At 44.4% G+C, this 288,358-nt stretch overlaps 4 protein-coding genes and 1 long non-coding RNA gene across 22 annotated transcripts in view; 4 read left to right on the top strand and 1 right to left on the bottom strand.

Moving 5' to 3' along the window:
* NPEPPS (aminopeptidase puromycin sensitive) overlaps positions 1-87,916 on the top strand; it is a 170,237-nt gene extending 82,321 nt beyond the window's left edge. For 5 of the 7 annotated variants that reach the window (XM_068121918.2, XM_078781362.1, XM_078781361.1 and 2 more), the window contains exons 7-25: positions 5,851-5,958; positions 16,591-16,791; positions 18,410-18,506; positions 18,627-18,660; positions 23,666-23,780; positions 26,073-26,237; positions 26,708-26,812; positions 28,433-28,493; positions 29,453-29,562; positions 42,851-42,914; positions 55,351-55,490; positions 56,900-57,034; positions 60,834-61,050; positions 63,511-63,653; positions 63,760-63,816; positions 74,343-74,450; positions 75,859-76,014; positions 86,047-86,094; positions 86,338-87,916. In XM_068121918.2, the coding sequence (XP_067978019.2) occupies positions 5,851-5,958; positions 16,591-16,791; positions 18,410-18,506; positions 18,627-18,660; positions 23,666-23,780; positions 26,073-26,237; positions 26,708-26,812; positions 28,433-28,493; positions 29,453-29,562; positions 42,851-42,914; positions 55,351-55,490; positions 56,900-57,034; positions 60,834-61,050; positions 63,511-63,653; positions 63,760-63,816; positions 74,343-74,450; positions 75,859-76,014; positions 86,047-86,094; positions 86,338-86,493 (2,220 nt within the window). In that variant the 3' untranslated portion in view covers positions 86,494-87,916. Of the gene's footprint in view, positions 1-5,850; positions 5,959-16,590; positions 16,792-18,409; positions 18,507-18,626; positions 18,661-23,665; positions 23,781-26,072; positions 26,238-26,707; positions 26,813-28,432; positions 28,494-29,452; positions 29,563-42,850; positions 42,915-55,350; positions 55,491-56,899; positions 57,035-60,833; positions 61,051-63,510; positions 63,654-63,759; positions 63,817-70,066; positions 70,124-70,159; positions 70,249-74,342; positions 74,451-75,858; positions 76,015-86,046; positions 86,095-86,337 lie in introns of those variants that run through there. The other 2 variants (XR_013624027.1, XM_068121919.2) reach the window with 2 other exon arrangements.
* A 5,266-nt stretch (positions 87,917-93,182) lies between these two features.
* On the top strand, positions 93,183-113,370 carry LOC144892903 (uncharacterized). 12 transcript variants are annotated; one of them, XM_078781347.1, is made up of 9 exons: positions 93,183-94,372; positions 94,550-94,586; positions 97,468-97,550; positions 97,972-98,054; positions 100,537-100,629; positions 103,285-103,378; positions 103,628-103,722; positions 105,369-105,606; positions 107,452-113,370. In XM_078781347.1, exon 9 carries the CDS (start codon positions 107,471-107,473, stop codon positions 109,052-109,054), a length of 1,584 nt encoding a protein of 527 aa, XP_078637473.1. In that variant the 5' UTR covers positions 93,183-94,372; positions 94,550-94,586; positions 97,468-97,550; positions 97,972-98,054; positions 100,537-100,629; positions 103,285-103,378; positions 103,628-103,722; positions 105,369-105,606; positions 107,452-107,470; the 3' UTR covers positions 109,055-113,370. The 12 variants fall into 12 exon arrangements, 9 of the variants coding, with proteins under 9 accessions (XP_078637473.1, XP_078637475.1, XP_078637471.1 ...); XM_078781349.1 differs by having other exon boundaries at positions 94,214-94,372; positions 105,369-105,544; XR_013624025.1 differs by having other exon boundaries at positions 94,231-94,372; positions 105,369-106,090; positions 113,131-113,370.
* Positions 113,371-136,790: 23,420 nt separating this feature from the next.
* On the bottom strand, positions 136,791-137,924 carry LOC137430510 (uncharacterized). The gene is made up of 2 exons (XR_010985071.2): positions 137,792-137,924; positions 136,791-137,712 (listed from the first exon to the last, which is right to left on the bottom strand). It is a non-coding gene; the product is annotated as an uncharacterized LOC137430510 (long non-coding RNA).
* Positions 137,925-144,340: 6,416 nt separating this feature from the next.
* KPNB1 (karyopherin subunit beta 1) lies at positions 144,341-259,582 on the top strand. Its single transcript, XM_068121916.2, has 22 exons — positions 144,341-144,828; positions 144,965-145,023; positions 150,239-150,421; positions 156,451-156,651; positions 157,116-157,268; positions 158,225-158,284; positions 161,126-161,215; positions 169,279-169,389; positions 172,449-172,550; positions 192,453-192,677; positions 195,678-195,869; positions 197,203-197,333; positions 200,179-200,326; positions 200,931-201,002; positions 233,672-233,816; positions 234,009-234,091; positions 237,523-237,630; positions 241,993-242,136; positions 244,796-244,901; positions 245,004-245,118; positions 250,893-251,054; positions 257,103-259,582. Coding segments are annotated over exons 1-22 (2,634 nt in total). The 5' UTR covers positions 144,341-144,785; the 3' UTR covers positions 257,104-259,582.
* Positions 259,583-261,097: 1,515 nt separating this feature from the next.
* On the top strand, positions 261,098-263,180 carry LOC144893044 (uncharacterized). Its single transcript, XM_078782651.1, has 5 exons — positions 261,098-261,514; positions 261,612-261,677; positions 261,937-262,251; positions 262,502-262,571; positions 262,763-263,180. Exons 1-5 carry the CDS (start codon positions 261,442-261,444, stop codon positions 263,178-263,180), a joined length of 942 nt encoding a protein of 313 aa, XP_078638777.1. The 5' UTR covers positions 261,098-261,441.
* The last annotated feature ends 25,178 nt before the right edge of the window (positions 263,181-288,358 follow it).

The following is a 288,358-nucleotide window of genomic DNA, read 5'->3' as shown; positions in this document are numbered from 1 at the left end:
ATGGGGCGGACAAAAGGTTTGATGGTGATTGGGTGAGGCGCAGTGAGGTGTTGTTTGAGGAGGGGGAAGAGTGAGGCAGAAGGTTGAGGGAGATGAAGGTGAGAGTTGGAAGGGGGAAGAAGCGGGGAGGACGCTTTGAGGAGGAGGGGTGAGAGGGGAGTCTAGGAGGGGAGCAGTGAGGGAGGGTCTCAGAGGGGAGGGGTGTGGGGGGAGTTTAGGAGGTAAGGGGCAAGGGGGGAGATCTGAAAGGGATGCGTGATAGGGAAGATTTGGAGGGGAGGGGCAAGGGGGAAGATTTGAAAGGGATGGGTGATGGGGAGGATTTGGAGGGGAGGAGTGAGATTGGATTTTGAAAAATGTACGATTAATGGGAAACGAACATTTCTTGCAAAATGAGTTTCTTGCGACCTTCGAGTCAAAAATACGTTTGAGGACGCTGAAGGATGGGTGGAGTTCTGGAGAGTTTAGGGAATGAATGAAAGAGGCACTGTAGTTGTAAGAGATGGAATTTTTTTTTGGAATGAATAGATTTGGTGAGCAAGTCGAAAGCATCCTTTTATAGAACAAGAAGAAAAAGGTGTTAGTGTTTTCGTATATGACAGAATACCATTCTTCAGGGGACAGATGAAACATTTTTTAATGACGTGAACACGTGATCACGAACAACGTGGTCAAAGAACGAACGAACAAATAAGAACGAAACAGATAAGAACAGAGAAGGGAATATATATATATTTATTTATTTTTTTTTATTTTTTTTTTTGAGTTGGGGTGAAAAGAGACAGAGAGACCGAACGTGGAACGTGAAAAATAGAGACCGAAAGTAATTGCGAGCGCAATCGAAGAAACCCCTGAGACAGAAACAAAGCCTCAAGCCAAGGTCAGACACGGTAGCCTACTAGTACTACACGAGGCGTCAGAATATGCGACACGAACTGTACCGACGATTCTGTACACAGGTATGAAAAACCAACACCAAGAATACTATTAGAGACACACCAATAGTTACATACACACCGAAAGAAAGATAAAGTTTCGACCTGTGGTAAAGCCTGTATTACGACAAAAACACAATTGTGAAAAGTTACTTATTAACTTCGAAAGCGTGCGCGCATGCACAGCTTTGAAGAGACGTGACGTGACGTGACTTCCCGAGACGAGAAGAGACGTGAAGAGACTTTGAAGAGATTTAAAACGTTAGACAAGTGGTCGATGTTCGGGGAAGTTAGGGGGAGAAGAGAAAATCTAAGAAATAAGCAATACAGCGAAGGAAAGAACTTAAATTCACAGAACACCTAGGGAAGCCGAGATAAACTAGGCCGCGCACCGGTGGGACAGAAAAGGATTAAATTATACAAAAGTTTGCAGGAATTGCGAATCAACAGCAACTGGAAAACACCCTGCAACACATGCACAATAAAAAACGAGTAGAAATTGACGAATACACGAATGGAAAAAATACTTTAACTTTTGCTGCCGTCCAGAGGTCAAACACGCTTCCTTGCTCCAGGGACCGGAAACGGAAGTCAAGTTGTTGTTTGTTCATTCAGCAATGTAAGTTGTACATTCCGGACACTTCAATTATGGAAGTTATGCAAACTGTAATTGTTGTTTAACTTTTTTATTTCATGAAACTGAAATGGTTCAGAACAGGTAAAACAACAACAACAACAACAACATGCATTTCAAGGCCATTTTCCCTGCTACAGCGGGGGTTAGCCTTGCGGTCCCCATGACAATCTTCTCCATTTTGCCCTATTTTCTGCATCTCTCCTTGTTAACCCCCTTGCCCGCATTTCTTCTTCCACCATCTTTAGCCAAGTCTTTCTCGGTCTTCCCCGTCCTCTACTTCCTTCTACATTAATTTCCATCACTCTTCTCAACCAGTCACTTTCATCCTTCCTCAACACATGACCAAACCATCTCAACCTGTTCCTCTTCACAGCATCAATCACAGGCAATATTCCCATCATCTTTCGCAATTCATCATTTGTCTTCCTCTCTCTCAACGATACTCCGCACATCCATCGAAGCATTCGCATTTCCACCCTTTCCAGCCTTCGTTGCTGCTCTACGTTCATTACCCATGTCTCGCTCCCATAAATCATAACACTTCTCACACATGCAGCATACACCTTTCCCTTCAGCTTCAGCGACACTCTCCTCCTCATCAGCACGCCACTCAGTTCCCAAAACTTCTTCCATGCACATCTCGCTCGAGCAACCGTTGCCGAGTCTGATCCACCTTCTCCATCCAGCATGTCTCCGAGGTAGCAAAATGTTTTCACACCTTCCAGCTTCACGCCATCTCCAAGATCCAACTCAACATTTCCTCCATCTGCAGCTCCCTCTGTGCACACCTTACATTTGAATGTAGCTGCCACACTGGTAAATGACCCTCTCAGACCACTACATTTTTGATGAACCCACTCAGCGCACATTGTACATTGAATGGAGTTCACTCCGACACCCTTCCTGCACACAGCACACGGCCACTTCCCAGTTCTTTCCACCTCACCACATGCTTTACCACTTGCCATCACCTTCGTCTTTCCGATATTCACCTTCAGACCTTTTGTCTCCATATATTCCTTCCACTTGTTCATCTTTTCCTTCAGTCCATCCATACTTTCCGCAATCAACACCAGATCATCTGCATTCAACAACTCCCACGGTAAACCCTCCTTTACGTTCTGAGCCAGCACCTCCATCACAGCTACAAATAGTAGTGGACTTAGTACCGACCCCTGATGCACTCCCACCTTCACCTCAAACTCACCACTGTTCCCGTCCTTCGTCCTTGCAGCTGTGCGCGCTCTTTTGTACATTGCCATCACTACTCTGATCAACCATTCCTCCACTCCTAACGTCCTCAATGCCCATGTCAATACTTTGTGTGGAACCCTATCGAATGCTTTCTCCAGATCAACAAACCCAAAAAACAACTTCTTCCTTTTCTCCATGTACTTCTCCTGCAACTGCCTCACAATGAAAAGCGCATCTGTCGTTCCTCTTCCTGGCATAATGTATGTGGTAATGTGCATTTTACCTGTCCCAGAACAGGTAAAAAAGAGGAAGTAATGATGCAGCAAGCATGTGCATCGCTACCTCAATGACTATGATACAATTTGGAAGAAAAAAACATGTCGGACATGCTCAAAGAAACAGATTGTTAACCCTGAAAGATTAAATGGAAAGATACAATCGTGGCCAAAACTATTGGCACCCTTGCACTTTTTTCAAATAACTCACAATTTTCTCTCAAAATAAGTTGAAATTGACAAAAGTATTTGGTTTCCACAAGTTTATTTCACTGTTAATGTTACAGAAACGTCGTTTTAGATTCAGAACTTAATATATCCTTTTAAATCAGAAAATAAAATGAAATGGCATTGACAAAATTATTGACACTCTAGACTTAATATTTGGTAGCACACACGGCCTTTGGACAAAATAACTGAAGTCAAGCACTTCCTATAGCCATTAATGAGCTTCCTACACCTCTCTACTGGCAGTTTGGCCCACTATTCTTGTACAAACTGCTCCAGTTCTCCCAGATTTGAAGGGTGCCTTCTCCCAATTGCTGTTGTCAGATCTCCCCACAGGTGTTCAATGGGATTTAGATCTGGACTCATTGCTGGCCACTTCAGAACAGTCCAGCGTTTTGTCTTGAACCATTCCTGGGTGCTTTTTGAAGTGTGGTTGGGGTCATTGTCCTGCTGCATGACCTTCGACAGAGACCCAGTTTTCTCACACTGGGTTGAACATTGCTCTTCAAAATGCCTTGGTAACCTCCTGATTTCATGATGCCATGCACACATTCAAGGCACCCAGTGCCAGAGGCAGCACGGCAACCCCAAAACATCACTGAACCTCCCTCCATGTTTGACTGTAGGGAAGGTGTTCTTTTCTTTGAAGGCTTCATTTTGTTTTCTGTAAACCTAGAGATGATGGGCTTTACCAAGAAGCTCTAATTTGGTCTCATCTGTTGTCCACAGGACATTCTCCCAGAAGAATTTTGGCTTCTTCAGGTGTGTTTTGGCAAACACCAGTCGGGCTTTCTTAAATCTCTCTCAGCAGTGGGGTCCTCCTGGATCTCCTACCACAGAAACCCCCATTCATCGAGTTGGCGGCGGATGGTGCAAGTTGAAACTGTCGTACCTTGTGTCTGAAGGTCAGCTTGAATCTGTTTGGCAGTTGATTGAGGTGCTTTGTCCACCATTCGAACAATCCTTCGCTGCAATTTTCGATCAAGTTTTCTCTTGCGGCCACGTCCAGGGAGGTTGGCTACAGTGCCTTGGGCCTTAAACTTCCTGGTAACATTGCGTACGGTGAACACAGGAACATCAAGGTCTCTGGAGATGGGCTTGTAGCCTTGAGATTGGCCATGATTGGGTACAATCTTGTGGCTGACCTCCTCAGACTGTTCTCTGGTTTTCTTTCTTTTCTCCATGCTCATTGTGGAACACACAGTGACACAAAACAGCAGAATGACTCCTTTTCTCTATTCCAACTGGTTGAATGAGTGATTTTTATATTGCAGGCACCTGCATCTCACCACAGGTGAGTTCATTTCCAAAGTAAAGGAGAATCACCTGCTTGAAATCTTATTATTTTGAACAGCTTCTAAAAGGTGCCAATAATATTGTCCAGGCCATTTTTAGATTTGTGTGGAATAAGCTAAGATTTCGTAAATTTTTTCAGCTTTTTTTGTTTTGGTCCACTGCAAACTAAAGAAATACAAATGTGGATACGAAAATATTTTTTAATTTCAACAAGTTTCTGGCAAAAATGGTGCATTATTTGAAAAAAGTGCAATGGTGCCAATATTTTGGGTGTGTGTGTGTGTGTGTGTGTGTGTGTGTGTGTGTGTGTGTGTGTGTGTGTGTGTGTGTGTGTGTGTGTGTGTGTGTGTGTGTGTGTGTGTGTGTGTGTGTGTGTGTGTGTGTGTGTGTGTGTGTGTGTCAATATTTTTGGCCACGATAGTATGTAAAATATGAAGACTTTTGCAAAAACAGTTACCCCTCGGCACTTACTTTAGCTAGCAAATAATGTCACAAGGTAAAAATTATTACTTTGACGGCAAGCAGGAAAGACTGGGAGAATTTATATATTGTGTTGGACATGCATGTTGGCCGTGTCGGACATACCAATAGAAATGTGTTCTTTATAATCGAGCAATTTATCATTCAAAACAAACCAGGAACTAGACTATGAGAGAGTTCTTAGATAGAACACCGAATACCACACAGTCTTAGGACATGGAAAGGGTGTTTTCGACTTGTGCTTTGCGTTTCTGAGCACGATCTATGTTTGATTTTTTTTGTGAACTTTGAATAACAGGCATGTGATGGTATCCATACAAAGCCGTTGGGTCAAACAATCATAGCTGAACAATCCATAGCTGAACCATCTACCAACACTGTCCTTTTATTATTATAGACTAGCAAAGGTATATGGCATTGCCTTGCAATGCAGGGTTGCTTTGCTGCCGGGAATATTTAGAAGGGTGGAGGAGGGAATAAGGGGGTAGAGAGAGGGGGCGATGACGGGGAGGGGAAGGGATAAATTATGGATGAGATAAATTGATCCATTTAATGTTGTTTCACTTAACGTCGTGTTTTTCAAGAATGTAACGACGACATAAATCGAGGACCAGGTGTATATACCTTATTTATATACGCACATGCATACACACACAAAATCAAATTTTTCTACCCAAATGCGCAATTCTAATGGCTTGGAAAAATGATTCCGTTTGGAGAATAAGTTAACTTTTAGTTGTGGTAATCATATGTCGGAAAAATATTGAGCTGTTTTGATTTTAACAGTGTGCTCACATATGTGCAGGCGACCGATGCCCGACGAGCCTTTCCCTGCTGGGATGAGCCAGCCCTGAAGGCCACGTTTGATGTTACATTGGTTGTTCCTCGTGATCTTGTCGCATTGTCAAACATGGTGAGTTTAAGATACAACATCTTGCTTTTTCTTCTGATCTTAGAGTCTTTATGGTCATTAGGGTTTAAACAGTTATTTTTTTAAGGCCAAAAATGCATAGTTGTGTGCAATTGGAAAATGGATGACATTTTATTTGAACATTGTTCACAAAAATGTATGCATAAAACAATAATCACCTCCTTTTGAGTGATCGGAGCCGAAACTTATAACGTCTTGACAGAAAGGTCTAGAACGGCAGTCGGGAGAGTGCATACCCCTCTGCCAGGCTAAACAGTTAACGTTTTGTATCCCACTGATAGGCCAGATCTGGATCCGGACCTGAACAAAAATATAATCGGCTTGTTCTTGTCACCTGAATAACTCCTAGTTACACCGACAACTAGTTTTGTCATAATTTCTGTATCTTGTATATTACAAGTATATAAATATCTTGTATATTGTATTATCAAGATAAATAATATCTTGTATTATCTTGTATATAAAATTTCTGTATCACCATATTAATGCCAATTTCATTATTCATTCAGCAGCCGAGTTGTGGTTAGGGTTATCCGTGGCGCTGTGTTTTAAACAGCCTTGACTAACAACAGTTCTGAATGAGTAATTCTAAAAGGTTCTAAATGGTAATTCTAATAGGTTTTGTTCCTTTCTAGGCTTTGCCTATTTCATCTTACTATAATTCACCAAATGTCCGTCCATCTGTCTGTCCGTTTGAAGGTACCGCAAAAACTGCTAAACCGATCGCAACGATATTTTGGGTGGGTAATCCTGGGATCTCCAGGAGTAAAATAGGCTATTTAGTTTTTCCAATTTCAGCTTTGGTCTCCAGCATTCTCAGGTTTGGACTCCCGCATAACATTCACGTTCGCATAACGTTCATTGTGACGATGTTTTCATTGTGACGTTGTTTTCTCGGGTGCCGCACAAACGGCTGCACGGCTGCACCGATCGGACTCGGTGACCTCGGACAAAGACCTTTTATAAGGACGTGGGTTGAATCCCTGCTTGAGAAAATTCCAACCCCATCACGGCCATCTCTCCAACTCACAATCCCACGAGATATGCGGAAAGGACGACCCAAAACCAATATAAACATCATTAAACATCATTCGTATATAAACATCATTAAAATAGATAATGACCTCGGCCAAAGTTCAAACGACGTTTAATCTCCACATGAGAGAATTCCACATTGCTATTTGGGCGGTGTATATGCTAACAGATCGCTGTCTCCATCGATCTTGCCAAGGCCGTAACACCTATCGGCTCAAAATCCTTTTAACTGTTGATTTGGTAGTTTTTACAATGAAGGAAACACGTATCGGGAGTACATACGACATAGAAATTGTGAATGTGACAGCTCTGAGGCGTCTTTCGCTTCGCATCGCAGTGACGGTGAGCACCAATATATGGCGGCTGTAAGATTAAAATCTGGCCTCAAGCCCCCTTACCACCCAAAGCCTTCTACCAGACATATTAACACGCTCCTCCCCCTTCATTCCCGTTCTTCAAAGCAAAGCGGTAAAAATTGTTGTATCGCCATTATATATGACGAGCAACCGTATCCGCCCTAAGGGCGGGGCTTCAATTTGGAGGCGCGATTTATATAAACATCCGTTAGATATCACACGCAAATCATCAAAATCTAAACTATTTTTAGAATCTCAAAAAACAACAACACATCGCTGTTCATATCGGTCAATATTATTCCATCGTGTTTCAAATCGTACAGTTGATATCAGGATTTGAAACACGATGGAATAATATTTACCGATGTGAACAGTGATGTGGCTTTTATTGAAATTCTAAAGATACTGTTTAGATTTTGATGATTTTTGTGTGATATGATTTAACAGATGTTTATATGAATCGTTTAAAATTTTTAAAAGCCTTCAATTTCTGATATTTTACCTTTTCATTTGGGCCTCCCAATTGAAGCCCCGCCCATAGGGCGGGTACCGTTGCTGGTATTTAAAATGCCAAACTGAAGTGCTTCGCTTCCTTCGGACACGGATGCAATTTCTATATTAATTATGCCTCCGCTGACGAAGTCGCCAGAGACATGTTTTCAGGTTGTCCGTCCATGCGTCCGTCAGTCATTACCGCGATAACCTAAGAATGTTTTAAGGAGACCAAGTCAAACATGGTACAAGTATGTATAATGATGCAAAGATTAACTGATTCGATTGTGGGGTTAAGAAGTCAAATGCCAAAGGTCCTGTTAGGTAAAAATTCTTACTGCGCTAACTTGTGAACCAGTGATGTGATTTTGACCAAACTTGGTATGAGTATATATTATGATGCAAAGTTGAACTGATTAGATTTTGTGATCAAGAGGTCAAAGGTCATGCCAAGCAAAAATGTGATACTTAAGAACAGCTGAAGGGATATAAATCAAACTTGGTACAAGTATGTATAATGATGTAATAATGTGGGTGAATGCATATCGGTCGACGGCGCAACATTGATGAGGGCCGTTGTAGTTTATAAATGCTATGAAGGCCATGGGTAAATAAAAAGTATGCATTAATTCCTTTCCCTGTGATGAAAGGACACTTGGAGTGTAGGGACACTTGCTCAACTAAGAAGATGTCGGTAAAAGGCATGGACTACTGTAATCCATGTGCTTGGCTTGTCTGACCTTGTATAGAATTGGTACAACTGGAACATTAGCCAAAACGTGCGATGAAGAGCACCTCAATCCAAAACTAGGTACATTTATTGGTTTATATCAGGTTCAATAAGGTCCACAAATCTATTTTAAGAACGATTCAAAAATTGCTTTGAGTATTCTATATGTAAAAGCATTCAATGGAAGCAATTTGTCGAACGTTTTTACTGCGGTCTTGTTTCGGAGAGTGGTCTTTCAGACGAATTTCCTTGAAATAAAAGCAAAATGATTTTGGAATGTATTTTTTTTTTCTTTATCTTTTCATTTTAATTTGAGAAATTTTTCTTGAAGCCCATTCCTTTTATACAGATTCAATCAGCTGTAGATACAACAGCAACAACAACAACAACAGGCATTTTATTAAGGCCATTTCCCCTGCTAAAGCAGGGGTTAGCCTTGCGGTCCCCATGACAATCTTCTCCAATTTGCCCTATTTTCTGCATCTCCCCTTCTTAACCCCCTTGCCCGCATTTCTTCTTCCACCCTCTTTAGCCAAGTCTTTCTCGGTCTTCCCCGTCCACTACTTCCTTCTACATTAATTTCCATCACTCTTCTCAACCAGTCACTTTCATCCTTCCTCAACACATGACCAAACCATCTCAACCTGTTGTTCTTCACAGCATCCATCACAGGCTCTATTCCCATCATCTTTCACAATTCATCATTTGTCTTCCTCTCTTTCAACGATACTCCACACATCCACCGAACTATTCGCATTTCCACCCTTTCCAGCCTTCGTTGCTGCTCTATGTTCATTACCCATGTCTCGCTCCCATAAATCACAACACTTCTCACACATGCAGCATACACCTTTCCCTTCAGCTTCAACGACACTCCCCTCCTCGTCAGCACGCCACTCAGTTCCCGAAACTTCTTCCATGCACATCTCACTCAAGCAACTGTGTTGCCGAGTCTGATCCACCTTCTCCATTCAGCATGTCTCCGAGGTAGCAAAATGTTTTCACACCTTCCCTCTTCACTCCGTCTCCAAGATCCAACTCAACATTTCCTCCATCTGCAGCTCCCTCTATGCACACCTTACACTTGAATGTAGCTGCTACACTGGTTAATGACCCTCTCAAACCACTACATTTTTGATGAACCCACTCGGCGCACATTGTACATTGAATTGAGTTCACTCCGACACCCTTCCTGCACACAGCACACGGCCACTTTCCAGTTTTTTCCACCTCACCACATGCTTTACCACTTGCCATCACCTTTGTCTTTCCGATATTCACCTTCAGACCTTTTGTCTCCATACATTCCTTCCACTTGTTCATCTTCTCCTTCAGTCCATCCATACTTTCTGCAATCACACCAGATCATCTGCATACAACAACTCCCATGGCAAACCCTCCTTTACGTTCCGAGCCAGCACCTCCATCACAGCTACAAATAGTAGTGGACTTAGTACCGACCCCTGATGCACTCCCACCTTCACCTCAAACTCACCACTGTTCCCGTCCTTCGTCCTTACAGCTGTGTGCGCTCTTTCGTGCATTAACATCACTACTCTGATCAACCATTCCTCCACTCCTAACTTCCTCAATGCCCATGTCACTACTTCATGTGGAACCCTATCGAATGCTTTCTCCAGATCAACAAACCCAAGAAACATCTTCTTCCTCTTCTCCATGTGCTTCTCCTGCAACTGCCTTGCAATAAAAAGTGCGTCTTTCGTTCCTCTTCCTGGCATAAATCCAAACTGCATTTCGTCGATCTTCAATTTCTTCCTTATCCTCCTCTCCAACACCCTTTCCAATACCTTCATTCCATGCTCCAATAACTTTATCGCTCGATACTTTAACTTTATCGCTCAAGTCCAGAGGGTCACCTTTCCCCTTGTATAGAGGAACGAGGGTACTCAGTTCCCAATCCACTGGAATGCGGCCTTCTGTCACCACCAGATTACATATCTGTCATTCTCTTCACACCCCAACTTCCTGCTGCCTTCAACATATCTCCCACAACTCCCGTCGGCCCTCCCGCTTTTCCACTCTTCATTGCTTTTATCGCTTCCCCAACTTCCTTCTCAGTTATCTTCTCTGCCGGTCCTAAAACTGGGTTACTCTCTATGTTGCCATCCCATTCATTCTCTGTATTCAACAGCATTTCCATCTATCTTTTCCATCTTCCTTTAATTCCATCTGGGTCCACAACAATTTGTCCCACTTCATCCTTCAAGCAACTCACCCCCATCACACCACACCTCTCTTTCGCTATCTGCTTTGCAATCCTGAATACCGATCTCTGACCCTCTTCTGAATCCAAGCGTTCTCCGATCATTTTCCTGCATGCCTCCTGCGCCTTTGCTACCTTTCTTTGCAGCCTTCTTGGCTTCCTTATAACTTTCATGCTCTGCCTTTTCTGCCCCCATACCCTTCGCCTTCTGCCACTCCTTGAACTTCTTCCTCTTCTCGTCAATCCTTTTTCCAACTTCATCATCCCACCACCATGGTGTAGATGGTGTAGATGGTGTAGGAAAACCGACGCGAGGTTGTCTGATTGCATCAAATTAGGCAATCGATGCTTGCCTGGCTATACAGTTGGTATTGCATTATTCCACCTTCATGAAACAAAATCGCATGTAGAATTTGGGCAGTTCTTCTTTATTTGCCTAGACAAATTTGCACCCATTATTGTACCATTTGCTCGATCAGGTCAAATTTTAACCACCCATATATTTCAGCCATATCCTTTTTAAAATGCATTTGAAGTGAAAGATCATATGAGGTGATATTTCAGTAAATACTTGACCGGCTTACTTTGGCCCATGCAGGCAGTGCTCCTTCACCATTGTGCATGCATGCATAACTTCAAAATTGATCACTTGTCATTTTACATGACAAAAACTTATGGTTTTCCAGCAAGGCAAAATATGGTGTGTCGGCCTATTTTTTTCCAAGTGTACAGTGTGTTCCAGACCATGTTGGACAAATATGGCGGCCGAACTGCGTGACCGATGACATCATCATTATTATATATTTTTCTACACCAATTTATCCATAGATCACGCTCAAGAAATTTCATCTTGATCGGATGAAGTGTTGAGCTTGTCGAATTATGACGTCATAATGGAGGAACCTATGACATCATCATTAACATATTTTATTCCCCATGGAGAGTTCTTTACAATGAGCCATTTCTCAATTTTTTCTATTCAGCACTTTCGGAGATATGAAGGTGCAAAGTTTTTTGGTTTTTCCAAGATGGCGGCCGAACGACGTGACCGATGACGTCATCATTAAACATTTTTCCACCATCAATTTATGCTGACATGGCGCTCAAGAAATTGCATCTTGATTGGATGAAGTTTTGTACTTGTCGAATTAGCGAATTATGACGTCATCATGGAGGCCTTGGGCCGAGAGAGTTAAAATTGGGCACAGTCTATTTTAGGGCAAGTCAAATATGTGTGTAAAGTTTGGCGATTCTACGTGCAACGGTGTAGACGTAGTACTAAGAACAAACAGACAAACAGACAAACCAACCGATCAACATACTTGCCGGAATATTTTCCGGCAAGTAACAAATGGACTCAAATGCAATGCCCTCTCCTCTGGCGAGGGTAACAAACAGACAAGCATGGGTGAATCCATTAACCTTTGTCCACCTTCGGATTTGTGCTGTCCAAATGGCCCTATGTTAATTTTTGAATGTAATCAAATTCTCCCAAATGGCTGTGTAGTGTTCAAATCCCTAGCTCCTTTAAAGGGCTTGATGTTTAATCTGCACACCGAACGCCAATTGTGACTAGCAGCTGATTGATTAGCTGAACCAGATTATATGCACTCGAATGCCCAAACAGTTGGTTGATTAACCCACAATATGTAGAAGGAAAATTGCGTTCATAGTTTGTAATATAATGAAAATAATTTAATTTGTAAATTTAGGAGGCCATAAGCATGACTCGAGGGAAGGCCAATGCAACGCAAACTGACTTGTAACGAGCAGTTTTAATTGATAAACAGTGATCCTATCTTGTCTGTCACTTGTTGGCATGTTCCTCAGACTAGCTTTTCTGAATCCCAACTCGCCATAACCCCAACTGTCCATAATATTGCTCTGGTCTCCACGTCTCCACTACCCTGCAGCCAAACTGCGAGTGTACAACACTTCCCTTTAAACCACCTTTACAGGCCATTTTTCCCCACAAAGCGGGGGTTGGCCTTTTTCGGGAACCGTGGTTGTTGTTGTTTTTTGGTCCCCTTTTTGAAGCAATGTTTTACGGCCGAATGCCCTTCCTGCCGCCAACCCTTTTTGCCGCCTTTAACGACAAACAGGTGAACAAACAAACGACAAACAAACCAGTGAACTGGTACTCAATTAGCCGACCTCGGAAGGATGACAGGCTGAGTCAACCCCCCCTGGTGTTAATTCAGCGATCGACCGGGATTCTAACCCAGGATCCTAGGATCCTAAGCCGGCACCCTAGCCGCTAGCCCAACACCAGGGTTACATGAGTTACCAGGGTTACAACACCAAGATGAGTCTTGGGAAAGCACGCGACGTCCCCACGGCGGCAAAAGAGACAATTAAGTTCAAGAGAGAGAGAGAGAGAGAACCCGTCACACCAACCCCCCACCAGCAGCTTTGGCTCCACCAGGCAGCTCCGACCCGTTACCCCGCGGGAACCAGGATCGGTGGCATCGGTGGCCGTCGAGGTCCAGCCCGACATCAAGCTCCAGCCAGCTCCGTGCCTTCCTCCCCTTCTCATCCCTCCAAACCATTCCTGCCATTCCATCCTCTTGTGTACGTGAGTTTGTTTTGTTTGTTCTGTCCTGGGTTAAGTAAGACTGTTTATAGGTAAGCTAAGGTACACTGTGTCCGCTACTTCTTCTTCTTCTGTTTTTATTTTATTATCCTTCCTCTTCCTTGGTTTCTTTTAATTGTGTAAATATTAGTAATACATTATAGTCGTATTTCAAACCCTTTTTGTCTTCTTCTTCTTCACATCCGTCGTCATTGTCTTTTCCCCATTGAATACCTGTGGCACGATTTGGCCAACGTTCAGGATCGGGTTAGTCTTTGTTAACGGTTCGTGCCGCGGCTGCCATCCGCTCGGCAAATTAACATCTTATCCGCGGTCGCGAACGAAGCTGCTCACCTGCCTCTGGAGGGAGCTTGTGCAGCTTCAGGGACCACGTCGGTCAGTCACAAACGAGGGGACTAATCCCCCCTCGAGAAGGGATCCGAGGCCGACGTTGGGTTCTGCAACATTTCCCTTTGATATCTGTAATAGCTCCAACTTGACGAGAGGCAATAGGGTGGCAACAGGCAAAGAGATACCCAGTATTGAGGCAAAAAGGAACAGTGGCCAGGGCTTCGGCAGAAAAGACTTTGCAACAAAAAGCAGCTCGCCCAATTGACTCTCCATCTTCTCTATGTTCTGTGCTCTCGGCGCTATGCTTCCTCTACCGCCCCCTCCTCTCCTGTCCGTAGCCTGTTGTAAACTGTCATCTTGCGCCTCTCTTTCCAGACAGGCTGAACACATTGGCCATCTCACACTTCTCAGCATGTACGGGACAGTTTTGAATTTTGACCAACCAACCGGAAGGCAAAGGGAAGAATGAGGGGTGTTACTGCTCCGAGCAAACAATAACAGTCATACCCCGTTTTACGCCATTTCGACCGACGTCAAATCTGACTTTACGCCACTCTTCTAGAGTAAATTTCAGTTCAGCGAACGTCATTATGTGCGACTTTACGTCACTCCTTCGGACGTGAAAAAAATTAATTTTTCCTTAAAAATATATTTAAAAGAAATAAAATAGCACATAAATTAACAATAAAAGAAGCAAAAAACCATTTAAAATACAATAAAAAGCACTTTTTTTTTTAATGTACGTACAGTATACTGTACGTACGCGTACCTGCTGGTTCTCATTCAAAACAGAGGCAACGTACAGTATTCCTTTACTGTGTGTGTGTTAGCCATGGGTCCGAAGAAGGATGGTGCTCGTGTTTCCAAGTGTAATGTGGTTACGATGGAAGATAAGTTAAATCTGATTAAAAGGTATGAAAAAGGTGAAAAAGTGTCGGTGATAGCGCATAGACCTTATCGCGAATCGGAACCGCAATGCGTCATGGGATCGGAAAGGGGCAATAGCGCCGCCAGCGGTCGCTGTCACTTTGACAGACTGCTTGTTTACATTGACACACTACGTGATCCTTACCACTTTAAACTACTTTTAGGACTTTTACTGTGACAAATTAACTGTGAACTGTGATCAGCTCATGAGCCAAGTATTTGCAAGCCAAGGACACCGTCGCAAAACTGAAAGCCACCATTGCAGTATGTAACAAGAAGCTTACTGTTTCGGACATAGCAAACTGTGATGAACTTGTGAAACTTTATACAGGTTTACCTAGTTATGACCTGTTTAAGTGGTTATTAACAGAAGTATCCCCTCATGCACAGAACCTTCATTATTATAAGGGGAAATTATCAATGGAAGACAAGACCTGGCAAATAAACAATACTACAAAACCCGGAGTTAAGCGATCTCAATCTTTAGAGGATCAACTACTCATGACACTCATGAAGCTTCGGCTTAATCTTCGCGACGAGGACCTCGCATTTCGCTTTGGATTAGGACAAAGCACCGTCTCCCAAGTTTTGTTCGCAAGTGTACAGCCAATATAAGTCAAGACCTACTCTCAAGTGCCTTGTTGGTATTACACCTAGCGGAACAATTTCATACATTTCCAAACCTACAGGAGGAAACACGTCGGACAAAAAAATTGTAAAGATGACGAACATTGGAGACAAGTTCCAGCCCGGCGATATTTGTATGGCCGATCGAGGTTTCAACATTCAGGAACTGTTCTTGCATAAGCAGGTTGTTTCTCTTCTCCAATGGGAACCCCCCTTTCCCTCAAATATTTCTTTAAATCGCTGGATTTTAATGCCAAAAAACGCTGAATTTCTTTCACATTAGCCATCTTCCTTTCTGTAAACACAACGTCGATCGTAGACAGACGCTTCCTCTTCTGGGGTTCGTGTTTACGTTTGCCCCCTTTTCGATCCCATCATGCTTTGCGGTGGAGCGCCCTCTGTTGATATTTACCGATTCGTGATGAGGTCTATGCCTTAGGGCTGCCACGGTCGACGGTATCGACCATCATTCATGATAGGGAACGTATTCTCACATACGTCACTGAAAAAGCGCCACCAGCTAAGACTGATAAAATGTGTGTTTGTGTTCAGAAGAGACGCCATGTTTAAGGTGAATAACAATCTTATTAATTTTATTTATTATTCTTTACAAATTCATTTATTAATTGTGTTCATTACTCATTAAAAAATATGACTAAAATGTGTTTTAGTGTTCTTTAAGGTTTAGCGATAGTTATATACTTTCGCGAGTTGTTTGCTCTAGTTGTACGGTGTTTGTCTTCATTTTAAGGCATTTTTAAGGCATTACGCCCGGTTTACGTCAAAAACAGAGTTACGTCACGGCTTATGGAACCAATTAATGACGTAGGCCGGGGTATTACTGTGCATTTATGTTAGCTCAGTTGTTGGTACAGAGGTCATAGAGAAAGAGTTGATGCAGTAATTTATCTGCTGTAACGAATTGTACTTATCTACTTATCTGTTATCTGCTTCTGATGATGCTTACTTCCCAGTGTTGTTCACATTCTGTGTTTAACTTAAAATACACTTAATTATGCAGGATGACATCGCTGGCACAAGACCAGCGACAACCTGCACTCATTTACATAAGTACTCATGACCTTGGAGATTCATATACATGTCACAGTATGCTTGTCTGGTGCCTTTTTGATGAAAATTTCAAATCTTCCTTTTAAAAAAAAATTTGTCTGTTTAGATCATGATTTTAATTTAAATATATATATTTCAGTACGAAACTATTTCGGACAGTAGTAAACCCATCGTCACAAATGAGCCAATAAGAAGTTTTACCTCCTCATCGATCATGCTTGTTTTGCAGAATGTAATGAGCCGCAAAACGAGCACTGAACACCCCGAGCTCATGGAGGTTGAGTTTGCACGCACACCGGTCATGTCCACCTACCTGCTTGCCTTCGTCGTGGGTGACTTCGAGTTTGTGGAGACGGTCTCACGAGATGGCGTGCTCGTGCGAGTGTACACACCGTTGGGGAAGTCTGAGCAGGGCAGGTTTGCCCTTGAGGTTTGCACTCATGAGGAAAAACTTCACCTCCCTTTTACAATGCTACATTTTCTTCCCACTGGATCCTCCCAATATAATTTTTTTTATTCCCTTTTTTAAAAAATGGGGGATTATGTTGTTACCAAGTAACGATCCGTGGGAAGCTTAAAGTATCATAATATATTTGATATGCTGAATAATACAAATCGGGTAAAGGTGAATTTGTGACCATGTTGATTATCCATTGACTGACTTTGGGTCGAACTGATTAATTATTGCAAATTGTGCACTACGAAGTTTTGTTTTGTCTCTTTCTCTGACTGATATCTCAGTTATGAAGGGAACTGGATGAAATTTGTTGGACAGGTTGGGTGTGTGACATAGACGAATTGATTACATTAGGTGAAGATCCGTACCAAATCGGACAATAAAAAAAAAATGTAATGGTTCTTCACCATTGAGAGTTGGGGGGCCAAAAACGATATATAGCATATTTCAAAAAGTTGTGGACGGGTTATGACAACTTGATGAATGACTTGGGTAGGTGACGAGTTCAAGCCGATTCGATTTTGTTTCAGATCCGGCCCATCAGTGGGCTAGAAAAGGTAAACTGTTTACCCTGGCAGGGGTATGCGCTTTACTTTTAAACAGCAGTTGACTGTTTAAAAAGGTAATCGTACATGTTTGTGGTTTCTAATATTTTTTTACTTCTGGTAGGGGTGCCTCCACAAAACACCACAAGAAGCTATTTATTCACGTAAACACCGCATTTGTCCAAGGAGGAAAACCCACATGTGGAGGGTGGATGTTATTAGCATGAATATTGTTTTGTAATGACGTTAATATTATGCTATTATCATTAATGTTATTACTTTTGTTATCGAAGCGACCTTGGGAAAACACCACGATACGCTATCAATACACCTTAAAACGGATTTACCCCGTTAAGGCGGAAACCCCCCGTTAAGGCGGAAACCCCCCGTTAGGGTGCGGGTAGAGGGGGATGAAGTCGCAACAACCTCTGCTGTGTGGCTCTTCGTCCCCCTGTCAAGTTTGGTTGAGATTGGATAAGTAACGACCGAATGTATCGTGGTCAGACAGACAGAAAGTTTCATTCTATATTCTTATGCATTAACTTTTCCTGATTTAACTTATTATGTTTCCCAAGCCTAAAGTTGAGATGTGTGTGGACTTCCATCATTTCGCGATCACCTGGTGTTGGCCTAATGGTTAGGGTGGTGGGCTTGGGGTCCTAAGGTCCTGAGTTTGAATCCCGTTGAATTAATGCCAGGTGGGGTTGACTCAGCCTGTCATCCTTCCGAGGTCGGCAAAATGAGTACCAGATAACTGGTTATAGAGAGGCATTGCATTAGCGGCAGACGCACCCACAGAAAAATGATGCAGACTGGTGGCTGCACACGAATGGATTTTCTCCCTTTAGAATCGCTCTGTTTTACAGTTTATTTAATTCTTTCCACAAAACTTCCCACTTGTATTCGGTGATGACGGTGAAAACTATGGCAATTCATATCTGTATGGAAATTTGGGGAAAAATAAAATGCAAATGGAAAGTTGACCACTACATGTTCAGAGGGAAATGTATAATTGTGCTTGGTAGTGGAATTTTTTTTTTTTTCAGGTTGCCAGCAAGACCTTGCCTTTCTACAAAGAGTATTTCAACGTTCCATACCCTCTTCCCAAAATAGACCTCATCGCCATCTCTGATTTTGCAGCAGGTTGGCAATGTATAGCAGCTGTTGGTGACATTTAAAAAATAATCTGTTTAAATTTTGGCTTCAGTACAACATATTTATTCTTGTCGCCAAGCATTATCTGACATGGTGTGTGTAATGCAGGTGCTATGGAAAACTGGGGGCTGGTTACTTACAGGTGAATTTGAGCACCCTTCCATCCCATAATATTGATTCACCATGATTTGTGGTTCCCATTATGATCCGAAAGGCTTGCGTATTTCGAATTCCTACTGTGTACAATGCAAGTGACTTGGCTTCAAATGGGTCGTCTTACGTTCCTGCTTGTGGAACTCCAACTTGTAACCAGTTTGTCTTTAATATCACTTTTTCTTACCTTGATGTGCATCTTCAATGTCTTGTATCCTTTCCCTTTTTCAATGGCCCAACCATGCCCAATTTTATATGGCATTTCGTGTTTTCTGCTGCATTTATACCTGCACGTTGTGCTGAAAATGCAAAGGGGGGTGGTGGTGGTGGTGGTGGTGTTCGCTCCAAGTTTAGAGCTGATGTGCATAATGTGATTGCTTGCAGCGAAAGTGCAGGTCCTCATGGGTAGGCCTTGGGTTTTTTTTTTTGGTTTTTTTTGTATACAAGATCGAGGCTCGTGTAAGAGCTAAAATCAACATATCTTGTTGTTGGGTGAACGCATATCTTGTTGGTTGTAGCAAATATTAATGATGCACAAATATCAAGCAGTCTTGTTTCAGAGGTCATCAAGTTTGTGCTGCATGCATTCTTTATGATTGGATCATTCTTCGGCTTGTGTGTTTGCACGTTTTTCCTAATTTGTCACGGTGATTGTGGCATTGCAGGATGAGGCATTAATTATCTGCTCATAAAAGGATCGTAAATCCCTCATAATGGAAATGCAAATAGAGTTGATTCATTTTGTGTTGGGATGAGGGAGTGGTGTGTTGGGTTGTGTGGTGGTCACTAATATAATAAGTAGGTAGTATGGCAATTGGGCCTGGTGAAACAAGGTTAAGTAACAAAATAATCACTGATAAATTGATATATATAGTCATCAACAATATAAGTAGTCCAGTTATCTGGGGTTTATTTTCCATAAATTGTCATTGGTGAATTAACACTGAGAATTGGTACAGAAAATTCGGTACGTTTTGGTCGGTATAAATTTTTTTTTATTTTTAAAAAGCTCCATCTCGTTTGTCTTGTCTGTGTTGTTATGCCACCATATTTGTTGATTTTCAGTGCTCATGACCAGCTACATTGTATTCCCTTCAGGCACTGTATTTATTTATCCCTTAATATGAGTGACAAACAGTCAAGTGAGGCTTGTGCCTCTGCGGACAAGGAGACGGAATGTTGTCATCTTGCAGAATAATTATATGTGTTGTGGCGGTTCAATGTAGTGGACATCGCAGACGTCATTGGAATACTCATGACAACTGTGGGCAAACTATTAAACGTGGACACCGGTTTTCCTGATGTACACTGCAGGAGGACAACTTAAAAAACTGGAATAATGCCGACGACAAAACTATAGCTTTGGAGCAGCAAGATGAAGTTAAAAGGACAGCTTTTGCCTTTTTTTAAAAGCCCACGTAAATCAAGTTGGTGAAAGTTCAGAACCATTAATTGCAAAAGAGAAAGTCACCATTAAAACCACGCACGCAAAGCGAAAAGCGGTGTTAAGCAATAGGTTCAGGTCTGTCTGTATGTTTGTCTGTCTACAAACGTCAGTTTATGATCGAGAAACAACTTGATTTCTACTGATATCATTTGAACATTAATCAGGAAACAAACTTCCAGCTTAACAGTACTTTGGCTCTGTATTTGTCCTGGTTGTGCATGCGCGCAGAGGAGTGAGATCATTTTTAAGCAGTGAAGCCACTTCAATATTTGGCTATGTCCTTCCATCCGTCAAAAATGAAGAAGAACCTTTCTAACCCACCGTGGTTAATTCTAGGGGGCTCTAAAGGGTAATTATAATGGGTTATAAAGGGTTCGTATGATATGCTTCCCTCAGACACGGGTGTGATTTTTACTGTCTGCCTGTCTGTCAGTCAGACAAAACTGAAAATCGTTCCAAATAGGAAACTTACTGTGTTTAAGGACATCGCAAAGGGCAACCAACAGGCATGAAGTACTAATGCAACGTGTTCATTAAAGCAGTGTAAAAGACGACATCAATGGTGGTAAACTTCCGGAATTAATTTTTTGATTGCTCTTCCTTTGAAATCTTTCTTTTATTTCAATTTAATTATTTACTTAAACACTGTAGAACACAAATTGCCTTCTAGCCGCTTCCAAAAACCTTCAGTTTTGCAGTGCATCCGTCATTTTTCATACAAGTCCATAAGTTACTTAGGAACATTTTCATTATACATCCAACAATTCCCCGCAAGAACATCCATTGGACGGAAGACCAGTTGCCAGGCGTACCACCCCACAATGCTTTGCGTACCAGCTTCCCAGTGTTCTACCCAATATTGAATTGCATCGTCTCCCTCTCAAACTCTATCTCACTATGTGCATTGCTGGACTTGATGCCGCCGCATACTTTACAGCACTGTATTTTTTATCTTTGTCTACTTCAACGCAGTAATCATTGAAAAATGAGTGGTAAACAAAGGTGTAACGAAAATGGTGAACCTGCACGTAAGAGGCAACGCAGTTGTAAATGGATTTCAAATTAGACATCTATATTATAAAAGGAGCCGTGTCTGTCTGTTTGTTTGTCATGTTATAACTTGAGAACGGATTAACGGATTTCAATAAATCCAACTACGATGGATTCGAGTAATTCCCAGGAAGGAGAGTTTGTGAGCCAAATGGTTTTTTTTGTTTGTTTGTTTTGTTTGTTTTTTGTTTTTATGGGTACATGGACACACATGTGAAAACTGCAAATGCCAGCACGTTGGCTACGTTGGATATGTGACATTGGTTATCGCTGCACAGAGAGCAGGATCTCCCAGGAAGCCTTTTTTTGTTTTCTTCTTCTTCTTCTTCCCCCATAGATTAGCCATCGCAGCAAAGATTGGTATTTCCGTCAGCAAAGCGACGGGTCTTCTATTCTAGTAGTGAAACAATATAAGAAGAGTGAACGACCAGCTGATATCGCTTGCTGTCTTGGTTTGCCACCGTTGAGGGCCGTGGTGACGGCAACCAAGACGTGCCGTTTAAGCAATACGGGCCGTGCTGTAGGCCACGGCCAAACTGGGCATGATAACCGTAGTGGGCGTGACGACCGCAGGAGCTCTCGAGGTCCGGTGTGGACACTGCAGGGGATCGCAGCACAAGTGTCGGGTTTTACGCCATGATGCGGGTACTGGCACAAATGCTGGGGCCTGGATCAGTGCGTGAAAGAAACCACATGGCCCTGTGGGAAGGATAATTCAGAGGGTGAAGGACTGATGCAGGCAGCTTGACAGAGACGATTAGAAATGAGAGATTGTCAAGGTTTAAGGCCACCAGTTATCATTTTAAAATAGTTGAGATATGGTAAGTGAGATAAAGAGGAGTTTGGGTTTTACAAATTGTTTAATTTTATTGCATTTTCTTCCTACGTTTTGTGTGTTTCATACGTATTTTTGATTGCTGGGCTTGTTGAGTGGTGTTGCATAAGACGTAAAACCAAGTATTGGAATGCATTCCCCTTAATTAAACTTTCATATGGGAAAAAAATTCCCTGCTATCCATCATTTCGTTATAAATCCAACCTTTCTGGAACACTTATTGGATGTATGGCGAGGACCTCCATACTTTGACATGATAAGATGGTGTATGAGACTCCGCACGACGGTGGTAAACTTCCAGAATTTTAAAAAGACTTTTAAAATCATTATTGTATTTCAATTTTGCGTCAGGAAGGGCATCAGGAAGGGCATCCGGCCATAAAAAACATTGCCTCAAACAGGGAACCATGATTGTCATGGGGCCCGCAAGGCTAACCCCCGCTCTAGCAGGGAAAAATGGCCTTAAAACGATCATTCATTCATTATTCATTGTATTTCAATTTTATTATATACTTGAACACTAAGTGGGGTAAAATATTATATGAACCCTCAAGTATTGAAATTGTACAGAAGATGTAACTTCCTAGAACTTTTGTGCGGGCAGTTGCCACGTCTTACTCAAGATTGTATAAATGTCACATTTGTCACAAATCCTTTGTGGGTGCCTGTATTTGTACAGTGTGATGGTAATGCTTGTATATGCCAATGATTTGATATGAAATAAATTGTCAGTTATGTATGACTGTGTCATATTTGTTGAGGTGAAATCTTTATTTTTAGGGTTTAATGGAGTAAAAACGGGACACTTAATGTTTAAGCAACGTTGAAGGAATATCAGAGATCAGGAAATTTCTGGTTACTCTCGGTTATAGAATCATCTCGCTTGTCGAGGCATGAACTTTACCAAAGATTCTCTCTGAGCTTGTATAAATGGAAAGGGAGACGAAAGGTCAGTCATCCTTTATTTGCTGATTACATTGCCATGAGGGAGTGCTACGTTGCTCATTTGTGCTTCAAGTGCGAAATATACGCAAATCTGGAGTTCACCCGCCTACCTGTTTGGATGCGGATCGATTACATAACCTGTTCCATCGTGTTTTTTCCAAATATATGTGAAGGGAATTATTTGATAACTATCAGATTTAGTACTTCATGGTCTGGCTTGAGTTTGACGACTTCACTCTAATAGGGGATACCTGTGATCGAAATGCTGAGTTTTTTTTTTGCGACTGAAAATCCTTGGATTCGGCTGAGTAAAGGAAGCTTTAAACACCTGCAGGATTGTGATCAATACATCTGTTGAGCTTGCAGCATGATGTTGAAGTTATGCAGCAACATATCGTTTTATTTGTCTTTTATTTTTTTCTGTTTTGTCGCAGCCTGTATGACGTACCATTCAGATTGATTGGTGCAATCTGTTTAAGAAAAATAAGATGCTCGTGTGATTCTTTTTTAATTAGTCATTGTCAAATGTTCCTTGCTGGAATAGTTAAGCAGAATGTTTTGAAATATTAACCTTTGTTAGCTCTGTTTTGTAACCATCATCAATAATGTAACACAATAGGGTACTTGTGACTATAAAATATTCCATATAAAAATAAACAAAAACGTGTATCCAATTTTTTTCCATATTTTAGTGGGGGGCGTGAACTCATTTTGCAGGGAAACAGCTCTCCTTGTGGACCCCAAAAACTCATCTTCCGCTTCGAAGCAGGTGGTGGCGCTTGTTGTGGGTCATGAGTTGGCGCATCAGTGGTTTGGAAACTTGGTAACGATGGTAAGCTGTCTGTCCCATTGTTCTCAATACTCTTCTTGTACAATCGTTATTTTTTTATTATTATTAAAAACTAGCATGAGTACCCGGTGTTGCCAGGCATCAATTTGGTTTTTCTAAATATTTTGTGGGTGTCTGAAACACTTCCCTTATATTAATTTATTTTTGTATACAGAATCGAGACTGTAAGAGCTAATACATTGAACATGAAAAACATATACAGACACACAAAACATGCAATGAAGGGAGCGGGAGACGAGGGGGAGAGAGAGACAAGATGGGGAGAGACAACACCAGAAGAGAACAGGGATGCCGGTAGATCTGTGGAAGGGGGAGGGCTGGAGGAGGAGGGAGGAGTACACGGTACAAAGCAAATGAACACTTCTAGGAACCCCAGGGAAGAAGTTGGGGGTTCAAACAGGTGGATCTGGGGCGTATTAACAAGGGCAGAAAAGATAACGGTTTTGGATGGGGGAAGATAAGAGATGGTGGTGAACAGCTGTTTTAAAGACCTGGACTGGAGAGAGGGATTGAAGCGAGTGTGGACGGGGAGAGGGAGGGGACCAGGCGGTCGGGGCGAGGGAGGGGACCAGGCGGTCGGTGCGAGGGAGGGGACCAGGCGGTCGGGGAGAGGGAGGGGACCAGGCGGTCGGGGAGAGGGAGGGGACCAGGCGGACGGGGAGAGGGAGGGGACCAGGCGGACGGGGAGAGGGAGGGGACCAGGCGGACGGGGAGAGGGAGGGGACCAGGCGGACGGGGAGAGGGAGGGGACCAGGCGGACGGGGAGAGGGAGGGGACCAGGCGGACGGGGAGAGGGAGGGGACCAGGCGGACGGGGAGAGGGAGGGGACCAGGCGGACGGGGAGAGGGAGGGGACCAGGCGGACGGGGAGAGGGAGGGGACCAGGCGGACGGGGAGAGGGAGGGGACCAGGCGGACGGGGAGAGGGAGGGGACCAGGCGGACGGGGAGAGGGAGGGGACCAGGCGGACGGGGAGAGGGAGGGGACCATGCGGACGGGGAGAGGGAGGGGACCAGGCGGAGAGGGAGGGGACCAGGCAGAGAGGGGAGCAGGAGGGCGGGGAGGGGTGGGGTAGAGGCGGGAGCAGGCGGACGGTGGGAGCGGGGAGCTTTTTCCTTTGGTAACGTCTGTATCAGCTTTGCACATCTGGATTTGGGGAGTTTCTCCCATTCTTCCTTGCAGATTTGCTCTCGCTGTGTCAAGTTGGATGGGGAGCATCGGTGAACATCAGTCTTCAAGTCTTTCCACAGATTCTCAATGGGATGCAAGTCTGGGCTTTGGCTGTGCCACTCAAGGCCTTTCATGTTCTTGTTCTGAGGGCATTCCAGTGTTGCTTTGGCTGTAGGCTTGGGGTCATTGTCTTGTTGGAACGTAAATCTTCACCGCAGTCTGAGGTCTTTCGCACTCTGAAGCAGATTCTCCTGAAGGATTTCCTGTATTTTGCTCCATTCATTGTTTCTTTTATCTTTACAAGTGTTTTTGTTTCTTTTATCTTTTATCTTTACATTCATTGTTTCTTTTATCTTTTATCTTACTATAATTAATTAATCTTACTTCCAGTCCCTGCCACTGAAAAGCATCCCCATCGCATGATGCTACCACCACCATGCTTCACGGTAGGGTTGGTGTTCGTTGGGTGATAAGCTGGGCTCGGTTTCGCCAAATGTAGTGCTTTGCATTCAGGACAAAGAGTTCAATTTACATCTCATCGGACCACAGGATATTTTGCCTCATGCTCTGAGTCTTTCCTGTGCCTTTTTGCAAGCTCCAGACAGGCTCTGTCATGTACCTTTTTCTCAGAAGTGGCTTCCGTCTGTCCACTCTCCCATAAATCCTAGATTGGCGAAGTGCTGCATTGACTGTTGTGCTTCCGGAAGGTCTCCCATCTCAGCTCACGGACTCTGTTGTTCTGTCAGAGTGGTCATTGGGTTATTGGTCACCTCCATGACAAAGGTCCTTCTTGCCCAGTTGCTCAGTTTGGTTGGATGGCCAGCTCTAGGTAGAGTCTGGGTAGTTCCATGTTATTTCCATTTCATAATGATGGTGCTCACTGTGTGCTTGGGAACCCTCAACACTCTAGAAATTGTTTTGTACCCTTCCCCAGACCTGTGCTTCCTCACAATTTTATGTGAAGGCACTGTAGATGTATTTTTTTTTTTTGGTTTACTCGAAGATCATTCTTGTTGGACAGGTAATGGATATTCATTATCCTAAAGGTATTAAGTTGGATAGGGAAATTGGTGATGCATTCTTCCATAATACCTTATTTACTACAGGAATGGTGGACACATCTGTGGCTCAATGAGGGTTTTGCCTCTTGGATTGAATACCTTTGTGTGGATCACTGCTTGCCCGAGTTTGACATCTGGACACAGTTTGTCTCCTCGGACTATGCACCTGCTCTGGAGCTGGATGCCCTCGATAATAGCCATCCGATTGAGGTGACTACTCCATTAGCACTTTGGGTGTTCTGCATCGATGGATGCTGAAGTGAGCTGTCATAGTTTCGGGTCGGACTTGACAAAAACACAACTTACATTATGGTGCATTGCCAGTTACTATCACTAGTTGCCAGTTATATCTCAAGCACAAGGTTGTTTGGATGGGGATGCCTAACCAGACGTGTTGTCCAAATTATAGCTGTACTCATTAAAGTATATTCATTGAAAAGGTCGGCCATTGTGTGCTGATACTTTTGCTAAGTTTGTTGAGGTTTAGCTGACTAATTAGCATTATCTGCAGTACGTTGGAGTGCTCGACCCCAAGGATGTGTATATGCCTATATGGCATAGGCATGATGGGAAAAATGGCTTCCTCCTTACTACTTTGGGCCCAGTACCTTTTCATGCAATCAAAAGCACTATTTCCCTCCTGCTCTGCCATCTTGTAATCGTAAAAATAATTTCTGCAGGTGGAGGTTGGAAATCCAGCTGAAGTCGATGAGATTTTTGACACCATCTCTTACAGCAAAGGAGCGTCAGTCATTCGCATGTTGCATGACTACATTGGTGATGAGGTGAGGCACTCACCATTTTCCAGCTTCCCCAAAGTGTCAGTTGAGCTTCTGTGAAGTAAATCGGGCTGTTCCACATGAGAAAATATTTTGAGAAAAGGATCCTCCAAGTTCCCAATTCTCATTCGACTCGCAGTAAACAAGGAATGGCATCGGCTTCAGAACTGTCAATCTTACTAGAATTCACCAAATGTCTGTCTGTCTGTCCGTTCGAAGGTACCGTAAAAACTGCTGAACCGATCGCAAATATATTTTGGGTGGGTAATCCTGGGACCCCTGGGAGTAAAATAGGCTATTTAGTTTTCCAAATTTCAGCTTTAGTCTCCAGCATTCTCGGGTTTGGACTCCCGCATAACATTCGCGTTTGCATGACGTTCATTGTTCTCGTTGTGACGATGTTGTTTTCCCGGGTGCTGCACAAACGACTGCACCGATCGCTGCACAGCTGCACCTATCGAACTCGGTGACCTCGGACAAAGACCTTTTATTGTTCCTTTAAACCTTTTATTAAATTTAAATAAAAAAATTTAAATATTCCTTTAAACCTTTTATTAATCTTACTATAATTCACCAAATGTCCGTCTGTCTGCCCGTTCGAAGGTACCGTAAAAACTGCTGAACCGATCGCAAAGATATTTTCAGTGGATAATCCTGGGATCCCCAGGAGTAAAATAGGCTATTTAGTTTTCCCAATTTCAGCTTTAGTCTCCAGCATTCTCAGGTTTAGACTCCCGCATAACATTCGCGTTCGCATGACGTTCATTGTTCTCATTGTGACGACGCACAAACGGCTGCACCCGGGAAAGCAACATGTCTCCATCGATCGCTAACAGATCGCTGTCTCCATCGATCTTGCCAAGGCCGTAACAGCTATCGGCTCAAAATCCTTTTAATTGTTGTTTTGGTGCAGTTACACGTATCGGGAATGTGGTACACGTATCGGGAGTACATACGACATAGCGATTGTGAACATGATTATCGATCACGATTCACGATCATGATCATCACGATCATAGTGTATAGATCACAATTTGAAACACGATGGAACAATATTTACCGATATGAACAGTGATGTGGCTTTTATTGAAATTCTAAAGATACTGTTTAGATTTTGATGATTTGCGTGTGATATGATTCAACTGATGTTTATATGAATCGTTTGAAATATTAAAAAAACCTTCAATTTCTGATATTTTGCCATCGCCATATGCGGATTCGCCACGGTCCCACGATCGATGTTTCTATACGTGAACGTACCCGTTTGTTTGCGAACGGGTACGTTTTTCATGAAAGTCCTTCACGAATTTGCTGTCCATGTCTGACGTGCGACTGAAGGTGCTACAGGAATGTGGAATTTATTGGTTTCATGCTTTCGCATTCGCCGTTTCTGCATTGCCTGTTTGCTTCTGGCCTCCCACCCGTGCATAGCACGGGTATTTCTCTTGTAATACCAAATATGTATTGATCCAGAAACTTTGTTGCACGTAACTCAGTTTGTCCCTGGATGTGGGAGAGTCTCTTTCACTTTTCAGTCATTAGTTTAAGACTTGAATGTGAATTCTATCAAGTTGGAGTCCATCGTACTGCTTGGTATTTGTGAGTCTGAAGGAACTGCTTTTTCAGGACTTCCGGAAGGGCATGAATGTGTATCTGAATACATTTCAGCATGGCAATGCATCAACTGGTATGTAACTCTCTTCTTTTCCTTTTTGCGTTATTGTATGTACATTTTCAAAAATAGGAAAGCTTATTCGGACATCTCATCTCAGTTCTCGAAGAGATGAACTTGTAAAATGTGTCGTGATGTCTGGATGTCTGTCCATCCATCCGTTAACTTTTTGCTATTTTTGCTACTCTCCCCTTATCACCCTGTTGATTGTTCTGAAACTTGACACATTAATACAAGACAGTAGCCCACAATTTTTAGATTTTTGATCATGGGGGCTCCTGTCCCTTATTAGCTCCTGTTGGACTTCGTCCGTAACAGGAGCCTATGGAATGGTTCAAGTCAGTCCGTCCGTCCGCAGCCATATCTTGGACATGTATTGTCCGATTTTGTTCAAACTTGGTATAAAGACCATACATGATAAAAAATATGCACATCATTTTCGCGATTCGACGAAAGATGGCCGACTGGCAGCCATTTTGTTAATTAAACAAGTCCCCAACCATTTATCCACATGCATGGACCGATTTTTGTTCAAACTTTGCACCAAGACAATACAATACATGAGAGTATACATATGCAGATTTTGTTTTGTCATCCAAACAAAGATGGCAGACTAACAGCCTTCAACTCCGTACAGCAAAATTACTAAAACCACGGGGGCTGTGACATTTTATGTCTTTTTATTCTTGCTTTCTCTGTGGATTGTAATTTCATATTTGGTCAATTTTTCTGCACAGAGTACGGAGTTTCATATGTGGATGCTTGTATTAAAACGTACTTCACGGTGTAGCTATTCTTTAAAAATAATAATTCACTCAGCAGGATTCCATGCATATTTTCATCATTCTATACCTTGCCTTTTCTACAGCTTAATGCCTTTACCGAAACAGTATTGTACAAAATCAATCGTACGTGCCTAATATAATATACTGTATAGATATGTCTATGTTGTTATAACCATCCTTTCCTCCTAGACGACCTTTGGCAATGCCTAAAACAGGGCAGTGGGAAGCCAGTTGCAGAAATAATGAGGTCGTGGACCCAACAAACCGGCTTTCCCATTCTTCATGTCTCAATGGAGCAGGTGAAAACCACAAGGAGTCATCAAACAATTATAATTGTTCATTTTGTTGAATCTCAAACTATCTATATGTTTGTTTATTTATTATATCAGTATTATGGCTTGCCACCTTAAGGTGGCCCTTATGATGAAACAACCTCTTCATGCATGCTGCCTTTTTCCAGGAAGGAAGTAAAGTTTGATTTCCATAATGTGAGCTATTCAAAATTGGTAAAATGACTATTATTCTGTAGGCGACAATCAATGCCATGAATCAAAATGTATTGTGTAAATTCTGACTTCTGCAATATTCCTTCACAGGGATATTGGCCTGGCACCTACTGTTGCAATTAGCACAGTGGCAGGAAGAGGAGACACCTCCATGCTGAAAATTTAATGAGGATAATTTTGCGAGTCATAATAAAACGGCAAAGCAAAGCAGTAATTAATAAAAATATATTTAAATGGCAAAGCAGCAATTAACTAGAACTGCACTCGGTAGAGCGCATACCTTCACCAGGCTGAACAGTTTATGTTTTGTATCACACTGATAAGCCGGATCTGCAACTGGACTTGGAAATTCAAAAATCTTCTTGTCCCCGAGCCAACTCATCCACCTAGTTTTGTCATAACCTGTCAACAAAACTTTTTGAAATATCATTCTATAGAGGATATCATTTTGGCTACATCTCTCAATGGTGAAGATTCACTTTTTAAAAAATTTAAATTTTAGGATCTGGATCTGGATCTTCACTTATATTTAATCAATTTGTCATTGTCACACCCCCAACTTCTCCACTAAGTTTGGTGAAATCCATCGATAACATTTTTATATATCCTGCTCACAGACAAACAAACAAGAAAGACGTAGTGCAGAGCAGAAATCTCTAAAACAATTTTAACCTTAAAAATAATTGGTGGTTGAATTCAAAGACGAAATATGCAAATCCTCTTCAAATTGGATGGAAATTGATAATTTGAGAAATTTGGCCTATGTTGACCTCAAAAGTAATTGGTGGTTGAATTAAATGACCTGATGTGCAAATCTAGTTCAAATTTCAAGTCAACACAACACACAACAACATGCATTTTAAAGGCCATTTTCCCTGCTAGAGCGGGGGTTAGCCAAATTTCAAGTCAATCGGATGGAAATTGATGATTTTAGAAATTCGGCCTATGTTGACCTTTTGACGTTTAGACTTCAAAAATAATTGATGGTTGAATTAAGTGACCTGATATGTAAATCCTCTTCAAATTTGAAGTTAATCGGATGAAAATTGAGGCTTTTAGAAATTCACCAAAGTTGTTGACCTTTGGCCTTTGTTGACTTTTTACCTTTTGATCTCGAAGCTTATTGCTTCAGGCCATCTCTATGATTTGGTGAAGTTTTGTGAAGATCGGTTGAAAATTGTGATCTGTAGGCGATTGACATCCAGACAAACAGACAGAATAACACATGTGACCAACCAATATACGGTACTTGAAAAATCTTCGATTTTCACAAATAACAAATGGACAAGCAAGGGTGAAAACATAACCCGTTATCCACCTTTGGTGGTGGCAGTAGTAAAACGATACACAAATCTTTATTTCACAATGAGAGCACTAATCCCACTTTGAGCTTGTCAATATAAGCTCAAATTTGTCAATCTTGTTGAAAGCGCTATTGCCGCAAGCCTTGTGAAAAACAAGGGAATGTATAGGCCTATAGGGATAGTTTGACTTGCAAATTGTAAAATAAACCTCGTGTCAGGGCAGAATAACTTGGGAGAATAGAGGAGATGGCTTCACTGCCGTCACATCCACCATGGCTGTGGCGAGCGGCTTGTTGCCCCAGCAACTTCCAGCATTCAGTGACACACCAAGACTTGTCTTTACTCTCCTCTCATCGTCTCCTCACCATTGTTTATCTTCCTTTTACTTCTTCTTTCCCTCCATTCTCTTAAAACCGACTTGAAATATTATTCTCAAGCCTTCGTTGGAACTCACTCTCATTACTGACTTCAAATGTATCAAAATCTCTACAATTGCCCTATGGATTTTCTTTTTTCTATTCCACCCGTGGAGTAGTCTTTCCACCTGCAGCAACATTGAGCTGGTTTTATTACATTTGTGAACTACTCGGAACCCCCGTTGTTTCCCATGCACATAACTATGTCGATTAAGATGCTTGATGCACAAGACAGATACCAAATATCAAGTTCTTTGTTAAAAGCACATCCCAGAGCTTACACACAAGGAAAAAAAAAAAAAAAAAAAAAAAAAGGTGCGGAATTGTGCATTTTTTTTGGTATTTTCTTTTTTTATACAAAGTCAAGCATCTTGGAAGAGCAAGAACACAGAGTAGATCAGGACACAACAGAACAAAGGGATCAGCAGAAAGAAAGGGGTGAAATGCCAACAGCAGGGCCAAGGGACAAAACAGATGAAGACAGACAAACAAGGGATGTGGGTAAGAATGGAGGGTAGTGCAGGAGGTGGACAAGATGGATACAGGAGCAAACCCTCAGCAAGGAAAAACAGGAAATTTGAGGAGGAAGGCAATAGAAAAAAAGAATCTATTTTGGATGGAAGATGATCTTAAATGGTAATGAACAGCTGTCTTGAAAAACCTGGAGGGAAAATGCGATTGAAGAGAATAAGACAGAGGCAGAATAAGACCAAAAAAAAAAAAACACCTTTAGAGGCCATTTCCCCCCGCAAAGCGGGGGTTGGCCTTTTTCGGGCACCGTGGTTGTTGTTCTTTTTTGGTCCCCTTTTTGAAGCAATGTTTTACAGCCAGATGCCCTTCCTGCCGCCAACCCTGTTTGTCGCCTTTTACGACAAACAGGGAATTACCAGTGAACTGGTACTCAATAAGAGAGAGGCAGAATAAGACAGAGAGGCAGAATAAGGCACAGAGGCAGAATAAGGCACGGAGGCAGAATTAAGGCGCGGAGGCAGAATTAAGGCGCGGAGGCAGAATTAAGGCGCGGGGGCAGAATTAACGCGCGGAGGCAGAATTAAGGCGCGGAGGCAGAATTAAGGCGCGGGGGCAGAATTAAGGCGCGGGGGCAGAATTAAGGCGCGGAGGCAGAATTAAGGCGCGGAGGCAGAATTAAGGCGCAGAGGCAGAATTAAGGCGCAGAGGCAGAATAAGACAGACAACTGCCATCGATTCAGCTTCGCCGAGGGAGAATCCAATGATCTTGAAGGCATTGGTTTTCACTGCGTTGAGCTGAGCAAGGATGTGAAGCAGGAGCGCCAGTCAGCGACTGGCTTTGAAGGTCATCTTCGAGATGTAGTTTGCCCAAGAAAGATAATGGCTGATTGTGAGGCCCAGGATTTTGAAAGTCTGAACTTCCTCAAGAGGATTGTTAATAAAGTAAATGGGAGGGTTTGCCAGATGGTCCTTCTGAGAGTGACAGACAATGACCATGGTTAGGATTGAAAGACTTAGAAGTATCAATGTGGTTGCTGTACATTGAGCAATGTGTTGGATTCATGACTAACACTGGTAACCAGGGAGCATGGTGTGTGGTACGATATCAATACAATGTCATTTTACCAATATGTCGCTATTTGCTGCTGTGCAGCAACTTGTTAATTCCTGATGAGCAGTGTCATGTGAGTATCAGCGTTGGACATTGTTGGGCTTCTCCATGCTGAATATTCCATGTCTGCTTATGCTGAGATTCGACACCTACAGCAGCAAGACAAAATTACAAGTTGCTAACTTAAGCACAAATTTTTTGATTCCAATGACATACCTGCAAATTAGTCAATAAATGCGTCTTCCGATGAGGGTGTCTGCACTGTGTGATATTTCGTAATGGCCTGCACAAAGGCAAATGTGCATTCTGTGGTATCACACATCCTCAAAACATTACCTCAATGGATACCCATAGGCCACAAAATTCAAAATGGGTGGCAACAACAGCACTTATTACGGTGTAGCCCATCTGGCAGAGCCGTCTGGAACAGTGTTTGTCCGTCTGTCCATCTGTATGTATGTATGTATGTATGTGTATGTATGTCTCCTCAAACATATACCAATCAGAGCTGAGAATCTGGTCACATGACAGGGTGATGTGATTACGTCTGATGTCATTACAGCTGTGCAGCGGCTGACTCTCCACACACCGCCATTTTGATTTATATGCCGTTCAGGCCGAACATATCGGCGAACCTGTCATATATTACAATCGCCATGCTCTACCTTTACATTTTTCATTCAGTGTGAAACACCACCAAACCGATTGTTAAAATGACCATGAAATATCGAAAGCATCGGCGATCTGTCCCGTATTGTTGGAAGAGATGTTACATATAGGCCTTTGGGGTTGTGCTTCACCTTCGGACTGCTTCAGACAAATTAAGCCCAGGTTTCGTAATACAGTAGTGTATCGTTTCAGTCGTATTGTTTTCATAATAATAATATAGCAAATATAACCATAATACTTTAATTCCAATGTTGTGGAATGGAAGGTTTATGGATTGAAGCGGTGTATGGTTCATGATCAGTGATTAGCATTGTTCGGCACTCATCTATCTATAATTCCACTAATCTCTGTCTGTGTGTGTGTATGCGACCGCTCTTTCTCGACAACTACCGGTCCGATATACTTGAAACTTGCCAGGTATATTGCTGGGGACCCGAGGATGTGCCTTTTCAATGTTTCATATTAATCGGACAATTACTTACCGAGCTATGTCCAAAAAACGATTCAACCAATCAGAGAGCAGCAAGCTATCGCGTGTGGCGAACACACTCTGCCTCGGACGGCACATTTGAGAGCGTATTCATTTATTTCACGTTGGCAAACTATGTTGCCGCTATGTTGGCGTTAAACTATGTTTTAAAACTAATTAAAACCATTTCATGTAAATAGAGGGGGGGGGGGGGGGGGATTGTCACTGTACTCGCAAGCCGTTCGCCGTTCGCTTTGGCGTTGCGAATGGACCAAAACATTTCATGAACCAAACCATTTCATGTAAAGCGTTCGCCGTTCGCTTTGGCGTTGCGAATGGACCAAAACATTTCATGGACCAAACCATTTCATGTAAATAGAGGGGGGGATATAATTTTAGATATAGATATAGTACGGGCATGCCCTAGTATTAATAACTGAGAAAGTAAGGAATTTGCCTCGGTTTTTTGATAGTAATATCATTTTCGAAATAATGATAACGTAACGTTAATATTATAGTAAATCTAATCATAACACTAATCCCTTAGTAGTGACTGCAAACGTACTGGTAGTTAAAATATATCATGTTCTGCATGTTAAAGAAGCGGCAGTTTTGTGTCCGTTACGTCATTATGTCTATGATGTCATTACGACGGCTGCTCCACTGACCGACATTTTGATTTACAAGTCAGCCAGCATCCGCTCGCTACGGGAGCTGCAGAAAGGGTCATTCCTCTTTGGGGTATATAGATTACAGTCGGATCTATGGTCAGGTCTCAAGAACATTGGGTGTGTGTTCATTTACCAAGTTTATTGTGGAGAGATCGCCAAGTGGTTTAAGCATCCGAGCAAGCACACCATTCAAAACCGTTAAGTAACGGCTGGCTTGGCAAGCGCTAGCTAGCTGCTTGGTAAATGAGCACACCTCCAAACCTTGTGGGGTATATAGATTACAGTAGATCTTCCCTCAGTTCTGTAAGTAAAACTTACCTCGTGGATATCGAGATTCCTCCAAATGTCTTCGTTTAATGTTATAAGCAGCAATAGCGACTGTTTAAAAAGCTAATCATATGTGTTTGTGGTTTATAATATTTTACAAGCCTGGCTATGCCGCTGTTAGACCTTTGATCTTGTTCTGGTGCCAAAGCATCATTAATAATCACATTGAGGGAACAGTTTGAATGATCTGTCATGCATTCGATCAAAAGAGAACATCAGAGAATCGTGTCAGGAAGCTTGTTGTCCCCCGTCGCACTGCGCAGCGAAAGGGGGACTATGGTTTTCCCCTGCGGGCGAACGTGCGTCCGTGCGTGCGTGCATAAGCGAAGGACCGAATTCTAATTTGGTGTGTGGGTGCAACCCACGTCAAAATCCAAGATGGCCGCCGCCATGTATCTCTGACGCCATGTATGTCTGAATCTTGTGAGCGGAATATCTTGAAAAATAAGCGAAGTACCAACTTCTAATCTGGTGTGTGGGTGTATCTAGGAATAAGAAATAACGCTATTTAAAATTGGGTCGCCATGTCAAAATCCAAGATGGCCGCCACCATATATATATGTCTGAACCTTGAGAGCGAAATATCTTGAAAGATAAACGAACTACTAACTTCTAATCTGGTGTGGGTGTATCTACGCATAAGGAAGAACGCTATTGAAAATTGGGTCGCCACGTCAAAATCCAAGATGGCCACCGCCTTGTATGTCTGAACCTTGTGAGCGGAATATCTTGAAAAATAAGCGAAGTACCAACTTTTAATCTGGTGTGTGGGTGTATCCAGGCATAAGGAAGAACGCTATTGAAAATTGGGTCGCCACGTTAAAATCCAAGATGGCCGCCACCATATATATGTCTGAACCTTGTGAGCGAAATATCTTGGAAAAATAAACGAACTACTAACTTCTAATCTGGTGTGTGGGTGTATCGACGCATAAGGGAGAACGCTATTGAAAATTGGGTCGCCACGTCAAAATCCAAGATGGCCGCCTTGCGTCCTCCACTTTGTCAACTCATCACTTCAATGACGGGGACTGAGGCGTAACGCTTGTTCGTTATCAAACCAAGGACTGTGATCCATCGACCAAGGCTACAAATTTGGTTTCCCACTTGATTCAGTTTTTCTTTGGTGAACTGCATTTTAAAAAAATTAACATCACCATTTCAAAGAGCAGTACTTGTACAAACCTTTCCTGTGACTATGTATTCCAGAAGATCTGAAAATGCAGAGGGAAATTATTCCAGGTATATAAAGTGACCTATGTGCATGCGCAAGGTGCGTTTCTCTTCAAACACAAAAATAGGGGCAAAAACACTGGGCGCCCATCTTGTAGAAGAAAGCAGTATACTTCACCGACTAAAGGTATTTTAAACCAATTTAATTGTTTGCTAGGAGACAGGGCAGCATGTAGAATCATTCTAGCGTAATCATAAGACTTTAAACAAACAAACCAAAAAAAAACTATTTTGGGAGGCAACCCCCTCTCCTCCCTCCACCCCCCATCCCCCCCCCTCCCCCCCACCGCCCCACAGACCCCTTACACGCCAATCTTACTATAATTCACCAAATGTCCGTCTATCTGTCTGTTCGAAGGTACCGTAAAAACTGCTGAACCGATCTCAACGATATTTTGGGTGGATAATCCTGGGATCTCCAGGAGTAAAATAGGCTGTTTAGTTTTTCCCAATTTCAGCTTTCGTCTGCAGCATTCTCAGGTTTGGACTCCTGCATAACATTCGCGTTCGTATAACGTTCATTGTTCTCATTGTGACGATGTTGTTTTTCCGGGTGCCGCACAAACGGCTGCACCGATCGAACTCGGTGACCTCGGACAAAGACCTTTTATAAGGACACGGGTTGAATCCCTGCTTGAGAGAATTCTAACCCATTTCAACTGAAGGAAACACGTATCGGGAGTGCATACGACATAGCGATTGTGAACACGATTAGTTTAATCTCTACATGGGAGAATTCCACATAGCTATTTGGGCGGTGAATACGCTAATAGATCGCTGTCTCCATCGATCGTAACAGCTATCGGCTCAAAATCCGTTTAACTGTTGATGTGGAAGTTTTTACAATGAAGCAAACACGTATCGGGAGTACATACGACAGAGGGAGTACTAACTGCATGCGTCTTCAGTATCAAGCTTAAATCTGTCATGGCGGATCTGAAGAGCGGAATGCTTGGATAAGTGGTGGGCTACTTCGGCATGAAGGAGGATCAGAAACGTGGACTCCCACACTGCCACATCCTGCTGATACTTTCTCCCGCATGACGTTAATTTCCCGGGTGCCGCACAAACGGCTGCACCGATCGAGATTTAACGGATGTTTATATAAATCGTTTAAAAGAAAAAAACCCTTCAATTTCTGATATTTAGCCTTTTCATTTGGGCCTCCCAATTGAAGCCCCGCCCATAGGGCGGGTACCGTTGCTAGTTTTTCCAATGCCGTGAACAAACATTGGTACAACATGGTGCATTAATGTTGTCATCAAATTTCATCAAAATTGTGTGTGTAGTTTCGGAGAAGAGAGCAAATACCTATTTTAGGGGGTCAACGCCGCCTCTCCTCCCTCCCACTTGCCCCCCCCCCCCCTGCCCTGCCGCAGACCCCCATAAATCCTGATTTTTTATTTTTTTTAAATGCTGTGAACAAACGTTGATGCGTCATGGGTGATGAAGGTTGTGGTCAAGCTTCATAAACATTGTGTGTGTAGTCTCTGAGAAGAAAGCAAATACATATTTTGTGGGGCAACCCCCTTCAACCCCATAAACCACCTTGGACCCCTTAGACCCCAACCTTGACCAACTTTGGTACATAACGGGTAATTAGGGCTGTGGTCAAGTTTCATTGAAATAGTGTGTGATTTCAGAGGAAAAGCAAATTCCTATTTCGGAAGGGAGAGAGGGGTCAAACCCGAATCCACTTTGACCCCCGGTAGACTCCCATAGACCAACGATTTTGTTTAATGCCGTGAAACAATTTCATTGCTGTAGCAGCTAATTACTACCACTGCTCCCCCTTGATAAGCTATTGCGTGATACTATCTCAAGTGATGTGCCGACTGTGCATGTCCATTCATTTTCATTAGTCAGATGACATATTTATGCCAAACTAGCTGATTGTCATTTTTTTATTAGTCGTTTTATGACAATGACTCTGAAAAGACTTCGATTTGTGGAACATGATGAATAGTTAGCTGAACCACTGTGCCATTTCCATACCTGTGTGCACAGTATCAAAGAAGATGATGATAATGTTTATCTGTCGTTTAATGATGAAGTAGCGAATTACTGTGGTCACCTAGCCCCAATTAGTCCGAGTATGATGTTGGCATTCATGTGAGGTCCTTATACTTATACGAACTTATATGAAATAATTAGTACTTATACGAACAATTTGATCACTCGCACTGTTGAAGTACCCAAATGCGTCCTTTGTAACATCCACACTGGTCAATGAATACAACAACAACATGCATTTTAAGGCCATTTTCCCTGCAAGAGCGGGGGTTCGCCTTGCGGTCCCCATGACAATCTTCCCCATTTTGCCCTATTTTCTGCATCTCTCCTTGTTAACCCCCTTGCCCGCATTTCTTCTTCCACCATCTTTAGCCAAGTCTTTCTCGGTCTTCCCCGTCCTCTACTTCCTTCTACATTCATTTCCATCACTCTTCTCAACCAGTCACTTTCATCCTTCCTCAACACATGACCAAACCATCTCAACCTGTTCCTCTTCACAGCATCAATCACAGGCTCTATTCCCATCATCTTTCGCAATTCATCATTTGTCTTCCTCTCTCTCAACGATACTCTGCACATCCACCGAACCATTCGCATTTCCACCCTTTCCAACCTTCGTTGCTGCTCTACGTTCATTACCCATGTCTCACTCCCATAAATCATAACACTTCTCACACATGCAGCATACACCTTTCCCTTCAGCTTCAACGACACACCCCTCCTCATCAGCACGCCACTCAGTTCCCGAAACTTCTTCCATGCACATCTCACTCTAGCAACCGTTGCCGAGTCTGATCCACCTTCTCCATTCAGCTGGTCAATGAATGACCATGGTATTTCCTTCAGTGTAAGATAGCATTACCTCCTGCTGTCATGGCTCATTTCGTACATCTGTATCAATATTTGAGGCAGATACAGCATCGTAAAAACGAAGATTCTCGAAAATGACTTTTTCTGAATGATTCACCTTGTTTAAGTTTTGATAATTTTTCCAATAAAACGTTTGCATGGTCAATACTTCTGATTGGCGAGCTATGTCGATGTATCTCATGGCCCCTGTAGAGTTTAAGCTTGGAGGAGCAAATTTGAGGTGCTATAGGGGCATGAAAATGGAGAAAATTCCAAAAGTCACTTTTCTGACCCTGATGCCCAACTTTGATTGCTCACTGTGTTTTCTTGGGCAGAGATATTGTGGAGAACTTTTTCCGCACACTCCACCATATATTTGTGTACCAGGAGCCAAAAGTTCAAGTCGCACCTTTTCCTCGGAATGAAAAGTGTTTTCTAGACACTTTTCGTCGGACTGCCTATGGCCTATTATTTTAAACAAAAAGTCAGGGGCGGTCTCTCTGGACATATCACAGGCATTTGGCACTTTCTGGCCTCCCTCTGTTTGGCAAGCGTTCTGCTCGTGGCATCCGAGGCATCTTCATTCTTGGCTTCCCTCCTTCCATGCATGCAGTCAGGACATGGCTCTCAATAGTATCCTTTCATATCCTCAGAATGCTGGAGTGCCCCAAGGCAGCATTTTGGGCCCAGTTTTGTTCCTCATTTGAATGAATAGCCTCTCTGATGCTCGGGGAAACACTTTTATCCAGTTTGCAGATGATTTTCACATTCTACTCTGCATTGTTCCCATCCCCCTGACAGACTAATTGCTGCATATCCCTCAGCAGATTATGAGGGGCTGACAGGATGGCCTAGACATGCGCACACATCTGTAAGCTGTCTTGTCTGGGTTTGAATACCGACCCATCTTTTAACTGTCATCCGAGTGTTTCACAGTTAGGGTGATTCATCAATGTGTGTGCCATCTCTCGGATGGACATTCAAAGGGCGTCCCATCTGCCAGCATTCTTTGGTGGACATTAAGGATCCCACAGTGTCCTTAGCGAAGAGTAGGTGGGCTATCGCCGGTGCTATAAACAAATTACAATTTCCTGCCCTAACCAGCAGAAGCCACTGCATCAGTGGCACAGCCCACTGTATTTGCCAGTTAGCTCAATACACTGTTTGCCAGGTGTGTACTCATGTTCTTGAAATTTGCACTAAAGAACACTGGGTTATGCAAATTTCTTTATCCTGCATGTGGTATGTGCAAGCTCCATGAGGAGCCTTACATTGGTGTGTATAAAAAACAAAAAAAACAATGCGGTCTCAAATTTTCACTGGCTCTCTGGTAGAATCTTATGGTGAGCCTGTAGCGGCATCATTTTGCCTTTGATTTTATAATATGTAAATGTGCTTGAGTTCTGGTTTATCGGGTGATTTCCGGTACTGGGTGAGCTGGAAGAAAGATGAAGGGGTCAGACGGTAGTGGTATGAATAAAGAGAATGGACTTGGAATCTGAACGTCTCAAACACACTGGCCAACACCTCACTCCTGATTCATCCAAAGCCAGAGGTGCCAACATGCCTGATTGTATAAGCGTCTGAGGTTGCAGTAGATTAATTGATGCTGACTTGTGTCCACTGGCCTTCTCTAAAATGCTAAAAGCCAACAGAGTGAAGTACAGAGCCTTCGATTAGGAATTTCTTGCTGCATACCTCGCCATCAAGCACTTCCGCCACTTCTTAGAGGCCAGACGATTCTTTGTCGTTACTGACCACAAACCTTTAACCTTCACTCTATCCACCCATTCAGACTCTCACTCTCTTCACACACTTTACCAACTCAGTTATATCTTGCAATTCACCACCAACATCTGGTAGGTCGAAGGAATCACGTCGTCTGCGGCTGACATTCTCATGCATCGAGGGGATTGGCTTTGTCTTCTACCAGCATCAATTTTAATGCACTTGCAGCAGCCCAACGGGAGGACATGGAGCTTCCACCATCCACAGTGTGCAGCCGGTTCACTTACGTAATGTGAGGTACCACTCCCAGGAACAAACACTACTCTTGTGCATGATACGTTGATGGGACAGTCACGCCCTTTCATTCCTGTGGCATTTCGTCTTGCAGTCTTTGACACTTTTCGTTCACTCGCACACCCAGGTATTCGAGCAATGTAACCTCTCCTCACCACGCTACATCTGGCCACTTGGACAGTCAACATCTCTTATTCTACAACATAATGTATATTGTTTGTCCCTTCTGGTCGATTAATGTACAAGGAGGCGAGTACTGTCGAGGCATCATTTTGCCTTTTATTTTAAATGATGTAAACATGCCTGAGCTCTGGTTTATCGGGTGATTTCCAGTACCGGGTGAGCCAGAAGAAGGATGAGGTGGTTTGACGGTAGCTGGTTTTAATAAAGAGAATTGACTCGGAATCCGAACATCTTGGATGTCATCTCTTCCACACTAAAAGGCCATCTATATACAGGGTGGCCTGGAAGTCGCTTTACCCCTCCCCAGTAAAGCGTTCATTCTTAAACTCTTTCAATACACAGATTTTATGGTGCACTATGTATTTAGAATAATTAATCGGTCATTGTATCTGCATGCACACCATCCCATCGTTCTCCTGAGTCGGTGTTGCCGCATACCACGGTGGGGGAGAGTGGATGGGAAGTGAGGGAGAGAGGTGAGAGAAATTAAGCAGGGGTAAAGTGACTCAGGCCACTGTACAGTAGCTACTATAATTGCTCAGCCACTGGAAGACGTCTCTTGGAACTTCCTCAAGGCAGAAATGTTTGTGGCCTCTATTTTATACTGCCTCTTTTCTGGTCTTGGCCTCAATGCTCTTTCAACCCTCTGCCCTTCAAAAAGCACACATTCTTAAGGTAAACCGCCTCCACCTCCCTCCTCGTTAACCTTCTAAACTTCAGGGTTTAACCCTTTCTGCATGGCAAACCATCTCCTTAAGTCAATACAATCCCTTATTTTCTCCAGGGCTTTAAGACAGCAGTACTGCCATCTCATGTTATCTTCCATTCTTACCCATACCCATATAAACCTTTCTCAAAGCCAACCCTGTTGCCTAACAGGTTACTGTATTTCTTAGCTGACGTCCCCTCACTTCACCAGTGCCATCGTGGTCACAAAGCCACACAAAATATAGCTTGTTGACTTTTGATGCGATTTCGGATTCACGTGAAACTTGTATAGCACATACTTTAGCAAGCTTGAATGATAAGAGATGCTGATGTCAATTTTCACACACAGTGTGAACTTGCTGGTGGAGACCGAGCCTTGCTTCCTCTCTTCCAGCTCGCAAATATACGAGTAGCTGCTTTAGGAGTAGAGAGTAAAGGAAAATTCCATGAATGAACAACTTTTGAATATTCTTTTGCAATGCTACTTTTCAGCCCAATTTAGTATTGTGACTATGAAAAAATAATTCTCTCATGATCCTTGCAGCCCCATTTTATTTTTTCCAGCTCGTTTGTTTTGCCATCTGGTGTTTGTCTTTACTGAAAACATGTTTATTTCCTCTAATTCTTTCCTTTAGAAAGGCAACGATCACATCCTTCATATTTCCCAGCAGAAGTTCTCTTCGGGTGCGCTTTTTAGCGGTAAGTTGTGACTACCATTTCCTAAAGTGACTTGCCGTGTCCTAAGGTGACTTGCCGTGTCCTAAGGTGACTTACTTACCCTGGCAATTGAGTTCGCACATGTACAAAGAAGGCTTGAGATAAAACGGTTTGAAGGTTATCCCAACAGTAATTTTTTTAACCTGTTGTGCCAATTATACATCTTTGCATGTATTTTTTTTTAAATGGAAAACAAACCTTATCTTGGAGATAGCGAGCAGAAAATGTAAAAATGGTAGCTTTATATGCCTTCATGCTTTTCCACAGTCGGGTACATTTTGTGTAATTTCTCCAATCTCGTAGTTTCTTATCACAAGGCTTTGAAATCATCACCCCGTATTAAATATCCTGCAGACAAGACCTAATAAAACTGTAATAATCACGTAATCGGACTTTAGAATCGTACAATAACCCCCAACTTATGGAGTTTGACCCTTGATCTAGTTGTTATTTTAAAGCCTTTCTTTAAGCTTATCTTCCCTTAAGGAGATTCCATGAAGATATTTGTCAAAAACCTGCTCCATTAGGGGAGCGTGGTGGAAAGTTGGTTTGGAGGATGGGGGTGAGATGTAAAACTATCGTTTAGCAAACTATTTTTGCCTTGAGGAGAGATTACGCAGAATTACACATTTTGGAAATTCTTCATCAAGATGTTTACTTTTTTAATAAACACTCGACAATTTTTCTCAATGACAAACCTTCTATATTGGAAAGTACTTATTGTTATTATTATTTTTTGTATACTGAATCGAGGCTCGTGAAAGAGCTAACATTTACTTCACAAACAAATCAACCAGACAAACAAAATATATAAAAAGAGGGAGCGGAAGACAAGATGGGGAGAGAAGGGGAAGCACACAAACACAACATTTGAGAGCAGGGAGATGTGTGGAAGGGAGAGGGCTTGGGGGGAGGAGGCGTGGGAAGGGGGGGGGGGGGGAGGGAGAAGTATAAAACACAAGGACACCAAGGACTTCCAGGACAGAAGTTGGTATTTCAAAAAAGTGGAATTGGGGTGAAATTAGCGGGGGTAGAAAAGATCAAGGTTTTGGATGGGGGAAGATAAGAATTATTAATATATTATTATAAGAATTATAAGAATGAAGATATTATTATTGATAATAATAATAATAATAAGTACAGATACATTCAAAGTACACCGCCCCCATGCCAAATAAATAAATAAATATCCTCCTGCGCGGCACTGCCGGGGGTGGGGAGGGGGGGCCTTTGGTGCCCGGCGGTACCACCATGCAGCACATAGAGAATGTATTGGGAGGGAGATGTGTGCAATAATTGATTGATTAATTGCATAATTAAAATCAGTAAATAGTAGTCATAAAATAATTTCTTAATCAATTGGCTAATAGCATACCTCCGCCACCAGTGTTTCATCCGAAGCTGTAACTTTTTGAAAATGAATTAAAGAAGTCATTAATCGAAAAATGTAAATAATTAATTTATTAATAAATAATTAATCGATTAATTGATGAATCAATAAATTAAAAATATTCTTTATAGCCTCGTCATTGTCATGTCCAAATATCATCTTCTGAGCTCAAAAGTTGCCTGAGATAGTGCCCAGATGATAAAGAAAATAAGTAAGTGATTAATAAGGAAAATAAATAAATAATAACCGTAAAATAATTAAATTATTAATCAATTGGCTTCTCGAATACCGAAACCACCATTGTTTCATCTAAATCTGTAACTTAAAAAAAAAACTAATTAATTATGGCAGTAATTGATAGTAATTAAGTAATTAATTAATTGATTAATCAGAAAAAAAATACAGTTTTGCCAAAGCACATGCTCCCTATTGTGCCCAAATATCAGCTTCCTAGCTCAAAGGATGGGTGAGATATCACTGGACGAACGAACAAACAAACAAACAAGAAAAAAAGAAAGAACCTGGAGTGAAAACCGGGTACTCCCTTTCAGTGCGCATCATTGCCGGGCCCGATGACGACATGCAGCGCCTGGAGATGGAATGGGAAAGGAGCGGTGTACGAAAATGTTATCGTCATTGTAATTCTTGATTGTACAAGTAATAAAATAAACATTTATGTAACAGGATACAGGAATGGTATGCTGAAAAGTATGTAAACAAGGTAGGGGTGGTCACAAGAAATTATCGTGTGAAACCATGTGACCCTGCTCCCACCTGGCTGATTAACAGGTGTGGTCCCTCCCACTCCTCGTTCCCTTCATATTCCTTTGCGTAAGTAAGCAGTTATGCCTACTTTTTGTGGAATCCTTTCAAGTTGTGAAAATGTTGAGCCATCAAGGACCTTCCCACTATAAAATGCAGTCTATTTGTGTTTAAACCAAGTTCTTGGCTTAAACGAATTTTCAGTTGTGCTGTCTGAAAAGAAGAATCAGAAAAATGACACTTGGGCTATTTTGAGTCTGTCTGTTTTGAAAGTGATCCTCTCCAAAAGTTTCAAGAGTGTTATTGGATGTGAAATCCTCGACAGACTATTGGTAGATACAGATGCTATACAGGTTTATAAGTTTGTATCCTGGTAGATATTTTTGAGGATTTGTGTTGTACTGTATTAAACATGGTGTGTCCATGCCATCCCTACATTGGAGGTACAGTGACTTCCACAAATATGTATATAGTATATATAAATTGCCAGTTCAAACAAATGTCATAATCAGACTAATCCAATAAAAAAAGCATTTCGTGTTATTTTGTAATCATTGTGCATATGATGCGACTCAAATTTGGCCTTCTGATCCCCCAAATTGTTCAAGCCAACAATATGTATAATATGAAAATGTGGTATTGCCTGTTTATAAAAGAAATGCTTAAATTTAGTAACACCAAAAACATGTTTTTATTTTATTTTATAATATTTTTTTTTTATCCCTTAGGTCAGACAATTCTGATCTTGATTTCAAGGTTTGCAGCTGTAATCCACGATATTTTAATCTGAGCTCAGTTGGGTTATTTTGAAATTTATATGAAAATAAAAATCCCCAAATGTCTTCTGTGATTGATCGAATCATTTTCATTTTTGGATGAGGGAGGTGAGGTGGAGAATGTTGGCATGAGCTTTTTTTTCTTTTTTTTTTGGTGTACAAGATCGAGGCTCGTGAAAGAGCTAACATTAATCACACAGAAAGACAAACCGACACGTAAAACATATCACATGGGGAGCGGTAGACAAGATGGGGAGAGAGGGGGAAGGACACAAACACAACATTTGAGAGCAGGGACATCGAGAGATCTGTGGGAGGGAGAGGGCTTTGGGGGTGGAGGGGCATGGGAAAGGGGGGTGGGAGAGGTATAAAACATATGGACACTGCCAGGACTTCCAGGAAACAAGTTGGAATTTCAAACAAGGTGGATCTGGGATGAATTAGTGGGGGTAGAAAAGATCAAGGTTTTGGATTGGGGAAGATAAGAGATGGTGGTGAACAGCTATTTTAAAGACCTGGAGGGAGGTGTGGGATTGAAGGGAGTGGGGGAGTTTGTTCCAGAGGCGGGAGAAAAGAGGAATGAAAGAGTGAAGGGTGAGCAGAGAGCCGAGATTTCGGCAGTTTAACCATCAGAGGGTTGCTGGCAGGTCTTGTGCGACCTGAAGGAATATTTGGGGGACAAAGCACAGAGAGAGCTGGGGGTGCAAGGCCGGAGAGGAGTCGGCAGATGACAGAAAGACCACCTACCTGCCTGCGGTAGTGAGTAGTGAGTGAAAGGCCCTTGGAGATAGCTTCATCATGGGAGATTCCAATGATTCTGAAAGCTTTGGTTTCAACAGCGTGAAGCCGAGCGAGGTGTGAGGCAGGAGCACCGGCCCATAGGGGAGAACAGTATTCCATTGAGCTGCGGATGAAAGCCTTGTATGTGGTGAGGAGCTCAGGTGTGCCAAGGAAGGACTTCGCACGACGGAGGATGCCCAGTCGGCGACTGGCTTTGGCTTTGGAGGCCAGATTTGAAATGTGGTTTTCCCAAGAAAGATCATGGCAGATAGTGAGACCCAAAAGCTTGAGCGACAGAACTTCTTGGAGAGGATTGTTGAGAAAGTAGATGGGAGGGTTGTCCAGTCGATCTTTTCGGAGAGACATAGTAAGAGTGAGATTTGTCAGGATTGAAAGACATGTTCCACTTGTTTGACCAGTCTGTGATTTTTTCCAGGTCTTCAGAGATTGAGGAGGCTGCAGACTGCCGATCTGAGGGAAGAGGAATGGAACGGCAGAGCGTGGAGTCATCAGCAAAGAGATAGAGAGGATTTCCCAGAGAGTTGGAGAGAATATTGATAAAGACCAGAAAAAGCACAGGGCCCAGAACACTGCCTTGGGGAACTCCAGCCTGAACAGGAAGAGGAGATGAGAGAAATCCATTCAGGGCCACATGTTGACTACGACCAGAGAGGAAGTCCGCAAGCCATGCATGGAGATTTCCATGGATACCATCGGAGGAGAGTTTGGTGAGCAGAGCTGGTTGCCAGACCATATCGAAGGCATGTGATATGTCAAGGGAGACAGCTCTGATTTGCTGTTTGGCATTGAGGATCTCCATCCATTGTTGAGACAGCAGAAGCAGCATGTCCAGAGTAGAATGACCTGGTCTGAATCCAAATTGATGATCGGAGATCAAGCCATTGGAGAAGAGGAAGGATTTGATATCCGAAGCAATGATGGATTCCATGACTTTGCTGAAAATTGGGAGCAGGCTGATTGGTCTGTAGTTGCAAGGATCTGTTTTTGCACCTTTTTTGTGTGAAGTGGTAATGTTTGCTGATTTCCAAGATGCTGGCAGATGACCTTGAGCAAAAGAGAGGGTGAAAAGAACAGAGAGAGGGTGAGGTAGAGCGGCAGAGCAGGATTTTAGGACCCGTGGGCTGATGCCGTCTGATCCAGTTGCAGAATCAGAGTTGAGGTTTGACAAAAACTCCTCCACCTTGTCAGGAGAGAAGGACACAGAGTCCAGGAGCAGTTGGGTTTGACTGGGTAAGGTGGGAACAGAGAGAGATGGGTTTGGGACACAAGATTTTGAGGCAAACACAGAGTTGAGGCATTCCACTTTGTCACGTGCGGTGTCAACTCTGTAGCTATTTGAGGTAAGGGAGGGGATGGAGCGGGAACAAACACCAGAAACGGATTTGACCTGACGCCACCAGGATTTTGAGGAAGGAAACAGGTTTGAGAGTTCATTCTTGAGTGTGGAGAGATCGTGCTTCCTGGCACTCCTGAGGGTAGACACACACTTGTTCTGAGCTTGTTGGAAGGAACTGAGATTGCCTTCAGTTGGATTAGCCTTCCAAGAGGCAAAGGCAAGTTGTTTCAGGGCAACTGCCTCACCACAAGATTCCGTGTACCATGGACGGGAGGAAGGGTATGACAACTGAAGACGAGATGGGATAAATCTGTGCATGAGAGAGAGCAATTTGCTTTGGAAGAATTTCCAGGAAGAATTGATGTCAGAGGCAGTGGAGATGGGAGACCAGTCCAGATGATTGATGGCTGCTTGAAGATCTGCCAGTCGGCCTGAGTGAAATGCCAGACTCGTCGACGCTGAGGAGGCTCTCTGAGAATGGCCATAGAGATGTCCACTTCAACAAGCACATGATTAGAAGAACCGATTGGAGCAGAAGAAGAGCAGCAGACATTAGCAGGGAAGTTTGTCATAACCCAGTCTAGAAGAGAAGATACACCATTGGCTGAGATTCGGGTCTGGAAATTGACAGATTGTGTCAATCCCAGTGAGTCGCAGAAGTCCTTTGCTGAGGTGCCATGGCTGGTGAGAGATGAACCCACACCCAGTCAGCTGGCATGATGACAGTTGAAGTCGCCACATATGAGGAAGAGAGAGTTGGGATGAGTGGATAGATGTTGGTCCATGTTGTCAGACAGTGAAATGTAAATGGAGTCATCACTGTTTGGAGGACGGTACAGAACACGTATGAACAAAAGGTGGGAGCGGAGAGGAAGCCGTAGCCAGAGGTACTCCTGGGGGTGAGGTGGGGAGAGAGCAGTGCAAGGAGAGTGAGGAAGAGAGTTTTTGATAAAGATAGCCACCCCACCACCAGGACGAGGCTCAGGTCTATCATACCGGAGGAGGGAGTAACCAGGAAGAGATATTAAGGAATCAGAGACATCTTGAAGGAGGAACGTTTCTGTTAAGAAGATCAAGTCTGGATTGTCAGAAGCAACCTGTATGGAGAGATCAGTCAGGTTTGAGTGAAGGCCCCGGATGTTTGAGGTCCATGCCGTTGATGAAGAGAGAGGGGAGCATCGGGTACAGGACAGGTGAGGGGAGGAGTAGGGTAAGATGAAGGATGAGAGGGGGAGGTAGGGAGAGCAGTTGATAGTGTGTCAGAGATTACAGAAGAGTTACAAGAAAGGGAAGGATGAGGAGTACGAAAGGTTTGATGGAGAAGGGATGAGGCACAGTGATGGGTTGTTTGAGGGGGGGGCAGAGGAAAGTAGAAGGTTGGGGGAGGTGGAGGTATGAGATAGAAGGGAGACGAAGTGGGGAGGAGGAGGGAGAATTGGAGAGGAATGATATGGGGGGAGATTTGAATGGGAGGGGTTGGGGGGGGGGAGTTTTGAAGGGGAGGAGTGAGGGGGGAGTTTAGGAGGGGAGGGGCAAGGGGGGAGTTTAGGAGTGTAGGGGCAAGGGGGGGGTTTGGTGGGGCAAGGGGGGAGTTTAGGAGTGGAGGGGCAAGGGGGAGTTTAGGAGTGGAGGGGCAAAGGGGGGGGGGGGGATTTGGAAGGGAGGGCAAATTTCTCAGCTTTGTGAACAGCAAGGAAGGCAAATTTCTCACGATTTCTTTAAAATTCTTTATTTATTTGTTTATTACTTCTTTTTGGTGATCTTCCATTTTTGAGTGAAATTTGCACGAGTTTTGTTGCCTTCCAATACATGTTGCTGAAAGAAACCATTTTTACAATGGAGAGTTCTACATTTGTAACTAGAACGGCATTCAGTCGAGAGCATACCTCCGCCTGGTGAACAGTTTATGTTTTGTATCTCAGAGTAGACCAGAAAATCACAATACAAAATCACATTTAATCAAAATCAATCACAGAAATCACCATAGGTCCAGTCTTTCATACCCTGATCTACCCCTCGTTTTTGGCCATATTGTAGGAGCTGGGGCTCCCACGTCGATCAGAAGAATGGACGCGACAAAAAGCTGGAATTCATCTGAGTTGCTTTATTGAAATCAAACACTCAGGCACTCTGAAAACCCGTTTATCGGTCAGCAATATATATCTATTAACCCAGGGGGTTTGCCCAGGCCCGGCGCCAGGGGGCATGGCCCAGCGTCCTGGCTGCGGCCTGGCAAGTTGAGGGCGAGCCTGCCCGGGCGTCCCGACCGAGGCCTGGCAAGTTGAGCGCGGGCCTGCCCGGGCGTCCTGGACGAGCCCGGCATGGTGAACGCTCCGCGTCCTTGATAGGTGCAAGGCGATTGTGAAACCCCAGCGGCAGCCGCTACACACGTCCCCCCAGAATCGACTTGCACCGGCAGGGTCAACTTGAGGGGGGTCCTGATGACCCGGCCGAAGCGACCCCTGGCGGGTCGTGGGAGGGGGTCCGGTGAGGTGGTGGGCGGTCGAGTGGGGGGCCCCGTGGACGGGGGGCGGCCTCGCCACGGCGGAAGGGCCACCCGTGGTGGGTGGTCGACGTCCATGTGCGCCGGCTTGAGGCGGTCCACTGTAATCCGGTCCGACCTGCCGCCGATGTCGATGACGAACGACTTGTCGTCCCGTCGTAGCACCCGGAAGGGCCCGTCGTACGGCGGCTGGAGTGGCCACCGATGTGCGTCGTGACGCACAAAAACATACTCCGCTGTGCGGAGTGCTGGGGGGACGTAGGACTGGGGGTCACCGTGGTGGGATGTCGGCACGGGGGCAAACCGTCGGGCGGCCTCCTGGAGGTCCGAGCGCTGGTGAGCTGCGGACCAGGGACTGGTAGCGTCGGGCACGAATTCGCCCGGGACGCGTAGCGCCTGGCCATAGACCAGCTCGGCGGTGGATGCCTGGAGGTCCTCCTTGGGGGCCGTGCGAAGGCCCAAAAGGACCCACGGCAGCCGGTCGGCCCAACCGCCGTCTTGAAGGCCGGCCATGAGCGCGGCCTTCATGGAGCGGTGGAATCGCTCGCACAACCCGTTTGCTTGGGGGTGGTAGGCCGTAGTACGGTGGAGCTTGACCCCCAGGTTGCGGGCGACCGCGCCCCACAGCTCGGAGGTGAACTGTGGTCCGCGGTCTGACGAGATGTCCGCCGGTGCGCCGAAGCGGGCGACCCAGGTGGCGATGAAAGCCTGCGCCACGTCGGCGGTGGTGGTGGAGACGAGGGGAACGGCCTCCGGCCACCTGGTGGTCCTGTCCACCATGGTGAGCAGGTGTGTGAACCCCCGTGACGGGGGGAGGGGGCCCACCAGATCCACGTTGACGTGGTCGAAACGTCGTTCGGGCACGGTGAAAGGTGCCAGCGGGGCCTGGGTGTGTCGGTGGACCTTGGCCCGTTGGCAGGCCGTGCAGGCGCTGGTCCAATCGCGGACGTCCCGACGAAGGCCGTGCCAGACGAAACGCGCCGACACCAGCTTCTGGGAAGCTTTCCGGCCCGGGTGGGAAAGGCCGTGGAGGGAGGCGAAGATGCGGCGTTGCCAGGTGACGGGCACGATGGGGCGAGGCTGGCCTTGGGAGACGTCGCAGAGCAGGACAGTGTCCGCGCAGGGGATGTCGGCCAGGCGGAGGCCCGTGTCCGCCGCCCGGAGGGCTTGCACCGTGGTGTCGGTGGTTTGGTCCGCCGCCATAAGCGCAAAATCAACGCCCAGGTGGACCGCGTTCGCGCTGGCCCGGGAAAGACAGTCGGCCACGGCGTTGTTTTTGCCGGCGACGTGCCGGATGTCCGTGGTAAACTCCGACACGGCGGAGAGGTGGCGCTGTTGGCGGGCCGACCATGGCTCCGTGACCTTGTGCATGGCGTAAATCAACGGCTTGTGGTCGACGAACGCCGTGAAAGGTCGGCCCTCCAGGAGGTGGCGGAAATGGCGGACGGCCAGGTGTAGACCGAGGAGCTCCCGGTCAAACGTGCTGTATTTGAGCTCGTTCGGCCGGAGCTGCCGGCTGAAAAAAGCGAGTGGCTGCCAAACCCCGTTCACCCATTGCTCATGTACGGCGCCCACCGCGTAGTCGGAGGCATCCGTGGTGAGGGCGATGGGAGCGTTGAGCACCGGGTGAGCGAGCAGTGTTGCGTCGGCGAGGGCCCGCTTTGAGCTTTGGAAGGCCGCGTCCATTGCTGCGGACCAGGCAATGTCGTGCTTGGCCGGCTTGCCCCGGAGGGCTTCGTAGAGGGGCCGCATGAGGTGAGCAGCGCGGGGCACGAAGCGGTGATAAAAATTCACCATTCCCAGGAATTCCTGCAGGGCCTTTATGGTGCGGGGACGTGGGAACGTGGTGATGGCCTCGACCTTGGTTGGCAGCGGCACGGCCCCGTTCTTGGTGATGTGGTGGCCCAAAAAATCAACGGCCGTCGTGCCGAAGTGGCATTTGGCCGGGTTGACGATGAGGCCGTGCTCGCTGAGGCGCTCGAACAGTGTTCGGAGGTGGAGGAGGTGCTCGGCCCGGGACGTGCTGGCGACGAGGATGTCGTCCAGGTAAACGAAAAGGAACGGCAGGTCACGCAGCACGCCGTCCATCAAGCGCTGGAACGCCTGAGCCGCGTTCTTGAGACCAAACGGCATCCGCAAGAATTCGAATAAGCCGAACGGCGTGATGACTGCCGTTTTAGGGACGTCGGCCGCCCTGACAGGTACCTGGTGATATCCCCGTATGAGATCAATTTTCGAAAAAATGACCCGTCCCGCCAGCCGGGCAGAGAAGTCTTGGATATGCGGGATCGGGTACCTGTCGGGGGTGGTAGCGTCATTCAGACGGCGGTAGTCGCCACACGGGCGCCATCCACCCCCCGGCTTTGGCACGATGTGCAGTGGCGAGGCCCACGCGCTATCGGAGCGCCGCACGATGCCGAGGTGCTCCAACGCGTCGAATTCGGCCTTCGCTACGGCGAGCTTGGCTGGGTCGAGGCGGCGGGCCCTGGCGTAGACCGGCGGGCCCGTGGTTGGTATGTGGTGCTCGATCCCATGCCGTACTGCGACGGCCGAAAACGTCGGCCGCGTGAGGGCCGGGAACTCCGTGAGCAGGCGAGCAAACTCGTTCGCCGCCGGGACGGTGCATGCCAGCTCGGTCGGCGCGGAGCTGCTCAATGTGCATACCAGGGAGCTGAAGGTTTCAGCGTTGATTAAACGACGCCGTTGGACGTCCACCAGCAGTCCGTGTGCGCAGAGGAAGTCGGCGCCTAGCAGAGCCACGGGCACGTTGGCGGTTACAAACGTCCAAGCAAAGCGTTGGCCGCCGAAGCAGAGGGTGACGTTGCGCGGGCCGAAGGTGCGGATAGTCAATCCGTTGGCCGCAACTAAGGAGGGGCCGCAAACCGCGGATTGCCTGTCCTGGTCAGAGGCGGGTATGACGCTCAGTTGGGCGCCGGTGTCGCACAGGAAACGCCGTCCGGACGCTTTATCCGTGATGAACAGTAAGTTGCCCGTATGGCCGGCGCTCATGGCTGGTAATGAACGCCGGCCCGGCCGTTTCCCGGCCTGCCGAAGGTGCACGGGGGTCGGCATGTCCGGGCCTTTCGTCCGAACCTGGCATGATAGTAACACCACGCTTGGTCGGGTGGAGGTGGTCGGCGCGGTAGAGCGGCCGCCAATTGCGTCGGCAGTTCGGCCGTCGACCGTGCCGGGTGCTCGGGCGCCATGGTTGTTGCGTCGGACGGCGGTGGGTCCCATGTCGCCGCTGCGATGCGCCGTCCTGCAGCGGAGATCTTGTCGGCTTCTCTGGCAAGGGCCCGGGGATCTGTGATCGTCGTGCTTGCCAGGGCGAGGCGTACCGGGTTAGGCAGCTGACGGAAGAACAGCTCCCGGAACAGGAATGCCGGAGAGTGCTCGCCGAGCAGTGAAAGCATGTAGTCCATTCGCTCGGAAGGGCGCGTGTCGCCGAGCTCAGGCAGTTCGAGCAGGCGCCGTGCGCGTTCCGCCGATGGGAGGGCGAAAGCATCGAGGAGCAGCTTCTTAATCGCGCCGTATTTGTCAGCGGCTGGCGGGCTTTCGAGGAGGCTCAGGGCGCGGGCCGCGGTAGTCGACCCGAGCGCAGCTACCACATGGTGGAAGCGGGTGTCGTCGGCCGTGATGCCTCGCAGGGCGAACAGGGACTCCGCCTGTGCGAACCAAACCGCCGCGTGAGCCTCCCAGAAGGTAGGCAGTTTAAGGGCGACTGCCGTGTCCATGTCGATAGGTCACCAATGTAGGAGCTGGGGCTCCCACGTCGATCAGAAGAATGGACGCGACAAAAAGCTGGAATTCATCTGAGTTGCTTTATTGAAATCAAACACTCAGGCACTCTGAAAACCCGTTTATCGGTCAGCAATATATATCTATTAACCCAGGGGGTTTGCCCAGGCCCGGCGCCAGGGGGCGTGGCCCAGCGTCCCGACCGAGGCCTGGCAAGTTGAGCGTGGGCCTGCCCGGGCGTCCTGGACGAGCCCGGCATGGTGAACGCTCCGCGTCCTTGATAGGTGCAAGGCGATTGTGAAACCCCAGCGGCAGCCGCTACAATATCACTCAATAGTGAAGAATCACTTATAAAATTATACTAGCTGGTTCTGGATCCGGATCTTCACCAAAATTGAATAGATTAATAGATTTTTCCTCGTCACACACACAACCTGTCTAACAAGTTTCATCCAAATCCATCAATAACTTTTTGAGATATCTAGCTATGTATCGTTTTGGCCCCATCTCCCAACGGTGAAGAATCGCTTAAAGAATTAAATAATTGTCATATCCGAATCCAGATTCAGATCTTCACCAAAATCGAATCTATTTGTCCTGGTCAGACACCCAACCGGTCCACCAAGTTTCGTCCAAATCCATCCACAACGTTTTGAGATATCCTGCTATGTATTATTTTTATCCCAATCTCCCAATGGTGAAGAAACACTTAAAACATTCTCGTAGCCAGATCCGAATCCGGATCTTCACCAAAATCGAATCATTTCATCCTTGTCACATACCCTACATCTCTGCCAAATAACGTCCGAATCGGCCCACAACTTTTTGAGATATTTTGTTCACAAACAGACAGACAGACAAACAGACAGGGGTGAAAACATACCCTCCATCCACCTTTGGTTGCAGAGGTAATTACGAATGATTGTTCCCCAGCACGTGGAAAAGGTTTTTATAGTATACAAGCACATTACCCGTAGGGTGACTGCAAAACACACACACACACACACACACACACACACACACACACACACACACACACATATATACACATACACACACACACATACTCATGATGTCATACTCACCCTGTACCCTGTTTTGCTTGTGTTTAGGTGAAGATGGACCGATATGGATGGTTCCTGTAAATGTTAGCAGCAGCGAGGACTCCAACTCTGTCAAGGCCAGTGTACTACTGGACACACCAAAAGCACACATTAACATTGGCCCTATATCTAATGGGCATTGGGTGAAGGTGAGATTTTGTGGTGCAGCGGCCATTAACTAACTGTACCTGACCTCGACTGTCTTCTTTTTTTTTCTTTTTTTTCCAAATTATTTTGGAAACTTTTATATTTGTTTTATTTTCTCACTTGACATATGGTTTGGGTGGTGTTTAGCCTCTGGTGGCTTGGTGGGCTCAGATTTTTCTGAAGTTTCACCTCTTGTTAAACTCCCAAAATCCAGGCTCACAGCTCTCCTCTACTCATTCGTTGCTCTTTTTTCTCTCCTGTGAAACTAACTTCCTCAGTCTGTTCAATCTCATTCTTCCCTCCAGGGCTTGAAGACAGCAGTTCACCGCCCTCTCACATCATCCTCCATCCACAATCATGATATTTTCTATTCGCATTAACCATCCTCAACCTTACCTCTTTCCTTGTTTCCAGGTTATCTGGTTTCCCCCACTCATTCTCACCCTCTTCGGTTTACTTTTAATATCATTTTTATTTGCCTGTTACATTTCTGCTTCTTCCTCAGTGTTCCTTTACTATGAGTTTTCCTATGATTGTTCATAGGAAACAGATACTGATAATCTGACTGATAAAACTGATAAAATCCTTTGATTGAGAGTTTGCATCTGTATCCACGTGTCCATCCCCCGTGTCCTACTTCCCCTCCTTGCTCTCGTTCTTCCTCTGTCTCCTTATATTTCGTCCCTTTTTCGTTATCAGTGTGTGTCCCTCCCCCACTCCCAACCTCCCAATTCTACTGGGTTTTTTTCATTCTGATATATCCTGGTCTGTTGTGTGTTATACCTCCTACATGAGCCTCGACTCTGTCTAGAAAATTAATAAATTAAAAGTTGAATGTAAAATGTGTTGGGATTTGAATTACCCTGCTTTTCTGTCCACCATTTTTCTACCAAATAAATGTGACCATACCTGCCAAGTTGCCATGTAATTATTCTCATAGACCTGTGTCGGATATTTCGGCTATGTGAGCTAGTGACTGTTTTATCATCAACTGCAAGTCATTCTTGTGTGGACGGATGGTCGTCCTCGTGCCGCTCGGCACGTCGGGCTTCAGGGGAAGTTTCATCGGCTAGGGGGCACAATGCTGGACGGGTCGCCACTCTGACGCAGGATACTCGAATCCCTCTCTTTTCCAGAGCTTGTACTCATTTTGCCGACCTTGGAAGGATGACGAACTGAGTGAACCCATTTGGCATGTATTGGCACAGTGGGGGCTTGAACTTCAACCTTAAGATCTCAAGCCAGCCACCTTAACTGTTAATCAATCATTATTTTATTATTTTGGGTCATCCTTTTATAACAGTGGCATGTTTCTTCTCGCATGATCCATTGCACTGTTTAAAGAACGAGCTGTTTATTATTGCATCCAAGTATCACAGGTTATTGTTGTGCTGGTTGTCTTTGATTGAAGGTGAACCCAGGGACTTTGGGATTTTACCGAACTGCCTACAGCCCCGAAATGCTGCAGAGGTTGCTTCAAGGAGTTCGAAACCTCTCGCTTCCTCCACGAGACCGACTCGGAATCCAGAACGACCTGTTTGCATTGGTGTGTAACATTAAATATTGAAAGTGTAACATGAATTTGGTTTCTTTTGTACATTTTTCGTGTTGTGCTTTAGTTTTTCAATCTGGAGTGAACATTCAACCGGTGTTTTCATCTCGACTTCCAACGCTGCGATCTTCACGAACACATCTTCGTCTGATTCGCTCGCACAAGGCTCAATACCATACCGATCTACAGTTCCCACAAAAGCGTTTCTATGACTAATTTTGGCTCCAATAGTTTCTTCAAAATGCCATTTTTCCGTTTCAACATACTGAGAACCTTCAGAGTTTATAATGGCGGAGGAATCGGTATCAGAATCTGAGCTTGTAATACACCATTTTTCTACGAAAACTGCCATTTAGATCAAGGTGATATGTGACATCACGAGCAAAATCGAAAATCGACACTCAAGGACTATTTTGAACACTTTCTGAAAAGAAAAAAGAAGGCATTAAAAAAAAAACTACCCTTCAAATTAGACGGTGATTAATGATTTTCAATAGTTTTCAGGAAAAAAAAATTGTGTTTTGATTCCCCTTTAAGCCAATTTGACTGGCAATCCGTGACGTGATCCGTGATCCGTGATCCGTGATCAAATGTTCAGATGGCACTGATCCATAGGTTTTGCCATTCAGAATTGTATGCTTGTCGTGAAACTTTGCCTTTGTCTAACATCCATCCATATATATAGATATATATATATAGATATATATATATAGATATATATATATAGATATATATAGATATATATGTATATATATATATATATATATATATATATATATATATATATATATATATATATATATATATATATATATATGTATATATAATATATTATATATATGTATATATATATATATAGATATATATAGATATATATAGATATATATATATATAGATATATATAGATATATATATATATAGATATATATAGATATATATAGATATATAGATATATAGATATATACATAAGAGTGAGTTGTTTCTGTGTGAAGCCTATTATTTGATTTTATATATACTAGGGCATGCCCGTACTATATATATATCTAAAATTATATCCCCCCCCCCTCTATTTACATGAAATGGTTTGGTTCATGAAATGTTTTGGTTCATTCGCAACGCCAAAGCGAACGGCGAACGCTTTACATGAAATGGTTTGGTCCATGAAATGTTTTGGTCCATTCGCAACGCCAAAGCGAACGGCGAACGGCTTGCGAGTACAGTGACAATCCCCCCCCCCCCCCCCCTCTATTTACATGAAATGGTTTTAATTAGTTTTAAAACATAGTTTAACGCCAACATAGCGGCAACATAGTTTGCCAACGTGAAATAAATGAATACGCTCTCAAATGTGCCGTCCGAGGCAGAGTGTGTTCGCCACGTTCGGCACACGCGATAGCTCGCTGCTCTCTGATTGGTTGAATCGTTTTTTGGACATAGCTCGGTAAGTAATTGTCCGATTAATATGAAACCTTGAAAAGGCACATCCTCGGGTCCCCAGCAATATACCTGGCAAGTTTAAAGTATATCGGACCCGTGGTTGTCGAGAAACAGCGGTCACAGACAAACAAACAAACAAACAAACAAACACACATACAGAGATTACTGGATTTATAGATAGATATACATACATACATATATATGTGTGTATATGCACATACAATTATATACCCCTGGACCAATTGCTCTGAAATTAGCCACCACATGATTGTAACATCACAATTTCACATTGTTGTAGCTCAACATTTTGATCTTCTCTACCCTCGCTAATTTCACCCCAATTCCACTTTTTTGAAATACCAACTTCTGTCCTGGAAGTCCTTGGTGTCCTTGTGTTTTATACTTCTCCCACCCCCCCACCCCCTTCCCACGCCTCCTCCCCCCAAGCCCTCTCCCTCCCACACATCTCCCTGCTCTCAAATGTTGTGTTTGTGTGCTTCCCCTTCTCTCCCCATCTTGTCTTCCGCTCCCTCTTGTTATATATTTTGTTTGTCTGGTTGATTTGTTTGTGAAGTAAATGTTAGCTCTTTCACGAGCCTCGATTCAGTATACAAAAAAAACAAAAAAACAAGCATCACAATACAAAAATTGCAATTTTTAATCAAATCGATGGTAAAACAAATAAATAGCACCGCAAAGCGGGCGTAACCCCTCAGCCCATGCATGGTGGAAACCAATTTCAAGATGGCTGCCGTGGCGGCCATATTGAAAATCGCAGCGCACCCATTTTCGAAAGGAACCTTCCTCTACTCAACCCCAACACACACTGCAAAAATGGATTTAATCGGACAAGTCGTTCTGCTTGAAATTGACGGAAACCAATTTCACGATAGCTGCTGTGGCATCCATATTGAAAATCGCAGCGCGCCCATGAACCTTCCTCGACTCAACCCCAACACACACTGCAAAAATAGATTTAATTGGACCAGCTGTTCTGCTCGAAATTGACGGAAACCAAAAGTTGACGGACGCTCGGATGGTTGCCATGGCGGCCATATTGAAAATTGCAGCGCGCCCATTTTGGAAAGGAACCTTCTTCTACTCAACCCCAACACACACTGCAAAAATGGATTTAATCGGACAAGCCGTTCTCCTTGAAATTGACGGAAACCAAAAGTTGACGGACGACGCCCGTGACGACAATACCCCTTAGGCCAATTTGGGCTGAGGGGTGAAAATGACGCTGCTCTGGCCGATCGAGCATCTCCTTGGCAGTTAAGGGGGCAGAGCTTGGCTTGCTTCTCGGCCCTTACGGATCCCGTTTGAAGGTGAATTATTTCTCAGGAACCAAACCAATTGCATTTCAGTATTTATTTTGCGGATGCAGGAAATAAATATATATAAAGGGTTCACATTCTCCACGGATTACACAGAGAGTAAGTATTCATCACTTGATACTGTATGACCTCAAACAAGGAAATGAGGCCATTTGGCCTATCATTGCCTTGGTGCACTCCTGAGTTAATCTTTGCTCCACTTTAAACATAACATCACTTTACCTTCTTGATTATTTACGAAAGTCGTGTGTGTGTGTGTGTGTGTGTGTGTGTGTGTGTGTGTGTGTGTGTGTGTGTGTGTGTGTGTGTGTGTGTGTGTGTGTGTGTGTGTGTGTGTGTGTGTGTGTGTCAGTCAGTGTCAGTCAGTGTCAGTCAGTGTCATTTGGAGTGTTCATTTACTCCTTACCTTGGTTCTTTTTCCCACTGAAGTGCTGTGTAAAATACTCTACAGTGATCATGGAAATTGTAATCATTGGTCATGGAAAAGCCATGGAATGTTGACCCCAAAAGGTATACGATCACAGATTGAGATTTGACTTTAAATTAGTTCCTTTGCATGCTAGATGCCATTCCATATTGTCAAGCATGCTGTTGTTGAAGTCAGCTGTCCCATTTGCACTGAGGAGGTTCAAGACAGCATGGTTTCCATTGAAGTATAGGCAGCTGCAAAGACAGCCGAATACCCTTTGTCGGTATATTCAGTGGATTATTAGAACGTATCATGGATTGGCATGCCAAATGTCCTTTTTGTTGGAAAAACATTTTGCCATATTTATCCCTCATTCATCTCTCCATGATGTATATTTGAGAAAGGTGCCATATTGTTATTGCAGAAAGCTGGTCATGACATGACCTAGTTGAATAGTCGCTACTGACATTTTTTACAAGTTTATATTCATGGCTGTCGTCTTGTATGAACAGATTGTGGTAAAAGGGAATTTCAACTTTAATGATAGTCAGTAAATGCCTTTTATTTTTAATACTGACGTTTTGGGGGGGTGTGTGGGGGAATCGTGTAGTCGCGTGCAGGATACAGCACTGTTGAGATGCTGCGGATACTTGAGGCATACGTTGGTGAGACGAACTACACAGTATGGTGTGACATTTCTTCCAACCTATCCACACTGTCCGGCCTCTTCTCTGGCACGGATTTTTTCAACTCATTCCTGCAGTACATTATTGACCTGTTCACCCCGATTGCTCAGCGCCTTGGATGGGATCCAAAGCATGGAGAGGGTGAGTAAGTCTCTTGACCTCCAAATCCAAATATACTGGCATGCAGTCTCACCTGCATGTTTGCAAGCCAAGGCATGTGGGGATGGGTCGTTGAATGGGGTGAGGTGGGAGAGGGGAGGTTGTGTGGAGATCGGGTAGATTATTATGATTGGTCAGCAGCAGCCAGATATTATCTAATGCAAACATAAATGTGCACTACAGAAGGAATGCTGGAAAGGGCTGAAATATATTTTTGGGTGGGATTATGTAATTCTAAATTACAGCGTCAATTGTATTCCACCCCACGATTATGCATATTGTTTGGTCAAATAATTTGAAAAGTCTGGTTTGCAAATCGCACCCACTTCGAGGCACAATGAGGCAACAGGCAGTAATCAGCGATTGAAAATGACTAGTGGTAGATGACTGTTGAATGCCTGAAGGGAAGGTTTGGTTTGCATGCCATGAATAATATAACGTGCCTTGAAGGGCAAATGGCCTGGCAGGAATTTATTTTCTCCTGTGAATTTTATTTTCAAACGTTGCTGCTCCCACTACCAGATAGAATAACACTCGTGCCAGATGCTTATTACACACTCCATCTGATTTTGTCGTGGCACAAAAATGCCTCAAAATTGCACAAATTGCACCTTCTCATCAAATTGCATGTGCGCTCTCACCTCCGTCTCAATAAAACTCAAATAGAAACACGGCCATAATGGTGCGTTCTGTCCCCGCTCTCTTTTGTTTCCATATTTTCCCTTGCATTTTAAACTCCTGCCCCCCCCCCCCCCCCCTCTTCACTCGATGAACATTCTTGTTCAGATAAGTTCGATATAATTACGTGAGAGTGAGATGTGCATGGTAGAAGTTTCTGGAACTGAGTAGCGTGCTGATGAGGAGGGGAGTGTCATTGAAACCGAAGGGAAAGGTGTATGCTGCATGTGTGAGAAGTGTTATGATTTATGGGAGCGAGACATGGGTAATGAACGTAGAGCAGCAACGAAGGCTGGAAAGGGTGGAAATGCGAATGGTTCGGTGGATGTGCGGAGTATCGTTGAGAGAGAGGAAGACAAATGAAGAATTGCGAAAGATGATGGGAATAGAGCCTGTGATTGATGCTGTGAAGAGGAACAGGTTGAGATGGTTTGGTCATGTGTTGAGGAAGGATGAAAGTGACTGGTTGAGAAGAGTGATGGAAATGAATTTAGAAGGAAGTAGAGGACGGGGAAGACCGAGAAAGACTTGGCTAAAGATGGTGGAAGAAGAAATGCGGGCAAGGGGGTTAACAAGGAGAGATGCAGAAAATAGGGCAAAATGGAGAAGATTGTCATGGGGACCGCAAGGCTAACCCCCGCTCTAGCAGGGAAAATGCCTTTAAAATGCCTGTTGTATAAGTTCGATATAACAGCTTTAGACCTGAAATGAAAATGGAGTGGTAAGTCTTTTTTTGGACGCTGTATTTTTAACAGTTTAACAACAAGCTGTGTTACCAATCTCATACGGCAGCATCAAGGGCCCTGTTCTCTCGCGGCTAGGTGACCTTCCCTATGCCCAGTTAGAAACTCGTCGCCCTTGAAGCTTTACTTTCTCAAACTCTTTGGACGTCAAGGACCCACACACACCAGCATATATGCTCGTGTTGTTCACATTCACAAAAGCTTTGGAAATTTCTCACAATATGATGTTTAAACCACAAAAATTTCCATCTTAAGCAAGCAATATATTCTCAGTTTTGAGATATTTATTTTTGATTGAGCAAATTTTTTGGGGGGGGGGGAAGTATTTATTTTGGAGTGATTGAGCTAGAATTTGAATGTTGATTTTGAACTTCCATGCCATGTGAATTCAAAATATACATGCTGCATCAGTTCTCTACGAGATGCTACATCATATATATATATATATTTAAGAATTGACAATGTTTTTATTTTATCTTATTTCCACCATGGGGTGGTCGAGACCAAAAAAAACAAAAAGGTTCAGGGAACCTTGCAGACAAACCAGCAGCGTTCCAGATGACAGCAGCAGCGCAAACTAGTGGCCTCGGAAGGGCCTCCCGAGAATCCTGTGATCGGTGCAGTTCCCATCATGAACTGCCAAAGAAAGAGACCCAAGATTATGCGTCAGATGATGAGGCGGTCTAGCAGAGGCGCTACATCCGGGTTTGGGCCTCTATCTTTCTGGTGGCAAACCTGTGGGAATACTGACTCCAGTGGTACCCTCTATCATGCACTGCAGAACTAGGAATGCAACCCATAAGGCAGAAAAACACCACAACTCCCCTCTTCCCTCCCCCATTCCCAAATCTGACAGCCTGCCCAATGAGCTTTCAAGAGAACAAATGTTCCGCTAAGCCCTCAAGGGATTGGTGGTGGTACTGCCCTGGGTGGCTGTGGACAGAAATGTGTAGATAGTGGAGTTCTGGGAACGTTTGGCTATAGTTTGCCCATAAAGGAAGTTTCCTGTGTGCCCACACAGGCCACCTAGATGCCCTTCTGCGGGGTTTGGTTCTTGGTCGACTGGGTAGGGCTGGGCACCAACCCACAATTGAGGAGGCTCGACGACGGTTTCGTGACCACGTGGAGGGCAAGCATGTTCTCTCAGCAGACCTGCGCACTCCAGTATGTTTGTTCATTTATTTATTTATTTTCCTCCTTTATTCGTATCTCGATGGTTTTTTTTTTTGGTTTTTTTTATTGACCTGACTGCACTACACTGCTTTTGCAGGTTTATGTAACAGTGGTGAAGCACGGAGATGCCAACACTTTGGACACCATGTTAAAGGTATTGCGAGGAAACTTGATTGCTAAAATAAAATAAGACTTTAGCCTGAACCACATTTGCACCAACCCCTATTATTTTCCATTAAAATCGATTCCTGTCCTCCAGTTTTCTTGCATAATATGTAGACACTGCCAAAGAAAATTTAAATTGGCCTTAAAAACTCAGGACTTCAGTAATTCACAAACGGCAACAAGAACACGAGGTCGGCTTTGGAATGAGGCAATGGAAAGGAAAATGAATTGAAGCATGCTTTTGTTGTTGAGAGCAAAGGTTGTTATTTGAATTATTTTGAATAAAACAGTTGAATTTGATGACCACAAAACATAGACAGGAATCTGGGAAAGCAAATGCTATAATGACAAGATGACAAAATACATTGTCCACATTTTTTAAATGCCTCCGCCGACAAAGTTGCTCGAGGCATTATGTTTTGCGGGTTGTCCGTCCGTCCGGGCTAAACCTCGTTTTTCTCAGCAACCATGTCCGATTAAGACACTTTCAGGGTAGGAGTGACACCTGTGCAGAATGTTTTTATGATAATTGTGACATCATCGGTCACATGGTATGGCAGCCATCTTGGATTAAAAGCAAATAATTAAAAAATTATTTCTTGGAAACCGCTGAATGGAATAATTTGAAACTTGGCACATTGTCAAGTACTCACAATGGGGAACAAAAGCATGATAATGATGACATCATAGGTGAAGTGGAAAACCAGCCAAAAATGTTTTAATCGAGTTCTTTATCCTAAAAATCTGAAATTGCATGCACATGATCTATGACCCATTTGTTTTGAAATATTAAGTTTATGACATTATAGGTCACATGGTTTGGCAGCCATTTTGGATTGAAAGAAAATATTAAATAATTATATCTGAAACCGCTCACCCTATCGATGCGAATTTTTACAAATATCATCTAACAGCACTGTTGCATATCGTTTGAAAATGATATCGGTCACGTGGTTTGGCAGCCATCTTGGATAGAAAAACTAACCTTATCTGATCAACACGAAACTTCATAAAAGTGATCCCCTATCCACACATATGCAGTGATGGCATCTACCCATTATGCGGAGGCATATTGGCAACACAGTCACATTGTTCTAGTTACAAATAAAACTCCCCATGGAGGCATATGTGCATATTTAATACCACGAGATATATATGGGCATATTTAATACCATGAGATATACATGGGCATTTTTAATACCACGATATACATATATATATATATATATATATATATATATATATATATATATATATATATATATATATATATATATATATATATATATATATATATATATATATACTGTATATATATACTGTATATATATACTGTATATATATACTGTATATATATACTGTATATATATGTATATACTGTATATATATATATATATATATATATATATATATATATATATATATATATATATATATATATATATATATATGTGTATATATATATGTATATATATATATATGACGATCTATTTATATATATGACGTACTGACGATCTATTTATAGGTATAGTCGATGACGTGTAGTAACGTCATCCATACACAAAACTTTTTCGCAGGTTGCGGCACTGGACGTCATCCCTACTCAGTGTTAATATCATGAGATATATGGGCATATTTAATATCACAAGATATATGGGTAGATTTAATATCATGAGATAACCTGGACTAAACCCTGACACCCTAAACAACTTCAGACCCATCTCCAACCTACCCTTTCTGTCAAAAGTTTTGGAACGCGCTGTAGCCACTGAACTCAAACATCACCTCTCTGCCAATAACATGTATGAAACATTCCAATCCGGATTCCGCTCCAACCACAGTACTGAAACTGCTCTCCTCAAAATCACCAACGACCTCCTCCTTTCCTCTGACGCCGGCAACCTCAACATTCTCATCCTCCTCGACCTCAGCGCCGCCTTTGACACCATCAATCACACCATCCTCCTCACCCGACTTGAAACCACCTTTAACATTACCGGCACTGCCCTCTCTTGGATCAAATCATACCTCTCTGACAGACGCCAGTTCATCTCCATCAATAACTGCAAATCCCCCACTGCTCCCCTCCCCCAAGGTGTCCCCCAAGGTTCAGTTCTTGGCCCCCTCCTCTTCATCCTGTACCTGTCCCTCCTTGGTCACTTAATCTGCCGTCATGGTCTCCAATTCCACTGCTTCACCGATGACATCCAGCTTTTCATCTCCACCAAGTCCATCTCCACCGCCACCCACTCTATCCTGACAAACTGCATCACTGAAATAAAATCCTGGCTTCAAATCAACTTCCTCAAACTTAACTATGATAAATCTGAAATAATCATCATTGGCCCAAAAACGCTCACCAAATCAACCCATAACTTTGCCCTCAACATCGACGGTTTCCCAGTATCCACCTCCCCATACATCCGGAATCTTGGCATCATCTTTGTCCAAACCCTCTCCTTCGACAAATACACTAAACAGATCACAAAGACAGCCCGCTTTCACCTGAAAAACATCGCCCGTCTCCATCCATCCCTCTCCTCCACGGCTGCAGAAACCCTCATCCACGCCTTCATCACCTCCCGTCTGGACTACTGCAACAGCCTCCTCTATGGTTCACCCTCAATAATCACCAATAAACTCCAATACATTCAGAACTCCGCTGCCCGCCTACTCACCCATTCCCGGACCCGTGACCACATCACCCCCGTCCTTTATAAGCTTCACTGGCTCCCCATCCCCCAGAGAATCCAGTACAAAATCCTCCTCTTGACCTACAAAGCCCTCCATAAACTGGCCCCATCCTACCTGACTGACCTCCTCTCCAGACACACTCCCACCCGCAAAACCTCCGCTCTGCTGGTACCAACCTCCTGACCCCCCCCCCCCCCCCCCATCTGGACCAAATTCAGATCCTGGGGGGACAGGGCCTTCTCCATCGCTGCTCCCACCCTCTGGAACTCACTACCTCACACCATCAGAGACTCCTCCTCACTCACTACATTCAAAACCTCACTCAAGACCCACCTGTTCAACAATGCATTCAACATTTAACCCACAGCATTTAACCCCTGACTATCTCTTCTTCTCCTCCTTCCTTTTGCTTTGATTATTTACCTATTGATTTTTTGTCTTTTTGCACTTGTTTTTTGTACTCTGTCAAAGCGCCTTTGGGCTTCTTGAAAAGCGCTATATAAAATAAATGTATTATTATTATTATTATTATTATTATTATTATTCTTATATGGGCATATTTAATACCATGAGATATATGGGCATATTTAATATTGTGAAATGTATGGGCATATTTAATATCCTGAGATAACAGTAAATGGGAATATTTGATATCACAAGATGTATGGGCATATTTGATATTCCAAGATGTATAGGCATATATAATATCACAAGATATATGGCCATATTTTATTTCACAAGATATTTATGCATTTTTGAAATCATGATATATATGGGCATATTTAATATCACAAGATGTATGTGCATTTTTAATATGATATAAAACCACCGTTTAGAGGCCATTTTTCCCCGCAAAGCGGGGGTTGGCCTTTTCGGGGACCGTGGTAGTTGTTGTTTTTCGGTCCCCTTTTTGAAGCAATGTTTTACGGCCGGATGCCCTTCCTGACGCCAACCCTTTTTGCCGCCTTTAACGACAAGCAGGGAATTACCAGTGAACTGGTACTCAATTTGCCGACCTCGGAAGGATGACAGGCTGAGTCAACCCCCCTGGCGTTAATTCAGCGATTGACCGGGATTCGAACCCAGGATCCTAGGATCCTAAGCCGGCACCCTAGCCGCTAGCCCAACACCAGGGATCAAATCATTTTTAATATGATATGTATAGGCATATTTAATATCACGAGATATATTTATTATATATTTATCACGAGATATATTTATTATTTATTTATAATACATTTAATATTGCAAGATATATGAGCATATTTAATATGGTATACTGTATTTAATATAACGATATATACAGGCATATTTAATATCACGAGATGTATGGGCATATTTAATATCACCAGATATGTGGGCTTATTTAATATTACGAGATATATGGGCGTATTTAATGTGGCATATTTTAAATCATGAGATATATGGGCATATTTTATTTGGCATATTTAATATGAGATATATAGGCATATTTAATGTGGCATATTTAATGTCACGAGATATATGGGCATATTGAAAATTACAAGATATATGGGCACATTTAATGTGGCATATTTAATATCATGAGATATATGGGCATATTTAATGTGGCATATTTAATGTCACGAGATGTATGGGCATATTGAATATTACAAGATATATGGGCACATTTAATGTGGCATATTGAATATCACCAGATATATGGACATATTTATTATCACGGGATTATATGGGCATATTTAATATCATGAGATATATTGGCATATTTGATATCATGAGGTATATGGGCATATTTAATATCATGAGATATATGGGCATATTTAATATGGCATACTTAATATCACGAGATATATGGACATATTTATTACCACGGGATTATATGGGCATATTTAATATCATGAGATATATTGGCATATTTGATATCATGGATATATGGGCATATTTAATTATGCATACTTAATATCACCAGATATATGGACATATTTATTATCACGGGATTATATGAGCATATTTAATATCATGAGATATATTGGTATATTGAATATTACAAGATATATGGGCACATTTAATGTGGCATATTTAATAGCACGAGATGTATGGGCATATTGAATATTACAAGATATATGGGCACATTTCATGTGGCATATTTAATATCATGAGATATATTGGCATATTTGATATCATGAGATATATTGGCATATTTGATATCATGAGATATATGGGCATATTTAATATCATGAGATATATTGGCATATTTGATATCATAAGATATATGGGCATATTTAATATGGCATACTTAATATCACCAGATATATGGACATATTTATTATCATGGGATTATATGGCATATTTAATATCATGAGATATATTGGCATATTTGATTTCATGAGATATATGGGCATATTTAATATGGCATACTTAATATCACGAGATATATGGGCATAATTAATATTAACATATAATACTTTGGGCATCTTTCCCATTCCGTTTAGCTGCACATGATTATATTATACATGTGAGCAATTTGCAACACAAGGTTTGGTGCAATCCCCAGCACGCTTTGCTGGCCATGGCTACTATTTGCACATCCTGGTATAAATGGCAAAACATCGCTTTAATGTATGCTCAGCATGTTTCATACCAAAATCAAAATAGGCAGAGCCAAATACCTCCTGCATTTCAAGTCTGATCCTACAAATGGGCTACAATTTATTGATGCTCATGTAATTTTGTTGTTTTCTTTTATTCTGTTTTGACACTAAAATTGAACTGAGCTTCTTTTATATATATAGATATATATATAGATATATAGATATATATATATATATATATATATATATATATATATATATATATATATATATATATATATATATATATATATATATATATATATATATATATATATATATACATACATACATACATACATACATACATACATACATACATACATACATATACACTCTTTCCTTTTGTTAACACTGCTCAAGGTTTTTCTTTAAATTGATTCAAATGATAAGATTTATGTGAAGGTTGCAGATAAAGGGTGACAATTCTAAATCTATCTTGTTGCTGTTATTTCAAAATGCCTTGCGTTGCCTTATTTCCCTAAATCTCTTTACTTCTCGTAACCTCATTTTTGCTTTTCTCTTGTAGTTTTACTGATCAGCACAATATGATTTATGCAATTTGGTTTTCCTTATCACATCTTCTTTTGTCATTCCTGTATGAAGGACTTGTCAGTCTCAGTTTGAATGTTTTACATGAAGGGTTACCTTGAAGGTGGTGCTAGAGTGCTCGAAGGAGGATATTTTTTGACACTGAATTTGTGGGCTGATCGTCATTGCCTGGAGTTAACCTCAGGCTCCGACCTTTGAAATTGGCATCACTATTATGCTGGCATCGTAGTAATTGCTTAATTGCTCTCTAGCGCACCCCCACCCTCCTTCCCTCCCCCCCCAAACCCCCCAAATGAGTTGAGGAAAAAAAAATGCACTTGTCTCATACATGGCCAGGCGCATGCATGCCAAATGGCTGGTCACCAAAGGGGTGCACGTCTTTAGCCTCCAGCACCCACCACTTGGTGATTAGAGGCGTGGTTTGCTGCCCATTTTGCTGACGGCTTCTACCAGGCCTGTGCCTTTTCCTTCCTCGAGTGTACGCTCGCAGTGGCAGCCTGTCGAGTGGCCGAGAGCTGGCCGGCTGCAGAGCGTGCCTCCCGGCCATCCTGCCATTCTGTAAAGAGGTCTGTCGCGGCGCTGCGATGATCAATGCTACAGGAAGTCGCATTTTCCCCTCCCGCAACCATCCCTCTCCCCCCTTGTGTGTCTTGTGTACCTGCTATGTTTTTACAAGATAATTTGAACGAATGTGAAACATTTGCATTGAGGATCAATTTGGAGATCCTAATTGTATTGGTGAGGTGTGGGAGGGAAGGGAGAGCACTTAGGAGTTGGTTCATGGAATTTATAGGGCTGTTTGCATTGGACATTAATTTGTAATATGATGATGTAAAAAGCCAATGTGTTTTTCTGAAGATCGTCAGGTGGGGTGTACACACAAGGATGGAGAACAAAATTGATTTTATTTTTATTTCGTTCTCTATCACAAAATTGCACAAAATTGCATCAGTGAGAACATCAAAACAAAAATAACCGTAAGTGTCGAATTTCATGAAGGAGGGTCTTGCAGAAAGTTTTACTTTGTGTTGATTGTAAAGATTTGCATTTTAAAAATTTCATTGTGTGTGTGTGTGTGTGTGTGTGTGTGTGTGTGTGTGTGTGTGTGTGTGTGTGTGTGTGTGTGTGTGTGTGTGTGTGTGTCCGTGTGTGTCCGTGTGTGTGTGCGTGTGTCTCATTTGGCTGTATTTGAAATGACCATTTATCTATCTATAATTCCAGCAATCTCTGTGTGTCTGTGTGTCTGTGTGTCTGTGACCGCTGTTTCTCGACAACCACGGGTCCGATATACTTGAAACTTGCCAGGTATATTGCTGGGGACCCGAGGATGTGCCTTTTCAAGGTTTTAAATTAATCGGAGAAGTACTTACCGAGCTATGTCCAAAAAACGCTTCAACCAATCAGAGAGCAGCGAGCTATCACGTGTGCCGAACGTGGCGATCAGACTCTGCCTCGGACGGCACATTTGACAGCGTATTCATTTATTTCACGTTGGAAAACTATGTTGCCGTTAAACTATGTTTTAAAACGAATTCAAACTGCGATTAAATTAAAACGATTCATCGTAACTGCGATTTGCGAACTTCCGGACAGTGAAGACTTCACTTCCGGCAGCCAATCACAGAACGCTTTGTTGCGTAGGCGTGGCCGATGTGAGACGAGCGGAGCTGAGCGCGTTACGAGCTGACCGCCATTACGGTACGTAATTCGATTTCTTATGCGCATTATTTCTCCCAATTCAGTCAGAGCGAAGGGCGGAAGCGAAGAGCGTTGTTTTTTTTGTTTACGGGCGTACGGGCGGGGTAGAGCGTACGGGTAGCGTTTTTTTTTTTTTTTGGCAAGGAACGGGCACCCACGTACGGGCAATGCCCTAGTTATTTCAATGCGTACATGCATGCATCATTAAATATTACTGGCAGAGCACCCACCCTATAGGCATCCTTGTCATGTGTCCCAGCATGCAACACATTCACGTCCTCCCCAAGCCACTCCCTCCCCTCCCCACAAGTATATTGTGCTGATTATTCTATTGACAACTATAACGGCACTTGTTAGAGCGCATACCTCCGCCACGCTGAACAGTTTACATTTTGTATCCCATTAATAGGCCGGATCCGAACCAAAATCTAATCTGCTTGTTCTTGGCACTTAACAAACTCATCCACCTAGCTTTGTTATAACTTGTCCACAACTTCAGATATCATGATACATGTCGTTTTTGGCCCCATCTCTCAATGATGGAGAATCATACGAAAATACACAATTTGGTGTCTGTCTGTCTGTCTCCGCGATACATTCAGTCGTTACTTATCCAATCTCACACCAAACTTGACAGGAGGACTAAGGGTCACACAATGAAGGTTCTCATGAAATTAATTCCCCCCCCCCCCCTCCCCAAGGGGGTTTTCCCCACCAATGGGGTTGCGTGTTGAGGTGTATATCCTTGTTAACATAGCTTTATCGTGGCGTTTTTCCAAAGCCGCTTCTAATTACCAAAGCCAAAAGGAACGGGTGTACTAGTTACTTGAAAATTTTAAAAACCTCTCGTATCCTGATTCGGATTTTCACCAAAATGGAAGTGATTCTTCCTTGTCACACACCAAAGCTGTCCACCATGTTTCGTCCAAATCCTTCCATAACTTTTTGAGATATCCTGTTCACAGACAGACAGTGGTGGAAACATAACCTCCGTCCACCTTGGTGGTGGAGATAAAAACGAACTGAAGTTTAATAGTAAAGTGGTTCACGCATTGGAAGTCGCTACTGACCGGATAGTAAGTGTTAACGAACTATACTGTACGTTTCCTGATTCATTTTATAAGTGCCTTAAACTTTCTGCAAGACTGACTCTTTCGATGCACCGCAATGTACACTGAGAAAATTGCTTTTGAATTAAAAGATAAAATTTGGTGCAATTGGACAATGTAGACAGCAAACTGAGACACATTGCTGATAAGAGATTTGGGAAACTATAGGATAGTGTTGCGTTGTTATATTAACAACAAAACTATTCACATTGTTGGGGTTGGTGTAATAATAACAGTTGGTGCTGTTCCACCACCTGGGTTTTTGTTTGCTCTTGCAAATCTGATTGGTGTTAAACATTTGTTGCTTTTTTTTGTTGTTCATGCTTTTGGAATTTTACGAACGTGCACGTTTTTTTTTTTTTTTTTTTTTTTTTTTTTTGTATACTGAATCGAGGCTCGTGAAAGAGCTGACATTTACTTCACAAACAAATCAACCAGACAAACAAAATATATAAAAAGAGGGAGCGGAACACAAGAGAAGGGGAAGCACACAAACACTTGAGAGCGCACAACATTTAAGAGCAGGGAGATGTGTTGGAGGGAGAAGGCTTGGGGGGAGGAGGCGTGGGAAGGGGGGGGGTGGGCGGTGGGAGAAGTATAAAACACAAGGACACCAAGGACTTCCAGGACAGAAGTTGGTATTTCAAAAAGTGGAATTGGGGTGAAATTATCGGGGATAGTCGTTTAAAAAATAAATCAAACATTTCACTTTGCCTTGACATGGGTGCAGTGTAGAAAGCCATTCCTGCAACAAAAATTGGGATGCATGTTGAGGTGTATATCTGTGTTGAGATAGCTCATTGTGGCGTTTTTCCAAAGCCGCTTGTTATAACAAAAGCACCAACAACAATGCCAAATATAATAGCATAATATTAATGTTATTACAAAACATTATTAATACTAATAATATCCCCCCTCTCCAAAGTGTTTTTCTTCCTTCACCAAACACCATGTTAACATGTTAACAAACGTCTTATCGTGCCATTTGCATGGGAGCAACACAACCAGAAATAAAAATGTTATGAACCACAAACACATTTAATTACCTTTTGAAACGGTTGAACACGAACTGAAAGGATGGAAACCCTGGGTGTGATCAGTTACCAAGCAGCTTGCTAGTGCTTGCCAAGCCAGCTGTTCCTTATCAACAGATATGAATGGAGTGCTTGCTCGAATGCTTAAGCCACTTGGCGAGTGCTCTGCAACAAACTTGGTGACTGAACACACCCCCAATGTTATTTAGGCCTGACCCTACATCGACTGCAATCTGTATACCCAGAGAAGAATGACCTTCCCTGCCTCTCCGATGGGGAACGGGGGGTACTATTTATAAAATATTCTCGTATTCGGATTCGGATCTTCACCAAAATGGAATTGATTTTGTCCTTGTCCAAATTTCTGCAACCTAACCGAGTCTGCAGTTCTGTTGGCTAGGCAGAACTCCTATTGGTAGGACTCAGCAGATTCCGGGCACAAGGGCAGGTGGTAAAACTCGTGCAGGTGATTGCACTCAGTAAGAGTTGAACCTGTGTCCACCACGTCGAGCTTTTTTCCAGCCAGAGCATGAGAACGATGCACTATTACTCTGCCCATCACAATAGGCGTGTACCATTCCTTTAAAGCGTCCTGCTATCAACTCAGATTATGGTTAAAGAGCAATGCAGTACAATCGTAGAATTGCTCCCAAACGCGCAGAACAAAATTCATTCCCACTGGTAGAGCAGCACCAAGTGAATCCACAGTATGGGTAATTCCAATTTCGTGGCATATAGCTCATAATTTTATTGTGATTGTTAAGCCAAATGGATCATTAATGTTTCATGTTTCCCATGGTTCTGTTCTCTGCCCGGCAGATGCACAAGCAAACGGACCTTCAAGAAGAGCGGGTGCGCATTGAGCGCATTCTTGGAGCTGTCTCTTCACCTGATCTCATCCAAAAAGTGCTTAACTTCGCCATGTCGGTGGGTATACTCTGGCATCTGTTTCTCAAATGGGGCAATGAAATTTGTGTTCAACACGGGACTTTCGAAATGACGTATGAATGCTAACGTGCCCTTTCGCGCATGCGCTGTGTGCGTGTTTTCAGCGACTAGCTTCTTCTAACACGGACAATTTGAACCTGCCGTTGCTAGCGTGAAGTCTATACAGTACTTGAACTAGTCTCATTAATAATTTTCAGCATTCAAGCCAAAAAGTGGCAATTCTCAAATGGTTAACCATGACTGATGTGTTGCTGTATGCAATCGGACCTGCAGAAATATAGGAAATATGAGAAATATCCATGGATAAGAGGTGTCGTGCTCCTGCCATTTACTGTTGTTAGTTTTACATTCACATTTACTATTGTTGTTTATTTACTGCTCCTACCGTTTACGAAGAGCCCGGTGTTGGCTTAGCGGTTAGGGTGCAGGCTTGGGATCCTAGGATCCCGAGTTAGAATCCCGGTCGATCGCTGAATTAACGCCAGGGGGGTTGACTCAGCCTGCCATCCTTCCGAGGTCGGCAAATTGAGTACCAGCTTGCTGGGATGAATGATTATGGTGTGTACCCCGGTTTAGAATAGGTACACCGTATCCCTGCGCATCATAAGAGGCGACTAAAGGTTGGTGTCAGGAAGGGCATCCGGCCATAAAAACATTGCCTCAAACAGGGAACCATGATTGTCATGGGGCCGCAAGGCTAACCCCCGCTCTAGCGGGGAAAATGGCCTTAAAACGATCATTCATTCATTCATTCTACCGTTTACGAGTTTTTACAATTTACTCAACTGTTAATATAAGTGAGCGTAAAAAACAAACACACACATACGTCTACTTTTGGCAATGGATGCAAAAATCTAGTAGTTTTTCTTGTCATGGAACCAAATAAACAATTTATTTACAACAGGCCTTCACAGCTCCCACCCCCTACCTCAACATCTGTAACATTAAATAACATCATTTTAAAAGTTGATTTTAAATTTACCCTGTGCATTCATGAGCCCCAGATATGATCTTCCCATCGCTGTTAAGAGGCACCCACACCACATATGATCTCTCCCTCTGGGAAGTGTGCCTGGTACAACATTACTCATAGGGGTTGTGCACTTGTACGCCAAGCATTATGGGGCAGATTATCATTTTGAAAGTCCCGTATTGGCCACTGTGACTTGCCCAGATGTTGAAATTCATACTAATTAAATGGATTAATAAATAAATAATAGCCTCAACAGCGTTGCCATTATTCCAGTGGATGCTGTGAACACTTGACTATTTTGGGTTCATAACAATTTGAAATCGCACTTAAGGTGTGAGAGATGCTCTGCACAATTGAGGCAGTAAGTGATGTTTATGCATTTGCAAAATATTTGGCATTCGTTGTGCTGTGCAGGAGGAAGTGCGAGCACAGGACACTGTTTTTGTGATTGCCGGAGTGTCAATGGCTGGAGAGTTGGGCCGTGCAGCAGCTTGGAAGTTTGTGCAAGACAATTGGGCAGAGCTGTACAACCGCTACCAGGGAGGCTTCCTGCTGACACGCCTTGTCAAGGTTGGAGGGGAACGATAAAGTACACCAAATCCATCCTCTGTCCTGACCTGCCTCTTTCCTCCCTTCATTTGCTGCAGTGCAGTTATGACACGTTGCCGTGATTATTGCGCAAGGAAATATGAATACTTTATATGGATTATACCTTTGTTTAGTTTGTCTTGAAGAGTAATGTGATGAACATTAAGGTTTCCAAATCTAATCTGAACAGGTGCCTGCCTTTATTTATTTAATTTTTTGAAACTTGCTTTTCAGGATTTCTTTATTATTATTATTATTATTATTTGTTATTATGAAGTGGCCAGTCATCCTGAAAGCCTTGAGGTTAACGTGACACTGGATTAAAACTGGTAGGTCATTCTACGATCAAAATGACAGGAAAATCTGTAGACAAGAAGACATTGCTACATTTAGGAGTCTATGGTTGGAGTCTGCTCACCCACCCATTTGATCAACATGACTCTCCTCTTCCTCCCCCCAAATCATCTCCTTTCCATTTCGTTTCTTCATTTTTAATTCAATGCTTCTGACACATAGTGCAGCAGTTGTGGCAGTTGTGCAACAGAAGGAGGACTTAAAGTGGGGGTGAGATATGGGAGTGGGTGAGTCGTGGCACAGAGAAACTTTTGACAAGAAAAAGACAAATTTCTAATCAACCTTATTTTGTGATCTGAAATAGTACCACACCTTATCTTGATACAGTGGCCGGAAAGGCTTGTGTATGTATGAATGTTGATATCAAAATGAGTCATCCGTCGCACAATCACGTTTGGGCTCAGTTGGTTTTGGCGAGATTGCTATTTTTGTTTTATTTCATTTCTTGGCACTTTAAGCGTCTGTTGATTATGAATTACATATTGAAGCATTCAAATTGATGCTCTAAATTGTATTTATCGAATACTTTTGTATAGCTGTATGCAATCTATTTTTAATTTAAGGCTAGGAATAATCGGAAAATGTCAATTTGAGTACGCACGTCGTTACAGCGGCCCCTTGTGGTGACCCCAAGTAATAATAATAAATTTTATTTTTGTAGCACTTTTCAAATACAAAGAAATCTCAAAGTACGAAACAAGGGAAAATAAGTTGTTAGAGTATGAATAAAAAAAGTGATAAGAATCAAAGTAGAGTGAGGTAAAATTACATTTATAAAAACAAAAACAAATATCAATGAAAAATAAAAAAAATTAATTTCATAAAATTGAAAATAAAACTGAAATTACACACAATGGAAATAATAACATCGTTGACAAGCAGTCCTTTTTGAAAAGCAGGTTACTTAAAAGCAAGGCAACAAGCGTTATGCCTAGGTCCCCCTTCGGTGAAGTGATGTGAGTTGACAAAGTTTAAGACGCAGAAAACATGCTATGATATGATATTTCGCTCACAAGGTTCAGACATACATGGAGGTGGCTATATTGGATTTTGACGTCGCCACCCAATTTTCAATAGCGTTCTTCCTTATGCCGAGATACACCCACACACCAGATTAGAAGTTGGTACTTCGCTTATTTTTCAAGATATTCCGCTCACAAGGTTCAGACATACATGGCGGCGGCCATCTTGGATTTTGACGTGGCGACCCAATTTTCAATAGCGTTCTTCCTTGTGCCTAGATACACCCACACACCAGATTAGAAGTTGGTGCTTTGCTTATTTTTCAAGATATTACGCTCACAAAGTTCAGACATATATATGGTGGCGGCCATCTTGGATTTTGACGTGGCGACCCAATTTACAATAGCCTTCTTCCTTATGCCGAGATACACCCACACACCAAATTAGAAGTTGGTACTTCGCTTATTTTTCAAGATATTAATCTCACAAGGTTCAGACATATATATGGTGGCGGCCATCTTGGATTTTGACGTGGCGACCCAATTTTCAATAGCGTTCGTCCTTATGCAGAGATACACCCACACACCAGATTAGAAGTTGGTACTTCGCTTATTTTTCAAGATATTCATCTCACAAGGTTCAGACATACATGGCGGCGGTCATCTTGGATTTTGACGTGGCGACCCAATTTTCAATAGCGTTTTTCCTTATGCCTAGATTTTTTTTTTTTTTTTTTTTTTTTTTTTGTATACTGAATCGAGGCTCGTGAAAGAGCTAACATTAACTTCACAAACAAATCGACCAGACAAACAAAATACACAAAAAGAGGGAGCGGAAGACAAGATGGGGAGAAAAGGGGAAGCACACACACACAACATCCGAGAGCAGGGAGATGTGTGGAAGGGAGAGGGCCCGGGGGGAGGAGGCGTGGGAGGGGGGGGGGGGGGGGGGGAGAAGTATAAAGCACAAGGACACCAAGGACTTCCAGGACAAAAGTTGGTATTTCAAAAAGTGGAATTGGGGTGAAATTAGCGGGGGTAGAAAAGATCAAGGTTTTGGATGGGGGAAGATAAGAGATGGTGGTGAACAGCTGTTTTAAAGACTTGGAGGGTGGAGTGGGATTGAAGAGAGTGAGGGAGTTTGTTCCAGAGGCGGGAGAAAAGAAGAATGAAGGAGTGAAGGTTAGCAGAGAGTCTTGATTTTGGCAGTTTAACCAAAAGAGGGTTGCAGGCAGATCTTGTGCGACCTGTAGGAATATTTGCGGGACAGAGCCCAGAGAGACCTGGGGGGGCAAGGCCAGAGAGGAATCGGTAGAAGACGGAAAGACCGCCAACCTGCCTGCGGTGAGTGAGTGAGAGGCCCTTGGAGTTAGCTTCATCGCGGGAGATTCCAATGATTCTGAATGCTTTGGTTTCAACAGCGTGAAGGCGAGCTAGGTGTGAGGCAGGAGCACCAGCCCAGAGGGGAGAGCAGTATTCCATTGAGCTGCGGATGAAAGCCTTGTATGTGGTGAGGAGCTCAGGTGTGCCAAGGAAGGACTTCGCACGACGGAGGATGCCCAGTCGGCGACTGGCTTTGCAGGCCAGATTTGAAATGTGGTTTTTCCAGGAAAGATCATGGCAGATAGTGAGACCCAAAAGCTTGAGTGACAGAACTTCTTGGAGAGGATTATTCAGAAAGTGGATGGGAGGGTTGTCCAGTCGGTCTTTTCGGAGAGACATCGTAAGAGTGTGAGATTTGTCAGGATTGAAAGACATGTTCCACTTGTTTGCCCAGTCTGTGATTTTGTCAAGGTCTGCAGAGAGTGAGGAGGCTGCAGACTAGCGATCTGAGGGATGAAGAATGGAGCGACAGAGAGTAGAGTCGTCAGCATAGAGATAGAGAGGATTTTCAAGAGAGTCAGAGAGATCATTGATGAAGACCAGAAAAAGCACAGGGCCCAGAACACTGCCTTGGGGAACTCCAGCCTGAACAGGAAGAGGAGATGAGAGAAACCCATTCAGGGCCACACGTTGACTACGACTAGAGAGGAAGTCCGCCAGCCATGCGTGGAGATTTCCATGGATACCAAAAGAGGAGAGTTTGGTGAGCAGAGCGGGGTGCCAGACCGTATCGAAGGCACGTGATATGTCAAGGGAGACTGCTCTAATTTCCTGTTTGGCATTGAGGACCTCCATCCATTGTTGAGAAAGCAGAAGCAGCATGTCCAGAGTGGAGTGTCCAGGTCTGAAACCAAATTGATGATCAGAGATCAAGCCATTGGAGAAGAGGAAAGATTTCATATCTGAAGCAATGATGGATTCCATGACTTTGCTGATAATTGGGAGAAGGCTGATTGGTCTGTAGTTGCTGGGATCTGTTTTTGCACCTTTTTTGTGCAAAGCGGTGATGTTGGCAGATTTCCAAGCAGATGGAAGATGACCTTGAGCAAAAGAGAGGGTGAAGAGAACAGAGAGGGGGAGTGAAAGAGCGGAAGAACATGATTTTAGGACCCGTGGGCTGATGCCGTCAGGTCCAGTTGCAGAATCAGAGTCGAGGGTTGACAGAAACCTTTCCACCTTGTCAGGAGGAAAGGACACAGAGTCCAGGAGCAGCTGGGTACGACTGGGTACGGTGGGTACAGAGAGGGATGGGTTTGGGACACAAGATTTAGAGGCAAACACAGAGTTGAGGCATTCAGCTTTTTCACGTGCGGAGTCAGCCGTGTGGCCATTTAAGGTGAGGGAGGGGATGGAGGGGGAACAAACACCAGAAACAGATTTCACCAGACGCCACCAGGATTTGGAAGAGGGAGACAGATAAGAGAGTTCGGTCCTGAGGACGGAGAGATATTGTTTCCTGGCTCTCCTGAGGGTGGACACACACTTGTTTCGGGCTTTGTGAAAGGAAATGAGATTTCCTTCCGTTGGATTTGCTTTCCAGGAGACGAAAGCAAGTTGTTTCTGGGCAATAGCCTCACCACAAGATTCCGTGTACCATGGACGGGAGGAAGGGTATGACAACTGAAGACGAGAAGGGATAAATCTGTGCATGAGAGAGAGCAATTTACTTTGGAAGAATTCCCAGGATGAGTTGATGTCAGAGGCAGTAGAGATGGGAGACCAGTCCAGATGATTGATGGCTGCTTGAAGACCGTGCCAGTTGGCCTGAGTGAAATGCCAGACTCGTCGACGCTGAGGAGGCTCTCTGAAAATGGTCAGAGAGATGTCCACTTTAACAAGCACATGATCAGAAGAGCCGATTGGAGCAGAAGAAGAGCAGCAGACATTTTCAGGGAAGTTAGTCATAACCAAGTCCAGAAGAGAAGATTCTCCGTTAACTGAGATCCGGGTTGGGAAATTGACAGATTGTGTCAGTCCCAGTGAGTCACAGAAGTCCTTTGCTGAAGAGCCATGGCTGGTGAGAGAGGTACCCACCCCCAGCCAACTGGCATGGTGACAGTTGAAATCACCACATATGAGGAAGAGAGAGTTGGGATGGGTAGATAGAAGTTGGTCCATATTATCAGACAGCGAGATGTAGATGGAGTCATCACTGTTTGGTGGACGGTACAACACGCATATGAACAAAAGGTGGGAGCGAAGGGGAAGCCGTAGCCAAAGGTATTCCTGGGGGTGAGGTGGAGAGAGGGCAGTGCAGGGCGAGTGAGGAAGAGAGTTTTTTTATAAAGATAGCAACCCCACCTCCAGGACGAGGCTCAGGTCTATCATACCGGAGGAGGGAGTAACCTGGGAGAGATACCAAGGAATCAGAGACATCATGAAGGAGGAAGGTTTCTGTTAAGCAGATCACGTCTGGTTTGTCAGAAGCAACCTGTATGGAGAGATCAGTTAAGTTTGAGCGAAGGCCCCGGATGTTTGAGGTCCATACTGTTAAGGAAGAGGAAGGGGGAGCATCGGATACAGAACAGGGGGGGGAGCGGTAGGGCAGGATGTGGAAGAGGAGGAAGAGGTAGGGAGAGCTGTTGCAGGTGTGTCAGAGATTACAGAATAGCTTGGAGAAAGGGAAGAATGGGGCGGACAAAAGGTTTGATGGTGTTTGGGTGAGGCGCAGTGAGGTGTTATTTGAGGAGGGGGAAGAGTGAGGCAGAAGGTTGAGGAAGGTGAAAGTTGGAAGGGGAAAGAAGCGGGGAGGACGCTTTGAGGAGGAGGGGTGAGAGTGGAGTCTAGGAGGGGAGGAGTGAGGGAGAGTCTTGGAGGGGAGGGGTGTGGGGGGAGTTTAGGAGGGAAGGGGTAGCGGGGGAGATTTGAAAGGGATGGGTGTTTGGGAAGATTTGGGGGGGAGGGGCAAGGGGGAAGATTTGACAGAGATGGGTGATGGGGAAGATTTGGAGGGGAGGGGTGTGATTGGATTTTGAAAAGTGTACGATTTATGGGAAACGAACATTTATTGCAAAATGAGTTTCTTGCGACATTCGAGTCAAAAATACGTTTGAGGACGCTGAAGGGTGGGTGGAGTTCTGGAGAGTTTAGGGAATGAATGAAAGATGCACTGTAAGAGATGGAATTTTTTTTTTGAATGAATAGAATTGGTGAACAAGTCGAAAGCATCCTTTTATAGAAGAAGTAGAAAAAAGTGTTATAGAATATGACATAATAATAAAGTTCTTCAGGGGACAGATGAAACATGTATTAACAACTTGATCACATGATCTTGAACAACGTGGTCAAAGAATGAAAGAACAAATAACGAAGAACGAAAGAGCAAAAGAACGAAGAACGAAAGAACAAATAAGAACGCACACGCGGATAAGAACAGGGAAGGGAAAAAAATTTTTGGTTTTTTTTGAGATTTTAAAACAAGGGAGTATGGGTGAAAAGACCGTGATAAACAGAGACTGAAAGTAGATGCAGCATGATCGAAGAACCGCTGAGACAAAAAACAAAAGCCTCAAGCCAAGGTCTGAGGACACGGTAGCCGACTAGTACTACACTAGGCCTCAGAATACACGATACGAAAAAACCGACGATTCTGTACACAGGTATGAAAAACCAACACCGAGAAACCTATTAAAGTCACCCCAATAGGTACATACACCGAAAGAAAGATAAAGATACGACAAAAACACAAATGTGAAAGATCACTTAGCTTCGAAAGCGTGAGCGCATGGAACAGCTTCGAAAAGACGTGACCTCGCCGTGATCTCGCGAGATCTCCCCAACACACAACCACACAGATACACCCACACACCAGATTAGAAGTTGGTACTTCGCTTATTTTTCAAGATATGCAGGTTACAAGGTTCAGACATACATGGCATCAGACATACATGGCGGCGGCCATCTTGGATTTTGACCTGGCGACCCAATTTTAAACAGCGTTCTTGCTTGTGCCTAGATACACCCACACACCAGATTAGAAGTTGGTACTTCGCTTATTTTTCAAGATATTTCGCTCACAAGGTTCAGACATATATATGGTGGCGGCCATCTTGGATTTTGACGTGGCGACCCAATTTTCAATAGCGTTCTTCCTTATGCCGAGATACACCCACACACCAAATTAGACGTTGGTACTTTGCTTATTTTTCAAGATATTCATCTCAAGTTTCAGACATACATGGCGGCGGCCATCTTGGCTTTTGACCTGGCGACCCGATTTTAAACAGCGTTCTTCCTTGTGCCTAGATACACCCACACACCAGATTAGACGTTGGTACTTCGCTTATTTTTCGAGATATTTCGCTCACAAGTTTCAGACATATATATGGTGGCGGCCATCTTGGATTTTGACGTGGCGACCCAATTTTCAATAGCGTTCGTCCTTATGCCGAGATACACCCACACACCAAATTAGAAGTTGGTACTTCGCTTATTTTTCAAGATATTCATCTCACAATGTTCAGACATACATGGCGGCGGCCATCTTGGATTTTGACGTGGCGACCCAATTTTCAATAGCGTTCTTCCTTATGCCTAGATACACCCACACACCAGATTAGAAGTTGGTACTTCGCTTATTTTTCAAGATATGCAGGTTACAAGGTTCAGACATGGCATCAGACATAAATGGCGGCGGCCATCTTGGATTTTGACGTGGGTTGCACCCACACACCAAATTCGAATGCGGTCCTTCGCTTACGCATGCACGCCCGCACGCACACGCACGCAAGCACGCACGGACGGGCGGACGGACACACGGACGGAGGGGAAAGCCATAGTCCCCCTTTCGCTCCGCTGAGCGACGGGGGACAATAAAGGTGGGGTTTAAGCCTGGATTTAAAAACTGTGATAGAATGGATGCCTTCAGGTGATCTGGGAGCTTGTTCCACAAGCGGGGTGCAACTGAGCAAAAAGCCCGATTTCCCCCATGGTGCACAACCGAGTCCTGGGCACAGATAGGAGACCGGCAGGGCTAGATCCAAGGGTGTGCAGCCGAGTCCTGGGCACAGATAGGAGACCGACAGTGCTAGATCCAAGGGTGCGGAGCCAAGTCCTGGGCACAGATAGGAGACTGGCAGTGCTAGATCCAAGGGTGTGCAGCCGACTCCTGGGCACAGATAGGAGACCGGCAGTGCTAGATCCAAGGGTGTGCAGCCGAGTCCTGGGCACAGATAGGAGACCGGCAGTGCTAGATCCAAGGGTGCGCAGCCAAGTCCTGGGCACAGATAGGAGACCGGCAGTGCTAGATCCAAGGGTGCGCAGCCAAGTCCTGGGCACAGATAGGAGACCGGCAGTGCTAGATCCAAGGGTGCGCAGCCAAGTCCTGGGCACAAATAGGAGACTGGCAGTGGTGGAACTAAGGATGCGCAGCCAAGTCCTGGGCACAGATAGGAGACTGGCAGTGCTGGACCTAAGGGTGCACAGCCAAGTCCTGGGCACAGATAGGAGACTGGCAGTGCTGGACCTAAGGGTGCACAGCCATGTTCTGGGCACAGATAGGAGACTGGCAGTGCTGGACCTAAGGGTGAACAGCCATGTTCTGGGCACAGATAGGAGACTGGCAGTGCTGGACCTAAGGGTGCACAGCCATGTTCTGGGCACAGATAGGAGACTGGCAGTGGTGGAACTAAGGATGCGCAGCCAAGTCCTGGGCACAGATAGGAGACTGGCAGTGCTGGACCTAAGGGTGCACAGCCAAGTCCTGGGCACAGATAGGAGACTGGCAGTGCTAGACCTAAGGGTGTGCAGAGACGTCCTGGGCACAGATAGGAGACTGGCAGTGCTAGACCTAAGAGTGCGCAGCCAAGTCCTGGGCACAGACAGGAGACCGGCAGTGCTAGACCTAAGAGTGCGCAGCCAAGTCCTGGGCACAGATAGGAGACCAGCAGTGCTAGACCTAAGGGTGCGCAGCGGCATACTGGGCACAGATAGGAGGAGACCGGCAGTGTTAGACCTAAGGGTACGCAGCGGCATCCTGGGCACAGATAGGAGACCGGCAGTGCTAGACCTAACGGTGTGTAATGGCATCCTGGGCACAGATAGTAGACCGGCAGTGCAAGATCTAAGAGTGTGTGTGGGCATGTAATGGCCAAGTAAACTTTGCAAATACGTGGGGTAATTTGTTCATGGTGCCAGTAAATGCCTGCCTACTCTTTGCGAAGAAGACCATGGGATCTTTAACATCCACCAACTAATGCCGGTATCGGGACATCCAGTTTAATGTCCATCCAAGAGACATTGATGAATCACCCTGCTGTGAAACGGAGGGATGAGAGTAGCGGTGTGATGATTCGAACCCAGGCTAGACAGCTTAGAGGTGAGTGTGCATACCTTTAGGGCCTGTGCCATCGTGTCAGCCCTGTAACATATATATATATGTCGCCCTGTAAACTTGAAGGATTTTGCTGTTTCATGGGATTTAAAAGGTTTCCCTCCACCCAATGGTGATTGGTCCGTCTCATGAAAATGCTCAAAAGCAAGTGGTTTCAATTGCCTCTGGAAAAGTACAGTGAAAGTTTTGTTCATTTGAAATAATTTGTTTGGATTAACCGGTTTTTGTTGGCTTTGTGATGGTTGTTTGTAAATTTGGAGGATTTATAATGCAGTCAATGAGCCGATGGTTAAGCTGGGTGGAGTTCATGGGGGCGTAGAGACAGCTATGGGACACAGGTTAAACTCTTACTGAGTGCAACCACCTGGACGACTTTTACCACCTGCCAAGCTGACAGAACTGCAGGTTATTGCGTATATCATTGGTGGATGAGTGTAATCACTTTTAACCTCAGTCGGCATGAAAGTTACAGGTTTGTTTCATTGTCCAGAGGACGTTCCATTTACTGCACATAAGCCACAGTTATGACCTGTTGATTGTTGACCAATCCTCACTGGTCATGGAGGTAGTCCACAATGTAATAATGGCAGTGGGTACCAGACTGTATACGGTCTATATATCTGCAGGTAACAATAACAATGAGTTTCATTACGAGGAACTTCAACGCAGGAGGAGACCATTTGGCCCAACAATGGTTGTCAACCTATGGCTGTTTGTCCATGCTCAATTCTTTTTAAATGCTGAGTTTCAATCAAGGAAGCAGCACGTCCCATTTTGAAAGTCTTCGGTATGACTCGGCCGGGATTCAACCTGCCGACTTCCCAGACTCATAATAGATGATTACGCCACTAAGTATTTAAGTAAATATATTTATTCTCAACAATGAATCTAATCTAAACTTTCGATGATGGTTACCTGGAAAAGAAGAATAAGCGAAATCGTGCTCAAACAGGTATTTGCTGACATTGATTTTTTGCCCCTCAGCGAACAACCGAAGTCTTTACCTGTGAGAGGAGGGCACAGGAAATTATGGTAAGCAGTGTAAAAGCATCAGCAGTTATCATGGTATGCTGATTTATTTATTTATTTATTTTTTGTTTTGGCGGAGGACATATGCATATGAGGATTTGGGGGGCTCGGGGGGGGGGGGCGGGTGTGGTGGTTTGTCTCTCCCAGAAAATGTTTTGTGTTAATATATTACTTTCTTGAGAAAGACACAAAGCTTTGTATTGAGGCACATCTTTTTCATTCCGCAATGCCGCATTCTTCACGCAGGCCTTTTTCGAGGGGCACCCCGCACCAGCCGCTCACCGGGCCATCGAGCAGTCGTGCGAGAACGTGCGGCTAAATGCCGCCTGGTTGAGCCGCGATGCCGACGCGGTGCAAGAGCTTTTGCAAAGTCGACGCCACAGCCACACGGCAAGAATGTGAGGAGCTCACGGTGTCGGTGCACCACCATATTTTACGCGCCGTGAGCAGTGGTGCTGCCTCATCCCTGGAGCGATGCTCCGCCAGCCACACGACCGCCGTTTGGAGTGGGAAACTCGGACGTTCGACATCCCGGCACAGTTAGCTATTTGGTATCTTTATCTTTCTTTCTTTTGTTTTGTTGTATTTCTTTTTTTAAACTAATCTGGTGGGAAAACATATGGGGTTGGAAATGTATGTTGGTGGGTTGTGGTTAAGAAAACACCGGGGTTGGAAATGGTGTAATGTGGTTGGTGGTCCAAAAAAAAATTTAAAAAAATAAAAAATAATTGCAGTTGGCTGTGAAATGCATGCAATGAGAACGACTACAAAAAAACACGGAGATCAAAATGAAGGAGAAGGAAATTGAGCGAGCAATTGCGAAGATATACAGGCTTGTTTGTGAATCGGATGTGTTGCTGCACAGGTGGAGCAGGCAGGCCACCTTTGTTTTTAACCGAAAAACGAAACCTACGGCCCAGTTTGGAGGCGGTTCTTTTGTAATCGGCCCGTTTAGGCTGTAAATTCCCTCAGCAGGCGGCGCTTTTGCGGTCCAGAGCCTCCAGTGCCAACGGCTTTTTTTCTCTACGAATAACTTCTGGACTCGAAGCTATGCCACTGAGAGCCAGCATTCACTTGTAAAAAATAAAAAAATCAATTCCAAATTTAAATAGGTCATCAAAGTGGGCGTGGAAGATGCATATTTTAGCATTTTCAGACTCGAGGCTCCACCCCCTTCCCCACCCCCTTTATGCAGTTTTAACTCTTGCTGCCTCAATTGGTGTTATCGGAGCTTATTTATGGTATCTTTCACTCACTCGTATGTTTTGGGGGAAAAAACTTTGCTTTTCATGCGCTCGTGGTCAAAATAATCGCTTGGTTGTTGGAATAATTCACTTGCATGGATACCATGCAATATCGGACAGCATCGACATCGTTGACGCCTTCTTTTCGGTGAATCCGAGCAAGCAAATTTTAATTATTGCAATGTGCTGGTGTTGCAAGAGAACCAAATGGTAGCGAGCGAGAGAGAGTTAAAAACGGAGTAAAGGTTTTGATGTAAATGTGGTGCACCTTTTGTCATTAACACTACCTGGCCCAGTGAAAGAGTCTTCCTTAAATGTTGCATAATCCAAATCGATTCTTTCTGTGAAACCCTAACAGTATTTAAACATCCGTTGTATTTTCTTTGCAACATCTTGCTTTTTTCCGGGAGGTTGGTGAAAGATGGCGGTTCATCATCGCGATTGATTTGAGTGCAGGTCTGATTCTGGTATCGAAGGAATGCTCGCTCGTGCCTTTCGCTGTGGTTTTCATGTACGTGTTTTTTTTCTGTGTTTAAAAATTTAAAAAAATAAATCCTTTTGAGAGGTTGGGATTCAGCTGACCAAGAGTGTTTGCTTCATTTTGGTGTTTTCAAGTTGCCGTTTTTGTGAGATTCATGATTTTTTTTTATCATTCGTGAAAACGGTTGTGTTGTTGGAAATGGCGGATTTTAAAATATATACTTGAAAAAGAGGGATGGGATTGAAAGAAGTTTAAAGTGTAAACTATAATGTGTATGGGCTGACAGAAAGGCCTACAGGTCTCCGCAATCACCTTTGAGAAAGGCTGAAGGGATCTTAGTCAAACTTGATGCAGATATGCATAATGAGGTAAAGATGAATTGATTATATTTTGGGGTCACGAGGTCAAAGGTCATGTTAGGTAAAAGTCCTGTTACCACGATAACGTGTAAACCAGTGATGGGATTCTGACTAAAGTTGGTACAAGTATGCATTATGATGCAAAGATGAACGGATTTGATTTTGGGGTCAAGAGGTCAAAGTCTGTAACAGGTCTATAACTTGAGAATGGCTAAAGGGATCTAATTCAAACTTGGTACAGATATGTATAATGATGTAAAGATCAACTGATTAGATTTTGGGGTCAAAGATCAGAGGTCATGTAAAGTAAAAAAAAAAAATGTTGCCATGCCAACTCGTGAACAAGTGATGGGATTTTGAATAAACTTGGTATAAGTATATATGATGCAAGGATTAACTGATTGGATTATGACATCAACAGATCAAATGTCAGAGGTCATGTCAGGTAAAAATGTGATAACTTGAGAAAAGCTGAAGGGATTTAAATCAAACGTGCAAGTATGTATAATAATGTGGGTGGAAGCATATCGGTCGACGTCGAAGAGTGTCGTTCTAGTTTTGTTATGGGAGAGAACAGCACAGGATTGTAAACTTTTGGAATTAAAAACTTGTCCATGCTTTGGGAACCATTATTTATTTATATGCACAGTTACCATCTCCACCACAAATACACAACTTTGCATTATTTATTTAATACACTTCCATCTTCACTACCGATACACCACCTCAAATTATTAATTAATATGCGCTTTACCATCTCCACACACACACACACAGGTTTGCATTGTTCATTTATTTATAGTCTTACTGCCATCTCCGCTACCAACACATAAACTTCAATAAACCATTTACTCATCTCCAGTACGAAACTCATTTTTGGAAAACAGATTTTTTTTTTTTTTTTTTAGGTCTAACGCTCATTTGACTTTTCATTACATCTTTAAAATGGAAATTGTGGAAAATACTACTTTGTGATTATTACCGGCAACTATCAAGTTGCCCGTGCCATCGCGGGATTCTAATTGGAGTGAGGATGGAGGAGTCAAAAATGTAAATGGCGTCTTCTGTCATCGAGCCGGCAAGATGGCAGCAACAATTCACATTCATTCACAACAATTCATCTCTCTGACCATTCTCAGAGAGCCTCCTCAGCGTCGACGAGTCTGGCATTTCACTCAGGCCAACTGGCACGGTCTTCAAGCAGCCATCAATCATCTGGACTGGTCTCCCATCTCTACTGCCTCTGACATAAATTCTTCCTGGGAATTCTTCCAAAGCAAACTGCTCTCTCTCTCATGCACAGATTTATCCCATCTCGTCTTCTGTTGTCATACCCTTCCTCCCGTCCATGGTACACGGAATCTTGTGGTGAGGCTATTGCCCAGAAACAACTTGCTTTCGTCTCCTGGAAAGCAAATCCAACGGAAGGAAATCTCATTTCCTTTCACAAAGCCCGAAACAAGTGTGTGTCCACCCTCAGGAGAGCCAGGAAACAATATCTCTCCGTTCTCAGGACCCAACTCTCTTATCTGTCTCCCTCTTCCAAATCCTGGTGGCGTCTGGTCAAATCTGTTTCTGGTGTTTGTTCCCCCTCCATCCCCTCCCTCACCTCAAATGGCCACACGGCTGACTCCGCACGTGAAAAAGCTGAATGCCTCAACTCTGTGTTTGCCTCTAAATCCCTCCTGACAAGGTGAAAAAGTTTCTGTCAACCCTCGACTCGGATTCTGCAACTGGACCTGACAGCATCAGCCCACGGGTCCTAAAATCCTGTTCTTCCGCTCTTTCACTCCCTCTCTCTGTTCTCTTCACCCTCTCTTTTGCTCAAGGTCATCTTCCATCTGCTTGGAAATCTGCCAACATCACCGCTTTGCACAAAAAAGGTGCAAAAACAGATCCCAGCAACTACAGACCAATCAGCCTTCTCCCAATTATCAGCAAAGTCATGGAATCCATCATTGCTTCAGATATGAAATCTTTCCTCTTCTCCAATGGCTTGATCTCTGATCATCAATTTGGTTTCAGACCTGGACACTCTACTCTGGACATGCTGCTTCTGCTTTCTCAACAATGGATGGAGGTCCTCAATGCCAAACAGGAAATTAGAGCAGTCTCCCTTGACATATCACGTGCCTTCGATACGGTCTGGCACCCCGCTCTGCTCACCAAACTCTACTCTTTTGGTATCCATGGAAATCTCCACGCATGGCTGGCGGACTTCCTCTCTAGTCGTAGTCAACGTGTGGCCCTGAATGGGTTTCTCTCATCTCCTCTTCCTGTTCAGGCTGGAGTTCCACAAGGCAGTGTTCTAGGCCCTGTGCTTTTTCTGGTCTTCATCAATGATCTCTCTGACTCTCTTGAAAATCCTCTGTATATCTTTGCTGATGACTCTACTCTCTGTCGCTCCATTCTTCATCCCTCAGATCGGCAGTCTGCTGCCTCCTCACTCTCTGCAGACCTGGACAAAATCACAGACTGGGCAAACAAGTGGAACATGTCTTTCAATCCTGACAAATCTCACACTCTTACGATGTCTCTCCGAAAAGACCGACTGGACAACCCTCCCAGCCACTTTCTGAATAATCCTCTCCAAGAAGTTCTGTCACTCAAGCTTTTGGGTCTCTCTATCTGCCATGATCTTTCCTGGGAAAACCACATTTCAAATCTGGCCTCCAAAGCCAGTCGCCGACTGGGCATCCTCCGTCGTGCGAAGTCCTTCCTTGGCACACCTGAGCTCCACACCACATACAAGGCTTTCATCCGCAGCTCAATGGAATACTGCTCTCCCCTCTGGGCTGGTGCTCCTGCCTCACACCTAGCTCGTCTTCACGCTGTTGAAACCAAAGCATTCAGAATCATTGGAATCTCCCGCGATGAAGCTAACTCCAAGGGCCTCTCACTCACTCACCGCAGGCAGGTTGGTGGTCTTTCCATCTTCTACCGACTCCTCTCTGGCCTTGCCCCCCCAGCTCTCTCTGGGCTCTGTCCCGCAAATATTCCTACAGGTCGCACAAGATCTGCCTGCATCCCTCTTATAGTCAAACTGCCAAAATCAAGACTCTCTGCTCACCTTCACTCCTTCATTCCTCTTTTCTCCCGCCTCTGGAACAAACTCCCTCACTCTCTTCAATCCCACTCCACCCTCCAGGTCTTTAAAACAGCTGTTCACCACCATCTCTTATCTTCCCCCATCCAAAACCTTGATCTTTTCTACCCCCGCTAATTTCACCCCAATTCCACTTTTTTGAAATACCAACTTCTGTCCTGGAAATCATTGGTGTCCTTGTGTTTTATACTTCTCCCTCCCCCCCCCCCCCCCCTTCCCATGCCTCCTCCCCCAAGCCCTCTCCCTTCCACACATCTCCCTGCTCTCAAATGTTGTGTTTGTGTGCTTCACCTTCTCTCCCCATCTTGTTTTCCGCTCCCGCTTTTTGTGTGTTTTGTTTGTCTGGTTGATTTTGTTTGTGAAGTAAATGTTAGCTCTTTCACGAGCCTCGATTCAGTACACAAAAAAAATTAAAAAAAATTAAAAAAAAAAAAAATGGCGCATCTGATGCAATTTATATGCGCATTTTTTATTTCTCGGGTCCATAATAAATACTTATATTGGTGTCAAAGCCTTTGAACAATTGCAAATTAATAGTCTCGGGGTCTCAGGCTCGTGGAGGAGCTGTAACACAGGTCATATACACATGCTGACAATTACATGAGGATGCCAGACTTATGCGCAGGCCTGATTAAGTTACCTGTCCAGTTTGGCAACTCTAGCAGTCCCCAATCCAGGTGTGCACAAATCCAAGCCTTCAGCGCTTGTAAGCATGGTGTTGAAGGTTTTGATGCTTTCTTTATTCTGTTCAGACAAATCAAAAGTGTGCCAGTCAATAGTTCTGCTAAACAAATATGTGTATTTATGAGAAAAATGAATTTACAAGCCAATACAGGAATTCAAAATGATGTGTGCATGCTGAACGAGGCTGTCGGCGTGTGTATGTGTGTGTTCACACTGACTCGGTTCGGGTCGACGAGCACTTTTAATCTTCCGTTGCTGACGCTAAATGTGTAATTCAAATAGTCGTAATTTTCAGCATTTGAACGAAAGAGTGGCAATTCCAAGATGGTTAACCATAATTGTCACGCAAGCTTTTGGGTCTCACTATCTGCCATGATCTTTCCTGGGAAAACCACATTTCCAAGCTGGCCTCCAAAGCCAGTCGCCGACTGGGCATCCTCCGTCGTGCGAAGTCCTTCCTTGGCACACCTGACCTCACCACATACAAGGCTTTCATCCGCAGCTCAATGGAGTACTGCTCTCCCCTCTGAGCTGGTGCTCCTGCCTCACACCTAGCTCGTCTTCATGCTGTTAAAACCAAAGCATTCAGAATCATTGGAATCTCCCGCGATGAAGCTAACTCCAAGGGCCTTTCACTTACTCACCGCAGGCAGGTTAGTGGTCTTTCCGTCTTCTACCGACTCCTCTCCGGCCTTGCTCCTCCAGCTCTCTCTGTGCTCTGTCCCCCAAATATTCCTACAGGTCGCACAAGATCTGCCTGCAACCCTCTTATGGTTAAACTGCCAAAATCAAGGCTCTCTGCTCACCTTCACTCCTCATCCTCTTTTCTCCCGCCTCTGGAACAAACTCCCTCACTCTCTTCAATCCCACTCCTCCCTGCAGGTCTTTAAAACGGCTGTTCACCACCATCTCTTATCTTCCCCCATCCAAAACATTGATCTCTATCCCCGCTAATTTCACCCCAAATCCACTTTTTTGAGGTGACTTTTGACTTCTTTCCTGGAAGTCCTTGGTGTCCTTGCGTTTTATACCTATCCTGCCTCCCCCCAGGCCCTCTCCCTCCCACACATCTCCCGATGTCCCTGCTCTCAAATGTTGTGTTTGTGTGCTTCCTCCCCTTCTCTCCCCATCTTGTCGACCGCTCCCCTTTGTATATACTTTGTTTGTTTGATTTGTTTGTTTGATAAATGTTAGGTCTTTCACGAGCCTCGACTCTGTATACAAAAAAAATTAAAAATTGTTCTGATCCTGAATGCAAATCAGATTCATGGAAATAAAAGAAAACGAGAAATATTTGTGCATGAGAAGTGTCGGGTTCGTATAGTTGGCTGTTGGTACCAACTCTCAGCGGCAGTGGATGTTCCACACGCACACCTACCTTGTTCGATTGCCTTTTGGGGATTTCATCCCTCTGTTGGTACACTTTTTATGCGTCCACCAACGAAGTCACCGGAGGCATGTTTTTGGGTTGTCCGGCATGTCCGTCCGTCCAACCATCCGTGAATTTTCAATACCGCAATTTTTGAATGGCTGAAGGAATCAAAGACAAACTTGGTACAGGTATGTACAATGATGTAAAGGTGACCTGATTAATTTTTTGGGTCATGAGGTCAAAGGTCAGACTTCCCGCTCGATAAAAAAATGTTACTGCTCTAACTTGTGAATCAGTAATGGGATTTTTCCCAGACTTGATATGAGTATATATTATGATGGAACGATGAACTCATTAGATGTCAGAGGTCGTGTCAGGTCAAACTTTGATGCTTAAGAACAGTTTAAGGGATTTAAATCAAGCTTGGTACAAGTTGTGTTGCCAGCCGGTTCGTGAAAGACTGGCAAAAGCGTTGTAATTGTGGCCTTTAACATAGTGATAGTATATTCCTTACATCTGTGCTGCAGGGTGTGAACGATCTTGCATTCATTCGCAAGTTTATGGAAAGCAAGGCATATTTTGCAGGAAGTTCCCGCCAAATAAATGCTCAGAGGCGCTGACGTCACATCCATTCACATAAAAAAAAAAAATCCAGGCTGTGATTAAAAAAACAACAGGTGAGACATGAGTAAGTTATTTATTATTGCATGCTCTTTAGCAGGGTTTTATGGATTTACAATTTCCGATGAATTCACGAGAGGACGTGTTTAAGTTCTCGTGAAGGAGCTCATTTCCTCATCCGGCGAACCACTCCCTCCGCGCCGGAAACACGCCCACCGTCGCGAGTCGTTTGACTCGGTGCGCTGTGATTGGGCCAGAGGAGGGGAATCTTCGCGGCTTGATCGAGCTCTCAGTGAGAGTGAGAGACGAGAACGAGACGCGGGATTCGAGCGAAGCATGGCGAAAGAAGAGGGTGCAACCTGCTCACGGTCACAATGAAGTTTGTTACCATCCGTGAGAAGACCGGCTCCTCAGGTGATACCCCGGCTCATGGCTGTACTATCCGGGTCTACATTCCTTCTTCTTCACGAGATCTTTTTCTCTTCCTTTCTTCTTCCAGATCCACGTGGCGTTGTTAATGACCTGATGTTATCTCTTTATTTCCTTTACGGTTTTCTCCACCCCCACTCACCCTCATTTTCTTTCACGCAGATTGCAATGAGTTGGACCCGGCGCAAAATATCCTAGAGCATGTGGCATTTATGCGAGTTAGGTGCTTTTTAGGCCTAACAATAACATCGTGTTGTGGATAAAACTAAAAGCTTCCAGAGACCTCCTTACCCTCCCCCGCCTCCGTCTGCCCCCCCCCCACCCCTACACTCTCCCCTCCCCACCCCTACACTCTCCCCTCCCCACCCTTACACTCTCCCCTCCCCACCCTTACACTCCCCCCCCCGCCCAATCCATTCCCGTATTACCCCCCCCCAATCCATTACCGTATTGCCCCCCCAATCCATTCCCGTATTACCCCCACCCCCCCCCAATCCATTCCCGTATCACCCACACCCCCAATCCATTCCCGTATTACCCCCCCCCCCAATCCATTCCCGTATTACCCCCCCCCCCCAATCCATTCCCGTATTACACCCTCACCAATCCATTCCCGTGTTACCCCCCCACCAATCCATTCCTGTATTACCAACCCCCCGCCCCCAATCCATTCCTGTATTACCCCCGCCTCAATCCATTCCCGTATTACCCACCCCCACCCCCCGCCAATCCATTTCCGTATTACCCACCCCCCCCCAATCCATTTCTGTATTACCCCCCCCCCAATCCATTTCTGTATTACCCCCCCCCCAATCCATTTCTGTATTACCCGCCCCCCCAATCCATTTCTGTATTACCCCCCCCCCAATCCATTCCTGTATTACCCCCCCCCTCAATCTATTTCCCTATTACCCACCCACCGCCCCCAATCCATTTCCGTATTACCCACCCACCCCCAAATCCATTTCCGTATTACCCCCCCCCCCCAATCCATTCCCGTATAACCCCCCCCCCCAATCCATTCCCGTATTACCCACCCTCCCCCCCCAATCCATTCCCGTATAACCCCCCCCCCAATCCATTCCCGTATTACCCACCCTCCCCCCCCCCCAAACCATTCCCGTATTACCCGCCCTCCCCCCCCCCCAATCCATTCCCGTATTACCCACCCTCCCCCCCCCAATCCATTCCCGTATTACCCACCCTCCCCCCCCCAATCCATTCCCGTATTACCCACCCTCCCCCCCCCCCAATCCATTCCCGTATTACCCACCCTCCCCCCCCCCCCAATCCATTCCCGTATTACCCCCCCTCCCCCCCCCAATCCATTCCCGTATTACCCACCCTCCCCCCCCCCCCAATCCATTCCCGTATTACCCACCTCCTCCCCCCCACCAATCCATTCCTGTATTACCAACCCCCCACCCCCAATCCATTCCTGTATTACCCCCCCCCCCTCAATCCATTCCCGTATTACCCACCCACCCCCCCCCAATTCATTTCCGTATTACCTACCCACCCCCCCCCCAATCTATTCCCGTATTACCCCCCCCCCCCCCAATCCGTTCCCGTATTACCCACCTCCCTCTCCCCTGTCTTTCCCCATCTCCTCCCCTTCGTCTTACCCTTAACCCCCCTCACTCTTGCTCTTAACCCCAGCCCCTTCTCCCCCGCCTTACCCTTACAAACCACCCCCCCCCCCAATCCATTCTCGTATTACCCCCCCCCCCCCAATCCATTCCCGCATTACCCACCCCCACCTTCCCCCAGTCCATTCCCGCATTACCCCGCCCCCCCCCCCCCCAGTCGCTTCCCATATTACCTTTCTACATCTGCCACTGCAGGTGGGAGGAGGTTGTCTTTTCACCCTTGTCTCTGTGAAATTTTGCTGAAGAGGTTGAGTATATGACAAGGACGAAACAATTAGATTTTGGTGAAGATTCAAATCCGAGAAATTTTTTTTTTTATGCCCCCTACCGCCCACCTCCCCAATATTATTCCCCCCACCCCCACATTCTCGGATTCAAATCCGAGAACGATGAACTGATTAGATTTTGGGTTTATGAGGTCATAGGTCAGAGGACATCATAGGTAAAAATCCTGTTACTGCGATAACTTGTGAACCCTATTACCCAGTGATGGGATTCTTACCAAAGTTGGTCCAAGTATGTATTATGGTGCAAAGTTTAACTTATTTGATTTTGGGGTCAAGATGTCAAAGTTTGTAATAAGTCTATAATTTGAGAGAGGCTAAAGAATGTAAATTCAAAATTGGTAGAGGTATGTATAATGATGTAAAGATTAATTGATTCGATTTTGGGGTCACGAGGTCAAATGTCAGACGTCCCGTCAGGTAAAAATTTTGTTACAAAGCTAATTTGTGAACCAGTCATGGGATTTTCACCAAACTTGGTATAATTTATTATATATTATGATGCAAAGATAAGCTGATTCGATTTTGGGGTCAAGAGGTCAAAGGTCCGAGGTTATGTTAAGTTGCAATTATTTTGTTCCCGTGATGACTTAAGAAGGGCTAAAGGGTTCTTAGTCAAACTTGGTGCAGGTATGTTAAATGACGTAAAGATGAACTGATTAGATGTTTGGGTCACAAGGTCAAATGTCAAAGGTCATGTTAAGTAAAATTTATGTTGCCGTGCCAACTTGTGAACGAGTGATGGAATTTTGAACAAATTATGTGGAAGTATATTTGATGCAAAGATGAACTGATTGGATGATGGCATCAAGAGGTCATGTCAGGTAAAAATGTGATAACTTGAGAACAGCTGAAGGGATTTAAATCAAACTTGGTGCAGGTATGTATAATGATGTAATAATGTGGGCGGAGGCATATGGATTGACGTCATGACGTGTCGTTCTTGTTTGATATAATAGCTTGACTGGTAACATGTCAAGTTGAGCAAAGGATTCCTGGTCAATGATGAACTATGCACCACACTGATCTTTGTCGGATTGAAAAAATTAAACCCTAACCTGAGACCAGGTGATCCGAGTTTTGTCATTCACTCTTCACCACCTGAAACATTATAGTTTGTCATGAAAGTCTTTGCTCTTCTTTACAGATGGTGAAATGAATTAGCAAGTTTTACCCCAACGGAGATCTTCCTTTCTTGATGCCCTGCGGACATGTTCAGTTACCAAGCAGGTAACCACGAAGCGTGCATACACCTTGTCAATATGCATGCTTCTTGGTTTTGGAAAGCTGCAAATATTTACTTTTTTCCCCACACACTTCACCCTTTTCTAAGCTTTATCTTTAAATACATCGGCTCCATTATAGGTGTTCTTTTACTGCTCCTCTACCTGGTTTACAAATGGATAAATGATGAAGTAAACTCGTTTTTATGAAAATATTTGTTGTTTTTATTATCATAATGGTTTGACTGGTAACGTGTAAAGTTGAGCAACAAATTCCTGGTCAATGATGAACTATGCACCACACTGATCTTTGTAAGATTGAAAAACTTAAACCCTAACCTGAGACCAGGTGATCCGAGTTTTGTCATTCACTCTTCACCACCTGAAACATTATAGTTTGTCATGAAAGTCTTTGCTCTTCTTTACAGATGGTGAAATGAATTAGCAAGTTTTACCCCAACGGAGATCTTCCTTTCTTGATGCCCTGCGGACATGTTCAGTTACCAAGCAGGTAACCACGAAGCGTGCATACACCTTGTCAACATGCATGCTTCTTGGTTTTGGAAAGCTGCAAATATTTACTTTTTTCCCCACACACTTCACCCTTTTCTAAGCTTTATCTTTAAATAGAGAAAGTCTGTCTATTTAAAGTCTGTCTGTCTCCCTCTTCCAAATCCTGGTGGCGTCTGGTCAAATCTGTTTCTGGTGTTTGTTCCCCCTCCATCCCCTCCCTCACCTCAAACGGCTTAACGGCTGACTCCGCACGTGAAAAAGCTGAATGCCTCAACTCTGTGTTTGCCTCTAAATCTTGTGTCCCAAACCCATCCCTCTCTGTACCCACCGTACCCAGTCGTACCCAGCTGCTCCTGGACTCTGTGTCCTTTCCTCCTGACAAGGTGGAAAAGTTTCTGTCAACCCTCGACTCTGATTCTGCAACTGGTCCTGACGGCATCAGCCCACGGGTCCTAAAATCATGTTCTTCTACTCTTTCACTCCCTCTTTCTGTTCTCTTCACCCTCTCTTTTGCTCAAGGTCATCTGCTTGGAAATCAGCCAACATCACCGCTTTGCACAAAAAAGGTGCAAAAACAGATCCCAGCAACTACAGACCAATCAGCCTTCTCCCAATTATCAGCAAAGTCATGGAATCCATCATTGCTTCAGATATTAAATCTTTCCTCTTCTCCAATGGCTTGATCTCTGATCATCAATTTGGTTTCAGACCTGGTCACTCTACTCTGGACATGCTGCTTCTGCTTTCTCAACAATGGATGGAGGTCCTCAACGCCAAACAGGAAATTAGAGCTGTCTCCCTTGACATTTCACGTGCCTTCGATAGGGTCTGGCACCCTGCTCTGCTCACCAAACTCTCCTCCTTTGGTATCCATGGAAATCTCCACGCATGGCTGGCGGACTTCCTCTCTGGTCGTAGTCAACGTGTGGCCCTGAATGGGTTTCTCTCATCTCCTCTTCCTGTTCAGGCTGGAGTTCCCCAAGGTAGTGTTCTGGGCCCTGTGCTTTTTCTGGTCTTCATCAATGATCTCTCTGACTCTCTTGAAAATCCTCTCTATCTCTTTGCTGACGACTCTACTCTCTGTCGCTCCATTCCTCATCCCTCAGATCGGCAGTCTGCAGCCTCATCACTCTCTGCAGACCTGGACAAAATCACAGACTGGTCAAACAAGTGGAACGTGTCTTTCAATCCTGACAAATCTCACACTCTTACAATGTCTGTCCGAAAGGACCGACTGGACAACCCTCCCATCTACTTTCTCAACAATCCTCTCCAAGAAGTTCTGTCGCTCAAGCTTTTGGGTCTCACTATCTGCCATGATCTTTCTTGGGAAAACCACATTTCCAAGCTGGCCTCCAAAGCCAGTCGCCGACTGGGCATCCTCCGTCGTGCGAAGTCCTTCCTTGGCACACCTGAGCTCCTCACCACATACAAGGCTTTCATCCGCAGCTCAATGGAATACTGTTCCCCCCTCTGGGCTGGTGCTCCTGCCTCACACCTTGCTCGGCCTCACGCTGTTGAGGCCAAAGCTTTCAGAATCATTGGAATCTCCTGCGATGTAGTCAACGCCGAGGGCCTTTCACTCACTCACCGCAGGCAGGTTGGTGGCCTTTCTGTCTTCTACCGACTCCTCTCCGGCCTTGCTCCCCCAGCTCTCTCTGTGCTCTGTCCCCCCAATATTCCTTCAGGTCGCACAAGATCTGCCTGCAACCCTCTTATGGTTAAACTGCCAAAGTCTAGGCTCTCTGCTCACCTTCACTCTTTCACTCTTTCATTCCCCTTTTCTCCCGCCTCTGGAACAAACTCCCCCACTCCCTTCAATCCCACTCCTCCCTCCAGGTCTTTAAAACAGCTGTTCACCACCATCTCTTATCTTCCCCCATCGAAAACCTTGATCTTTTCTACCCCCGGTAATTCACCCCAGAGTCCTTGCAGTGTTCATATGTTTTATTCCTCTCCCACCTCCCCCCAAGTCCTCCCGATGTCCCTGCTCTCAAATGTTGTGTTTGTGTCCTTCCCCCTCTTCCCCCTCTCTTTTGTGTCCTTCCCCCTCTCTCCCCATCTTGTCTGCCGCTCCCCTTGTTTTTTGTGTTTTGTGTGTCGGTTTGTCTTTTTGTGTGATTAATGTTAGCTCTTTCACGAGCCTCGATCTTGTATCCAAAAAAAAAAAAAAAAATACATCGGCTCCATTATAGGTGTTCTTTTACTGCTCCTCTACCTGGTTTACAAATGGATAAATGATGAAGTAAACTGGTTTTTATGAAAATATTTGTTGTTTTTATTATCATAATGGTTTGACTGGTAACGTGTAAAGTTGAGCAACAAATTCCTGGTCAATGATGAACTATGCACCACACTGATCTTTGTAAGATTGAAAAAATTAAACCCTAACCTGAGACCAGGTGAGCTGTGTTTTGTCATTCATTCTTCACTACCTGAAACTTCTTGTTGGTAATGAAAGGCTTTGCTGGGCCTTACAGATGGTGAAATGAGTTCTTGAAAGTACAAGCAAGTTTTACCTCAACGGAGATCTTCCTTTCTTTATACCTCTGGACATGCTCAGTCATCAACAGGTAACCAGTGATTCATACACGCATCTTGTAGAAATGCATGTTTCTCAATTTAGGAAACCTTTGCAAAAGTTCACTTTTCACCCCTCAGCCCAAATTGGGCTAAGGGGTATTGTCGTCCGGGCGTCTGTCAACTTTTGGTTTCCGTCAATTTCAAGGAGAATGACTTGTCCGATTAAATCCATTTTTGCAGTGTGTGTTGGGGTTGAGTAGAGGAAGGTTCCTTTCGAAAATGGGCGCGCTGCGATTTTCAATATGGTCGCCACGGTAGCCATCTTGAAATTGGTTTCCGTCAATTTCGAGCAGAACGGCTTGTCCGATTAAATCCATTTTTGCAGTGTGTGTTGGGGTTGAGTAGAGGAAGGTTCCTTTCGAAAATGGGCGCGCTGCGATTTTCAATATGGCCGCTACGGCAGCCATCTTGAAATTGGTTTCCGTCAATTTCGAGCAGAACGGCTTGTCCGATTAAATCCATTTTTGCAGTGTGTGTTGGGGTTGAGTCGAGGAAGGTTCTTTTCTAAAATGGGCGCACTGCGATATTCAATACTAGTACCCGACTGCAAAGCCGCAATGAGCCGGCGAACCCAAAGCCCCTTGCCACTATTTTACCCATCACTATGGCATCAGTAGGTTAGGTCGTTGGTAGTAGGTAGGTGTAGTAGGTACCGTACCCAGTTCAAAATGACACCATTTGCATTCTGGATGAGATTAAAATTTATAAAATTTCCTTCTTGATTAATTTGGTGAATTCCGTCTCAACTTCGGATATTTCCGGCCGTGAAAAACTATGCCCTACGGCCGCGAGATTTCTAAAAAATAATTCTTCGTCAATTTTAGAATATTTGACGCCGTTTTCAGCGTCCGAAATGTGGTAAAAAGCTTTTTTGAAATATTTTTTCAAATGCTCGAATCTCATTGGTTCCGGTAATTGGTGACGATTTTCGTTGAAGATAACCAGGCCCGTGCGGGCCGAGGTTGGTCTTAAAGTATTTTAATTGCAAATTAGAGGTGCATAAGATGGTGAATCAAACAAAGATGGGTGAAACAAACTCCTATTGAACTTTTTCGCAATTTTTTAATGCATACTTCCGCATCCGGAACATGGCGGCCTCCATTGAGTGATTTGGTTTTTGAAATATTTTTTCAAATGCTCGAATCTCATTGGTTTCGGTGTTTGGTGACGATTTTCGTTGAAGATAACCAGGCCAGTGCGGGCTGAGGTTGGTCTTAAAGTATTTTAATTACAAATTAGAGGTGCATAAGATGGTGAATCAAGCAAAGACGGGTGAAACAAACTCCTATTGAACTTTTTTCAATTTGTTATGCATACTTCCGCATCCGCAAGATGGCGGCCTCCATTGAGCGATTTGGTGCATCAAAGCTTCGAAATTCTCAAGGGATCCAGCAAAATCTGGCTTTTCAACATAATACGTACGCGTTCATTCACAACGCCGGCTATGACCGCCATGGCAGCCATCTTGAAATTGGTTTCCACCATGCATGGGCTGAGGGGTTACGCCCGCTTTGCGGTGCTATTTATTTATATTTAAACCGACTCTTAGTTTTCTGAGCTTTGTTGATGAATATCTTCTCCATAAGCTGCTGCTCCATCTCGTTTCCAAACCTCTCTCTGTACACCTCTATTTCCTGTTGATATAATATTGATGAACTCGTAATCGCCCATCCCGACTCTTTCTCAACTGCGGCAGTTTCAACCGTCACCGTGCCAACCGACAGGATGTTGGGTCAACGACAACCAGCCGTGGCATTGCAGCAAAGGCCTTCTGCAACGCTGTGGGTTTCACTTGAACTGTAAACTTCCCAACCCGGGTTTCTTCTATTTGTACGTCCTCCCTCCTGGACCGAACAATGACAAACTTTCCATCCAATCTCTCTCGTTCCTCTTCTGCCCCCATTGGATCCTCTGATCACTTCCTTGTCGAAGACCATATCTCTGACTGTTGTAAAGGAGCAACCTTGATAAAGGATATGACTGTTGGCACGGGCTAACTCGTAGGACAAAAAAAAACCTTGTGGGTCTCCGAGGCCCAATCACTGAATTCAATCACTGCATTTTTTATTTTTTTTTCCCAACTTCTTTCCTGGAAGTCCTTGCAGTGTTCATATGTTTTATACCTCTCCCACCTCCCCCCCAAGCCCTCCCCCTCCCACATTTCTGCCGATGTCCCTGCTCTCAAATGTTGTGTTTGTGTCCTTCCCCCTCTCCCCATCTTGTCTACCGCTCCCCTTATTTTTTGTGTTTTATGTGCTGGTTTGACTTTTTGTGTGATTAATGTTAGCTCTTTCACGAGCCTCGATCTTGTATACAAAAAAAAAGGGGTTAAATACATCGGCTCCATTATAGGTGTTCTTTTACTGCTCCTCTACCTGGTTTACAAATGGATAAATGATGAAGTAAACTGGTTTTTATGAAAATATTTGTTGTTTTTATTATCATAATGGTTTGACTGGTAACGTGTAAAGTTGAGCAACAAATTCCTGGTCAATGATGAACTATGCACCACACTGATCTTTGATCTTTGTAAGATTGAAAAAATTAAACCCTAACCTGAGACCAGGTGAGCTGTGTTTTGTCATTCATTCTTCACCACCTGAAAACTTCTTGTTGGTAATGAAAGGCTTTGCTGGGCCTTACAGATGGTGAAATGAGTTCTTGAAAGTACAACCAAGTTTTACCCCAACGGAGATCTTCCTTTCTTTATACCTCCGGTCATACTCAGTTACCAAGCAGGTAACCACGAAGCATGCATACACCTTGTCTATATGCTGCAAATATTTACTTTTTCCCCACACACTTCACCCTTTTCTGAGCTTTATCTTTAAATACATCGGCTCCATTATAGGTGTTCTTTTACTGCTCCTCTACCTGGTTTACAAATGGATAAATGATGACGTAAACTCGTTTTTATGAAAATATTTGTTGTTTGTTGAGACCAGTTGAGCCGTGTTTGGTCATGAAAGACTTTTCTTTTCTTTACAGATTGTGAAATGACTTGTTAAACGCACAAGCAAGTTTTACCCCAATGGAGATCTTCCTTTCATGACATCCTTTGGACATACTTGGTCACCAAGCAGGTAACCACTGACCATACACTACACACACCTTCACGGGAAGCTTTCCGCATAGCACGGAACTCCTTATTTTTATAACGACCCATATGGAGGTTTCCGTATTTTCGTCATCACAAAAGTGTGCTGTGATTTTTGGGAATTAAGGTGCTATTCCAATATGCTGATTCGTTGCTTAACCACGCACATTTGTGTCAGTCGTCCGGGTACAAAAGCTTCCAAGCTCGTTACCGTGATCAGATGTCCGCCTGGGAGGAGAACAACTGTCTATGTCTGCAAATACGTAAATACCGTCCATTGTTGGAGTTTCACATCGAGAAATGCCGTCTCGACATTACATGAAGTAAAAACAGGATGTCTGTTGGTCGCAGTGAAGTTTGTGACCACATCGATACGAGACCAATAAATCTTAACAAGGAACTTTGGTGGTGAGAATTGTTAATTCCACTTGTCTCTTTTTCGAGAACATTACCCGTTGAACCTCCCCTGTGGATTTGTCCTGAACCCGAGGTGACATAACATGTGGCCCGGCCTGGAGACCCGGAGTGATTTTTGTTTGGTCTTTTCTCCCGTTTGTTGATTTGCATTCTGAAGGCTTTTAAATTCCACTCTTCCTTTTGTTACCTCCACCACCAAAGGTGGATGGAGGTTATGTTTTCACCCCTCTTTGTTTGTCTGTGAACAAGATATTTCAAAAAGTTGTGGACAGATTTGGACGAAACTTGGTGGAGAGGATTAGTGTGCGACGAGGAAGAATTGGTTCAATTTTGGTGAAGATCAAGATCCGGATCCAGCCAGTGGAATTTTAAAAGTGATTCGTCACCATTGGGACATGTGGCCAAAACTATACATAGCAGGATATCTCAAAGTTGTGGATGGATTTGGACGAAATGTAGTGGACCGGTTGGGTGTCTGACAAGGAACAAATAGATTCGATTTTGGTGACGATCTGAATTGGGATTCGGATATGAGAATTATTAAATTTTTAGTTATTCTTCACAATTGCGAGATCGAGCCAAAAGGGATATATAACATGGTATTTTTAAAAGTTATGAAAGAGTTATGACTAAACTTGGTGGACGAGTTGGTTCGGTGACAAGAACAAGCCGATTAGATTTTGGTTCAGGTCCGAGTCCAGATTCGGCCTATCAGTGGGATAGAAACCATAAACTGTTCAGCATAGTGGAGGTATGTGCTCTACCGAGTGCCGTTCTAGTTTTTGTTTGTTAGATTATTTATTTATTTATTTGATGGAACTCAACTTTTTTAGTCCTTGCACTACTTGTTCTGACTTTTCAATTAAACCTAAATTTGGTTTGATGGTGCACCACCCCCACCAGTCCAACCTACAATCTTTTCCAGCCCCGTTAACTCGATCAAATCCAACCTTCTTACTCGCAGGTTACTGTATCTTTGTTTTCATTTCCTGTCCTTTCACTCCCTTCCCTGTTGTTTGCCCCCAGTGTCTTTCGTTGCCCTTTTCCTCCAACACCTTCCTGTTCCATGATCCTAGAGCAGACTGATATTTTGTGATGAAATAGCTATACCTAATTTCAGATCCATGAATGGATGAACTCATGTAATTGCATCCTCGGTGCTTGATGTTTAACACCCAATCGGTTATTTATTGTGTTTGTCTGTCTCGTCCGCAGTCAGAAATTCCTGCACATGAATTACCAGCAAGTCCACACCTTCAACCACAGTGTGCCAAATCCCCCAACTGCCATCGTGCTGGACAGAATTCTTATTTTTATGCAGGAGCATTGAATCGACCTCTGCGTGTAGATTGCATTGGTGTGTCGTCATTTAACGATGGATTTGGGATGTCGTGAGTGAATATCGTAATGGTCTCGGTGCTCGCTCGTGTTCTTAGATGCGTCATCCGGGAAGGCACGTCTTGCACAGAACACCATTTGTGTAACTTTAACAATTAATTTTGCTCGCCGTCGAATTGCAAGTCGTATGATTGAAAGTCATATTTTTACCTCCACCACCCAAGGTGGGTGGAGGTTATGTTTTCACCCCTCTTTGTCTGTCTGTTTGTCTGTGAACAAGATATCTCAAAAAGTTGTGGACTGATTCGGCTGAAATTTGGTGGAGAGGTAGTGTATGTGACACAGACGAAATTCTTAGATTTTGGTGAAGATCCGGATTTGGATCCGCCTAGTAGAATTTTTAGTCATTCTTCACCATTGGGAGATCGGGTCAAACACGATTATATGGCAGGATATCTCAAAAAGTTGTGGACGAGTTACGACAAAACTTGGTGGATGAGTTGGGTTAGTGACAATAACAAGCCGATTTGGTCCGAGAGCTCGGTGGATTTTATTTGACATGGAAACTACAAAAGCTTTGTCATGCTGGTGTGGTACAGGTAGCTTACCTGACCCCAGAAAGCCAATTCTTAAGTGCAGCTAGCGGTGGGTGGGGTAGGGGGCGCCACTCAAAGTACCCCCCAGATTGGTTTTATTTGACATAGAGACTACAAGACCAACTCATATGCCAAGTGGTAGGGTGATCTCCACCGACTACAAATCTGCAACTTAAGAAGAAAATTTCTGGTGGGGAGGTCACTTAAGAACAACATTAATTAGTGCTAATTAGGCCTTTATTTCACATATAAGCTATAAAACTGAAATCACATACAACATGTAGAGAATGGTCCCCTCATCAATAAACAACAACTTAAGAACAGAATATGTGGTGGTAAGGTCACTTAAGAAGAGGTCAAAGGTCACGGAATAGGGGTTTCCAGCTCTTAATTACTGTTTGATTACAACATGCCACATGATACACACATGGCGTTGTCATTGAAACCTATATCAGTGGAGCCTGAAGTGAGATACATGAGAAGCAGAAATTTTCCAATACCATTTCCTTTGATTTCAATCAGCGAAAACATTTTAAAATGCACCTATTTGACCCCCATGGCTAATAACACTGTTATTTGACATGTAAGCTACAAAACTGAAATCACATACAAAATGTAGAGAATGGTCCCCTCATCAATAAACCACAACTTAAGAACAGAATATGTGGTGGTAAGGTTACTTAAGAAGAGGTCAAAGGTCACGGAATAGGGGTTTTCTGCACTTAATTACATGAGAAACTTGTAAACTGTGAAGACAATGTAAAAGCTGTAACATTTATTATAACAATTTCTGCTAAATTAGTATAGGTAAAATTTCTTCTAAATTACTACAAGTAATTTCTTAGAATTGCCTGTACAAACTATACTTCAACAATTTCCGAGAAATTATATTTGAGGAATTCCCTGTCCAGCAATTTCCTGTAAATTATAAACTCCAAGGATTCCTCATCTAACATACTCGAAAATAATTCACCAAATTCCGAGAAATAATATTTGAAGGACCCCACCCACCGCTAGCTGCACTTAAGAATTGGCTTTCTGGGGTCAGGTAAGCTGCTGTACTACACCAGCATGACTAAGCTTTTGTAGTTTCCATGCCAAATAAAATCCACCCAGATCTTGGACTATTAGACCTGTCAGACATGTCAACGATTAACGACATACCTAATCTAATTTATATTATAATGCCCTTAAAGAGAGGTTTTGCGTTTCTGATTTCCACACAATCTGATAATAGGAGCATTATAATCGACACATGCAAAAACCTTCAGAGATCCATGTTTCATTTTCTCCATAAGAAATAACATGCCCCCAACTTTTGTTGATTTTCGAACCCACTAACATATGTCATTTTTTTATTTCAGGTGAGGCCTATGCTTGATTATGGAGCATGCTAGCGGGGTAGCTCCTGACCCTGGCAGGAAGTGTATCCTCCATGTGGGAAAAGCAGATGAGACCACTGGCAACATCGCACCCATCACTGAAGACCATTGGTCATCCATCATCAATGTAGCAGCAAGGAGGAGACAAAAACGAAATTTTGTCACATCCAAGTACTATACGATAATTCAGTCGCTGCCAGATGAATCCGACAGTAGCCATGGCTATCACGTGAACTGTTACAAAAACTTTACTGCCGTGCCACGTGATGATACAACAGAAAAAACCCAGACACATGCATCAAGTGAGAAGACCCTGCGTTCATCATGTGATTTTGCCCCGTCAACGTCTACCTCGGGTATTTTCCCACGCATTTGCCTGTTTTGCAAGAAAGCTAGGAAGAAGAAGGGTGGTAGAGAAGAACATCTTGGTGAATGTGAAACTCTCGAAGCTGAGATAAAAATAAAAACTGCTGCAGCTGATAAAAAGGACAACAGCTTTCTTGGACTGATCTCTGGTGTAGACTTTCGATGTAAAGAGGTTCGGTACCATCACAGTTGCAGAAGTACTTACCTTTCCAATGCACAGTCTCTCCATAGGCCTACTGCTATTGCAGGTAGCATTTCTTTGTTAGGTTTATATGCTTACATCGAGAAATCAGTTATATTTGGCAAAAGGCCTGAACTTCTTACATCCATCTTCACTCGGTACCAAGAGCTTTGTGAAGACGTCGGTGAGACTCCAATTTCTACAGCCAGAAATTTGGCAACAAACTTACAGAATAAATTTGGTGACATAATTAGGGTAGAGTGTAAAGATAGGGCTAGAAAGGCAGGGGCCATTGTTTATCCCACAGGTTTAGGTGAGCACCTTATCCATACAGCCTATGATTATGCAGCATCGCCTGAAGCTGTCATTCATAAGGCTGCCTTACTCTTGCGTAAAGCAATCAAACATGCACAAATCACACCTCTACCTGAACCTCCCACTCTGCAAAACCTGTATGAGGGTGAAGTTACTGTCCCAGATATGTTGATAGATTTCTTTCAGGTCTTGTACGGGGGCCCCAATCAAAACTTGTACACGCCAAAACTCAAACGTCGTGCCTTGTCCTCAAGCCAGGATGCCTTATTCGTTACTCAAAGGGGGAAAGTAAAACCAGCCAAACAGATAATTCTCGGAATGGCAATCAAGTCTATGACTGGTAGCAGGAAGCTGATTGAAATGTTGAACAGATTTGGCCATGTTGTCAATTACCACACCATTGAGACACTGGAGACATCCTTAGGAGATGCCATTCAGAGTACGGAGCAGACCTGTCCGGAGGGAACCCTTCTTGATCAGGTGTTTGGTTTGGCGTTCGACAATTTTGATGAACTGTCTGAGACATTGTCAGGAGCCGACACTCTTCACGATACAATGGGTATCTTGTATCAAAATAAAGATGTGGTAGGGACAAGCAGACCCGTTAATCAAGTTGCGCCAACAACATCACAGCCAGAAAAAGTATCAAGAAAGAGAAAACTGCATGTTCGGGAACAGCCCCTTGAGCCATACCGTAAAAAAACCCCGAATGGGCACATTTGATTATGAAACCACCGATGTTGACAACCGGCCTGCTAATCGGAAGCTAGCTCTAGACAAGGACCTTGCATGGATGATATGTCATGCCTTGCAGATGGCTAACATTCCCATGTGGGTAGGATTCAATGCTTTGATATGCCCAGACACAACTCCAGAACAAAATGTCTTGTATATGAAAAACTTGAACAAGCCGATAACGTCGCTTGATGTTATACAGGATACCCTAATCACCACACAGAATTGTGCGCAAGAGTGCGGTCAGCAGTATGGTGTTGTAACCTATGACCTCAATGCTGCCAAACCTGCCATGCAGATTCAGGTTACCGAGTCGCCCAGGTTCGACAAGGTCTTCATCATGCTTGGTCCATTCCACATAGAAATGGCTTTCTTTAGAGCCCTAGGGAAACTGATCGATGCATCTGGTGGCCCAGAAATGCTGCGAGACACAGATGTCCTAGCTGCTGGATCCCTGAATGGTTTTCTGAGTGGCAAGCACTTCAACAGATGCAAACGGTTGCACCCGATACTGGCCTTGGCATTTGAACTGATACACTTCCAAGCATTCCTTGAGACATTTGAAAGCAATGATGAAGTTGAAGATTTACTTTCAAGGTTACAAACAAAACAGGATGAAGAGACATGGACACAAATAGAATCATCTTCTGCGTTCACAAGATGTGTCACGTCATACAAGGAGTATGCTGTCCAAACCCGATCAGGGACACATGGACCAACTGCCCAATTCTGGATGATTTACATCGACTTTGTCCACGACTTCCACTTCTGGAGCGAGCAATTTGAACAAACGACGTGGACCTGTTCACTCATGCACTAACACCAATCATACACTTGTTCTTCGCCACAAACCATGTCAATTACTCACGGTGGCTCATGAAGTTTCAGTTGGACTTGGTAAACATGGACAGTACTCACCCAGGACTTCGTTCTATCTTGGAAAACGGTGTCTTTACGGTTAAAAGGACTGACAAGGCATTCAGTAGATGCCCAGTAGATCTTGCACTGGAACAGACAGTAAATGCCGATTCTGCATCCAGACGGACTGGTATATCATCCATGACGAACAACTTCAGTGCATGTCTTCGCTGGATGTTAACCAAGTCCACCAGAGCAGCAATTATATCAAGGGCATTAGCAATGACCGGACTATCTCAAACGGAAGACATCACAGCTGAACTCCGCCCAGCCCGCATCAGAAGGGACACAAGCGATTTGCATAAGGTTGTAAACCAGATAAAAGACTCATGCAATCCATTTAAGTACACTGAAATATCGGATAGGCTGTACAACATCAGCACTGGTAAGGCAGCGACAGATTCCATCAAGACATGTTTGCTGGCCATCCGGGAGAAAGGACAAGCCAGATACAACGAATTTGTTGATGCCTGCATTGAAGATCCAAATCGGTTTGAACGGCCAATCAAAAGGGAGAAGCTCAGAACCTTCACGGAAAAACACACAGTAAATAAGCGTAACGGAGACAAACGTGTTGCATCACTTGTGTGCACTCGTGACCTTATGGGACGCCTGGTTGTCATTGCTTGTCAGAGAAAACTTGATTTGAAACATATCTTTTCATATCCACTGACACCGGTTCCACTGTCCATGTGCAGCACAGACGGTTGTATGGTCAAGACGGAAAAGAGTGGCCTTCTGGAGCTGTTAGAGAGCAAACTTCCCTCTGTCACACCAAGCTCAGTTGATGCCTATGTGGTTGATGGTATGTTCCTGCTACATGTTCTTCCACCCCACATTCCAGGAACGTATGGAGCCTTGGCAGCCGGCATTTTAAGACAAGTCACCGCTCTCTCCCGTGGAAGAGTGCATCTCATCTTTGACGCATATCCAGTCCTATCAATAAAAGACTGTGAAAGAGCAAGAAGAGGTCTGGATGACACAGACAAGAAAGAATACGCCATATCTGGACCTGAACAGCACCGCCCGAGAAATATCTTGGATTGTCTAAAGTCAAGATCATTCAAAGAGCAGCTACCAAAATTCCTGGCAATGGAATGGGAGGCCCAGCAATATGCAGAGGACGACTTGTGTATCTCTCGTATCTTGGAGCATGCTACCTTTTCTACGTGAAAGATGGGAAAGTCATGAAGGAAGAAGTAGAGACCTTGAAAACCAATCATGAAGAAGCTGACACCTTGATCTGCACTCATGTTAGTCACATTGACAAGGAAAATGCGAAGAACATAGCAGTCAGGGCATCAGATGCAGATGTCGCCGTCATTCTGCTGTATCACTGCAGGCAGTTCAAAGCACATATTTGGATGGATGTTGGGACATCGGGAAGGAATGACAGGCGATTCATAGACATCACTGCAATTAGCAAAGTCTTGGAAACCCCACTCTGTCAAGCACTAGCTGGCTTCCATGCATTTACGGGATCAGATTACACATCTGCCTTCTTCAAAAAAGGAAAGAAACGTCCCTTCAAAATTCTTGAGGGTTATAAGGATGCTCAAGACGCATTTGCAGAGATGGCAACGGACAACTTGGGATTGGATTCAGTGGAAGTAATCATGTCTTTCACTGCAAGAATGTATGGAGCCAAGCCAATTCAAGCACTTTCACTCAATGCACACCGCTATAAAGTGTTTCAGAAGACATATGCACCAAAGGCCACAGCGAAGAATCCTCTTGAGAACCTTCGGGGCATCGATGCAACCATGATACCACCGTGTGAAGCCGAGGTCTCCCAGCAAATCAAGCGTGCATCATTTGTTGCCAAAATGTGGGCGGATGCCAACAAAAAGATGATATGTCAACAGCCAACTGCAGAAAATGGCTGGGAGGTTCAAGGGCAAGCCTACGACGTCATATGGTTTGATGGACCACAGATACCTGGATCTCTTGTTCCTGATGAAAGAAACTGAAACTGATGCCGAGGATAATGACAACTTTGAACCCTGCTCTTCTGATGACATTTTGCAATCCGATGAAGATGACGAACAGTAACTCTTAATTTCAAATCTCAGATACAATGTATGTTACACTTACAGGAGGACAAGGCACTGCAAACAGTTTCCAATACGTTTTCTAACATTCTAAACACTAGGAATTCGTCGAAGGATGCATTCAGTGTTTGGTTCTTGTGCAGGAGTGTTTTGTGCTCGAGTTTTAGGCCTCCTTAATTATCCAGGTGTTATCGATGTACTGTGTACAGTAGTTGCCATTTAACTTTCCAATCAGATTGAGAGGGTTAAATGCCCTGTTCTTAAGTGACCTCCGCACCACAATTTTTTTTCTTAACTTGTTGTTTATTGATGAGGGGGCCATTCTCTATACATTTTGAATCTGGTTTCAGTTTTGTAGCTTACATGTCAAATATAACTAGTTCAAAGGTCATTCAGTCAAAATTGGCATTTTTGACCTGTTCTTAAGTGACCTCCCAAGCACAAATTTTATTCTTAAGGTGGTGCTCGTTGATTAGGGGACCGTACTCTACATTTTCCATGTGGTTTCAGTTTTGTAGCTTACATGTCAAATAACAGTGTAAATAGCCATGGGGGCCAAATAGGTACATTTTAAAATGTTTTCACTGATTGAAATCAAAGGAAGTGGTAAGATTGGAAAAATTTCTGCTTCTCATGTATCTCACTTCAGGCTCCACTGATATAGGTTTCATTGACAACGCCATGTGTGTATCATGTGGCATGTTGTAATCAAACAGTAATTAAGAGCTGGAAACCCCTATTCCGTGACCTTTGACCTCTTCTTAAGTGACCTTACCACCACATATTCTGTTCTTAAGTTGTTGTTTATTGATGAGGGGACCATTCTCTACATGTTGTATGTGATTTCAGTTTTGTCGCTTATATGTCAAATAAAGGCCTAATTAGCACTAATTAATGTTGTTAAGTGACCTCCCCACCAGAAATTTTCTTCTTAAGTTGCAGATTTGTAGTCAGTGGAGATCACCCTACCACTTGGCATATGAGTTGGTCTTGTAGTCTCTATGTCAAATAAAACCAATCTGGGGGGTACTTTGAGTGGCGCCCCCTACCCCACCCACCGCTAGCTGCACTTAAGAATTGGCTTTCTGGGGTCAGGTAAGCTACCTGTACCACACCAGCATGACAAAGCTTTTGTAGTTTCCATGTCAAATAAAATCCACCTAGCTCTCGGACCAATTAGGTTTTGTTTCAGGTCCAGATCCGGCCTATCAGTAAGATACAAGATGTAAAGTGTTCATCTGGCAGAGGCATGCTGTCTACTGAGTGCTGTTCTAGTACCCGATGTGGTGGTCATATGATTGTATTCATGATGCATGCTATAAAGAAATGAGGGAACTGAGTGGCATGCTGATGAGGAGGGGAGCGTCATTGAAGCTGAAGGGAAAGGTGTATGCTGCATGTTTGAGAAGTGTTGTGATTTATGGGAGCGAGACATGGGTAATGAACGTAGAGCAGCAACGAAGGCTGGAATGGGTGGAAATGCGAATGGTTCGGTGGATGTGTGGAGTATCGTTGAGAGGCAGACAAATGATGAATTGCAAAAGATGATGGGAATAGAGCCTGTGATTGATGCTGTGAAGAGGAACAGGTTGAGATGGTTTGGTCATGTGTTGAGGAAGGATGAAAGTGACTGGTTGAGAAGAGTGATGGAAATGAATGTAGAAGGAGGTAGAGGACGGGGAAGACCGAGAAAAACTTGGCTGAAGATGGTGGAAGAAGAAATGCGGGCAAGGGGGTTAACAAGGGGAGATGCAGAAAATAGGGCAAAATGGAGAAGATTGTTTCAAGAGGCATTACCCTTTGCCTGAATATTACCCTCGCCTGAGGAGAGGGTATTGCATTTGAGTGTTTGTCCACACAGAATAAATATGATTTTCTCTGCAACCGTTGGTCCGATTGACAGGAAATTTTCACCGTAGGTGTAACTCCACCTGTAGAATTTTTTTGCTGAAAATTATGACGTCGAAGATCACGTGGTTTGGCCGCCATCTTGGAAAAACCGAAAAACTTTGCACCTCTATATCTCCGAAAGTGCTGAATAGAAAAAATTGAGACATGGCTCATTGTAAAGAACTCTCCATGGGGAATAAAATATCTTAATGATGATGTCATAGGTGCCTCCATTATGACGTCATAATTCGACAAGTACAAACCATCCTGTCAAGATGAAATTTATTGAGCATAATCTGGGAATAAATTGGTTTAGAAAAAAAGAAAGAATGATGACATCATCGGTCACGTGGTTTGGCCGCCATATCTGTTTTAACACAAAAGCCTTGAAAACCACTGAAAATACATCCTGGCGAGGGTCTGCAATCTCTGATTGCTCTTTTTCTTGTTTTCAATTGTATTTCTTTGTTGCTCTTTACTTCTGGTTCATTCTGATGACTCCAATATACAGTCGTTGGTGTTCCATTTCATTTTGAATGGCTTTCCAGACAAGTTTCTTATCCTGGTTATCAAACTTAGCGGACCAAATTTATGAAAGACCCTTAGTGAGCTTCTTGCTAGCACATGCCTAACCCTTAAACACTGACAAACACATCTTGGTACGCACACAATTAATCACATGTCTAAACAGCAATTTACGAAGGGAGATGAGCAGCCGATTAGCTTGTGAAACACGGCTCATCTCTCCAACATCCAATTTAAATGATGAACTTTTATGGATTCACAGCACCACGGGCAATTTTTGGAGAAGATTCAGCGCATTGCTCCTCATCGTTGGTTGCTACAGGTCATCTTGCACTTGATTCATCAGCCAACAAAATGATTCATTTAAGAGTCAACGCCAGACAAATTTTATTTTGTCATACTTTTCAAGAGCAATGCATCTATCCTCGAAGATTCTGAATGCACGTCACAAACTGCCCTGTTCCTATCCTCTTCAACAATGGGCGGGACCTCGCCACCCCTTGAAAATCCGGGTGCGATGACTGAATCTCGCTCTGGCCTGTTCCCATATGCACAGCAGGTCTCCAAAATGAACAGCCTCTGGTGCGATGGAACAATTTTTTGTGTACAAGATCGAGGATCAGTAAGAGCATAACAAATGTTAATTTGTTATTTACATCACAGAACATAAAAACATAACGAACATAAAAGAGCATTAATCACAAAAAACAGACACATAAGAAACATAAAGGGAGCAGGAGACAAGATGGGGAGAGAGAGGGAAGCACACAAGTACAACAGTAGAGAACAGGGACATTGAGAGATCTGTGGGAGGGAGAGTGCTTGGGGGAAGGAGGCATGGGAAGGGAAGGGGGGGGGGAGGGTGGTGAGTGGGAGAGGTATAAAACACATGTACACTGCTCGGACTTCCAGGAAAGAAGTCGGAATTTCAAAAAATTGGATCTGGAGTGAAATTAACGGGGGTAGAAAAGATCAAGGTTTTGGATGGGGGAAGATAAGAGATGGTGGTGAACAGCTGTTTTAAAGAGCTAGATGGAGGGGTGGGATTGAAGGGAGTGGGGGAGTTTGTTCCAGAGGCAGGAGAAAAGAAGAATGAAAGAGTGAAGGTGAATAGAGTCTTGATTTTGGCAGTTTAACCATGAGAGGGTTGCAGGCAGATCTTGTGCAACCTGTAGGACTATTTGCGGGACAGAGCACAGACAGAGCTGGGGGAGCAAGGCCGGAGAGGAGTCGGTAGAAGACATAAAGACCACCAACCTGCCTGCGGCGAGTGAGTGAAAGGCCCTCGGAGATAGCTTCATCACGGGAGATTCCAATGATTCTGAAAGCTTTGGTTTCAACAGCGTGAAGCTGAGCTAGGTGTGAGGCAGAGCACCGGCCTAGAGGGGAGAACAGTATTCCATTGAGCTGCGGATGAAAGCCTTGTATGTGGTGAGGAGCTCAGGTGTGCCAAGGAAGGACAGAGGATGCCCAGTCGGCGACTTGCTTTGGGGGCCAGCTTGGAAATGTGGTTTTCCCAGGAAAGATCATGGCAGATAGTGAGACCCAAGAGCTTGAGCGACAGAACTTCTTGGAGAAAATTGTTGAGAAAGTAGATGGGAGGGTTTTCCAGTCGGTCTTTTCAGAGACAAAGTAAGAGTGTGAGATTTGTCAGGATTGAAAGACATGTTCCACTTTGACCAGTCTGATTTTTTCCATGTCTGCAGAGAGTGAGGAGGCTGCAGACTGCCGATCTGATGGATGAGGAATGGAGCGGCATAGAGTGGAGTCATCAGCAAAGAGATAGAGGATTTTCCAGAGTCGGAGAGATCATTGATGAAGACCAGAAAAAGCACAAGGCCCAGAACACTGCCTTGAGGATCTCCAGCCTGAACAGGAAGGGGAGATGAGAGAAAGCCATTCAGGGCCACATGTTGACTATGACCAGAGAGGAAGTCCGCAAGCCAAGCATGGAGATTTCCATGGATACCATAGGAGGAGAGTTTGGTGAGCAGAGCTGGGTGCCAGACCGTATTGAAGTCACGTGATATGTCAAGGGAGACATCTCTAATTTCCTGTTTGACATTGAGGACCTCCATCCATTGTTGAGACAGCAGAAGCAGTATGTCCAGAGTAGAGTGGATTCCATGACTGCTGATAATTGGGATATTAATGTCGGTAAGGGTGGTCAGTAAGCCAGATCCGTAACTTCGGGACAAGGATTGGTTCTGGGTCGGTTGAGCCAGGGTGCGAAGCAGTGTACTGGAACACACTCGCAGTCAGGTTGAGCCTCCGTTTCCCGGGGCTGCGGGGCTCCCGACCTATCCAGTGCGCCGGCGCTTCGTGGCGTTGTCGGGTTCTACCGCGCGGGCGGTGTGTTCGAGGCCCAGTGCCGGTTGGGGACGTCCCTCTTGTCATCACCCTAGTTGAGGGCGCTGGGTGGTGCACACTTGGTGGCCGCGGCTGGAGATTCTCCGGCCAGTCCCTTCCTCATCCCCATCCTTCCGCCGGCGGTCCTGGAGCGTGAACATGAGCCGTTGCCTCCCCGTGGAGCACTATGGCTGTGGTGTGCAGTCCGCCCAGACCCGCCTCGTCATGTCCCCCATTCCGTGTGCGTGCCCCTCGTCACATTGTGCGTGTTTCACACATGTCTCGCGGTGCTTCCCCGCTCATGCTCGCAGTCGACGGGTGATGGTGCGAGGCTCGAGTCCGCGTTAACACATCGACCGGCAACCGACAGTCACATGAGAGCCGGTGTGGACAAGGGGATTCCGACTGTTTCAAGCAAACCATCGGGATGGCCGATGAGCGAATGTGGACACGATGTGATTTCTGCTCAGTGCTTTGAATGTCAGCGAAGAAATCCACAGAAGCACGGGTAAACAGCTGGAGTAAACACGATGCCTCTCGCTACGCAACTATCCTTATTGATGGAGCACATAAGCGCTACCTTGATGGCACCAAAGTGTTTAAACTTGCTCCGAGTCAAGGTGCCATCCTGGAGAGTGGGCTGAGGAACCTACAGGCCATCCTACACTGGGAACTTGTGGATGTTGTCAGGTCCCGGAACTGATGTTACTGCCCAGATGTTACACACACTCGTCGATAGAGCCGTCCTGTTAGAGACGAGCAAGGTGCCCGAGCCGCAAGGCTGGTTACTCAATAAAGCTCGTCTCCAGACAGGTCGGATTTACATTGAAATGATGATGGTATCCAGGGTAGTCTGTGGTAGACCTGGAATGGCTCAAAGTGGTTGGTGCAATGCAGGAATAGGATGCAGCATGTCCAACAGCAGCTTGGGTTCGAAGCCATGGAGGAACCCAGGATTCCAACAGCAGCTGGTGTTGCAAAGCCAGATATCATTCCCTGTAAACACGGGAGTCCCGTGGTCCTCGATGCCCAAATAAAAAGTGACTGTCGCTGTCAAGGGAACATCGCCTCAAATAAATCGTACGATGACAAACCGGACTGGGTGGCCCAGAAATTTCACACCTCTCGGCCTTACCTTGTATCCACAAGCATGCTCAACTGGCGTGGAGTATGAGCGCTGGAATCGGCCAACGTGCTCCGCAAACTCGGCTTGCACAACAGCAACCTCAAGGTCATTTCATTAATTTTGGTCGAATGCACAGCAATGGCTTTCGGAACATTCAGGCGCTCGACGTTGAGGTGCGATAGGCGTCAGAGGTCGTGGGGTCCGTATCATGGCCACAGCACGATCATGAGGACTCCGCGACTCTGGTCCCCAGCAATAGGGTCCGGGTGACGTGGACTTGTTTGATAATTACAGGCTGTTTACGGACCCTTTTGAAGCACCAGGTGCGACTGCCCCAGTTACCCCAAGGGGAGCACGGCGGAATAGATTAGCGGACAATTCAGGTGAGATTCATGTGTATATGGCATGAGATTCAGGTGAAACCAACATATGGGACAAAGCAGAAGGTGATTTCATAAACCATATTTATTAATCACTATCTACCCGATACGTAAACTATTTGCTACTGATAAAAATAAACCATTAATGATTACGCAGTCAAGAAACACCCAGATTATAAAACGCATTTCATAGATTTGTATGCATTCAACATAGATTAGTATGCAGTCAACATAGATTTGTATGCAGTCAACGTAGATTTGTATGCAGTCAACGTAGATTTGTATGCATTCAACATAGATTTGTATGCAGTCAACGTAGATTTGTATGCAGTCAACGTAATTTGTATGCAGTCAACGTAGATTTGTATGGCCAACGTAGATTTGTATGGTCAGCGTAGATTTGTATGGAGTCGATGTAGATTTGTATGGAGTCAACGTAGATTTGTATGGAGTCAACGTAGATTTGTATGCAGTCAACGTAGATTTGTATGCAGTCAGCGTAGATTTGTATGGAGTCGACGTAGATTTGTGTGGAGTCGACGTAGATTTGTATGGAGTCGACGTAGATTTGTATGGAGTCGACGTAGATTTGTATGCAGTCGACGTAGATTTGTATGCAGTCGACGTAGATTTGTATGCAGTCGACGTAGATTTGTATGCAGTCGACGTAGATTTGTATGCAGTCGACGTAGATTTGTATGCAGTCGACGTAGATTTGTATGCAGTCAACGTAGATTTGTATGCAGTCAACGTAGATTTGTATGCAGTCGACGTAGATTTGTATGCAGTCGACGTAGATTTGTATGCAGTCGACGTAGATTTGTATGCAGTCGACGTAGATTTGTATGCAGTCGACGGAGATTTGTATGCAGTCGACGTAGATTTGTATGCAGTCGACGTAGATATGTATGCAGTCGACGTAGATTTGTATGGAGTCGACATAGATTTGTATGGAGTCGACGTAGATTTGTATGGAGTCGACGTAGATTTGTATGGAGTCGACGTAGATTTGTATGGAGTCAACGTAGATTTGTATGCAGTCAACGTAGATTTGTATGCAGTCAGCGTAGATTTGTATGCAGTCAGCGTAGATTTGTATGCATTCAACGTAGATTTGTATGCAGTCAACGTAGATTTGTATGCAGTCAACATAGATTTGTATGCAGTCAAAGTAGATTTATATGCAGACAACATAGATTTGTATGCAGTCAACGTAGATTTGTATGCAGTCAACGTAGATTTGTATACAGTCAACGTAGATTTGTATGCAGTCAACGTAGATTTGTATGCAGTCAACATAAATGCATATGCAGTTGAGCATTGATTTGTATGCAGTCAACATCGATTTGTGTGCAGTCAATGTCGATTTGTATGCAGTCAACATAGATTTGCATGCAGTCAACATAGATTTGCATGCAGTCAACATAGATTTGTATGCAGTCGACATAGTTTTGTATGCAGTCGACATAAATTTGTATGCAGTTGAGCATTGATTTGTATCCAGTTGAGCATTGATTTGTGTGCAGTGAACGTAGATTTGTGTGCAGTGAACGTAGATTTGTGTGCAGTGAACGTAGATTTGTATGCAGTCAACGCAGATTTGTATGCAGTCAACGTAGATTTGTATGCAGTCAACATAGATTTGTGTGCAGTCAACATAGATTTGTATGCAGTCAACATAGATTTGTATGGGGTCAACATAGATTTGTATGCAGTCAACATCGATTTGTATGCAGTCAACATAGATTTGTATGCAGTCCACATAAATTTGTATGCAGTCAACATAGATTTGTATGCAGTCAACATAGATTTGTGTGCAGTCAACATAGATTTGTATGCAGTCAACATAGATTTGTATGCATTCAACATAGATTTGTATGCAGTTGAGCATTGCTTTGTATGCAGTCAACATAGATTTGTGTGCAGTCACATTAGATTTGTATGCAGTCACATTAGATTTGTATGCAGTCAACGTAGATTTGTATGCAGTCACATTAGATTTGTATGCAGTCGAGCATTGATTCAAATTTTCATGGTTGGCAACTTATCTCCGGTAACCTGTTTGTAATATATAAGACTTCAGCTGATTACAGATGTTAAGAGTTGGCACTTTGCATGTTCAAACAATCTTATCCAGCTGCGTGTACACGTGAAGTCCGACAATAGCCAGTCGCATTGCAAGTTCTCTTATTGAGCTTCATCTCACATAAGCACCCATCATCGGGTCTCACATAAGCACCTATGTCCATGGTCCAAGCTGAGTGATGTTGAATATAGAAAGGTGCATGCTGTTAACGAACCCAATGCATACAGGCAGCTGAAGAATGAGGAGTGAATGAGGAAGAGTAAGGAGGAAAATCAGGCCCTGTTCTGGGCACCCTCTCTGTACCCAGACAGATGTTTCTCATCTGGATGTCGTCTCCGCACCCCCAGCACTGCAGCATTCGTCAAATACCCGCCAGTAGGTAAGACGACCAGCCACCGCAAGGATGCCGCAAGTTAGTGACCCAGGGCTTGGAGTGTGGAACCCAGCGGTGTCCTCTTCCAGCACTCATGTCCCATCAGCTGGTTTGAATATGCAATTCGTCATGGTGAACTGCACGTTGGTCGCCCCGGCAAGGTAAGTTGTCCGTCAGGTGTTACATTTCACTGCATCCGTCTCTTCGCCTCCTCCTGAATCCAATGCAAGTCCTCATGATGTTTTATATGATTCACCCGAGGTCAATTTAAAAAACCCCGGCGTCTACATGTCCACACTCTGGTGTCTCAGTGAATGATGGAGCCTCGATCCAGTCCAGTTTGTTCCATCACAGACCTCTGCCCCAGTCGGTGTCTCTTTCTTGTGCAGGTAGAGATAACTCAGACATTTTGCCTAAACACAGCTCAACTCTGTCTGCACCAAGCTGTGTGAATCAAAGCCCCCACCTCTTATTATCACCACATTCCTTGTCTCCTCGGCCAAGCCAGAAGGCCTTGAATACTCATAACAGCCTCACAAGCACCGAGGCTTACACTGAAGAATTACCATTCACTTTTAAAACCACTTTTACCACAGTACAATTGATGTAACTTGCACCTGCTTCCCTCAAATCCACATTTTCCATTTAAAATGGGATAATATTTCCCAACAGCTGCGATTAACGGGCTATGAAAGAGCACAGAACATGCCAAGGGCAGGGAGAAGTGCCCCTCTGCAGTGAGGCTGGAGTAAACAGTGAGTGTTTGTGTGTGGGGATTCCCTTAAAAAACAATCAGTAGACAAATGTGTTTGTGTGTGGAGATTCCCTTAAAAAACAATCATTACAGTAGACAAATGTGTTTGTGTGTGGAGATTCCCTTAAAAAACAATCATTACAGTAGACAAATGTCTTTGTGTGTGGGGATGCCCTTAAAAACGGTCATTACTGTGGGCAAAAGCTTCATCGTCTAATGAGTAACTAGCATGACTTCTACTGGTCCAATTGACCCGATTGGTATTCTCAATGAACATCTGTCCTCTCAAATAGCTTGAGAGGAATAGCCATCTACCCGGAAGGGCCCATCAATTGATTATTTACAATGCCGTTCATATATTTATGTGTTGTATTGTTATGAATTTCGGGTTAGAGTGATATATAGATCAGGTAGATCCATGTAGGTATCATGCTCCGATTGTCGTAAAGAAGAAAAACCATCTCGATGTACATAAGCAGGGACCTGTTTAGCCCGAATGTCGGATTAAGTGTATATTCGTCCCTTGTCGGATTAAGTGTCGGATTAAGTGTAGGGGGCGGGGCTTGTTAACAAGATTAGGGCATAAGGGTAAATTATCCCTTGCAAGTCTTACCCTATGTGATCTATCCTTTGTCCCGTATGGCATGATACCATGGACACCAGGAAAGGCCCATTAGCACACACACTAATTAAATTCCCTCCCCCCACAATAAAACTCACCGGAAGCCAGTTCGGGGCACTGCCGATGGAGCCGCAGCCAGTTACATCACCAGCTGGCATAGCAACACTCATTGTTCAGGCCGGCTGAGGCCATGCCACCTCGCAATGGATTGGTCTAGGCTAGGGGTTTGATGGGGAGATCACACCATTGGGCCACGTGTCAACCAATAGGGAGACGAAGCAGGATGAAGCCCGCCGATTGGTCAAGGCAGGGGCAAGAAGCTGGCCACTGATTGGTCAGGAAGGCAGAGGGGGAAGCAGAGCACCGATTGGCCAGGTACAACCGATGACGTCAGAGGCAAGCCAGAAGCAATGCGCGGATTGGTGTAGAGACAGCTGATGTCACAAGACGGCCAATAACAGAACTAGCTGGCCGGCATTTTGTCTTCTCGTTTTTGGATCCCTTTGTGCCTGGACCTCGTTCGCTCCTTCCTTCACGATTCCTCTGCTCCGACCTCTTGCCCTCACGCCTTCATTCACCCTCGATCCTCTCTCCCTTCTGATCCGAACGTTGGGTGCATCACAGTTCCGTGCCGAATCCGTGAGGACATTGCAAGGCTGAGGAAGCAGGTTACACGCACGCTCGCTCGCTTCACACGGGAGGCCTTATCGAGGCCTATTGAACAAGGGCATGTCGAGGCCTTCTTCCCGCCAATGGACCTGACGATCTCTGACGCTTCAGCCATTGGAGCTAAGCCCACATACACCACACACAACCATTCCTTCCCATTTATTTTCCCTACGTCCACGTGATACGTCTGGTGTGGGAGCGCTCCACTTTAGAACATTTATTATTTACTGCGTTTCCTTTGTCCCGGCATTCCGTTGTAAATAAACCTTATCTTATTTTCCCCTGTCTATTCTAAAACTGTTCCCGCTTGAGTTAATTTCCTACAGGATTGAAGGCTGCCACGCGGGACCGTCAGGTAAAAGTGTACCGCTTCTTCTTCTTCTCTCTTCCACCCACGTGTCGATATAAAATCCGTATTTGATCGTCGCCTCAGTTAATGCTCGATTTGCCATCCGTGGCTTACTCTCGGTCTTAACTGAGAGCAGTCACAAGACAGTATGTACCTAACATCCATATTCAGCATACAATGTAAACTACCAATTGTAGGCCTTGCATGCACTCTTAAACATGCCCTAGGCAACGTGTAAAAGTGTATTTGTTATTTACACGCTGCTCGTGATTGGGTTTAGATGTCACATCAGATAAATAGTCAGGTTCAGTATGTCTAGATTTAAAGTTTCGTTGGATTTTTTGGGGGATTTGGAAAACTATATATTTTTGGAAATTATATTGTATAGTCAGTCAGAAAACCAATGTTGCTATTTGCACAGACTCTTGTATGGCGGCCATCTTGGATTTTCAAAATTGCCGCCGTAGAACTAATTTTTCTCAATATCTCAGCTTCTAAATAACATAGAGCTTTGATTCTAACGGCTAAACATACATTTGCAAGGGCCCCGAATCCAATGGTAACAAGTTCAATAAGCTAGACATGACCATAGAGCTCCTATGTGGCGGCCATCTTGGATTTTTCAAACTGGCCGCCGTAAAATTGATGTTTCTCAATATCTCAGCTTCTAAACAACATAAAGCTTTGATTCTAACGGCTAAACATACATTTTCAAGGGCCCCGAATCCAATGGTAGCAAGTTCGATGAGCTAGACATGACCATAGAGCTCCTATGTGGCGGCCATCTTGGATTTTTCAAACTGGCTGCCGTAAACCTGATGTTTCTCAATATCTCAGCTTCTAAACAACATAAAGCTTTGATTCTAACGGCTAAACATACATTTTCAAGGGCCCCGAATCCAACGGTAACAAGTTCGATAAGCTAGACATGACCATAGAGCTCCTATGTGGCGGCCAATCCCAGGACTTGGAGGTTTTCTCTTGAATGGGGTGGCCTGAATGTTGCGGATTCGCTGCTTGGTTTGTACTTCACCTGTCTGTTGGATTTGAATCCATACATGATGTTCTGACTCACAGTGAGTGTTGATCTGTCAACAACACTGGTCCTCTTCTCAGTTTCCAGCTTGTCGACAGGCCCTACCATTACCCAGCGGATCATGGTGTATAGTTCAGCCGGAACATCGTTGATATCGCTGGACACCTGTATGGTATTTGCTTCCTGGTCCTTCTTAATGAATTCTGCGATGCTCTTCCGTATCACTTGTGCTGCTTTGTAGATTGTCTTCATGTTGTTCTCGTCATCGCCATCACTTGTGATTGCAGAATGAACCATGCTTTCCTCACATGCATCTGGACAGTAGAGGATGGCCGATTTTCTTCGGTCTTTTTGGAGAACAGATGTCACGCTTGGCAACTCAGTGACGATTCTTTCTTTCAGCCACTTTCTATTGAATGTAGGTACATGCTTTTCCAAGTGTTCTGTGCCAATCATATTGACATAAGTGGTTTCAATGTCATCCATGGAGAGATAAGCTTGGTTTTGTGTTTTGACATCTATCAGGTTGATCATCTCAATCAGACTTGCCCGTTGCAGCAATAGTTCTTTGTCTGCGCTGCTTCTGTTTGCGCTAGGTCTGTCTCGTACTACATGGAACACATGTCTTCTCCAACAAGATTTGTGGTACCGAAGGTCAATTGCGTGTGCATCACCTGGTGAGATACATGTGTTGAATCGTGTTTTCAATAATGCATCTTGGGACTTCTCTATAGCCTCTCTAAGCTCTTGACCAGCATTTTCAGTCCTAACCTGGTAGAGTAGTTGGCCATCATCTTTTTGGCAGAAGAAACACTGCTCTTTATCCAGTGGCACTGTACACGAGCGTGTGAACAGGGATGTTCCATCAGATGTTGATGAGCCTGGCTCGTCCATTTCTGTGCTTCCTCTCTTCTGTCCGCGTTTTTTGCAGTATAGTATCCAGTTGTTACTGCATGCGCATGGCGGTCTCTGGCACGTTGCATCTCGCTCTTGTTAGTTGCACTGGAGTAACAAGTGCGATGCCAAACTGCCTTCTCTGTAGAGAGTGTTTCTTTTGTGCTGTTTTGGAGTCGTTTATGGACTTGAACGTAGATGCCATCATGAAAACTGGCCCTTTCTTCTATTGGCTTCAATAAATGTTGGTAGGAATCTATTCTGGGGTTTAACACCAAGGATCCTTTCTTGACATCATCAGCCTTGCATAAAATGCACTGCTTCCAGTTCGTGGACTCCTGGGCTTGCCCCGCCACTTCACCATCTTGTTGCATCTCACTCATAATGTGACATGTAGAACCTGCAAAGACAGCAAAGCAAAGGGAACCGTCACCGATATATACAACCACCACCACAGACATATTGATGTATAATAGGCTACAAATACACTACCACCATCACCACAATATCAGGTATATTGCTCAGTATATAAATAATACAAAAACACACGCTGTAAACTAATTATTTTCCTCAGCTGTACCCTGGGGATCAAACTTATTACTTTAGTAGCTTGTCCACCCGTAAACAGATTTTAAGTTCTCATGAACATTAGCAGTATCTGTGTGTTATTTGGCAGTATGCCACAAAGGCCCACAAAGGGCAAAACACTCGCAGTAGAATAGTATTTCTCATTACAGTCAACACAGTCAGGTTCAGCATGTCCAGATTTTAGATTTCGTTGGATTGTTTTTGGGATTTAGAAAAATCAAAGCTCCGTCTTATTTAGAAGATGAGATCCTGAGAAACATCAATTTTACGGCGGCCAGTTTGAAAAATCCAAGATGGCCGCCACATAGGAGCTCTATGGTCATGTCTAGCTTATCGAACTTGTTACCATTGGATTCGGGGCCCTTGAAAATGTATGTTTAGCCGTTAGAATCAAAGCACTATGTTATTTAGAAGCTGAGATATTGAGAAAAATTAGTTCTACGGCAGCAATTTTGAAAATCCAAGATGGCCGCCATACAGGAGTCTGTGCAAATAGCAACATTGGTTTTCTGACTGACTATACAATATAGTTTCCAAAAATATATAGTTTTCCAAATCCCCCAAAAATTCCAACGAAATTACATCGTGAACCTGACTTAAACACACTTCGGCAATAGGCGATTAGATTACCTGTAATCATCGCACGGATTAGCGATTCTACACCGTCTAACTCTTAAAGGCCTTTCGTAAATTCGGCCCTAAATGTCTGTCAACGTTTAAAGACTTGTTTAAAGACTCAGTTTTGTTGTTGAACGTTTTATCGTTTCTGAAGTACAGGGTGATTTTTATCATAACTCGTATTATTATTATTTGACAACCCGAAATAATTCCCATACACTGAAAACTATATCTATTAGGAAACTAATATTTTGTGTAAATGTCGCCGAATGTCACAGAAAGAGGTAACTTGGTCCTGAGGGTCATCAGGTATCATGTGATATATCACGTGACCCGGCAGTGACGTTTAACGGTTTTCACTCCGTCACGCCATGGAGCTCATTGTGGAAGAACGTGCGTTTCTCATCGAACATATGACGTAAAAAATGCATCGTTTGGGGAATGTCAAATTCAATTTAATCGGTGTTATGGAAACTGGTGAAGCAGAGAAACAGGTTACGTGAAAGTTATATAGATATTATTGTACACCTGCACCGCTCCTTTCCCATGCCATCCCCAGATGCTGCTTGACGTCATGCTCCTTTCCCACGCCATCCCCAGATGCTGCATGACGTCGTGCTCCTTTCCCATGCCATCTTCAGATGCTGCATGACGTCACGCTCCTTTCCCATGCCATCCCCAGATGCTGCATGACGTCGTGCTCCTTTCCCACGCCATCCCCAGATGCTGCATGACGTCACGCTCCTTTCCCATGCCATCTTCAGATGCTGCATGACGTCGTGCTCCTTTCCCATGCCATCCCCAGATGCTGCATGACGTCGTGCTCCTTTCCCATGCCATCCCCAGATGCTGCTTGACGTCACGCTCCTTTCCCATGCCATCTTCAGATGCTGCATGACGTCACGCTCCTTTCCCATGCCATCTTCAGATGCTGCATGACGTCGTGCTCCTTTCCCATGCCATCTTCAGATGCTGCATGACGTCACGCTCCTTTCCCATGCCATCTTCAGATGCTGCATGACGTCGTGCTCCTTTCCCATGCCATCCCCAGATGCTGCATGACGTCGTGCTCCTTTCCCATGCCATCCCCAGATGCTGCTTGACGTCACGCTCCTTTCCCATGCCATCCCCAGATGCTGCATGACGTCGTGCTCCTTTCCCATGCCATCCCCAGATGCTGCTTGACGTCACGCTCCTTTCCCATGCCATCTTCAGATGCTGCTTGACGTCACGCTCCTTTCCCATGCCATCTTCAGATGCTGCTTGACGTCACGCTCCTTTCCCATGCCATCCCCAGATGCTGCATGACGTCGTGCTCCTTTCCCATGCCATCCCCAGATGCTGCATGACGTCGTGCTCCTTTCCCATGCCATCCCCAGATGCTGCATGACGTCACGCTCCTTTCCCATGCCATCTTCAGATGCTGCTTGACGTCACGCTCCTTTCCCATGCCATCTTCAGATGCTGCTTGACGTCACGCTCCTTTCCCATGCCATCTTCAGATGCTGCTTGACGTCATGCTCCTTTCCCATGCCATCCGCAGATGCTGCATGACGTCACGCTCCTTTCCCATGCCATCTTCAGATGCTGCATGACGTCACGCTCCTTTCCCATGCCATCTTCAGATGCTGCTTGACGTCACGCTCCTTTCCCATGCCATCCCCAGATGCTGCATGACGTCATTGCCGGGCACCGAAGGAGGCCCTGCGATGGCATGCGCTGAAAGGGAGTACTCGGTTTTCACTCCGTTTCTTTCTTTCTCATTTTTCTTGTTTTCTTTCTTGTTTGTTTGTCCGGGCGATATCTCAGCCATCCTTTGAGCTAGGAAGCAGAAATTTCCGAACAATAGTGAGCAAGTCCTTTGTCAAAAACGGTAATTTTTTGTTTTTTTTAATCAATAATTGATGAGTTATTATCGATTTATTACGGACTTATTTATTTTCTTTCTCTTCTGGGCATTATCTCAGGCACCAGAGCTGGGAAGCTGATATTTGGACATGACAATGACCAAGTCATGTGGCTCTAATAGGATATTTTTGATTTATTACCTCCTCCACCAAAGGTGGGTGGAGGTTTTGATTTTTGATTTATTACCTCCTCCACCAAAGGTGGGTGGAGGTTTTGTTTTCACCCCTGTCTGTCTGTTTGTGAACAAAATATCTTAAAAAGTTGTGGACGGATTCGGACGAAATTTGGCAGAAAGGTAGCGTATGTCACAAGGACGAAATGATTCGATTTTGATGAAGATCCGGATTCGGATCCGGCTACGAGAATTTTTAAAAAGTGATTCTTCACCATTGGGAGATAGGGCCAAAAACGATACATAGCAGGATATCTCAGAAAGTTGTGGACCGATTTGGCCGAAACTTGGTTGACCGGTTGGGTGTCTGACAAGGACAAACAGATTCAATTTTGGTGAATATCTAAATATGGATTGGGATATGAGATTTATTTAATTATTTAAGTGATTTTTCACCATTGGGAGATCGGGCCAAAAACGATACATAGCAGGATATCTCAAAAAGTTATTAGTGGATTTGGACGAAACTTGTTGGAGATGTTGGGTGTCTGACGAGGAAGAATCGATTCAATTTTGGTGAAGATCCAGATCCAGCTAGTAACGTGGTTCCCAATCTGGGGGCCATGCTGTATTTCTCTGGGTAATTTGAACCATACTAAAAATTCAATATTGGTTTTTTAAAAAATAAATTGTTTTGACTTTGATATTGTTTTGTTTTTTGTCCTATTGCAGATTTGACGTTACGGCTTCTGGGAGTAAAAAAAAAAAGTATCTTGACGAATACATAAAACTTGGATTCAAGTCCATTACCATGTCTGGCCAAGAGAAACCACAATGTGTGCTGTGTCACAAGGTTTTGAGTACTGAATCCATGAGGCCACCCAAGTTGAAGTTGCACCCCGAGACAAATCACGCACAACATGCAAAGCACGATCCCGAATTTTTCAAGCGGCATGAAAGAAATTTAAAGCGACAGAATTTGTATGAGGGAGGAGCTTTTCAACAACAAAATGCAGCAACTGTCCAGGCTTCTTATGAAGTTTCTCTTGAAATTGCAAAGAAGAAAAAACCCCACTCGATTGGGGAGACACTCATCAAGCCTTGTACCCTCCTCATTGTCGAACGGGTTCTCGGCAAGGCAGAGGCTCGCAAAGTTGAACAGGTGTCTTTATCGAATAACACAGTGCAGTGTCGTATCCGTGACATGTCGGAAGATGTGAAACAACAGATCATCAATGAGATTAAGGCGGCGCCTTTCGGCTTGTTTTCTTTTCAACCTGATGAATCGACCGATGTTAGTTCCTGCTCCCATCTACTGGCATTCGTTCACTATGTCAAGGGAGATGATATCAAGGAAGAATTCTTGTTCTGCAGTGCCCTGGAAACAATGACAAAAGCTAACGACGTCATGGAAAAAAATGAAGTTGTTCTTCGATGCGGGAGGAATTCAGTGGGAGAATATATGTGGTGTCTGTACTGACGGTGCTCCTGCCATGCTTGGTTCCAAATCTGGATTCCAAGCAAAAGTGAAGATGCTGGCACCACACGCGAAAGGAACCCACTGTATGATTCATTGCTATGCCCTGGCTTGTAAGACTCTCCCTCTCTCATTGAAGAAAGTTATTGAAGTCGTAATCAAGATTGTTAACTACATTCTGGCAGGGGCTCTCAACACCCGAATGTTCAAGGAGCTGTGCAAAGACATGAACGGAGAACGCGGAACATGAAACGTTGCTGTACTATACTGCTGTACGCTGGCTTTCGAAAGGGAATGTTCTGAACCGCGTCTTTGAATTTCGTGCGGAAGTCAAACATTTCTTGAATCTTCAAGGGAAACATGACCTCCTGCAGCATTACGACGAAGAATTGTGGAATGAACGACTTGCTTATCTTGCTGACATTTTTGAGCAGCAGAACCAGCTGAACCTCAAGCTCCAAGGAAGAGCGACTAATATTATTCTTTTCCTCGATCATCTCAGAGGATTTGTTGCCAAACTCTAAAACTGGCGCAGGAAAGTGAACACAGGAAACATTGCTATGTTCGAAAGACCGTCTGAATTGCAAGACAGCATGGGAAAAGAGCTTGGTCCCATACTGAAAAATGACATTCTTGAGCATCTGCAGTCACTGGAGCTATAATTTAATAAGTATTTTCCTGATTTAGACAACAATGAGACAAAAATTGTGAGGAATCCTTTTTCCGTCAACCTTTGTGTGGAGAGCATGCCAGAGGCAATGCAGGATGAATACCTGGATCTCCGAAACAATTCATTTGCCAAAGACATATTCGAAGAGAAGAGCTTGACGGAGTTTTGGGTGGGAATGGGTCGCTACCCTAATATCAGCCAGATAGCTATCCGGGTGCTTCTGCCATTCTCATCTACCTATCTCTGCGAAGCGGGGTTTTCCACACTGATGAATATCGAATCGAAACAGCGTAATCGGCTCCACGTGGAAGATGACCTCCGCTGTGGCCTGACTGTGACTCAACCACGGGTACCCCAATTGGTAGCTAAAATGCTATTTCAGCCATCCCACTGAGTTTTAATGCACTTTTACGGCGCATGCACCACGTCCCTAGTTTTGATTACCTGAGTTGTCTAATTGAGTTTCTTTTTGTGAGATTATAACACACTGCGTTAAATACAGACACAACAGAGGTTTTTAGTTTTCACATATTCTTGACTTGGAACCTTTTGATGCTGTTTTCTTGTGTGACAGTTCTATTTTATGCTGTCCATAGTGTTGCTACCGATAATATTAAAATCTCATATCAAACGTGCATCATTCGAGCAACGTTGCTTTGTTTGCTTCTTCCAAAAACGATGTAGTTGGGAGTCAGTAAGGAACAGAAAAAACGATGGAACTAAATGTTCATGTTGTCTACTTGGAATTCCTCATTTTCTGTGTAATAATTTACCAATTCTCATACAAACAAAATAGCCAATTAAAGGAAAAAACACCTCTCAGAATGCACCACAGAGCATCTAGAAATCAAAAAAATTTGGGGAGCATGCCCCCAGACCACCTAGACTGCTTACACGCGCTCCGCCGCTCAACCCTCGTGAAAGGGAGGGGGGGGGTGCTGGGGATGTGCTCTGGGAGCCAAGGGGGCCATAACACAAAAAAGGTTGGGAACCCCTGACGCTAGTATAATTTTTTAAGTGATTCTTCACCATTGAGTGATATCGCCAACCAGGCGGCGGTATGCTCCCTTCTGAGAAATAATCAATTAATCGATTAATTATTTATTGATTGGTTAATTAAGCATTTAATTTTTTTCGATTAATGACATTGAATTAATTTTCATAAAGTTACAGCTTCAGATGAAACACTGGTGGTTGTGGTATGCTGTGAGCCATTTGATTTAGAAATTATTTTACGATTGGTATTTATTGATTTATGCAACAAATCAATCAATGATTGTACACCTTTCCCTCCCAATACCGTCTCTATGTGCTGCATGGTGGTATTGCCGGACGCCGAAGGCCCCACTCCCCCCTTCCCCCGGCAATGCCGCACTGGAGGACATTATTTATTTTTTTGGCATGTGGGGTATCTTTGTATCTGTACTTGTTTTTGTTTTTGTTGGGTTTTTTTTTCCTTACTGATATAGTTTTTAGTGTATGGGAATTATTTAGGGTTCTTCAAAAAAATCCCCGACCCCTGCCACAAACACAACTCAACCTGCAACCCACAGAAGGTCCTCAACCACTCCTCCCGCCCCCCAAAGTCTCAACCTCCCCTTTGTAACTCAGTCCCATCTTTGTTTTACCCCCTCCCCCTTAACCCCAGCTCTCTGTCCTCCCATCCCCTCACCCCCCTCCCCCCAGCTCCTGACCAAAATGGTGCACATATTATTTAATTCTTTTTTGAGGTCCACCCGTTGGCTTAGCGGTTAGGGTGCCGGCTTGGGATCCCAGGATCCTGGGTTCGAATCCCGGTCGATCGCTGAATTAACGCCAGGGGGGTTGACTCAGCCTGTCATCCTTCCGAGGTCGGCAAATTGAGTACCAGCTTGCTGGAATGAATGATCATGGTGTGTACCCCGGTTTAGAATAGGTACACCGTATCCCTGCGCATCGTAAGAGGCGACCAAGGGTTGGCGTCAGGAAGGGCATCCGGCCATAAAAACATTGCCTCAAACAGGGAACCATGATTGTCATGGGCCCGCAAGGCTAACCCCCACTATAGCGGGGAAAATGGCCTTAAAACGATCATTCATTTTTTTATTCAGTTGTGGGTGGATTCAGGCGAGCTTTGCAACCACTGGGTAGACACAGACGATAAATCTGACTTTTAATATTTAGATTCCAGATGAAGATGAAATTTCTAGCTCTGTGTCACATTTGATGATTGTGTAACTTGAGAACTTCTTTGAATCCTCGTGTGTTGTGTTTTCCACACTCTTGATTTTCAGATGATGGAAGCAGGTTCCATTAGCTGTGGCTCACACACGGTATGTAAATACCCAGACCTGCTACTGTGGCTCACACACTCGGTATGTAAATACCCAGACCTGCTACTGCGGCTCACACACTCGGTATGTAAATACCCAGACCTGCTACTGCGGCTCACACACTCGGTATGTAAATACCCAGACCTGCTACTGTGGCTCACACACTCGGTATGTAAATACCCAGACCTGCTACTGTGGCTCACACCCTCGGTATATAAATACCCAGACCTGCTACTGTGGCTCACACATTCGGTATGTAAATACCCAGACCTGCTACTGTGGCTCACACACTGGGTATGTAAATACCCAGACCTGCTACTGTGGCTCACACACTCGGTATGTAAATACCCAGACCTGCTACTGCGGCTCACACACTCGGTATGTAAATACCCAGACCTGCTACTGCGGCTCACACACTCGGTATGTAAATACCCAGACCTGCTACTGTGGCTCACACACTCGGTATATAAATACCCAGACCTGCTACTGTGGCTCACACTTGGTATGTAAATACCCAGACCTACTACTGTGGCTCACACATTCGGTATGTAAATACCCAGACCTGCTACGGTGGCTCACACTTGGTATGTAAATAACCAAACCTGCTCCTGTGGCTCACACACTCGGTATGTAAATACCCAGACCTGCTACTGTGGCTCACACACACGGTATGTAAATACCCAGACCTGCTACTGTGCCTCACACACACGGTATGTAAATACCCAGACCTGCTACTGTGGCTCACACACTCGGTATATAAATACCCAGACCTGCTACTGTGGCTCACACATTCGGTATGTAAATACCCAGACCTGCTACTGTGGCTCACACACTGGGTATGTAAATACCCAGACCTGCTACTGTGGCTCACACACTCGGTATGTAAATACCCAGACCTGCTACTGTGGCTCACACACTCGGTATGTAAATACCCAGACCTGCTACTGCGGCTCACACTCGGTATGTAAATACGCAGACCTGCTACAGTGGCTCACACACTCGGTATGTAAATACCCAGACCTGCTATGGTGGCTCACACACTCGGTATGTAAATACCCAGACCTGCTACGGTGGCTCACACACTCGGTATGTAAATACCCAGACCTACTGTGGCTCACACATTCGGTATGTAAATACCCAGACCTGCTAATGTGTCTCACACACGCTGTATGTAAATACCCAGACCTGCTACTGTGGCTCACACACTCAGTATGTAAATACCCAGACCTGCTACAGTGGCTCACACACTCGGTATGTAAATACCCAGACCTGCTATGGTGGCTCACACACTCGGTATGTAAATACCCAGACCTGCTACGGTGGCTCACACACTCGGTATGTAAATACCCAGACCTACTACTGTGGCTCACATTCGGTATGTAAATACCCAGACCTGCTAATGTGGCTCACACACTCGGTATGTAAATACCCAGACCTGCTACTGTGGCTCACACACTCGGTATGCAAATACCCAGACCTGCTACTGTGGCTCACACACTTGGTATATAAATACCCAGACCTGCTACTATGGCTCACACATTCGGTATGTAAATACCCAGACCTGCTACTGTGGCTCACACACTGGGTATGTAAATACCCAGACCTGCTACTGTGGCTCACACTCGGTATGTAAATACCCAGACCTGCTACTGCAGCTCACACACTCGGTATGTAAATACCCAGACCTGCTACTGTGCCTCACACACTCGGTATGTAAATACCCAGACCTGCTACTGTGGCTCACACACTCAGTATGTAAATACCCAGACCTGCTACTGTGGCTCACACATTCGGTATGTAAACACCCAGACCTGCTACTGTTCCTCACACACACGGTATGTAAATACCCAGACCTGCTACTGTGGCTCACACACTCAGTATGTAAATACCCAGACCTGCTACTGTGGCTCACACATTCGGTATGTAAACACCCAGACCTGCTACTGCGGCTCACACATTCGGTATGTAAATACGCAGACCTGCTACTGCTGCTCACACTCGGTATGTAAATACGCAGACCTGCTACTGTGGCTCACACACTCGGTATGTAAATACCCAGACCTGCTACTGTGGCTCACACATTCGGTATGTAAATACCCAGACCTGCTACTGTGGCCCACACACTGGGCAGGTAAATACCCAGACCTGCTACTGCAGCTCTCACTCGGTATGTAAATACCCAGACCTGCTACTGTGGCTCACACACTCGGTATGTCAATACCCAGACCTACTACTGCGGCTCACTCATTCGGTATGTAAATACCCAGACCTGCTACTGTGACTCACACACTTGGTATGTAAATACCCAGACCTGCTACTGTGGCTCACACACTTGGGATGTAAATACCCAGACCTGCTACTGCGGCTCACCCACTCGGTATGTAAATACCCAGACCTACTACTGCGGCTCACACACTCAGTATGTAAATACCCAGACCTGCTACTGTGGCTCACACACGGTATGTAAATACCCAGACCTGCTACTGTGGCTCACACACTCGGTATGTAAATACCCAGACCTGCTACTGTGGCTCACACACTCGGTATGTAAATACCCAGACCTGCTACTGTGGCTCACACACAATACACAGACCTGCTACTGTGGCTCACACACAATACACAGACCTGCTACTGTGCCTCACACACTCGGTATGTAAATACCCAGACCTGCTACTGTGGCTCTCACACTCGGTATGTAAATACCCAGACCTGCTACTGTGGCTCACACACTCGGTATGTAAATACCCAGACCTGCTACTGTGGCTCTCACACTCGGTATGTAAATACCCAGACCTGCTACTGTGGCTCACACACTCGGTATGTAAATACCCAGACCTGCTATGGTGGCTCACACATTCGGTATGTAAACACCCAGACCTGCTACTGCGGCTCACATTCGGTATGTAAATACGCAGACCTGCTACTGCGGCTCACACACTCGGTATGTAAATACCCAGACCTGCTACTGTGGCTCACACACACGGTATGTAAATACCCAGACCTGCTACTGTGGCTCACACACTCGGTATGTAAATACCCAGACCTGCTACTGTGGCTCACACATTCGGTATGTAAATACCCAGACCTGCTACTGTGGCCCACACACTGGGCAGGTAAATACCCAGACCTGCTACTGTGGCTCACACACTCGGTATGTAAATACCCAGACCTGCTACTGCGGCTCACTCGGTATGTAAATACCCAGACCTGCTACTGTGGCTCACACACTCGATATGTAAATACCCAGACCTACTACTGCGGCTCACTCATTCGGTATGTAAATACCCAGACCTGCTACTGTGGATCACACACTTGGTATGTAAATACCCAGACCTGCTACTGTGGCTCACACACTCGGGATGTAAATACCCAGACCTGCTACTGCGGCTCACCCACTCGGTATGTAAATACCCAGACCTACTACTGCGGCTCACACACTCAGTATGTAAATACCCAGACCTGCTACTGCGGCTCACACACTTAGTATGTAAATACCCAGACCTGCTACTGTGGCTCACACACTCGGTATGTAAATACCCAGACCTGCTACTGTGGCTGACACTCGGTATGTAAATACCCAGACCTGCTACTGTGGCTCACACACTCGGTATGTAAATACCCAGACCTGCTACTGTGGCTCACACGCTCGGTATGTAAATACCCAGACCTGCTATGGTGGCTCACACATTCGGTATGTAAACACCCAGACCTTTTCATGCATGGGTTTGAATCCCGGCCCAGATATAAACCGTCATCGCGGGGGTTCGGTTCACGGGTGGAGTGATTTGTCAATGTGTGTGTGTCCTCCTTCGGATGAACGTTAAACTGGGAATTCCGTCTGCTGGTGTTACTTGGTGGATGTTCAAGACCCGACGGTGTCCCTAACGAAGAGTGGGCAATAGGGTGGAGTGAAAAGTCCAAATTTTTTTTTTTTGAATTTTAACTAGCTAGATATGCCAAAAGGTGCCATTACATCTATAGAGCACTGTGTTAAAATTGTATTAAAATTGAACAATATTTTGATGTCCCTCAGTCACTTTTTATTTTACTATACTATGCAACATAGTAAAACAGCTCATAGATGCATTCAAATCATAGGTCTATTATAGTTCGTCTCAGAATGTTACAGTCACACAGTTACAATGTGAAGTGTGTGAAGTGGCGCTTCGATTCAAACGATGGCATCATCTGTCGCGAGGCGACACGGGGCGACACGGGGCGACACGGGGCGACACGGGGCGACACGGGCACGGATGAAGCCGTCTCGCCTTTTCTTGCCACACACAGCTCGAGCGGCCCCGGCCACGAGTTTCACAGTCCTTTCCACGGCCTGTGTGTGCCAAGGGAATTTGGCATCTTCGTCGTGAGTTTTCATTCGTTTGAGATTGGTCTCTTCTCTTTCCGCCTTCCTCTTCAATCTTGACGTCTCTTCTTGATCTATTCCGCCAAGTACCATGTTCCTCGGTCCTCTCTGGTCTTGAAGGAACTCTCGCTCTTTTTGCGGCACTTTATGTTCTTTCGAGCAGTTACAGTTGGACACCACGTCAGAACATTTACATTTGCTAAGATCAAACAGATTGTTAGATTTGTCGAGAAAGTCTGTGAGGAGTCGGTGTTTGTAGGTGGCTTGATCCTTTCTTCCCTTGTAGACTTTTAGGATTGAGTTGTACTTGTCGTGGAAGGATCTGAGTTTTTCAATCGCTTGCGCGTGCGATACCTTTGGAAGAGAGGCCGTTTCCCATACCTCTTGAATTTCATAGCACAGTTTGTGAGTTTGTCACCAAATGAAGGGTATTTGCCATTCTCCGTCCTCAGCTGTTGCCGAGATTGAAGGTATCCTTTCATGACATCAGCGTACGTTGGGAGAACGTTAGTTTGGATGTTTCGTGGAGCTCCAAATATCACGCATGTAACTTGATCTCTTGTGACCGCCATCGATCTGAAAACAAACAAAAACAACTTATTACAGGCTTAACTTAGGGTTCCCCAGACAGACAGCACAAACAACACGAACTCACACACGAATTGAAGGTGGGGTGGCAGGAGTGTAGCAATCGCCCAAGTGCAGCAAATCGTCTCATCTGGCATAAATAGTCCCAGCCAGTGCTAATACAAACGGGGTGCGTATCACGACGCAGCTCACCAAACCACCCCCGTCGGTGACGCTCCTCAGCCCTGGTTGGCTGGCTGAGGGCTTTGTGGCCACGCCTTTGATGACGCGGGGGTGGGCCACACCCTGTTCTGGCGCCCCGCCCCCTTCTTCTCCAAGTCACCTCGTGGTCAATGGCGGATCAAAGCATGTATGTCGAAATGCGATAATATGCCAAAATTTCAATGATTATTGAGGGCGATGAAGGAGTGGTCAGAAATAATTATAATTTTGCAGGATTGTTTCTATGGTCATTTGGCACATTTCCCATATACTGGCTTATAAAAAAATTTAAAATGATATTTTTACTCCACCCTAGTGGGCAAGCTATCTCCGGCATCCTGAACAACTTACAAATTCCTGCCCCAACCAGCAGGTGGCACTGCATCAGCGGCACTGCGGCCGCCCACCGCAGCCAATGATGCCGCCCCACAGCCTTGTGCTGCATACAATGGAGAAGCAAATGATCTTAAATTGCAGCTCTGTGCAGCATCATAAAGAAGAAGAATCTGCTAAAAAATGTCATCTTTTTCCAATTGCTTATTCTTACCTTATCCCTCTTTAAGTGGTTTTAAAACCGAGTTCAAATAGCAAAAACCGAATAAGGTGTTGATTGAAGATTGAAGATTGATAAAGTTTATAACCCATGTTACCGTGTGCAGTAATAACCATTTTGTGTCCAAAGGTATCATATACAGTAGTATGTTGACCCCTGAGCATTCCCATCTGAACCCCATTCCCATCTGAACCCCATTCCCATCTGAATCCCATTCCTATCTGAACCCCATTCGCACATTCCCATCTGAATCCCATTCCCATCTGAACCTCATTCCCACATTCCCATCTGAACCCCATTCCCATCTGAACCCCATCCCCATCTGAACCCCATTCCCACATTCCCATCTGAACCCCATTCCCATCTGAACCCAATTCCCATCTAAACCACATTCCCATCTAAACCCCATCCCCATCTGAACCCCATTCCCACCTAAACCCCATCCCCATCTGAACCCCATTCCCACATTCCCATCTGAACCCCATTCCCATCTGAACCCCATTCCCATCTGAACCCAATTCCCATCTAAACCACATTCCCATCTGAACCACATTCCCATCGGAACCCCATTCCCACATTCCCATCTGAACCCAATTCCCATCTAAACCACATTCCCATCTGAACCCCATTCCCACATTCCCATCTGAACCCCATTCCGATCTAAACCCCATTCCCATCTAAACCACATTCCCATCTGACCCACATTCCCACATTCCCATCTGAACCCCATTCCCACATTCCCATCTAAACCCCATTCCCATCTGAACCCCATTCTCACATTCCCACCTGAACCCAATTCCCATCTAAACCCCATACCCATCTGAACCCCATTCCCATCTGAACCCCATTCCCACATTCCCATCTGAACCCCATTCCTACATTCCCATCTGAACCCCATTCCGATCTAAACCACATTCCCATCTAAACCACATTCCCATCTGAACCCCATTCCCACATTCCCATCTGAACCCCATTCCTACATTCCCATCTGGACCCCATTCCGATCTAAACCACATTCCCATCTGAACCCCATTCCCACATTCCCATCTGAACCCCATTCCCATCTAAACCCTGATCTCATGATTTCTGGAGCCCAGGTTTCGGTGATGTTGTCCATGTTTGTTTATTGTCTTCGTGTTCTTCTAATTCAGGTAAAAGTGAACCAGTCAATGTCCTTGTCCAGCATGAGCCTGAGATCAATACGAACAAAACAAAGATCATGAACATTGGGAAGTTTATTAATCTTGTCGATTAGTGAGATATCCATTTTGTTAGTTCTTAGTTTAAGAAAATACACACTTTGAAAGGAGACAGGTTGCTACCTTTGCAAAAGGTGGTTTGCTAGTCCACCAAACGGATCAGCAGGGGAAAAAAGGGACAATTGAGAGAGAGGGGAAACACCAACAAGATGGAGGGAAACATGGACAAACGATGGGTGTGGGGACGAATGGGGTCAGGAGAGGAGGCATCAGGTGCACAAGATGATACAGAAGGTAAGTCTCTGAGAAAATGGGAATTTGAAAGGTGTGGGGCGTCTTGGATTGGGGATGGTCTGAGATGGTGATGACCAGGTGTCTTGAAGACCTGGACTGTTCTATGACCAATCAGCTTTCGGCACACAAACAGCTCATTTGAAACGGTTCATAAGGAACGGCTGGCTTGGCAAGCGCCGACAAGCTGCTTGGTGACTGAAGACAACCAAGGTTCCTGTCGACCGGCATCGGGAGGTTTCCTTGGACGCTCCGTGAACAATCATGTCCGTAATCTCGTTTCGTTTTATTGGCGACAATTACGATTCAAAGTACACGGCAGCAAATGCCAAATGCTCTCCGTTTACAAGCTTTTCAACCATTGAAACGTAGGATGTTTCTCATTGGTCGACTGGCATTATGTACCAATAAGAACCCACCTGTGCTGCGTCAGTCTCATGCACAAGCACACCGACACGCGCGCGCACAATGTGTGTGTGTGTGTGCATGTCACCGTGTGTGCGTGTGCATGTTACCGTGTGTGTGTGCATGTTACCGTGTGTGCGTGCGTGCATGTTACCGTGTATGCGTGCATGTTACTTACTGTGTCTGTGTGTGCATGCATGTTACTATGTCTGTGTGTGCATGTTACTGTGTGTGCGTGTGAATGTTAATGTGTGCGTGTGCATGTTACTGTGTGTGCGTGCATGTTACTATGTCTGTGTGTGCGTCCATGTTACTATGTCTGTGTGTGTGTGTGTGTGTGTGTGCATGTTACTGTGTGTGCGTCCATGTTACTATGTCTGTGTGTGCATGCTACTCTGTGTGCATGCATGTTACTGTGTGGGTGTGTGTGCATGCTACTGTGTGTGCGTGCATGTTACTATGTCTGTGTGTGCATGTTACTGTATGTGTGTGCATGTTACTGTGTATGAGTGTGCATGTTACTGTGTGTGTGTGTGTGCATGTTAGTGAGTGTGCATGTTACTGTGGCTGTGTGTGCATGTTACTGTGTCTGTATGTGCATGTTACTGTGTCTGTATGTGCATGTTACTGTGTGGGAGTGTGCATGTGACTGTGTCTGTGTGTGCATGTTGCTGTGTGTGTGTGCATGCATGTTACTGTGTCTGTGTGTGCATGCGCATGTTACTGTGTGTGAGTGTGCATGTTACTGTGTCTGTGTGTGCATGTTACTGTGTCTGTATGTGCATGTTACTGTGTATGAGTGTGCATGTTACTGTGTGTGTGTGTGCATGTTGCTGTGTGTGTGTGTGTGTGTGCATGTTACTGTATGTGCGTGCGTGCATGTTACTGTGTGTGCATGTCACTGTGCGTGTGTGCATGTCACTGTGTGTGCGTGCATGTTACTGTGTGTGCATGCATGTTACTGTGTGTGCATGTTACTGTGTGTGTGTGTGCATGTTACTGCGTGTGCATGTTACTGTGTGTGTGTGTGTGTGCATGTTACTGCGTGTGTGAGTGCATGTTACTGCGTGTGTGAGTGCATGTTACTGTGTCTGTGTGTGCATGTTACTGTGTGTGTGTGTGCATGTTACTGTGTGCGTGCAGGTTAGTGTGTGTGTGTGTGTGCATGTTACTGTGTCTGCATGTGCATGTTACTGTGCGTGCATGCATGATGCTGCATGTGTGTGTGTGCATGTTACTGCATGTGTGTGCATGTTACTGTGTGTGTGAGTGTGCATGTTACTGTGTGTGAGTGCACATGTTACTGTGTGTGTGTGTGCATGTTACCATGTGTGTGCATGTGCATGTTACCAGTTGTGAGTGTGCATGTTACTGTGTGTGAGTGTGCATGTTACTGTGTGTGAGTGTGCATGTTACTGTGTGTGAGTGTGCATGCTACTGTGTGTGAGCTCTCCTGTGTGTGAGTGTGCATGCTACTGTGTGTGAGTGTGCATGCTACTGTGTGTGAGTGTGCATGCTACTGTGTGTGAGTGTGCATGTTACTGTGTGTGAGTGTGCATGTTACTGTGTGTGTGTGCATGTTACTGTGTGTGTGTGCATGTTACTGTGTGAGTGTGCATGTTACTGTGTGTGAGTGTGCATGTTACTGTGTGTGCGTGCGCGTTACTGTGTGTGAGTGTGCATGTTACTGTGTGTGGGTGTGCATGTTACTGTGTGTGTGTGTGCATGTTAATGTGTGTGAGTGTGCATGTTACTGTGTGTGAGTGTGCATGTTACTGCGTGTGCAGGCAGGTTAGTTTGTGTGACTGTGCATGTTGATGTGTGGTGTGTGTGTGTGTGTGTGTGCATGTTACTGTGTGTGAGTGTGCATGTTACTGTGTGTGTGTGCACGTGCGCATGTTACTGTGTCTCTGTGTGCATGTTACGGTGTCTGTGCTTGTTACTGTGCATGCATGCATGATACTGTGTGTGAGTGTGCATGTTACTGTGTGTGCGCGAGTGTGCATGTTACTGTGTGTGCGCGAGCATGTTAGTGTGTGTGTGTGTGTGTGTGTGCGCATTTTACTGTGTGTGCATGCATATTAGTGTGTGGGCATGCATGTTACTGTGTGTGTGCATGTGCATGCTACTGTGTGTGTGTGTGAGTGCATGTTACTGTGTGTGTGTGCATGTTACAGTGTGTGTGTGCGTGCATATTACTGTGTGTGTGTGTGTGTGCATGCTACGGTGTGTGCATAATACTGTATGTGTGCGTGTGTATGCGTGCATGTTACGCCGTTACGGTGTGTGTGTGCGTATTACTGTGTGTGTATTTGTGTGTGTGCATGTTACTGTGTCTGCGTGTACATGTTACTGTGCGTGCATGCATGATACTGTATGTGCATGTTACCAGGTGTGAGTGTGCATGATACTGTGTGTGCATGTGCATGTTACCAGGTGTGAGTGTGCATGTTACTGTGTGTGAGTGTGCATGTGCATGTGTGTGCATGCAGGTTATTGTGTGTGTGCATGTTACTGTGTGTGAGTGTGCATGTTACTATGTGTGAGTGTGCATGCTACTGTGTGTGAGTGTGCATGTTACTGTGTTTGAGTGTGCATGTTACTGTGTGTGAGTGTGATGTTACTGTGTGTGAGTGTGCATGTTACTGTGTGTGAGTGTGCATGTTAGTGTGTGAGTGTGCATGTTAGTGTGTGAGTGTGCATGTTACTGTGTGTGTGTGCATGTTACTGTGTGTGAGTGTGTGTGTGTGTGTGTGTGCGCATGTTACTGCGTGTGCGTGCAGGTGTGTGTGTGTGTGCATTTTACTGTGTGTGTATGCATGTTAGTGTGGGCATGCATGTTACTGTGTGTGTGCATGTTACTGTGTGTGTGCGTGTGCATGTTACTGTATTTGTGTGTGCATGTTACTGTGTGTGCATATTACTGTATTACTGTGTGTGTGCAGGCATGTTACGGTGTGTGTGCATATTACTGTGTATGTGTGTGCGTGCTGCATGTTACGGTGTGTGTGTGTGTGTCCGAGCCGTAACGTTTTTACTATTTGAGTTTTGCCATTAAATTTTCAACAAAGCTTTATTATGCGAATATGTAGAAGGCAAATGAATAATTTTGTGAAAGGGTCAAAGGTCAGCGTCATCTACAATCATTAATTTTCATCCGAATGACCAGAAGTTTTTAAGAACTTGCATATTTGGTCACTGAATTGTATCACTACTCAAAAGGTCAGCCGTCGATTTTTTTTTAGAAAAGGTCAAAGGTCAAGGTTGCATAAAATCGCCAATTTTCACCCGATTGACCTGAAATTTAAAGAATTTGCACATTGGGTCCCTGAATTGGTTCACCAATCAAAAGCTACAAGGCATTTTTTTTTTATATATTAAAAGTTCAAAGGTCAGGGTTGCGTAAAATCACCAATTTTCATTTTGTATTTAAAAAAAATAAACTGTTTTCGTTCTTTTGAGCTCATGGAAAAAGAAATGTCTGAACTGAATACAAACGGATGCGGAATTTTCAAATAAACGGCTTTGTATTTTCAAATGCTTCGTAGTTTACTTTTAAAATCCCATTGACTTGTCCAGGTGTCTGGAGGTGGAGGCGGTTGGGGAGTAAGTACTGCAGCATTGATGGAGGTCTAATGGCCTCGTCCTACGTTGAAGTTCGTCGTTAGGTGGGACGAAGTTGCTCCATTTGCCGTCTCCAGGATCCTCGCACAATTCAACGTCGGAAGTGAACATCCTCGTTCATGATCACGAAACATTCATCATTAATGTGTCTCGGTACGCCCTGCGTACTGTAACAGGTAAAAATATACAAAATCCTTGTCTACAAAATAGGTACGGCAGAAACGGCTCTCTGCTCTTTTATGGATGATTTTTTTTCTCGGGACGTTTGCTCGAGGTTCCCGCCAAAAAGAAAACGATCACCGCGCCTGACGTCACATCCGCTCCTTACTCCGTTTGAAAAAACAGTGCAAGCTCTCTCGGAATTAAATAATATTCGCACTTCGCATGTCCGGTGAAGCAAGACGAGTTGTTTATTATCGCGGGAACCGTCAGCGGCATTTTGGATCTTCAAGACCTGACGTTTGAGAGACGTCACCAGGGTCGTGTCCGCACCACGTGCGCGTTTTAAATATCCTAACGGTCGAGATATCGGAAGGGAGTCGCCGGTCTGTCGGATCGGACACAAACGTGATTTCGACATTCCTCTTGGTTTGGCGTTTCCCGAAGCTCGAGCGATAACGAGCTTTATTCTCGAGCTCTTCCTCTTCCGGCGGATCGCTCCCTCCGCGCCGGAAACACGCCTCGCATCGCCTCACCTCGTCTTACCGCGGCCGGGCCAGCCGAGGGGAACCCGAGGCCGCTCCCCCTGCGAGAGACGCGGCGCAAGGACACGGCCCAACGTCCCGGTCATGATGGAGTTGGTCACAATCCTTGAGAAGACCGTCTCGTCAGGTGATGCCCCCGATCATGGCTGCGCTCGGCGCGGGGAGGGGGTTTTTTTTTTTAAGCCTCCATTCCTTTCCGCTTCTTCTCCGAAAAGCCATTTTCTCCCGGTTATTTGTCGTCCTTTTCCTTTTTTCCCACGCAGATCGCAATGAGCTGGAAGCGGCGCAGAAGTTCCTGGAACATGCGGCCGTTGAGAACCTGGTGCGTGGACGAGGCCCCAATGGGCCCAACATGGCGCTGTGGAGGCCGCTAGGCCGTGCTCGGTGTCCGTGTGTCCCCCCCACTCGGCACGACCCTCGTGTTTGTGACTGTGTGTGTGACGTTCGCCTTGGCTATTTTAATGGCGCCTTGTGTTCTTTGAACCTGTCCTCACATCGAACCTCCTTTGGTTTCCCTCGTCCACCACGTGCTGTGTCCTCGTCCGGCACCGAATGTTTTTACGTCTAAACGAAACTTTTCCTCCCAATGATCATTTCGGAATCTTCATCAAACGGATTTTGTAATTTCTCTTTTGAGTTTTGTTTGTGTTTTTAAACTTTTTCATTTTCTCACTTCTCCTACGAATCTGCAGCAACTGTTGTTCACACAAATCATTACATTTCATTAGCGATTGAGAACTTCCCCTCATAAGCTCCGTTCATTAATCCTTTAGTCCGATCTGTTACTATTAGTATCACTGATCTCCTGGGTTAATTAAATATTCACTTGTAACTGATTTATGCGCGAGATTCTTGTCTGTGTGCGGCGCGTTGCTAGGCTAGGGCGTGGTTTCCTTGGGGTACAGTGGGTTGCTAGGGCGTGGTTTCTTTGGGGTACAGTGGGTTGCTAGGGCGTGGTTTCTTTGGGGTACAGTGGGTTGCTTGGGCACAGGTGTGCGGGGCGTTGCTAGGGCGTGGTTTCTTTGGGGTACAGTGTGTTGCTTGGGCACAGGTGTGCGGGGCGTGGTTTCTTTGGGGGTACAGTGTGTTGCTTGGGCACAGGTGTGCGGGGCGTTGCTAGGGCGTGGTTTCTTTGGGGTACAGTGTGTTGCTTGGGCACAGGTGTGCGGGGCGTGGTTTCCTTGGGGTACAGTTGGTTGCTTGGGCACAGGTGTGCGGCGCGTTGCTAGGGCGTGGGTTCCTTGGGTACAGTGTGTTGCTTGGGCACAGGTGTACGGGGCGTTGCTAGGGCGTGGTTTCCTTGGGGTACAGTGTGTTGCTTGGGCACAGGTGTGCGGGGCGTTGCTAGGGCGTGGTTTCCTTGGGGTACAGTGGGTTGCTAGGGTACAGGTGTGCGGGGCGTTGCTAGGGCGTGGTTTCTTTGGGGTACAGTGTGTTGCTTGGGCACAGGTGTGCGGGGCGTTGCTAGGGCGTGGTTTCCCTGGGGTACAGTGGGTTGCTTGGGCACAGGTGTGCGGCGCGTTGCTAGGGCATGGGTTCCTTGGGTACAGTGTGTTGCTTGGGCACAGGTGTGCGGCACGTTGCTGGGGCGTGGGTTCCTTGGGTACAGTGTGTTGCTTGGGCACAGGTGTACGGGGCGTTGCTAGGGCGTGGTTTCCTTGGGGTACAGTGTGTTGTTTGGGCACAGGTGTGCGGGGCGTTGCTTGGGCATGGTTTCCTTGGGGTACAGTGGGTTGCTAGGGTACAGGTGTGCGGGGCGTTGCTAGGGCGTGGTTTCCTTGGGGTACAGTGGGTTGCTTGGGCACAGGTGTGCGGGGCGTTGCTAGGGCGTGGTTTCCTTGGGGTACAGTGGGTTGCTTGGGCACAGGTGTGCGGCGTGTTGCTAGGGCGTGGGTTCCTTGGGGTACAGTGGGCTGCTAGGGTACAGGTGTGCGGGGCGTGGTTTCCTTGGGGTACAGTGGGTTGCTGGGGTACAGGTGTGCGGGGCGTGGTTTCCTTGGGGTACAGTGGGTTACTAGGGTACAGGTGTGCGGGGCATTGCTAGGGTGTGGTTTCCTTGGGGTACAGTGGGTTGCTAGGGTACAGGTATGCGGGGCGTTGCTAGGGCATGGTTTCCTTGGGGTACAGTGGGTTGCAGGTGTGCGGGGCGTTGCTAGGGCGTGGTTTCCTTTGGGTACAGTGGGTTGAAGGTGTGTGGCACGTTGCTAGGGTGTGGTTTCTTTGGGGTACAGTGGGTTGCTAGGGTACAGGCGTGCGGCGCGTTGCTAAGGTGTGGTTTCCTTGGGGGGGGTGTTGAGTGGTAGGGGGAATATGGGGGATGAGAGTGGTAGGAGGGACATGGGGGGGAGGGGAGGATGGTGAGCAGTAGGAGGGACATGAGTGGCGATTGGTAGGAGGGACATGAGTGGCGAGTGGAAGGAGGGACATGAGAGTGGCGAGCAGTAGGTGGGGGAGGGGGAGGGTTGTGAGGGACATGGGGAGGGTGGTGAGTGGTAGTAGGTATGGGGGGGGGTGTTGAGTGGTTGGAGGAATATGGGGAGTGAGAGCGGTAGGAGGGACATGGGGGGGATGTGTGTAGGGGGGGGTGGTGAGCGGTAGGAGGGACATGGGGGGAGGGAGGGGGTGGTGAATAGCAGGCGGGACATGAGTGGGGCGGAGGTGGTGAACAGTAAGTGATGCAGGGTGGGGGTGTTGAGCGGAAGAGGGTTGGGGGTTGTGAGGGGATGGAGCTGAGGGGGAGGGGGGGGGGAATTGGTGAGCGGTAATTTGACGTGTCTGTGTGTGCGTGCATGCATCTGTGGGTGTGTGTGCATGTCCACGCGTTCTTCCCTTCATTATGGTTTGGCAGACAACACCACAGCTTATTTATCTGCACATTTACAGTGCCTTCAGGAAAGTATTCACACCCCTTGACCTTTTTCATATGTTGTGGCACACCCTGAATTTAAAATGGATGAAGTTTAATTTTTCTGTCACGGATCCACACATAATACCCCATAGTGTCAAAGGGGAATTTTTGTTTTTAGAAACTTTTACAAACTAATTTAAAATGAAAAGTTGAAATGTCTTGAGTCAATAAGTATTCAACCCCTTTGCTATGACACTCCAAATTGAGCTCAAGTGCATCCAATTTCCTTTGATCATCGTTGAGGTGTCTCTACAACTTGATTGGAGCCCACCTGTAGCCAATGCAATTGATTAAACATTATTTATAAAGAAAGACACCTTTCTATACAAGGTCCCACAGTTGACTGCATGTCAGAGCAGAAACTACCACGACTACCGAGTAACTGTCAGTAAAACTCCGAGATAGAATTGTGAGGAGACATAGATCTGGGGAAGAGGATAAAACAATTTCTAGAGTGCTGAAAGTTCCCAAGAGCACAGTGAGCTCCATCATTAGGAAATGCAAAGAATATGGAACTACCCAGGCTCTTCCTGGAGCTGGCTGTCCGGCCAAACTGAGTAACCGGGCAAGAAGGACCTTGGTCAGGGAGGTGAGGAAGAACCCAATGACCACTCTGACAGAACTACAGAGTTCCTCGGCTGAGATGGGAGAACCTGCCGGAAGGACAATCTCTGCAGCATTTTACAAATCTCAGCTTTATGGGAGAGTGGCCAGATGGAAGCCACTCCTGAGAAAAAAGCACATGACGGCACACCTGGAGTTTGCAAGTTTGCAAAGAACACAATGACAGAACTACAGAGTTCCTTGGGTGAGATTTGAGAACCTACCGAAAGGACAACAGTCTCTGCAGCACTTCACAAATCTAGACTTATGGGAGAGGGGCCAGACGGAAGTCACTCCTGAGAAAAATACGCATGACAGCACACCTGGAGTTTGCAAAAGGCACGTGAAACACTGAGAACATGAGGGGAAAATATTCTGTGGTCTGACGAAAATTGAACTCCTTGGCCTGAATGGAAAGTTCCACGTCTGGCAGAAACTGAGCACAGCTCATCACCCATCTAACACCATCCCTACTGTGAACCATGTTGGTGGTGGCACCATCATGTTATGGGGATGCTTTTCAACAGTAGGGTTTGGGATAGAGGGAACAATGAATGGAGCCAAATACAGGCAAATCCGTGAGGTGAACCTGCTTCAGAGTGCAAAAGACCTTGGACTGTGGTGAAGATTTACGTTCCAACAGGATAATGACCCCAAGCCTACAGCCAAGTAACCCTGGAATGGCTTCACAACAAGAACGTGGATGTCCTTGAGTGGCCCAGCCACTGCCCAGACTTGAATCCCATTCAGAATCTGTGGAAAGAGTTGAAGATTGCTGTTCATCGACGCTCCCCATCCAACTTGACAGAGCTTGAGCAAATCTGCAAGGAAGAACCTGTGGGGTTCTGGCATCACAAGGACTCATAGAGTGACGAGATCGAACGACGCCAGAAGCATGCGCTCCGTTTTATTGCGTACCCATCTATTCCGTCCTATGCGCAACACCTTTGGCACGGTGATATACAATTGTCGAGTGGACGCAGGAATGAGCTTCTCTTGCATTTTGGACTTGGTCTGCTAAAGTCTGATAGTCACCGTGGCATTCACCAAGATTTTCTGTGCTCCTGAGAGCGTCTGTGTCGTTGTGGGCAAGAGCTTCACCAGGATATTCTTCCCTCGACACGACAATTTGGTTCTCAATATGATAATCAACTCAGAAATGCTCACCATCTTGTCCTACCTCAGTGTGAGACTCAAAGGTATAAAAATTCGAAAATTACTTTTTTGACCAAAATGCTTCATTCTGTTACGGAGGTGTACATGTCAACTACATGTATAATATTTGTTTGACTAGTTTTAAATTTTTGTGTTCTTGGTGCTTTTACATTAGTTTTAACATGATTCTTTTTTCTTTTTGATCCCATCTGAGTTGTATATTGAGTGTATTTGGTATTAGCGTTCGTGTATCGTGTAATATTATGATTATTATGTTGTGTGTTTTATTTATTAAAATTATTTTCTAATTTTCCTTCCTATTTTGTTGTCAACCTTGTATCTATCAGTCTTCCGACTGTCTTTACCAAGGATGCTTTTATCAATTACGGTAATCAAAATGTCAAAATGATTGATTGATTGAAGAATAGGAGAAACTCCCCAAATCCAGATGTGCCAAGCTGATGCAGACTCACCCAAGAAGACTTGAAGCTGTAATCGCTGCCAAAGACACTTCTACGAAGTATTGACTCAGGGGGTTGAATACTTATGTAAATTAGATATTTCTGTATTTCATTTTTAATTATTTTGTTAATTTCTAAACAAAAAATCCCACTTTGACATTATGGGGTATTATGTGTCGATCAGTGACAAAAAAAATCTCAATTTAATCCATTTTATATTCAGGCTGTAACACAACAAAATGTGAAAAAGTCGATGGGGCTTGAATACTTTCTGAAAGCACTATTTATTGCGAAAGTAGTTATTCAGATTTCTGAATCCTACTACATTTGTTTTCATTATAAATGTTCCTGCATTTCACCCCCGCCCTCCCCGTTTGTCGTTAACATGGTTTCCTGACTTGTCATTGCAGCCGGCTTTCCTTATGGAACTCTGCAAGGTTCTTGCCACTCCAACAAACAGCCAAGTGGCCAGGATGGCTGCCGGAATCCAGATTAAGAATTCACTCACGTCCAAGGACCAGGAGATAAAGACCCGTCACCAGCAACGCTGGCTTTCCATTGATGCAGCTTCTCGCTCGCAGATGAAGTCGTGTGTAAGTTGCTCGGGAAGATTAAAATGCAGCTTTTCCATGAGCCTCCAACTTCATTTGATTTATGATTATCGTAAAAAAAAAAAAAAAAATTGGAACGGCACTCGGTAAAGCGCATACGCCAGGCTGAACAGTTTGTTTTGTATCCCACTGATAGGCCGGATCTGGATTCGAACCTGAACGAAAATCTAATCAGCTTGTTCTCGTCACCGAACCTATTCATTCACCTAATTTTAGTCATAACTCGTCCATAACTATTTTTAAATATCATGTTATATATATCGCTTTTCGCCCGATCCCTCAATGTTGAAGAATTGCTTAAAAATTAAATAATCATCATATCCGAATCCATATTCAGATCTTCACCAAAATCGAATCGATTCTTCCTTGTCACACCCAACCTCTCCACCATGTTTCTTCCAAATCCGTCCACACCTTTTTGAGATATCCTGCATCAACACAACAACAACATGCATTTTAATGCCATTTTCCCTGCTAGAGCGGGGGTTAGCCTTGACATGATATGACTGACTCATGAGTCATGACATGACTCCCCCATCACAATCTTCTCCATTTTGCCCTATTTTCTGCATCTCCCCTTGTTAACCCCCTTGCCCGCATTTCTTCTTCCACCATCTTTAGCCAAGTCTTTCTTGTCTTCCCCGTCCTCTACTTCCTTCAACATTCATTTCCATCACTCTTCTCAACCAGTCACTTTCATCCTTCCTCAACACATGACCAAACCATCTCAACCTGTTCCTCTTCACAGCATCCATCACAGGCTCTATTCCCATCATCTTTCGCAATTCATCATTTGTCTTCCTCTCTCTCAACGATACTCCGCCCATCCACCGAACCATTCGCATTTCCACCCTTTCCAGCCTTCGTTGCTGCTCTACGTTCATTACCCATGTCTCGCTCCCATAAATCATAACACTTCTCACACATGCAGCATACACCTTTCCCTTCAGCTTCAACGACACTCCCCTCCTCATCAGCACACCACTCAGTTCCCGAAACTTCTTCCATGCACATCTCACTCTAGCAACTGTTGCCGAGTCTGATCCACCTTCTCCATTCAGCATGTCTCCGAGGTAGCAAAATGTTTTCACACCTTCCAGCTCCACGCCGTCTCCAAGATCCAACTCAACATTTCCTCCATCTGCAGCTCCCTCTGTGCACACCTTGCATTTGAATGGAGCTGCCACACTGGTTAATGACCCTCTCAGACCACTACATTTTTGATGGACCCACTCAGCGCACATTGTACATTGAATGGAGTTCACTCCGACACCCTTCCTGCACACAGCACACGGCCACTTCCCAGTTCTTTCCACCTCACCACATGCTTTACCACTTGCCATCACCTTCGTCTTTCCTATATTCACCTTCAGACCTTTTGTCTCCATACATTCCTTCCACTTGTTCATCTTTTCCTTCAGTCCATCCATACTTTCCGCAATCAACACCAGATCATCTGTATACAACAACTCCCACGGTAAACCCTCCTTTACGTTCTGAGCCAGCACCTCCATCACAGGTACAAGTAGTCGTGGACTTAGTACCGACCCCTGATGCACTCCCACCTTCACCTCAAACTCACCACTGTTCCCGTCCTTTGTCCTTCAGCTGTGTGCGCTCTTTTGTACATTGCCATCACTACTCTGATCAACCATTCCTCCACTCCTAACTTCCTCAATGCCCATGTCAATACTTCGCGTGGAACCCTATCGAATGCTTTCTCCAGATCAATAAACCCAAGAAACAACTTCTTCCTCTTCTCCATGTACTTCTCCTGCAACTGCCTCACAATAAAGAGCGCGTCTGTCGTTCCTCTTCCTGGCATAAACCCAAACTGCATTTCGTCGATCTTCACCTTCTTCCTTATCCTGCTCTCCAACACCCTTTCCAATACCTTCATTCCATGCTCCAATAACTTTATCGCTCGGTACGAGCCGCACTCCAGAGGGTCACCTTTCCCCTTGTATAGAGGGACGAGGGTACTCAGTTCCCAATCCACTGGAATGCGGCCTTCTTTCACCACCAGATTACAGATCTCTGTCATTCTCTTCACACCCCAACTTCCTGCTGCCTTCAACATATCTCCCACAACTCGCGTCGGCCCTCCTGCTTTTCTACTCTTCATTGCTTTTGTTGATCTCTGGTTGAGCCCTGGCCCTGGTTGGTTGAGCCCTGGTGTTGGGCAAGCGGCTAGGGTGAGGGCTTAGGATCCTAGGATCCTGGGTTCGAATCCCGGTCAATCGCTGAATTAACGCCAGGGGGTTGACTCAGCCTGTCATCCTTCCGAGGTCGGCAAATTGAGTACCAGTTCACTGGTAATTCCCTGTTTGCCGTAAAAAGGCGACAAAAAGGGTTGGCGTCAGGAAGGGCATCCGGCCGTAAAACATTGCTTCAAAAAGGGGACCAAAAAACAACAACAACCACGGTCCCCGACAAAGGCCAACCCCCGCTTGCGGGGAAAAATGGCCTCTAAAGGTGGTTATTGCTTTTGTTGATCAGAGTAGTGATGGCAATGTACAAAAGAGCACGCACAGCTGTAAGGACGAAGGACGGGAACAGTGGTGAGTTTGAGGTGAAGGTGGGAGTGCATCAGGGGTCGGTACTAAGTCCACTACTATTTGTAGCTGTGATGGAGGTGCTGGCTCAGAACGTAAAGGAGGGTTTACCGTGGGAGTTGTATGCAGATGATCTGGTGTTGATTGCGGAAAGTATGGATGGACTGAAGGAAAAGATGAACAAGTGGAAGGAATGTATGGAGACAAAAGGTCTGAAGGTGAATATCGGAAAGACAAAGGTGATGGCAAGTGGTAAAGCATGTGGTGAGGTGGAAAGAACTGGGAAGTGGCCGTGTGCTGTGTGCAGGAAGGGTGTCGGATTGAACTCCATTCAGTGTACAATGTGCGCTGAGTGGGTTCATCAAAAATGTAGTGGTCTGAGAGGGTCATTAACCAGTGTGGCAGCTACATTCAAATGTAAGGTATGCGCAGACGGAGCTGCAGATGGAGGAAATGTTGAGTTGGATCTTGGAGATGGCGTGAAGCTGGAAGGTGTGAAAACATTTTGCTACCTCGGAGACATGCTGAATGGAGAAGGTGGATCAGACTCGGCAACGGTTGCTCGAGTGAGATGTGCATGGAAGAAGTTTCGGGAACTGAGTGGCGTGCTGATGAGGAGGAGAGCGTCGCTGAAGCTGAAGGGAAAGGTGTATGCTGCATGTGTGAGAAGTGTTATGATTTATGGGAGCGAGACATGGGTAATGAACGTAGAGCAGCAACGAAGGCTGGAAAGGGTGGAAATGCGAATGGTTCGATGGATGTGCGGAGTATCGTTGAGAGAGAGGAGGACAAATGATGAATTGCGAAAGATGATGGGAATATTGCCTGTGATTGATGCTGTGAAGAGGAACAGGTTGAGATGGTTTGGTCATGGATTGAGGAAGGATGAAAGTGACTGGTTGAGAAGAGTGATGGAAGTTAATGTAGAAGGAAGTAGAGGACGGGGAAGACCGAGAAAGACTTGGCTAAAGATGGTGGAAGAAGAAATGTGGGCAAGGGGGTTAACAAGGAGAGATGCAGAAAATAGGGCAAAATGGAGAAGATTGTCATGGGGACCGCAAGGCTAACCCCCGCTCTAGCAGGGAAAATTGCCTTAAAATGCATGTTGTTGTTGTTGTTGTATTGCTTTTATCGCTCCCTCAACTTCCTTCTCAGTTATCTTCTTTGAATGATCGTTTTAAGGCCATTTTCCCCGCTAGAGTGGGGGTTAGCCTTGTGGGCCCCATGACAATCATGGTTCCCTGTTTGAGGCAATGTTTTTATGGCCGGATGCCCTTCCTGGCACTAACCCTTAGTCGCCTCTTCTGATGCGCAGGGATACGGTGTACCTATTCTAAACCGGGGTACACACCGGGATCATTCATCCCAGCAAGCTGGTACTCAATTTGCCGACCTCGGAAGGATGACAGGCTGAGTCAACCCCCCTGGTGTTAATTCAGCGATCGACTGGGATTCGAACCCAGGATCCTAGGATCCCAAGCCGGCACCCTAACCACGAAGCCAACACCAGGCTCTGCCGGTCCTAAAACTGGGTTACTCTCTATGTTGCCATCCCATTCATTCTCTGTATTCAACAGCATTTCCATATATCTTTTCCATCTTCCTTTAATTCCATCTGGGTCCACAACGATTTGTCCCACTTCATCCTTCAAGCAACTCACCCCCATCACATCACACCTCTCTTTCGCTATCTGCTTTGCAATTCTGAATACCGCTCTCTGACCCTCTTCCGAATCCAAGCGTTCTCCGAACATTTTCCTACATGCCTCCTGCGCCTTTGCTACCTCTTTCTTTGCAGCCTTCCTGGCTGCCTTATAACTTTCATGCTCTGCTTTTTCTGCTCCCGTACCCTTCGCCTTCTGCCACTCCTTGAACTTCTTCCTCTTCTCGTCAATCCTCTTTCCAACTTCCTCATCCCACCACCATGTTTCCGAGTGCCTCGGTGGTCCTTTTGTCCATCCACAATCCACATACCTCACCAACTGCTCCCAACAGATTATCTTTCATTGACATCCAACCACGTTCAAGCTCAACCACATCATCCTCTACCCTACTCAGCCTCTCTTTTAATGCCTCCCTTACTGTCACCTCTTTCAACCTCCACACCTTCATTCTCGGTTGGTACTTCACTCGCCGAGCTCTCCTCGCACCTTTCACCCTTACGTCGCAGACAACCCAAGTGGTGCTGTGAAACAGCCTCCTCCCCCGGGATCACCTTTGTGTCCCGGAGGTGCCCCCTATCTCGCCTACGCACCATCAGGTAGTCAACGGTGTCGTCGACCCACCTGACGTGTCTGTAACAAGGTTATTATCCTCTTTCTGGAACTGAGTATTACAAATCAACAAATCAGCTCCATCAGCAAACTCCAAAATCCATTCACCTTCTCCATTTCTCACACCATATCTGTAACCCCCATGAACTCCCTCAATACCATCCATACTCCTTCCCACATGTCCATTTAGGTCTCCTCCTACCACAACAACTTCCTCATCTTTCACGTTTTCCAACAGCTTCTCTATCGCACACCAGAACTTGTCCTTCTCTTCATCGCTCCGACCAACCTGCGGAGCATATCCTGAGATGACGTTCACCAAGAGCTTTCCAATCATCATTTTCACAATCGTCAACCTTTCACTCACTCTAGTCACACTCACCACACTGTCTACAAACTCCTCAGAAAACAGGACACCAACACCATTCACGCCCTCCGGGCACCCTTGCCACACAAACTTGTATTTCTGTCCCTGCCTACCCTTCACCATTCTCACACCACTTCCCTTCCATCTCGTCTCTTGCACACAACATATGTCCACTCTTCTTCTGACCAATACTTCCACCACTTCTCCTGATCTCCCTGTCATTGTCCCTACATTCCATGCCCGAAACCTCAGAAACCGATCTCCACTTCTGGCTGTACCCTGCGCATATGTCGTTGTAATTGTCATGGTTCTCTTTTTGAAGCAATGTTTTTTTGAGATATTAAAATATCCTGCGATGTATCATTTTTGTCCCTATCACTCAACGGTGAAGAAACACTTAAGAAAATTCTACAAGCCGGATCCAAATCTGGATCTTCACCAAAATCTAATAATTTCTTACTTGTCACATACACGACCTATCAGCCAAATTTCGTCCGAATCCGTCCACGACTTTTTGAGATATCTTGTTCACAAACACAAACAGGGGTGAAAACAACCTCCATACACCTTGGGTGGCAGAGGTAATAAATAAACATTTTAAAATGTAATCGCTGTAATACCAAAAAGGAAAAGTCACCATTCTGACTAATTGTCATTCCTGTGGAACACTCATTCATGTCTTGGCCATCTTGGTTCGTTGCAGATTTTATGGGCAATCCTGGTTTGTTTCAACATTTTCAACTGGAAAAGAGAAGGGCTTGTTTAATTTTTGTCTGTTTTCTCTCATTTCCTGATTGGTCTCTCCCGTCTGTACAGGTGATCCAAACGCTCGGTACGGAGGCCTACCGTCCGAGCTCCGCGGCCCAATGCATTGCCGGCATCGCTTGCGCCGAGATTCCTGTCGACCAATGGCCCGATCTCATCCCGCAGCTTACGGCAAACGTGACTAACGTCAGCAGCACAGAGCAGATGAAGGAGGCGACGCTGGAAACGATTGGTTACATCTGCCAGGATATTGTATGCATCATTAATCTTTTACTTTCTCTGGTCAATTGTGATTGTGTGCACGTCACGACCGCTATCGCAGCCGTGTCCGACTGTTTGTTGAGGCTCACCCTTTGTTCCGCAAGTTTTATGTTCTCCACCTGGTTATTGTGCCAAAAGGTGAATCTGAAAGCCAAAAATTCTTTTTTTATTTATTTCAAATCGTGATCCAAAAGTTGCTTTAACTCTTTGATTGTTTACCGAGGGAACTGGCCTCATTTATGACGCTGAGAGCAGGAACAAGGTCTGCCTCAACATGGTCCATTCTGTTCCGTTTAATGCAATTTGAGGACATGATGCTCCAGTAGATTTTTACATTTTAGCTCTCCAGCTCGTGTGCGTGTACGTGCGTGCGCTTTTGGCTGGATTTCCAATCGGAATGTCTTTTGCTCGCCCCTCACCGATGCTCCTCGTGTTCCCCTACCTGTTTGTACCAGGAGCCGGAGCATTTGCAGTTGAAAGCGAATCAGATCCTCACCGCCATCATACAGGGCATGAGAAAGGAAGAACCCAATAACAACGTTCGGTTGGCAGCCACCAATGCCCTGCTAAATTCCTTGGAGTTTTCAAAGGCGAACTTTGACAAGGAGGTTTGGCCTTTTATTTATTGAGATTAATCCTTTCCTTCGACATTTTCACCGTCCAAACCTTTTCTTTGTATTACTGCTCATTACGGCATTTCATATGTATGATCAACTCCCCATGTGGAAAAACGTTTCTGAACTATGACATCATCAGTCACTTTGTATGGTGGCCATCTTGGATTTAATGGAAAAGTATATTAAAATCCATATCTCCAGAATTACTCAACGGATCAATCCAAAACTTCATATGTGTAATTGACTTCACATGAGGGTTTTTTTTTTTTGTTTTTTTTTACAAACTGACATCAGTCACATGGTATGGCGGCCATCTTGGATTTTAATGAATGAATGAATGATAGTTTTAGGGCCATTTTCCCTGCTAGAGCGGGGGTTAGCCTTGCGAGTCCCATGACCTCATGGTTCCCTGTTTGAGGCAATGTTTTTATGGCCGGATGCCCTTCCTGACGCCAACCCTTGGTCACCTCTTACGATGCGCAGGGATACGGTGTACCTATTCTAAACCGGGGTACACACCGGGATCATTCATCCCAGCAAGCTGGTACTCAATTTGCCGACCTCGGAAGGATGACAGGCTGAGTCAACCCCCCTGGCGTTAATTCAGCGATCGACCGGGATTCAAACCCAGGATTGGATTTGGATTGGAATTAAGGAAAATAAATTGAAAATCCACATATCTAGAACCCCTTAACCGATCCAAACCAAAATTTACCGATATGATCGACTACCGATGCACCTTTCCAAATCGACTGGAAAGACTAGTTGTTCTGTGTGAGTGTCTGCTCGCAGATCTACCCTGATATGGATTGTTCATTTTCAAATTCACCGTAACCTACGTGTCCCAGCGATGCTCCGCATCAAATGCTCGGTCTTATTGTTTTTTAAATGCAGTCATGTTTTGCTCTCAAGTCACCTGTTAACCCCCATCCCACCTTTTCCAACAGCTGGAGCGACATTACATCATGCAAGTTGTTTGTGAAGCAACACAATGTCCGGACACTCGAGTAAGCGTTCTAATTTGGTGTTTGATCCTCTGCAATAATGTTGAGCAAGTTTATATTGCACGACTATTTATGGTCTTCTTGTCGCACTGCATAAAAGTAACTTTTACCTTACAGGATTTAATCACTTGAGTACCATTTGCAACGTTTTTCCTTTTTACATAAAGCTTTGATTAAAAGACTCGAGCATTTTGACTTTAGAGAAACTTGTAAATCTCTTGTGGAATTTTTATTTATTTAAAATATTTTATTATTGTTACAAAATCTGGGCTCATGGAAGAACGAGTTGTCCAAGGCTAAAAAGGCAATGATCTGACAGTGCAACAGTTGGATACAACAAGCAAGGGAATGAATGGAAGAGAGAAAACCTAATCGGTACGTCAAGAGGTTTGGCCGAGCATTGGGGTAAAAAAAGAGTAAACTGTGTGTGTCATGACATGAGATGGTGGTTGAAGCCCTAGAGGAAATAAATAGTGGGATGTGAACCATCTTGGGTGTTTCTACAAATTTGTTAAAAGGGGAACGAAGGACTGGTGTGAGGACAGCATGGCATATTTTGGGAGTTTAACCAAGAATCGTTTCCTTCACCTGGAAGAAATGGGAGTGTGTAATGGAGTAGCTAGGAATGGTCAGGGGGCTGATGTTGCAGAGTGAGCTAGACCCGAGAGACGCCACTGACCAATCTACGAAGGGAACAACAAGCCATGTGCCTCACCTCTTTGAGTGAGGTGGCAATAATGTTGAGACCTTTGGATTCCAAGATAGACAGATGTGACACTGCAGTGCCAGCCCATAGGAGAGAGCAGCACTCCATTGATGTATGGACAAAGGTCTTGTCTGCAGCTAAGTAGTTCTGATTTTTAGCTTATCTGGAATTGGAATTCCAGATAAGGTGTTGTCATCGTGCACCGTCTGTTCATCCGTTTCTTATTTTGACTTCTCCGGCCAAACCGCATGGCAGATCCGGCTATAATTTGGCAGCAAGATTCTGCTCCTGACTGGCAACGGGGATTGCAAAGCTTGTTGTGGTCACATGACTGAAAGTATGTCAAAATGGCGGACTTAGTAAATTCCTTCAAAATCTTTCTCCAGACACACCAGTCAGAATTCTACCAAATTTGGGTTACAACATTAGGCCAGGGTAGGGATGTTGAATTGTGAAGGTCATGCCGATGACGTAATCGGAAGTTTGTCAAAATGGGAACTTGGTCAATTTCATTTCCGAATGCTACCAAATTTGGGTTTACAACATTAGGACAGGTCCTGATGTTAAATTGCAGAGGCCATGCCGATCACGTGACCAGAAGTGGGTCAAAATGGCAGACTTAGTAAAAAAATTTTGAAAAATTGTGTAAATTCCTTCAACATCTTCTTCTCCAGACCCACCAGTCAGAATGCTACAAAATTCAGGTTACAACATTAGGCCAGGGCCCAGATGAGCTACAGGTACAGAGGTCCTATTTTTATTAATAAAGGGTTGGATTGCTTTCAATGTCAGGTATTTTGAATGCATTTTTTATTTATCAGCATCAGAATTGTCAAAAGAATGGTGAAAGCATTTTTAAATTTTTTTTCAAAGTTGATCAGGACTGTTTTATCCACCACTAGCAGGGGTACCCGGCACTGACCAGTCTATTTTTTGTGGGGGGCCTAAACACTTCCCAACACCCACTAAGAATGGGGTCCCTCCACACTTCCCTATACCCATGATAGAGCGATTAAAAGAAAAATCCCCCAAAATCGAACTTTATTTTTAAAATTCAAAAAAAAGATCAAAATATTTTTTCATTTTTTATTTTCTTTTACCTAAAACAGTCCCCAACACTCACTAACCTCTGAAATTTGCTGAAGATTCCTTCAGCCATCTCTGAGAAAAATGGTGACACACAGCCAAATGGCTCTGTTGTCGTATAGATTCGCTGATTAAAGCAGATGCTTACTGGTCTGTCCTCCCCGATTAAAGGGGATATTAAAGTCTTATCGCAGCTCGGCAAATTGGAATTAGGTTTTCACCAGTTGACTCTGTTCCTATGGAAGTCGACATGAATAGGTTTTGGAAATTTATTTTTATCCCCACTTTTTGGAAAAAAAACGGGAGCGTTGTTGTATTCGGCTTCTGTCTGTCGGTCTCCGTCATGCTAACGCCTCCAAATAGTTCGGCAGAAATTCACCAAACCTGGTAGTTATTATCACTACATGGCACAAAGGTGCAAGGGCAGCGTCATTTTTTACCTGGCATGGGATCAAAAGGTCAAATACCGAAAAATGCAATTACGGGCACATTTTAAAATTAAACTTTGTATATGCAATCAACATTGGGGGACGCGTGAAATATGCAACGATTTTCTTTTGATTTGACCCCTGGTTAGTGCCCCAGGGCATGCGGACTTGGGGTGATCGGGGTGAAAACGGGAAATTTTTTAAACTCGATATTTGATATCGGGTCATTCCTGGTGGAATTTTGTGCCATTTTTTTCAAATTTGCTTTAGGTGGGCAGTGTCTGGATTTGCAATGACGCACCATCGACTTCGCTGTATGTTTAATCGTTTTAGTTTGCACATCAAAATAAGGATGGGATTTTCCATTTATTATTTTATTTCTTCAATGCCTTTGGTTGTAAATTATTGCTATCATGAGGATTGAATACATATACATTATACTGGTCTTTCTTAGCGCATGTTGTCGCTTGTTGGTTATTTTGCTTTCTTGCAGCTGGTTTGTTATTTTTCCTGATGTGATGGGTAAATAAATAACGTTGATGGATGGAACTTCAAGTTGCTTTTTTTTTTTTTTCGTCTTTTTTTGTTTTTGTAAACTCAGGAAACCTTTATTTTCCCTATTAGGTACGTGTGGCAGCATTGCAAAACACGGTGAAGATAATGTCACTCTACTACCAACATATGGAGGCCTACATGGGGCAGGCCCTCTTTGCGGTGAGTTATTTTTGTGTGTGGCACATACTGTACGTATTAAATTTTACAGCTTTTGTTGATTTCCATATTGTTCTTTCGTTTACGGACAAGAATAACGGGACGTTTTCTTAGCCCATTTTTACGGCGTAGCCCATAGGGCAAAGCCGTCTAGAACAGTGTTTGTCCGTCTGTATGTATGTATGTCCCCTCAAACGTATACCAATCGGAGCTGAGGATCTGGTCACATGACAGGGTGATGGGATTACGTCTGTCATTACGGCGGCTGACTCTCCACACTCTTGCATTTTGATTCCAATTTCGTTCAGGCCGAACATATCGTCGAACCTGTTATATATCACAATCGCCATGCTCTACCTTTTTGTTTTTCATTCGGTGTGAAACACAAACAAACGAATTGTTAAAATGATCCTCAAATATCGAAAGCATCGGCCTGTCCGTGATAGGTTTACGTCACCGCGATAACTTGAGGACGGCTAAAGGTATCTTAGAAAAACTTGGCACAGATATGTATAATGAGATAAAGATGAACTGATTAGATTTTGGGGTCACGTGGTCAAAGGGCAATGGTCATGTTAGGTGAAAATACTGTTAACGCAATAACTTGTGAACCAGTGATGGGATTCTGACCAAATTTGGTACAAGTATGCAGAATTATGTAAAGATGAACTGATTATATTTTGGGGTCTGCAAACGTCAAAGGTCCAATCTGTAATAGGTCTATAACTTGAGAATGGCTGAAGTAAGCAAAATCAAACTTAGTTACAGGTATGCATCATGATGTAAAGATGAACTGATTCGATTTTAGGGTCAAGAGGGCAAAGTCTGTAATGGGTCTATAACTTGAGAACTGCTGAAGTGATAAAATTCAAACTTGGTACAGGTATGTATAATGTTGTAAAGATGAACTGATTAGATTTTGGGGTCAAAGGTCAAATCGGGATCTCGTGAGATCTTTGTCGGCGAGGTCACGTCTTTTCGAAGCTGTCCATGCCCTCACGCTTTCGAAGCTCAGTAATTTTTTCACAATTGTGTTTTTGTCGAGACTGTATCTATCTTTCGGTGTGTGTACCTATAGCGTGTCTTTAGGAAAATTTTCGGTGTTAATTTTTCGTACATGTATACACAATCGTCGGTTAATTCGTGTCGCGTATTCTGAGGCCTAGTACTAGTACTAGTAGGCTTAGGCTACCGTCTCCGACCTTGTGGTTTTGTTTTCTCTTAGCGGTTCGTCAAATGCGCTGCAATTACTTTCGTTCTCTGTTTCATCCCAGTCGTTCACCCCATACTTCCTTGTTTAATATCTCTACTCAAAAAAAAAAACCCCAAAAAAATATTTCCTTCTCAGTTCTTATTCGTTTATTTGTTGTTCTTATTTGTTCGTTCGTTCTTCGTTCACGTTGTTCATGATCACACGATCACGTGGTTAGAAATGTTTAATCTCTCCCCTGAAGAACTGTATTCTGTCTTATATTATAACACCTTTTTCCTCTTCTCCTATAATAAAAGAATGCTTTCGTCTTGCTCACCAAATCTATTCATTCCAAAAAAAATAAAAAAATACCATCTCTTACAGTTCCTCTTTTCTACATTCCCGAAACTCTCCAGCCCTCCACCCCCTCCTTCAGCGTCCTCAAACGTATTTTTGACTCGAAGGTCTCGAACTCATTTTGCAAAAAATGTTCGTTTCCCATGAATCGTACACTTTTCAAAATCCAATCTCACCCCTCTCCTCCAAATCTTCCCCATCCCCCCTTCCCTCCAAAACTTCCCCATCCCCCCTTCCCTCCAAAACTTCCCCATCCCCCCTCCCCTCCAAAACTTCCCCATCACCCCTCCCCTTCAAATCTACCCCCTTACCCCTCCCCTCCAAATCTTCCCCATCACCCTTCCCTTTCAAATCTTCCCTCTTGCCCCTCCCCTCCAAATCTTCCCCATCTCCCCTTCCCTCCAAAACTTCCCCATCACCCCTCCCCTCCAAAACTTCCCCATCACCCCTCCCCTCCAAATCTGCACCCTTGCCCCTCCCCTCCAAATCTTCCCCATCACCCATCCCTTTCAAACCTCCCCCCTTGCCCCTTCCCTCCCCTCCCTCCTAAACTCCCCCCACACCCCTCCCCTCCGAGACTCTCCCTCGCTCCTCCCCTCCTAGACTCCCCTCTCACCCCTCCTCCTCAAAGCGTCCTCCCTGCTTCTTCCCCCATTCAGCTTTCACCTTCATCTCCCCAAACCTTCTGCCTTGCTCTTCCCCCTCCTCAAATAACACCTCACTGTGCCTCACCCAATCTCCATCAAACCTTTTGTCCGCCCCATTCTTCCCTTTCTCCAAGCTATTCTGAAATCTCTGAAATCTCTGACACACCTTCAACAGCTCTCCCTACCTCTTCCTCCTCTTCCACATCTTACCCTACCCCTCCCCCCCCCCTGTTCTGTATCCGATGCTCCCCCTTCCTCTTCATTAACGGTATGGACCTCAAACATCCGGGGCCTTCGCTCAAACTTCACTGATCTCTCCATACAGGTTGCTTCTGACAAACCAGATGTGATCTGCTCAACAGAAACTTTCTCCTTCATGATGTCTCTGATGCCTTGGTATCTCTCCCAGGTTACTCCCTCCTCCGGTATGATAGACCTGAGCCTCGTCCTGGAGGTGGGGTTGCTATCTTTATTAAAAAAACTCTCTTCCTCACTCGCCCTCCACTGCCCTCTCTCCACCTCACCCCCAGGAATACCTTTGGCTACGGCTTCCCCTTCGCTCCCACCTTTTGTTCATATGTGTGTTGTACCGTCCACCAAACAGTGATGACTCCATCTACATCTCGTTGTCTGATAATATGGACCAACTTCTATCTACCCATCCCAACTCTCTCTTCCTCATATGTGGTGATTTCAATTGTCATCATGCCAGCTGGCTGGGTGTGGGTTCATCTCTCACCAGCCATGGCTCTTCAGCAAAGGACTTCTGCGACTCACTGGGACTGACGCAATCTGTCAATTTCCCGACCCGGATCTCAGTCAACGGAGCATCTTCTCTTCTGGACTTGGTTATGTCTAACTTCCCTGAAAATGTCTGCTGCTCTTCTTCTGCTCCAATCGGCTCATCTGATCATGTGCTTGTTAAAGTGGACATCTCTCTGACCATTCTCAGAGAGCCTCCTCAGCGTCCCCGAGTCTGGCATTTCACTCAGGCCAACTGGCACGGTCTTCAAGCATCCATCAATCATCTGGACTGGTCTCCCATCTCTACCGCCTCTGACATCAACTCATCCTGGGAATTCTTTCAAAGTAAATTGCTCTCTCTCATGCACAGATTTATCCCATCTCGTCTTCAGTTGTCATACCCTTCCTCCCGTCCATGGTACACGGAAACTTGTGGTGAGGCTGTTGCCCAGAAACAACTTGCTTTCGTCTCCTGGAAAGCAAATCCAACGGAAGGAAATCTCATTTCCTTTCACAAAGCCCGAAACAAGTGTGTGTCCACCCTCAGGAGAGCCAGGAAACAATATCTCACCGTTCTCAAGACCGAACTCTCTTCTCTGTCTCCCTCTTCCAAATCCTGGTGGCGTCTGGTCAAATCTGTTTCTGGTGTTTGTTCCCCCTCCATCCCCTCCCTCACCTCAAACGGGGACACGGCTGACTCCGCATGTGAAAAAGCTGAATGCCTCAACTCTGTGTTTGCCTCTAAATCTTGTGTCCCAAACCCATCCCTCTCTGTATCCACCGTACCCAGTCGTACCCAGCTGCTCCTGGACTCTGTGTCCTTTCCTCCTGACAAGGTGGAAAAGTTTCTGTCAACCCTCGACTCTGATTCTGTTACTGGTCCTGACGGCATCAGCCCACGGGTCCTAAAATCATGTTCTTTCGCTCTTTCACTCCCTTTCTCTCTGTTCTCTTCACCCTCTCTTTTGCTCAAGGTCATCTGCCATCTGCTTGGAAGTCAGCCAACATCACCGCTTTGCACAAAAAAGGTGCAAAAACAGATCCTAGCAACTACAGACCAATCAGCCTTCTCCCAATTATCAGCAAAGTCATGGAATCCATCATTGCTTCAGATATGAAATCTTTCCTCTTCTCCAATGGCTTGATCTCTGACCATCAATTTGGTTTCAGACCTGGTCACTCTACTCTGGACATGCTGCTTCTGCTTTCTCAACAATGGATGGAGGTCCTCAACGCCAAACAGGAAATTAGAGCTGTCTCCCTTGACATTTCACGTGCCTTCGATACGGTCTGGCACCCCGCTCTGCTCACCAAACTCTCCTCCTTTGGTATCCATGGAAATCTCCACGCCTGGCTGGCAGACTTCCTCTCTTGTCGTAGTCACCGTGTGGCCCTGAATGGGTTTCTCTCATCTCCTCTTCCTGTTCAGGCTGGAGTTCCCCAAGGCAGTGTTCTGGGCCCTGTGCTTTTTCTGGTCTTCATCAATGATCTTTCTGACTCTCTTGAAAATCCTCTCTATCTCTTTGCTGACGACTCTACTCTCTGTCGCTCCATTCCTCATCCCTCATCCCTCAGATCGGCAGTCTGCAGCCTCCTCACTCTCTGCAGACCTGGACAAAATCACAGACTGGGCAAACAAGTGGAACATGTCTTTCAATCCTGACAAATCTCACACTCTTACGATGTCTCTCCGAAAAGACCGACTGGACAACCCTCCCATCCACTTTCTGAATAATCCTCTCCAAGAAGTACTGTCACTCAAGCTTTTGGGTCTCACTATCTGCCATGATCTTTCCTGGGAAAACCACATTTCAAATCTGGCCTCCAAAGCCAGTCGCCGACTGGGCATCCTCCGTCGTGCGAAGTCCTTCCTTGGTACACCTGAGCTCCTCACCACTTACAAGGCTTTCATCCGCAGCTCTATGGAATAATGCTCTCCCCTCTGGTCTGGTGCTCCTGCCTCACACCTAGCTCGTCTTCACGCTGTTGAAACCAAAGCGTTCAGAATCATTGGAATCTCCCGCGATGAAGCTAACTCCAAGGGCCTTTCACTCACTCACCGCAGGCAGGTTGGTGGTCTTTCCATCTTCTACCGACTCCTCTCTGGCCTTGCCCCCCCAGCTCTCTCTGGGCTCTGTCCCCCAAATATTCCTACAGGTCGCACAAGATCTGCCTGCAACCCTCTTATGGTTAAACTGCCAAAATCAAGACTTTCTGCTCACCTTCACTCCTTCATTCCTCTTTTCTCCCGCCTCTGGAACAAACTCCCTCACTCTCTTCAATCCCACTCCACCCTCCAGGTCTTTAAAACAGCTGTTCACCACCATCTCTTGTCTTCCCCCATCCAAAAGCTTGATCTTTTCTACCCCCGCTAATTTCACCCAAAATCCTACACTTTTTTTTTTTTGAAATACCAACTTCTGTCCTGGAAGTCTTTGGTCCCCTTGTGTTTTATACCTCTCCTCCCCCCCCCCCCCCCCTTCCCACGCCGCCTCCCCCCAAGCCCTCTCCCTCCCACACTTCTCCCTGCTCTCAAATGTTGTGTTTGTGTGCTTCCCCTTCTCTCCCCATCTTGTCTTCCGCTCCCTCTTTTTATATATTTTGGTTGGTTGATTTGTTTGTGAAATAAATGTTAGCTCTTTCACGAGCCTCGATTCAGTATACAAAAAAAAAAAAAAAAATCTGTGATATGTTTATAACTTGAGAACGGCTGAAGTGATCCAATTCAAACTTGGTACAGGTATGTATACGCTATAATATTGTAAAGATTAAGTGGTTAGATTTTTGGGGTTAAAGGTCAAATCTGTATTTGGTCTATAACTTGAGAACGGCTGAAGTGATCTTATTCAAACTTGGTACAGGTATGTATTATGTTGTAAAGATTAAGTAATTCGATTTTCGGGTCATAGGTCAAAGTCTGCATTAGGTCTACTAGGGCATGCCCGTACTATATATATATCTAAAAGTATATCCCCCCCCCTCTATTTACATGCAATGGTTTGGTCCAAAGCTAACGGCTTGCGAGTACGGTGACAATCCCCCCCCTCTATTTACATGAAATGGTTTGGTCCAAAGCTAACGGCTAGCGGAGTTTGGTAAAGAAATCGCCATAGCGTGCACAAATGCGCAGGAAAGCGAAAGAATCGCAAATTAGTTTTAATTAGTTTTAAAACATAGTTTAACGCCAACATAGCGGCAACATAGTTTGCCAACGTGAAATAAATGAATACGCTCTCAAATGTGCCAAAAAAAAAAAAAACGCTACCCGTACGCTCTACCCCGCCCGTACGCCTGTAAACAAAAAAAACAACGCTCTTCGCTTCCGCCCTTCGCTCTGACTGAATTGGGAGAAATAATGCGCATAAGAAATCGAGAAATTATTATTTTCTCCGGAAGAAATCGAATTACGTACCGTAATGGCGCACGCGCTGGGCTCAGCATCAGCTCGCTCTCACATCGGCCACGCCTACGCAATAACGCGTTCTGTGATTGGATGCCGGAAGTGCAGTCCTCACTGTCCGGAAGGTCGTATATCGCAGTTACGATGAATCGCAAATTAGTTTTTATTAGTTTTAAAACATAGTTTAACGGCAACATAGTTTGCAAACGTGAAATAAATGAATACGCTCTCAAATGTGCCATCCGAGGCAGAGTGTGTCCGCCACGTTCGGCACACGCGATAGCTCGCTGCTCTCTGATTGGTTGAATCGTTTTTTGGACATAGCTCGGTAAGTAATTGTCCGATTAATATGAAACCTTGAAAAGGCACATCCTCGGGTCCCCAGCAATATACCTGGCAAGTTTCAAGTATATCGGACCGGTAGTTGTCGAGAAACAGCGGTCACAGACATACAAACAAACAAACAAACGTACAAACAAACATACACACAGAGATTACTGGAATTATAGATAGATAACTTGAAAATGGCTGAAGTGATCCAATTCAAATTTGGTATGGGTATGTATAACGAAGTAAAGATTAAGGCCTCAGTCACACTGGGTCGTACGATTTCTGGATCTTGCGATTGATGGCAATCTGGCCGAGGTACAACCAATCGTCAATGTTTGCTACCCTCTCCATTTGCGATCACAAACCGCGATTGGTCTTAGGGGTCATCGTACGATTGGTGGTACGCGTGTTTCTGCGATCACCAACGTTTGGAGAAGATCGATCGCAAGTTCAATCGTAGGTAATCGTGCGAATAGTGGTGGCGATCAGCGACCAATCGTAAGGTCAATCGTGTCGACTTGCGACCGCTCGGACAAACGATCGTGGCGACCTGCGAACGCTCGCACTACCGATCGTGAGGTTGAACGACAGGTGGCACCACCAATCGTCAGGTAGCAGGACCAGTAGCACGACCAATCGTGCGACTACTTGACCCGCGATCATGCACGACAGGTGGTGTGTCCATGCGCGACTGGTGGTAAGACCTGTCTGCGACCTCTTACAATTTGGAATCGCAGGTCAGAAGTTTTGAACATGACCATCGACCTTGCTGCGACTGATTTTGCTCTGGCGATCACCCACGACCTCTGCGACCAGTCGCGCGCTCTTTCTACGATTTGCCCGCGAGTCACAATTTTCGGTCACAGCTAGGTCGTAACCTGGTCGCAGGCCCGGTGTGACTGGGCCTTAAATGATTAGCATTTGGGGTCAAGAGGTCAAAGGTCAACGTCTGTGTTAGGTCTATAATTCGAGAATGGCTGAAGTGATCTAATTCAAACTTGGTACAGGTATGTATAATGATGTAAACATGAACTGTTGAAATTTTTGGGGTCAATAGGTCAGAGGTCAGGTCAGATAGCACTGTGCTAACTTGGGCACAGCTGAATGGATTTAAATCAAACTTGAAACAAGTATAATGATGCAACAATGTGGGCGGAGGCATATTAGTCGACATCATGACGTCGAAGAGTGCCGTTTTAGTTTGCCATGCATTACCTTTCCAACGGTACAATTTTTTAATTTTTTTATTTAATGACAGCAGGATCCCTTTAGAATTAAGCATGACTCATTTTAGTAATACAATATGCAATGCATGTATTCCCTTGTAAAAAAAATGTTCTTCCAATTTTCCTTGAGGTACCACAGGTAACGTCGGTCTTTTTGCATCCACCTGCAGATTACACTAGAGGCCATGAAGAGTGACAATGATGAAGTGTCACTGCAGGGAATAGAGTTCTGGTCCAATGTTTGTGATGAAGAAATGGATCTCTCGATTGAGGCTTCAGAGGTAGGCTCGTTGTCATACCCATGTTTGTTTTTTCATGCGTGCTGTTCGGGGTTGTTTTCTTGTTTGTATTCATACATATATGTATGGCTGGCAGGATACTGGGATAGTCTGGAGGTATGTGCACTTTGCTTTGAGCTGCCTCGCCTGAGTTCACACCTTGACCAAGCAAAAGCGATCATCCTGGTGTTTCGAGGCATGACGATGCATCAGTCATCCATCCATCCATCAGGACGATGTTAAGCTGGAGGATCCTTTCGCAGGCGAAGAGTATGCGAGCTATCGCTGGCACCTTGAATTAATTATAAATTACAGTGCGTTGATCGTCAGGCCTGGCCAACTTGTTCATTAAATACTTGGGCCACAAACGTTCCCTGACCGACCGACCTCACAAGATGGGAAAAAATTGTGGCCATTAAAGAAGATGAAGAATGTCCACAGGCATTGAAGCTTGGTTATGGCCTTGGTATATTGTCATGATCTTGGCATGCCTGACATTTTGTTTGCAGTAAATCTGTGTGTGAGTTAGAATACGTGACACACATTTTTTTTTTTAATATGGATACATGTGGATGTTTCTAGTGTTTAACGATAATAATAAAAAATACGCATGACCTTTTGCCCCTAAAGGGGTATCTTTAAGAAAAAGAAAAAAAAATTTATACCCCTTTGGGGGCACAAAGTTGTGAATTTTCCATGCATAGATCATTAATATTTCCTTATCTGAGAATGTGCCTTTGGGAGGGGGGATGGGGGGTTACTCTCTCTCTCTCTCTTTCTCTCTCTCTCTTTGTGTGTATGGGTTCTATGCACGGTGACACCTGACATCTTTTAAGTTACAAACTCCAAACTCAGGGTACAAATACAACTTTGTGCAGGGGTAACATAGGCTATGTGGCCCTGGCCTAACGTGGTGGAGTTAATGTGTACCATGTAGCAGAAGGTATTACAATCCCCCTTTTTTTTTTTTACCTGGGCAACGCTGAGGTTAAAGCACTCTTCACGGGGGTAAATTTATTTTGCCTATTGTCGTGTCCCCGGGGTTAAGACCCCAAGAGGAAGAATAGCCGGAACGAGCTTTAACTGAGGCGTACTTCGAATTTGGCGGGATTATTTCTGGCGCTCGGGAAGGTTTGAAGTCTTGTCTGATCGGAAACACAGAGTTTTTCCGAACCCACAAAGAAACAAACCAGGGCAAGAAAAGTCAAATTGAACAAATAATGATTTAATGAAAATAAATGCAAACAATTAAAATGAATGTGAGGGAAAAACTAAAGTTCCTAGGTGGAGGATCCTCCACTCCAACTCGTATACAGACAAGGGAATGATAAAAGAAAAGAAAATGTGCTTATAATCGGCCCACACTCAGCTTTGAGTTTGTACGAGGACGTTTGGGCGCCTGGTGGTCGTTGAGCGGGTCTCGTAGGTTGGCAAATGTCCCGAGCATTGACTGGATCAAGATTGTGCTGCGCTGCGAACATGGGGCAATCTGTGCAGGCAGTCTCATTTCGCTCTCCACTCCACCCGATACGCCACGAGCTGCACAAACCGCCGCCGTATTCCTCCTTCTCACAGGTGCACATGCTACCAAAAACGCACCAGCACGACTGACACCCTCCTTCCACCAAGGCACCGTGACAAAGAGATCGACGGGGCGGCTTTTTCTTCCTCCGTTACTATCCAAGGCTTCAGGAAAGGACATAGAACAACCACAGCCGTTTGCCAGGGCGACCAAGACAAAACGAGAGGAAGATAGAGAGATGTGATCGCCCGCAACCAAACTCAGAACAAGAGAGGAAATGCGACCACCTCCAACGAATGTCAGGACGAAAGAGACCAAGATGGGGAGACAGCTTCTCTTTCCTTAAGCTCTCGAATGTTCCACGTTGACGTCCCACTCTGTCCAATCACCGAGCTCTACTCGATCATCCCATCGCGCCTCCACCAATCACGAAGGCCGGGGTGTGTTCTCACCATGAGTCATCGGGGGGCGGAGTCTAGTAGTCGTCCGGGACTGTTCAGATGACGTCGGCTGTTCTTTGCCGATCGGCAAATGTGCTGGGTGTTGGTTAGTCCTGGTGGCGTTGAGCGAATGGGGCCATTTGTTATCGTTGTTGTTTGGCAGTTTTTAAAATTGTAATAATGACGGAGGGGAGATCACGGGCAAATTACCCACTGGGGAATTAACCTTTAAGCCCTAGAATTACTTTACACAAAACCACGCCCCTCATGACGACATGCAAACGCTCTTACCCAGACAGACGGCCTACTTGGATACATCGAGATTCCTATACGCGACATACGGAGCATTCTAAACCTACACGATTCTATCTCGACTAAAGTATTTCATGCATACCCCACAAACGTAACAATATATAATAACTCATCCGTCAGCGAAACGACGGCTGAGTTCCGCTGGTTTCTTTCTCGGCCATATCATTATTCTGACCAATTTTTGCATTCCAGGGTTGCGATCAACCGTCTCTCTAACTTGTTGCTCGTATACGTGTATCAGAAACATTTCTTATTTGCAAAGTCCTTATTCTGTGTAAACTTTTGATTTATCCTTTTTTTTAAATTTGCCTTTATTTTGTCATTTGTACGAATCTGTTGCTCAAAATATGAGCATGCATAGACATCGTGAAACCTGCCTTATGAGAGCGGTCACCTGCTCTGAACAGTCATTTGAAATCCCCACACACCTCCCCCATGATGAAAAAAAAACTGTGCAACTATCCTTTACACAGCGGCCACCTTTGTAATGCAGTCGGCACTCGTCAAAATTACCTTCCTTGTATTTGTACGATAAATCTTCGATTTTATTTAAACAAAATGGCTACCACATATCCGGCATATGAAGGCCATGATGAACGTTTGTTTCCATTTCGGTCGTTATAAAATAAAACTATGCACCACATTGATCATTCTATAATTGAGAAAAGTGAAATTTTCATGACCAGGTAAGCATTACCCCATGATTAATGAATGAAGCATTAAATCTGTTCAGTCCTCCATTGTTGACCGATTATGAAATGTTTTTCTTGCACGGTTTGTGTTCTCAGGCTGCGGAGCAGGGTCGTCCTCCAGAGCACACGAGCAAGTTCTATGCCAAGGGAGCTCTGCCATTCTTGGTTCCTGTTTTAACTCGCACCCTTACCAAGCAGGTAACAGATGGCCCCATAAATCCATCCTATCAGCAATTCTCTTTTGCTATCGTGAAGCAATTCTCTTTTGCTATAGCGAAGCGATTCTCTTTTGCATAGCGAAGCGATTCTCTTTTGCTATCGTGAAGCAATTCTCTTTTTCTATGGTGAAGCGATTCTCTTTTGCTGTCGTGAAGCAATTCTCTCTTGCTATCGTGAAGCGATTCTCTTTTGCTATCGTGAAGCGATTCTCTTTTGCAATAGCGAAGCGATTCTCTTTTGCTATCGTGAAGCGATTCTCTTTTGCTATCGTGAAGCAATTCTCTTTTGCTATCGTGAAGCGATTCTCTTTTGCTATAGCGAAGCGATTCTCTTTTGCTATCGCGAAGCGATTCTCTTTTGTTATAGCGAAGCGATTCTCTTTTGCTATCGTGAAGCGATTCTCTTTTGCTATCGTGAAGCAATTCTCTTTTGCTATCGTGAAGCGATTCTCTTTTGCTATCGTGAAGCGATTCTCTTTTGCAATAGCGAAGCGATTCTCTTTTGCTATCGTGAAGCAATTCTCTTTTACTATAGTGAAGCGATTCTCTTTTGCTATCGTGAAGCAATTCTCTTTTGCTTTAGTGAAGCAACTCGCTTTTGCTATCGTGAAGCAATTCTCTTTTGCTATCGTGAAGCTATTCTCTTTTGCTATCGTTAAGCTATTCTCTTTTGCTATCGTGAAGCAATTCTCTTTTGCTTTAGTGAAGCAATTCTCTTTTGCTATCGTTAAGCTATTCTCTTTTGCTATAGTGAAGCAATTCTCTTTTGCTATCGTGAAGCAATTCTCTTTTGCTATCGTTAAGCTATTCTCTTTTGCTATCGTGAAGCTATTGTCTTTTGCTATCGTGAAGCTATTCTCTTTTGCTATCGTGAAGCAATTCTCTTTTGCTATCGTGAAGCAATTCTCTTTTGCTATCGTGAAGCAATTCTCTTTTGCTATCGTGAAGCAATTCTCTTTTGCTATCGTGAAGCAATTCTCTTTTGCTATCGTGAAGCAATTCTCTTTTGGCTAACCCCCGCTCTAGCGGGGAAAAATGGCCTTAAAAACGATCATTCATATCGTGAAGCAATTCTCTTTTGCTATCGTGAAGCAATTCTCTTTTGCTATCGTGAAGCAATTCTCTTTTGCTATCGTGAAGCAATTCTCTTTTGCTATCGTGAAGCAATTCTCTTTTGCTATCGTGAAGCAATTCTCTTTTGCTATCGTGAAGCAATTCTCTTTTGCTATAGTGAAGCAATTCTCTTCTCTTTTGCTCTCGTGAAGCGATTCTCTTCTCTTTTGCTCTCGAGAAGCAATTCTCTTTTGCTATCTTGCATCCTCCATTCCATTTCTCTATCTCCCTCTCCATTCTTCTCTCTTTCTCTCTCTCTCTCTGTCTCTCTGTCTCTCTGTCTCTCTCTCTCTCTCTCTCTCTCTCTCTCTCTCTCTCTCTCTCTCTCTGTCTCTCTGTCTCTGTCTCTACACCTCCCCTCCCACCCCCCACATCTTTCTCTCTTTCTATCTCCCCCTCACCCCTCCATCTTTCTCTCTCTCCCCCCTCATCTTTCTCCGTCTCTCCCTCCCCCTCCCCTTGCCTGCCTCTCCATCTTTCCACCTCTTTCCCCCTCTTCATCTTTCCCCCTCTTCATCTTTCCCCCTCTTCATCTTTCCCCCTCTTCATCTTTCCCCCTCTTCATCTTTCCCCCTCTTCATCTTTCCCCCTCTTCATCTTTCCCCCTCTTCATCTTTCCCCCTCTTCATCTTTCCCCCTCTTCATCTTTCCCCCTCTTCATCTTTCCCCCTGCTTCATCTTTCCCCCTCTTCATCTTTCCCCCTCTTCATCTTTCTCCCTTTTCATCTTTCCGCCTCTTCATCTTTCCTCCTCTTCATCTTTCCCCCTCTTCATCTTTCCCCCTCTTCATCTTTCCCCCTCTTCATCATTCCCCCTCTTCATCTTTCCTCCTCTTCATCTTTTCCTCCTCTTCATCTTTCCCCCTCTTCATCTTTCCCCCTCTTCATCTTCCCTACTCTTCATCTTTCCCCCTCTTCATCTTTCCCCCTCTTCACCTTTCCCCCTCTTCATCTTTCCCCCTCTTCATCTTTCCTCCTCTTCATCTCTCCTCCTCTTCATCTTTCTCCCTCTTCATCTCTCCCCCTCTTCATCTTTCTCCCTCTTCATCTTTCCCCCTCTTCATCTCTCCCCCTCTTCATCTCTCCCCCTCTTCATCTCTCCCCCTCTTCATCTCTCCCCCTCTCCCCCTCTCTTCATCTCTCCCCCTCTTCATCTCTCCCCCTCTCTTCATCTCTCCCCCTCTCTTCATCTCAGCTCCTCTCTTCATCTCTCCCCCTCCCTCTCCTCCTCTCTTCATCCCTCCCTTCATCTCTTTCCCTTCCTTCATCTCTCCCCCTCTCTTCATCTCTCCCCCTCTTCATCTCTCCCCCTCTCTTCATCTCTCCCCCTCTCTTCATCTCAGCTCCTCTCTTCATCTCTCCCCCTCCCTCTCCTCTTCTCTTCATCCCTCCCTTCATCTCTTTCCCTTCCTTCATCTCTCCCCCTCCCTCTCCTCCTCTCTTCATCCCTCCCTTCATCTCTTTCCCTTCCTTCATCTCTTTCCCATCTCTTTCCCCTCTCTTTCCCCTCTCTTTCCCCTCTCTTTCCCCTCTCTTTCCCCTCTCTTTCCCCTCTCTTTCCCCTCTCTTTCCCCTCTCTTTCCCCTCTCTTTCCCCTCTCTTTCCCCTCTCTTTCCCCTCTCTTTCATCTCTCTTTCATCTCTCTTTCATCTCTCTTTCATCTCTCTTTCATCTCTCTTTCATCTCTCTTTCATCTCTCTTTCCCTCTCTTTCCCTCCACCTTGTTGTATTACTATGTAATGCATGAGAAGGCAATTTCTTGACGATGGAAAGCATTCCTTTTTTTTTTTATGCCTCTACCAGCAAAGTCACCAGAGGCATTATATTTCCGGGTTGTCCATCCGGCTGTCTGTCCGTCCATCTGTCCGTGATGGGTTTTTATTACCACGATAACTTGAGAACGTTATTTTTCTTTACCTCTATAACTTGAAGGGATCCAAGTCAAACCTGGTACAGGTATGTATAATGGTGTAAAGATTAATGGATTACATTATAGGTTCAAGAGGTCAAAAGCCAAAGGTCCTTTGGTAAAAATTCTGTTACTGCACTAACTTGTTAACCAGTGATGGGATTTTGACCAAACTTGGTACACGTATACATTATGATGAAAAGATGAACTGCTTCGATTTCCTCATCAAAGGTCAGAGGTCATGTCAGGTTAAAATGTGATACATAAGAACAGCAGTAGTGTAATAATGTTGCTTCTGGGACACCTCCGTTTAACATGGGAAATCCCTATCTAATGACGTTTCCCCCTATTTGGAAAAAACACCCCTATTAATCCAAAAGACTATGGGCCCTTTGACCTTATGAATCATGAGTCAATTAATCTACTTGGGCTAATACATAATGAATATATTTTAATTGAGCTAGGGATGGGATTGGGTTGGGGGCTGTATATTATTATGACTCACACATACACAAAAGTTTAACCTCAACTTTAGTTGGGGTTTAACTTATGTGTATGTGTGAGGGATAGGGGTTCACAGATCTCTAGTGTGAACCTGTGATCCTTTTGGACCATGAGTCAATTAATCTACTTGGGCTAATACATAATGAATATATTTTAATTGAGCTAGGGATGGGATTGGGTGAAGGTTAGGGGTTCACACATACACACAAGTCCCAACTGGAAAGTTGTGGGATCCTTCTGACCTTATGAACCTTTTACTCTGGTGAATATAACCCTACAAATATTTGTTTATGCGTGAGAAATATTTTAACCTCCCTCAATGTTCTTGTCTGAGCGCCTCCAGTGCTACATACCATTTTTAAATTAAAGTATATATCAAGGTTGATTACATGGTACTTGGTTCTATCATTTATATACTTATGGTAGCCCGTTAGCTTATCACTTATATACTTATATATGGATGGTTGTTGTTTAATGGCTTATCAGTTTTGTTTTTTGTAATTCTTGTGAGTAAAATGAACCCAATATTTCTTCCTCATTCATATCATATAATTTGTAAGTCCAAGGGACTGTATCCATTACATCAATGATTTTAAATAATTCACGAGTCCATTTTTGTGTATAACCTTTCTCAAAATGGCTTTTCCATCTGTATATTCTTACAATATCACCAACTTTAAACTTGGGCTTTCTCAAATTAATCTCCTTTTCATATTCTAATTTTGTAAATGTTTCTGATGGTTTTGATTTTGTTGATGAATGAACTGTATTATTGTAATTATCTACAATATCCTGAATTAAATAGACCCATTTTTGAGAACCGAGTTGTGTGAATTTTTTATATAATTTCTCTTTTAAAGTACGATTAAAACGCTCAATAACAACTGCTTTTCCTTCATTAAAGGTGCTGTATAATTTAATACCCTTCCCCTTAAGAAATTTCATGAATATTTTGTTATAGAACTCTGTTCCCTCATCAGTCCATAACTTCTTTGGTTTCCTTTTATCCCGATCAAATATTAGCTTAAAGGCTAACATTAAAGTATCACCCCTTTTATTTTTTAAAGGGACAACCCAGGCAAATCTACTCCTCAAATCAATAACGGTTAAAGCATACCTGTATCCCCTGTCATTATTCAATTCAATTAAATCAGCGGACCATATGTGGTCGGTGTATTTAGAATAAACCTTCCTTCTTTTAAACTTTGTGATTATAGGTTTGTGTAATTCTTCAGCCAAAAGCTCCTCAGTCTTGATTACATCATTAGAGCCTAATAGTTTTTTGAGGGTGAATAACCAAGACCAAGTTTCAATTTAGCATTTATCAAATTTCTCACAATAAACCTATCAACTTTCTCTCTCAACGTTGGATTTTGTATCAAAGACAAATTATACAACATTTCTCTGTCGGCTTTATGTTTTTCATCCAATGTAGTGGTATTCCCATAAGCAATATCATGCTTCATACACACTTCATCAACCCTATTTTTTGGTCTGGACCAAGGTTTAGGATTGTCAGCCTCATCTAATCTTTTATCCAAGTTTGTTCCTGGGCCACAGAAAGAATATCCAGGTAGATGTAGTTCCCCAGGAATTCCAGTTGTTGTAAATTTACTTCCTGACAAAAACTTTTGTATATCCCCTCCACTTTTAGGTGAGATGAATTGACACTTTTTAGAACCACACACTTGACATATTCCTTTTTGATAAACTCTATTATTTTTAGCTTTAACATACAATACACTTTTAGATTTAGTTTTCTTTTTACATTTGAGACAATAACTCATATTTATTTATCAGAAAAATTCCGACAGAGTATCAAAACCTTTTTGGTTTTCAACATATACATTTCAATCTTTATTTTTAAAACATAAAGAATCCTAAGGAATGCCTTCACTCTCTCCTCCATTTATTTACAAATAAAACTAACTAAAGTCAATACCACTTTCTCGTTTAGATCTCCTCCCTGAAATTGAACTCATCTCATCCGTTTTTAAAACCAATTTTTTCACAAGAGTCATTCTTTCTTTATTTTCCTCTTCGGTGCGTTGAGATTGATTTATTTGTTGTAACACATTTAATCTTTTACGAATCTCACTGATTTCCATCTCCCTCTCCTCCCTCTCCTCCTCCTCCTTCTCTTCTTCAATTCCTTCCTCAGCCCTTACAACCCTTGAGCTTGAGCCCCAAATAATATTATACATATACTCATCTGGATTTTGAGATATTCTTGTATCTATAATTATTTTTCTCATAATAGGATACCAATAAGATTTGTTGACGATTTCTAAAAGAGTTTTATATTTCATAACTTTGAGAAGTTCATTTTTATTTAATACTTTAAACAAGTCTCTATTTGTGGGTTTAACAATATCAGTATAAGGCCAGTTTTTAATGACAAAATTTCCATGTGTATGTTCCAATTCGTACGGTATGTAAAACCGAGCACCCTTTTCTTGTAGGTATCCTTGAATACAAAAATTATAATTCTCTTGTAGTCTTATTCCTGCCATTTATGTATCAGAAATATATGTGAGATTAATATTATGACAGGTAATACCACCCCATCTTCCCACTACCAAATTGGTTTGTATTCCTTGGCTTTCTATCCTTATCTCATTACCTTCCTTCTTTGTCATGCGAATCATCGCTATACTATCATATATTTTTATTTTCTTAAAATCACGTATTTGTTGTTTACTAATTGTACTTCCACATAAATCCTTATCTTCACCAAGTGGATAATATTCTTCTTTACGAGACTGATTTAAATCATGTAGGTCTTCTAAGTTTATTGAAAAAGACCAATTATACCCTAAATCAGGCATATCATACCCCCATTTATTAATTCGCATATTAACTAAATGTCCTTCTTTATAAAATTCAATTGTAAGCAGGTAGTTAAATTCAATGAGGAAAGGTGTATGGTCAGTATAACCAGGTGTTGTGGTTGTAAATTTTACTTGTTTCACAAAACGTGCTGTTTTATTTAACAAGTGTGATAAATCACTGAATCTAATTAAGTCATTCGCATCTGTAGGGTTTGGATAATTGATTAATTTATAAGTATTCTTCATATTAATATTTTTACTTATACTATATTTTTGTCGTTCAGCCTGTGCCTTTGTATAATAATTTGATAAATCAATATCCTGGGAGGATTTTCCAAAGATAGAACCATCTTTTCCAACATAAGTCATTTATATTAGATTAAAAATTATATCATAAAAATTTTCATTATTGTTGAGTTGAAATAATACATATAAACATAATTGACCACAACATTTAGAATTAATTTCTTGAACTTGAAATGTTTGATAAACACCATTCTGTAAGAATTGTATTACTTCAACAGGTGGTGGCATACCATAACTATCAAAATAATATTTATCCTGACTATTATGAATACAAACCCAATGAGAACCATTCTGTGTGTCTAAATTCATAATAATATTCTTTGTATTCTTATTTATATGTATTAATTCATCTCTCATACAGATTACCACATTATCAATTTTTAGTGTTTTACAATACTTGGCTAGTTCTATATTTGACGTTGTATTCTTTCCAAATTGTTTAAACCATTTATCCATTTATTTATGAGAAAGATACAATCCATTACCCCGTTTAGTTAGTTTAACACCCGCTTGAGCGATAGAGGAAAGCATATCACCAACCTTCATCTAGCTTTATCAGGTAGACTTTCAAGTTTTTGAGCAAAATCTACAATTACACCACTTCCACTAATTTGTTTCTCCAACTCCTTGTTATGTCTTTCCAATTCTTTTTGAGCTTTTAGTTGTGCCTTCCTTTCGTTAGCAGTTTTTACCGCTGCTGAAATACCACCAGTCAATGCTCCCGCCGCACTTAAACCAGCAAATAAAGGAATTAGAAACGGGAGAAATCCTCCTCTTGACTCGTCTATTGAATATTTCTTTAACATAGGTTTCGTCATTTTAATTTTAAGTGATCCAACATCATTTAGTGTTTTTACTTGTGTGTGTGTGAGTAAAACATCAATTCTTACAGCTCCTTTTCTTTGAATTGTATTAACATTAATAATACAAGGCTTTTGATTTTGAATACAAGATGTTAATTTATTAAGATTGATTTGATTAACATATACCCCTACCATTTATTTATGAGAAAAAACCTATGTGATATTAATCATAACACCATTATCTGTATTAATCTGTAATTCTGTTTCCTCCAAAAGCAAACAATAAGCATCAACTTCTTCATTCTCCCCTCTTTCAATGTATAGAGAAGTATCCACTCGATTAGACTTTATAGTTTCCTTTTGAGAACTCAGGTCAATTGCGTAGATTGTATATAAACCTTTAAATGCAACCATATCCAAAATAGGATCATTATTACCATTACTTTCACACACCTTTTGGTAGGACTTGTAGGCTTCCGCATAATCATTTTTTTCCCAATCAATTTCCAATCTATCTCGCGGATAAAATGTGCCATCAAGAGAAACCCGAAGTTGTTTCACCTTAGCATTATCACTCAGCGCATTATTCTTATTAGTACCCTCCTCTCCATCTGGTTTTTTAAAAATGAGCCATAGGTATCGTGGCTTTCCTTCAAGAACACCCAAATTCCAAGTGTAGGTAGTGTGTTCCAGTTTAACGTGTTGACATCTTCTTTTAAGGTATGATACATTTAACGGTTTCTTTGAGTTAAGTCTTCTATTTAACATCTCTTCCGTTTTAAGATTAGGAGTATATTCACTAATATACCAAAACAAATCATTAATAACAAATTTATTATTGTCGCCAAAAGCATTTTCAGCCCCAAAAAGCAATCTATTTACATTATCATTCCTTTGTAGTTGAAATCTAATTTTAAGACCATACAAAACTTTATCATAATCACAAAATCCAAATATACCTTTAAGAGGTACTGCTACGGTAAAACTATTCTCAGCTTTTGCATCATCATTATACATTGACTTCCTTTGACTATAACCAGGGTCTGTGTTTGTTCCCGTTGACATATCAGGAATAAAGCCTTCAACAGCTCCCTTACCCATTCTATCACCAAACGAATATAGTGTAAATTTCATCATTTCAGATGTAGCAGAGACATAATCAACCGCTTCAACCTCTTGTGTTCCAATATACAGGCGAACACTGTCAAACATTTTCCAGAAGAAATCATTTACGAGTGTAGCATTAGTATTATTCGCAGCCTTAGTGAATTTAAATTTACACAGCAAGAAACTATCAGCTATATTCAAGTAAGTTTGTTGATTATTTATTTCAAAACTTTTTGTTCCGTTTGAATTCCAGTCGGTTCCTGTAATAGCATTTACCTTAAAATAGTCTTCCTTTTTAGTAGAGTTTGAAATGATAATCGTATCATCCAAATCATAGATACCATCAATCGCTTCCATACTTGTATTTATATAGTATTAAAATTGTTGAAACCCTGACCCAAGTATTTTAATGATTTTTTGTCGTTCTTGTGAAGATAGTTGAGTTTTACCTTGTAATTTATGAGACTCCTTTTGAGCTTGTTGTATAGCACCCGCAACGGAGCCCACGGCAGAAGCAGTTGAACCAATTAGGTCTTTATGTTTAAGGATAGTTGAACCAATACCCATTAGAGTATCAATTATCCCATCTCCTTTATTTCGAAATTGATGACCCACACCCCGTTGTCTCTTAGGTTTATAGTATCCTTTACCCACATACCTTGTATAGTCTGGTGAAAGGAACATGCCCTCCCCTGTAATTATTTTATATTTTCCCAACTCGTGTTTTCTTACAATAACCATTATTTATTTATTGAAAAACTTCACGTAGGTGAATTCTGATGGATATAATTTCATCATTAAAGGATATCATACGATTATCTTGGTCGGTTATCCTAAAATTTACTCTGTATATGGTTTTTCCTGACACAGGTAAATAGACAAGATTTTTTGGTTCCATATTAAATTTATAACCAATCGGGGTTGAGTATGCACTGAATGAAAATATTGTATTTGTTCTTATTCCATCGTTATAAGCACCATCAATCAAATCACAATGAATTAATACTGAATTTATACCGGAGGATATTTGGATAACATTATCACTGTAAAACGTCCCGTTATTTTCAATCTTTTTTGAAGAGAAACCCAATAGCTCTCTGAACGAATTTTCAATCGTGAAATCAACTTTATAATTATTTTTCAGTTTAATAGTTGATTTTGAAGTGTGTGTTTGAATATCTATTACAATATTTTTTGGTTCATCACCTTTTTCTTTCATAAGGCGAGAGACTTCTGAAGATATTTGAGAAATCTCGTAAGCACCGGGTAAAACGGTTATAGTTTTGTAGGCAGTGCCTGGATTATAACTAAACTTGTTGTTTTTCTCTGTGATATTAAAAAGGGTATTGTAAGTTTCCATTGACAACAAAGATGCCTCATATGAGGTAAGGGGGTCAAGTTGTAGTGGGTAAGGGAATGAAGCTGTGTAATCGCTCGTTGTGAAATTAAAACTAAGAATTGTGCTTCTCATCTTATTTAATATCTAATAAAATATCTTTGTATTGACATTTATTAATTATTTTCATGTTCATCAACTGATCTAAAATGGCTGAGGATTCATTAAAACAATTGTTGTTTCCAGCCTTCTTACTACCTAATAACAATAATAGCCTATTAACTAATTGTGATGGGTCATTTGGAAGAAAACTAACACCCGAACCAAGCTTACTTAAAGCATCAATAATATGTTTCTCCTTCTCGTTCTTCTTACTTTTACCAGCAACAGAAACTCCATAATCAAGTGCATTTAGCAACTCAATATATACCCTATCTTCCTCTCTTTCCATATCAAGTGGTTCCTCAAAATATTTTGAACCGCTGAATCCGGGGTTTGTTAGAAGAAACATTAATCTTGGAGTTAATTTAACATTTGGTTGAGTAGAACTCAAGAACATCAATTCATCATTAAATATCAATACCTTTTCTTCCACAAGATGAAACACTGCTGGTTTTTCTGTTGGAATGAGACCTGCTCTGGTTTTTGAACCCGCCGAATATTCATTGTTTTGAAGAGCTTCCACAACATAATTAGGGGGTTGATTTACCTCCTCAAGTTTCCGAAATAATCCCTCGTCATCATATTCTAATTCACCAAGTTCTTGTTTTGTTATCTGACTAAAATCTTTGAGCATTTGAAGTTTTTTCGGAGTAAATTCTACCGTGGGAACTGTAGGTGAGTGTTGAGTTTTCAAAAGTGGTTTAAAGAATTTCTCTTGTTTTCTTTCAAAGGCTTCTTCACCAGTTAGTTTCTGTCTCCGTTTCTTCTTTATCTCTTCCTGTTGTTTAACAACTTTTGAAACTAATTGTTGATGTTCCTTAAACTTTCTTTCTCTTTCTTCGGTATTCATTTAGTATTGAAAAATATCATTTAGTATCTCATCTTGTTTCACAACAATATATTTATATTTTCCAATCGTGTGTTTCATATAATTTTCAAATTCTTTTTTACTACATAACGTAGAGCAATTATCTCCAAAAATTATTTACATCTATTGAATTTAACTTAAATAAAATAAAAGTATTGGCATTGTTTCTTATTGAGCGTCGAGGGAGTTGAAAATATGATTGACTAAGATATATACAATTACAAGAAGAATGTCTCCCTCTTGTATAGTAGCTATCCATTACTGTTTGGTTTCTCTCATTAACACAATCATCAAAGATGACGAGGTTCTTTTTTGATTTATCTAAATCTTGAGGTGAAGGTATATCATCCGTATTATCACTGAGAATACAAGTTATGGGTTTCGATTTTGATTTCTGTGTATCACAAAATAATTGTATTATATCATCAATATTATAATCATTTAGTTTGTTTTGAAGTTTAAATAAACCGATAATGTCTTCCTTTTTAAGACCCGCATTAAAACCCTGTGAGAGTAGTTGATACTTGGGTTGAAAACCTGACTTTGTAAAAATTATTAAATTATCATAATCTAAAAAATTAGGACCAAGGAGCATCTTTAAAAGTAAACAGGTTTTTCCACATCCGCTTGAACCAACTATTAGACATCTCAATGAATTTGGAATGTTTTTATGGTTATTAAATTTTATCTTATTTTCCCAAACGGGTAAAAAATCATTCATTTATATATTTGGAAAACAAGTTATCCAACTTTTTTTGAGCTATTTGAGAAACTCTATATTTTATCCTGAGTTCAGGTTTAATTTCAAAATAATTCATTATTTTATTTATGTAGTATCTTGTATTAACATTTCCATTAAAATTATTTTGAATAATAAATATCATTAAACCCTTATACATTTCCTCAATACAAATAGTCTCTTCCCTTGTAAGAAATGGCGTATTATCACCATAATGCTTAACATTCATCTCTCTTATTAATCTTGTAAAGTAATTCATTTTTGGTTCTAATTTAAAAGAGTTATATATTTTTCTATATTTTTTATTATCATTAATTAGAATATAATCACAGAAAATACATTGTTTATATGAATCCTCATCATTAAGCCCCACTCTATCACAAGCCGGACAATTCTCTAATTTACCATATGGAGAGTCTGGAAATTCTAAATATCCTTCAGAACTTATCATATTTATATGGTAAATTTTTACTTAAACTAAACGCAAGTTTATTCACTAATAAATACAATGTTTCAAAGCACAAAAGACAAATTTCAATCAATCTCTACTTCGGTGAAAGATATAGAAAAATATGTCAAAGATGTTAAATTGAACAAAGATAAATATGGTAATTTTTGGATCAAACCAGAAATGAATGATGAGATTAGCCCATCAATTATGTTTACAGGACGTGGGTTCTCAATTCAAGATAAACAATCATTGAAGGTTCATTTAACAAGTGTCTCGCCGCTTCTGATGGCTATTTATGAAAAGATTGGTGAACAATTGGACGCCACCTCTTTGAAACTTAATGATAAGACCATAAACTCAAATAAAGGTGAGGTGTGTATATTTTTTAATAGAACCCCTGTTGAGGTCAATGATAAAATTATATCTGGTGAGATGACGTTCAGGTCAATCATAATTAAAGATTATTTTAAGATAACTTTTAATGTTAAAAATATTATTATTCAAAAAGATGTAGAGAGAAAATATATTGGGATCAATGGAAAAATTATGACTGGGGGTCCCCAAAATGAATTTAGTTTAAGCAAAGAGTCAAGTATAAATGGTCCACACAACTCAAAACACAATTGAATCTCTTAGTGAAATTCTCAGAGAGCCTCTTGGAAGAACTGATACCTTAAGACAATATGATTGTGATATTGTAGATAATGAAGAAGAAATATTTTTGGATTGGTATGATGGTGATATAAAATTTAGGATGAGAGATGCTAAATTAATTAGTGTTGATTCAATAATTATATTGATCAATTTAAAAAAGTTTTAGAAAGGTTTGGTGAGAACGTAAAGGAATATACTAATCAAACCTTTCGTGATTCTCTGAAACTCTCCCTCCTAAATCCTCTTAATTCTCTTAATTCTAGACTAATAAGGAACCATATTGATCCAACTAACAGATATAAAGTTAATTGTGATTTTGAAGGTATAATGAAGTTCGACTCCATTAACATAAATCATGAAGATAAAGTAATACGTTTTAGGTTTAAGTTAATAAGGTGTTTACAAAGATATCAAGTTTCATCTAACTCTGAAGATTCAACTGACTCTGAAGATGATTCTGAAGATGATTCTGAAGATGATTCTGAAGATGATTCTGAAGATGATTCTGAAGATGATTCTGAAGATTATATGAATTATCCACCAAGTTATACAGAGCTTGATAATGGAGTTTTGAATTTAACCAAATTATTAAATCCAGATCAATTAACAATACTTAATGGAAAAATAGAAAAGCTAATTTTAGATTATGTTAATGATTGTACTCTCTTTGTGCCCCTATAAATATGAGTAATTACAATTTAGAAGATTTTTTAGATTCATGGTACTCATCTGATGAGGATTTTGATATCAGCAGCCATGATAGTGATGGGGAAACAATTGGAGATGATAATGAAACAAAAGGTTCTTAAAACACATATAAGGTTAAATATTAAGACTGGTTTCTTTGGTTATGAAAGGGATTTTGAGTGGATGGAGAACTTTGATGGTTTTCAAATAATTGATGGAATAACAGTTTATTATAATTTGAAAATGATATGTGGAAGAGGTGGATTTCAAACAAGGTCTCTTAGAGAAGTATATCATTTTATAGAAGCTCAAAAGAAGAATAGTGATCCTAGGGTTTTGTTTGTAAATATTCTAGATGGAGATGGGATAAGAGGACTGGAGGGAAGTGAAGATGGAAAGGTGTTTGTAGGGTGTATGAAAGAGTGGGAGGGATACCTTCAGGATTCTTGATGCTATTAGAGGGTTATGTATCGTATATAAAACGAGCTGTAAAGCTCAAAAGTGTTTTAGTTTAAGTATAGTGATATATATAAAACGAGCTGTAAAGCTCAAAAGTGTTTTAGTTTAAGTATAGTGATATATATAAAACACTACACTTTCACACCCTTTAAATATGGTTTATTGTGATACTTGCGAGAAGGAAGTAAAATATTATAAACAACATATTCTCACCACAAAACATACATACAACATTCTTAACCAACTTTCCCCTCTTCCACCTAGAACAATACATTGTAAGGTCTGTAAAACATCCGTCCTCAAGAAGGGGTTTAAAGCCCATCTTAAAACTAACAAACACTTGTCAAAATTGTTTACTATTAAAAATACTGATGGAGCATTCAAAGGACATATCAGGATTCGAATCTTTAACTTCAAATCTCCCAGACCAAAGTCTATAGTTGATGCTGTAGAAAGAATCAAACCTGCTGTTCAAACATTCATTAAAAAAACACTAAAAGAAATGAAACCACTTAAATTTTATATGGGAGTAAAATTAGAAATGACAAAGGATGAAGAAGTTATAGATTCACCATACATGAGAACTGAGCCACACTTTATATCTTCATATCAAGATTTTAAAACATCAGGAGTCTATGATGAACTTATTAAACAAGAGCAAGATGTGGATAATTCAATCGTAGGAAGTGGATTTAATATAGGAAAAATTATTTACATAGACATTCATATTCTTAAATCAGATCCTCTAAAAGCTTCTTCTTACATTGATTTACCCAGTGTTATCAAAAATAGAAAAGCAGTTATCAATATCAAAAATAAAGACAATAAATGTTTTCTCTGGTCTATTTTAGCACACTTACATCCTCCACATTTTCATGATGAAAGAGTATCTCATTATAAAAAATATGAGAATACATTAAATACGAAAGATCGAAAGTTTCCGATGACTTTAAATGATATTCCTAAATTTGAAAAGATGAATAATTTATCAGTTAATGTTTATGGTCTAACAGAAACAAACAACATTCAGGTTTTAAAGCTTTCTGACAATTGTAAACAAACTCATATTAATCTTCTATATTTTAATTCAGACGAAAATTCACATTATACATACATCAAAGATATTGCTAAATTAATAAAACCACAAGTCTGTAAGAGAACAAATAAAATATATATTTGTTTGCGTTGTCTTAACTTCTTCCATACACAAGAAAGATTAGATAAACATTCAAATTATTGTGGCGAACATAAATCAACGGTAATCAATATGCCTAAAGAAGGCTCAAAGATCACATTCAAAGATGAAAAGAAAAAGATCAAACATCCATTTGTTATATATGCTGATTTTGAAAGTATTCTAGAAAAAATAGATACTGCTTCTCCAGATCCAAAAGAATCATACACAAATAAATATCAAAAACATACTCCTTGTGGTTTTTGTTATTATATCAAATCATCCGTTGGTGATGAATATAACAAGTTAGAGGTGTATAGAGGCTCAAATACCCCAGAGGAGTTTGTGAAACGACTAGAAAAAGACTGTGTTCGATTAACCAAGATAATGAGAGAAACTAATAAACCAATGTCCTTAACAAGTAAAGAAAAAAGGGAATTTAGACAGCCAAAGGCTACCTGTCATATTTGCGAGGAGAAAATTGGTAAAGGTCTAAAGGTTAGAGACCATTGTCATCTCACTGGTAAATATAGAGGTCTGACTCATCAAAGTTGTAATATTAATTATCAACTCCCCTCTTTCATTCCTGTTTTTCTTCATAACAACGCTCATTATGATACACATCTATTTATCAAGGAACTCTCAAAGACTTCTGGAAGTATCTCAGCAATTCCAAACACGGATCAGAAATACATTTCATTCACAAAAACAATTCACACATCTCCTATTACTCATATCAGATTTCTTGATACATTTAAATTCATGTCGAGTCCATTGGCTAACTTGGTTCAAAATCTAAAAGAGTTTCCGTGTCTTTCAGAGTATTTTTTAGATAAAGATTTTCTAACACAAAAGGGAATTTACCCCTATGACTATATGGACTCATTTGAGAGATTCAATGAAACACAACTTCCTTCAAAAGAAAATTTCTATAACAAATTAAATAATAGTCATATATCTGATAAAGATTATGTACACGCACAAAATGTTTGGAAAAAATATAACATCAAGAATCTTGGCGAGTATCACGATTTGTATCTCAAAACTGATGTGCTTTTATTGGCCGATGTATTTGAAGCCTTTAGATCTGTTTGTTGTACTGGATATGGATTGGATCCTGCTCACTACTACACAGCACCTGGATTGGCCTGGAGTGCGATGTTGAAAATGACAAAACAAGATTTGGATTTGATAACCGATGTCGATATGCTTTTGATGATTGAAAAGGCAAAAAGAGGTGGAATTTCACAAGTATGCTCGAGCAGATACGCAAAAGCAAATAACAAATATCTTCCAAATTATGATACAACGAAAGAGAGTTCTTACTTGATGTACTATGACGCAAACAACTTGTATGGCTGGGCAATGTCTCAAGCTCTTCCTTATGGGAAACTAAGATGGGTAAAGGAAAAAGACTACACAAAGGTTTTACAAGATGTATGTATCTCTACACAAAAAGAATTGGATGATTCAAAGGTTGGTTATTATTTTGAGGTCGATTTGAAATATCCAGAGGAACTTCATAACTTACACAAAGATCTCCCATTTGCTTGTGAAAAGGAAAGTCCAAAGAAGGAGTGGTTAAGTGATTATCAACGATCATTTAATATAGGTGAATCAACAGAAAAATTACTTACTACATTATATAACAAGAAAAATTATGTTCTACACCAAAGAAATTTGCGACAATATTTATCAAAAGGTCTAAGAGTAGAGAAGATCCATAGGGTTCTAAAGTTCAATCAAAGTCATTGGTTGAAGGGGTACATTGATTTTAATACACAAAGAAGAACAGAGTCAAAAACAGATTTTGAGAAAGACTTTTATAAATTGATGAATAATGCGGTCTTTGGTAAGACCATGGAAAATGTGAGGAAAAGACAAAATATCAGACTATCAACATCTTGGAAACAAACATCAAAATTAATTAATAGACCGAGTTTTACTAAAGCTGAGGTCTTTACTGAGAACTTTTGTGCAATCCATTTGATTAAAGAGAGTATTGAAATGAACAAACCTATTTATATTGGAACAACAATTCTTGATTTATCAAAGTCATTAATGTATGATTACTTTTATAATAACTTGAGGAAGAAATATCAAAATGATGTTAATCTACTTTATATGGATAGATAGTTTTATTTTGCAAATTAATACTGATGATGTTTATTCAGACATGAAAAAGGACATTAATATCTATGACACTAGTAATTACAGCCCAGAGAGTGAGTTGTTCTCCTCCAAAAATAAAAAGGTGATTGGAAAGTTCAAGGATGAATTAGGAGGAAATGTCATGAGTGAATTTGTGGGATTGAGGTCTAAGGCTTATGCTTATAAATATATTGTGAATAACGTCGAAAAAACTGATAAGAAGTTAAAAGGCATAAAGAAAAATGTCATAAAAGAAACAATAAACTTTAAGGATTATTATAACTGTTTAACAACAAAGAAAGAAGAGTTTAGAAAGATTAATGGAATAAGAAGTTATAAACATCAATTATATTCAGAAGAGATGAATAAGAAAGCATTGGGGGCTTTTGATGATAAGAGGTTTATTTTAGAAAATGGAATTGATAGTCTCCCTTATGGATATATAAGTATATAAATGATAGAACCAAGTACCATGTAATCAACCTTGATATATACTTTAATTTAAAAATGGTATGTAGCACTGGAGGCGCTCAGACAAGAACATTGAGGGAGGTTAAAATATTTCTCACGCATAAACAAATATTTGTAGGGTTATATTCACCAGAGTAAAAGGTTCATAAGGTCAGAAGGATCCCACAACTTTCCAGTTGGGACTTGTGTGTATGTGTGAACCCCTAACCTTCACCCAATCCCATCCCTAGCTCAATTAAAATATATTCATTATGTATTAGCCCAAGTAGATTAATTGACTCATGGTCCAAAAGGATCACAGGTTCACACTAGAGATCTGTGAACCCCTATCCCTCACACATACACATAAGTTAAACCCCAACTAAAGTTGAGGTTAAACTTTTGTGTATGTGTGAGTCATAATAATATACAGCCCCCAACCCAATCCCATCCCTAGCTCAATTAAAATATATTCATTATGTATTAGCCCAAGTAGATTAATTGACTCATGATTCATAAGGTCAAAGGGCCCATAGTCTTTTGGATTAATAGGGGTGTTTTTTCCAAATAGGGGGAAACGTCATTAGATAGGGATTTCCCATGTTAAACGGAGGTGTCCCAGAAGCAACATTATTACACTACTAACAGCGGAAGGGATTTAAATCAAACTTGCTACAAATATTATGATTATGTAATAATGTAGGCGGAGGCATAACAGTCGACGCCGCAACGTCAGAGTGGCGTTGTAGATTTTCTTTACTTGCCGGAAAAGATTCCGGCAAGTATATTGGTTTGTCTGTTTGTTCTTAGTACTACGTCTACATCGTTGCACATATAATCGCTAAACTTTACACACATATATGTCTTGCCCTGGAATAGACTGTGCCCAATTTTTAACTCTCTCGGCCCAAGGCCTCCATTATGACGTCATAATTCGACAAGTACAAAACTTCATCCAATCAAGATGCAATTTCTTGAGCGACATACCGGCATAAACTGGTGGAGCAAAAAAAAAAGATGACGTCATCGGTCACGTGGTTCGGCCGCCATCTTGGAAAAACGTTGCACCTCTATATCTCCGAAAGTGCTGAATAGAAAAAATTGAGACATGGCTCATTGTAAAGAACTCTCCATGGGGAATATATGTTTATGATGATGTCATAGGTGCCTCCATTATGACGTCATAATTCGACAAGTACAAAACTTAATCCGATCAAGATCAAATTTCTTGAGCATCATCAAGGAATAAATTAGTTTAGAAAACAAATAATGATGACGTCATCGGTCACGTGGTTCGGCCGCCATATTTGTCCAAAATGGCCGATAAAAAAGTACATTCCGGCAAGTCCTCGGTCTCTGACCGATTTTTCATTTGTTTGTTTTTATCAGCGATCGAGGCTCATCAAAGAGTTGGTGACAGAGGCCAAGAGGTGATATATCAACAACGGGAGGTACAAACATACAGGAAGTACAAGCAGGGACATTTGGACATGACATACAGGAAACATAAGCAGGCCACGTGGGCAGACGCAAACAGCTGACAAAGTTCAAATGCAGAAAATTGCAGCTGAGTTAGCAACAAATTGATGAAAAGAAAAGAAAAGGAAGGAACTTGAATGTGCCTTTTTCAGTCCACTGCAGGATGAAGGCCAAGATAAGTGTGTGGGAAGGTTAGGAAGATGGTAAGCTGTTGTCCTGTAGCTGCTGCTATGTGGCACTAGCTCACCATCTTTGAGTTGAAAGACAAGCATGACTGAGCAGACTCTGTATGGTGGCGGGGGATTCCGCAAACGGGAGAAGAGAGGGGATGCAATATGCCAGGTGAGCAATTGGCCTATCTTTGAGGAGGGTAAGGAGGTATGATTTTTCTGGGTTGAGTGAGTGTGGCCAAGGCTCAAGAGGGATGAATGGTTTCGAGGACAGTGGTGGCATGACTAGATTTGAGGCAGTAAAAGACTGCCACCATGTTCCTTTCCATACTTGGGAAGTGGCATTGTTGGCATCACATTATAATTAAATTTTTTAACCTGTTGTCAGGTGAGCACCAAAACACATCTCGCAGGAAAGGAAAGGTATTTTTTTCTATTTATCGATATGTTTATTTATAATTTCTTTTTGCTTGGTGCATTCATTCTGAAGCACTTTACTGTGCAACGTGTAACCGTCTTGCGCTTGGCAGGATGAGATGGACGACGACGATGATTGGAATCCATGCAAGGCGGCTGGTGTCTGCCTTATGCTGTTGGCAACGTGTTGCGAGGACGACATTGTACCACACGTCCTCACATTCATCAAGGAGAACATAAAGAGTCCCGACTGGCGGCATCGAGATGCCGCTGTTATGGCCTTTGGCTCCATCCTGGAGGGACCTGACGCTACTCAACTCAAACCTCTCGTCATTCAGGTGCTTAGTATGAAACGGAGCGGGCTCGTTGGGTCTAAAATCCAGGTTCTTGTATCGTGTGATGGGTGCAGTCGTTCCCATCTGTTGTATACGAAAACCATAGCTGTCGCACAAAGTGGGGTTAAGCAATTAGTTCATTCTGTCTGGGGTCGAGGAATTACAGTAATCCCTCTTCCACAGAAGGGTTACGTTCCCTAAACCGTTAGGTGAATTTCCGTACATAAAATTAAACGTTTTTTTTTTGTTTTTTTAATGTCCAAGGTCTAAGGCTCGTAATGGAGCTGCCACTCAAACAGACATAGACATACGAGACGAACACTTAACACAGCCACGGAGCTTGGGGGAAATGCCGTCACGTCCTGTGATACTCTGGGTACCAGCGACGTCACAACAATGGCGCCGCTTTTCTCACCGCAATCAGCGAGACATTTCCTCAGGTAGGTGGAATTTCCTCCTCCCTGTGGATGCCAACCTATGGGGATTGTCTGTGCTTTGTCTGGCCATAAACACGCATACAATTCCAAAAAGCCTTTGGTTTGACTCGGCCAGGGTTTGAACTGCCCACCTCCTAAATTCGGAGCAGACGTTCTAACAATCTAACCATTGCACCACCGAGTCTGGTAAATGATCCCATATACTCCCATTATATAAGTGGAGATAGGTTCCTGCAGAACAAAATCTTAACTCTACAATGTAAAAATTGCGCATATGAATGCAACAAACTTTATTAAAATACTCTTAAGACTGAGGGGTGGCAGGCTTGTCCACATCCTCTGAAGAGGTGACAGATTCTCGTCTTTGCACTTCTGCTGCTGCGATCACTGGAGGGTCGCTTTCCAGACATCTTAAGCAAGAGAGATGGACATGTACCAATTGTACCATGCTCCCTTTTCTTGCTGCAAATGCGATTTTGCAGGATATTTATTTGTGCGTCCATGAGCGCCAACTCCGGTGGTCCTCGGGAGCTTAATCGCTCTCTGTGGGGATGGGTGGGCAGGAGGACTCTGCACCCACAATCACGTGTTCTGTCCATTCGTGATAGGTTTTTGTTGCTGTGATAACTTAAGATTGGCTGACGGGGTCCAAGTCAAACTTGATACAAGTATGTATAATGATACAAGGATGAAGCGATTAGATTATGGGGTCAAGCCGTCAGAGCTCATGACAAGTAAAATGTGATATTTGAGAACAGCTGAAGGGATTTAAATCAAACTTGGTACAAGTACAGTCGTGGCCAAAAATATTGGCACCCTTGCATTATTTTCTAATAATGCACCATTTCTTCCAGAAAATTGTTGAAATTAAAAAATATTTTGGAATCCATATTTGTATTTCTTTGGTTTGCAGTGGATGAAAACCAAAAAATCTGAAAAAAATTACTAAATCTTATCTTATTCCACACAGTAATCCTAAAATATCCCGGACAATATTATTGGCACCTTTTAGAATTTGTAAGAAATAATTAGATTTCAAGCAGGTGATTCTCCTTTACTCTGGAATTGAACTCACTTGCGGTGAGTTGCAGGTGCTTGCAATATAAAAATCATTCATTCAACCAGTTTGAAAAGAGAAAAGGAGTCATTCTGCCATTTTGTGTCACTGTGTGTACCATAATGAGCATGGAGAAAAGAAAGAAAACCAGAGAATTGGCTGAGGAGGTCAGACAGAAGATTGTAGCCAAGCACGGACAATCCATCAAGGCTACTAGTCCATCTCCAGAGACCTTGATGTTCCTGTGTTCGCCATACGCGATGTTATCAGGAAGTTTAAGGCCCATGGCGCTGTAGCCAACCTCCCTGGACGTGGCCGCAAGAGACAACCTGATCGAAGATTACAGCGAAGGATTGACATATCCAGTCGCACATCAGTTGACGAGTACAGTTCTGGTTGTTTTATGTGATTGCGCATGACACATCATCAAACGTGCTTTCAAAATGAAAATTATAGCAATACGTGGCAGTAGTTAGTCTGCTACGGTTACCAGGGCTTTCTCTGACGCTTACATGGCTGCACAGTGTGAAACCATAAAGGTAGAAATCTACCAGTACACCTCAACACATGGTGAGCAATTGCACCACGTACACAACGGGTTTTGCTCACGTAGCAGTGAAACAGAGACTCCGACTCAAAGTCTTCACCCCTTCACCTCCACAACATGGTTTATCGATGTTTACGTCACGTTTTAATGTTTTTCGTCATTCTTTGAGAACCAATTAAGTGCAATCCATTAATTTCTGATTTTCAAAAGTTCAGTAACCATTATTTTGTAGCATTCGTAGAAGATGTAACTCATTTACGATGGTCTTCAAATACGCAGTCCCATGACGGTGCCAAATGAGTGAAGCATAACAATTTCGGTTGAATATTTTTGAGGAAAGCATCCTGGTGGACGCGGGGAACTGAATAAATAATACGAAGGCGACTAGCACGTACTTTTATGGAATACTTAAGTGTTAACCTGATAGAAAGTTTCTGTAATAGAGTTTACACAAATGGTATTAGGTGCTTACGTGACTCGGCAAAATGACCGGCTGTGATCCTGATTCGGAATGGCGTCCTTGATTTCAGCGAGGAAGCGGAAGTTCTGAATCGCAAGCTCTGTAATGTTCAATGCAACTCCATGTTGGAAATGAAAGCCTGAATGAGAGTGCACGCTCCCATGAAAAGAAAATTGGTGCTGTTCTCGGCTTTGTTTTTATTTGAATGCAAGTCACAAATTTTAAATCCCCCCCTGCATTATTTAATAATTAATTTTGTTCCTTTACACCGATTTTTGTGGTTTCTTCAAAGAAATTCCCCTTATTTTCCTTTGATTTTTCTTTTTATTGCTTGAGACTTTCTTCCATTGAAGACTTGCATTTTGTGCCGTTCTTTGTGGTTGCATTAATCAGCAATTCTTCTCTGGACCTCTATGTAGCAAGTGTGGGATTAGCAACAACTCCATTCTGAAGATGTAACTTTATGATGATGACTGCGATCTGTTTGCTTGTTCACCTGCAGGCCATGCCGACACTCATCGAGCTGATGGGCGATGCGAGTGTGGTGGTCCGCGACACAACTGCCTGGACTGTCGGTCGGATTTGTGAGATATTACCTGAGGCAGCCATTAATGATGTGTACCTAGAGCCGTTGCTGCAGTGCCTCGTCCAAGGTCTTGGTGCGGAGTCTCGTGTAGCGGCGAACGTCTGCTGGGTATGCTGGGAGCTTTGACAAACATAGAAAATGCAGTTGTACCATGTCTATCTCTCAATCTGCCTGTTTGCATGTCTGCCTGCCTGTTTGCGTGTCTGCGTTTGTGTCCATCTCTCTCTCTCTCTCTCTCTCTCTCTCTCTCTCTCTCTCTCTCTCTCTCTCTCTCTTCTCTCTCTCTCTCTCTCTCTCTCTCTCTCTCTCTCTATCTCTATCTCTATCTCTATCTCTATCTCTATCTCTATCTCTATCTCTCTCTGTTTGTGTCTGTCTCTCTGTCTGTGTTTGTGTCTGTCTCTCTGTCTGTGTTTGTGTCTGTCTCTCTGTCTGTGTTTGTGTCTGTCTCTGTCTGTGTTTGTGTATGTCTCTTTGTCTGTCTGTGTTTGCGTCTCTGTGTCTGTCTGTGTTTGCGTCTCTGTGTCTGTCTGTATCTGTATATTTGTCTGTGGCCGTCTTTTTCTGTATCTGTATTAAACAACTTAAAATTCCCCCTGTATATATTATTTAATAATAAATTTTGCTCCTTTACATTGATTTTGTGCTTTCTTAAAAATATTCCCCTCCTTCTCCATTGAGTTTACTTTTTATTGCTTGAGACATTCATCCATTGAAGACTTGCATTTTGGGCCCAGTTCTTTGTGGTTTGCATTAATCAGCATTCTTATCTGGCCAACCTTTGATTTAGCTGCTGATTTTATCAGTCAGTCATCCTCATGACAGTGGTAGCAAATTTTTTTTTTTTTTTTTTTGAACAACATACCTTTGCAGGTCTTGTCTCATACCAGTCACAAATCGTGCTTGAACTTGTCAATTCTCCCACATCTGTTTACTTTTGTGAAGAAGCTCACTCCCTTACCATGATCTCTCTTGGGCAGACGATTCGTGGATGCGACATATTTACTAAGCCGTACCCACTGTCCAACGTTGGACAACCAGGTCGGCAGCAGATGGAGCTTTTTCAAAAATCTGATCAATTCACAAAGGTATTGCCAGAAAGTTACGACTGACGGTGCAGGATGCAGAAGGACTTGGCCATCGAAATGCCAACACTCCAGCCCCAATAATATGTCGAGTTGGTTTTGTGGTGTCAAATTTCATTCAAAAGCTAAGTTCAGTCTGGCAACTAGCTCAGCTTGTACGTGTCTGGCATTTGCATCAAGAGACTTCCTAGTCTTTAAAAGTCTTTTCTTAAAAGTTGTTGGACAGACAACAAGATGACTTAAAATGCACAAGTTGAATGCAGCTGAATAAACTTGCTTCCTGAAGTTTGCGTACTTTTGTTTTGATGCTGTTCCGGTGTTTGTTTTTTTTGTTTTTTTTTGTCATGCTTTTGCAGGCCTTCTCCAGCCTCGCAGAGGCAGCTTATGAGCAGGCAGAGATACCTGATGACCAGGAAGAACCAGCCATGTACTGTTTGTCACCAGCCTTTGAGAACATCGTGCAGAAGTTGCTCGAAACAACAGATCGGTAGGTAGCGGTTTATTTGTGATTACATCTCGTGTCTCTAATTTGCTAATATGTCCAAGTCATGTACGGTGTCATCGTTACTTTTTATCTGAACCTTTTCCTCTGTACATCATGAGAAAAGCTGTTGCTCATGGAATATGGTTCATAAATCGAGCGATGCGGATGTTTGCATTGCTGCTGCTGTATAACTGTTTGTGTTTCCTGTATTGCTGAAATCCACGAATCGGATGTCCAGTATTTATTTTGCAGGGTCTAAGGTTCGTGAAAGAGCATGCACACAAGTTGTGCGCCCACATGGAGACAGACGCCAGACAAAACAGGACTTGACTTCAGACAATCATTGCATTGGGGGAAGTGGTATACCTTCTCAGGAGCGTTCTGCGTACCGACGATCTCGTGATGTCGTTTTCATCTCTGCAGTCAGTGGGGCAATGAGGAATAAAATCTCCCCTCTCTCCTCCCCTAACCCCCATTGGATGTGAGTGAACCCATGTGCTTGGTCCTTGCTCCATGTTACAAATGCTGAGCATGAAGTAGGGAAGTTTTTGGCATGACTCGGCTAGGGCCAGGTTCAAACTGTCAACCGGCCAGACTCACTTGTGGTACTGAGTCTGGTGCTAAAATATATAATTTTTGGAAATTTGGATTTGGTCATAATTAAGGTGCTGATGTCATCATCATTAACATATCTTATTCCCCCAAGCGGAGTACTTGACAATGAGCCATGTTTCAATTTTTTTCCATGGAGCGGTTTCACAGATATAGAGGTGCAACTTTTTTTCGATTTTTTCCAAGATGGCGCCTATACCACGTGACCTACGACGTCATAATTATCATTTTTAAAATTCCACAGGTGGAGGCGCTCATTCTGAAAATTTTGTGGCAATCGGACTAACAGTTGCAGAGGAATTTTATTTTTTCATACTGATCAGATCAAGCGTTGTACTTGTCGAATTATGACGTCGTAATTAAGGCAACGATGACAATCAACATATCTTATTCCCCATGGGGAGTACTTGACAATGAGCCATGTTTCCATTTTTTTCCATTGAGCGATTTGGGGGATATAGAGGTGTAGCGTTTTGTAATTGTTTTACAAAACAATTACAAAACCCTGTTCTTGTCCTGGTGGAGGTATGCGTTTGGGGGATATAGAGGTGTAGCATTTTGTAATTGTTTTACAAAACAATTACAAAACTTGTTCTTGTCCTGGTGGAGGTATGCGCTTGGGGGATATAGAGGTGTCATTTCGTGTCAATCGGAACAACGGTTGCCGAGAAAATGAATGTTTAAAATGCAGGCACACGCACGTAACCGAATGCTTAACCCTGCTTTTCACTTCGCGAGCGCAGGGTAATTATATTGGAGAATTGAAATTTACGATGTCGTCGGTCTCATGGTCTGGTTGCCATATTGGATCAAAAAAAAACCTTAAACAGAAGAGTTGGCTTGCACCAAGTTGACTGCATGGGTCAAGTATTCTATGACTACCATCTAGTTTTTTTTGCATACATGGTCTCGGCTAGTGGAAGAGCTAGTACACAGAACAGATCAGGACACAGCATAAATACAAACAGAAGAAAGGGGAAACACCAACATTAGGGAGGAGAGAGAAAGTAGATGGAGGCGGACAGCCAGGGGATGCCGGTAACGATGAAGTGTTGTGGAGAACACAAGGGGTAGACAAGATGGCTACATAAGCACATGTTTGGAGGGGTGGGGTGGTTTAACGGGTGTAGAAAAACTATTTCCACAAAAATGCTGACAATCGGCCAAATTGATTATTCTTACCTGTACATGGAGATCCCACGGACTATTCCAGCATGTAGTGCTTTAATCAAATTGAGTTTTGTTGCATTATCACTGTCCTGTGCTTTGATTACCCATACTCGTGGGAACACCTGGCAAGTCCTTTCCCCTCTTTACCTCCGTCACCGAAGGTGGATGGAGGTTATGCTTTCACCCCTGTCTGTTTGTCTTTCTGTGAACAAGATATCTCAAAAAGTTGTGGACGGATTCGGACGAAATTTGGAATCATAAATTCACCTACCTCCTGTCGTGTATGTGACATGGACTAAATGATTAGATTTTGGTGAAGATCTGGATCCTGATCCGGCTAGTATAATTTTTTATGTGATTCTTCACCATTGGGAGATAGGGCCAAAAACGATACATAGCAGGATATCTCAAAAGGTTGTGGATGGTGGATGAAACTTGGTGGAGGGGTTGTGTGTGTGACGAGGAAGAATAGATTTATATACAGAGGCTGCAGCAAGTCCTACACATGGAGGTAAGGATGTGCCTTTACCAGCAGGTTGTACAAAGTACAAAGCATTTACTTCTGAAAGTTGCAGATGATTTTGGTGAAGATCTAAGTATGGATTCGGATAAGAATTATTTAATTCTTAAAGTGAATCTTCACCATTGGGAGATAGGGCGAAAAGCGATATAACATGATATTTAAAAATAGTTATGGACGAGTTATGACTAAACTAGGTGGATGAGTTGGTTAGGTGACAAGAACAAGCTGATTGGATTTTGGTTCAGGTCCGAATCCAGATCCGGCCTATCATTGGGATACAAAACGTAAACTGTTTTGCCTGGTGGAGGTATGCGCTCTATAGAGTGCCGTTCTAGTTCATTCTTCTACTTATTTGTATATCGTCTTTTCTTTTTTTTTTCTTGTTTTGCACGAAAATAAACCTTCACTGGACATGTTTTATTTTATGCCTAAATTTTGTTGAGCTCTTGAAGACTTAATTTATTTGAGATGCTCCTACGAACATAGTAAATGTGATGATGTAAATTTTGAATTTAATTGATCCCATCTGCCATTACCCGACAGAGCTGATGGACATCAGAACAACCTGCGAAGTGCAGCTTACGAGGCGCTGATGGAGATTGTAAAGAACAGCGCCAAAGATTGCTACCCCGCCGTACAAAAAACAACATTGGTCATCATGCAGAGGCTGCAGCAAGTCCTACACATGGAGGTAAGGATGTGCCTTTAACAGCAGGTTGTACAAAGTACAAAGCATTTACTTCTGAAAGTTGCAGCCGGTTTCGTCAAGTAGAAGCCGAGAAACGTATTTCAGTCCTCATGTTAAAGCTGCATACAGAGAAACGATCCCTTATATAAAGGGAGGGCCGTTTTGCGCCTCCCTTTGATTTTGGATTGGGTAGTCTTTGCCCTAAAGGCATAAATTCTATCTTTTGAAAATATCGTAGTCTGTTCTTCAACAATTCTGCAGCTTATTTGATGATGATCAACAGGTAACTGTTCTTCCTCTTTTTCTTCTTCTGCCAGAGTGAAAACTAATGAAATTTGACCTGATTAGGCTGTCAATCGACAGTTTCATATGAATATAATTATATTTTCCAATGCTTTGTTCAACTTTAAGTCTTGATATGTCAAAACTTGTTTGTGGGCTTAATTTGAACCTGCTTAGGTTCTTGAGCTTTCACATTGAGGGATTTCCTTAAGTTGTGCAGTGCCAGGGCCTGTCAGATGCATATCAGGAAAGGTGCCAGTTTTCTTTTTCATTAATTTATGTGATGCTTCTGCCATCACTTTTCTTTCCCTATCCCCTTATCCAGTCGCACATCCAGAGCACATCCGATCGCTTGCAGTACAATGACCTCCAGTCCTTGCTGTGTGCAACATTGCAGGTAAGAGTACGGTACATGTTTTATGCCATGGTTGTTCTGGAGTGACTTGTGTATTTGCTTATTTATTTTCTGGCTTTGCAATGCACGCATGATGTGACGGTGCACCGTGTTTAAGTGTCGGAGAATGGTGGCTTGTTTTGAGTTTTGCAGCATTCTTGTTTTGTGCAATCTTAAAGAATATACCAATTAGCTCTGTGGTCTCGGCTGCTTCACACTGAAGCTTGCTTTGCCAAGCATGGTTTAACAAAGCAGGAAGTGGGTTATTTTATTGGATAAAGCGAAATGCTGGTGGCTGTCCCTGTATTGTCTGGACTTACTCATTTTAAAAGGTTTTTTGGGGGGGAATAAAGAAAGGAAATGTACAAATGTTGAATGCGTTTAACCTCTCACTTGTTGTTTGGTTTTTGGTTTTTTTCCCCCCCTCATGTTCTATAAATGGTGATTTGGTGGTGGCTTAAAGTCAAGATTGTTGTTGGACTGAATTGGTGTGGATCATTTAGAATCTTGAGTCTCTGTTTATGATTACCTCTCTCAGGCAAAGCGAAAAGCAGTTAAGCAATTGGTTCATGTCCGTCCATCCGTGTGTCTTATCTGTTTATGATGGAGGAACAACTTGTTTAAATTGAATGTTATATTTTGTATATGAATCGAACATAAATAGGAAAACGAGTTTCCTGTTTTACCGTACTTTGGCTCTGAATTTGTCCCTACTGAACATGCGCAGAGAGGAGTGAGATTTAAATAAAAAAATCATTCTGTCAGCATGCCTGCAGTCAAACATTATGTGACACCGTACATTCCATCTGTGATGCTCTGCAAACGTGTACTGCTAATAGTGGGCCAGCCAACATGTGATTTTACACTTTGGAGGGTATTGTTTGTTAATACAAGGCGACCAGGCTAGATCAGACATTCATAAGATGAAGAAAAATATGTAGGTGGATGCCACCCTCAATTTTGAAGTTAAGGTAATTTCAAGGTCTTAATGTCAAATTTTACATTAATTTCAACCACATTTGATAGATCTATCCATAAACTTATCTTTATTATCATGTGGATGTACCCAGACTATATAATTAACAGGTAAACTTTGTATCTGACACATAGTCATACATGCATGGCATAATGAAACACAACAGTGATTTTATGAATGTGTGTGGTGAAATCGAAGACGTCCACAGCCGACTCCAAAGTGAGCTTTTATTCCCTCGAATGCAACACATCTATAGGAAATAATATATGGCACTATTAAGCAAGCATTCCCAGATGACTTTCATTAATGCTGAGGCAATGCCGAGACAATGCGAGCACATAGGCATGTCATTAGCGTGCTTACCAACTTGGAGACCCATAGCAGCAGAAATAAAATCCCTCCTCACTTACAGGTACTTTTATAAGCCGTCCCCAAGACGCGCGGTTGATTCAGGGACTGCATCATCAGTGATGTGTTCAGGGAGGAGGACACTGATCGGAGATGCAACCCACAATTTCATATCATTCACCCACCATTAAAGTTTCATACAGCACGCAAGACTAACAGTATATATTGTTGCGAATATGGAATTTGGCCTCCATATCCGCTTGTAAATATTCCCCTATTTTCTCCAATACTCCCCAACTTTCCCCGATCCCCCATTCCCTAGTCCCATTGCATGTAAATAACAATCAGTAGAGCCGACCTTCCCCTTATTCCCCCATTAAATGTCGTGCCCAGGTCCACCGCACCACACGTAGACAACTTTCGGACATCTGCCTAGTTATTCTTATTCTATGTCAGTTAAGGCCTCGTCTCCATTAATTATGACTCTTCGTTGCACCAGAATGTGATTATATGGCATCAGTAGTGAGTTTAGGACCTTTCCCATACCTCCTTCCATCTTCTTCCCCAACAATTACAACAACAACAGAGGAGATGGCGGCGGAGCGGGGGAGGATGCGTCCTCACACCGGCTCGATTAGCTCCAGACCATGCGCTCCACGGGGTTACCACGAAGGGGCTCCTTGTCAGCTCCTCGTCAAGGGCGGAGCCTGGTAAACCCCCCGCACGCACCCAATGAGAAGCAACGTGCCGATTCCACGAGGCGGAGCTAACGAGCCGAGGGCGTGTCACTCCCCGCCGGATATACGCGGCCCCGCGCCGGATGTGACGTCAGATGCGCACCCAGCTTGGAGAAGGAAAGCCACCTGCGAGCGCTGAGTCAGATGCGCACCCAGCTTGGAGAAGGAAAGCCACCTGCGAGCGCTGAGTCAGATGCGCACCCAGCTTGGAGAAGGAAAGCCACCTGCGAGCGCTGAGTCAGATGCGCACCCAGCTTGGAGAAGGAAAGCCACCTGCGAGCGCTAAGAGAGATGCGCCTCAGCTTGGAGAAAGAACGTCGCCTTCCGAGCGCTGTGACCTCCCTGCATCTCTGGACCGGACCGAGTCGATTCTGCCTTGAGCCAAGAGTGCACCTTGAGCCATCGACTGCCTGCCTTTCCTTGCCATCAATCCCCGTGTGAGTCAGCATTTTGTCCCGTTTATCTGTCGTCTGTTGGGGTTAATATAAGAGTGTGTCTAAGTGCTTGTCTTTCTATGCTGTCCCTCTTGTAGTTGTAATCTAACCTTCCGCCTTAATATAACCTCCTCCGGAGGTCTTGAGAACTGAACCCCTGGTGTCGTATTGTGTTATTGTAATCCAGCCGGGTGTCTTCTTTTTCTTATTGAGCCAGCATCGCGCGACTTCGTCAACGTCGAGTATAGTCGGGTAATTTGTGCGGACACGACGGCCATTCCGCTCGGCCCACTTTAACATCAAAGTCGTGTCTGTAACAATTGGTGTCGGGAGTGAGATTCGAGGCCCGACCAAATTTTGAAAAAAAAAAAAAAAAAAAACGAATAGAGGAAAAAAAAAAAAATTTGGTCAAAATTTGGAGCGGCCGAAATTTGTTTTGTTTTACGAAACTCGAATTTTGCAAGTCGCGCTATGGCGGATCAAGACGGCTGGGGTCCGGTAGGGGAGAGTGAAGCAGGGTCGGTCCAGGACCAAATTGAGGGACATGAGGGACATGAGGAGAGCGAAACAGCGGGGGTAGCAGACGCGCGAAATGGCGCCTCGCACATAGCTACGGCGGCCGCACCCGCTGCACAAGTGGGAGGGATGGCCCAGATGCAGGTCCTCATGGAGCAATTTATGGCGCAAATGCAGGCGTCCCTCAAACTGCAGAGTAACCAATTGGGGAACCGGATGGATGCTCAGAGTGAGCAAATGAGGGTTGATAGTGGGCGAATGGAGGGCCAAATGGGGGTAATGGGAAACCAAATGGGGGTAATGGGAAACCAAATGGGGGTAATGAGGGACGAAGCGAGGGGTACCGGTGAGAAGTTAGACAATAATTTTGAGGAGTTAGACAAGAAAATTGAGAAGTTAGACAATAATTTTGAGGAGTTAGACAAGAAATTTGGGAAGTTAGACAATAATTTTGAGGGGTTAGACAACGGGATAAAAGAAGTGAAAAATGGGTTAATGGGGGTAGAAAATAGAATGGCTGCCCAGGAGAATCAGATAGAGGGAGTGAAAAATGGGTTAGAGGGGTTAGAAAACAGTATGGAAGGCAAATTGAGGGACATGAGGGACCAAGCGGAAAGGGAAGTTAAACAAATGGAGCAGCAGATAGAGGGGGTCAGAATGGGGGTAGAAACCAAACTGGATGCTCACAGGGAGGAAATGGAGCAGATGAGGGTGGCATCTGGGCAGGAGATGCAAGTGATGGGAGAGGAGATCAGAAGAGGAGTGAGTGAGGAGGTCGGAGGAGTGCGTGAGGAGGTGAGGCACTGTGAGGAGCACATGGAAAAGGAGGTGAGAAAGGGGACTGTAAAGTTACAAGGGGGCATAGAGGACCTGACGCAGGAGGTGGAGCAGCTGACGGTGGGACAGACGGAGTTAGTGGAGCAGGTTCAAAGGAACACTGCGGTATTAGGAGGTTTAAAGGCGACACAAAAAGAAATTAAAAACGACTTGATAGCGACACAGAGGCAATGTCAGATGGTACGTGAGGGACTGACAACGAGGTTGGACGAGGTGGTAGAGGTAATGGAGACGAAGGACCGGCAGGTGAGGACGCACATGGAAACGGTCAAGGTAGCCTTGGAGGACGAGCTTGAGGAGACGTACCGGGGAATAAAAGAGGTGAGGCACAAATTAGAAGAAGTGGACGAAGGGGTGAGCGAAATTAAGAAGCGACGGAGAGGGGATAACAAGGAGATAAAAGAGGAGATAAAAGAATTGGTCCAAAGTCTGTGTTTGGATCGTGATGTGCTCATTAACCGGATGAGGGATTCGCAGGTGATGGAGGAGAAGCGAAGAGGAAGAGGACCCGGTGTAAGTGGTGACCAATATGGTCGTGCGTATGATGCGCCAGGGGATTTAAGGAGCTTGGGGGTCGAGATGGACCCAGGTGTTCGTGAGAGGCCGTGGGTGAAGTGTGCGACAGGTCTGGTGTGCGAAAAAGGAGGTGTGCAAGAAAGTCCGACTCTGGGGTGTGTGACGGACAGGTGCATGAGGAAAGAGTGCGCTGTCAGAAGTAAGGAAGAGTGTCCACCTGTGGTGAGTGTTACAGAGGGTGTAACGGGAGAGTGTGCGCGAGAAAGGTGTGTGACGGACAGGTGCATGAGGAAAGAGTGCGCTGTCAGAAGTAAGGAAGAGTGTCCACCTGTGGTGAGTGTTACAGAGGGTGTAACGGGAGAGTGTGCGCGAGAAAGGTGTGTGACGGACAGGTGCATGGGGAAAGAGTGTGCTGTCAAGAGTAAGGGTGAGTGCGTTGTCACGAGTGGAGGTGAAAGTAGTGAGAGTGACATGGAGCGTGAGTTAGTTGTGACAGGTGAGCGAGGATGTACACCTGGGATGGAAGGATGCACGCCTGGAATGGTAGAGCGTGAGTGGGAATGCACGCTGGAGTTGGTGGTGAGGCACGTGGTTGGGTGTGCGAATGAGAGCACACCTGTGATTGTCACAGAGGAGGTGACAGAGGAGGGGGCGCGAAGCGGTGTATTGGTGAGGTGTGCGAGCAACGAATGTGTGCCAAAGTGTTCGGTGGTCAGGTGTGTGACCAAGGCTGTGAGTGGAATGGGTGTACCTGGGTGTGTAAGGAAAGGTACGAGGAGCATGGGCACGGCTGGATGTGTGAGCAAGGAACGGGCTGCGGGGTGTAAGCATGCAGGTGAAGCATCGACGGTAACCAGGTTAGAGGTTAGGTCGACTTTTAGCCGAAGCGGGCCCTCGGTGCGTGCCGGGCCTCGCTTTGAACGGCCGCGTCCGTGCTCCACTAGGTGGAGCGGGCAGCTGGATAGGAAGGGTCGTCATGGCGACCACGTTTTGTTGAGACGCGCCGGCAGGTCGAGATCGGGGCATTGGATGGCTCCGTGCCGAGATGGTGCGTGGGATCTCGGCCCGGGTAAACCTCCTTCCCTGCACCGAATGCGGGACGCACCCAGCCGCTGGCACAGAACAACCAGCATTCATGGCTTGGCTTTACGAAGCCTGGCTTTGGACAGGAATTGGCGCACCGAGAGGTATTAGTGAGTAGACTGGGTGATGAGGTTAGTGTTTTGGACCCAAAATTAGAGAAAAGCAAAATTTGATGATTGGCAGAGGATTGGCAGAGTGATGATTGGTAATGGTACAGTGATTGGCAGTGATTGGCAAATTTTTAATTTGTTGAAATTTGATGTGCAAAATTGGTAGTGAGAGACCCCCGATGTGGTGGGATGGCAAATCCACCATCCCTCACAGGTGGGGGGGGCAAAGGAGCAATAGTTTATGGGGTGTATGGCAGTGAAAACTAGCCCGGGTGGGTTAGGATATGGTGTGTAGGGATCTAGCGAAGATGACATTAGGTAACGTTAAGGTTAGTTAGTGACTGATACCTGTAGTGGGGACGCAGGTAGATTAGAGTGGATGATAATGACGAGGGAGCGCAATAGTTTAAAGGGACGACTGGGAAGCGCAAGTTTCAGAAGGGAGTAGTTAGATGAGATGATGCTGTGTGAGAATTGAACAGGTGTGATTGCACAGGTGTGCAACTGGACAGGTGTGTGGAGCAGTGTATGAGTAGTGAGTGTGTGGATCAGCGCGAATGCGCTTGGGGAGAGAAGGGTGCAGGTGGCACCAGGTGTGAGAGCACAGGTGTGCAGGTACAGGTGTGTGGAGAGAGTTGGAGTAAGTGGTACGGAGTGGTGTGCATGGTGTGAAGGTGTGAATGGGGGAAGAGTGGACCCCCATCACGGACACCCGGGGCGGGTAGTGTAAGTGTTAGGTAGAGGGTGCAGGTAAATTGTGGTTGGATATTGGCATCTGTGGTGCGGTTGCAGAATGGTGTTGTGGATGGGTGCATTAGTGTTGTGGAAATGGCTGGGCGTGTAGCCTGTTAGTGTGTGTAGTTGGTTGGGCACTCCACCACTGTGAGGATGTCGGCCAGGTGAGGCCGCAGGTGGGCTCTGGGAGCCGGTAGTTGTGAGTGGGTGCCTGAGGATCCCGGGTGTGGATCGGGCAGCCCAGTGCCAGAGAGGGCACGGAGTGGGGAGAGAGCCAGAGGGCCTTCCCCAGGTAGTTAGGTTAGGGTGAGGAGCAGGTAAGCTCGGAGGCAGCTGCAGTGGTGGAGGTGTGCAGGTGGGTAGACCCACTGGGAGAGGTACACGCCGCAGCCCAGAAATTGTGCGAGGGCACCGGGAGATGAATCGGGGGAGTGAGACCCCAAATTGAAGAGCACCACAGTTTGGCCAATGGGAATTGGTTTTTAGAACCCATAGTGTAAGAGGGCCAATGGTTTGGCCGGAGGAAGACCCCGGGTAGTGTAAAGTTGTTAAAGTCATTTAGGAAATAGTTAGGATTGATGAACCTGTCGCACCATACGCAGCCACTTACCTGTGGTGATGATGATGACTCCACACCTGTGTTTTCTTTGTTCTGTTGCAGGAGATGAATCGCTGTGTGGATTTGTGAGACGCATCACGACGTGGATGAGACATTGGGGTGATTCCATCTCTCCCTCCCTAGGAGGGACTGATGATGAATTGGTAATGGCAAATTATGATGTTGAGTTGGAGATGGCAAATTTTGATGAGAGTTGAAAATGGCAAATTTGATTGGTTAGGAGGGAGAGAAGACGAATTTGGTATATGGGAGGAACGGGGAAGACAGTAGGGATGTTTGTTGATTTGTAAAGTAGATGTTTATGGGTAGTGTTGTGTTTTGTGGATACAGTAAGGGGTAAGGGAGGGGCCATGTAGGTTACCTGGTGGGGGGGGGGGGGCGTACGATAGGAACGTACCTGTCTCACCTGGTTCCCATGTGCCCCCAGTGTGCATCACCTTACATTGCGTGCACTTTTGCGCCCTTACCACCTTACTCACTTGTTTCTTCTTTTGTCTCCCACCTCCGAGGATCTGGCTTTGGGGTAGAGAGAGAGGAGAGAGAGGTGCTGGCTGCGCAGTTGTGGGCCTGCACTTTCGCTGTTTGCTGCCGGGATCGATACACCATATGGACCGCAATGTTTGTGGCGACCCACAATGGACCGCAGTTCGTTTGCGGCCAAGCACCACCCGGGGATGGACCTATGGGTCAACGTGGCACCTATGCCATACAGGTGAACCACTTTTAGTTAACACCACCAAGTGCACCACAAGAAGAGCAAGAGACACCTGCAGGGTTAGGGGTTGTCGAATTTATTTTTATTCCAATGAACAATGGTGACTGCACCGATTGGTGGTGGGGTGGTGCTGTTGATGCTCGGGAAGGGTGCTCTGCACGTTATTAAAGGCCGTCGGCCACAGAGCACTCGTGGGTTGGTGTATCGATGTTGGCAAGCGCGCTCTCTCTATGCATAACATCTGCATGTGTTCCTCCAAAAACAGGTCCTGGATCGTAGTGTAAATAGCAGCGTAGTCTTGTAAATAATGCTCCCTACCGGCTGTATGTTTAGTTTGAGAATTCTTTCCGGATTCGGTTATCCTGTGGGTGTGTTTCTGTGAGGAGAAGGGTGCAACGTCGCAGGGGGACATATTTACTCATTTGTGAATATCTGTAAAACTGTCGCACTCAGGGTAGAGTTAATAGTAGAGGGAACTACATTGCGTGCCACACTAAAGTAGGTAAAAATTTATCGGGTCGGGACGCCCCGAGGGTAGAGAAGGGTGCAATGTTGCGAATATGGAATTTGGCCTCCATATCCGCTTGTAAATATTCCCCTATTTTCTCCAATACTCCCCAACTTTCCCCGATCCCCCATTCCCTAGTCCCATTGCATGTAAATAACAATCAGTAGAGCCGACCTTCCCCTTATTCCCCCATTAAATGTCGTGCCCAGGTCCACCGCACCACACGTAGACAACTTTCGGACATCTGCCTAGTTATTCTTATTCTATGTCAGTTAAGGCCTCGTCTCCATTAATTATGACTCTTCGTTGCACCAGAATGTGATTATATGGCATCAGTAGTGAGTTTAGGACCTTTCCCATACCTCCTTCCATCTTCTTCCCCAACAATTACAACAACAACAGAGGAGATGGCGGCGGAGCGGGGGAGGATGCGTCCTCACACCGGCTCGATTAGCTCCAGACCATGCGCTCCACGGGGTTACCACGAAGGGGCTCCTTGTCAGCTCCTCGTCAAGGGCGGAGCCTGGTAAACCCCCCGCACGCACCCAATGAGAAGCAACGTGCCGATTCCACGAGGCGGAGCTAACGAGCCGAGGGCGTGTCACTCCCCGCCGGATATACGCGGCCCCGCGCCGGATGTGACGTCAGATGCGCACCCAGCTTGGAGAAGGAAAGCCACCTGCGAGCGCTGAGTCAGATGCGCACCCAGCTTGGAGAAGGAAAGCCACCTGCGAGCGCTGAGTCAGATGCGCACCCAGCTTGGAGAAGGAAAGCCACCTGCGAGCGCTGAGTCAGATGCGCACCCAGCTTGGAGAAGGAAAGCCACCTGCGAGCGCTAAGAGAGATGCGCCTCAGCTTGGAGAAAGAACGTCGCCTTCCGAGCGCTGTGACCTCCCTGCATCTCTGGACCGGACCGAGTCGATTCTGCCTTGAGCCAAGAGTGCACCTTGAGCCATCGACTGCCTGCCTTTCCTTGCCATCAATCCCCGTGTGAGTCAGCATTTTGTCCCGTTTATCTGTCGTCTGTTGGGGTTAATATAAGAGTGTGTCTAAGTGCTTGTCTTTCTATGCTGTCCCTCTTGTAGTTGTAATCTAACCTTCCGCCTTAATATAACCTCCTCCGGAGGTCTTGAGAACTGAACCCCTGGTGTCGTATTGTGTTATTGTAATCCAGCCGGGTGTCTTCTTTTTCTTATTGAGCCAGCATCGCGCGACTTCGTCAACGTCGAGTATAGTCGGGTAATTTGTGCGGACACGACGGCCATTCCGCTCGGCCCACTTTAACATCAAAGTCGTGTCTGTAACAATATGTATAAAATATAAAGCAATCATGTCAACTACAGTCAGTATTCCACCAACTCGTCACAATCCCAAGCGTTGGGGTCGACGACATTCACGGCCGGTGCGAGTCCTTTAGCTAACCGAATCGCGCTCGAGCGCGGGAGCCGTCGGGCAAGGCGAAGCAGGAGATGCTACCCCAGCACTCCCCATCTGTCGCGGCATGTCGTCACCCGCAGCCCGATCCGGCCTTGGGGTTCCCGGCGCAACGGACACCTCAATCTCGGCGATCGGGTCCGCAGTGCCCATGTCATGACGGGGATCCCTCATCCTTGGGCCCTTCCCCGCACGGCGCGAAACGTTGGACCGACACGGTCGACAAACGGCCGTCTTTCAGCCGTACGGTCGCGTACTGTGGATTCACCTGCACGAGTTGCACCAAATCTACGGTCGGTTCGTACTTCCTCTGTCGTACCGTCCGCTTCAGATACGCAGGGCCTAAATCGACGAGCCAACCGGGCAGCGACTGTCCACTGGCGCTGAAAGCGAAACAAACGTTCGTACGGAGTTTGATTCGTGGCCGTGCATAGTAATGTACGAAGGGCGTGTAATGCTTCAGGCATTGCTTGGGGCCATTGGTGCAGCCCCATCGACTGCGTACTGTTACGTGCTCCTCCCCGACCCACTGGTCACGGTGTACCTCCGAGCCCCGAGAGGAGTCACGGCAGAAAAATGTGTTATTCTGTATGTCAAAGATCAATGGTGAAGCCACACCAATTGTTACTTACAAACAAATATTGTATTAAGATCACACAAGAATAACAGTACAACAATAATAGTAATCAAAAGTACAATCAATATATCCTATGATGGTACCATCAGTTCCGTAATATATAACTCACTGTGCTCCAAGTGAGTGAACCAAGAACATTCCCAATGTCTCTTTCCCGTTTTCAAACCCAAGTTGATTCGCTCCAGCGATCGTCAGATCAATGTCCAATCGAGACCAGAATCCCGTTCGGTTGGCAGTTGCAATCCTGCTGCCACAGCTGTGCAAAGGCGCCCTCAAGGCGACTGGGAAATCCAAAGGCGCCCTCCAGGCGACGGGGAAATCACACCCTCGGGTATGGACGTTCCACAGCTCACAGTCGGCGACACACAGACTTTCCACTCAAAAGCCACGTCACACACACACACCCCAGATCGACGTCTGAAGGCGGTGAAAATGTTCGAAGCGAGATGAAACCTTGAGCGAAGCGCAAGTCCTGCACGAGTCAAAATGGCCGACGGCCCGGTCTCGTGGCGCAACGGCACGATGATTCTCTCCTGAATCGATCGCAAAACCTGACGCGCAGGTTAATCTGTCACAGCGATGACCATTCTGTCACAGGAATCCATTTCCTGGGAAACCCAAAAGTTCACTCGTGACTCTTGCTCGCCAACGTTCGCTCCAGACCGCAAGTAGCTCGGCTCCTTCTTGTCCGACTCACTCGCTCCACCTTCTTTTCTCCCTCTTCTTCCTCTTCATCGTCCGATTCCCGATCCGGTTTCCTGTTTCTTTTAACATTAACTTTTTTACCTTTTGAAAACAGTTCATGAACAATAAACCTTTTGAAAACAATAATAGTACATGGAATCAGAAATATTTACAGTGGATGAAAACCACCACAACGGAAGTGACGAATCCGTAACAGTACGCAATCGTATCATTACGGCCTTCCAGATCACACCATTAAATCGTTCCACCTGGCCATTCCCCTCAGGATGATAGGGAGTAGTTTGGCTGGCGGCTATCCCCAGCCCCACGAGGAAGGTCCGTACCTTCTGAGACATAAACGCAGCGCCACAATCGGAATGCACGAACCCCGGATACCCGAACATGACAAACAGCTGACACAGGCATCGAATGACTGTGGCAGAGGACATGGCCGAGCACGGCAACGCGAACGGAAAACGTGAATACTCATCAACCACGGTCAACATGTAACGTAGAGGGCTCTGCGTGGGCAAGGGATCCTTAAAATCAATGCTTAGCCGTTCCTACGTTCGACTCGCTTGAATTAGAGTCCCAACTGGCGGCTTGTAAAACTGCGGCTTCAACTCAGCGCGCACCGAGCACATTCGACATAGGTGTCGGATATCCTCAACCGAAAAGGGTAAGTTGCGGCAGCACACAAAATGAGCAAGGCGAGTTACTCCTGGATGGCACAACAAATCATGAATGCGCTTCAGGTCCTCCGAAGTCATGCCGGCGCAAATCGATGGGTGGGATAGCGCGTCGGCGGCTACATTTTCGCTCCCGGGTCGATAGATTATGTCATAACAGTAGTCAGCTAATTCGACCCGCCTTCTAGACATTTTCTCATTTTTAATGCGTTGAGGGTGCTTATGGCTGTACATGAATGCGACGGACTGTTGGTCAGTCGGGAGATCAGTTTTCCGGTCTAACAGCAAGTGGCGCCACCGTCTGACAGACTCCATGACTGCGTAGGCTTCTTTTTCTATCGCAGAGTGTTTGCGTTCGGAAAACGGAATTCGAGGTCAATGTCCTGAAGAAAAATGCCACAGGCTTACCCCCTTGGGTGAGGGTGGCTGCGATCGCACTGTCGGAGGCGTCTGTCTCGACGAGAAATGGAATGTTGTCATCCATAGAAGTCACACAGGCCCCCGCGATATCATCCTTCAGAAGTTGAAAGGCATCCTGGGCGTTCTGCATCAGAGGGAACGTTTTGCAATCCACCAAAGGCCTTATTTTCTCCGAGTAGCCTTGGACCCACCTCGAGTAATGTGCGAAAAGCCCTAGGCTCCGCCTCAGGGACGCTCGATCACACGGTGCCGCCATTTCTAGCAGAGGCCGAAGGCGCTCGGCGTCAGGTTTAATCTCCCCGCCGGTCACTGTGTACCCCAGGAGGTCAATTGTTTTGGTAGCATAGTGGCACTTCTCTTCATTGAAGGTCAAATTGTAACGACGTGCCACTTCCAAGAATCGCTTCAAGTTAGCGTCATGCCCCTCCTGAGTATGTCCGCAGACCGTCACGTTATCCACGTGAACGAAGATATCTTTCAGTTTCTCTTTAACCAAGATGTCATCTATTGCATGTTGAAAACATGCCACCCCATTGGCGACCCCAAACGGAATTCGACGAAATTGATACAACCTTTGTCCGGATTGGAACCCGGTATAGGCCCTATCCGACTCTCTTATAGGTATCCGATGATACGCGGATTTGAGGTCCAGGGTACTGAAAACCCTATACTTAGCCACTTCTCTGACTAGGTTGTCTTTTCGGCAGGGGATACGCATCTAATTGCGTAACTCTTTTCTATGATTTTCAGTGTGCACCACAAGTACCTGTGCTCTCCACGGAGATCTACTCAGCTTGATAATGCCCTCGCGGAGGATACGCCTAGTCTCGTCTTCGATATAGAGGGCATCAGCGTGGGTTTACCTCCGCGACTTCACGGTTAGAGGTCTGCAATCGGCAGTTAGGCTAGGGAGCAGAGCCGGGGGAGGGGGGATCTCTGGCCATCTCGGCTGGGCCGCATACCGAGAGTGTGTTTTCCCCTTCCCCAAAACGCATCTCCAAACTTCCGTGTCTGCGCAAGAAGTCATGTCCCAGCAGCACATCGGCGCACAAATCGGGCATTACCGCGAGTCTGACATCTGCATACAGTTTATCATTGACTGCCAGTTTGAGAGAACACACGCCTTTGGTTCGAACACACAGTCCCGATGAGGCCAGGTAGATGTGGCGGGTATCCGATCCCACCGCTCAGCCATATCGTTGTACCAACGTTTGGCTGACGAAGCTAGAGCTGCTCCCTGTGTCAACAAGTTCCTCCATGGGGATTCCTTCCACAAGCACAGGCAGTACGGCGCTGCGCAATCCGCGCGATATCCCCGGATCTCTGGCACGCGCCGTTCATGAGGTGTTCGTCCCCGCGAGAGTTGAGTGCCGTGTTTTCGCCACCCGGCACACCTTGGCGAAGTGACCTTTCCTCCCGCAATTATGACACTCGCAATTCCTCGTAGGGCAAGACGCGCGACAGTGTCTCTTGTTGCCGCAAAAGTAACATTCTGCATTCTCCGTCGAAGAAGAGGTGGCGGCCGCGGTGTTTGGGTTTCCGTCATCTCCCAAACTCGGCAAAGCCAACGCGGCTTCCGGATGCACTGCGAGGGACCGTTCAGTCGGTGCCGCCGGCTAGGGGCGCGCCTCGGCAATGGCCCCCGCCTTGAGAAAGGATCCGCTGTACGCCTCCGCACGAGTTGTCGCCAGCTGTAGTACGCGACCCTTGTCGCACGCTTGTTGGAAGGTTAATGTGGCTTCCTTAAGCAACCGCAACCTGATTGCTGGCGAGGCGATTCCCGCCACGAAGGCATCCCGCATTTGGTCATCCGTCGACTCCGCAACTGTCCGGGTTTCCATCAAGCAATCTTTCCCCAGGTGTATCAACTCCTGGATATAATGCTCCTAGCTCTCTGACGGGTCTTGACGCCGGGTCGTGAGCATGTGCCTGCCGTACAACGCGCTTCGTTGCTTGACGAAGATGCCTCGCAATGTTGTAACTGCGTCATCATAGGTGGTACATTGGGATATGTAACCATAAACAATATCGCCGACGTGACAGGTCAGAATCGATAGCCTCTGCGGTTCGGAGAGATCCGGCACCACCGCAATGTAATTCTGGAGGGAGCTGTACCAATGGGCCCATTGGTCCACGGCGTTTGTTGCCTGAGGGTCGCCTGAGAAGACCTCGAGGCGCAGCAGCTTCTCCATCGCTCCAAGCGTAGGATTCGGAGTGAATAAAAATGTGAAATTGAAGGTGACCACAGCCGACTCCAAAGTGAGCTTTTATTCACTTGAATGCAACACATCTATAGGAAAGAATATAAGGCACTATTAAGCAAGCATTCCCAGACATCTATATAATAATACCGTAAGGACGCGACTTTGTTATCCCTTTTAGGCCGCACCCAGTGACCCGATGCCCACGGCACTAATGGATTTACGATCTACGAACCGCGCTCTTTGTTTATCACATACAGACATACTCGAAAAATCTGAATTAGCCGACATTGGGGCCCAAAAGCATCCGATTAACTGCTGATACGACGCCATCGTATTGGCGTCTGCTGGGCGAAGCGAGCCGTCCGCTGATTGGACAGTCGAGTGGTGTGAACATGGGTGGTGTGAACCAAATGGTCTTTTTATTCTCTTGAACATTTTACCTGGTTACCGAAGCCTGGTGTTGGGCTAGCGGCTAGGGTGCCGGCTTAGGATCCGAGGATCCTGAGTTTGAATCCCAGTCGATTGCTGAATTAACGCCAGGGGGGTTGACTCAGCCTGTCATCCTTCCGAGGTCGGCAAATTGAGTACCAGTTCACTGGTAATTCCCTGTTTGTCGTTAAAGGCGGCAAAAAGGGTTGGCGTCAGGAAGGGCATCCGGCCGTAAAACATTGCTTCAAAAAGGGGACCAAAAAACAACAACAACCAAGGTTCCCGAAAAAGGCCAACCCCCGCTTGCGGGGAAAAATGGCCTCTAAAGGTGGTTATATATTCTCTTGAACATTTTAAATTAGGATATACATAAGGAAACGTCTTTATCGTCATTTTAATAAAGTTAAATGGAGTGACGTTGCGATACTCGGGGTGCGTTGCATAAATCCTCGTAACTCAGAGAGGTGTAGCAGGTGGCGAGACGTAAGGAAGCTTAAAGATAACGAGCTGAAAACAGACGAACGATATGTCAATCTCTTTCTACACCGAACGGAAATAAAAGTATGAGAGCGGGAAGGCATGGCCTGAGCACCGAGGTTCCACAGGTGGGGGAGACGAGGGACAAATGAGTGCAGGTGAGCTGCGAACCTTTATTTTGGGAGTTGTGTTGTTGGAAGAACGCGTCAAAACTGTTGGGACTGCGGAGGGAATGATGTAAGAAACCGCAATGACTTGAGAAGAGGTGATGGGAGAGGCCGTCGACCTGTCTGCATTGATAAAGCAGTATCACCTGTACGGCCGCTGCTTTGTGAGAGATACCAATGGTGTTGAGTCAATTTTAATCAGATTGATTTGAAATTTCAGCAGCATTTGCATATTGGGTTACTGAAGCATATTGCTTTTGAGGTCAAAATCACCTAAAACCGTCAGTTTTTGTATTTTATTTTCGCGGTTTTCTTAATGTTTGGCAGACGGAAGAAGTCTGAATACAAAGGGCTTTGCATTTTAAGTTGCCCAGTTGTTCATTTTGTGTGTCTGGGGATGTTGCGATTGGACTGCAGGTCTATCAGATGTTCCTGGTGGAGCGAAGGTTAAACTGTACTGTCCTAAGTGTGTGGACGTGTATACACCGAAGTCATCACGGTATTGTGACGTAGACGGAGCCTGGTTCGGCACTGGGTTTCCCCAAATGCTTTTCATGGTTCATCCTGAGTTCCGTCCTCAGAAGCCTGCCAACCAGTTTGTGCCAAGGTTCGCTTCCTTTACTTCCAGAGCATGCATTTGTGCCGGTGTCGGCGATCGTTGTTCATATACGCACTCTTCATTCTCATCTTTCTTCCTAACTCTTACTCGGACAAGCAAATCCCCTATGCCATCCATAATGGTACACTCTATCCATACACCACATCCTCCCTTCCGTGGATGTTCCACGGGTTTCGGCTAGTCCTTCATTAATGCTTGTACATAGGCATGTCATTAGCATCCTTACCAACTTGGAGACCCATAGCAGCAGAAATAAAATCCCTCCTCGCTTACAGGTACTTTTATAAGCCGTCCCCAAGACACTCGGTCGATTCAGGGACTGCATCATCAGTAATGTGTTCAGGGAGGAGGACTCTGCTCGGAGATGCAACCCACGATTTCATATCGGTGTGTTTCATGTATATCAAGGTTGTTTGCACACTCAATCACTCTTTCTTTGTGAACATGTTTTCAGAACCCTCCACACAGAAAAAAATATAATTTAATTGTTTCACTATGCCCCCAGTGGTGTTTGTAATAGTGGACATGGATTTGTCCCCCCCATTGGAGGAAGACCCTCTCGTGTTCAGGCCGTTGGTGCTCCCATGGTAGGCAGCGAGTGTCCCGGAAGCATTGACGGACCGAGAGTGGCAATTCTTTGTGAGGAAAGTCAGGGTCGCCCAGATAGCTCAGATGTCAGAGCACGAGTATGGTTCACCAGAGGACCTGGGGTCGATTCCTGATCTGGGCGTGTAATTTTCCCACATATATAAACTCATACATACATACATACATACATACACCAAGCTTATCCCTCCCCAATGCCACAGACTGCCACCTCGAAGAGAAGTTGCACAGAGTTGACAAGCAGGCTAAGCCTTGTAGGGATAGAATGTTTTTCAAGGTCAAACATGGGATATTTGTGTCAACAGTTCTTCAAAGTCCGACAACCAGACGCAGGATTGGAAATGGGTCACAGTGTGACGCTGTTGCCACTATCAGGATAGGGATTATAATGAAATACATACATACATACATACATACATACATACATACATACATACATACATACATATAGGGGTGTGCGTGCACACACACACACACACACACACACACACACACACACACACACACACACACACACACACACACACACACACACACACACACACCCACTAGGGCATACATACACTTTGCAAGAAATGAGTACATGGGTACCTAATAAATAGAAGATTTATGATTCTAAGCAAGCATGAAAGACCTCCTGCTGGATATGTTTTTTTGCTTTTTTTTGTTCCGTTTTTAAATGCACCCATTTAGTTTTTCCGGAAATTTTAATGGAGGCTTTTATTTTACAATTTACAGTTACATAAATTACAATTTTCAAATGTGAAATATCGATTGACGTTTCTTTTTTCTTTTCTTTTTAATGGACGCTTTTACGGTATTTTAATGTAAATTTTCATTTACGGACGGACACCTTGTGACGGTTCTGTGATTTTTTATTTTTTTTCACCAAAATTCAGCACGTCGGCACGCCAAAATTTAGCTTTCTACGACACCCGGAAGGTACTGAACATCAATACCAGTCAGTCATTAGTGAGTGAGTCATTGATTCGGAAGTCTGTCCGTTTGTGAACAACATGTCTCAAAGTTGTGGACGGATTTGGACGAAATTTGGCACCGATGTGTAGTGCGTGTGGCACATGTAGTGTGTGTGACACCGACGAAATGATTAGATTTTGGGCAAGATCAGGATTTTGATCTGGCTACGAGAATTTTTAAAGTAATTAGTCACCATTGTGAGATAGGACCAACCACAATACATAGCAAGATATCTCAAAAAGTTGTGGACCGATTTGGACTAATCTTGGTGGACCGGTTGGGTGTCTGACAAGGACTATTCGTTTTGATTTTGGTGAAGATCTGAATATAGATTCGGTTATGATAAATATTTAAAAATTTTAAGTGATTCTTCACCATTGGGAGATGGGGCCAAACACGATACATAGCAGGATATCTCAAAAAGTTATGGACGGATTTGGACGAAACTTGTTCGACACGTGTGTGTGGCAAGGAAGAATCGATTCGATTTTGGTGAAGATCCAGAGCCAGATACTTCTAAAACAATTTTAAAAGTGATTCTTCACCTTTGAGTGATGTGGCCAACCAAGCGGAGGTATGCTCTCTTCTGAGTGCCGTTCTAGTTTGAAAATGGGTCTTTCTTTTTCTTCAGTTGAATTCATTTGTGGTTACCCTATTTCTTCTGCACATAAATCTAAAACTGCTTTAGCGACCTTTTTGTTGGCCTTTAAAAGCCTGATTATTTCTCGGATACAGCTTGAGTGCCTGTATTCCAGCAAGTATGGAAAAGAACAATAATTTCATGATAAATGGTGTGTTAAAAATGTTCTTTGTTTTGTGAGGAACTAGGACGTGCCCGTACGTGGGTGCCCGTTCCGTGGCCAAAAAAAAAAAAAAAAAAAATTTCCAAATTTAAATCAAGTGTACCTCCCTGTCTTTGCTAGCCATGACATTCGATGCCATTGACCATTGCCACTCCTACGCCACGGTGAGGCGACAGGGTAGGATTTGTAGGAGACCTGAAAGTGCAGTGTCAGTATGTATTCCATGTTCGAATTGTATTAGTTTTAAAATAGTTAAAAAAAAAAAAAGGTTTGCAAAGCATATCAGCAAATTGAAACAGAATTGAAACAGAGCAGAATTCGTTATTATTATTATATTACTACAAATTATTACAAATTATTACATTACAAATTTTATTCGTTAATGTTAATTCCCTGCCATCACCCACTGCCATCACCCTCCCATCACCCTCCCATCACCCTCCCATCACCCTGCCATCACCCTCCCATCACCCTGCCCCATCACCCTGCCCCATCACCCTCCCATCTCCCCCCCATCACCCTCACATCACCCTCCCATCACCCTGCCATCTCCCTCCCACCACCCTCTGCCATCACCCTCTGCCATCACCCTCTGCCATAACCCTCCCATCACCCTGCCATCACCCTCTGCCATCACCCTCTGCCATCACCCTCTGCCATCACCCTCTGCCATCACCCTTCCATCACCCTTCCATCACCCTGCCATTACCCTCCCATCACCCTGCCCCATCACCCTGCCCCATCACCCTGCCCCATCACCCTCCCATCTCCCCCCCATCACCCTCCCATCACCCTCCCATCACCCTGCCATCTCCCTCCCACCACCCTCTGCCACCACCCTCTGCCATCACCCTCTGCCATCACCCTCTGCCATCACCCTCTGCCATCACCCTCTGCAATCACCCTCTGCCATCACCGTCCCATCACCCTGCCATCACCCTGCCATCACCCTGCCCCATCACCCTGCCCCATCACCCTGCCCCATCTCCCCCCCATCACCCTCCCATCACTCTCCCATCACCCTCTGCCATCACCCTCTGCCATCACCCTCCCATCACCCTGCCATCACCCTCCCATCACCCTGCCCCAGCACCCTCCCATCTCCCTCCCAAACAAAGAATAATAAAAATTGTCTACATGTACATTGTACACACCTTTATGTCGTTAGCACCACTTCATAAACAACATTGCAGAGGAAACGGCGCTTCTTCTTTGTTTCCTCGTCCTGGGCAAGAATGCGGAGGCTGCTGGATCTGCCAACCCTACAGGTCGCCACGTAGAACTGGCAATGGCTAAAGAAGTCTCTTGGGCAGAAGATCCCAACATGGTGTAGCGACTGCCAAAAGAAGTTGTGCATTTATTTTGATGAAATCTTTTCGTAACAATTTTTCTTCAATCAATAAATAAATAATAAGAATTGTCCACATGTACACACCTGTATGTCGTTAGCAGCTCTTCATAAACAACATTGCTGAGGAAACGGCACTTCTCCAGGAGATCCTCACATGGTGTACAACTGGCAAAAGAAGTTGTGCACTTATTTTGATGAATTCGTCGTGTGTTGGCAAACACCAAGTGTTGTCTGCCACGCGAGCAGTCCGTTCTTCATCCGTTTCTTCTGCACGACGACTTGTTATGCGTCGAGTGTTGTCTGCCACGCGAGCAGTCCGTTCTTCATCCGTTTCTTCTGCACGACGACTTGTTATGCGTCGAGTGTCGTCTGCCACGCGAGCAGTCCGTTCTTCATCCGTTTCTTCTGCACGACGACTTGTTATGCGTCGAGTGTTGTCTGCCACGCGAGCAGTCCGTTCTTCATCCGTTTCTTCTGCACGACGACTTGTTATGCGTCGAGTGTTGTCTGCCACACGAGCAGTCCGTTCTTCATCCGTTTCTTCTGCACGACGACTTGTCACGCGCGTAACGTCGCGTGTCAGGCGAGCAGCACGTTCTTCGTCAGATTCCATTGCGCGTGCACGCCGTGCAGCTTCGTTCCTTCGTTCTCGTAAACGACGACTCGATTGGGGCATTGTATAATAGATAATAGAACAGATAATAGAATAGAATAGATAGATAGAATAGATAGATATAACAATAAGACAGTGGGAAGATACAATCGAGACAGTAAGTCGGCACTTTCGTAAGGCCGGAAGTGAAGTCCTCACTGTCCGGAAGTTCGCATGTCGCAGTTACGATTATTCGCCATTTAGTGTTAATGCCCAATTATTCAATTAGCGCCAACGTATTTTGGCTGTTTGCAATTTAAGCGCAAGGAATCAATCAATTCAATGAAAAAAATGAAAAGGAAAAACACGCAACAAAAACGCAACAACGTCTTCCGTGATTGGCTGCGGGAAGTGAGGTCTTTGGCTGATGGGTGATTGGCTGCCGGAGGAAGGTCGTATATCGCAGTTACGATGAATCGCAAATTCGTTTTTATTAGTTTTAAAACATAGTTTAACGCCAACATAGCGCCAACATAGTTTGCAAACGTGAAATAAATGAATACGCTCTCAAATGTGCCATCCGAGGCAGAGTGTGTTCGCCACGTTCGGCACACGCGATAGCTCGCTGCTCTCTGATTGGTTGAATCGTTTTTTGGACATAGCTCGGTAAGTAATTGTCCGATTAATATGAAACCTTGAAAAGGCACATCCTCGGGTCCCCAGCAATATACCTGGCAAGTTTAAAGTATATCGGACCCGTGGTTGTCGAGAAACAGCGGTCACAGACAAACAAACAAACGTACAAACAAACAAACGTACAAACAAACAAACACACAGAGATTACTGGAATTATAGATAGATGAAACACTTGATTTTGCTTTTTGATGTGTTAATGGTTCTCATGTAAGTGTTTCCTTAAAAAAAAATTATTTATTTTTCCCCCGCATTTGGTTTGTAAAAATGTATTTTATTTTATTTTTTTTGTAATAAAAGGACATAAAAAGTCAAAAGTCCCTCTCTCTTTCGCCGCTCTCTTGCGTTTCTCCGTCAGCAAGTCTCTATGGTTCCCTTTTCCCAACAATGACTGACCTGTACCACCGTTATTACCACACCCCCCCCCCCCCCCTTCCTGCAGAGCTAGTGTGGGAAAACGATGGCATTAAGTATTTAGGCATTTTCCTCGGTCCTCCTCAGAATGTCCAAAACAATTGGGAGGGGATCATTGACCAGGTGGATAAGCGTTTGAGCCGATGGAAAAGAGGTCTACCCCACCTTTCCTATAAAGGTCATGTGCTTGTTAACAACCTAGTCACTACCCTTTTGTGGCACTGTTTCATCTGCTTGCAACCACCGGAGGTTTTGCTTCAAGCTATTCAGATCAAACTGGTGGATTTTTTTTTTGGGGGGAGGCTACCACTGGCTCCGACCCAGCGCCATATGTTGTCCCTCTGCCGAAGGTGGTCATGGTCTTGTTGACGTGAAATGCCGTCTGTTGGCCTTCCGGCTCCGCTCCATTCAACACTTGCTTTTTGCAGAGCACTTACCAGGCAAGCCCTTGGCCTGCTCTATTCTTCAACGAGCTGGGAGGCTCGGTTCCGGTCAGGAACTGTTTTTGACCAACCTCCAACACGTTGATGCATCTCTGCTTCCCGTCTTTCATCGGAGCCTCTTGAACGCCTGGCAGAGCATTTCAATAAGTCATCAAACAGACTCGTATGGTATTAACATGTTTACACACGAGCCTTTATTTTTTAATCCACTTTTCCCCGATATCCCAAGGAGGCGCGATTTCTGCCAACATTTTATAGTGGCCAACATTTTAAAAAGTGTGCCATCTCTGGCATGACTGAATACGGTTGGAAACCTGCGAACGAGCTGGCGGACCCAAACAGGTGTTTGGTCCAAGAGGTTAATCGGGAACGTACTAAGAGCGGTGATCCGAAGAGGCCACCAGCTAGGCCTACATTGGACTCAGGATGCAGAGGTTGAGCCCACAGTACCAGAATTAATTGTGTCTTTTACCCCAAATGATCTGCCCCCCATGAGTACAGGGTCACCCCCCTTCCACACAATGAATAGCAAGAGCATCTATAGGTCTTGTGTTAAACTACTTCTCAGGGACCCACCTCTAACTAGGGTTACCTGGTGGAAAGGACTCTTGCCTCCCGGTCCCCCCTCTGAGCCTTTATGGGATACAATGTATGCTGGACTTGTATCTAAAAGAATAGGTGACCTCCAGTGGCATTTGGCCCACTGGATTGTTCCTTCCAATGCTGTTATCTGTTTCCAACCCACCCCCCCCCCCCCCCCCCATTTCCGGTGGTTGCCCTTTTGTCCGGAGAGGGAAGACTTGTTTCATGCCTACATTAATTGTGAAAGACTTTCTCCTTTGTTTTATTGGTTAAATTTTATTTCCCATAAATTGCGGATTACCTTTTCTTTGAAGGCTTACATCTTTGGGTTTCCTCCCAAAAAGGAACCTACTTCTATTGTATTTGGTTTCCTAACCGCCCCTGCTAAACTTGCCGTATACCCGTCATGGAAGGCGAAGCAGGGCGGTAAACCCATGCAAGAATGTAGCATTATGTTTTTTTTTAGTTATTTGGTTTCAGCAAGGCTCAAACTTGAATTTAACTATGCTCAAACTACAAACGACCTTGCAAAATATATTGTGACCTGGTGTGTTGAAGGGAATTGTAAAGTCCAAGAGAACAAATTAATAATTTATTTATAATAGATTTTGTGTTTTCACGATACTTGGGTCTCTGCTTCTTTCCGGTCTTTCTTTCCCCTTCTCTTGACCTATTCTTTCTTCCTTCTCTCCTTAGTGGGGCGGCTTAGCCCAAATATTCAAAAGAATTGTGCATTTTGTGATACAAGCACCAAATTTGGCACAAATGTACATTAATATGTTGCGAACATTTTCAGATATTGGGCCACTTGAAATTCTGTAATTTTTTTTCTTCAAATTTTTTCAAATTTCGTAATTTCAAATTTTTCGGGTGACACCGTCACAATTTCGGTCTTCGAGGCCGGCCGATAGGCAAAGTGTGACCGGAAGGGACGAGGTTCTCCTGACCACGTGGCCCTCGATCTGGGAAGCGAGAGGCGTTCCATTAGTGGACGCGCCCCTCACGCCCGACTTTTGGGCGGCCCCGGCAGGCCGTTTGTTTTGACGTTCCGTGACAGGCCCCGCACCCCCACCTCCGGGCCGACCGGAAGCTTGTGCTGAGTACATCATACCTGAACAACTCAGTGAGGCAGAACACAGCAGTGCACACCAGGGTGACCCCTTCAGTGCATAAACCAATTAACCTGTCCACTGCAGGGCATATAGAAATGAAGTTATTTTCTGCATATAATAATAATATAAGTTCAGTTCTATATAACAATTTCTGTTATCACCACTACCACTACAACTACCACTACTACAAGCTTTGTCTGGAATTTTGTGGACTAACAGACAAACAGACATACAGACAAGCTGGGATCAAAACATTACCTCCTTCCACCATTGAGTGTAGAGGTAAACATCATGGAAATTATATCATGCCCTAGATTTAATTCATGCTTACCCGTGTATTTGCTTCACTGGTTCACAAGGTCTTTTGCATACATGTAATTCAGACTCTCGTCTTCATTGCTGACCACACAATGTTCGCAACATATTAATGTACATTTGTGCCAAATTTGGTGCTTGTATCACAAAATGCACAATTCTTTTGAATATTTGGGCTAAGCCGCCCCACTATATCGGCCGGCCTTCAAGACCGAAATTGTGACGGTGTCACCCGAAAAATTTGAAATTACGAAATTTTAAAAAAAAAATTACGGAATTTCAAGTGGCCCAAAATCTGAAAATGTTCGCAACATATTAATGTACATTTGTGCCAAATTTGGTGCTTGTATCACAAAATGCACAACAGGTTTGCTATGCTGCTACACTACCTCGTGATTTGTACATATTAAATTAATACTTCTTTCGGGAAAAGTATTAGAAATTATGCCTAGCTTTTCTCCTTGTTTTTTTGTGGGGGGGGGGGGGGGGGGGGGGGGGGGGTTCTCGCCTTTTCTGTTGTTTGGATTGCAGTGCACTGATTGTTTTTTCCCTTTCGGGATTTCTATGACTTTGTTGGATTTATTTGAAGCGTGCCTTTGGTTTTACTCTTGTTTTATAATTTTATAATAAAAAGGGTTTAAAAGTCAAGTCTCTCTCTCTCTCTCTCTCTCTCTCTCTCTCTCTCTCTCTCTCTCTCTCTCTCTCTCTCTCTCTCTCTCTCTCTCACTCTCTCACTCTCTCACTCTCTCACTCTCTCACTCTCTCACTCTCTCACTCTCTCACTCTCTCACTCTCTCACTCTCTCACTCTCTCACTCTCTCACTCTCTCACTCTCTCTGCCTCTTGCCACTCTCTCACTCTCTCACTCTCTCACTCTCTCACTCTCTCACTCTCTCTGCCTCTTGCCACTCTCTCACTCTCTCACTCTCTCTGCCTCTTGCCACTCTCTCACTCTCTCACTCTCTCACTCTCTCTGCCTCTTGCCACTCTCTCACTCTCTCACTCTCACTCTCTCACTCTCTCTCTCTCTGCCTCTTGCCACTCTCTCACTCTCTCACTCTCTCTGCCTCTTGCCACTCTCTCACTCTCTCACTTTCTCACTCTCTCTGCTTCTTGCCACTCTCTCACTCTCTCACTCTCTCACTCTCTCTCTCGCCCCCTTGACCTTTCTCTCATGCTGGCCGTTTGATGGGCTGAATTACGGCCGGAGTACTCTGAATTTAGCCGGAGTAGGCATGTCCTGAATTAAATCTGTGAATATGGGGAAAATACTGAAAATATCATCTTTGGATAGAATTCAAAGGGTTGAAAACGTCTATTCATGATTATCACCAAGCTTCATATTCGTAAATTACATAGATCTGCACCGATAAACATATTGGAACGAGTACCTATGCGCATCGGCTACCATCTCTTCCGTACTGTGCCCCCAATGGGTCGCAGCTCACTGGGAAGCAACATGGTGCCTGTTGTTCAGTTGGCCAGACTCTCTTTATCTATATATATATATATATATATATATTCTTCCTTCTCTATTGTGACCTCCCTCTTCCTATATTTATATATATATTTATATGACACTGAATAGCACTAAACTTTGGGACTTTTTAAACGATCATTAAAATTATTATTCTATTGGAATTGAACACCTCTTGTTCAATTCTGGTTAGCATGGTCTATGTACTCCAGTTTGATAAGGCCTCCCCCACCCCCCCCCCCCCCCACCCCCGCCTCCCTCTCTCTCTCCACAGTTGTTGCACTACTGCAGGTCAAATATGGTGATCAAAATTTTCAGTTTTTGTGGTTTAATCTAATAAACTGCTTAACTCATGTTTAATCTTGTTTCTGCACGGCATAAAAGTTTAAGTATTTTCCCATTCGTGTCTTTGTCAAATTTCCACTCGTTATTTTATTGTGTATGTGTTTCCAGTTGGTGTTGGTTTGCAATTCGTGCAAACCTGTGTGTAACTAATCGTGTTCTATTCGCACTGCATGCCTGGTAACTTGAGGCTTCCCTCCCCCCCGTCAGTGTTTTGTGAATGCGAGTTCTTTCCTTTGCTGTTTTGCTTATTTCTTAGATTTTCTTTTCTCCCACTACCTCCCCCGAACATCTACCTTTTGTCTAACATTTTAAATACAAAAATAAATAAATCCTATTTCCTTATCTCCTCGCAGACATGTGATTGTTGTCTCGCCCTACCCCCTTTATCTCCTTTTCTACCACCTCTTCCTTCCATCTCCAGCTGATACTCGCTTTCCAAATTAACCCTTTCTCCTTTCTCTGATCCACGCCCTCACTTCAGGGACTTTTCCCAGATTGTTTTTCACGGTTTTGTTTAAATATTTTAAAGCTTTCCCCTGCAGTGTTTTATTCATTGGTTTATTACAACCCCTCTAAATCTCCCCACTCGCCCCTCCCTTTCAAAACTCCCCCTCACCCCTCCCTTTCAAAACTCCCTCTCACCCCTCCCCTTCAAAACTCCCCCCTCACTCCTCCCCTTCAAAACACCCCTCCCCCTCTACCCTAACATCCAAAACTCCCCCCTCGCCCCTACCCTCTAAATCTCCCCCAGCACTCCTCCCCTTCAAAACTCCTCCCCCCCACCCCTCCCCTTATAATCGCCCCCCCCCCTACAATCTTTCTACAATTCTACCCATCCGCCTCAAAGCTGCCCCCTCTTTTTTCCATCACATACCTCCTCCTCCTCCAATTTTTGACTTTGCTCTGCCCTTCCCCCCCCCCCCCCCTCCCCCCTCAAATCTCAAACAACACCTCACTGTGCCTCTTCCCATCACCATCAAATCTTTTGTGCTCCCCATCCTTCCCTTTCTCCAAACTCTTCTGCAATCTCTGACACCCTACCAACAGCTCTCCCTACCTCCCCTCTTACTTACCCCTCATCTTACCCTACCCCTCCCCTGTCCTGTACCCGATGCTCCCCTCCCTCTTCCTTAACGGTATGGACCTCAAACATCCGGGGCCTTCGCTCAAACCTGATGGATCTCTCCATACAGGTTGCTTCTGACAAAGCAGACTTGATCTACTTAACAGAAACTTTCCTCCTTCAAGATGTCTCTGATTCCTTAATATCTCTTCTTGGTTACTCCCGCCTCCTGCACCGAAACACTTGATTTTGTGGTTTCCCCATATTCACAGAAAGAGAGGAGGATGATAGACCTGAGCCTCGTCCTGGTGGTGGGGTTGCCATCTTTATCAAAAACTCTCTTCCTCACTCTCCTTGTACTGCCCTCTCTCCACCCCACCCCCAGGAGTACCTCTGGCTTCGGCTTCCTCTCCGCTCCCACCTTTTGTTCATATGTGTTCTGTACCGTCCTCCAAACAGTGATGACTCCATTTACATCTCCCTGTCTGACAACATGGACCAACGTCTATCAACTCATCCCAACTCTCTCTTCCTCATTTGTGGCAACTTCAACTGTCATCATGTCAGCTGGCTGGGTGTGGGTTCCTCTCTCACCAGCCATGGCAACTCAGCAAAGGACTTCGGCGACTCATTGGGACTGACACAATCTGTCAATTTCCCGACCCGGATTTCAGTCAATGGAGTATCTTCTCTTCTGGACTTGGTTATGACAAACTTCCCTGCAAATGTCTGCTGCACTTCTGCTCCAATCGGTTCTTCTGATCATATGCTTGTTAAAGTGGACATATCTCTGGCCATTCTCATCTCTACTGCCTCTGACATCAACTCTTCCTGGGAATTCTTTCAAAGTAAACTGCTCTCTCTCATGCACAGATTTATCCCATCCCGTCTTAACTTGTCATACCCTTTCTCCTGTCCATGGTACACTGAAGCTTGTGGTGAGGCAGTTGTCATGAAGGAACTTGCCTTCACTTCATGGAAGGCTAATCCAACTGAAGGTAATCTCAGTTCCTTTCACAAAGCTCGGAACAAGTATGTGTCTCCCCTCAGGAGAGCCAGGAAACAATATCCCTCCACTCTCAAGACTGAACTCTCAAACCTGTCTCCCTCCAAATCCTGGTGGCGTCTGGTCAAATCTGTTTCTGGTGTTTGTTCCCCTTCCATCCACTCCCTTACCTCAAATGGCTACGCAGCTGACACTGCACGTGAAAAAGCCGAATGCCTCGACTCTGTGTTTCCCTCAAAATCTTGTGTCCCGAAGCCATCTCTCTCTGAACCCACCTTTCCCAGTTGAACCCAGCTGCTCCTGAACTCTTGTGTCCTTCTCTCTTGACAAGATGGAGAAGTTTTTGTCAAACCTCGACTCTGATTCTGCAACTGGACCAGACGGCATCAGCCCACGGGTCCTAAAATCCTGCTCTGCGGCTCTTTCACACCCTCTCTCTGTTCTCTTCACCCTCTCTTTTGCTCAAGGTCGTCTGCCATCTGCTTGGAAATCAGCCAACATTACCGCTTTAAACAAACTAGAGGTTCCAGGGAACCTGAACTCAACTGGTCTATATCAACAAAAATTGATTTTTCAATATTTCCGCCCTGCCGTGCCCATTTTTGGGCGTGCAACGCCCAAATGCAATCCAAACTAGTTTATTTCTTAAAGATGCTGCCTAAGGAGTTTCATCAAGTTTGATCAATATTTGTGACTTTTAGAGCGTAGACGTCAAATTGTTTACAGACGATAGACAGACAGACGGACGACGGACATTGGGTGTCGACAAAAACTCAGCTGGACATAGTCCAGTTGAGTTAAAAAGGTGCAAAAACAGATCCTTGCAACTACAGACCAATCAGCCTACTACCATTCAGCCTGCTCCCAATCATCAGCAAAGTCATAGAATCCATCATCGCTTCTGACATCAAATCCTTCCTCTTCTCCAATGGCTTGATCTCGGATGATCAATTTGGATTCAGACCAGGTCATTCTACTCTGGACATGCTGCTTCTGCTGTCTCAACAATGGATGGAGGTCCTCAATGCCAAATAGGAAATCACAGCTGTCTCCCTCGATATATCGCGTGCCTTCGATGCGGTCTGGCTCCCTGCTCTGCTCACCAAACTCTCCTCCTATGGTATCCATGGAAATCTCCACGCACGGCTTGCGGACTTCCTCTCTGGCCGTAGTCAACGTGTGGCCCTGAATGGATTTGTCTCATTTCCCCCTTCTTGTTCAGGCTGGAGTTCCCCAAGTCAATGTTCTGGGCCCTGTGCTTTTTCTGGTCTTCATCATTGATCTCTCCGACTCTCTGGAAAATCCTCTCTATCTCTTTGCCGATGACTCCACCTTCTGCTGCTCCATACCTCAACCCTCAGATCAGCAGTCTGCAGCCTCCTCACTATCTTCAGACCTGGGCAAAATCAGACTGGTCAAACAAGTGGAAGATGTCTTTCAATCCTGACAAATCTCACACTCTTACTATGTCTCTCCGAAAATACCGACTGGACAACCCTCCCATCTACTTTCTGAACAATCCTCTCCAAGAAGGTCTGTCACAGAAGCTTTTAGGTCTCGCTGTCTGCCATTATCTTTCCTGGGAATACCGCATTTCCAAGCTGGCCTCCAAAGCCAGTCGCCGACTGGGCATCCTCCATCGTGCGAAGTCATTCCTTGGAACACCTGATCTCCTCACCACATGCATACAAGGCTTTCATCCGCAGCTCAATGGAATACTGTTCTCCCCTCAGGGCCGGTGCTCCTGCCTCACACTGAGCTCGGCTTCACGCTGTTGAAACCAAAGCTTTCAGAATCATTGAAATCTCCCGCGATGAAGCTAACTCAGAGGTCCTTTCACTCACTCACCACAGGCAGGTTGGTGGTCTTTCTGTCTTCTACCGACTCCTCTCTGGCCTAGCTCCCCCAGCTCTGTCTGTGCTCTGTCCCGCAAATATTCCTACAGGTTGCACAAGATCTGCCTGCAACCCTCTCATGGTTAAACTGCCAAAATCAAGACTCTATTCACCTTCACGCTTTCATTCCTCTTTTCTCCTGCCTCTGGAACAAACTCCCTCACTCTCTTCAATCCCACTCCTCCCTCCAGGTCTTTAAAACAGCTGTTCACCACCATCTCTTATCTTCCCCCATCCAAAACCTTGATCTTTTCTACCTCCGTTAATTCACCCCAGATCCACTTTTTTGAAATAACGACTTTTTTTCCTGGAAGTCCTCGCAGTGTCCATCTGTTTTATACCTCTCCCACCCTCCCCCCTTTTCCCAAGCCCTCTCCCTCCCACAGATCTCCCGATGTCCCTGCTCTCAAATGTCACACTTGTGTGCTTCCCTCTCTCTCCCCATCTTGTCTCCCGCTCCCTTTATCATATGCTTATGCGTCAGTTTGTCTTTTTGTGATTAATGTTAGCTCTTACACGAGCCTCGATGTTGTATACAAAAAAAAAAAAACAAACTCGTAATGTCTTCGTTAGTTCTACATTAAATTGAAATAGATGGGTGTTGGCTTAAAGGAGAACGGACACGACCAAAACAACTTTGCAGATTTCGAAACATAAACATATCTTAAACACTTCTATTGAGTTCATTTCACAAATATCTTCGCGGTTTTATTAGAATTTGTCAAAATATCGCCGAACAAGCAAAATCAGTTTTGTCAAAACCGCAAACCGGAAATGACGTTTGCGAAGTAACCCAGTTTTTCGTTCTTAAAGCCTTGTTGGCTTTGTGACGATCAGAACATCGCTCTGTTTTCGTTACGATCAGTTGGAATCATGCCCAGTCGTTGGTTGGCTGCTGCTAGTGTGTGCCCGTACGTGCGGGGAGGTACGTGGACATACGTACGTTGACGTACGTACCAAAAATAAGGCCTCACTGTCCGGAAGTTTGCATATCGCAGTTACGATTAATTGCAAATTAGTTTTAATGGCCAAGTATTCAATTTTCAAACCGCGAGGCAGAAACAACAAACACACGCGGTTCCTTCGCTGTCGCTTGACCGTACGTGCAAGGAAAAATTAAAACTTGCATCGTTCCTTCGGTCTTCGCGCTCGTCCTTCGCCGTTCCTTCGCTCTCGTCCTTCGCTGTTCCTTCGTTCTCGTACAAAACGTGTGTTTGCTAAATAAATGGCCATAACTTGGTAACCACTTGTCTGATTAATAGCAAACCTTGAAAAGGCACATCCTCGGATCCCCAGCAATATACCTGGCAAGTTTCACTTAGATCGGACTAGTGGTTGTCGAGAAACAACAGCGGTCACAGACATACACACAGACAGACACACAGAGATTGCTTGCATTATAGAGAGTTATATTATATAGACAGACATTATAGACATTATATTATAGACAGATTATAGACACATTACATTATATAGATAGATTATAGATTATAGACACACATTATAGACAGACACACACAGAGATTCCCTGCTTGTCGTTAAAGGCGGCAAAAAGGGTTGGCGTCAGGAAGGGCATCTGGCCGTAAAACATTGCTTCAAAAAGGGGACCGAAAAACAACAACAACCACGGTTCCCGAAAAAGGCCAACCCCCGCAAATGGCCTCTAAAGGTGGTTATTTTTTATATAGAAAGTGCTATAATGATACAATTACAACTGATACACCTGCAGTGCTGCACTGTCAATAAAGTCGTATTTCGTTTCTGTGTTTCTATCCATTTCTTGCCTCACGGCACCGAACATTAATTAAATATTGGTCATGTATTCCATTGACCAGAAAAAGAAACTTTTTCAATTAAAAAAGAGACATAAAAATGAATACCATTCAGTATTTTGGAGGCGCCCGAGATCAAAATCGATCGCCATTGTGTGTGTCCGACGATTTCTCTTCTTCACTCTCTGGACGGTATGGTTCGAATCTGTTTGGGAGAATCGAGTGTGATTCCCCAAGATTATTAACTTTCTCTTCATTTTCCGCATCAGATTGGTCAGAAATATCGCTGATATCTAGACTTACGCAACTATCGGAGTCGGTGTCTGCCATTGTTTACTATTGCGCAGTCACATCAGCTTCCTCCGATGACGTCACATCGTGGAGGGCAGATTATCGCGAGATGCTGGCCGGCGCGAGAGAAATCGTCTGCTATTGGCATTTTAAAACTCGGATATCTCACGATTCACGCATGCTAGAGCAACAATTTTTGCGCCAAACGTAATCTTTTTTGTTGCTACAATTAATTAATCTTAAGCATTTGATGTCTATATTCATGTCCGTTCCCCTTTAAAGTAGCTGTTGGCTACTTTAATATATTTACCCCATGAAGTTTGGGTTAATAACATGCTATCAAAAAACCGAGGCAGATTCCTTACTTCTGCGGTTGTTATTACCGTACCGTACACCGCATTGCCTGAACGGTTAAGGTTGCTGGTTTAAGATCGCAAGGTCCTGAGTTCAAGCCACTGTCATGCCGTTGAATTAACACCAGGTGGGTCGACTCAGCCTGTCATGCTTATGAGGTTGGCAAAATGAGTACCAGCTTACTTGGATGAATGAGCCATTCAAGTATCCTGCGGTGGAGTGGTGACCCTTCCAGGATTGTGCTCAATAGCCCGGAAACTGCTTCGGCAGCCCTATGCATCTGAAGGTTCAAAAAGGAGTGGTCATTATGGGGTTGGGAGGACGGTTGAGAAAAATTGGAGACTGCCAGGAATGGAGGGTTTTCTTTTTTCTTCTTATTCTCTAAAATCATCGTCTTTTTTTTTTTTCACGACTCGTTTTAATAAAGTTTCTCTCATTGCTTTCCCATTCTTACGTAGCAAAGGGAAATTGCACAATTGCTCAGTGCTGAAATGACAGCCAGATGGTTGAGACTTCAATCTTATAGCATGAGTTGGCTACATTTTTGAACACAAGTTGGGGTTGTGTGCAGGCTGTGTGTGTAACCCTCTTAACAAATGCGCACAGTGTATGTGCGTTCGTTTTGTCGGGGTCTCGCACAATCGCCATCCTCTGACTCGATGGTCTTCGCGATTTTTCTCTGCCAGAATGTGCTGCGAAAGGTGCAGCTCGAGGATGCCGTGCAGATATCGGACGTGGTTATGGCCTCCCTGCTGCGTATGTTTGAGAGTACAGCGGGATCGGGCGGAGTGCAAGAGGATGCTTTAATGGCTGTGGGCACGCTTGTTGAAGGTGTGGATGCTTTTCTTTTGTACATTTTGGTGGATGGCATGCTTTGGCATTTCACTCCACGGTTATTGTACAGTTTTTGTCTGTACCCTCCTTGTGTGGGAATTTTTGGGGGTGTGCAGCATATTTCTGAAGCAAAGCTGAAGATTTGTTTGTTCCCCTCCCTCTTTCTTTGGTACCGATAATCTATTTCAGTACTTGGTGTTGAGTTCATGAAATACATGGATGCATTCAAGCAGTACCTGACTATTGGGCTTCAGAACCACGCAGAATACCAGGTGAGTTTGTTTTAAAAGAGTACCAAGTACTTACTTTTATTGCTTTGTTGGCCGTAATTGTTTTTATTAATAAACAGTCACTGATGCTGTTTATAACATTAAACAAAGAAATTTGGAGGAATCCCGACATCTGTGATGTAAGTTTTACTTTCAGAACTGAGGGAAGATCTACTTTAATCTATATACCCCATGAAGATTGGGTTAATAACATGCTATCAAAAAACTGAGGCAAATTCCTTATTTCTGCGGTTGTTAGTACCATACCGTACACCGCTTATCATTGATTCATGAACCATACAGCGCTTCAATCCATTAACTTTGTATTCAAGACATTGGGAATAAAGTGTTATGGTCATATTTACTATATTATTATTATTATTATTGTGAAAACGATCCTACTGAAACGATACACAACTGTATTAACAAACCTGGGCTTAATTTGTCTGAAGCGGTCCAAAGGTGAGGCGTAAAGCCTAAGGCCTATACGTACCGTTTTGTTGGAAGAGACGTAATGCCGATGCTTTCGATATTTGATGGTCATTTTAACAATCGGTTTGTTTGTGTTTCACACTGAATGAAAAACGTCAAGGTAGAGCATGGCGATTGTGATATATGACAGGTTCGACGATATGTTCAGCCTGAACGAAATTGGAATCAAAATACCGGAGTGTGGAGCGTCAGCCATCGTCATGACATCAGACATAATCACATCACTCTGGCATGTGACCAGATCCTCAGCTCTGATTGGTATACGTTTGAGGGGACAAAAATATGGACGGACAAACACTGTTCTAGATGGCTTTGCCCTATGGATTACGCCGTAAAAATCTGGGTCAAAGTGGGTCCATGTTTGAAAATGAGATGGTGTAAAAGACGGTGTATCAACCAATAGTGGTAAATTTACAAAAAACAGGTTGTTTTTTTTGTTTTTTTCTATAGCCTTTAAAAACTTTATTTTATTGTTATTGAATTAAAAACCTGAACACTAGAACACAAATTACGTGTCACTTCCAAAAACCTCCAGTTTAAGAGAAGCACTTCGACAAAATATTACACGATTTTACGCCATCTTGACCTATCAAATTTGCCACGTTGGGTAGTATCGAGATTCAGACAAAATTGGGGATTGTAGGAAATATCGATTGAGCTCGGAAACGCAAAGCAAGTGTTTAAAAGACCTCTCCCATGTCCTTTTCTTTTCTCAAGACTGCATGGGGTAAGGTGTCCCATGAACGCTCGTTATTTATTTTTAATATCAATATAATTTATCATCCTGTAGCCAAACATATCGTGGTAAGCATAGTCATCTTATTTTTCATTGCATCAGCTGTCTAGCTATTACTTTTTTCGGAATATTGAGAACCCTGCATTAATGCCTAGTTACGTGCTTGTACTTTGTCACAAAATGAGTGCTAGGACAGTAAAGTGTGTTGTTGTTGTTGACACATTTTGAACGAATTGATGGAGAATTTTGGAATGGAAATGAGCCTTGTGGATAACTGCAGACATTTGAAGTGAAGAGTTTTTATGCCTCCGCCGACGAAGTCGCCAGAGGCATTATGTTTTCAGGTTGTCCGTCTGTCCATCCGTGATAGGTTTTCGTTACCGCGATAACTTGAGAACGGCTAAAAGGACTTAAATCAAACTTTGTAAAGTATGCAAGCATGAACTGATTAGATTATGGGGTCAAAGGTCAGAGGTACCGTTATTTTCAAAATGAAGTAAAAAATTTCAAAGTAAAAATTATTTTACTGTTCTAACTCATGAACCAATGATGGGATTTTGCCCAAACTTGGTGGAAGTATGTATTATGATGCAAAGATGAACTGAATATATATATTGTTACAGACGCGGTTTTAGATGTTAGTTTACCGAGCGGTTTGGTATTACCGCGTCCGCACAGTTACTCCCCGATTAGAACCCTACCCCGCCCGATTCCACTCGACGTTGACCAAGTCGCGCTATGCTAAATCAATGAAGGAAAGGACACAACGGCTGGGATTAAGGCAACGACACAAGGGGTACAGTTCTCAAGACCTCCGGAGGAGGATATAATATTGGTGATGCAGAAACGGGTAGATTACACGGTAAGAGGTAAAGCACAGAAAAGATGGGCACTTAGACACAGTCTTATCTTATCCCCGACAGACCACAGACAAACGGGACAAGACTGACTTACACAGGGATTGATGGCAAGGAAGGGCAGGCAGTCGATAGCACAAGGTGCACCTTGGCTCAGGGGCAGAATCAAACGCGGTCCGGTCCAGAGATGCGGGGAGGTATTCAGCGCTTGGAGGTGGCGTCTTCTCTCTCTGTGGTGTCGGCGCATCTGACGTCACCTCCCCCTTTTTGCGCATGCCCAGCGGGGAGTGACACGCCCTCGGCTCGCCGGCTCCGCCCCAGATGGAATCGGTCCGCCGCTTCCATTGGGTGCGGGGGGTTACCGGGCTCCGCCCTTGACGAGGAGCTGACAGCGAGCCCCTGCGTGGTAACCCCGTCGGAGCACATGTTCAATGGCGGCTAACCAAGCCGGAGTGAGGACGCACACTCCCCGCGCCGCCGCCGCTGTTGTTGTTGTTGTTGTTGTACCATGAGGAAGAGCTGCGGGGAGGTATTGGGAGGTCCTAAACTTTCTAACGGTGCCATACAATCACATTCTGGTGCAACGAAGAGTCAGAATTAATGGAAACGAGTCCTTAACTGACATAGACTAAGAATAACTAGCAAGATGTCCTATAGTTGTCTACGTGAGATGCGGTGAACCTGGATGCGACATTTAATGGGGGAAATAGGGGAAGGTCGGGGCTACAGAGTGTTGTTTACAGACAATGGGACTAGGGAATGGGGGATTGGGGATAGTTGGGAAGTATTGGGGAAATAGGGGAATATTTACAAGCGGATATGGATGGAGGCCAAATCCCATATCCGCAACAATATATATATATCATCAAAATTGCTTTAGCGAGGTGATTTTGGTGAGGTCAGAGGTCATGTCAGGTAAAAATGCGATACCTGAGAAAAGCTGAATGTAATCTGTCCTGTCATTTCCCACAAAACTTCCCCAAGAGAAGTATGAAATATCGAATTGTTTTTATTTTTTGTGGATTATTGCATTTGTTGTTTTGTGCTGGAAGGGCTGAGCCACTAAATCGTAAGTTCTTAACATTTTGTGTTGGAAAAACAACAACATTTATTTTGGTTAATTTTATGTGGTAAAGATATAGTTGTCACTGTGCAAATACAAGTTCAGCTACTCAAAGGCTATAAAGACGTCAGCCTTAAACCGGTAGTGTTTTGTGTTCCCCAGACTGCTCAGTGTAGCTGTGATTTCACTTTGTATTGCTAATGTAGCTGCCACGTCCCATACTTCATTGTTTTTGTTCAGTTCATATTTTGAAATATGAGCTCATTTAAAAGGCTGTGATCCGCAGGTGTGCGTGGCAACAGTGGGTCTTGTGGGTGATCTGTGCCGGGCGCTGCAGGTCAAGATGCTGCCTTATTGCGACGACATAATGCAGCTACTTCTGCGAAACCTCGGGGTAAAGTTTCCGTTTTATACCTACACAGCAGATAATAAAGTTGTTGTTGTTGTTCCTCTTCTTCCTCATCTTCTTTTTCTTCTTTGCAGGAGCTAAGCTCAAGGAAGAGCAATAGCTTGGTAAATGTGTGCTTCAGGTTAAAAACAAAACTAGCCTAACATGAGTGGTTATGTTCTGCTAGCTTATTATTTAAAAACCTATCTGTAAAATAGCACATTGCAAATGAGGTGTTCCCTCTTTGCATAACACAAGGAGAGTACTATCACAAACTTGAAACTGAAATGCAAGGTTTGTATAGAGATCAATGCTTCGCAACTTCATCAAAGAGAAACAAAAGAATGGGGATGAGTGGTGAGCCTGCATATTGAGGGTTTGACAAGGAAGTGGTTGCCACACACCCTCCTTCCCCCCCCCCCCATACCCTCCCCCCCAACCATACCCCTCCCCTCCCCCACATGGCAATATAGAAATGAAGGCTGTGGCAGAAGGTCATTGTTGTGAAACGGATCTGTGGCTGGAGAATGCATGGCCTGGAGATGAAACTGCAAAGTACCGTATTTTCACGCAAATAACCCGCGGGTTATACATAAAAAGTTCCAAAACGTCCAACTGCAGGCTATACTCATGTGCGAGTTATGGCACAGTATTTTACCATTCCGCAAGTGACATAACCACAGGGAGGAGGATGGGGCGTTATGGTAAATTACAAAGGAGAAACAGAGGCAGTTTTTTTTTTCCTCCAAGTTTAATTGTAATATCTATGATTACAGTTCTTTTATATATTTTATATTCACATGTATATCTAATTCCAAAGCTACCGGAGTTAAGGTTCCGGTAAATCGTCGTCCATAAATCCCACAAAGTCCACATAACACGTGGTGGTTGGGGGTGGGGGTGTATGTTCAAGAATTACGGAGTACGACGGGGAGGAGTGGGGAAGGTCGGGTGTTTCCATTACATAATGCTAAACCAATCGATGATGACAGCTTTGTTCCAGGCACCTTTTATTTAAATATGCAATTATTTCATATTCGACGTATTCAAAACATTAATGAGAAAAGTGAATCTTTGTTTAAACGCTGTTTTCCCACAGAACTGGTGACTGTAGAAAAGTGATGTCACTTCCCTGAGAAGACATATTTTGTTTTTTCATATCCTTTAAATTGTCGATTTTAATAAGACATGTTTTCATGTTACCAAATCTTTACAATATAAAACATTATAAAATAATAATGAAATATCAAAGTACAAAATTAATATTGTTGGTGCTGTTTTGATGACTATTCCATCAGTGTTATTTTCACGGACACTTCAATCTAATTTACAAATGAAAGCAATTCAACATACAGTATTTATAAAATAATGACATCATGCCGAGTGGTCAATCCTAGTCTGTCCGCTGATGTCATTACAGGTATTCCCACTGCGGCCGGGTGTTATTGATGGTACACTGTGCCGCCTTTACTTTTTCAAATATAGTTCATGGTAATTGAAAAAAGACGAGGGGATAAATAGCATCCTGGGATTAACGCTCCGGAAATTTTCCGAGAGCACCTTTTTTCCCCAGGAGTGGGGTATACAATGAGGTGGGTTATTTGCGTGAAAATATGGTTGCCAAGGGATGCACTGCCATTGCCAAAAAGCACCTACATGCGCTTCTTCCTCTTCACAGTCATTATCTGGCTCTGTTCATGGAACTGGGTTTTTACCAATCCCGCCCCCTGTGAAGATGTGCGAATTAGGTACTCGGGCCTAAGGGTAGTTCTCCTTGTATGTGGTTGTGGTTGCTCCCTGTGATTTTCCCTATGTTTTTATATCTACGAGACCGGCCATGCAAAACGTCCATTAAATCACCGCCATAGACAGGGCCGAACATTCCCGATCAGACAATTAACCCCACCCCACCAACAGAGTGGGATGAGGGGCGTGGAAACTATTGTAACCGGCGGACCACGTCCCTTGCTTCGTCATTGGTCGAGTTGACCATGGAGCGATTGAGTGGAACATGGTGATTGGTCCATGTGATGTCAGAGCGAAGGTTCGAGGAGGAGAAAAGAAGAAGAATCAGTCTCTATCTCTCTCGTTCTGGCTTTTGTGGCGGGCGGTCACGTTTTCTCGTGTGCGATCGTAAAGAGAACTTTCGGAGCTCGGGTGGACTTTTGCAATTGTGAGAAGGAGGTGTTAGTGGCGGTTTGTACGTCCGCGTTGTGCTTCCCCGGACGGCTGAGGGACCCGAGGGAGGACTGCCCTCAAAAAGGACCTCACGTTTGTGGCACCGAGGAGCGGCCATCTTGTGCGCTTCCCACCTGTGGGGTTTCAAGCTTCCGACGACCAGCAAGCTCCGAAAAGACTCGTTGAGCAAGCCGAGTGCCGGCCGATATAAAAAGAACATTGTTTTATTTTTATTTTAGTATTCCCCTGTCTGTTTGTGAGTCTGCGTGCAGAGCTACATCGATTAGAATTTCGTTTTACCTCATCTTTCATTCTTTTTATCGTATTGCATTTATTTTCATTAAACATTATTATTGTTTCCCGGTGTGTGCCCCGGTTTAGAATAGGTACACCGTATCCCTGCGCGTCGTAAGAGGCGACTAAGGGTTGGCGTCAGGAAGGGCATCCGGCCATAAAACATTGCCTCAAACAGGGAACCATGATTGTCATGGGGCCCATAAGGCCAACCCCTGCTCTAGCGGGTAAGAAATGGCCTTAAAACAATCATTCATTCATTCATTTTCAAACATTATTATTGTTGCATTTTCTTTGTTTGTTTGTTTTTGTTTTTTTTTTGTTTTTGGTGTACAGAGTCTAGGCTCGTGAAAGAGCTAACATTTATCAAACAAACAAGCAAACAAAGTATATAAAAAGGGGAGCGGTCGACAAGATGGGGAGAGAAGGGGAGGAAGCACACAAACACAACATTTGAGAGCAGGGACATCGGGAGATGTTTTTGGAGGGAGAGGGCCTGGGGGGAGGCAGGATAGGTATAAAACGCAAGGACACCAAGGACTTCCAGGAAAGAAGTCAAAGGTCACCTCAAAAAAGTGGATTTGGGGTGAAATTAGTGGGGGTAGAAAAGATCTAGGTTTTGGATGGGGGAAGATAAGAGATGGTGGTGAACAGCCTGGAGGGAGGAGTGGGATTGAAGGGAGTGGGGGAGTTTGCTCCAGAGGTGGGAGAAAAGAGGAATGAAGGAGTGAAGGTGAGCAGAGAGTCTTGATTTTGGCAGTTTAACCATAAGAGGGTTGCAGGCAGATCTTGTGCGACCTGTAGGAATATTTGGGGGACAGAGCCCAGAGAGAGCTGGGGGAGCAAGGCTGGAGAGGAGTCGGTAGAAGACGGAAAGACCACCAACCTGCCTGCGGTGATTAAGTGAAAGGCCCTTGGAGATAGCGTCATCGCGGGAGATTCCAATGATTCTGAATGCTTTGGTTTCAACAGCGTGAAGACGAGCTATGTGTGAGGCAGGAGCACCAGCCCAGAGGGGAGAGCAGTACTCCATTGAGCTGCGGATGAAAGCCTTGTATGTGGTGAGGAGCTCAGGTGTGCCAAGGAAGGACTTCGCACGACGGAGGATGCCCAGTCGGCGACTGGCTTTGGAGGCCAGCTTGGAAATGTGGTTTTCCCAGGAAAGATCATGGCAGATAGTGAGACCCAAAAGCTTGAGTGACAGAACTTCTTGGAGAGGATTATTCAGAAAGTAGATGGGAGGGTTGTCCAGTCGGTCTTTTCGGAGAGACATCGTAAGAGTGTGAGATTTGTCAGGATTGAAAGACATGTTCCACTTGTTTGCCCAGTCTGTGATTTTGTCCAGGTCTGCAGAGAGTGAGGAGGCTGCAGACTGCCGATCTGAGGGATGAAGAATGGAGCGATAGATAGTAGAGTCATCAGCAAAGAGATAGAGAGGATTTTCAAGAGAGAGAGATCATTGATGAAGACCAGAAAAAGCACAGGGCCCAGAACACTGCCTTGGGGAACTCCAGCCTGAACAGGCAGAGGAGATGAGAGAAACCCATTGTTGTGTCTTGTTTGCATGGTGTTGGGCCCGAGGATAAACACGTGTGGCTTTCGTCCGTGCAGGTAAGCACCCCGTTGCCTTTTGACCCTTGTGCGCCAAAAAGTGTTGCCACTTTTTGGCCTGACCGCCTTTTGGCTTTCGCTAAGACCGACCGGCTATCCGTCCAAGGCTGGTTTTATTCTTCCTTTCAAACACTGCCTTAAATTGTTTCAGAAATGGCAAACTTGTCGTAGAACTATACTGCTGTTGTTTTGTATTGCAAAACTGCCACAGTGGCCTGTTGAGAAATATTTATTGCTTTTGTTTTTGATCTGTTAATCCTACATCGTTGATTGTTTTGTTTGTAGGATGAGAATGTTCATCGCTCTGTAAAGCCACACATCCTTTCTGTGTTTGGAGACATCTGCCTTGCTATTGGCGGAGAGTTCAAGAAGTATCTTCCCCTCGTCATGGATACTTTGCAACAGGCTTCTCAGGCCCAAGTTGACAAAGTAAATTGTTTGTGGGTGGTTGTGTGGTGGTATTCATCGATTTCAATCTTGTCATTAAATTTGACACGACCTTTGTGCCGGCCCACAATTGCATGATGAACATTGGTTGAGAAGCGTTTCGATTTTCATTATACAAGTTGGGATGTTTCTTATTTTTTCCAAGTATCACTCTTGAGCAAAGAATCGCGATATATTTCATTGTGAATCGTGCCTCATTAAAAGTGAAATTGCTTTCTGTGTTTTTGTAGAAAACTATGAGCCGCATTATTACTTTGTGCTGTTTTCGTTGCACGTGATTTTGAGGAAGTTTTGTTTGCATGCGAAAACGTTGCTCACGTACGATCGTACATCGATCCATGAAAATTGCATTCTGATAATCAATTAATTTTTTAATGTATACTTTGATTCATTCTTCTTTTTACCCCATGCACACGAAGCGAGAAGCTGGGATAAACATTCCGTTCACCTTGTCCGTCCGTCCGTCCGTCGCCCAAACGTCAGTTTATGATCGAGGAGCAGCTTAATTTCAATTGAATGTTATATTTTGAACACAAATCGGAAAACTAACCTGGAGTTTAGCAGTACTTTGGCTCTGAATCTGTCTGTCTGTGAGCAGGAGATGTCAAAACGTTGTGGGTGGATTCAGACGAAACCTGGTGGGCAGGTTGGGTGTGTGACGAGGACAACTTGATTTGATATTGGTGAAGAATGTGAATTTTTTTTTTTTTTACTGTGCTTCTTCACCATTGAGAGATGAGGCCAAAAACTATATATAGCACGATATCTCACAAAGTTATGGATGGATGAGGACGAAACTAGGTGGATAATTTGGGTAGGTGACGAGAACAGGCCGATTCGATTTTGGTTCAGGTCCGGCCGGATGCAGATCCGGCCTATCGGTGGATACAAAACGTAAACTGTTCAGCCTGGCTGAGGTACGCGCTCTACTGAATGCCGTTCCAGATGATAAATAAAATATTATTGAAACCCACCATCTTTTACTTTTGTGCGGAGCTCCTGTATCACCTCATCATTTTGGACATTGGGAATTGTTTCACATGCTCTGATTCCTTCATCATAATTCTGTTGATATCTAGAATAGAGGTTAAAGCAATATGCAGTCATCTCCTGATTTACAAACTTTCAACCTTGCTTAGTAAATGTTTTTGACGCCAAAAAGTCGATTTACGACCACCACAAAACCTGACATTACAAACCTTTGCTCGACTTCAGTGAACCGTTTTCAACGACCAATTCAGAACACGGCCTCGTGAACCTTTTGCTCACAAACATTTCAATCCTGGAATATAAAATAAACACGAATGTTGCTGCAAAACACCACACCATCATTCTGCTTACGTCCGGGATAATGACGTCAGAGCGTCGCTTCCCTCACTCTTTACTCCGCCGTCACGTTCGTGCTGAAATGCAGTGTTAAAGTGCATTTTATTTACTCTAGTCAAACGTCATTGTGCATAATTATTAATCCTTAACTATGGTTCCTAAAAGGAAGATAAGATGAAAGGTGCTTCATGGAAGAGATACTATCCATCTTAGATATTGCACATGATTTTGGATTTTTGGGGTAGGGGGGGGGGGGGGGGTGAGACTATTGGGACACATGCCCTGCATTATATCTGTTGGGGGGGGGGGGGGAGAGAGAGATATTGAGACGCATCCCCTGCATTATATCTGTCGGGGGGAGGGGGAGGGGTCGAATATTGGGATGCATCCCTGCATTATATCTGTTGGGGGGGGGGGGGGCGGGGGAGAGAGATATTGGGGCACATCCCCTGCATTATATCTGTCGGGGGGAGTGGGGGGCGAATATTGGGATGCATCCCTGCATTATATCTGTTGGGGGGGGGGGGGGTGGGGAGAGAGATATTGCGACGCATCCCCTGCATTATATCTGTTGGGGGGGTGAGGGGGGATATTGGGACGCATCCCCTGCATTATATCTGTCGGGGGGAGGGGGGGCGAATATTGGGATGCATTCCCTGCATTATATTTGTCGGGGGGAGGGGGGCGAATATTGGGACGCATCCCCTGCATTATATCTGTTGGGGGGGGGGGGGGATATTGGGACACATCCCCTGCATTATATCTGTTGGGGGGTTGAGGGGGGATATTGGGACGCATCCCCTGCATTATATCTGTCGGGGGGAGGGGGGGCGAATATTGGGATGCATTCCCTGCATTATATGTCAGGGGGAGGGGGGGCGAATATTGGGACGCATCCCCTGCATTACATCTGTCAGGGGGGGGGGGGGGGATATTGGGACGCATCCCCTGCATTATATCTGTTGGGGTGGGGGGGGATATTGGGATGCATCCACTGCATTATATCCAATTGAAAATCACTCCCGATTTACGAACGACTTTTCAGGAACACATGATGTTCATAAATCGAGAGGTTGTATATGCAGCTGTTCTTCTGGTGTGGTATTCCACCCCTCTCCCTTTCCCTTGCCCTTTTTATTTGTTTTGAACTATTTGGCAGAACTTTATCTTGTTTGCATTCTCGTCCTCTTTGTATTTAATTAATTACTGCAATTGTCTCCTTCAGCACGATTGGGCTATCCTTGTTTGTTGAACTGAACGCCAGCACTTCCTATGATCTGCGTTCTAAGTTTTCTGTGTGGCCACACTTTTGCAGACAGATTATGACATGGTTGATTACCTGAACGAGCTGCGTGAAGGATGTCTTGAAGCTTATACTGGCATTGTGCAGGGACTCAAGGGAGACAAAGAGAACGTGCACCGTGAGTGGTCACCACGGCAGTGGTTGTTTTTATTTTGCAAAAAAGAAAGCCTTGTAAGTACAGACTGAACACCTTCATGCACTTTTACACCTGCGTGTGCAGCTGACGTCTTGTTGGTGCAGCCTCGGGTGGAATTCATCCTGTCTTTTATTGATCACATTGCGCAGGACGAAGACCGCACAGATACGGTTGTTGCTTGCTGTGCAGGTTTGATCGGGTAAGGATACCATAATATAATAGTAAGGATACTACCACGTCCTAAATTCTCAAAAATTATTCCAAACAGGAAATTTGCTGTTTTTGGCTATGTCATAAAGGACACAAACAACAGGCTTGAATAACTAATTTAACATGCTCAATAAGGTGGTGTAAAAGAGGCTGCAACAGTGGTGGTATTTTTCTATTTTTTTTTTCTTTTTTTTTTCAGTTTTTTTCCCCTGCAGCCTTTAAAACATTAATTTTATTTCAATTGAATGATGTACTTGAACACTGTAGAACACAAATCACCTTGTTTGCACTTCCACAAACCTTCAGATTAGCAGTACTTTGGCAATTTATTTTATGTTGCTTCGGCCAATCAAATTTGCCGTTAACTCCTGAGGACGGAGTAACTAAGATTCAAACAAAATGGCGGGCACCTAGCTATGCAGCGACAGAGCTATGTTCGTGCAAAAGATCTGTTTGGTTTTTGCAACCTTTTCTCAAAGATCATTCCAAAATCGTCAGTTTCTCCAAGAAGAGTTGGCAGAAGGTTCAGTTCTGGAATATAGTTTGACCCGTTAGCTTCACATGTTTGCCATCACGCCTGTTTGTTTGTTTTTGTATGCTGAATCGAGGCTCGTGAAAGAACTGACATTTACTTCACAAACAAATCAACCAGACAAACAAAATATATAAAAAGAGGGAGCGGAAGACAAGAGAAGGGGAAGCACACAAACACTTGAGAGCACACAACATTTAAGAGCAGGGAGATGTGTGGGAGGGAGAGGGCTTGGGGGGAGGAGGCGTGGGAAGTGGATGGGAGAAGTATAAAACACAACGACACCAAGGACTTCCAGGACAGAAGTTGGTATTTCAAAAAAGTGGAATTGGGGTGAAATTAGCGGGGATAGAAAAGATCAAGGTTTTGGATGGGGGAAGATAAGAGATGGTGGTGAACAGCTGTTTTAAAGACCTGGAGGGTGGAGTGGGATTGAAGAGAGTGAGGGAGTTTGTTCCAGAGGCGGGAGAACAGAGGAATGAAGGAGTGAAGGTGAGCAGAGAGTCTTGATTTTGGCAGTTTAACCATAAGAGGGTTGCAGGCAGATCTTGTGCGACCTGTAGGAATATTTGCGGGACAGAGCGCAGAGAGAGCTGGGGTGGCAAGGCCAGAGAGGAGTCGGTAGAAGACGGAAAGACCACCAACCTGCCTGCGGTGAGTGAGTGAGAGGCCCTTGGAGTTAGCTTCATCGCGGGAGATTCCAATGATTCTGAATGCTTTGGTTTCAACAGCGTGAAGACGAGCTAGGTGTGAGGCAGGAGCACCAGTCCAGAGGGGAGAGCAGTATTCCATTGAGCTGCGGATGAAAGCCTTGTATGTGGTGAGGAGCTCAGGTGTGCCAAGGAAGGACTTCGCACGACGGAGGATGCCCAGTCGGCGACTGGCTTTGGAGGCCAGATTTGAAATGTGGTTTTCCCAGGAAAGATCATGGCAGATAGTGAGACCCAAAAGCTTGAGTGACAGAACTTCTTGGAGAGGATTATTCAGAAAGTGGATGGGAGGGTTGTCCAGTCGGTCTTTTCGGAGAGACATCGTAAGAGTGTGAGATTTGTCAGGATTGAAAGACATGTTCCACTTGTTTGCCCAGTCTGTGATTTTGTCCAGGTCTGCAGAGAGTGAGGAGGCTGCAGACTGCCGATCTGAGGGATGACGAATGGAGCGACAGAGAGTAGAGTCATCAGCAAAGAGATAGAGAGGATTTTCAAGAGAGTCAGAGAGATCATTGATGAAGACCAGAAAAAGCACAGGGCCCGGAACACTGCCTTGGGGAACTCCAGCCTGAACAGGAAGAGGAGATGAGAGAAACCCATTCAGGGCCACACGTTGACTACGACTAGAGAGGAAGTCCACCAGCCATGCGTGGAGATTTCCATGGATACCAAAAGAGGAGAGTTTGGTGAGCAGAGCGGGGTGCCAGACCGTATCGAAGGCATGTGATATGTCAAGGGAGACAGCTCTAATTTCCTGTTTGGCATTGAGGACCTCCATCCATTGTTGAGAAAGCAGAAGCAGCATGTCCAGAGTAGAGTGACCAGGTCTGAAACCAAATTGATGATCAGAGATCAAGCCATTGGAGAAGAGGAAAGATTTCATATCTGAAGCAATGATGGATTCCATGACTTTGCTGATAATTGGGAGAAGGCTGATTGGTCTGTAGTTGCTGGGATCTGTTTTTGCACCTTTTTTGTGCAAAGCGGTGATGTTGGCAGATTTCCAAGCAGATGGCAGATGACCTTGAGCAAAAGAGAGGGTGAAGAGAACAGAGAGAGGGAGTGAAAGAGCGGAAGAACAGGATTTTAGGACCCGTGGGCTGATGCCGTCAGGTCCAGTTGCAGAATCAGAGTCGAGGGTTGACAGAAACTTTTCCACCTTGTCAGGAGGAAAGGACACAGAGTCCAGGAGCAGCTGGGTACGACTGGGTACGGTGGGTACAGAGAGGGATGGGTTTGGGACACAAGATTTAGAGGCAAACACAGAGTTGAGGCATTCAGCTTTTTCACGTGGCCGTGTGGCCATTTGAGGTGAGGGAGGGGATGGAGGGGGAACAAACACCAGAAACAGATTTGACCAGACGCCACCAGGATTTGGAAGAGTTTGACAGATAAGAGAGTTCTGTCCTGAGAACGGAGAGATATTGCTTCCTGGCTCTCCTGAGGGTGGACACACACTTGTTTCAGGCTTTGTGAAAGGAAATGAGATTTCCTTCCGTTGGATTTGCTTTCCAGGAGACGAAAGCAAGTTGTTTCTGGGCAATAGCTTCACCACAAGATTCCGTGTACCATGGACGGGAGGAAGGGTATGACAACTGAAGACGAGATGGGATAAATCTGTGCATGAGAGAGAGCAATTTACTTTGGAAGAATTCCCAGGATGAGTTGATGTCAGAGGCGGTAGAAATGGGAGACCAGTCCAGATGATTTATGGCTGCTTGAAGACCGTGCCAGTTGGCCTGAGTGAAACGCCAGACTCGCCGACGCTGAGGAGGCTCTCTGAGAATGGTCAGAGAGATGTCCACTTTAACAAGCACATGATCAGATGAGCCAATTGGAGCAGAAGAAGAGCAGCAGACATTTTCAAGGAAGTTAGTCATACCCAAGTCCAGAAGAGAAGATGCTCCGTTGACTGAGATCCGGGTCGGGAAATTGACAGATTGTGTCAGTCCCAGTGAGTCACAGAAGTCCTTTGCTGAAGAGCCATGGCTGGTGAGAGAGGTACCCACACCCAGCCAACTGGCATGGTGACAATTGAAATCACCACATATGAGGAAGAGAGAGTTGGGATGGGTAGATAGAAGTTGGTCCATATTATCAGACAGCGAGATGTAGATGGAGTCATCACTGTTTGGTGGACGGTACAACACACATATGAACAAAAGGTGGGAGCGAAGGGGAAGCCGTAGCCAAAGGTATTCCTGGGGGTGAGGTGGAGAGAGGGCAGTGCATAGCGAGTGAGGAAGAGAGTTTTTTTATAAAGATAGCAACCCCCCTCCAGGACGAGGCTCAGATCTATCATACCGGAGGAGGGAGTAACCTGGGAGAGATACCAAGGAATCAGGGACATCATGAAGGAGGAAAGTTTCTGTTAAGCAGATCACGTCTGGTTTATCAGAAGCAACCTGTATGGAGAGATCAGTCAAGTTTGAGCGAAGGCCCCGGATGTTTGAGGTCCATACTGTTAAAGAAGAGGAAGGGGGAGCATCGGATACAGAACAGGGGTGGGGGGGGGAGCGGTAGGGTAAGATGTGGAAGAGGTAGGGAGAGCTGTTGAAGGTGTGTCAGAGATTTCAGAATAGCTGGAGAAAGGGAAGAATGGGGCGGACAAAAGGTTTGGTGGTGATTGGGTGAGGCGCAGTGAGGTGTTATTTGAGTAGGGAGAAGAGTGAGGCAGAAGGTTGAGGGAGATGAAGGTGAAAGTTGGAAGGGGGAAGAAGCGGGGAGGACGCTTTGAGGAGGAGGGGTGAGAGGGGAGTCTAGGAGGGGAGGAGTGAGGGAGAGTCTCGGAGGGGAGGGGTGTGGGGGGAGTTTAGGAGGGAAGGGGCAAGGGGGGAGATCTGAAAGGGATGGGTGATGGGGAAGATTTGGAGGGGAGGGGCAAGGGGGAATATTTGAAAGAGATGGGTGATGGGGAAGATTTGGAGGGGAGGGGCAAGGGGGTGGATTTGGAGGGGAGGGGTGATGGGGAAGTTTTGGAGGGAAGGGGTGATGGGGAAGATTTGGAGGGGAGGGGTGAGATTGGATTTTGAAAAGTGTACGATTAATGGGAAACGAACATTTCTTGCAAAATGAGTTCCTTCGAGTCAATGAGTTCCTTGAGACCTTCGAGTCAAAAATACGTTTGAGGACGCTGAAGGATGGGTGGAGTTCTGGAGAGTTTAGGGAATGTATGAAAGAGGCACTGTAACTGCAAGAGATGGAATTTTTTTTTGGAATGAATAGATTTGGTGAGCAAGTCGAAAGCATCCTTTTATAGAAGAAGAAGAAAAAGGTGTTATAGTATATGACAGAATACAGTTCTTCAGGGGACAGTTGAAACATTTTTTAACGACGTGAACACGTGATCACGAACAACGTGGTCGAAGAACGAACGAACAAATAAAAACGAACAACGGATAAGAACAGAGAAGGGAATATATATATATATATATATATATATATATATTTTTTTTGACTTGAGATGAAAACAGAGACAGAGACCGAACGTGAAACGTGAAAAATAGAGACCGAAAGTAATTGCGAGCGCAATCGAAGAACCGCTGAGACAGAAACAAAGCCTCAAGCCAAGGTCAGACACGGTAGCCTACTAGTATTACACTAGGCCTCAGAATACGCGACACGAACTAACCGACGATTCTGTACACAGGTATGAAAAACCAACACCAAGAATACTATTAAAGACACACCAATAGTTACACACACCGAAAGAAAGATACAGTTTCGACAAAAACACAATTGTGAAAAGTTACTTAACTTCGAAAGCCTGCGCGCGTGGACAGCTTTGAAGAGACATTTAAGTCACGAGCAGAGACGTGAAGACACTTTGAAGAGATTTAAAACGTTAGACAAGTGGTCGATGTTCGGGGAAGTTACGGGGAGAAGAGAAAATCTAAGAAATAAGCAATACAGCGAAGGAAAGAACTTAAATTCACAGAACACCTATGGGGGTAGGGAAGCCGAGAGAAACCAGGCCACGCACGCGGTGGGACAGAAAACGATTAAATTATACAAAAGTTTGCAAAAATTGCAAATCGACACCAACTGGAAAACACACTGCAACACATGCACAATAAAAAGCGAGTAGAAATTGACGAAGACACGAATGGAAAAAAATACTATAACTTTTGCTGCAGTGCAGAGGTCGAAGACGCTTCCTTGCTCCAGGGACCGGAAACAAACTGTTAATCAAAGTTCACATACAAAGCTTATAGATCATGGTTGGAGATGTAAAACGAGTTGAAAAGACCCTTCCCATGTCTTTTTTCTCAAGACTGTGCGGATTGAGGTGTTCTATGAACTCTGTAGTTTGCTTTTGCTTTTGTTACAACGGTCGGGGACTTGCCTCTAATATTTGCGAGATAGTGTTTTGTGTGAGACTTGCAATTTGCAAGGTAATGAGATTTGTCTCTACATTTTTTTTTTCTGCCATTCCGGGTTATAAAAAAATTTGTATGCACTGATTTTTCTTCTGTTGTTTTAAAGTTTTAAATGTTGCATTGACTTAGCCGCTGGTTGCAGGGATTTGTGTGCAGCGTTTGGCAAGGAATTGGTGAAGTTGTTGGACATAAGACCAATGATAGCTGAGCTGCTGACAGAAGGTCGACGCTCCAAGACTAACAAGACAAAGACACTTGCTAACTGGGCCACAAAGGAAGTCCGAAAGCTCAAGAATCAAATTTGGTGAGTTGCAAAGGCTCAAATGGGTGACCTGTGAAGGGATTTTATATATCTATATTATAATAGGCGTAGGTGATACGTCTGTCCGGGGATGTGGCTTAGTCCGTTTGCAGAGTATTTCCACCCATAGCTCCACCCATTCTTGGAGAGGCTTCATGTAAACAAATATCCACCATTTTATTAACTCGAATAGCTTTGAGGCCTGTTTAGTTAGGCCCGTGCTGTCTTTCTCTCTCACACAGGTTTATTTCAACTCAAATTCGATATATCATTTCATTTTTAACAGTCGCTAACATAGTTTTAGACTCGGTTGAAAAAAAACGGGAAGAAAATCCGATGAAAGTTTCCGTTTAAAGAACGAAATGAATTCTCAAAGGCCTGTAAAATATAGCCCATTCATTGAGTCACCTTCACGATTTTATATCGAATTCACCATCTGATTTAATTTTTATCAATGGTTTTAGACTCGGTGTCAGAAATAATTGAGAACATTCACGCACACACAGGAAAATGCAGAGATATATTTTTTTAAATCGCGCCATGATGATACACGAAAATACACCGCCTAAAATAACAGTCGAGGAAAATGACGACATATATTAAAAATTCGCTTTTTCTTTTCCGTTAAGATATATTACTTTTCCGTTTGATGACAGTCGTCACAAAAACGTCAACAATGATGCCGACATATATTTCTTCGTTCTTATTTCATTCAACATTATTATCCGGAAGTAAAGGTTCACGTGTTCCCTGGTGTTGGGCTAGCGGCTAGGGTGCCGGCTTAGGATCCAAGGATCCTGGGTTCGAATCCCGGTCGATCGCTGAATTAACGCCAGGGGGGTTGACTCAGCCTGTCATCCTTCCGAGGTCGGCTAATTGAGTACCAGTTCACTCGTAATTCCCTGTTTGTCGTTAAAGGCGGCAAAAAGGGTTGGCGTCAGGAAGGGCATCCGGCCGTAAAACATTGCTTCAAAAAGGGGACCGAAAAACAACAACAACCACGGTTCCCGAAAAAGGCCAACCCCCGCTTTGCGGGGAAAAATGGCCTCTAAAGGTGGTTATATATTTTTTTTTTAAAGGTTCACGTGTTCATTTCACGTGTGAAAAAACAAACTCCATTTCACGTGTGCATGGACGTGTAAATCACATTTGTAAAATATATAAATTAACAGACGGGAAATTGCTGAGAGATATTTCTTCGTTTTTATTTTATTAGTTACGAGCAGAAGTACCCGGCGTTGCCGGGCGGGGAGGGAGGAGGGAGGGGCACGTACACTTTAAACATGTATATACATCAGGGTGGAGCTTATTTCTGAACTTTTGAAATATGATCTTCTTACCCTCTCAATTTGTTCCTATATATGAAATAAAAATTCAGGCAAAATATGAGCACAATTGAACAATATTTAGGGGTAGATCAATGATGGTAAAGTTTCTGATACCCCAAAGCTGCGGCCGCCCTTTTATTTCGCATACTACTGATAATAGATTAATTCTGTTGATAAATTAAGAACCCAATTTTAACTACTAAGTAAATTGACACTCTCTCCTATCATCATACACACAACATGCAATCATTGTGGTAAAATTAATTACTGGGAACACAGATAAAACCTTTAAATTATAAAACTCTGTGCTCCATTAAATAAATAATTACAGTAGTAATATGTACATTGTACATACACAATATCTGTTATAATAAAAGAGTAAAATGTTCGTTGAGCTAGAGTCTGCTAGACAATAAATGCTAAAATGAGATGTAGCGCTGACTTGGGAACGCTTATCACCATAGTATCTAAAAGTAAACACTGTACATAGGTGTATCACAGAACACTATTTGAAAATAAAAACGAAGTTATCACAGGCTTTGCAGAGAATCACCGACACAATGGGTGTATAAACATGGTATAATATTATCACAGATTATAGAAGCATAATCATTGTGGTTCAACTGGTTCATATCTATTATCCAACCAATCATCCGAATCCCATTGTTTTTCTGATAAATTGACAATGCAAATTTTCCATGAATTTTTTTCCAGACATGTTCAGACTTGTTTACTGTTTGGACTCAATGGACTGACTATGCTGACTAAGCAACAGCTGCAACACTGTTGCAGCAGTATGTTTGTGTAATTGCTTGAGGCATTGTGCTCACTGCTCAGTTATTAATAGAACTGTTTGAATTTTCTTGATTCTTAATTTCTTAATGCTATGTTCTACTTCTTTCAGATTCATATCTGATTGAAAATGTCATCTGTGGAAAAACCAACAAGATCTCAAACCAAGTTGTATCTCCTTGGCGACTCTGTGACTGAATTAAGTGGCAGCAAGTTGCCATCATGGCGTATGGCTCTTGGATTCTTCCTACATCACCATCTCGATCTGAAGGAGACCGTAAGACAATCGTCGGATGTTACCATCACGGAAATAGCTAACTTTTGGAAGAAAGCTAGAATCCCGATGAGAGCTCATCAAAACTGCCAAACCAAGCTTGAGCAGACATTTGAAGAATGGCGTCTTCTGAAAAAGAACAAAGCGCGAACGTCACCAACTCAACTCGCGAGAGAGTCGGCTTTTGTTTCCAGGCTTGAAGACCTTTTTGATGTCGCTCATGCTGATGCTCTGACCAATACATCAGTATTACAAGAAGACAAGGATTTCTTGTTAGCCCAGCGAGAAAAGGGAAGAAGGGGGTCGCTGGCTGGAGTAGATGTAAAGCTTGCTGCGAAGGAGAAAACGGCGTCCAAAAGAGAGGAGGAAATGCTTGCCAGGCGACAGTGAATGAAGCAAATGAAACAGTTAGCAGCTTCTACAGCTGAACTGATTTCATCTGGTTCTGAATCTGAAAACAGCTCAGCAGAAGATAGTGAAAAGATGGAAACTGGGGACAATGCAAGTGAGGGAGCTGCTGGAGGCATCACATTTCAGACACAAAAAAGAAAGAGGGGGCGAAAAACTGTCGTTACTGAAGAACTCGCAGCCGCTCTCGATCGCACAAAAGTGTCAGACCGCAAAGCCGTTTTTGTTATAGCAGAAACTGCCAAAAGCTTGGGACAGAACATTGATGAACTTGCTCTAAACAGAGACTCAATTCGCCGACAAAGAGTACAACACCGAGTCCAGAGATCTGCAAATATAAAGGCGGAGTTTCAGGGTAACGTTCCCCTTGTTGTTCACTGGGACGGCAAACTGATCCTTGATCTAATTGGAAAAGAGAAGGTTGATCGCCTGCCAGTATTGGTTTCAGGGAAAGGAGTTTCTCAGCTACTCACAGTTGCCAAGCTTCCATCTGGAACAGGCGAGGCTCAGGCTGCTGCTGTCTTTGGAGCCATTGAAGACTGGGGCATAGCCGACAGCATCCGAGCTATGTGTTTTGACACGACCAGCTCAAACACTGGTCGGATCGTTGGTGCCTGTGTCCTCCTAGAGCAGAAGCTTGAGAAGGAGCTCTTGTCACTAGCTTGCAGGCATCACATTATGGAATTGATAAATTGGTGCAGTGTTCCAAGTGTGTATGGGATTGGGAGCCAAATCTTCTCCCGAGGTTCCACTCTTCAAACGCTTCCAGGAATACTGGGGATTCATAGACACGGCCAAGTATGAACCAGGGATTGCAGCTGATGACGTGGCAAGTCTAGTGGAAGACATAAAGCAAGGCACTATCGATTATGCCAACAAGCATCTTGAACAGAGTCAGCCGAGAGATGATTATAAAGAATTCTTGGAACTTGTGATTGTCTTTCTCGGTGCTGCTCCTGCCAGAGGAGTGCGATTCATGTCACCCGGAGCAATGCACCACGCCCGCTGGATGTCCAAAGTAATATACTGTCTCAAGATCTGGATGTTCAAGGCTCAATTCAAACTGACTCCTGCAGAAAAGAGAGGATTACGTGATGTGTGTGTATTCACAGTACGTGTCTACCTGACAGCCTGGATCTCTACACCTCAAGCATCAGGTGCTCCTTACAGTGACCTACTGCTGCTGAAGTCACTGCTTGAATACTCATCAATCCATCCAGCCATCTCAAAGTCAACATCACGCAAGTTTTCCAATCACGTGTGGTACTTGTCACAGGAACTTGTTAGCTAGGCTTTCTTCGACAGTCGGGTCAGTTCGTCAACCAAGAGACTGATGGTGAGTGCCATGAAGAATGAAGAAGACCAAGATCAGGATCATTCCAAGCGAATCACTGTTGCTCTTGATTCATTCAAGGACAAGAACTTGGAAGATTTCGTCACAGCAAGGTCAATGGAACTTCCAGATGGATTTCTCGCGGTTGATCCAGACTTGTGGGATGACAGAGACGACTACAAGCAGGCTGCAGAAACAGTCAACTCTCTAAAAGTTGTCAATGACTACGCTGAACGTGGAGTGGCACTCATTCAGGAGTACAGTGGGTTGATAACCCGCGATGAAACTCAGCTGCAATTCCTGCTGCAAGTTGTCGAGGACCATCGCAGAATGTACCCTGATAGCAGAAAACATACACTGTCCGGGATGCCATGAAAATAATAAATTTGGGGTTTGCTGGACATTGTCAGACTGATACTATGAACTCTGTCAGAAACTGAACAAAGAATTCACTATTAACGTGTTCAAAAATAAATACTGTGTTCAAGTGTGTTGTTTAAAATAAATTAAGATATAGTCTGATATACTCGTAATTCGTTGAATTTTTATAATTTTCATAATCTTTGAGGCCCTTGAGCTACCCCTAAACATAATAATGTAGTGCTCAAACTTCTTATACAGTGTTTCTATATTATATGGAACAGATTAAGGGGGTAAGACTTTCAAAAATAAAAATGTAGTTTTTAAAAAGAATTTAAGCACCACCCTAATATACATGTGGGATGTGGGATATATACATGTGCCGTGGGACATGTGTAGGTGTACGTGTGTGGGTGTACGTGTGTTTGTGTGTGTATATGTGTTTATGTGTGAGTGGGTGTGCATGCACATGCATTCACATGTTATCAGAAGTAAATACATTGTGTTGATGACATCATTTGTGCATCTGATAAATTGCCAGTAACCATTTTGTGAAACTGAATGTGCAGGTGCAGCATCTAACTCAATATGTCGAAATGTCACACACGTCCATGCCCGTGGGATTCCCACGGGTGACCCCACTAGTATATATATATTTGACTGAGGAAGCATACTAACCCTATGACATGACACTGACGTCATGCATATAAATTATATGCATGATGTCAGTGTCATGTCATAGGGTTAGTGTGCTTCCTTAGTCAAATTTAATGTTCTTGACTGCAAACCTGATTGTCGAGGAGCAGGGCAGAGACAATGTGTCAGCGTGGCAGGCTACACTTGTTTTATATATATATATATATATATATATATATATATATATATATATATATATATATATATATATATATATATACATATATATATATATATATATATATATATATATATATATTAAATATATCGGTCAAAGATCTGTATTTGGAGAGGAAGGGAACCTAAGGTTGAATTTCAAGTCCATGATGGCTGCATTGATCATTTTTACAATTTTCATTTTGTAAAAAATTCGAATCGAGTTTTTTCTTGTTTGTTTTTTTTAAAATAATATATTTTTTCCCATTGTTACATCAAAGAATACATCGATGTCCAAAAAAAGCGGCTTGGCGACCTAAGTTATTAATATCTGTTAAACACATGCTTTCTACAGCGATACCTACAAAGCAAGACATGGTTGTTTCCATGGAAATTCCAAGTTGGAGTTGTCGGTGATAAGTTGAAATTGCTTGGCTGGGTAGTTGATTTGCATGTATGATTGTATGTTGTATATTATTAGGATTGTATATTATTGTTGCATGTATGGCGTCAGGAAGGGCATCCGGCCATAAAAACATTGCCTCAAAACAGGGAACCATGATTGTCATGGGGCCCGCAAGGCTAACCCCTGCTCTGGCGGGGAAAATGGCCTTAAAACGATCATTCATTCATTCATTGTATGTGTGTGTTTCCTTTTTTTCACTCCATGCTCCTCCCACCCCATTTACCCCTCCTTTTTTCAGATTCCATCAGTACAACAGCTTTTAAACTGAAATGGGCTAGGAACAGGTGTGGGCGAGTGCGGATGAGTCTGAGTGAGTGAGAGTGTGTGAGAGATGGAAATCCCCGCTCGTACAAGCAGTGGGCGACCAACTCAGATGTGTGGCGAGGCTGGCTGTGTACGCCGCCGGCGTCTGCCAAGGCTACTACCGAGAGTGCCCAGAGATATGATGCCAAATGACGGCTGTGGCCGGCATGTTGCCACAGCCTCGGCCAGACAACACCGGCAGAACGAGTCTCCATTGGAAGCTGTGTGCATGTGTGTGTGAGGTCATGTCCCCTGTTCCTCCCTGAACCTTACGGACGCCTTTGAAGATGGACATTGTGTACAACCATGCTACTACCACTTGCAGCTTTTGTGCGATTTGCTCAAGAAAAGCATTTACCCGGATTACGCCAACTCTGCGCTACGTATACATAAATAAAAACAGTGTCATAGAGCAGCTTTACACTCAAGTGCTGCCCTTTTCTTTTTTCCCTTTTTTATTTCTTGAAATCTTACATTTTGTTCTATTGTTGCGCTCCCTGAGACCATCACTTGGAACCCTCCAAACATGTGTGGACCGTTTTGACTTTGCTTCTGGGCTTGGTCATGTTTTGGTGTCTGAGCTGGGCCAAATGCTCAATTAGAAAGGACGCGTTTGGCAGTGCAAGCAAAATGACAGAGGATTATTGGCTCTATTTTGTGCGATTTGTTAATGTGAAGTTCACTGGTCTCGGTGCAGGACCAAACTCTTGTGCTTCCAGGATTTTTTGTGATGGAGGAAAACGAACTGCATTTCAGGAATTTTTTTTTTTTTTCGGAATTGGCTTGCATTGTGCGACTTCAAAGCCATTGAGCACTTTATAAATGTATTTTTGCATACGATGCCTTCATTAGAAGAAGTGTGGGAAATTTGTAATTTTCATTCGGCCAAATGTTTAAAAAAAAAAAACTAACAAATAAACGCACATTTGATTAAGGAAAATGATACTTGAAAATAGGCAAGGCCTGCCAAATTGAGTGCCTTCACGGTGCCCAGGGCATGGTTGAAAAGAAGCACATGGTTTTGGGTGTTCCAACCACAAAAGTGAGTCATTATCTTTGTCCAGTGTTTCACGCGGTATCTTTAGGTCACGTTTGAGTCATTCCCACTGGCCAGGGCGACGTCGACAGTTGCGTTGCCGGTGACGTCACGGCGGATGCTTGCTTCTGCCCTCCAGGTTCGCCCGCTCCACCTTTCTGTCCTTGCAACCACGAGTAATCCGGAGTTGTTGTTTTTTATTCTTTTTTTTCTTTCTTTTGGACATCACAAATTGGCAGTTCGTGCAGGCGGTGGTTGAGATTTGTTGCTACTAATTGAAATGCCTTCAAATAGCAACGGCCTTTTTGGATTAAGAAAAATAAATAAACTTGGATTAATCACGCTGCTGCCCTGTCTCCCCAGTTTAATCTGCGTCCTGTATTCCTTTTTGGTTTTATCTTCAGTACCGGGAGTGGTTTAACGATCCTGTGTTTTCCAATTGATTCGACATTATTTTAGCTTCTTTCTTTGGTGTTTCTCTTCATCTTCCAGTGTGTGATCTTTTTCCAAGTTATTTTTGTCTTAAATTTCTGCTGCTCCGCTTGTTGTTTTTTTGCTCTTGTAATACAATAGCATTTGCGGTTATATATCTCATTGACCCTTTTTATTATTATTTTAACCCTATTTCCCCTTCTGTCGTCGCCCCCCCCCCCCCCAGGTCCCAATTCTAATTTCTGTCTTAGTCTTTTCCAGTTGAGGTTGTTCTTCTTTGCCCTTCACAATAACAGCTTTCTTTCACAAGCTTAATGTAAACTTCCCTGGTTGGCCTGCTTACGAAGCCATCGAAACAGTATGTGCTGTCCTGAGTGTTGATTTTAACCTATGAAACTCCACATGACCTTTGTACATCGGTCTTTTTTATTATTATTTTTTTGGGGGGGGGAGATCAATTGTTATGTCCTGTTCAGATATCTCCTTGGATGGATGGTTCGTTTGATTTCATCGAGTTTCCATTTGGAGTTCGTTCCGTGTGTGGTTCAGCCGCACATTGTGCTGATTATATTTGGGGCTTTGAAATACAGGTACAATAATTTTTGTGGCTTTTCTGCTATTTGATCTTCTCTTTTTTTTCTTTTTTTTTCTTTTATTATTGATTTTTGACGTTTGATTCATTCACAGTAAGGGTTTTTTTTGTGGTTTTGGCACTCTTGCATTCACGGTGCCCTTCGGCTGATAAGGGCTTCTTATCACAACTTTCACATGGTCATTGTTGTCCGAGACAGGAAAGCAGAAACGGTGCTCTCCATCCGGTACTGGTGTTAATATTGTGGAAATGCAAGTGACTATTTTATACAGCCCCCTTTTTTTGTTGTGGTTCATGGTAATGCCATGTGTAGATTTTCTTTTTTTAATGCTGTTCGAGTAAAAAAGAAAAGTTATGAATTGACTGGCCTGATTTTGAAATTGCGGAAGGGGCCCTTTTTCTCACTTTGCGAGTGTTACATACCGCTGCTGTCATGTATTAATCATGCCAATAACAGTTTACTTGTTGACCATCATATCAAGTGCGGTATTTTTGGATGAACGTGACACCTTCACATGCAAAGGATAGTGGTACAAATAACTTTTTTTTAGGTAGATCCCACAAAACACTACCCAACCACCTCACTATTGCAACCGCCTTTTGGGGTAGGCTCGTGATCGCTTTTGGCCTGAGGCTTTCACCACCTGCCTGGCGAGGCTTGATGTTCAAATGAAGACTGAAATTTGGTCTGGGGTGCTTCCCTACTCTACGAAAGACACCCTGAGATCTTTCACGTCCATCCAACGACCAGAGGTTGCAGAAGGGTCCTCTGCCTCGCATCCTTCGGCTGGACGGCACGCACATTGCGGACTCGCCCTGTGTGCGAAATACCAAGATCATGATTTATAGTTAGACGAGATACGGTCCTCAGCAGGATCCTGCCACCTTTGCACCAAGTACTGCCTGTGATGATTTTCCTTTCGATCTTCTCAAATTGAGAATAACCAGACACAGTCACCACGGTATAAAAATGACTGCACAGCACCATTTTGTCCTGCAAACCTACCTGCATGTTTCACGTAATCCATCCTTCAAACTCTCTGGGAAATGTGCAGCAGCTCACAAGGTGTACAAGTCGGTTAATTGATGTAGATATTAAACGTGGCCGGACCCATGACTGCTTCACCATTTTGCGCACAGATAAAATTGTAAATCTCAATCACGTGTAGTAGTTTTGTAGCTAGTTAACGTCCTGGCTGACCTCCCTTCGTTTTTCCTGCCATTCCCTTTGCCACTTGGAAGAAAACCTACCACTGAACCCTCACTCCCACAGATCTCCCGATGTCCCACTGAACCCTCCCTCCCACAGATCTCCCGATGAAACCCCTCCCACAGATCTCCCGATGTCCCACTGAACCCTCCCTCCCACAGATCTCCCGATGTCCCACTGAACCCTCCCTCCCACAGATCTCCCGATGTCCCACTGAACCCTCCCTCCCACAGATCCCCTGATGAAACCCTCCCACAGATCTCCCGATGTCCCACTGAACCCTCCCTCCCACAGATCTCCCAATGTCCCTGCTCTCAAATGTTGTGCTTGTGTGGTTCCCCTTCTCTCCCCATCTTGTCTATCGCTCCCCTTATTATATGTTTTATGTGTCCGATTTTTTTTTGTGTGATTAATGTTAGCTCTTTCACGAGCCTCGATCTTGTACACAAACAAAAAACAAACGCCAAATGTACCACTGAACCCGGGTTGAAAAACGTGCCGCCCCTGTGCTTTGTCTTCCTTGTTAATTTCACAAACCCCAATTTCTTGGCAATTCGGGCCACCCCAAATGGTTTTTCTTTTGTCGGACCCTTCCCAAAGCGGGCCGTAGTGGGGTGGGTGGAAGTACGTCACGACTGACCAATCAGGTGGCGAGTGGGCGCGACCGTTGGGTCCATTTCCGGAGCGAGCGGGAAATAGCCATGGCGGTCAGGAAAATTGACATTCCGTGGAGTCACGCCGAAACGTTATCACTTATTGGAGCGTGCGGCGACAACAGAATCCAAAAAATGCAGCAAGGGACCTTCAGGAACCAAAAAGTCTTTCAACAAATAAGTGAATCGCTTTGTTGCACGGGGGTGCGTCGCAACGCCACACACTGACACAGTGACAGTGCAGAGAAAAAATAAAGAAACTTAAATCCGAATACAGGAGATGCAAAGAGCACAACGGAAGGAGCCGGTACGGCCCCAAAACGTTCAGATATTTCGACAGGATTGAAGACAATGGGTCGTCGTCCACGATGCTCCGGTGATGACGTTGAGGTGGCGGTGATGGACGTGCCGGATCATTTGGCGGGTAAGTCCACCTTGCCTTGATTGGGCACTTTCTAATGGAGATGTTCGGTTTCTGTGATGTGACTTTATGTAATCAACGAATCCTGTTTCACCCACAGCGGCCGAACCACCTGAGTCTTCCTCACCTGTGCCCTCTGCGGTGCCCGTTACAACAACGCACGCAAGTACGTACAAATATAGACAAGGGGGGGTGGGGGGGGGGGAATATTTATTGTTGAAGCATTTCATTTTTATTATTTATAATCTATCTTTTGATTTTCGGTAAAAGGACCATATGGTATGACAGAAAGGTGTACGCTTCACATCACCTGCAGGAGCCAGGTGATGTATAACATGGTTGGCGATTTGAATTTCCAAATTAAAAACCAAAGCAGTTGCCTTCCCGTTGTGCCTCGTGTAACTGGTTTCCTTGTTTACATGAAGGAACACCAAGGAAGAGAAGGAGGCAAGAAAAAGATGACCTGCTGGCATATCTGAAGGAAAGCGACGGCAAGTATATTCGTTTGCAAGAAAGCATGATCGAAATGGAGAGGGAAGAATGGAGGTTGGAGAGAGAAGAATGGAGGTTGGAGAGAGACGAGCGGAGACTGGAGAGGGAGGAACAGCGGGAGGAGTGTCGGAGGGAGAGAGAAGACACTGAACGTTTCAATGGGATGGTCTGCAGTGTTTTGCAGCAACTTGCAGCAGCTCTCAGTAATGCCTCGGTCACAAATGGCCTGCGGCGTGTTGGCGGCGGCCGTAAGTCCCCAAAATTGCCATAACCGTGCGGTGGCCGCACGGTAGATACGGTAGCCGTGAGGCGATCTCAAGATTTTTTGCTCGTCGCAGGGGCTTACGATTTTTTAAATTTGACATTAAACTATTTTTCGGAAATCGCTAGGCCGTAGGCCGCAACCCCACCGCATGTAGTATCGCAACGTCACTGTACGGTTGCCGTGAGGCGACCTCAAGGTCACCTCATGGTTTTTACCCTGTCTGGTGTGCCTAGAAAATCGTACGGCAGCCGCAACAACCGTGAGGCCTCCTTACTGTCACCTCATGGTGGTCTTGCGGCCTCCGTGAGATGGCCGTACGATGTTCTAAATATCGTACAGCGGCCGCAACAACCGTGCGGGCGCCTTGCGATTGCCTTGCGGTCGCCGTGAGGGCGCCTCGCGGTTCGCCTTGCGTTCTCCTCACGCATTTTGATTTCATGACTTTTACGATTGCCGTGCGGACCCCGTAACATTTGTGAACACTGCTGCCGCAGCCCGCAAAGCCGTACGATTTGTAAAAATCCCATCTACAAACCGCAGAACCGTGCGGCGGCAGCATCATATGTGACTAAGCACGGACTCAGACTGGCCATCACGTTGCGCTTTTTGGCGACGGGTGACTCGTACCACAGTCTGGCGTTCAATTTTCGTGTTGCCCATAACACTATCTCCATCCTGGTGCCGCAGGTGTGCAGTGCCATTGTAGCCGAGTACAAGGATGAGGTCCTGGTGCTCCCTTCGACCCATGACGCCTGGCGAGGAGTGGCAAGTGGCCGTGCGGACCACTTTTACGATTGCCGTGCGGACCCCGTAACATTTGTGAACACTGCTGCCGCAGCCGGCAAAGCCGTACGATTTGTAAAAATCCCATCTACAGACCGCAGAACCGTGCGGCGGCAGCATCATATGTGACTAAGCACTAACAGGGAAAAGCAAGACAAAGCATTTACCAACAAAGGCCCACCTCGCCAGTGTATGTAGATTGCAGTAGGTCTGTGGAAGTGTCTGCACACTCGAGCTGGTCAGAAGCTGATGCAGATTGATTGCAATTGTGTCGCTGGGTTATATCGATTACATTACATCTAAGAATGAATGATCTGAGGTTATATACAGACTTGGCATTTAATATGGAATATTTTTTTTGTGGGGGTGAACTTACTTTTCAAGATGTCTTAGAACCAAAAGTTCATTGGAATTATGTTGAAATTATTCTAGATTTTGTTAATGTGACCTTTAAAAGAAACAAAAACCACATTTGACATTTCGAAGCAAATAAATTGATCCTTGAAAGTGATGTAAACTGATATCGAACTCAATTCACGGACAGTACTGTGTTAAACTTCTGTACGTTTTCCAGAAGTATCTCTTTATTTTGCACATTAGCCAAAAAAAAAATTCAACAAAAACAAAAGCTAAATTATGATTGGGATTACGGACAGTAAAATTACAGTTCAGTACTTCGTGTAACCCCCACGAGCATTCAGGAGAGCACGTACACGTTGAGGCATGCTGTTCACGAGATTTGCCAAGGTTTGGACAGGAATCGCTTCCCATGCATTGACAATAATCTGCTGCAATTCACGCACAGAGGTCGGCTGCTGGTCCAAGTTGTCGATTTGACGCGTTAATTCTGCCCACAAGTTCTCTATCGGATTCATATCCGGGACATGGCAGGCCACTCCATATGCTCTACACCACGGTCAGCAAGAAAGTGTTGGATCATGCGAGCACGATGAGGCCGTGCATTTTCACCTTGGAAGACAAAGTTTCCTCGAAAGGCTGCACGAGCAAATGGAAGCAATGTTTCTTCCAGAATGGCCCTGTACTTGAACTGGTTCAGGTTTCCATTCAGAACAACCAGGTCAGTTATTGCCCCCTGCATGAAAAGCAGCCCAAACGGTCACCCCACCACCTCCAGCTTGGACTCTTGGCACTATACAGTCTTCGTTGTGGGCTTCATGCACTTGTCTGTGCACTCGGACGCGGCCATCTTGACGATAGACCAGAAATCTAGACTCGTCACTGAAGGTCACGTGATTCCAGTGTCCTGGCTGCCATTGACGGTGCTGTCTGGCCCACTGCAATCGGCGCTGGTGGTGTTGTCTGATCAGGCGTGGCTTTCTCAGGGGATGCCTGGCACGATAGCCTGCTTGAACCAGTCGTTGGTTGACTAGCCTTCTGGATACAGGCACATTTGTCAGTTGCTGCCACTCAGCCCTAAGCCGATTAGCTGACTTGGTACGGCCATTGCAGACTAACCGGTGCAGCTGGCGATCATCTCCTTGTGGTTCTGCGTGGGCATCCTGGCCTCGGTATTAGAGTAGGGACACCCCTCTGAGCATTTCGTTTCACGATCTTTGACACCTGACCTTGAGTGATGCCATACTGCCGAGCAATAGCACACTGTTTCATGCCAGAATTTCGTAAAGCCACCACTCCATGACAAACAGCATTGTCAAGTTGACGGACTATCTCCAGAGGAAGTGGCAATAACTTTTGTAGACGTGCAGCAGTTGTTTTCCACTAATACAGAACGCAACAACCCTTATATACCCGATTGTGATGCCAACAATCGTCAAATGTACCTGTCCTTACATTTTGTCACGCCACCTGTGATATAATCCTGTTATTGACTTCTTGCTGCGAAAGACAATCAGTGACATGGTTCTTTCAACAAAGACATCACCGAAGGGTAAAAGAAACTCACCAGATTGATATACTGAGTTCAGAAAGCAAACCCAATTCAAGAAAAAATATATATTCCATATTAAATGCCAAGTCTGTAGATTACATTACGTCTGAGTGAGGGCTGACCCAATATTACTGTCTCACGGGTTAATGGGGCCTGACAGGAGAGATACGTACGCAAACTCGCCTCCGAGCTGTCCAGCCTGGGTTCGAATCTCAACCGAGCCATAAACTGTCTTACAGGCAGGTGCCGTCCCTCAGATGAACGTTAAACAGGCGTCTCGTCTGCCGGAATTATCTTGTGGACGTTCGAGATACCACGGTGTCCTTGGGGAAGAGTCGGCGAGCTATCGCTGGCACTATGAATAAATTCCAAGTTCCTGCTCAACCCTACAGAGGGCACTGCATCAATGGCACAGCTGCGCCCCATAGCCAGTGATGCAGCTCAGCAGCCTTGTGCTGCATTCAAAAGAAGGACACGTTAATAAGCCAATCTCCAAGCACAATGGATGGCCACACAAGTTTTCACCAAATAGGGGAATTTATTGACAGAAAATGGGGGATAAGGGAAGAGAACACAGCTGCTCAGCAGCAATCACTGTTAAATAAATAAACTTGAAAGAGCTATCAGAGATTGCAGACCCTCGCCAGGATTTGTTTTGTGTGGCAAATAAATGGAGGGACGTACTAAATGGAAGGTCATTTATTACAAATGAAAGGTCTCAAGGTGGAAACCGTCTTAAAATGTCCAAGCAATTTAAAGGGTGTATCTTAACGTCAAAAGGGTCAGAATTGTCTGAAGGACCTTAAAACATCTAAAGGGGTATTGAAAGGTCAAAGGTGTCAAGGTCTGGGGGGTATGAGGGGGTAATAGTCACAAAGGTGTGTTCCAATAGTATGTAATTGAAGTAATTAATAGACACATGGTCAGTCTCACGTTCAAACGGTGCATAATAAATAAACATACTCGCATTTCAATAGTACCTAATTAATAGACACATGGTCAATCTCACGTTCAAACAGTACATAATGAATAAACGTACTCACATTTCAATAGTACGTAATTAATAGACACAAGGTCAATCTCACGTTCAAACAGTACATAATAAACATACTCACATTTCAATAGTACGTAATTAATAGACACATGGTCAATCTCACATTCAAACAGTACATAATTAATAAACATTCTCGCATTTCAATAGTACGTAATTAATAGACACATGGTCAATCATGTACAAGCAGTACATCTATATATATAAAACACAGTTTGTGTGTGTGTGTGTGTGTAATGTTACCGATAGACTCCTAAACGGAGAGGCTCACGAACTTGATATTTGGCACAAACATGGCCATTGAGCCTGGTACGAACATGGTCGACCGAAAAATTTATTTCATAATATTTTTGAACCATATTTTTACCTCCGCGCATTTCAGCGAGGAATATTATGACCGGAATGGCAGAGCAGCGCGCTGATTCGCTCAGAGCGATCACGTGATGTTCCAACTTTGCCGCCATAATCTTAGTTATGCGTACGCACGTAATTCAGTTTTTTCACATTTCAGCGAGGAACATTGCCATTCACACCACATAGGTTTTTTTTTCTTTCATCTTTCGATCCATATTTTTGGATCTGAAGGGGTTTTTGGCTGAAGCCATTGGCTATTTTGGCCATTTTTGGCTGAAGGGGTTTATTTTCATTTTATCTTTCCCTTGACGCCGCCCCCGCCCCCCCCCCCCCCCACCCCCCAGAATTTCCATGTTTTAAATGTTTCCCGGTGTGTACCCTGGATAAGAATAGGTACACCGTATCCCTGCGTGTCGTAAAAGACGACTAAGAGGGTTGGCGTCAGGAAGGGCATCCGGCCATAAAAACATTGCCTCAAAAAGGGAACCATGACAATTACAACTACATATGGGCAGGGTACAGCCCGAAGTGGAGATCGGTTTCTGAGGTTTGGGACATGGAATGTAGGGACAATGACAGGGAGATCAGGAGAAGTGGTGGAAGTATTGGTCAGAAGAAGAGTGGACATATGTTGTGTGCAAGAGACGAGATGGAAGGGAAGTGGTGTGAGAATGGTGAAGGGTAGGCAGGGACAGAAATACAAGTTTGTGTGGCAAGGGTGCCTGGAGGGCGTGAATGGTGTTGGTGTCCTGTTTTCTGAGGTGTATGTAGACAGTGTGGTGAGTGTGACGAGAGTGAGTGATAGGTTCATGATGGTGAAAATGATGATTGGAAAGCTCTTGGTGAACGTCATCTCGGGATATGCTCCGCAGGTTGGTCGAAGGGATGAAGAAAAGGACAAGTTCTGGTGTGCGATAGAGAAGCTGATGGAAAACGTGAAAGATGAGGAAGTTGTTGTGGTAGGAGGAGACCTAAATGGACACGTGGGAAGGAGTATGGATGGTTTTGACGGAGTTCATGGGGGTTACGGATATGGTGTGAGAAATGGAGAAGGTGAAAGGATTTTGGAGTTTGCTGATGGAGCTGATTTGTTGATTTGTAATACTCAGTTCCAGAAAGAGGATAATAAGCTTGTTACATACACGTCAGGTGGGTCGACGACAACCGTTGACTACCTGATGGTGCGTAGGCGAGATAGGGGGCACCTCCGGGACACAAAGGTGATCCCGGGGGAGGAGGCTGTTTCACAGCACCACTTGGTTGTCTGCGACGTAAGGGTGAAAGGTGCGAGGAGAGCTCGGCGGGTGAAGTACCAACCGAGAATGAAGGTGTGGAGGTTGAAAGAGGTGACAGTAAGGGAGGCATTAAAAGAGAGGCCGAGTAGGGTCGAGGATGATGTGGTTGAGCTTGAAAGTGGTTGGATGTCGATGAAAGCTAGTCTGTTGGGAGCCGTTGGTGAGGTATGTGGATGGACAAAAGGACCACCGAGGCACTCGGAAACATGGTGGTGGGATGATGAAGTTGGAAAGAGGATTGACGAGAAGAGGAAGAAGTTCAAGGAGTGGCAGAAGGCGAAGGGTACTGGAGCAGAAACAGCAGAGCATGAAAGTTATAAGGCAGCCAGGAAGGCTGCAAAGAAAGAGGTAGCAAAGGCGCAGGAGGCATGTAGGAAAATGTTCGGAGAACGCTTGGATTCGGAAGAGGGTCAGAAAGCAGTATTCAGGATTGCAAAGTAGAAGCGAAAGAGAGGTGTGATGTGATGGGGGTGAGTTGCTTGAAGGATGAAGTGGGACAAATCGTTGTCGACCCAGATGGAATTAAAGGAAGATGGAAAAGATATATGGAAATGCTGTTGAATACAGAGAATGAATGGGATGGCAACATAGAGAGTAACCCAGTTTTAGGACAGGCAGAGAAGATAACTGAGAAGGAAGTTGAGGAAGCGATAAAAGCAATGAAGGGTAGAAAAGCGGGAGGGCTGACGGGAGTTGTGGGAGATATGTTGAAGGCAGCAGGAAGTTGGGGTGTGAAGAGAATGACAGAGATCTGTAATCTGGTGGTGAAAGAAGGCCGCATTCCAGTGGATTGGGAACTGAGTACCCTCGTCCCTCTATACAAGGGGAAAGGTGACCCTCTGGAGTGTGGCTCGTACCGAGCGATAAGGTTATTGGAGCATGGAATGAAGGTATTGGAAAGGGTGTTGGAGAGGAGGATAAGGAAGAAAGTGAAGATCGACGAAATGCAGTTTGGATTCATGCCAGGAAGAGGAACGACAGACGCGCTTTTCATTGTGAGGCAGTTGCAGGAGAAGTACATGGAGAAGAGGAAGAAGTTGTTTCTTGGGTTTGTTGATCTGGAGAAAGCATTCGATAGGGTACCACGCAAAGTATTGACATGGGCATTGAGGAAGTTTGGAGTGGAGGAATGGTTGATCAGAGTAGTGATGGCAATGTACAAAAGAGCGCGCACAGCTGTAAGGACGAAGCATGGGAACAGTGGTGAGTTTGAGGTGAAGGTGGGAGTGCATCAGGGGTCGGTACTAAGTCCACTACTATTTGTAGCTGTGATGGAGGTGCTGGCTCAGAACGTAAAGGAGGGTTTACCGTGGGAGTTGTTGTATGCAGATGATCTGGTGGTGTTTGCGGAAAGTATGGATGGACTGAAGGAAAAGATGAACACGTGGAAGGAATGTATGGAGACAAAAGGTCTGAAGGTGAATATCGGAAAGACGAAGGTGATGGCAAGTGGTAAAACATGTGGTGAGGTGGAAAGAACTGGGAAGTGGCCCTGTGCTGTGTGTAGGAAGGGTGTCGGAGTGAACTCCATTCAATGTACAATGTGCGCTGAGTGGGTTCATCAAAAATGTAGTGGTCTGAGAGGGTCATTAACCAGTGTGGCAGCTACATTCAAATGTAAGGTGTGCACAGAGGGAGCTGCAGATGGAGGAAATGTTGAGTTGGATCTTGGAGACGGCGTGAAGCTGGAAGGTGTGAAAACATTTTGCTACCTCGGAGACATGCTGAATGGAGAAGGTGGATCAGACTTGGCAACGGTTGCTCGAGTGAGATGTGCATGGAAGAAGTTTCGGGAACTGAGTGGCGTGCTGATGATGAAGGGAGTGTCGTTGAAGCTAAAGGGAAAGGTGTATGCTGCATGTGTGAGAAGTGTTATGATTTATGGGAGCGAGACATGGGTAATGAACGTAGAGCAGCAACGAAGGGTGGAAAGGGTGGAAATGCGAATGGTTCGACGGATGTGCGGAGTATCGTTGAGAGAGAGGAAGACAAATGATGAATTGCGAAAGATGATGGGAATAGAGCCTGTGATTGATGCTGTGAAGAGGAACAGGTTGAGATGGTTTGGTCATGTGTTGAGGAAGGATAAAAGTGACTGGTTGAGAAGAGTGGTGGAAATGAATGTAGAAGGAAGCAGAGGACGGGGAAGACCGAGAAAGACTTGGCTAAAGATGGTGGAAGAAGAAATGTGGGCAAGGGGGTTAACAAGGAGAGATGCAGAAAATAGGGCAAAATGGAGAAGATTGTCATGGGGACCGCAAGGCTAACCCCCGCTCTAGCAGGGAAAATGGCCTTTAAAATGCATGTTGTTGTTGTTGTTTTAGATCCATATTTTTAGCCATAATGTCGCATAGCTAACGTAGCGTTAGCATAACGTAGCGATCCTTGCTCAGGATCTTCGTCAGGTTCGCGATCGAGTTAGCCAAAACGTAAAAGTGAAAATATATCGAATTTTTTATTCATATTTACCTCAACGCATTTCAGCGAGGAACATCATACACGGAATCTCAGTTGGTCGCAGAGCAGCGTGCTGATTCGCTCAGAGCGATCACGTGATGTTCCAACTTTGCCGCCATAATCTTACAGTTATGCATTCGCACGTAATTCAGTTTTTTCACATTTCAGCGAGGAACATTGCCATTCACACCACATCGGTTTTTTTTCACTTTCATCTGATATTTGTGATTTATTTCAAACAAACTGTATTTCCCATCTACACGGCCATGTATTCCTATTAACGTTATCTAAAGTACATAAATTGTGTGGATTACATCATTTGTGAATGTAATCAATTGCCAGTAACCATCTATATCCCTCCCCTCCCCTTCCCTCCTCCCCCTCCCTCCCGCTCCCCCTCCCTTTCCCCCCTCCCCCTACCCTTCCCCATCCCTTCCCCCTCCACCCTACCCTCTCCCCTTCCCCCCTCCCCTTTCCCCTCCCCCTCCCCTCCCTTCCCCTCCCCCTCCCTTTCCCCCATGCCCCTCCCTTTCCCCCCTACCCCTTCCTTTCCGCCCTACCCCGTCCCCCTCCCCCCTCCCCCTCCCCCTCCCTTTCCCCCATGCTCCTCCATTTCCCCCCTACCCCTTCTTTTCTGCCCTACACCTTCCCCACCCCCCTCCCCCTCCCCCACCCCTCCCCCCTCCCTTTCCCCCCATGCCCCTCCCTGTTCCCCCTACCCCTTCCTTTCTGCCCCATCCCCCTCCCCTCCCCTTCCCGCAACCCCTCCGTCCTCCCCTCCCCCCTCCATCCTCCCCCCTCCGTCCTCCCCTTCCCTCCTTCCCCTCCCCCTCCCTTCCCCCTCCACCCTACCCCCTCACCTTCTCCCCCCCCTCCCCCATTCCCCCTCTCCCTCCGCCCTCCTCCTCCCCCTCCCCCACTCCTCTCCCGCCACTCCTCTCCCCCTCCCATCCCTCCCCCTCCCCCCTCCCACCCCTCCCCCCTCCCCCCTTCCCCTCCCCTCCCTCCTCCCATCCCCCTCCACCTCCCCCTCCCCCTACCCCTCTTCTCCCCCCTCCCCTCCCCCTCTCCCCTCTTCTCCCCTCCCCCATCCCCTCCCCTCCCCTCCCCCCCTCCCCCCTCTTCTCCCCTCTCCCCCTCCACCTCCCCATCCCCCCCTCTTTTCCCCTCTCCCCCTCCCCCTCCCCCTCCCCCCTCTTCTCCCCTCTCCCCCTCCCCCTCCCCCTCTTCTCCCCTCTCCCCTCCCCCTCCCCCTCTTCTCCCCTCCCCCCCCTCTTCTCCCCTCCCCCCCGTTCCCCTCCCCCCCTCCCCTCCCCTCCCCCGCCCGGCAAAGCCGGGTACTTCTGCTAGTAATTAATAAACATACTCACATATCAATAGTACGTAATTAATAGACACATGGTTAATCTCACGTTCAAACAGTTGTTACATGCTCCTCCCCAACCCCCTGGTCACGGTGTACCTCCGAGCCCCGAGAGGAGTCACGGCAGAAAAATGTGTTATTCTGTATGTCAAAGATCAATGGTGAAGCCACACCAATTGTTACCAACAAACATATTGTATTAAGATCACACAAGAATAACAACACTGAAACAATAGTAAGCAATTGTACAACAAATAGTATTTCATTCCTATGATGGTACCATCAGTTTTGTAATATATAACTCACTGTGCTCCAAGTGAGTGAAACAAGAACATTCCCCAATGTCTCTATTCCCGGCTTCAAGCCAAAGTCGTTGATTCCGGCTTCAAGCCAACGACGATCCGCTCCAGCGATCGTCAGAACGATGTCCAATCGAGACCAGAATTCCGTTCGGATGACGAGTACAGTCCCGCTGCCAGAGCTGCGCAAAGGCGCCTTCAAGGCGACTGGGAAATCCAAAGGCGCCCTCCAGGTGACTGGGAACTCACCCCCTCGGGTCTGGACGTTTCACGGCTCACAGTCGGCGAACCTCAGATTTATCTTCAAAAGCCACGTTATACACACCCACACCAGATAAACGTCTGAATGCGGTGAAAACGGCATAAGCGAAGCAAAGAAACCTTGCGCGACTGGCAAAGCGCGCGAGTCAAAATGGCCGACGGCCCGTACTCGAGACGTAACGACCCGACGATGATGACGGTGATTCTCTTCAGAATCGACCGCAAAACCTGACACGCAGGTTGATTTGTCACAGCAATAACAACTCTGTCGCAGGAATCCCTTTCCTGGGAACCCAAAGTTCACTCGTGACTCTTGCTCGCCATCGTTCGCTCAGACCTCAAAGAAACTCGGCTTTCTTCTCCGACTCATTCGCTCCGCCTTCTTTTCTCTTCCTCTTCTTCGTCGTCCGGATCCTGATCCGGTTTTCGGTTTCTTTTAACTTTAACTTTTTCACCTTTTGAAAACAGTTCATAAACAATAAACCTTTTGAAAACAATAATAGTACATGGAATCAAAAATGTTTACAGTGGATGAAAACCACAACAACGGAAGTGACGAATCCATAACACAGTACATAATAAATAAACATACTCGCATTTAAATAGTATGTAATTAATAGACACATGGTCAATCATGTTCAAACAGTACATAATAAATAAACATTCTCGCATTTCAATAGTACGTAATTAATAGACACATGGTCAATCTCACGTTCCAACAGTACATAATAAATAAACATTCTGGCATTTCAATAGTATGTAATTAATAGACACATGGTCAATCTCACGTTCAAACAGTACATAATAAATAAACATTCTGGCATTTCGATAGTACGTAATTAATAGACACATGGTCAATCTCATGTTCAAACAGTACTTAATTAATAAACATACTCGCATTTTCAAAAGTTTGTAACTAATAGACGTGCCACTCTCACATTTCCAATGATACATAATTAATAGACGTATTCATGTACCAATATTACAAAGTACGTTATCAATATTATTAGGTTACCGAGGGTACGTTTTGTTTTTATCCAAATTTTATTTTTCTTCTACCGGTCATTTTCACTGTTTATTTGCTTTTAAATTCGTTTTCTCCACAACTGCAAGAGCGATTGACACGAAACTCTATGCATGGAGATTTTTTCAGCGATGATTATTACATAATGGGTCATGTGGTGAGGCAGCCATGTTGGAGTAATGCAAAAAAAGGGAAAAAAAATTGGGACATCTTCTCTGGAAGGAAGAGAAACAAAAATTGAAACCTCGCACAGGTTAGGAACTCCGCACGAGGAACAAAGTTTGATAACTATGATGTCATCGGTGCCATACTGATGTCGTAATTGGATGCGTCAAATTATTTATCAGATCAACATTAATAAATTTTGAGGTTCATCTGTGAATAAATTGGTCGAGAGAATTAACTTTGTCATCGGTTATATTGTATGGCAGCCATATTTAATAAACAAAACAAAAAAAAAAACCTTAAAATCCCCTTCTCCGAAACGGCTGAACAGATTGCAGCCTAATTTTACAGATATGATTGACTTTGACTACCCATATAGAACAAAGTTTGATAACTATGATGTGATTTGGCTCAAAAACCATGAAGAATAATCTTCTCTCAAACCACCCAACCGATAGATGCAAAACTTCAACTGTCATCGACTTCCCATGGGGATACAAGTTTGATCACAAAAACGTCATCGGTCACGTGGTTTGGCAGCCATATTGGAATGAAGGAAAATCTTTTTGAAATCCTTTCTCTAAAACCAATTAACCGATCGATGTAAAACTTTACAGACACCATCGATTAACCTTGCGGTATATAGTGTGCTCACGATTACATCATCGGTCATGTGGTGTGGCAGCCATTTTGGAGAGAAAGACGAACATTATCCTATCAATGCAAGACTTTATTGTCCCCCGTCGCACCGCGGAGCGAAAGGGGGACTATGGTTTTCCCCTCCGCCCGTCCGTCCGTCCGTCCGTGCGTGCGTAAGCGAAGGACGGCATTAAAATTTGGTGTGTGGGTGCAACCCACGTCAAAATCCAAGATGGCCACCACCATATATATGTCAACCTTGTGAGAGGAATACCTTGAAAAATAAACGAAGTACCAACTTCTAATCTGGTGTGTGGGTGTATCTAGGCATAAGAAAGAACGCTATTGAAAATTGGGTCGCTACGTCAAAATCCAAGATGGCCGCCACCATATATATGTCTGAACGTTGTGAGCGAAATATCTTGAAAAATAAACGAGCTTCTAATCTGGTGTGTGGGTGTATCTAGGCACAAGGGAGAACGCTATTGAAAATTGGGTCGCCACGTCAAAATCCAAGATGGCCGCCTTGCGTCTTCCACTTTGTCAACTCGCATCACTTCACCGACGGGGGACCTAGGCGTAACGCTTGTATGTATATGATTGACTACTCAATTTGAGTCTGGTTTTAAAGTTATGATGTCATAGGTCACGTGGTTGGGCAGCCCTATTCGATTGAAAAAAACATAACATCCTCTGAAAATCTTCCTCTCCGAAACTGATTAACAGATCGACAAACCATGTTAAATAATGTTTGATGACTAAAATATCATCAGTCACATGGTCTGGCAGCTCTATTAGATTGAAGCTAAAACCTTTAAAAAAAGGCTACAGTCAAACCACTGAACCAATTGATGCGGGACTTTGTCTATCATCGAGTGTCCATGGCGATAACCGTTTGATAACTAAAACATAGTCGGTTAAGTGATTTCAGAGAAAATTATTTTAAAAAGTTTTCCTTCAATCTAAAGTGGCTGCCAAACCCTGTGACCTACGGATGTGATTGTTTTGAAGCCTCTTTCCACATTGGTAGTGGATGATATATTTGAAGTTTCGCATCAATCTGTGAAGTGGTTCCAGAGAAAGATTTTAAAATGCTTTTCTTCAACCCAATGTGGCCGCCATGTGATGTGAAGTATGACGTCATACTTATCAAACTTTATTCCTCATGGCTTGCAGTTTAGATGGAGTCCACGAAGAAATCACAGTTCGCAGTTATAAGTGGCATCTCGGGTTATCATTGTCATCGTTACTAGCAGAGTGTCCTCCCTGTGAGTGGGGAGAGCTTGCACATTGGCAGAGTGCCAGTGAAGTTGCAATTATTTTCAAGAATCAAATTGATTTACTTGGTTATAAACCACACTGTGAACCTCTCCACTGGCATTACATGGGGCAATTGGCAGGTCAACCTATGCCAGGGTATGGATCTCAAGAACCCACTTTTGTTTGAATGCCCAATGTACCATGGAAGTGTGTGTCTGTCTTTGTCCGTCTCATTTGTTATGATAATATTGAGAACACTAGTTAATAAAATTTATATTTATTTATTCTTTGCTGTTGTTTTTGTCAAGTTTCGTTTGAGTCCAGAGCGGATGTGGAAGGGCTTTGCATTTTTAGATGCATTCTAGATTTTCATTTTTATACCTTTCCTTTTTCTCTCTTTTTACCTCTGCCGCCAAAGGTGGATGGAGGTTGTTTTCACCCCTGTCTGGTTTGTTTGTTTGTCTGTCTGTGAACAAGATATCTCAAGAAGTTCTGGACGGATTCGGACAAACTTTGGCAGAGATGTAGTGTATGTGATGAGGACGAAATGATTACATTTTGGTGAAGATCCACATTCGGATCCGGCTAGTAGAATTTTTTGAAGTGATTCTTCACCATTGGGAGATCGGGCCAAAAGCGAAACATAGCAGGATGTCTTCAAAAGTTGTGGACAGATTTGGGCGAAACTTGGTGGACATGTTGGGTGTCTGACAAGGAGGAATAGATTAGATTTTGGTGAAGATCTGAATATGGTTTCGGATGAAATAATTATTTAATTTTGAAGTGAATCTTCACCATTGAGAGATCGGCCAAAAGCGATATAAAACATGATATTTGAAAAAGTTTTGGATGAGTTGTGACTGAACTTGGTGGAAAAGTTGGTTTGGTGACAAAAACGAGCCGATTCGATTTTGGTTCGGGTCCGAATCCAGATCCGGCCTATCAGTGGGATACAAAACATAAACTGTTCAGCCTGGCGGAGATGTGCGCTCCACCGGGTGCAGTTCTAGTTCGGTTTCCTCTGCATTTAAATGCAACGAATACCTATTGTTTTTCCTACAGTTTATTATTGTTCTTCCGCCTGATTTTTCACCTTCGAAAACTTTAAAATCGATGTTCTCAGCAACTGGTCCTCCGATTGACACTAAATTTTCACCAAGTGATTGGCTAGACATGTATAATTTTCTACTGCTAATTATGACGTCATAGGTCACGTGGATTGGCCTCATCTTGGAAAACACCTTCAACTTTGCCCCTCTATATCTCCGAAATGGCTCAATGGAAAAAATTTGGGTTTTTTGCCGGGTCAACCCGTGCGTGCTGTGAATAAAGATGTGTGCAGGAGGTGTGTGTGTGTTGGGTGTCGTACAGAGGTCGTGCCTTAGTATTTAATAATGTAGTCGCCCGCAACAACAACTTTTTCTCATGGACCTGCAACATGTTGACATCTCCCCATTGCCTCTGTTCCACCAAGACCTGCTGCAAGCTTGGCAGCCTCTCGTGGTGCATCGAGATACGACTCATTGCAACACCAACAACTTCCTCGACGAGCCTATCTTTTACAATGCACTTTTCCCCAACATATACCTGGATCACGTGCTCATGTGCAATGTTTCACAAGTTCTGGTGTGCATGTCGTACGAGACCTGCGGGATAACCGGAATGAAACTTGGCACTCAGCAGGACATGTTGCAACCGCTGTTGGAATGCGCTCTGTAAGAGCTGTCTCCCTGCTTATTAGTCCCCTACCGGTGTACACCGGAGGGGACTATAGGTTTGCACTCCGTCAGTCCGTCACGCAAAGAACAGTTTTCCGGACTTTTTTTCTAAACTCTTAATGCTAATGATCTCAAACTTGGTACATGGTTTCCTCATGATAAGTTACAGGTCAAGTTCGAACTTCACGACGTTTCGATCATTTTTAACAAGGTTATGGCACTTTGAACTTTGGTAATTCTGATGATCCTTAACTCAGTGCCATTTTAAGTTTTAATTTCCTTTAAAAACCAATTTCTCTGCAATAATAGGACCGATTGAGATCAAATTTTCACCGTAGGATCAAATTTATATTTGATATATGGGATCAAATTTCACCTTTTTATGACTTCCTCGTTGGCTATATCTAACTGTTTTTTCTAACCTTGTTTAAATAAAGGTATACAAAAGTTAGGCTCTCTCTCTCTCTCTCTGTCCGTCTCTCCTCCCCCACCCCCCTTTCTCTCTCTCTCTCTCTCTCTCTCTCTCTCTTGCTCTCCCCCTCTCTCTCCCTCTCACCCTCTCTCTCTTGCTCTCTCCCTCTCACCCTCTCTCTCTTGCTCTCCTCCTCTCTCTCTTGCTCTCTCCCTCTCTCTCTCTCTCTTGCTCTCTCCCTCTCTCTCTTTCTTCCTCTCCCCCTCTCTCTCTTGCTCTCCCCCTTGCTCTCTTGCTCTCCACCTCTCTCGTGCTCTCCACCTCTCTCTCTTGCTCTCCCCCTCTCTCTTGCTCTCCCTCTCTCTCTCTCTCTCTTGCTCTCCCTCTCTCTCTTGCTCTCCCTCTCTCTCTCCCCCTCTCTCTAGTTGCTCTCTTGCTCTCCCCCTCTCTATCTTGCTCTCCTCCCCTCTCTCTCTTGCTCTCCCCCCCTCTCTCTCTTGCTCTCCCCCCTGTCCCTCTCTCTCTTGCTCCCCCCTCCCTCTCCCTCTCTCTTGCTCTCTCCCTCTCCTCCTCTCTCCCTCTCCTCCTCTCTCTCTTGCTCTCCCCCTCTCTCTCTTCTCTCTCTTGCTCTCCTCCCTCTCCCCCTCTCTCTCTCTTGCTCTCCCCCCTCTCTCTTGCTCTCCTCCTCTCTCGTGCTCTCCCCCTCTCTCTCTTTTGCTCTCTCCCTCTCTCTCTTGCTCTCCCTCTCTCTCTCTCTCTCTCTCTTGCTCCCCCCTCCCTCTCCCTCTCTCTTGCTCTCTCCCTCTCCTCCTCTCTCCCTCTCCTCCTCTCTCTCTTGCTCCCCCCTCTCTCTCTTCTCTCTCTTGCTCTCCTCCCTCTCCCCCTCTCTCTCTCTTGCTCTCCCCCCTCTCTCTTGCTCTCCTCCTCTCTCGTGCTCTCCCCCTCTCTCTCTTTTGCTCTCTCCCTCTCTCTCTTGCTCTCCCTCTCTCTCTCTCTCTCTCTCTTGCTCTCCCCCTCTCTCTCTTGCTCTCCCCATCTCTCTCTTGCTCTCCCCCTCTCTCTTGCTCTCCCCCTCTCTCTCTTGCTCTCTCCTCTCTCTTGCTCTCCCCCCCTCTCTCTCTCTTGTTTCCCCCCCACCCCCTCGCTCTCTCTTGCTCTCCCCCCCCCCTCTCTCTCTCTTGCTCTCCCCCTCTCTCTCTCTCTTGCTCTCCCTCTCTCTCTCTCCCTCCCCTCACCCCCTCTCTCTCTCCCTCCCCTCACCCCCTCTCTCTCTCTCCCTCCCCTCACCCCCTCTCTCTCCCTCTCTCTCTCTCTCTCTCCCCCTGTCTCTCTCTCTCTGTCTCCATCTCCTCCCCCTCTCTCTTGCCCCCCCCTCTCTCCCCCTCCTCTCTCTTGACAACTTGGATCACAATCCTTCAAGTACAACTACTAAGGGGTCATTTCATGCCACAGACATCAGTCTGTTTCAGTTTCCCATTTCGTCTAATTTGGGAGAGAAGCAGAATGACATCAGACTGCCTTTTGATGTTACCAAGAAGAATCACCAGTTCCCAGACAGCTTCACCACAATGTCAGCTGTGGCTTTGAAGACAGCAAAAGTGTCAGTCCCATAACTGTCAAATGCATCAGCACCAAACGACAGACAACTGGTAGGCACACAATTGAAGGAGAAGAGCTGGCTGAAGCATGCTGGAGAACAGATGGAGAAAGATTAAGTTGAAAAAGGTGACACCTGGTCAGCATTCCATGCAAGATGCATCAGCAGATCAGCACACCACCCTTACACAGCTCTTGCCCATTTTCTATGAGAAGGCAGCTACTGCAGCTATCATCAAGCATTGAATTATATAGCGATTGTGAACACTATTATCGATCACGATCATAGTGTATCGATCACGATTTGAAACACGATGGAATAATATTTACCGATATGAACAGTGATGTGGCTTTTATTGAAATTCTAAAGATACTGTTTCGATTTTGATGATTTGCGTGTGATATGATTCAACGGATGTTTATATGAATCGTTAAAAATAAAAATAAAGCCTTCAATTTCTGATATTTTGCCTTTTCATTTGGGCCTCCCAATTGAAGCCCTGCCCATAGGGAGGTTACCGTTGCTAGTTAAATTAATGTGCTGCATTGGACTACAGAATTTCTCAATCCTAGACAGATACCAGTTAGATCCCTTGATGCACCCACCACTCGATGCTCTTGCAAAGTTCACTCAGTGGAACTGGCCTGACATACACGGAGAGGATAAGTTCATAGCAATGTTTGGTGGCCTGCACATAGAGATGGTGACTACTTGGAGGGATCCGGATGGACCAATGCGCTGACCCAAGCTGCCATTGCATCATCAGGTACCGCCGACTCGTTTCTGAATGTCTCACGTCTGACCAGAACAAGGAACACTCACCAGGTGACTGCTTTGGCACTGGCAAAGCTCCAGGAAGATGCTTTTTTGCCACACTGAGGGAACACACAGTGATGAAGCCGTGGAGGCAGGAAATGGTACAGAAGAGTCCAACATTCCAGTACTCGGATACTTGTTCTCAATCTGGGACTCATATTCATCAGATCACACCATGAGGGGAGTTTTCCTCTGTATGTTGAAAGCCTCAAGGCCTTGGTTCCATGGTTCTTCGCTCTAAACCACCACAATTATGCACGGTATTTTCCAATACACATCCGAGACATGGAGAGTCTGCCAGCACCCATTCTCAAAGAGTTTGAGGAGCACAGTCACTGCGTCATCCACAAAACCACCAACCGATTCTCGTCCATCCCAATCGACCAAGCCCATGAACAAAATAATGAAGTGGTCAAGGGTTCTGGGGGTGCAGTCGGTCTGACTGAAAATCTTTCAGCCTTCAGGAAATGGATGGTCTCAGGGCCTGAACAAGCAAGGTTATTGAAGGAGTTTGAAGAGGACTACCTCCCAAAAGATAAAGACTCAGATTGTGGTTATCATCATGAAGAGGGATTTTCCACGCAGAGAAGTTTCAAGGAGCAGGCTGTGTCTGGTTCAGGTCATCAATGAGCTGGGAAACCCTTTCCTTGATGACAGTGATGAGTTACTGGCACTAGACACACGGAATGCTTTGGATGAATCTGTAGTGAACACGGTGCAAACAGTACATAGTCTAGGAAAGGATCAGTATGCCAAATATTGCAAAGAAGTTATTCTTGATCGCACATCCTCCATTCATGAGCCGATTAAGAAGAATGCACTTCCTCTCTTCAGTTGTCCATGGCCAAAATCCAAGACCAAACAAGTGGGAAAGATGTCCCTACTCAAGGATGATGTTGTCTGTTCTCTCACCTGTACATCGTGATGCAGCACAGGGTTAGTGACACGAGTACATTATTCAGCCATGAGAACCATCCTTTCCCCCCCCCCCCCCCTTCACTATCTCATGATGGAAAATTGCACTTAGGAAAGAGATCTGATCTGATGAACATTCTGGCCAAAGACACCCACAATTGTCCTCCTGATTCCATTGACATGAAGCTTCTTGATGGAGCTGCTGTGGTGCACTTGCTCCCCACTACCAACTGTGACATTTGATGAGTATGCTGATCGGGTCTTTGTTCCATACATCATAAAACAACTAGAAACGCCAAAAGAGTTGATATAGTATGGGACACATACATCCCCAGCAGCATCAAATAAGCCACAAGGGAAAAGCGGAGAAAGGGTGTTCGGAGAAAGGTTGCGGGCAAGAACAAGCTCCCAGGAAACTGGGCCGACTTCTTACGTGACCCAGCCAACAAACAGGAACTGTCTGCATTCCTTTCCAACAACATTGCCACTGTGGATTCCCCCGAAGAGAAGGAAATCATCACATCTGGTGTCACAGCTATTCTTCGAGGAACCGATCGATCCATGGCACCACGTGATAATGAGGAAGCGGACACCAGGCTGCTGATCCACTTACAGGATGCTCTTCAGAATGACTGCACCAAACTGGTGCGCATTGTTGACACGGATGTAGGAGTGATTCTCATTGGCAAGTTCCATCACCTGATCACCCAGTGCCAAGATGTGAGCATTTTGGTTGCCTTTGGTACGGGCAAGAACTTTACATATCATCACATCAATTATATTTACAAAGACCTGGGTAGGGAGAAATACCTGGCCCTCCCTATCTTTTACAGTTTCATGGGATGGAATATGACATCGGCATTCCTTGGAAGAGGCAAGAAGTCAGAATGGGAGGCTTGGAACTGCTATCACGATGTGACATGTGCCTTTACCTATATGGAACTTCCTCCTTACATAGAAGTAGAGGTTGGTGCTCAACATGTCCAGCTGCTGGAACGCTTCACTGTTATCCTGTATGATAAGACCAGTACCTGCAACATGTGGATGAAGCTAGAAAGGAACTGTTTTGCCAGAAGGGGAAGGCAATGGGAGAGACTTCCCCAACACAGGATGCACAATTGCAGCACATGAAGCGAGTTGCATATCAGGCAGGAATATGCTGCACCAGTGAGCAGACTGAACAATACGCACCTACTGCAGAAGGTTGGGGCTGGACTCTCGATGCGGACAGCAATTCATGGGTTCCTGTGGTCTCCAAGGCCTGCAGTGAACTAGTCAAATGTAGCTGCAAGATTCAAAGTGGATGTGGCGCTCGGTGCGCATGCAGAAAGGCACGTTGGAAGTGCACTGAACTCTGCAGTTTTCACTGTGAGAAGTAGGCTGGGAATAAAATGCATGTGCAGTGGTGTGTGATGACAATATACCATCACATTTACAGTTGATATAGTTAGTCCTTGCAGTATTTTCAGTGACTATGGTACATTAACAGTATTCAGTTTTTGGTTTTTTTTCAAGTTTTATGTTCAGTTTCTTTTTTTGTGTTAATAAAAATCATCTGTTGCCTTTCTAAATGGTATAGTTGTATTCCTTGACCCAGAAAATCAAGATTGTGATCCTAAGTGGCTTATAAGCTGAGATATTGATCGATATAGGTTTTTACATGGCGACCATCTTGAAAATCCAATATGGCCGCCATAATGTATTCGGAGGAAGTGATTCCTATAAAAAATGGAAAGCTAAGGTAATGGGTAATATGTGGGAAAAAATTGACGCTTTTGTCTGGAACGTCCATATCCATCTCAAATCTGGTCCTAAGCTGCTGGACTATAGATAGGGTTATAGATACATATTATGGAATAGCGCTCTCGGTGGAAGGGAATATTACAAGTTATACTAAAAGCCTTTTCCCTTTTCTGGAGGAATAAGGACTGTTTATTAACTCGTGGAATGCGGAAGCACAAACATAGTTGAAGGACAAAATAGAGGGAAACTTGGACGAGCAATGTGCGTGGGGAGGATTTGGGGGGCAGACAGGAGAGGATGCATGAGCTGCACAAGAGAATGTGGAAGTTGGTTCCACAGGTGGGGGAAAAAGGGGAACAATTGAAGTTTATTTACAAATTCGACCTTGAGATCACATTTTATTGTAAACGTTGCAGAAATCCGATGTGGTTTCATGAGAGGTTTTTCTAATGACGATGATCATCATGAATGGAGCAACACGACCGTTTCACAACTTTCACTGTACTTACCCACAAACGTCGATCTTTATCAACGAACACTCATCATGGTCTCTCTATACAACTCGGAATACTATGGTATTGGAGTGCAGTATTTCATTATTTTTTTTCTTTTCACCTGGTTTTATGTAATAAACCATGTTGCTGGGTTTTGACTCCAAGTGTGCTGGAATAGGCTACTCCATTTTTACGGCGTAGCCCATCGGGCAGAGCCGTCTAGAACAGTGTTTATCCGTCTGTATGTATGTATGTCCCCTCAAACGTATACCAATCAGAGCTGAGAATCTGGTCACATGACAGGGTGATTATTAAATAATTATATTTAACAATATAGCTCAAAATGTCTGCGAAAATATTAAATAATTATATCTCTGAAACCACTTACCCAATCGATGCGAAATTTTACAAATATCATCGAGCACCACTGTTGAATATAGTTTGAAAATAATGACATCACAGGTCATGTGGTTTGGCAGCCACCTTGGATAGAAAAACAAACCCAAGGCAGTGTTCTGGGCCCCGTGCTTTTTCTGGTCTTCATCAATGATCTCTCTGACTCTCTCGAAAATCCTCTCTATCTCTTTGCTGATGACTCCACTCTCTGCCGCTCCATTCCTTCTCCCTCAGATCGGCAGTCTGCTGCCTCCTCACTCTCTGAAGACCTGGACAAAATCACAGACTGGTCAAACAAGTGGAACATGTCTTTCAATCCTGACAAATCTCACACTCTTACTATGTCTCTCCGAAAAGATCGACTGGACAACCCTCCCATCTACTTTCTCAACAATCCTCTCCAAGAAGTTCTGTCGCTCAAGATTTTGGGTCTCACTATCTGCCATGATCTTTCTTGGGAAAACCACATTTCCAAGCTGGCCTCCAAAGCCAGTCGCCGACTGGGCATCCTCCGTCGTGCAAAGTCCTTCCTAGGCACACCTGAGCTCCTCACCACATACAAGGCTTTCATCCGCAGCTCAATGGAATACTGTTCTCCCCTATGGGCCGGTGCTCCTGCCTCACACCTAGCTCGGCTTCACGCTGTTGAAACCAAAGCTTTCAGAATTATTGGAATCTCCCGCGATGAAGCTATCTCTGAGGGCCTTTCACTCACTCACCGCAGGCAGGTAGGTGGTCTTTCTGTCTTCTACCGACTCCTCTCCGGCCTTGCACCCCCAGCTCTCTCTGTGCTCTGTCCCCCAAATATTCCTACAGGTCGCACAAGATCTGCCAGCAACCCTCTGATGGTTAAACTGCCGAAATCTCGGCTCTCCGCTCACCTTCACTCTTTCATTCCTCTTTTCTCCCGCCTCTGGAACAAACTCCCTCACTCCCTTCAATCCCACTCCTCCCTCCAGGTCTTTAAAACAGCTGTTCACCACCATCTCTTATCTTCCCCCATCCAAAACCTTGACCTTTTCTACCCCCGCTAATTCACCCCAGATCCACCTTGTTTGAAATTCCAACTTCTTTCCTGGAAGTCCTGGCAGTGTCCATATGTTTTATACCTCTCCCACTGCCCCCTTCCCACGCCCCCCCCCCCCCAAAGCCCTCGCCCTCTCTCAGATCTCTCGATGTCTCCATGTCTCTCGGTCCCTGCTCTCAAATGTTGTGTTTGTGTCCTTCCCCCTCTCTCCCCATCTTGTCTACCGCTCCCTATGTTATATGTTTTATGTGTCGGTTTGTCTTTCTGTGTGATTAATGTTCGCTCTTTCACGAGCCTCGATCTTGTATAAAAAAAAATAAAAATAAAATAAAATAAAAACCGTATCCGATCAACATGAAACTTCACAAACGTGATCCTCTACCCATACATATGCAGTGTGTGCATTTTTCATGTCATATGCCATGTGGTGTGCAGCCATATTAGCTTAAAAAACGGATATTTTTTTAAATCCCTTCTCTGAAACCGCTTCACCGATCGATGTGAAACCTGTCAAGGCTGGTGAAAATGTGATACTTGAGAACGGCTGAAGGGATTTAAATCAAACTTGTTTATTTTTTGGACAGTGAACGAGGCCATCTACCTGTTATGGGACTATGCGGAGGCATATTGGCGACACAGTCGCATTGCTCTAGTTTTTTTACATCTTTGCTATTTGATTTGTTCCTTTCACGTTAATGATATTTGCATGAGGTGCAGGTACACGAGTTAGTTGCAGCTTTAAAATAAAATAAAAGTATTAATGTTTTGCTCTGCCTTCTCAGCAATTCCAGGCCAGAGGGCCTGCCAGCAGCAAGGAAATTTTGTGAAAACCTTCTTCAAACGGTGAGACTTCACAAGTTCACTTGCTTTGTCTCCTTTTGTGACTTAATTCTTCACTTCAATTTTTATTCCATATATTTAATTGACTCGCTCTATTAATCTGGTATCTCCGTTGAACAGGTGCATGCTGAGTATGCTGCATTCCAAAGCCGCATTGTTACAAGCAGCGCTCCTTTGCCCGGTAGGTACTGCAGGTTAAATCGGTTGCATTGCTTTCTTCAGTCACTTGACGTCTCTTCCTGCTAACTCGGGCATTATTTCTTCAAGGTGGACGGCGGTGTTGCTTGGAGTGATGGTCGTCTCTTGGCTAAACTCAAGTTTGTGCCAAACCACCTTTTCTATTGCTCTTTATTGTATTTCGAGGGACTGCAGCTGGAGATTTCCTTTCAATCCCACATTTGTTTGCAAAGATGTGAAATGAATGAATGAATGAATGATCGTTTTAAGGCCATTTTCCCCGCTAGAGCAGGGGTTAGCCTTGCGGGCCCCATGACAATCATGGTTCCCTGTTTGAGGCAATGTTTTTATGGCCGGATGCCCTTCCTGACGCCAACCCTTGGTCGCCTCTTACGATGCGATGCGCAGGGATACGGTGTACCTATTCTAAGCCGGGGTACACACCGGGATCATTCATCCCAGCAAGCTGGTACTCAATTTGCCGACCTCGGAAGGATGACAGGCTGAGTCAACCCCCCTGGCGTTAATTCAGCGATCGATCGGGATTCGAACCCAGGATCCTGGGATCCCAAGCCGGCACGCTAACCGCTAAGCCAACAAAAGATGTCTTCAGTTAATAGGGTAAGGTAACATGCTCGTAGAATGATGATGAAGCATGAAGTGAAGCATCTTCTTAAGGAGGATCCAAACACACATTTGTTCTTTGGAGGGTTAAGAGGATGGATAGTTGTGAGATGCTACCTGTTGATACTGCCCTCCAATATCAATATGAGAAAAATATAGGTTCTTCTCCTCTCTGTGGGGTTGGACTTACTACATTCACAAACATTACTGATGCATGTGCAGACAAATTTGTTATTTTGCCAAGCTCTGTGCCATTGCACTATTTACACTTTCAAGTGCAAGAGAGACAGACCATGGGCCGAACAAGCAAAATGTGTCGAGTTTTTGACTTTTGTGACCCACCTCTGGTATCCAGCTGAAATTTTGCATATATGTAGTTAAAAAATCACTTATAAAGAATTCATAACTCGTCAGTGCAAAAAGTTGCACATAAATGAGTTATGCTAATAAGCAAAAACTATAGCGCCATCTTGTGTCCATTATTATATAGCTGTGTATAACTGAATGGGAATTCTAAATATAAAGTATGTCGTCTATGTAGAGATGGGGAAACTGTCCAGGAGTGTGGGTAATTGAGGTCCTACACCCCCTCTCATACACACACACACACACACACACACACACACACACACACACACACACACACACACACACACACACACACACACTCGTATAAAGTAAGGAAATGATACAATAATTTTTTACCAGATGGCCATTGTAATTTTTAATCTCAAAATGAGTGATATTTTTAAAAATTCTTCATGAACTGAAATTAATTATCAAACTAGTTATCAAAGCTCTTATTAAAAAATGAATTGGAATGTTATTAAAAATAACATTTCTTTACAATTAACTTTTTCTTTCTTTTTTGTATCCAAGATCGAGCCGAGCCAAGACCGAGTAAGAACGAAAATTATTAACAATTATTATTACATAATTAAAACTAAAATTAAATTAAACTAAATTTAAATTAAATTGAATTAAATTAAACTTATTAAAAATGTTATTAAACCCTATAATAAGTTGTAAAAAAAATGGAATCACTCTGATGTGCGTGTTGACGACCTGCCTGAAGAAAAACCCCGAAGAACTAGCATCAGAATCTTCGCCTTCCGCAGCTGCATCTGAGGACATGTAAGTCGCCATGACAGCTGTGCCAGCACTATCTACATTCTCAAACGAAGCACGCTATTGGCTGATTAGCGCTCACGGCCCCTCGTGGCCTATGTTACACGTGCTGTGATTGGACAACATTTATTAAAAAGATCATCCAACATTTTGGGTGTTTTTTCCACATTTTGAATATATGTGCAAGTTTTGTGCTTGAGTTTCAGATATGAATTCTGTAATATTGTTACTTCTTGTCGGAATTAGTTTCTCATTCCTTTGTGCTCCACATGAAATCCTCCAGCACCTCTCCCGATTCCGAGTTATGGCCAAATGACACTATTATCATCCACTTGGTGTGTCTCTTCCTGTTCTTTATGGACCACTGGGCTGGCATGTACATGGCCCGTCTAGCCCCAATCCATACATCTTGCAATACATGCAACACTATCAACCATCCCAGGTGCCACCATCAAACCACCAGGTATTTTGGAATTTTTAATCGACATTTGAATATACTTTGTTATTAGTCTTCAACATAGAGTTACCTCGACCTTAGTAAAACGTCAACAAGGTTTGTGTTTACAGTAGGAGTAAATATTAATAAATGAGTGCTACATGGCCACATTTCCTTGTCGTACAGGAACGTGTGACCCCTCGTTATACCAGGTGTCGTCCTGTGGATCCTTGGTCTTTATTTCCATTATGCATACTGAAATTTTAATTTTTTAAAATGTAATTGGTTTGATTCCCGGTAGTGATTTGATCGAGTGACTTCGTCAGCAGAGACATGAAAAACGTGATATATTATTCAGACCATCATTTGACCTTGAACTTTAACCCGGAGGTGAATGATGTAAATTAAGCATCAATGCACCTTGTTCGAGGATATATATAAAGGGGAATTTCGTTCTGATCGGACAACCCTTAGTCAAATTTTATTGGTAAATGTTAAAATATCGATAATTGGGTCATGACTTCAAACTTAGATCAATATTTAAAAAATTTATGCCATCCCCGCATACTTTGTATTCTCATTGTTGAGGCAAAATTTCATTCCGAAAGTCCATGCGGGCTCCGAGATACAGCTTCAGAATTGATAGTTTGGGAACTGGGAGTGTTCGGAGCGCAGGAAGAATTTTTTTTTTCCCAAATGGTAGTTTACTATTAGAAGGGATCAAGTAAACTCTGTGATACCATTAAAAATTGGGGGCACTAATTGTATAATACAATGTATAGCTTGTATTGTTCTGTATTATACAATGTATAGCTTGTATTGTTCTACATAATACAATTTATGGCTTGTATTGTTCTACATGATACAATGTATAGCTTGTATTGTTCTACATAATACAATGTATGGC

Source organism: Myxine glutinosa, chromosome 7, assembly GCF_964187855.1.
Source record: "Myxine glutinosa chromosome 7, kmMyxGlut1.1, whole genome shotgun sequence".
In the NCBI taxonomy this organism is placed as follows: Eukaryota; Metazoa; Chordata; class Myxini; order Myxiniformes; family Myxinidae; genus Myxine; species Myxine glutinosa.
The sequence above is the reverse complement of the archived record's forward strand: the minus strand, read 5'-3'. Positions and strand labels throughout refer to the sequence as shown.

Bases quoted from the DNA above. Each gene is read 5' to 3' on its own strand.
- LOC144892903 (XM_078781347.1), top strand. From the start codon at position 107,471: ATGGAGCATGCTAGCGGGGTAGCTCCTGACCCTGGCAGGAAGTGTATC.
- KPNB1 (XM_068121916.2), top strand. From the start codon at position 144,786: ATGATGGAGTTGGTCACAATCCTTGAGAAGACCGTCTCGTCAG. The intron at 150,422-156,450 runs GTAAGTTGCTCG...CCGTCTGTACAG, and splicing joins GCTCGCAGATGAAGTCGTGT to GTGATCCAAACGCTCGGTAC. The intron at 234,092-237,522 runs GTGAGTTTGTTT...TGTGATCCGCAG, and splicing joins AGAACCACGCAGAATACCAG to GTGTGCGTGGCAACAGTGGG.
- LOC144893044 (XM_078782651.1), top strand. From the start codon at position 261,442: ATGGGTCGTCGTCCACGATGCTCCGGTGATGACGTTGAGGTGGCGGTG. The intron at 262,252-262,501 runs GTAAGTCCCCAA...TGGTGTGCCTAG, and splicing joins GCGGCGTGTTGGCGGCGGCC to AAAATCGTACGGCAGCCGCA. The intron at 262,572-262,762 runs GTGAGATGGCCG...CTGCTGCCGCAG, and splicing joins ATGGTGGTCTTGCGGCCTCC to CCCGCAAAGCCGTACGATTT.